The sequence below is a fragment of the Plecotus auritus genome (genome assembly GCF_963455305.1).
Source record: "Plecotus auritus genome assembly, chromosome: 5".
NCBI classification, from domain to species: Eukaryota; Metazoa; Chordata; class Mammalia; order Chiroptera; family Vespertilionidae; genus Plecotus; species Plecotus auritus.
This window is the reverse complement of record NC_137776.1, coordinates 146,043,004-146,331,361: the sequence shown is the minus strand read 5'-3', so window position 1 is coordinate 146,331,361 and position 288,358 is coordinate 146,043,004. Positions and strand designations below refer to the sequence as shown.

Below are 288,358 nucleotides of genomic sequence, written 5' to 3'. Positions count from 1 at the left end.
ACTAGTCTATATATATAAAAGGCTAAGCGACCATCCGACTGACTGGTAGTTATGACATTCACTGACCACCAGGGGGCAGACGCTCAACACAGGAGCTGTTGAGCTGCAGTGATTTGGCAGCAGCGGTTCTCAGGTGACACATCCTGGAACCAGAGAGTAGGGAGCCCGATTCCTTGTGAGGCCGTGCAATTCCACCTTTGGCGTGAGTTATGTTGTCGCTGGGGCACTGTTGGCCCTGAATCTGGTTTACTGCCAAACTGCGATGACCACTGATGCCCTTAGAGCTGAGGCTCTGCCCCCAGGTGTGGCTGGTGGGGAGGGACTGTGGGAGGTTGGCTCCAGGGCATGTCCGGCTGTCTCATCCAGTCCTGCCCCACTGGCCACCTTCTAATTAATTTCTTTTCAGTGTGCATGAATCCATGCACCAGGACACTAGTAAAGTATAAAGAACTGGGTCCCACCACCTCAAACCCTCCATAGCAGGGTTTTGTAGACATGAATCCATGACTTCTGAAATCCTATGCACATTTTTGTGCTCAGGGTCTATGACTTTCATCAGATTCTCAAAGGAGTCTGAGACTGAAAGCAAAACAAAGCAAACACTTAAGGCTTTCTTGTTTAGAGCAGTGCTTATCAAATTGTAATGAATCGCCTGAAAATCTTGTAAAATGCCTGTTTCAAGTCAGTTTGTCTGGGTTGGGGCCTAAGGCCCTACATTCCCTACAAGCTCCCAGTTGATACTGACGCAGCTGATCCGTGGACCACACCCTGAGTAGCGAGGGTCTAGAGTGTTACCCCTTTACTTTTCTCTGTAGTGCTGAGAGCACTGTAACATGGTTATTACAGGCCTGCGCTAGCCCAGCTGATGTAGCTCAATGGTAGAGCATCTATCTATGAACTAGGAGGTCACAGTTTGATTCCTGGTTGGGGTTTCAGGCTTGACCCCCAGTGAGGGATATGCAAGAGGCAGCTGATAAATGATTCTCTCTCATCATTGATGTTCCTATCTCTATCTCCCTCTCCCTTCCTCTCTAAAATCAATTTTAAAACGTATATTAAAAAAAGAAAAAGAAAAAATGCCTGAGCTATGGAGCCAAACAGCCTGGGTTTGCATTCTGGCTTTGACTCTTACTTATCTTGGTCAAGCTGCTGAACTTCTCTCTGTCTCAGTCTCCTCAACTATAAAATGGGGGAAATAATAGTACCTTCCTAGTAGGGTTGATATGAGGATTGTGGGTTAAAGAGTTTATAACAGTGCTAAGAGCAGAGTAAGTGTTATTCTTAATTTATCAGCTTGTGATTACACTCTTAACTCTGTCTCAGATGACCTAATGTTTTCTGGATTGTCCCATGCCCAAAGTAATGTCTCCCAGATGGCTTCCTCAGAACACTAATGATATAAGGGTCAAATAAATGTGTAACACTTAAAATACCCTTCTCTTGGGGAGACAGTTATAGCAGAAGACACTTGTTTAGCCCAGTTTTAACTTATAGTTTAGTTTTTAGTTTAGCCCACAAATTAGTTTAACAATCTAATTTGACCAGAGAAGCCAGATGGTTTTTTTCATCTCACTGCTAATTCACTCACATAAGGCTTGGTGGGATGCTTATTAAGAGCGACAAAGTCTGGTCACTCTGCACTGTAGGTGCTGCGACAACAGAAAGAATGGCTCCTCCAGGTCATCTGCGGCAGGAAAGAAGCTTTGAATGAATGCCATACACCAGCAGAGTACCCACCCTAGAGCACATGCCTCACTCAATGGGGACTGAGCACTAACAAGTGAATTTAACTCCTATTTCTGCCTCTGCCACATGCAGGCAGACCCTCGGCTCACACATGACCAAGTGCCGCCCAGTCATGTGAGACTGGGATGAGGAAGACTTTTCCATCCAGCATTCGCTCAAGCCATAATTTCATTTCTCCTGTCAGCATATCATCTTTAACACCTAGTTCTCTTCTGAGAACATGTGGAAACAATGATTCCCCTCCCTAACCCTGACTTTTGGTTTAATTTTTTTCTTATTATAAGGAAATCAAAGCTTGTGGCAAAAACTGAAGCAAGAGGATATCTGTTTGTTCGTATTTTCTTCTTTTAAAAAATGCATTCAGATACTCATATTGAAAGAACAGATTAATGTGTAGAACTTGATTAGCACATATTTTTTTCTTATAAATAAACTTTATTGAGGTACAATTTGCATAAAAATGCACTCATTTTGAAGAGGGTGGTTCAATGAATTTTGACAAATGTGTACCTGTGTAATCAACACCACAATCAAGATATAGAAGGTTTGCTTGTGCCTATTTGAAGTTCCTCCTGCCCAAGTAACCACTGATTTGATTTCTATCATCATAGATGTGCCTGTTCTGGAAATGGAGCCTTCATGTAAATGGAATCTAATGAATAAACTATTTCATGTCTGGCTTGTTTTGCTCAGCCTGATATCATGTTTTGGGGAGCCATAATTATTATGTGAATCACTGGTATCAGTAGTAGAACCTTTTAAAGAAAACCTTGTAGTTATCTCTGTCTGAATGTCAACAATTATGCATGCATTAGAAATTAACATACGCACTTGGAAACATTTTTTTAAACATACTCCAACTCAGGTTAAGAATACCACTCGGTGCTAACATATTTGAGCAGCTATGACTATTTTGTACTTGTGAGGGCTGTGAGGAGTAGTGAGAAAACTGTGGTCACAGCGCTGGCCCCTGTCACAGACTGTGAATTTGAGCAAGATCCATCAGCCATTGGGGCTCAGTTTCCTCATTTGTAGTAGCCTTTGCTGCTTCCTAAGATCCATTCTGGGGCTGACATTGTGTTGGGGATGGTCACTGAGCTGTGGAGCCAGCAGAGGGAGCAGGAGTCAACAAATGAATTGCAGAGCTAGCCAGCACCTTGCAGGGGCTGCTGTGACATATGCCACCCCAGCACCATGACTGCACTGTTCCAGAGCTCAGCAAGTCCTAAGGTGACTTAGGACTCTAGATGTGATATTTCAAACAGATTTCTCTGATAAGGTGATATTTCATTTCTTTAATTGAAAACAAAAGGAGATAAACAATAAGATCTCTAAGCAAATAAAACATTTACATTCAAATTTTATTTAAATTAACTTATAAACAGCTGTAATTTAATCATTACTACTCTAGAAAAGAATTGTAAGAAAAAGAAAAAGGCCTCTTTAGAGTTTTCTTTCTAAAGAAGGAAAAACACAAACAAAAGTAGATTGAGTTATCAGAAATACAGTCTATAGAATTTTCAAGTAAGGGGGAGAGATCAACCAAAGGACTTATATGCATGCTTATAAGCCTAATCAATGGATATAGACAACAGGGGGGTAAGGGCATGAATGGGGGGTAATGGGGGAATGAGGACACATATGTAATACCTTAATCAATAAAGAACTTAAAAAAAAGCAAAAAATAAATAAATTAGAAGTATTTAAAAAATATTTCATAACATATCATTATGTGAAAAGAATATTGAATTTATTAAAGCAGTTAACTGATTTCAGTCTGAGGCCAGATCTATCTAAGCACAATTAAATGGACATTTCACGCCATAAAATGCCCCTCATCTATTGGATTTATTTTGTTCTTGGATTTATTTTGTTCTTATTCACTTTGCTTCTACAAACATAATTGATGTTGCATGAAATGTTTATAGTCTTATATTTTTGCTTCCCAAATTCTTCATCACACTGAACAACCCAAAGCCATAGAGAGAAACTGGGTTGGTCATGTCTTGCTGGGGAACATTCTGCAGGCCTTTGAACACCACTCTTACGTCTCCAGCACAAGCCATTTTCTTGAAACAACAACTTTGGTGAAAAAGTTTGTAATTTTCAAACCAACTTGGTAATATGACAGGTGCAACTAGGGAAGTTAAATATGTCAATACTATGATAATAGCTATGTACAGTGACAGATAGTTACTAGACTTATTGTGGTGATCACTTTGTAAGGCAAATAAATGTTCAATCACTATGTTGTACATCTGACACTAACATAATATTGTATGTCAACTATAATTAAAAATTGTTTTAATTAAACAGAAAATTAGATATGCTATGACTGACATTTTTTTCAGGTAAAATTAGAAGAGTATGAACAAGACAAGCTGTAAAAAGCAAGCTCTTGCTGAGATTCTTGGGAGGGACAGAAGGAAAGAAATGAGAGTGAAGGGTGGAAATTAAAAAATAAAGTATGGGTAGAAACAACCTGTATTTCTTGTGACAGAAAATCTCTTTTCACTTGTCAAAATGCTACCTGACAAACCTTTATAGAAAGGATGAATCTGGCCCGGCTGGCGTGGCTCAGTGGTTGAGCGTTGACCTATGAACCAGGAGGTCACAGTTCAATTCCCGGTCAGGGCACATGCAGGAGGCAGGCAATCAATGATAATTTCTTATCATTGGTGTTTCTCTCTCCCTCTCCCTTCCTCCCTGAAATCAATAAAAATGTAGCCCTGGCTGGTTTGGCTCAGTGGATAGAGCATTGGCCTGTGGACTGAAAGGGCCCAGGTTTAATTCTGGTCAAGGGCACATGCTTGGGTTGCGGGCTTAATCCCCAGTAGGGGGCATGCAGGAGGCAGCTGATCAATGATTCTCATCATTGATGTTTCTATTTCTCCCTCCCCCTTCCTCTCTGAAATCGATAAAAATATATTTAAAAGAAAAGATGAATCTGATGTTATCTTAACTAGCCCATCCTACAGAAAAAGAAGGAAGCATCTTAGTTACTCTTATTAGGCCAGCATAACATTGATCTAAAAATCTGACCAAGATAGCACAAGAAATAAAACCACAGATTAACCTCACTTATAATTGTTGACAAGGAATCATAAGTAAAAAACTAGCAATAAAATTCTAACAGTACATTGGGAGAAAATGCAGCATGACCAAAGAAGTATATTCTAAATGGCTGAAAATAATGCATTGTATAGAGCAAAATATTTAAAATTTACTTTTATTAGTGGTTCTTTTTCTATTCAAATAGAATCTACATAGAAATCTCACATATGGCTCAGACAAGTTTCTGACAGTGTCATTAGGCAGTTTTGGCCACCATATTTTAATTTCTTATAGCTCTATTGGTTTTCTGATGGTTTCTTCTGTTCTTATATCATGGGTTCAGTATCTTTTCATTTCTCTGAGGTTCTTAACTTAGTTTTACAATTGTGTTTTGTTTCCTGCATTGTCTCTGTTTCTTCGTACTTACATTTTCTGGTTTGATTGTTTCAATATGTATATTTCAGGAGGAAATTTTCTAGGGTCTGCAGATGTGCATTGATATTTAAGAGTAAGGCACTAAAATGCGGACTGGCACCTCAGTGCAGGTGGCTGAGGCCTGTCAACGGTGGGCTAGACTATGGGATGACCAGAGGCTGGGCTGGATCTTTGTCATTGTCCCCCAAATGCCAGAGTCTATAGAGATCTATTCTTTAGGACCATTCAATTCTTCCAGAAAAAAGTCCTGCAGTTGGGTGCGTAGAAGGTGCAAGCCTGGTTGCTGGCACTCTTGTGCAACTAGAGAGGGAGCTGAGAGTCTTTTGGCTCAGTGTGCAGACTTATTTCCCATTTTTAACCTGAGGCACCATCATCCCAGCCCTCTGCTGTGCCCACATTTTTAAGAACTGAATCTCTCTGTTTCAATACTCCAGAGAATAAATCTCCTATATCTTTGGGGGACAGTTAAAAATTATTGCCTGACAGCTCAAAGAGAAGGTGAGACCTAACTCTAATTGTTCCCCATGGAAATTTTTCAACGAGTTTTTTTTTGCCACTTGTTTCTCCTCCACTGTAGTTGAGACTGCTGATTTCTTAGTCTATCAGGGGTTGGGCGGGAGTGGGGTGGGAGCAAGGGGTAGAGGAGATCAGCATTTTCTCATTAGTTCCTCCATAGGCATTCCTTCAACTTTGCCAGGTCAATTTTGACTTCTCCATCTGTTTTCCACTTCCTGATTTTATCGAATTTTTATGACCACTATTGTTCCTTCTCTGTCCTACCCTTTGTTCTTAGCCCTTCGCTGTCATATTAGTGGAGTTTTAAAAGGAAGCAGAAGTAATGCATGTATCCAGTCTTTCATACTTAACTGAAAGTCTCCTCAAGCAGTTTAAGCCTTCACTATTTGGGAAAATGTATTTTGTTTATGAAATATATGAAGATCTCCAAAAGCCTTACCATGGGTCCTATTGTATCATAATTACCTATTCTAGGATTGGACATTTGGGTGGTTGTCAATTTGATATTATGGTAATGATACAATCTGAATATTTTTGTGCATGAATTACCATTCATGGTTATGGCTATTTTAAAATTTAAATTACTTAAATTTGCATTTCTTCAAATGTATTTTTCTACCTTATATTTTTTATATATATGAGATCTGCATTTTTTTTTGTGAATTAACTATTTTATATAATAATATTTGTTATATATTATTATAATATTTATGTGTTAATTTGTTGTACTTAATGCAATATTTTTATTTATTGTTTGCCTTTTAATTTGTGTTTACTTTTGTGTGTAGATATTTCTAATTTTTGCACAAACACACCAGAATTTTTTCTTTATTTCTTCCATCACTTTTTGTTTTTAATTCTCACCTAAGGATATGTTTTCATTGATTTTAGAGAGAGTGAAGGGGAGAGAGAAAGAGAGAGAGAAACATCAATGTGAGAGATAAACATTGATCAGTTGTCTCCTATATACATCCTGACTGGGAATCAAACTGGAAACACCCTGACTGGAAATCAACCCTGAAACCTCTTTGGTGTATGGGATGATACTCCAACCAACTGAGCCACCTGGCCAGGGCTCTTCCATCACTTTTAAAATTAAAAATATATCCCCTTGTTGGCATTTAGTAAATATTTTTGAATTTGGAGATAAAGACGTGAGAATCATTAGCATAGAGGTCAGAGCTGTAGTGCTGAGACTGCAACAGCTTACTCTTGGAAAAATGTGGCAAGAGAAGATTTGGGGTGGGGGATTAGAACTGAGGTCTAGGAAATGTCTACAGTAAAGGAAATGAGAAAGGGAACTTGGTGAAGAATTAGGCAGAGAGGTGTCTGAGAGAACTGTATGTGATTTAAAACCCCAACAAATTAAATTTAACAAAAACTAAGCTGAAAATAAATAAGTACATAAATACTCTGAAGAGTGTAAAACCTTACGAAAGGGCAAGATAATCCTGCCCCAGCATCACTCTTTCTTGCCCCAAGGCCATTCCTGCAGATGACAAGCATGTTGAGATGGAGAGATAAATGTTAAATTTTCTGTGTGATGAAGTGCATTGCACCAGGGCCTCTTGTTAATTCACCAGGCCCCTCTTAGCACTTACACGCACTGTCTTCTCAAGGGAAGTTAGTGCTGCCCAAGAAAAATGCCATGGAACCCCAGTCCTCAAGCATTCCTTTTCTCTCCCTGTTCAAGAAGAGTTCTTAAGGACCTGAGTTACAAGACTCTTGTTTCTCAAGTAGAAAGCTTGGTTCCCCAGAACAGTGGTGTATACCTTCCATTAGGAAGTGTGAATCAGAGCTACAGAACTCAACACAGTTGGTGGTGAACTACAATTTTCCAAATGGATATGTTTGTTGACTTCGCTTCTTCTGATTCTGGGTCCCATTCTACCTCCCCTCCTTCACCATCACCACTCTGAGGAGAACTCTAAACCACTGTTTTGCAATGGTGACTCCTGCACAAAGCCTATTGTGTTTTTAAGAGGATTGCTTAGAATGGAAAAGTAATGCTGGACTTTTGAGGTGGTAGGACTTCTCAAAAGGGCAGGGACCACAGGATGCAAAGGTTGTGAATCTTTGTTGAAGATAGTATTTGCCTTATCATTTTATCAAGTGTACTTAGTTACTTCTCAAATATTTCAATGTAAACCATATTCATGTAAAAGATTAGAGATTATTTAGCATCTTTAGTCTTTTGGCCTAGTTTTTAATAGCACCACCACTTCCTAGTTCTGTTAGATTTGCGCTGATTTCAAGGAAATTCATATGAATACATTCTTAATGGTATAACCTGTCATTTTTCTGGATCCAAATGCAGGGTATGTCCATCAAATTACCCTGGTGACAATTCTTTGGGTTTTCTGAAGATAGTTTTTTTAGTAACAACTTGAACACATGGGTTTTCATGGCCTTAAATATCAATGCCACTCAAAGTGACCCACACCTAAATCTTGGCTCTTGGTTTTCCATTCTCTTGAGAGGTACTGTGATGAAGGAGCAATAATTTGAATAAACAAACATTTACTGAGTACCAACTGTGTGCAAGACCTAGTGATGCCATTCTTATGCTGTTTGTTTGGGTAGAATGCTATGTGTGCGCTGATGCAGGGAACAGAGGCAGGCAGGGTAGAGGAAAGCTTGGAAAGTTTTCAAGATTAATTAGCACAAAGGTGGGGCATTTGGGATATCTGGCACCAGATAGTAATCAACAGTACTAATTATACTCTCATATTAAATCAGTTATGGTGGGTGAATTGGAGTCGATTGGCCAGTATGGTTAAGGATGCTGCAGCTGTTGTGAGCTTCCCTTTAAAATATGTTTACATTGTTTTTATAACTCATGTGTTAGTGGATTGCATTTTATTTTGTTTGATTTTTCTTAGAAAACATGACCCCCATTTTTTCAGTCATAATAGAAACTTGAAATATAAGAGTATGATGTGCAAAGAGAAAAATCACCTGGAATGATTCATTCTCAGTCAAGTTGCTATGGTATGTAGTCAACACTTTTTATTTTCAGTTTCTTGGTAAATATAGTAGGGTGCTCACAGTACTACAAAGAACATGTGATGGATCTTGAGGCATAAATTCTAAAGTGCATCGCTTCATTCTTAGACAGGAGAAAACTCTATGATGTATTCTGTTCATTAGTATTCCTATTCAGAAATTAGGTGGCATTTGAGGTTGAGTAGGGCTGGCTGGTGGAAAAAAAATATAGGTATTTTGTTCTTTGAGCACATGTATGCTTCAATAATATCTTTCTGGCAGGTTCAGGAGAGTGGCATGTAAAGCCTTGTGTGACCTTTCTTTAATTGGAGTACTGTTTTTTACAGATTCATCAGACTGTAATTGGGCTTAGCCTTTAGGGCACTAAGAAGATTTTTGTTCAGTTTTTTTCAGGAAAATTAATTCATTTTAACTAAGTGTGTTGAATGAACATGATAGGCATTCAATATATATTAATTCAGTATTCTCAAGTAGGACATAAAAATGAAAAAAATCCACTTCTTGCTGTTTTTTTTTTTTTTGGTTGTTTTTTTTTTTAAGAAAAATAATCCGATTAAGAATGTTTTTAGTAAGTGGCCACATATACTAACATATGAGACCTCTTAAAGAGAGAATATTCTGTCCCATGTATTTTCTGTAAATCTGTAGGTAGATCTAGAGTCTGTCAATTCCAGAAGATAGATCCAATTGGGGTTGAATACTTTTTGGCAAGAATACTTCCATAGATGGTAGTGAGTGTACATGTGCATTAAGTCATAGAATACCTGCTTGTCTTTCTTTTGTTCTGTTAGCAGTCATTGATGACATTTATCTAAAAATATATTAGTGGTTGAAAAATGTTAATATTTTATTTCTATATTTCCTTCATCATGTATTAGCTATTATACCTCTATAAAGAGAAAGTGGTTACCCTGAGATATAGTTGATATAAGAAAGTCAAGATATATGCTTAATTTGGGGGCTTAATGGGGCTGGATAATTTTCAAACTAATAAGACATTATATTTCTGCTTCAAATAGTCCATAACATTTTAAGAAATTTAAAATATTAAAATAAAGATAAAACTATTGTATTTACTCAGGTATTTACTTTTCTAGTGCTCTTAATTTCTCCTAGCAAATCAAGGTTTCTATTCAGTATCATTTTCCTCTAGCTTTTGGAATTTCTTGAAGGGCAGGTGCTCACAATGAATTATCTCAATTTTTAATTATTTGAACATACCTTTATTTTGCCATAATTTTGAAAGCTGTTCTTGTGGATTACAGAATTTTAGGTAGATAATTTTTTCTTTCTTTAATGATGTTATTCCATTGTCTGTTGTCCTCCATTCTTTCTGATGAGAAGTCAGGTATAATTTTCATCATTGGTCTCCTTGGTATAACATATCAGTTTTCTTTAATTGCTTTAAAGTTTATTTTTACCTTTGGTTTTCAGCTGTTTGATTATGGTATGCCTAGGTATTGCTGCTGTTGTTTTAATCTTGCTTGAGGTTTGCTGATCTTGTATTTATTCTGCTTAAAGTTGATATGTTTAATCAATTTTGGAAAATTCTTGACCATTCTCTCTTTAAATATTTCTTCTGTCACCATTTTCTTTTTTTTTTTTTTAAATAAATCTTTATTCAGATTATTACAATTATTTCTCCTTTTTCCCCCCATAGCTCCCCTCCACCCAGTTCCCACCCCACCTTCTGCCCTTACCTCCCCACCACTGTCCTCATCCATAGGTGTATGATTTTTGTCCAGTCACTTCATGAACCCCCCCATACCCCTTTCCCCCTGAGAATTATCAGTCCACTCCCTTTCTATACCCCTGATTCTATTATATTCACCAGATTATTCTGTTCCTCAGGTTTTTAATTCACTTGGTTTTTAGGTTCACTTGTTGATAGATATGTATTTGTTGTTCATAATTTTTCTCTTTACTTTTTTCTTCTTCCTCTTCTTTAAGAATACCTTTCAGCATTTCATATAATACTGGTTTGGTGGTGATGAACTCCTTTAGCTTTTTCTTATCTGTGAAGCTCTTTATCTTCCCTTCAATTCTGAATGATAGCTTTGCTGGGTAGAGTAATCTTGGTTGTAGGTTCTTGCTATTCATCACATTGAAAATTTCTTGCCACTCCCGTCTGGCCTGCATAGTTTCTGTTGAGAAATCAGCTGACAGTCGTATGGGTGCTCCCTTGTAGGTAATTAACTGTTTTTCTCTTGCTGCTTTTAATATTCTCTCTTTGTCTTTTGCTCTTGGCATTTTAATTATGGTGTGTCTTGGTGTGGTCCTCTTTGGATTCCTTTTGTTTGGGGTTCTGTGCGCTTCCTGGACTTGTAAGTCTATTTCTTTCACCAGGTGGGGGAAGTTTTCAGTCATTATTTCTTCAAATAGGTTTTCAGTATCTTGCTCTCTCTCTTCTTCTGGCACCCCCATAATTCTGATGTTGGTACGCTTGAAGTTGTCCCAGAGTCTTCTTACACTATCTTCAACATTTTGGATTTTTTTTTTTGCTTTTTGCTTTTTCGGTTGAGTGTTTTTTGCTTCTTTGTGTTTCAATTCTTTGACTTGATTTTTGTGTTCCTCTTGTCTGTTTTTGGGTCTCTGTATAATATTTTTTATTTCAGTCAGTGTATGTTTAATTTCTAGTTGGTCCTTTTTCATATCTTCGAGGGTCTCGTTATATTTATCGGCCTTTTCTAGGATATTCTTAAAAAGCCTTATAACCGTGGTTTTGAATTCTATATCCAGTCGTTTGTTTTCCTCCATTTCTTTCGTTTGTGATCTGATTCTTTGACGCCGCATTTTCACTCTTCCCTGAGTTGGTAAGGTAGATTTGTGTGCTAGGTTTCCAATATGGCCCAGTGGGTCTGCCTCCCCAGTTAACCTGAGGTGGACACTCTTGGTGCACCCCTTTGTGGACTGTGTGTACAGCCTTGTTGTAATTAAGTCTTGATTGTTGTTGGTATCACTGGGAAGAATTGACCTCCAGGCCAGTTGGCTGTAAGGATCAGCTGTGTCTATGCTGGGAGAAGTTCGGTGCTGGAGACAGCCTTATAGGATTAGACTTGCCAAATTGCAATAGCCTCTGTGCTCAGCTTGGATGGGGTGGAGTCTCAGTCTTGGCTTCCTGTCAGCCTTACCCTTGCGCGCATGTGCGCGCCTTCAGACCTCCATTTTCCCTGGCTCCTGAGTCTCTGCCCGAGAGTCCAGACTCCCCCCACAAGAGCGTGGGTCCCCAGGGGCTCGCCTGGAACCGGGGTTCAGTGCAGTCAGAACTGGGGCCCAGTGGAGTCAGGAACCTCCGACTCCCTTCCACTAGGGAAAACCTGTGGCAACCTCCGCAGCCTTTGTGCGCACTGGCATGCGCGCACGCGCTTTCAGTCCTCCGCCTTCCCCGGCTCCGGAGTCTCCGCCCGAGAGTCCAGACTCCCCCCACAAGAGCGTGGGTCCCCAGGGGCTCACCTGGAACTGGGGCTCAGTGCAGTCAGAACTGGGGTTCAGTGCGATCGGGGGCTTCCTTCCCCCTTCTGCCAGAGAAAGTCAGCCAGGCTCTCAGCCGCCCTTCCTCTCTGCGCGCACAAAGACCCTTTGCCGTACCTCCAATTCTCTGTGAGCTTTTCTCTTTCCTTCTAGTTGTAGAATTTTCACTCAGCCAGTTTTCCTGTGGTTCTGGATGGTGTTCGTTCTGTCTTTTAGTTGTAGTTTTGAAATTGTTGTGCGAGGCAGCAGTTTAGGTGCTTACCTATGCCGCCATCTTGGTTTCTTGTCACCATTTTCTTTATTCTCTTTTTCTACGACTTTAATAACACACATATTGAACTGTTTGATATTGCTCCTCAGATCTAAATGCTCTGTGTCATTTTCCCCCATTATTTTTACACTAGAGGCCCAATGCATGAAATCTTTGCAGCCCTGGCCACTTCAGCTGCCTCTCGGCCCTCGCGCCCCGGCTGCCTTACAGCCCCATGGGCCTGCCCCCTGCCCACTAGTTGTTCTGGAAGGTTGTTTCACCATCTGGTCTAATTAGCATATTAGCTCTTTATTATATAGGATTTTGGTTGCTTTTTGTAGTTTCTTTAGACCTGCTTCCAAGTTAATGAATTCTTCATTTCTGGTATAATTTTCACTTCCAGCATTTCCATTTGTTTCTTTTTATAGTTTCCATTTCCTTGCTGAAATTCCCCATGTGTTCATGTGTATGGTCCACATTGTCCACTAGATGCTTTAACATATATATCATATTTATTTTAAGGTCCCTGCTAATAATTCCTCCAATATGGGTGGGTCTGTTTCCAGTGATGGTTTTTCTCTCTTGACCTCTCTCACAGGTCACGTTTTCTTGCTACTTCATATTATTTGCAAATTTTTTTATATACTAGCCATTAAAAAAATAACAGTAGAGTTTGAGATAAAGAACATTTACTTTCATAAAAGGACATAACCTCTTTCTTTCAGGCTGCTAAGTAGAGAGCACTAATTTGCAATTCATTTGGGGGCGGGGCTTTTTTGCAGCTTTAGGTTGATTCAGTTTTCCTTTGGTTTCACATATTTTGAGGCCTGGACTAGAACTTTGCCTTCAGTAAGGAGTGTGATCTGAACACTGGTTCTCTCCAGGAATCTCTTTACTTTATAGGTGAACTATCTGATTTTTGAACTATGGGAAATCTCCTTCTCTCTTTTCTTTGTAGCCTAGCTGTGAGCTTTTTCAGTCTTTGGGGAGTTCTCTTTGTTTCTAGTTCTTTTCCGGGTTTCTGTGCTTGGAGATATCTGCCCTGCTACCCTGCCCTCAGCCGTTAGAAGGCTGCTTTAGTACACACAAGAAGTCTGGAGTGCCTCAGAGGCATTTCTTTCAGCTTTTCTGTCCCACCTCTATCCTTCAGAAAACCCCCTTAGCACAATTAATCAGTAGTTCAATTAAGAGAATAAGTTTGCTTAAGTAAAAATGGCACACTGGGGTGGGGGGTGGGTTTGGGCTGGAAGGGATCAATGGGGGGAAAAGGGACATCTGTAATACTTTCAACAATAAAAATTAATTAAAAAAAAGAATGGTAGGAAAATGTTTTGATTATTGAAATACAGATTCCTTTTAGGACTATAAGGATACAGAATAGCTGGGAATGAAAACTCTAGTAGACATTCATCTACAAGAAGGCTGCCCCCTTCCTTAAGAGCATCTGTTTCCCACTGGAGAATTTCTTCTCTACTGTGAGTGGGTGAATAAGGCTGACAGCCAGCGGTGCTGTGGTGGTGGAGATCCTGGTATGTGGAAGGAGATGTCAGGAGAGGAAAGCATTACTCTAGCACTGCTCTGCTTCCCATTGCTTTTGTTGTTCCAATTCCTTTAACATGCCAAGCTCATTCCAGCATCTGAGCCTTTGCCATTGCTGTTCTCGGTGCCTGGACTGCTATTTCCCCAGATGATCTGGAACATAAACATCATGAGAGCAGAGACTTTGTCTATTTGATCTACAGCTGTATCCCCACTGCCTAGAACAGTGCCCAACCTGTATACACAGTAAAAAAAAAAAAAAAGATAATCACTGAATGAATGAGCCTTTTTCTCCATGGGCAGGCAATTGGCCTGAGTATTGGTAATGGGTGACTTAACCTTGACCCTATCCTGGGATTTTGACTCTTGAGCAAAGGTGTAGGAGCGGTGAGTGGCAGTGAGAGAGACTGAAGATTGTTCCCTCTTGCACCTAGAAGGCGCCTTGAGAATTTATTGAGACTTGTTCTTATGTGTGGCTTATGGAAACAGCCTCATTACTTTATAGCCCATATTTAATGTTTTATTCCTACAAATACCACCTGAATGTAGCTGGAATATTTAATTACAGGTAGTTTTTATCATTCTCTTTTTGTTTTTCCTCTTCCTGGCCTGTTACATATACATACCCAATCCCTACTCTTTGAAATTTTGGCTAGTGTTTGTTTTTGCCATGCATCTTTTATTACCTCCTTCAGGAATAACTCCCCTTTAATGTGCATACATTTTTAAATAACTGGATTTTTGTATCATCATTGACAGCTAATGGGGACGCTCAATGTCTTGTAGAAATAGATGTTGAGAATGGCTGGTGTGGAAGCCAAGATTTGGGCTTTTTCCAGTACTCATGTTCTTTGGAAGAGATGACAGTCAATCCTTTCAGCCTAACTATGGTCTGTAGGCTGGAAAAAAAACATTATTCCAGAACAATCAGAGGTCAAAAACCCTGAATTGACTTTTTAGGAATATATACGTGAATATTAAAGGGTTTTCTCCAGCCCAACAGACTTTTCCCCACATTTGGTACCTATGAAAATGTGTGGTACCAGTAAATACTGAGTGTTTTGTTTAAATATTAAACTTTAAAGTGCTGCATCAATATTTAATGTGCAAGCTATCCTTGAAAGGCTGTGCCAGGTTGCTCTTCCCTACTAGAAAAACACTTGAGGGCCATTAGCCAAGCTCTCAGGTTACAAGGAAAAGGTCTATTCCACTGCAAACCCTCTTCAGAGCATCTCTGAAAAGCTAATATGTGAGCAGAGGGCAGGCTGGCTCCAAACCACTTAGAGCCTCTATTTCCAAAACTATTTTAACCAGTCATATCCTCAGGAAGTTGCAATCCCAGGAACTTCTTTAGTCGACAGAACTTAGGGCTTACTTCTTGCAAAGAATTGCTGACTGGAGAAGAAGTCTAGAACATGCCAATGCAGCAGTTATTTTTGGTGAAATTAGGAGCCCTAGTGAGAATGACTCCTTGTTTCCCCCCAAACATGTCATTGGATGGGTTTCTATAATATTTGAATGAGTTGTTAAGTCTTCACCGACTGGATTTCTGTTTTAAGTGTTGCCGTAGATAGACACTCCCCATTCTTTATCCTTCTATGGAACTTGGATTTATAATGAACATGTTCTAGAGAAAGGTCAGGACTGTGATGCCTGACTTGGAATGTGGATGGTAATGGTGGGAAGGAGCACCAATCATGAACTTTGTTTGCTTTATTCATTTGTCCATTCATCTTTACTTACTGAAATAATTTATTGCGTGCCCCCAAGGTCTGAAGGCCCTTGTGATGCTTCAGGAATGTCAGGCAGCTAGTGGGTTGGAAACTTAGAAGAGATCTGAGAAGAGCAGTCCCTGGTTGAGTATAGAGGTGTTTCTGTCAGCACTTTAGCCACACCCCGAGAGTAGGTAGGTAGGCTCATCTGAGCCTCAGAAAGTTCTGAAAAACACATGTGTGGTATAGTTTTAGACTTTGTAAAGCTGTGTTTTAATAAGATTTTGCTGCCAAGTCGTTTAGGATACAAGAATGACAAAGGCTTTGAAAGTCAGAAATAAGAGATGGAATTGCTTGCAAGTTGGCTACTGGAGCTTTGAAAATCAAGGATTTCTTAATGATTGGCAGCTTTAATACAAATTGAATTAGGAATAACACAGAAAGAGAAGAAAAATATATGCTTTAGGTATTTGGCCTGACTCTTCACTAACTACCCAAAGGAACCAGATTGTGGTTGAAAATTTACAGCTCCTTTATTATGTGCATCTCTTAGCGTCCAATAGGGTAGCCACTAACCACAAGTAGCTATTTAAATTCAAATTAAACACAATTAAATTCACTTCTTCAGTCACATTAGCCACATTTCAAGGGTTTAATAGCCATGTGTGGCTTTGGACAGCACGGATACAGACCATTTCTGTCACTCAGAAAGTTCTATGGCCAGCACTATAAACAGTAATGTAAAGTTAAGAAACTGGGGTGGGGGTAGAAACTGGAGCAATCCAACATTTCTATGAAATTCCCTCTACTATTTCCCTCAGGGGTTATTCCAAACCTTTGGCTCATTCAAGCTTTATGCCCCACTTTTCCTCATCACTTTCAGCAGGTGGTTGCAACTCCTATAAAGAAATTAGACAAATTAGGTGTGGACATTTTTATCTTTTGGCTCTCTACCTCCACCACATATTTCCTTGTATTTATACCTCTCACCTTATACCTTTTTAGGGGAAGAAGCATCATTCTTCCTGTTTATTGAGAATTCCTCTGTGCACTAGAATAAACTCTTTTGTCATATATATATAACCATTTTATTTTAAAATAATTATAGATTCATAGGAAGTTTGGAAAAATGTAAAGGGGAGGTATTCTGTATACCCTTCAACCAATTTTATGTCATGGTAATGTCTTGCATAACTCTAATTCAGCATCAAAATGAAGAAATTAATGGACATTGGTAAAATCCACAGAGTTTATCCAGTTTCACCACTTTCCTGTGCACTCATTTGTGTGTATGTGTATATTTATATATGTATTTATGTAATATTCAAGAACGTTAATAGCATAGTATGTAACCATTTGAAACTAGCTCTTTTTCACTCATATAACTCCCATGAAATTTATCTTAGTTTCTTTTTAAAAATATATATTTTTATTGATTTCAGAGAAGAAGGGAGAGGGAGAGAGAGATAGAAACATCAATGATGAAAGAGAATCATTGGTCAGCTGCCTCCTGCACACCCCCCTACTGGGGATTGGGCCCGCAACCCAGACATGTTCCCTTGACCGGGAATCGAACCCAGGATCCTTCAATCTGCAGGCCGACACTCTATCCACTGCACCAAACTGGCTAGGACTATCCCAGTTTCTCGTATCAATAGTTTATTACTTTTGTTTCCTGAATAGAATTCTGTGGTATGGAAATGCCAGTTTGTTTAACCATTTACCCCTTGAAGGACATCTGGGTTTTCTCCCCAGCTTTCCAGTCTGTTACAAATAAAACTGCTATAAACATTCATGGGTTTGTGTAAATATAAGTTTTCATTTCTCTGGGACAAATGCCTGAGTTCAATTGCTGGGTAAATCTAGGTTAGTTTTGTTAAGAAACTGCCAAACTGTGCCATTTCACTTTCCCACAGCAATGTCTGAGTGATCCAGTTTCCCTGAATCCTCACCAGCATCTGGTGTTATCACTATTTTTGCTATCTCATTGTGGTTTTAATTTTCATTTCTCTTTAATTTTCATTAGCATGGTGAACATCTTTTCATGTGCATATTTGCCATATATCCTCTTTGGTAAAATATCTTTCCACCAAATAGTCTTTGATGAATTATCCTGCTCATTTTCTAATTGGAGAGTTCTTTATATGGTCTAGATACAAGGCCTTGGAAATATTTTTTCCCCAGTGTAGCCTGTCTTTCCCTACTTTTCAGAGTCTTTGGTGGAGCAAATATTTATAATGTTAATAAGGTATCTCTTTTACATTTTTAACTTACATGTTTAACCTACCCTGCTCTTTTCCCCACAGTACAAAAAACTGCATCATGGTGCATTAACCTTGAAAACTGCATCTACCATGAAGTATGTTTCTTTCCTTGTTGTATCAGCTAATGATGTCACAATTTAGCTACTGTCCAAACCCGACACCTGCATGTTACCCTGGACTCTTTTAGTCCGTCAGCTTCTACCTCTAACCATCCACCACAGTCCTGTCTTTTCCCACTATTTCTCAAGTCCATCCCATTTTGCTGTTGTATCCTCAGTGACATTGTCTTAATTTATATCCTTATTCTTTCTTGTCAGGATCACTGTGTTGAGCTTCTCCTTGTACTCCTGGCTTTCAGTCTTGCCTGACCCAAAGCCAGTTTTCTTATTGCTGCAGAACGATTTATCTAAATGGAAGCCTAGTCATGTTACTCCTCTGCTTACCATCATCTGCAGAGTAAAGTTTAACTCTTTAACACGATGCACACCTTTTTGTGTGTGTCCTCCTCAGCTTCATCTCTCACTGCTCCTCCACACCCCACATTAGCGCCAACCATTCTGTTCTACTTGCAGTTTCTCAAATGCATTGTGAGGCTTTGCTTGGAATGTTTACCATGCCTTTTTACTTGAGGCTTCTGGTCTGCATTCAAAAATTCAACAGAATAATGCCCTAACTGGTTTGGCTCAGTGGATAGAGTGTTGGCCTGGGGACTCAAGGGTCCCAGGTTCGATTCCGGTCAAGGGCATGTACCTTGGTTGCAGGCACATACCCAGTAGGGAGTGTGCAGGAGGCAGCTGATTGATGTTTCTCTCTCATCGATGTTTCTAACTCTCTATCCCTCTCCCTTCCTCTCTGTAAAAAATCAATAAAATATATTTTTTTAAAAATTCGACAGAAGGGCATCTCCTCCAGGCAGGGTTGCCTCCTCTTTGCTCATATAACCTGCTCTACATGCCTCAGTCAAGGCAGGGACGATACCTGTATACCTGTATTTCTAGGGCTTAACTAAGTACTTAGCACACAGCATACCAAATTATGGAATAAATGAATGAATTTTAGTAATTAGATCCTCTAACTATTGAAACTACCTGTTCCTCCATCTTCACTTGACTGGACTCTCTTGATCGAGGGCTGGAACTGCCCTTAATCTCTGTCCATTACAACTGCAAAATGCCCAGCTCATAGGACAGCCTCAATAAATATTTGTTGGTTAATGAGAAAAGCAAAATGGACATTTTGCCACGTGGTACACTCTAAGTTAGTCTTTTTCTTTTTGCTTGTTTCCAGGGGTGGGTACTGAGCCTAACACAAAAACATATATATGGAAAAAAGCAGAAATTGTTGATGTTTTAATACATTCACGTGGCTGAGTGGGCACTTCTGGCTCTGGTACAGTGGTATCTGCCCTGAACAGCCACAGGAAGGCAGAAGGCTACTTTTGTTGTTCATAATTTAACAAGTACGTACTGACCTTACCACTATTGAACAGCCACTGAGTAACAAAAAGAATCTATTCTCATCTCACCAAAGAAGTCAGATTCTATTTTGAGCTATTGTTGTGTGTTCAAAAAGATATGTTAACCTTTGGGGGTAGTCCTTTCTGAAATAGATGAGGTTCTTAGTGGTGTTATTAAAGAACTGATTATGATAAAGTCAAATGTATCTGACTTATTATATACCATAAACTCTCTTTGATGCATACCCAGTTCAGTATGTGGCTTGTAAAAATTGGCCAGCACTGGCCTTAAGGCAACAATGATGGAGCAGCTCTCATTTCCCTCATTTTTCCATTTCTCCTTTAAACTCTGTCATCCCTGTCCCAGGAGGCCCCCATGTCACCTTCTCGTTCCCCAGGTTCCAACTCTCAGACCTCAGCACCCTAGCTAACCCAACCATCTTGGATTCAATGAGACTTGTTGTGCATTTGTATAATATAGGGGTATCATCTCATGTCCTTAAAAAAACCCTGCCCATTCACTTTTTTTATCCCTTAATATTTAATTTTTTTATTGTTTAAAGTATTACATATATTAGTACATATATCTCCTTTTTTTCCCCCATTGACCTTCCCCCAGCCTCCCCTGACGCATGCCCTCATCCCACCCCCCAACCCCAGTGTCCTGTGTCCATTGGTGTGCTTATATGCATGCATACAAGTCCTTTGGTTGATATATTTCCCTCCCTCCCCAACACTCCCCAGCCTTCCCGCTGTAATTTGACAGTCTGTTCCGTGCTTTACTGCCTCTGTATCTATCTTTTTATTCATCAGGTTATAATGTTCTTTATTTTCCATAAATGAGTGAGATCATGTGGTATTTTTTTTTCATTGCCTGGCTTATTTCACTTAACATAATGCTCTCCAGGTCCATCCATGCTGCTGCAAATGGTAAGAATTCCTTCTTTATTATAACAGTGTAGTATTCCATTGTGTAGATGTACCATAGTTTTCTAATCCACTCATCTGCTGATGGGCATTTAGGCTGTTTTCAAATCTTAGCTATGGTGAATTGTGCTGCTATGAACATAGGGGTGCATATATCCTTTCTGATTGGTGTTTCTAGTTTCTTAGGATATATTTCTAGAAGTGGGATCACTGGGTCAAATGGGAGCTCCATTTTTAGTTTTTTGAGGAAACTCCATACTGTTCTCCACAGTGGCTGCACCAGTCTGCATTCCCACCAGCAGTGCACGAGGGTTCCTTTTTCTCCGCATCGTCGCCAGCACTTGTCGTTTGTTGATTTGTTGATGATAGCCATTCTGACAGGTGTGAGATGGTACCGCATTGTCGTTTTGATTTGCATCTCTTGGATAATTAGTGAGTTTGAGCATGTTTTCATGTGTCTCTTGGCCTTCTGTCTTCTTTCGAAAAGATTCTATTTAGGTCCGTTGCCCATTTTTTTATTGGATCATTTATCTTCCTTTTATTCAGTTGTATAAGTTGCCTGTAGATGTTGGAGATTAAACCTTTATCAGTGATAGCATTTGCAAATATATTTTCTCATACAGTGGGCTTTCTTGTTGTTTTGTTGATGGTTTCTTTTGCTGTGCAAAAGCTTTTTATTTTGATGTAGTCCCATTTGTTTATTTTCTCTTTAGCTTCCATTGCCCTAGGAGCAGTATTGGTAAAGAAATTGCTTCGGCATATGTCTGAGATTTCTCTGCCTGTAGATTCCTCTAGTATTTCTATGGTTTCCCATCTTATGTTTAAGTCCTTGATCCATTTTGAGTTTATTTTTGTGTATGGTGTAAGTTGGTGGCCTAGTTTCATTTTTTTGCATGTATCTGTCCAATTTTCCCAACACCATTTATTGAAGAGACTGTCTTGACTCCATTTTATGTTCATGCCTCCTTTGTCAAATATTAATTGCGCATAGTGGTTTGGGTTGATATCTGGATTCTCTATTCTATTCCATTGGTCTATATGTCTGTTCTTGTGCCAGTACCAGGCTGTTTTGAGAACAGTGGCTTTATAATACAGCTTGAAATCTGGTATTGAGATCCCTCCTACTTTATTCTTCTTTCTCAGAATTGCTGTGGCTATTCGGGGTCTTTTTTTATTCCAGATAAATTTTTGGAAAGTTCGTTCTAGGTCTGTGAAATATGCTGTTGGTATTTTAATGGGGAGTGCATTGAATCTATAGATTGCTTTGGGTAGTATGGACATTTTAATGATGTTGATTCTCCCAATCCATGAACATGGTATGTTCTTCCATCTGTTTACGTCGTCCTCTATCTCTTTTTGCAGTGTCCTATAGTTTTCCACGTATAGGTCTTTTACCTCCTTAGTTAAGTTTATTCCTAGGTATCTTAATTTTTTTGGTGCGATGGTAAATGGGATTGCTTTTTTTAGTCTCTCTTTCTGTAAGTTCACTATTGGTATATAGAAATGCCATAGATTTCTTGGCGTTAATTTTGTATCCTGCTACATTGCCGAATTCATTTATTAAGTCTATTAGTTTTTTGGTGGAGTCTTACGGGTTTTTTATGTACACTATCATGTCATCTGCAAATAAGGGCCCATTCACTTTTAGTAAAGGGATTGCAGAGAATAATCAGGGGTAAGAACTGAGGAGAGGTTTCATTATTCTTGCTCAGTATGGGTTATGGTTACTTTTTCTCTCCTCAAAGGTAATTACCCAGAAGAGGGAAGGACAGGCTATTAGGGCTAACTCTGGGACTCTAGCAGTCATCTGCCTTAATGATTAGTAACTTCATCCCAATCCAACCACTCTGTCCCACGGTCACACCTTGAACCTTGTCATTACCAGAAACTATTTCACCTAAAGTCTCAATTCAAATATCCTGCTGTCTGACCACCACCTCCTGTCCTTCCAGTTTGCTTGCTCTGGTAACCCACAGGCATAAGTCTTGACATCATTTTGGCAGCTGATATATTGATTCCCATCCAGTTTTCTTTGTCGCATTTCCTTTTTCCCCAGGTAGATTCCATGGTTAAACATAATGAATCCTTTGCAAATACTCTCAACATTCCTACTCCTCTGTGATACTCATCTGACAAACCCCCAACCATGGAGGAACTTACCCTCTGTCTTCTCTGGACCTGCATTTGAGCAGTTCCATGTTGCTGGACAAGTCACTCAAGCGCATAGACTGGGTTCACTGGAATGCATGATCTTGAGCCTCAAATTGGCATTCATCTTACTTTGTTTCCTTCTTCCTGGTATTATTTTCTTCTTTCACTTTAAACATTCCATGACCCTTTCTCATCATCATTCTCAGCTGATAACTCCCTCCAGATTTACCCAGATCTTCCCTACTCCTCAAAACCTATAAACCAACTTACACTGGTACCCACCTTCATCTTACGCCCTCACAGCAAACGCCAGTTACTTCACTTGCCTTTGGATTGCATCCATATCACCTTCAGTTTCTCCCATTCTTCAGTATCTCAGGAAGAATGTTGTTACCAGCATAACCAATCCAATAAACATTTCTTTTCAATACAATTAATTTAGACCTAGTAGGAGGAATTTTGTATGGATTTTTCCCTCAGACAACTCATCTTGACTTCTTCCAGAAAATCTGCCCCTTAAACTACAATGCCTTCTTTTCTTTTCTTTTTCTTTCTCTTTTTTTAAATAAATCTTTATTGTTCAGATTATTACAATTGTTCCTCTTTTTCCCCCCCATAGCTCCCCTCCACCCAGTTCCCACCCCACCCTCTGCCCTTACACCCCCACCCCCACTGTCCTCATCCATAGGTGTACGATTTTTGTCCAGTCTCTTCCCGCACCCCCCACACTCCCACACCCCTTTCCCCCTGAGAATTGTCAGTCCACTCTCTTTCTATGCCCCTGATTCTATTATATTCACAAGTTTATTCTGTTCATCAGATTTTTTATTCACTTGATTTTTAGATTCACTTGTTGATAGATATGTATTTGTTGTTCATAATTTTTATCTTTACCTTTTTCTTCTCCTTCCTCTTCTTAAAGAATACCTTTCAGCATTTCATATAATACTGGTTTGGTGGTGATGAACTCCTTTAGCTTTTTCTTATCTGTGAAGCTCTTTATCTGACCTTCCATTCTGAATGATAGCTTTGCTGGGTAGAATAATCTTGGTTGTAGGTTCTTGCTATTCATCACTTTGAATATTTCTTGCCACTCCTGTCTGGCCTGCATAGTTTCTGTTGAGAAATCAGCTGACAATCGTATGGGTGCTCCCTTGTAGGTAATTAACTGTTTTTCTCTTGCTGCTTTTAATATTCTCTCTTTGTCTTTTGCTCTTGGCATTTTAATTATGATGTGTCTTGGTGTGGTCCTCTTTGGATTCCTTTTGTTTGGGGTTCTGTGCGCTTCCTGGACTTGTAAGTCTATTTCTTTCACCAGGTGGGGGAAGTTTTCAGTCATTATTTCTTCAAATAGGTTTTCAGTATGTTGCTCTCTCTCTTCTTCTGGCTCCCCCATAATTCGGATGTTGGTACACTTGAAGTTGTCCCAGAGGCTCCTTACGCTATCTTCATATTTTTGGATTCTTTTTTCTTTTCCGGTTGGGTGTTTTTTGCTTCTTTGTATTTCAAATCTTTGACTCGATTCTTGCGATCCTCTAGTCTGCTCTTGGGTCTCTGTATATTATTTTTTATTTTAGTCAGTATATGCTTAATTTCTAGTTGGTCCTTTTTCATATCCTTGAGGTTCTTGCTAAATTTATCAGCCTTTTCTAGAAAATTCTTGAAAAACCTTATAACCGTGGTTTTGAAGTCTATACCCAGTCATTTGCTTTCCTCCATTTCTTTCATTTGTGATCTGTTTCTTTGTCTCCGCATTTTGGCTGCTTCCCTAAGTTGATAGAGTGGCTCTGGGTGCTAGGTGTCCTATAGGGCCCAGTGGCTCAGCCTCCCCAGTTACCTGAGGTGGACACTCTTGGTGCAGCCCTTTGTAGGCTATGTGGCCAGTCTTGTTGTAGTTAGGCCTTGATTGTTGTTGGTACCACTGGGAGGAATAGACCTCCAGGCCAATTGGTTGTGAGGATCAGCTGTGTCTACTATGGGAGAACTTCTGTGCTGGAGACACCCTTATGAGATAAGACTTGCTTCAGTGGGGCTTTGGTGCTCACTGAATCTGCCCCCACGTGTGTCCCTTATGGATCTGAGGAGTTGTAATCTGGATGGTCCTACTCTGACCCCTGGGTACACTGGCTCTTGGATCTCCAAGGAGGTGCTAATTTATCCTCTGGCTGAGGCCAACCAGCAGGAGCTACAGAGAGATCTGCAGATTCCTCTTCTTTGTTTGGGTTTTGGAGGTACCCAGATGAGGCCCAGGGGTGAAGCAATGCAAGCTGCTGTGGGGCCTTAGACCTTCTTTTGGATGTTCTGGGTCTCACTGACTCAGCTGCAGTTTGTTTGGTAAGTATAGAATTCAAAGGACCAGGCCATTCATATGCAAAAGCCTCTGCCCTAGCTTGGATGGGGCGGAGTCTCAGGGTGGAGCAAACAGCAATGGCTTCATGGAGCAGGATCTTAGGGCAGAGTGAACAGCAATGGCTTCCCATCAGCCCTGCCCTAAGAGGCCCCTGGGTCTCAGTGTCCCACGGTAATCACTGCAAGCCCTTCTGAGAGAAAGCTGCCCTCGAGTTTCGCCTGCTGCCAGACATTCCAGTTTCTCCCCATATGAGTCTAGGTCCCCAGAGTCTCACTGTCAGGAGCTTTTGTCTCCCTCCCGATTGAGAAAGCCAGCCGCATACTCAGTTGCCAGCCCTCTCCACGCACAAGCCTCCGTACCTCTGTCTCCCGCAGCTCCTGTGAGTCTCAGTGTGCTTTTCTCTTTCCTTCTAGTTGTAGAATTTCCATTCAGCCAGCCTTCCTGTGATTCTGGATGATGTTTGTTTTGTCTTTTAGTTGTAGTTTTGAAATTGTTGTGCGAGGCAGCAGTTTAGGTGTTTACCTATGCCGCCATCTTGGTTTCGCCCCTTATTTTCTATCTTAGCAAATATTTACTTCTCTGCCTAATTTTAAATGTTTCCATAATCTGGGACATAATCAGGGCTGTTGAAGACAGGACATTGTGGACATCACTCATTCATAGGGTTGTCAAGAGTCAGAGCAACCCAAAGGCATGTAACACACATAGGGCTTATAGTAAAAACACAAGGAAGTTTCAATATTGGGAAAGCTACTTATTTCATTCACTAGTTATTTAAAAGGTCAAAGAAGAAAAACTGCATTTCTCAATTATCTCAATGGATGTTGAAAAAAAAATGGACAAAATTCAACATCAATTAATGTTAAAAATGAGGACTAGAAGGAAACTCTCCAAACTTTACAGCCAAAGTCATACGTAATGATGAAGCATTGAAAGATTTTCTTGACCTTTGGAAGCAATATATGGATGCTAAATGCTCCTACTTATCCTGTAGGTTTTGGCCCGGGCAATAACACACAAAAATAAATCAGGCAGGTAAATATTTGAAAGGAAGAGAGGAAAAAAATGATTATTGCATTTTTAGACAACATGATGATCCAAGACAATAAAATGACACTGGTAGAATCCCACACTACAAGAACAATTGGATAAAATATTAAAATACAAAAAAGTAATAGAGTTTTCATAAATTACCATAACCAATTAGATCATACAGTTCCCGATAGAAACCAAAAAAATGAATGGCTAAAATAAACTTGAAAATATGTGCGCAATACTAGCTGAAAGCAATAACAACAACACTGTAAAATGTTATTAGAAGATATAAAAGAAGACCTAAATAAATGATGAGAAATGCCATATTCCTGAATTGAAAAAGTTAACCCTCCCCAAATGTATTTATATATTTAGTGTATCCCAGTCAAATCCTACCAAGTTGAATATAATAATCACTAGGGGCCCGATGCATGAAATTCGTGCAAGAGTAGGCCTTCCTTCCCCCGACTGCTGGCACTGGCTTCCCTCTGGCACCTGGGACCTGGGCTTCCCTCTGGCACCTGGGATCCCAGGCTTCCCTCACAGCCCCAGCTTTGTCCAGAAGGATGTCCGGTCTAATTAGCATATTATGCTTTAATTATTATAGATATGGTCATATTTTAGAAGATAAAGGATGATATTTTTCTATCTTTCTATTTCTTCTTGGTACTTTTTCAAGAACAATGACCCTGAAAACAAGAAAAAAAATAAACAAACAAAAATTTCAAACACCCAGAGAAACACAAACACAAACACTATGCTCAATGAATCTGGAACTCTGAATCACAATATAGGACAAAGCACTAACAAATGCAGTGGAATGTAAACACGGACCTTGGAAGATGCCAACAGGAACCCTATGACTGGAGAAATCAAATAAAACTGACAAAGCACAGTTCTCCAAAGTAAATGCTACACCTAAGAGGCAAAACCAACAACCAGCAATGTCATGATGGGGACATGGGTGCCTGTGCTTTTCGTGAAGGGCAGTCAGGGCTGAACAAGGAACCACAGAAACAAGCTGCATTTGCAGGTTGTCTTTCTGTCAGTCAGGCAGCCTAGAGGAGAGATGCTACCTTGTGAACAGCTCAAAAGTTGCTGATCTCTATTATCTGATCAAGAAATAAAGAGAGATAGTAAAAATAGCCAGCATTAGGGACATATGGGAATATATCATACAGACATTGGAAAGATAAAAGGAAGCACAGTGGATTTTTTAAGGCAGTGAAAGTACTTGTATAATATAATATCATAATAATGGGTATATGTCATTATATATTTGTCCAAACCCTTAGAACAACAATTTTCAGCTGGTGTGCTGTAAGAATTTTTAAGACATGTACTACCTGACTAGTCAGAGCACTGACTTCTTTTCCCTTAGATTGTCAAATAAAAAATGACAACAGCCAACACAGTGTGAATGCTACCATAAATATATAGGTCATATAGTAGAGTTGTATATTATTGGTCATGTAACATAATAAGGTTTCATCTCATTGGTTAATTCTGGGTATGAGAAATCTTTTTCTGAGAAATTGTTATATGCAAGTATAGGCACCTGTTTTTTTTAAAAGTCACTTTGGAGCCAAAGGGTAGCTAATTAATATTGTTAAAAATATATATATATTTTTGTCAATCTGACAAAAAATAGGTATAACTTTGATGGATTTCCAAATATATTTATAATATACTTTTTGCTGTGCCACAGAAGATTAGTAATTAGTTGGTGTTCCATGGAATGAAACATGTTGAAAATCACTTCCTTAGAATGTACAACACCAAGAGGGAACCCTAATGTCAAACTATGGACTTTGCGTGGTTATGATCTATCAATGTAAATTCATGGATTATAAAAAAATATACCACTCTGATGGAGGATGTTGATAGAAGGATGTTTATTAGACCATGGCAATCTGATTCTAAAGAATATAAAAAAAAATAAACAAGAATAGTTAGCGAAAATTCTATAAAGGAGTGATGGGAGTTATTGTCTTATAAGGCATAAAACACAAAAAACATCAAAAGTGTAAGATATACTACTTGAATATATACAGTAATTTAATATATAATTAAGATAAAATTTCAAATCATTGGGAAGTGATAGATTTGCTGTTTTGATTGGCAAAGATTAAAGGTAACTAACATCCAATGTTAGAGAAGATGTGGAGAAATATGTAGGTATGTAAACTGGCATGAACTTATTGGAAAGCATTTTCTTAGGAACTCTTCTTGAAATATTCATATGTCTTTACCCAACAATTCCACTATTAGATATTTATCCTAAAGAAATGCTTGCATCTGAGCACAAAGAGGCCTTGGAGGATTGTTTGTGATAGGGGAAGATATAGTATAATCTGAGGCTCCTTATAAATAAAGTATTATATATCTACGGTGGAATATAATGCAGCAGTTAAAATAAGTGAGATTAAAAATGAGAGGATCATATGAAATGATAAGTGGCATTTCAAGAACTACTTTTATGATGTAGGAGACAACAATGAAATGTGACAACCTTGAGAAGGTGAGAACAGGGCAGTCCATATAGTAACAAGAAGGTGGAGTATGTGTGTACGATGCTGGTAGACGTATGAATTTATGATGATAGGAGTATATGGAAGTTCTCGGATTGCTTGAATTTTCTCAGGAGAGTAGGAAGCAATATCTTCAGCTGTGTGTGGAGATAGGGAGGAGGTGTTGGAAGTTTGAAGATAAAGGAAATGTGAGAGCATAAATGGGCTAGGGGAATATAATATGACTTTCTTGCCATATAGTCATAGAATAAACATCTATTTCAGAGAATTGGCCTGAATGAACCAAAATAGGATTCCCTTTTTCTCTAGAGAAACAAAACCTTTGGATTTCCTGAGTCCCTTTGTTTTGTTTTGACGAAAACAACCCCAAAGTAAACTGCAGTTCTAACTTGGAGGACATGACCCTCTAGTTAAGAAGAGAATCCGGTGTCCTTCATGTTTTCTGTCCCAGTGCTTAGGAAGCACAGTGTTCCAAATGACTTGACTTGTTAGACAGGATGTCCAGCGTTTTTAGAAGAAAGTTTATGTGTTGACTAACCTCAAGCCACACTGCTGTGATAACAGAATCGCTGCCCCAAATGGGAAATGGCAACATCCGATCCTTCAGACTAAAGCCGCAGCAAGGCATCATTGGCAAGGCGAGATGAGATTAAGTGCTGTTGTTACACACTCTGTTCTGCCTGAAGTAGCCTGATGGGCAGAATTACTTAAAGTAATTAAATAAGGTGAGATGTTTCCAGAGCTGTCCAGACACAGCCCGCCTCTCAAGGTCCTTGGTAGCAGTGTCCTTCATGATCGCTGTGACTTGATCCCTCCCCCCTCAACAATCATATTAGTATGTCCTTGATAATGGACAATGACTAAGCCATCAATTTGTTTTGGCTTGTTTAAGATTGAGGTTAGAGTTGTGCTGAAAAATGAAAACTGAAATATTTTGAGACTGGGTAGCAGTTTTCAATACATTAAAGTTTCAAAGAAACAGTGGTTTCAAAAAAGCTCAATTCCCCCTGGATCACACAGTCAAGACCACTTTAAGTGAATAAACAGGCAACTTTGTTATATCTATGGTTGATCTTTAAGTTTCCTGTAATATTCTAATCCTTTTTAACTGGCAGCTGATATTTTTGCTGCCACAGAACTTACTGACTTGATCTCTTTTCCTTTTTTTCTAAGAAGTTAGGTTAGTCTGGGTGCCCTGAGAAGCAGATGCCATGATGGTATTATATGTGCAAAAGATTTACTGGGGAAATATCTGTAAGAGGTAAAGAGGAAGGAGCTGGAGAAGGTTGGGGACATTGTCAGAATGCCATGCAGGTCTGACTGCTGTGGAGGAGAGGGAAGGAAAAAATTCTTAGACTGTGGTGCAGGTCTAAGAAAGTTTCAATAAGGCTGATGGGGAGTCTAGAGGGAAAGTGTCCCATCAGAGGAGCCCTACCTTTCTCCCAGGAACAGGCCTGCCTTAGTATCCTTGTCAGGCTCCATGATTCATGAAGAGTCGCTGGTGGGAAGCATGCCTCAGCTCCAACACAGAGATGGATTTCAGGATGCAATAGTGGGCTGACAGCAGTTGCAGTACTGTATTGGTCTGCTTCGCTGCCCTACCAATATACCACGGACTGACTAGCTTAAACAACAGAATTTTATTTCTCATGGTTCTGGAGGCTGGGAAGTCCAAAATAAGGGACTGGCAAGGTAGGTTTCATTCTGAGGCCTCTTCTCTTGGCAACTGTTTGCTCAGATGATCTGGTCTTTGTGTGGAGAGAAAGCGAGAGAGCTCTCTTGCGTCTCTTTTCATAAGGACACTATCAGATCAGGACCCCACCTTATGATCTCACTTAAACTTAATTATTTCCTTAGAGGCCCTGTCTCCAAATACAACTATATTGGGGTTAGGATTTCAGTATATGAATTCTGAGGGAATGCAAGCATTCAGCCCATAATAACTACTCACATTTGGAAATTTGTAAGATGCATCTTTTTAAAAAAATGTCTTATTTGTAGCATAATATACAGGAAATTACACAAATTTTCTTTTTAACTCTTAATTATTTAATGCTAGGAGAACTTGATTGAAGTATAATCTATATACAATAGAATGTACACATTTTAAGTGTACAGCTTAAGGTTTTTAACAAGTGTTTACTGTCATTTACCCTTGTCACGATATAGAATACTAGAGGCCTGGTGCACGAAATTCATGCATGGAGAGGAGGGTGTGTCCCTCAGCCCAGCCTGCACCCTATCCAATCTGGGACCCTCTCACAATCCAGGACTTCTGGCTCTCAACTGCTTGCCTGCCTGCCTGCCTGATTGCCCCTAACTGCTTCTGCCTGCCAGCCTGATCATCCCCTAACCACTCCCCTGCCAGCCTGATCAACGCCTAACTGCTCCCCTGCCAGCCCGATTGCCCCTAACTGCCCTCCCCTGCAGGCCTGGCCCCCCCCCAACTGCCCTCCCCTGCAGGCCTGGTCTCCCCCAACTGCTCTCCCATGCCGGCTCGGTCACCCCTAACTGCCCTTCCCTGCCCGCCTGGTAGCCTCCAACTGCCCTCCCCTGCAGGCCTGGTAGCCCCCAACTGCCCTCCCCTGCAGGCCTGGTCCCCCCACAACTGCCCTCCCCTGCCAGCCTGATCACCCCCAACTGTCCTCTCCTGCAGGCCTGGTCGCCCCCAACTGCCCTCCTCTGCTGGCCTGATCGCCCCCAACTGCCCTCCCTTGCAGGCCTGGTCCCTCCCAATTGCCCTCCCCTGCTGGCCTGGTTGCCCACAACTGCCTTCCCCTGCTGGCCATCTTGTGGTGGCCATCTTGTGTCCACATGGGGGCGACCATCTTGTGTGTTGGAGTGATGGTCAATTTGCATATTATCTCTTTTTTAAAATAAATCTTTATTGTTAAGATTATTACAGATGTTCCTCTTTCCCCCCCCCGCCCCGCCAGCAATAGCTTCCCTTCACCCAATTCCCCCCCGCCGCCCTATGCCCTTACCCCCCACCACTGTCCTCATCTATAGGTGTAAGATTTTTGCCCAATCTCTTTCCACACCCCTCACACCCCCTTCCCCCCGAGAATTGTCAGTCCACTCCCTTTCTATGCCCCTGATTCTATTATATTCACCAGTTTATTCTGTTCATCAGATTTTTTATTCACTTGATTTTTAGATTCACTTGTTGATAGATAAGTATTTGTTGTTCATAATTTTTGTGTTTACCTTTTTCTTCTTCTTCCTCTTCTTAAAGAATACCCTTCAGCATTTCATATAATCCTGGTTTGGTTTTACCTCTTTATTATATAGGATATCCATCACTCCAGGATGGTGAATGGGTGTTGACCATGGTGCCCCAATAAAGACTCTGGACACCAAAGCTCAGATGAACTTCTCTGGTTATAAGTAGTACTTCATGGAAATGTAGAGGAGAAAGGTGATAGGCAGCTCTAGTAGTGATGATAAGGGGGTGAAAATTTTAAGGAGGTTGTTCAGGAGATGTTTCTCTTGCAAGGTGGCCTCACCATCTATAGCGGGCCTTTTAACAATTACAGGTACATAGAGCAATGCTGATGTACTGCTTAAAGCTGATTTTCAGTCATAATGAGTTTGGGTGCCTGCACCTCTCAGACATCTCATCCTTTTGACACTGATGTGTATGTGGAATCCCCAAGTAACTAACTTACGCGAAACAATATTGTCCTTTTATGTTGTAATAATACAACCAAAACTTTTCCTAAAGAACCGATAACAGTTCTTACGGGAAACTTTGCTGTCTTCTATATTAATATTTAATGGATGGAAAGATGCATTTGTTGGTGTTATTGAGATTCTCAGAAACAGAGATTCATTTATTCATTCAATATTTTATCTTATATATTTATTTAGTAAATATTCATTGAGCACCTATTATGTGCTGTGTTTTCAACTAGTTACTGAGGGAGACACAGATGAAAAGAAACTTCAGGGTCTCACAGTCAGGAGTGGAGGAGGCAGAACTGCTAATGAATTGCTCCTATTGTATCAAGAACAACTATAAAATAGTGTTGGGCTAGAGGAGACAGGAAAAAAAGGAGCAGCTGAGAGGGGCACAGGGTTAATAAAATGGCTTTCAGATGTGAGAAGGGCTATAATAGTGCAACATACAAAATCTTATTGGGGTTCAGTGAAGGAAGAAATAATTCTCTGAGGGAGCTTGCCTAAATTTCACACAGAATTCACATTTCCCCCTCTTATTAATTCTTTCCTTTCAAAATGCTTTGAAAACATTTAAAGTAAAGATTAATAAAATCAAATAGTACCAAAAGTACTATAACCCCAAATAGTAATCTCTTACAGCAGTCATACCTCCTACTCCCATTGCATTCCCTAGAGGCAAACATTTTAGCTATCTCAGCTATTTCATTTTGTATTGATCTAGGTACTTCTTAAGATTATGCTTATAATGATATTTCTTGATTTTTTTTTATCATGTTGACATTATCTATTTATTGATTTCCTGTTAAGGTAGATGAGAATTTTACTCTTTTAAATGTCACTCACTTTCTATTCTCTGTCCTTCCAAAAAAACTTCTTAAGTCAACAGTCAGTGCTTATATTGTTATGATCACATAAATATTGTTCTCTTTTCAATTTTCAAATATGCAATACAGCATTAACTGTAGTCATCATGCATCTCCATGATTTATTTTATAGCTAGAAGTTTGTGCCTTTGGACTCCCTTCACCCATTTCACTCACCACTCTCAATCCTTGCCTCTAGCAACCACCAATCTGTTCTATATACTTGGTGCACCAATTAATAATAGCAGATTTTGTAATCAAAGAAAACACGATAATTTCAAGAGAAACATCAGAAGTGCTTTATTCAAAGTAATGTCCATCGATAGCTACACATTTCCCTATCTTTCAGGTAATTTGTGGATACCGACACAGAACTTTTCTTGTTTTGAGGCAAACCATTCAGACACCCAATTTTCTACTTCTTTGTATGTTTTGAAGTGCTGCTCAGAAAGTGCGTGTGCCATTGATCAGAACAAGTGGTAATCTGAAGGAGCAAGGTCTGGTGAATACAGCGGGTGGGTTAATACTTCCCAGGCAAGATCTTTTAACATGTCTTTAACTGGTTTTGAAGTGTGTGATGGTGTGTCATCATGAAGCAAAATTACTTTGCCGTGTCTTCTGGCACATTCTGGTTGTTTCATGATCAAATCGTGGTTCAAATTGATTATTTGTTGTTGGTAGCGATCAGTATTAACGGTTTCACCTGGTTGTAGAAGCTCATAATACACCACACCTTCCTGATCGCACCAAACTCAGAGCATTGTCTTCTTTCTGAAGCGATTTGGTCTTGCAGTCCATGTTGATGGTTGACCTGGATCAACCCCTGATTTTGTGTATTTGGGATTCTCAAAATAAATCCACTTTTCATCGCCAGTCACAATTCGATGCAAAAAAGACTTTCTTTTGTGCCGTTGAAGCAACATTTTACTGATGACTTTTCGGTTTTCCATTTGTCTTTCGTTCAGTTGATATGGCACCCATTTTCCTTCCTTTAAAATCTTTCCCATTGCTTGTAAATGATTGAAAATTGTTTGCTGAGCAACGTTTAATCTTTCTGCAAGTTGTTTTGAGTTTGACACGCATCTTCATCCAATAATGCTTGCAATTGTTGGTCTCCAAACTTTTTCGGTTTACCTGGACGTCTTTGTCTTTCACATCAAAATCATCACTTTCAAAGTGTTTAAACCAGCGTTCACAAGTATCTTGAGATGGAGCATGTTCACCATAAGCTTCCCGAAGTATTCAGCTGCACTTCAAAATAAAGTAAAACTTCCTGTAAATGCTCTTTTTCTGGCACGAAATTCGACATTTTTAAGTGTAAAAATATCTATGACGTTAACACCTTCAGCAAATTTGACATATGAAGTTTTGAAGCTTTTTGTCAATACAACAAAATAGCATACATATCAAATTGCATATATATGAACATACGTGTAACTCCATCTATTGAAAAAAATCCGCATTATTAACCAGTACACCTAGTATCTATGAACTTAGATTTTTGTTTAGATTCCATTTATAAGTGAGGTCATACAGTGTTTGTCCTTCTCTATCAGACTTATTTCAGCATAATGCTCTCAAGGCCCATGCATGTTGTTGCAAATGGCAAGATTTCCTTCTTTTTCATGGCCGAATAATATTCTATTGAGTGTGTGCCACATTTTATTCATCTGTTCATCCACTGATAGACACTTTGGTTGCTTCCATATCTTGGCTATTGTAAATAAGTTTGCAGTGAACACAGGTGTACGGATATCTTTTCGAGTTAGTGTTTTTTTTTTCTTTGGTATTTACCCAGAGTTGAATTTTTAGATCATATGGTAGCTCCATTTTTAATTCTTTGAGGAACCTCCACACTGTTTTCCACTGTGGTTGCTCCAATTTACATTCCCTCCAAAAGTACACCAGCGTTCCCTTTTCTCCACATCCTCGCCAACACTTGTTGTTTCTTATATTTTTGATAATAGCTATTCTAACAAGTGTGATATGTAAAAATCTTGACTCCAGTGGAAAGCAATTGGTTACTGCCTTATGAATAGACCTATTTTTCATCTATATGTAAATTCATTTTAGTTGTCCTCATGTGTGGTACCTTGAGTTTCTCTTTGAACCATTCAAAACACATACCATATTTTTCTGTGTATAAGATGCCCTTATGTATAAGACGCCCCCCACTTTTCCAACCCAAAATTAAGAAATCAATATTTTAAACATAAAACAGAACACATTTTTATTTAGTAATTACCACAGGTACATACTACCAGTACTATGATATTATGCAGTTTATCACTTTATTCAGCCTATGTTGCATCACTGCTCTCTTGTTCATCACTATTAGTTCCAGACATATGAATTTCTTCAACTTCTATTGTATCACTGCTGTCTTCTGAGTCACTGTCTATATATGTGAGATCATCCTCATAAACTGGTGGCATTTTCTGAGCTAACTTTATTTGTGTTCTCATGGCAAACCCTTTTCTCCTCATGAAATTGAAGCACCATTTTGCCTTTCCTGTTTTCTCCACTGTCTGATCATACACGCAGTGGGAGGAGGTCCAAATTGTCTCTCTGCAGCTCTATTTCCATGCTCTTTTGCATAACTGATTGCATTCAGTTTGAATTTTGCAGAGTAAGACAATCACTTACTGGTATTTATCTTTTTAATTTTTGACATCTTTATGAGCTCAGAATGCTCTGGTCCCTGTTGTATCTACTCACTCTCCACCTCCACCTCCAGTTATGACATCAGCTGATGTCAGTAACAATAAGGCTTGTGATTGGAGGAAGCCTGTTTGACAATGTATGGGCAGCTATGCACCTGTGCAGCTCCCTCCTCGGCTGACTTCCATGTATAAGACACCCCTTGATTTTCAGTCTAGTGATTTTAGAAAAAAATAGCGTCTTATACATGGAAAAATACGATACTCATTCCCTCATGAATTAATGAGTTAAACCTTTGACAGTTGTACATTTTATATCTGCATGAGAGTCATGACTACATCTTCTATCAAAAATCCTATCTAATAAAAGGGTAATATGCAAATTAACTGTCACTCCGTCACAAAGATGGCGGTGCCCATAGCCACAAGATGGCGGCACCCAGTCCTCTTAGCCCCATCGGAATCCCCCAGTCCCGGGGGGGGGGGGGGGGCGGCCACTGAGAGGGGGCAGCGTGAACGGCCTGGCGGAATGCTTGTGTCATCACCCCAGTGACGAGGCAAGTGTTCTGCACCCAGCCACGGATGGGCCTCTGGGCCACAGGGAGCCTCTGGGCAGCGGGCGCGGAGTGGCCAGGCCCCGCAGAGAGCTACTAGTGCATGGATTAGTGTGTGGGGATACTAGTAATCTTATAATAGTCTTAGAGGTCATTCACTGAGAGGTGTGGTGGAGTCACCTGACAGCCAGCTAACCTGTGTTGCCAACTTCAGCCCACTATGTCTTTTCTTGGCTCACAGAGGTGAATCTCAAGAAGCAATAGAGCCTTAATTTTGCCTAATCTCCATTTCTCTAGCTTTTTTCCTTCCCTACTAATTTTAGTTAAAATTTTTTTTGGTTTGCAGATGAAAAGCTCTTCCCCATTGATGGTAGCAATGTTTGGGAATTTGGATTTATGGTCTGACTAGTTGATGATCTCTGTAAATGGGATATAGAGGTCTATTTTCTATTGAGTGAGAGACAACAGAGAATCTGGATTGCTTGTCCTTTGTTTATATATCATTATATTTATTTTGAATTCAAATCAATTAAGAATTTTATAATCACCAAGAGGTACAACTTGTTGACAGGTAGTGGAAACCAATCTTTCAGTCCATGTGTAACACCTCCATCCTAGTCCATGGGTGACTTGGCCTAAACAAAAGAAGCATTCTACTCCCTCACCCAGTGATTGATTCAGTGGTGGGCATGTGACCCAACAAGGAGCAATAAGACTTTTCCAGAGGCTCTTGTGAAAGAGGCAATACATTTTCAGCTGCACTTGCACGTAAAGAATCTCACTTTGAACTTGCTGGCAGGCATGTTTCCATACGTGAAGCCTGAGAATGAAGAATCACATAAGAAGAGAGTCAAGAGAGAGGGAAAGTGAATCCCAAGGACATTAGTGGAACTCTTAGAACAGCTCTGCCGTCAGAATACAGCCCTAGCCCCAGACTTGTCAATCCTTTCACTTCTGTTGTTTAAAACAGTTGCATTGTATTTTCTGTTATTTGTATTCAAATGACTCCTCACAATAAAAAGGGTTTCTTCGTTCTTGACACCTTCTTCTGTCCTAGCCCACCAAGTATATATTTATCTCCCTGTGCCTCCATTTACTCTTCTGTTTAAAAAAAGATAAACAGATTTATTATTTCAAAGAGCTGTAAATATTAAATGATATTATTTAGAAAACATAAATTTGTTCAATAATGCTGAGGTGAGAGAAGCATCATATAGCTTAGGTCAGTGGTCGGCAAACTCATTAGTCAACAGAGTGGCAAACTGCAGCTCGCGAGCCGCATGTGGCTCGCAAGCCGCAGTTTCCCGACCACTGGCTTAGGTTTTCAAATTTGAATTAGTTTAGGCTCTACAACTCTATTTAATAGAATGAGAAGCCACCCCATGCCAGGCAATATTATGGGCAACTTTTTCTCTTTAGCAAGGGATACCCTTGAATAAAATACGTAGGAACGATCTGATCTTTGGCCCATGATTGTTGTTACTGGAAGCTTTTAGTGCAAACCTGTATGGTCCACTCACCTTGTAAGGTGAGTGGTGCTACCACCTCCATGCCAAGTGTGTAGCCCCCCAAACTATGATGATTGTTGGTTATTTCCTCTAGCAAACACACCAGCTCAACCCATGAGAAGTCCCACTGCATCAGAGTGCACATCCACTGCAGGACACTGGTTCTTGTTGAGCACATCTCCATAGTTCTTTCCTCAAACCTCTGGAGCCCCTAATAACCTTCATCAGCTCCTCCTCTCAACCAAGCACCAATATCAACCCTCATCACCTTTCTCTCAGGAACACTCAGCTGACTTCCCCTCCCTTATGAGAGCCTGGGTAGTGATGTATGACAGGTGTCTAGCCACTCATGCATTTTCATTGCTGTGGCATTAGGTGTGGGGTGTAAGGTGCGGTGTTGTGTAACTCTAGAAAACTTTCAGTTCATTTGTGTCTCATCTCATTCAACTTGCTGCATGGATATGAAAGTGCAATCAGTGCACGGATAAGGTTTTATTACTGTCATCAAAGAAGTGTTCTATAAATGTATTCTCGTCAAGGATATTATTCTGCTATACTGGGACTTCATGTTTCTCACATGCCTAGGGTAGAAGTTCTAGCAGCTGTCTGGTATTATTTTTTGTGTGGATAAATAAGGCCATCTGAATAAATATTGTAATTAGGACCATAATGACATATTTTGATTGCTTTTAATAAATAACAACAACCAGATTGTCTCATAGATGTGACACTAATGATCATTAATGGCCAAACTGTTAGATTTACATCAGAAATTCTTGGCTGAGGATTTTGTGAGTGCAAACTACGATCCTATCAAAGCAGAAAATAAATGTAAAACATTCTGCAAATGCCTCGTTATCTTAGGATAATCTTCAGAAATTTATAACAGTGAAATGCAAGAAACTAGAAGCTTGTATATCTTAAACAGGTATTTTGTGCAGAAATATGGGTAAAACTGAGATTAAAAAGAACAGGGCTGGAACATTCTTAATAAGTCTGGGCTCTGTTCAGTCTTCAATTTTAGAAAATGTTAGTAAAATTTGGTCAAAAATAAAAAGTTGACATTTGTGTGCTGTTAGATTCTGAAACCCTCTAGTTCACTTAAAACTTTAGGATCATAGAATTTTGCCTTTTATTTTTTAAAAATATATTTTAATATGGTTTTATTGATTTCAGGGAGAGGAAGAGAGAAGGAGAGAGATAGAAATAGCAGTGATGAGAGAGAATCGATTGGCTGCCTCCTGCATGTCCTCACTGTGAATCGATCCAGCAACTGGGCACATGCCTTGACTGGGAATCAAACTGTGACCTCCTAGTTTATGGTTGAGGCCCAGCCACACTGGCCAGGCAGAATTTTGCTTTTTAAATTAGAAAGTAGTCAAATAAAGATGGCTCATGTTGACATAACAGCACTGTGACTCACTGCTCTCTTTGTGATTACCTCATGTTGCCATTTTATTTTTACACAAGTTTAAAAGATGCCAACACCTTCATTTATTTGCAACTTGCCCTTCCACTGTCCTTTGTAAAAATTAATCTTCCCATTTCTTTTATCTTATTGAGAGTTATTGATTCTGAACAAGTTCTTTATAGACTCAAAGTTTGTTATAGCTTTAAGAAAAACATAAAAAGAAATTGGTTTTTTATTAAAACTGCTGAAGGCCAGCTCTGTAAGAGTTCCCATGAAGTCTCAGTGGTGACACTGTTCAGCAGGTGCCAAGGAGAAGGTGACTCTGAGCTGCCGCCAGCTGCTAGCAGTGGCACATGCCCTGGAGCTTCAGCAACATGACACCATTCTGCTTATTGGGACAAACTACTCCCATTCCTCTGGACAGAGTAGGCTTTGGCAACACTGAGAAGTTAGCTATGTGTCTCCAGGACCCTATCCTCACCCTTCATTTATGTCGCCATCACGTTGTGGAAGGAGCATCTTATACTATGCCATGCCTATGTAAAGCCCCCTTTCTGCCAGCCGGGACAGCCCACCTGGGTCTGTGCCTTCATGTACCCTATTCTGTGCATGCTGACCATGTGTCAGTCATTGTCCTCACCTCATGTTTTTTTCTGGGGAAATAAAAAGTGACATTGAGTTGGGTTTTGAGGAATAAGCCAAAACGACAAGGTAAACATGTGAAGAGGTTGCTCTAGTTCAGGGGTGGATAACCTTTTTTCTGTCAAGGGCCGTTTGGATATTTATAACATCCTTCTCAGACTATACAAAATTAGCAACTTAATAATTAGCCTGCTATATGTGGCCAAACAGTTAATTAACTCACCCCGAATGCTTTGGCAGGGCCAGACCAAATGATTTCACAGGCCTTACACGACTCATGGGCCAGATGTTCACCACCCCTGCAGTTGGAGAGAACAGCATGAAAAAGCCATGGAAGATTTTTGGCTTCCTGACTTATTTAGGGAAAGGCAAGTAGTCAGATGTGACTAGAGGCAGGTTGTGTGGCATATGGAGGCTGGTTTGGGGGTAGAAGGTGGAAGAGATGGAACTGGAAGATAGGTGGAAGCTAGACTATGAAGGGCTAAGAACTAAATGGAGAAGACAGAAGAGAAATCATTCTTCCTCTCCCAGCAAACATTCAACTTTGAGAGGCAACGTCTCCCCCATGGCTGTGTCACCAAGTCTTTAGCATGGTGAGAATGTTAGGGTAGTTGGAGTGAGCATGGCCAGGTTTGCAGTAGGGGTTGGCAAACTACAGCCGAAGGGCCAAATCCGACCTTCTGCCTGCTTTTGTACAGCCCAAGGGTCTTTAAAAATTATGTTACATTTTTAAATGGTTGATAAAAAGGCAGACATGTGAAACTTATACAAAACTCAAATTTCCGTCTCCACGAATACAGTTTTATTGAAACATAGCCATGCTCTTTTGTTATGCATTGACTACAGGGTGGAATTAAGTAGTTGTGAAAGAAACCAGGTGGCCTACAAAGCCTAAAACACTTACTGGCTGGCTCTGTTTAGAAACATTTTTCTGAGGCCTGTTCTAAGCCCTTCAAAAACAAAGGAGTAGCCTGGCTGCAGTGGCTCAGTGGTTGAGCATCGACCTATGAACCAGGTCATCATGGTTTGATTCCCCATCAGGGCACGTCCCTGGCTTGAGGGCTCAATCCTGGGTTGGAGGCATGAAGGAGGCAGCTGATCAAGGATTCTCTCTCATTATTGATTTTTCTATCTCTCCCTCTCCCTTCCTCTCTGAAATCAATAAAAACATATTTTAAAAAACAAACAAACCAAAAAACACCCCTCCTAAAAAAAAACAAACCCAAAGAATTAGAATACGACTGAGGAAACCAGTCCAAGATGTAGCCCTAGAAAGATATCTGAGGTTTTATGGACCTTAGTCTACAAAACACTTTAACTAAATTTACTAATTCCAGTGTCTATGATTTCCCCAGCACTTATCTTCCTGTAGCACATTTGGAAGGTATAACATGTCATGTTTTCTTTTTTTTCTTCTTTTTTTTCTTCAATTTAATAAATCTTTGTTGTTCAGATTATTACAATTGTTCCTCTTTTTTCCCCCCATAGATCCCCTCCACCCGGTTCCCACCCCACCATCTGCCCCTACCCCCTCACCCCCCACTGTCCTCATCCATAGGTGTACGACCATTGTCCAGTCTCTTCCCGCACCCCCCACACCCCTTTCCCCCCGAGAATTGTCAGTCCACTCCCTTTCTATGCCCCTGATTCTATTATATTCACCAGATTATTCTGTTCCTCAGGTTTTTAATTCACTTGATTTTTAGATTCACTTGTTGATAGATATGTATTTGTTGTTCATAACTTTCATCTTTACCTTTTTCTTCTTCTTCCTCTTCTTAAAGAATACCTTTCAGCATTTCATATAATACTGGTTTGGCAGTGGTGAACTCCTTTAGCTTTTTCTTATCTGTGAAGCTCTTTATCTGACCTTCAATTCTGAATGATAGCTTTGCTGGGTAGAGTAATCTTGGTTGTAGGTTCTTGCTATTCATCACTTTGAATATTTCTTGCCACTCCTGTATGGCCTGCATAGTTTCTGTTGAGAAATCAGCTGACAATCGTATGGGTGCTCCCTTGTAGGTAACTAACTGTTTTTCTCTTGCTGCTTTTAAGATTCTCTCTTTGTCTTTTGCTCTTGGCATTTTAATTATGATGTGTCTTGGTGTGGTCCTCTTTGGATTCCTTTTGTTTGGGGTTCTGTGCGCTTCCTGGACTTGTAAGTCTATTTCTTATACCAGGTGTGGGAAGTTTTCAGTCAATATTTCTTCAAATAGGTTTTCAGTATCTTGCTCTCTCTCATCTTCAGGCACCCCCATAATTTGGATGTTGGTAGCTTGAAGTTGTCCCCAAGGCTCCTTACACTATCTTCATATTTTTGGATTCTTTTTTCTTTTCCAGTTGAGTGTTTTTTGCTTCTTTGTATTTCAAATCTTTGACTTGATTCTTGCGATCCTCTAGTCTGCTGTTGGGTCTCTGTATATTATTTTTTATTTCAGTCAGTGTATGTTTAATTTCTAGTTGGTCCTTTTTCATATCCTCAAGGGTCTCGCTAAATTTATCAGCCTTTTCTAGAAAATTCTTGAAAAACCTTGTAACTGTGGTTTTGAACTCTATATCCAGTCATTTGCTTTCCTCCATTGCTTTCATTTGTGATCTGTTTCTTTGTCTCCGCATTTTGGCTTCCCTGAGTTGGTAGGGTAGCTTTGTGTGCTAGGTGTCCTATAGGGCCCAGTGGCTCAGCCTCCCCAGTTACCTGAGGTGGACACTCTTAGTGCACTCCTTTGTGGGCTGTGTGCACAGTCTTGTTGTAGTTAAGCCTTGATTGTTGTTGGTATCACTGGGAGGAATTGACCTCCAGGCCAACTGGCTGTGAGGATCAGCTGTGTCTACGCTGGGAGAACTTCTGTGCTGGAGACACCCTTATGAGACAAGACCTGCAAAAGCCTCTGTGCTCAGCTTGGATGGGGCAGAGTCTCAGGGCAGAGCAGAGAGCATTGGTTTCCCGTCAGCCCTGCCCTAATAAGTCCCTGTATCTCAGTATCCCTCAGTAATCACTGCAAGCACCTCTGAGAGAAAGCCGCCCTTGAGTTCCGCCCGCTGCCAGACAGTCCAGTTTCTCCCCGAGTGAGTCTGGGTCCCCAGAGTCTCACCCGGAACTGGAGTTCAGTGCAGTTGGGAGCTTTTGTCTCCCTCCCGCTTGAGAAAGCCAGCCACGCACTCAGTTGCCAGTCTTCTCCATGTGCGTCTCAGTACCTCTGCCTCCTGCAGCTCCTCTGAGTCTCAGTGTGCTTTTTTCTTTTTCCTTCTAGTTGTAGAATTTCCACTCAGCCAGCCTTCCTGTGGTTCTGGATGATGTCCATTTTGTCTTTTAGTTGTAGTTTTGAAATTTTTGTGTGAGGCAGCAGTTTAGGTGTTTACCTATGCAGCCATCTTGGTTTCTCCTGAAGCTGGGGTGGACGCCACTGGGCTTGTGCAAATTCACAAGCCGGGTCCTCAGCGGCCCGAAGCGGCAGTGGAAGCCCCGGAGTCCCCACAAGGAGACCGAGTGTCCTCGCCCCCCTGCCTGCGTCCGTCTCATGTTTTCTTTAGTATGGCATATGTAGGTTGAATATATATATATATATATTAATTCAAAATGATTTCTGGGAAATCTGGAAGACTATGTTGACAGCTGTGGTTGACCTGCATGTTTAGAAGCATTCCCATGGTTGAAGAATCATATAAAGAAGGAGTATCTTCCAGAAATGAGATTCTAAACCAATATAAATAAATTGCTGAAAGATTTTCTAATCTTTTTATAATTCATGTCTCTTTATGAGAGCAGTAATGCCAATTACATATTCCTCCTTCAGTGTAGGTAATTTAAAAATTCTTTTTATATAGTTGGCAGACATTACGTTATATAATGTCTTTAAAATTTTTAAAGTAATATTTACTTCCCAGTTCTACCAAAATTGTAATCATGTATTAATTCAGTTTAAAAGGAAAATTCATAGTTGAGAAGGTCTGGTTAAAGAAAGGTTAGTGAAGGCCATAATATAACGATAAGAGGGAAAAGTTGGTTGGTCGGGAGACCATAGTAGAGTTCTCAGAGCTGCCTGCCAATTAATGTATAGTATCTCCAAACAATCGGCATTCCCAGCTGAGAACTTCTGCCTCCCCTGGAATGGTGAGAATAGAGGTTGTATCAACCAGGTTCCACTGCAGCAAAGAGAAACATCTCTAGTTATATTAAGCAGAAAGAGATTTAATACAGAAAATTAGCTGCTTATGAAATCAGTGGAAAAATTAATTACAATAAAAACTAGTCCAGCTGGTATATGGCAGAGCCAGTAGTTAGTTATTCTCAGAAATGTTTGGTTCTAAGAATGCATGTGACTCAAGCAATACTATGAATTGTGGAGGCTCTGACATCCTCAGAATTTCTTAACTGGAAGGTCTAAAAGCTGACAGAGCGGATCTCTTCCCAATAGTCATAGGTCTGCTTCTTTCTTTGTCATTAGGGGCTCTCCTTAAGTACTCATGGTTGATAGCACAGACTCCGGTTTAATGGGTTAACCTCCTGGTCTTGGGTGACCTAAGTAGTCACTTTCAAGTTTCTCATGGCTGTTGTACACCATCCACAAGTGAAATCTGTTTCTTCCAAAAGTGAATAAAGTGCAATAATTTGGCAACGGTTTAAACTGAGAACTACTCCTTTCACTCTCCAACCTTCATCTTTAAGAGGAGGGCATGGTGTTATTCGCTAAAGCACTTGGAGCTCTAATTTTTCTGCCCTTTGTATAATGTCTTATTTATGTCTTCATTGAGATCTTATTATCAACATTCTTGACTACTAATAGTCTGCCCTCCCCATCTTGTAACTACTATACAATGATACATATTTTTTGGTAGAAGAATATAGATTAGAAAATATAGATGAATAAAAAAATAATAAATAAAGGGCACTTCCTCATACCCCACTGGCCAGGACTTAGTTGGGGAAATATTTTCTTTATTCCAAGTGGCCTTTTGTCCAATTAACCATCAGAGATTGTATTAACTAAGAAGAAAAGGGGAAACAGATACTGGTAAAGGACAATTTTTTCTAAATACATGCAGATAAAAAAAGATTGTGTTATATTTTGCTACTTTCCTAATGATTTTTTTCATGTAACAATATGACATTAATGCCTTCCTAAGTCATATGCACATATGTATAAAAATGTCATTTTTATGACATTATATTACTTTACAGGTACAAGCAACTTAATTATTTATTTATTGATAATGAGTTTTTTTAATGTTTTGATATTATAGACAACCTGTGGCAAATATTCCTGCATTTATGTACTTATTTTCATACTTTGACTATTTTGAGAGTAGACTTTTTGAGTCAGATGGTAGGCACATTGTGAACATTTTTCATGTAGACTTTTAGAAAAGGTCAGTGACAGGATCCAGCTTGTAGCAGCTCGTGAGAGTCAGTTGTCTGCATTTCTTTCCAACTTCATGTTCATTGATGTCATACTGGTATCTTGAAATCAGCCACAGTGGGAGTATTTACTCCATGGACATCAGCAAATGCTACAAATCAGAGCTCTTTTTTATTTTTCTTCTGGAGAGCTGATTGTTAAACATTTACTAGCACACTACTGGAAAGTATATACAAATCTTCAGTCTTAATAGTTCATGAAGACCTATTTTTTTCACCTCAAAATTCGTAACAGTTCTTAAAACAGTAATAATTCCAGTTGTGATTGTATATTCCAATATTGATAATTTATAATACCCGCTGTTTCCTCTGGCCTTTCTTTTCATAGCTTGTTTAGAGATTGGAAAGAATTTGGGGTATATTTGGAAATACTTTGTACTCAGCCAGATCAGTATGGTCCGCTAAGGACAACTAAATTTTTCAGAGACTTGGCATGGTTGTATGATAACTCCAAAGGGTGTCTGTATTCTGGAAAAGTGTTATTTATAAAAACCTTTTAAATAATTGCTTTGGCACATATTGTTGTATTGCAAGGAACATCAAACTTGGTGACTCAGGGAGAGGAAAAGGAAGTGATCAGAATCTCCAGGAGGTCTTTGGCTAACTTTCCACAATCATCCCAGGCACTCCACTTAAGCCCACAGGTGGGGTTCCTCCAGACCTTGACCCCCAACTCCCACGTAGGTAGCTAATAAACCACTGTATTAATGGGAATGTGTCATCTGTGCGGTAGTGGAATAAAAGTTTAGACCACCGAGTAATCTGGTTCTAAGAAGCTATAATTCTATGAGAAAGTATAAATGAAGGAGAAGCAGTTTGCATAATGAAAATGATACTAATGTGGGAGTCAAGGTCTCCAGAATTCTAGGTCCTATATTGCCAATGGGCTGTGCAAAGAATCCAAGGGCTTCCTTTATCATATTTGTATTCCACAGGCTTGGTTTGCTGATCTAACCAACTACATTGTGCTTCAATTTTCCTCACAATTCCTTCTAGATCTTTCCTATAAGGAGCTACTCAAGAAATTACCATATGGCCTTAGCCGGTTTGGCTCAGTGAATAGAGCACTGAAGAGTCCCAGGTTCGATTCCCGGTCAAGGGCACATGCCCAGGTTGTGGGCTCCATCCCCAGTAGGGGGCGTGCAGGAGGCAGCCAATCAATTATTCTCTCTCATCATTGATGTTTCTATCTTCTCTCCCTCTCCCTTCCTCTCTAAAATCAATAAAAAATATATTTAAAAAAAGAAATTGCCATGTGGAAGAGTATTAGTTTTTCACCAATAGGAGCATAGGAACAGCCACTCTACCGCATATGGCTAACTGTATACTCTTAGACAAGTTTCAGCTTTCCCATCAGTACAAAAGGGGTGTGGGAGGGTTGGATTCAATTTGTGAGCCCTCAAGTTCAATGATTCTGTGAAAACAGTTCACCTGCATAGCAAATGTAGTGGAATCAAAATAGCCTTAGCAACAGAAACTAAACTCTTTGAAAGAAGTGTTTGACCTAGCTTCCACAGAGTGTTTTATGAGAACATGATGCTATGATGCTATATTTCATGTATGCTATAATTTTGTTCTCACTGGAAGAGTACTGCAATGATGTAAGAGACTGTTTATGAGATTATACCCTTGGGGAATGCTTGTGCCCCATGATTGCAAGGGCTGTAATTCACTTACACAGAGACATCAAATGTTGTTACAAAGTCATTGGAAAAATTTTCATTATTTTAACATCATCTATAAATATGTCTTTTATTAAGTAATATGAATATGAAACAAGATCAAATTCTGTCTGAACTTCCCTTTATACTGATCACCTATGGAGCATTTCAAATGTGTAATCTCTCACAGCTCTCTTTTCTCATAAGTATCAATGGCAGTTATTCACCTAATGTAAGTTGGAGCGTGCAACTGAAATCACCAGAACACCCCCAGAATATCTTTTCCACCAACACTTTCAAAATGTTTGCTACTTGATATGGAGAAATCCTTTTTCTTCATTTTTATCTCCAGCATTCCCTAAAGAATATTGCAATATAAATTGGTCATTAGCATTGGCCTGAAATGGACAATACATTTGCCAAATGCATAGTTTTCTAGGGCTGCTGTAAAAATCTACCACAAGTGGGTGGCTTTAAGCAATAGATATTTATTCTGTCACAATTCTGGAGGCCAGAAGTCCAAAACCAAGTCGGTTCCTTCTGGAGACCCTAAGGGAGAATCCATTCCATGTTTCTCTTCTAGCTTCTGGGAGCTGCCAGAAATCCTTGGTATTCATGACCTGTAGACACATCACCAATCTGCCTCCATCTTCACATCACCTTCTCTGCTTTGTCTCTGTGTCTCAAATCTTCTGCCTTTCTCTTATAAGGACATTTGGCATGAGATTTAGGGCCCAAACTAAATCCAGGATGATTTCATCTCAGGATCCTTAGCTTAATTATATCTACAAAGACACTTTCCCCAAATAAGGTCACATTTATAATAGGTTCCAGGGGTTAGAACATGGACATATATTTTTGGAAGGGGGTCACTATTCAACCCACTATACTAAGGGAAGCCCTGACAAAAAGGGACCCAGGATAATAAATTTAGACTGGAAGGCATGGTAAAAAGAAAGATTTTAAAAGGTCACATCAAGATTCTAGGTTGAAATTGGGAGCAGAGCTAGGGATGGGAAAAGGAGAAGTAATTTTCATTTTACTAGATGAACATTCTGAAAGGGGAGTTGATAATGCATGAAGAAACTTGCCAATCACATTTGTTAGTCTGACAAATCATTGGCTCTCAAGCTGTTGGTACTAACTGAGAAACTGGGAGTGTGACTAGAACTGAACTATATGTGGATGTTGTCTTTTCTGGCTCCTCGTTTGTCTATTGTTTGTTCATCAGTCTTCCATTTAGCAAACAATTATTGCGGACTTAATATGTTCCAGGAACATGGGATGTTACCTCCTTCTCAGGTACATGTTGGGATCCTCTGTCCTTGTTTGCCTCCTGCATTGGGCTGGACATTTAGTGCAGTTGCATGTTGTCAAATCAGTCACTAAGATTACAATCAAGTAGAGTCCAAATTGCCCTGGAAAACTCCTTAAAACATCTATAAAGCACACTAATGTGGTTTTCTCTCTGTCTGAATAAATGGTTCAGACATAACAAGCAGTCACAGGATGAAGATGAATGGAGCACACCCTAGAATGATTAGCTTTCTTCTTCTAATGTTATTTCAGTTGTTTTTGCCTCTGCCAAGCTTATAGAATGAAGTTTCTGACAATTATATATTTGACTGTAGCCAAAGCCACATAAGTAGCAGGTAGAGATATAGCAATTGGAAACTTCCAAAACTGTGTGAGCCAGAGGTAAGTATAGGGATATTGTGTTTGCCTGTTTATTTAGAAGGCACTGTTGTATGCTGAGGGAGTCAGACAGGTCAAGGTTTGAGTCCAGGTTCAACTACTTCTTTCTGTGTGATAGGGAAAATTCCACAAGAGAGTCATACCACCTACCAAAGGCTGGGTTGCCTCCTGGTTCATTTTAATGGTACCATCATAAAGGAACCTTCAAAGCATTGACAACAGTTTAAATCTTTACTGAAATAACAAAAAGATGCATCAAAGAGGAAGTCCTTGCATGGTATAGAGAATACTTTCTTAAAACTCCTCTCCCTCATCTCTTTTCCAATACTTTACACATCACAGAAGGCAGTTATCTAGAATTCCAACTTTAAAAGATTATGTTTTTATTTATTTCAGAGAGATGAAGGAAGAGGGAGAGAGAGAGAGAAATATCAATGATGAGAGAGAATAATCGAACAGCTGCCTTCTGCACGCCCCCTACTGAGAATTGAACCCTCAACCCAGGGATATGCCCTGACTGGGAATTGAACCATGACCTCCTGGTTCATGAGTCAATGTTCAACCACTGAGCAACACTGGCCAGACTAAAATTTCAACTTTTTATCTTTTAAAATTCTGTGAATTCCCCCAAAGTTGTCTGCATTCTGGTTGTCTGCTTCTCTCTCCCTGTCCTCTGAATTTCCTGATCTGAACTTTCTGCCCTTTCAAATTAAGGAGTTGGTTTTAGCTTTTCTCAGTTCTCTTGTCCACTTTTCCTTAATCAGATGCACAAAGCACAAAGTAAAGCTGCACAGAAAATTCTGAGATTAAATTTGAACTGAGCAGTCTGACTTTGCTTCTTCTTAGCTATATGATTTGGGGCAAGTCACCCCTAAATCTGTGATCCTCCTTTTTGTTTCTTAATTTGTAAAGTAAAGCTCAAAATACCAATTTGGTAAAAAGATGGATTGAGGAATAAATAAAATAAAATAAAATAATATATATATTCAAATTCCTAGCATAGTGCTGGCCCATTACAGGGAAGCAAAAATATGCTAGTCCTCTTCTTGCTCTTTTCTCTGTAGACAGACGTCTGTGTAGAGACAAACTGTAATCAAAGGCTGCTTGATCAATATGAAATCAGATCACATGAATGAAAGCTCTGAAGGCACCATGCCAGTAACTGACAAATCCATGCTACCATGAGAATCATTTCGCAATGGCTACTACAGGCTAGGGGTCTACTTTCCACCACAATAAAGGTAGGATAGTAGACAGTCATGAAACTTGCAGTGTCTGCTACATTGGATAAATTTGATTTGGCTACTTTCTGTGGTTTCCATTTTGTGAAATTAGGAGTTATATTAACCACTGGTAAATTTTACAAGATGGGAATATGTCCGTCAGCACAATGTATATTTTAGCATTGCCAATGCCAGGGAATAAATACATATAGTATTAGAAGTAGTTGTCAATTAATGTGTTTTGAATTTACTTCCATGTTGGCTTCCCTTCAAAATATATCTTCATTATTATTGTTGTTTTTGTTATTACCTTCTTTCTCTCCATCTCTACTACTCCCTCTCTTGGTCTAAGTCATCCCCATCTTTTGCGTAGATGCCAGGCTAGACCACTAAGAGATCTACAACATTTTCTCCCTTACACAGCAGGACTGCCCTCCACATAGCAGTTCCAGTGGTTTTTATAAGAACATACGTGAGGCCTCTGATGGTTTCCCACCATTATTTTACCTGGAATAAAATGCTAACATCCTACCTTGCCTCAAGGGTATTGATGAGCTGACTCTGCCTCTTTATTGGAACACATTTCCACTTCTCCCTCATCCTGGGTATTGCAGCCATGCTGGCCTGCCTTTTACTAGCACATTTGCTCTCCTCTGCCTAGAGTGCCTTCTTCTCCATCTTTACATGGCTGACTGCTTGTTGATCAGGTCCTAGTTGAGACTCCTTGGCCACTTCATTTTAAGTAGACCTGGCCCTCCTCAATCACTCTCATGTCATTCTTTTTCTTCATTCCATCCACTACCCTCTGATATTTCGAATTGGTTGTTTATTTATTTAATCGCTTATTGTCTGTCTTCCTCCAACTGAAGTCTCTATGAGACCACATGCCAATATGTATCTCCAGTGCCTAGAATAGTGCCTGGAACACTATAGGAGCTTAATAAACATTATCCCTAGGTACATGGATTTGTCAGAGATATGAAGAGCAAACAAGTCCTTGATTTCCTCCACCTCCTTCTAGGTGTCTTTCCCTCATTTAGACTGGTCCCTTTCCAGAGCTCCCGGGACCAGTGGGTCATTAGGAGGCTTCTTTATCACAAAGGGAAAGAATCCGGGTTTCCTGCCTCCTCCTCCTCCTCCCTCTGGCAGCTTTCTCTACTTCAGGCTGCCTCTACTGTGTGAAAAGTTCAGCTGCCTCGATTTTTAATTATGCAGTGTTGTATGGGCATATTTGCATACGCAAATATTTGAGGAAATGAAATGGCAATTAACTAATGTATATTTGAGATTATTTTAAGCTCTCTGCTTGTCTTCCTGCTTTCTTTTTCTGTGGCTCAGTGATACTGTTTCTCCATTCTGCATGTTTTCAGGTCTACACTAACCTCAGTCACAGTGCTGGAAGATACTGTCCTTGAATACAATTGAAAATCACCATTTTGATCCTTTTCTAGAACTTAATAAGAGATGTCAAAGATACCTGCATTTTTTCAATTTCTACCTGGTTAGTGAACCACTCTTCTTTAAGGCTTCAGCTAGAGAGAAATTGATCAACAATTATTATTAAAATTACCAAGGACATGCCCTGGAAAGGGCACTGTGCTGGACACATTACGGGTATACAGTGGGGAAGAAGACCAAAATCCTCTCCTCCGGAGCCTTCACGTTCCACAGGAGGAAGACTAACAACCTTGAGTTGGTATTTGGTGGATGACATAGCATTCAACATAAAACATTTGCTATCCCACAAAACTGCCAATGGTTAGTGAATGGTTTTGGTGATAGCCAGCCAGAACATTTAAAAAAGAAATTAAAAATTTTCAACTAACTACTCTATTGGGGAAAAGTGGATCTATATCAATTTATTGTTAAGTGAGCAAATGACCAAACTAGGTTCTTGTTGCAGTTTGTAGTGATCATACAGCAAGCTTTCACCAACTACTGACTCCATATTTTAAAATTGTTTTTGGAATGTTTTTTCCCTTCATTCACAGAAAGTAAAGTGTTGGGGCGATGGGGCACAGAACAAAGGATCCAGAATGCAGAAAAGGTGGTATCTGCTTCTGAATTCAATTTCTGAGCTAAGTTTAGTGGAATATTAACATGAATCTTTGAGAGGAGACAGAGCACTTGGATGGCAGCATTTCTCACAGGTGCTTAATTCCAAGTAGTGTAACCCAGGGACTGGGTCAAGGAGAGCTTGACAAAGATGTGTGTTGGGAAGCCAATCCTGATGCCTGGGCTGAAGAAACTACAGCCAAGAAGCCAAATACTGCAGCTGGGCACCATGGCTCCGTGTTAATGGAATTGGATTTTCTTCGTCCTTTCCTTCTGGAACTTTGGGAGTCTTATGATTCAGACATTTAGAGTAGGGACATGCAGAGCAAATAATTTTTGCCCTCATATAAATTGACATTTGGTTGGATTTTAAAAACATCAATTCAATTATACTCCTTTCTATTCAGTATTACTGGAAACACATTGAACACTGAATTTCTTTCTTTCTGAGTGAAATATCACCACCCTGTAAGAAGAGAGATCAATGGTCTTTGTTAAACAACAATTTAGCAGCATCCTTTTAAACCTGAAATTTGAGCCATTTCCCCCCAGGCTTCCTGTCATAAATAGATAATTCCTCTGAGGACATCAGCATTTAAAACAGAAGAAATCAGGTACCTTTAACAAATCCTGCTAATTAATTTTTCTTTTTCCAAGCTTGTTGGTTTACATCTCTTAATTACTGAGCAATAAATTGCTGTTCCTTAAAACACTTTTTTTTTCAAATTAAGATTTTTATGCTGTCTTAACATATTTCATCTGAGTTGTCTGCAAACATATTTTTATACTACAAAAATATTTAAAGACTTTTTATTGAAAATAAGACAATTTTTCTCATATTTTTCATGTTCCTTATGGATATAGGATGATTGCATTATTTAGTTTTTTAGCCATAGAAGTTTAAAGTTGGAAATAACCTCATAAGTCTTTCATTTTTTCTAGAAAACAAAGTCTGTTTCTAGAAAACACATCCAAAGGACTAAAACTCAAGCCTTTGGCCATTAGTATGTGGTATTTTCCACTTATTTAGGGTAGAGAGTGAGTTTGAGGATAGGGGCTGGTTAAGGGAGCACATGGTGAGAAAGAAAAAACTCTGAAAGCTTAGCCTTAATGTATGTACTTATGATACCCAAGCTTTGGGTACATTCACCTCTTTCTTTCTGGTCAATTTTCTGATGCATCTGTGAATAGCAAGTGTGATATTTATTTGGCCAACCAGTGTTGGGTCGGTGAGGGTGTGGCCAGGCCCCTTTTAAGTGTGATGGAAGTGTAATGTAATTGAGAGACTAGTACTCTTAGTCACCAGGTTCTTTTTTTGGTGTGCATCCATGGACAGGCAGTGATGTGCAATAGCTCAGCACCTGGACTCTGGGATTTGTCACCTGAGTTGGAATCCTAACTTGGTCATGTATTACTTGGGTAATTTTAGGCAAATTTCATCTTTGCACCTCAATTTTCACATCTTTAAAATGAGGATAACAAGCCTGACCAGCATGGCTCAGTGGTTGGGCATCAACCTGTGAACCAGGAGGTCACGGTTCAATCCCAATCAGGGCACATGTTCAGTCCCCAGTGTGGGGAGTGCGGGAGACAGCCGATCAGAGATTCTCTCTCATCATTGATGTTTCTATCTCTCTCTCCCTCTCCCTTCATCTCTGAAATCAATAAAAATATATTAAAAAATAAAATGAGGATAATAATAGTACCTACTTTATTCCTTTATTATGAGGATTAAGAGTTATTAATAAATGATTAAAACAACATTTGACATAAACTTAACTGCTCAATAAGCAATGACTTTTGTAATGAAAAGGGTTTGGATTTACTAATCCAGTGCCTGGATTTCAATCTTTGGGCATGGCAATACAGAATTTGGAGCCTCAGTTTTACTATCTCTAAAATGGGATCATTTATCTCAATTGTCCTGGATCTTGTAGGATTGTTGCAAGGACAAGAGATCACACAGGTAGGCTCTCAGGACTGGGAAATTATTAACATTGCATTCTACTTGTGAAATACTTGCTCAATGAAAATGCATAATGGGACCCAAGTTAAAAGTTATACTGCACTTCTGTACTGTGCAGGATTGTTTTGAAGGGACTTGAGATACTTTTCTGCAGGAAGAGAGGGTGAAAAGCTTGAACCACCTGCCCTGAGAGGAAGTGGAGACATTAAGACCATCATCCCCATCTTTCAGCAGGCCGCAGAGCTGAAAGCATGGCCACTGCCTCATTATCCTGATGACTCATAGGGCCAGAGCACTTTCCCTCTCCGCTGCTGTTCCTTCAAATTTAATTCATTGTCTGCAAGATGTCTGCAGTTCCCAGAAATGACGCAAGTGGTGCGTACCCAAGTCAGAGCCTGGACATTTGACTCTCAGGACATTCTCCCAAGAGATCCTGATCCTGCCACTCAGAAATACAGCCCCTGGCAATTCCAGAAAACCCTCTTCTTTCTTAACAGAAACTCAGAGGATTGTAGCTTTATGGGCTGCTTTTTAAAAGTCTTGCAAAGCCTGCTGTAAAAAATTGGATATCCCTGCCAAAACACATGGATAAAGAATGAGTTCCTTTTGATATTATTTTCATAATTGACAATATTTGGTCATCCACAGGGTGAAAAGCAGACATTAAACTCTAAATGAGAGGCACTAGTTAAATATATTAGCTAACCAGATAATGCACATCAGTCCTTCTTCAGTCTCTCATCCTTGAAACAAACTTGAAATGCTTTTAAGTCTAGTCGAAGTAGGAGGCACAGTCTGGACATCTTTTGTCACATGAAATAATTTAAAAGCAGTAAACATAACACCAAGGAGACAACCCCCATTGGAAGTGATGTTGGCAAGTAAGGAAGCTCGATGGAAATGTGCCTGACTGGTGAGGCAGCAGCTGCCATTCAAGCCACATCACATTTCAATTTTTTTTTCACATTCCATTTTTAAATGTCAGGTATTTGTTTTAATCAAACAAAAAACTTTTCTCATTATTCTTCCTTCTGTTGTTAACATTTTCCAATATATGTTTCCAAGGGATGTTAGCATTTGATATATGTTTTTTAATATATTTTATTGATTTTTTACGGAGAGGAAGGGAGAGGGATAGAGAGTCAGAAACATCGATGAGAGAGAAACATCGATCAGCTGCCTCCTGCACACCCCCTACTGGGGATGTGCCTGCAACCAAGGTTCATGCCCTTGACCGGCATCGAACCTGGGACCCTTCAGTTCACAGGCCGACACTCTATCCACTGAGCCAAACGGGTTAGGGCAGCATTTGATATTTTATGACAATCTTGTAAAGTAACAAGGACAGGTATTATTTTCCCCATTTCACAGATGAGGAGATTGATGATCAGAGAGGTCATTGAACTTGCCCAACAGCACACAGGCAGGTCTCACATCCACGTTCCTTGATATCATGCTGATGTGAGCTCCAGGGGTACTGACTCTATGGTAAGGAAACCTTCAGGTGCCTCTGTCTCGGTGCTGACTGCAGTAAGAGCCCCCTGAGGTGGATCAGAGCTGCAGGGTTCTCATGAGATGCTGTGTGTGTGTGTGTGTGTGTGTGTGTGTGTGTGTGTGTGTGTGTGTAGGGGAGGGGAGGTGGGGGGAAGTGGTAATTTGGAAACACACAAACCTTGCTGTAAGTGAGAAGTGCAGGCAGATACTTTATTGAAGAGAAACATCACAATTGGACCAGCTACCGTGCTTTTCTCTGAAACAGGCGTCTCACTGTATGAGCCCCAGATTTCCAAAGGAGTGTAACCTTTACAAGGTGACTGCTAATCCATCTACAGCTGAGCCAGATATTCCCCTCCTGTTGGGTTCTCTTCATAGAGACCCTTATGTCCACTTCTAGACTCTTTCTAATGACAACAACGGCAGCTATGGACTGGGAATTGGACACTTTGCATGTGTTATTGCATTAATTTCCATAGCAATCCTAAGAGAGAAGATCATTCCTATTTTATAGATGAAGAGAATGAAACGTAGAGAGGATAATTTGTCCATAGTTACTTCACCTGTCATTGGGCAGATGTTCTGGTTACATATTGCTGTGTAACAAATTACCCAGAAAACTATTGGCTTATAATAACAATCACTTTATTATATCTCGCACTATTTTGTGGGACGGGAATTTAGACAGGGTACAGCAGAAACAGCCTAACTTTTCCACATGACATCAGCTATGGTGGCTTGACTGGGGCTAGAGAATCTATTTTCATGATGGTTCCTTCATATGGCCGGCAACTGGACTGTTAGCCAGAGTTATTAGTTCTTTTCCACATGGGCCTCTGCATGTGACTGCTTGGGTTTTCTCACAGCATGATGGGTAGGTCCCAAGGGTGTGTATTCCAAAAGACAAGAAGTGAAGGCTGCCAATCTCCTAAAACTGTTATGGTCTCAGTTCTGCTGACTTTTATTGCTCAGGAAATCACAGAGCTCTTCTGGATTCAAGGAAAGTCAACATAGACCTGACCTCTCATTGGGAGGACTGTCAAAGAATTTGTAGCCATGTTTAATCTACCACAGCAAGGATGAGAATCCAGGTTATAGTCATAACACCATATTGCATCTCAACTAGTTCAATACCAGATGTTGTTTTCAATGACCACATTTGTCTCTTTGTATTCTCGTGACTAGACCATGAACAACTTAAGGGCAGGGATCTTGCCTTATACATCTCAGGTTAGGCAGAATGCCTACCTGAACATAGTCAATCTATAATAATAAAAGCGTAATATGCTAATTAGACCGGACAGCCAAATGACCTTCCGGACATCGTTCTGGACATCCTTCTGGACGAAGCCGCGGCGGCAAGGGCTGAGGCAGAGGCAGTTAGGGGACATCAGGCAGGCAGGCAGAGTGGTTAGGGGCGATCAGGCAGGCAGGCAGGTGAGTGGTTAGGAGCCGGCAGTTCCGGATTGTGAGAGGGATGTCTGACTGCCGGTGGGATCGGACCTAAACCGGCAGTCAGACATCTCCCAAGGGGTACCGGATTGTGAGAGGGTGCAGGCCAGGCTGAGGGGACCCCCCCCCCAACTTTTGCACGATATCATGCACTGGCCCTCTAGTGATTCATAAATGAGTGAATGATGGAGAGCTGAGTTCCAGTCCTGGCTCTGCTAAGCAACTCTGTTAGCCCAAGCAGGATGTTGAAGTACTCCAGTTCTCTGTACCACTCAGTAAAAGAAGGAGATGGAAAAAAATTGATCCCTAAAGTCTTTCTTTTCCCAGCACTACCATTGCATTAGTCTGTTCAGGCTGCTCTCCAAAATATCTTGTTCCTTCCTTGCAGGTGGCCACTTCTTGCTACATCCTCATGGAGACTTCCTGAGGATACATATTTCTTTTACATTGGATACAGGATAATTAATAATTACCATTTATAGCTCATAGAGGTGGTATGCGGGGAACAAGATAGCAATGAGGGGTTCTTCGGTCTCTAGGCTCTGGTGCAGTGGGTGTGCCCTGAGGGATCTAGAACAGGAGATCACTGTCATTTCAAAGGTATGTTAATTCTTTTAGATGCAAAAAGACAATGGACAGGCAACAATTGGCCTTTTTCAAGGAAGCTACAAGCCTAGGACATGACTACCCACAATGACTTCATTTTTAGGAATTTTTATATTCAGACCATCCTATGTAGTTACTTTCAGTCTCTGGGTTTGTAATATCCACCATGCAAGCCTCCCCTGAGCTTGTCAGGTTTAGTATGTGGACCCTTTTTCATCTATAACATCAATATTTTTAAAAGCCTCCCAGGTGATTCCATTCTGCAAGCCAGGTTGATGACTTCTAATCTACAGTTAAAGGCGCTAGAGTACCGGATGCTATGGAATGATAAGAAATTGAGGATCACAAGCTGACAGCCACTAAATAACTTGGGGTGTGGGTTGTATGGTATGTTGAATAATAGCTTCCCAAAGAGTCCACATCATAATCCTCAGAACCTGGGAAGATGTTAGGTTACAAAGCAAAGGGTAATATGGGCTGCTAATCAACTGACTTTAAACTGGGGGAGATGATCCTGGGTTACCCAAGTAGGACCATGTAATCACAGGGGCTTTAGAAAGTGGAAGAGGGAGGTAGAAGAGAGTCAGAGGGAGGTGTGGCTATGGGAAAATAATCAAAGCGATGAAACGTTGGTTTTGAAGATGGGAGAAAGCACCATGAATCAAGGAATGTGAGATACTTTTAAGAGCTGGAAAAGGCTAAATAAATAAATAAATGGATTCTCCCCTAGAGTCTTCAGAAAGGACTGCAGCCCTGTTGACAACTTGGTTTCTCCTAGTGGCAGACTTCTGACCTACAGAACTGGAAGATAATAAATTCACATGGCTTTAAGCCACTGAGTTTGTGGTAACTTGTTACAGCAGCCTCAGGAAACTAGTATAGGTGGTCAGTTCAGGAGGGCTTCCTGGAGGAGGTAAATCTCAAGAAACTTTTGCAGGGACATTGTTGGTGGGGAAAAACTCTGGGTAATAGACGTTGGAATTTGAGTCCATCAGAAAAATAAATAAATACATAAATAAATTAGTTAAATAAAAAAACGTAGGAAATTTCAGCGCTGTATAACACTTAACAAGAATGTTTAAAATCAAAAGTCAGAGGAATAAAACAGTATTGTGTGATTGCCAATAAATTCCCCAATGGAGTCAGAGGGAAATGATTATCGGGAATTTTTATCAGTAGTGTTACTTGAATTGTGATCACTTCGCAGATTTAAAGGCTGATGAAACACTTGTTATACCTGGATGGTTTTAAACTACTTAAGTCAGCAAAGAGAGCAGATAGGATCTATAGCTTCCACACAGCTCATCACCTGAATGTAAACTGGAGCTTAATGCTCCTATCACTCTCCTTTAATCAGGTCTCCACACTCTGCTGATTTCTTTTCATTGGATCCCCCTGAATAAGAAAATAACTGGATAATCTCTCTCTCTCTCTCTCTCTCTCTCTCTCTCTCTCTCTCTCTCTCACACACACACACACACACACACACAGAGATAATATGAGAGAGCAAAAAAGTCTTCCGTATATAAATTTGTTCATTAAAGTATATTTACTGAGGATCTGTGTATGACATGAACTGTATTAGGAATACGTCCATGAATGAGACAGGCAAGGTCTTTGTTCTCATGGATCTAACAGTCTGGGGGAGAACACAGGCAAATATCAGACAATTCATAGTGGAGTAGAAAATATAGGTTGTATGACAGAACATGGAAGGGGCAACTGACTCAGTCTGGGGGTGGACAAGGAGGAGTATATCAGGAGAGGCTTCCTGGAAGAAGACAACTTTTAAGCCAGTCACCCTCAGTGTGTGGTACCTGGATTAGAAACATCAGCAAACACTGGAAGACTGTTAAAAATGAAAATTCTCAGGTCTATTAAGCCAAACCTATTAATCCTGAAATTCTGGGGATAAGGCACAGAAATCTGTGTTTTAATAGCTAAGTGGTTCAGATATAAGCTTACATTTGAGGCTCTAACCTGGGCTGCACATTAGAATCACTTAGAGCACTTTTATACCTGACTGATGCTGTAGCCCCACCCTCAGAGATACTGATTCATTTGGGCTGGGATAAAGCCTGGGAACCAGTATATTTTTAAGTCCTGGGTGATTACAATACAATTTTAATGTGCACTAAGCTGACAACTGAAGCATGTGTTAGCCAGGCAGTGTGGATTGGAAGATGGCAAAAAGGGTATTGCAGGCAGATGTACAAAGGCCCAGATGTAAGAGAAAGCCTGAGGTGGTATATCTGGGGTTCTGATCAGCTTAGAGAGTACACAGGACAAAACTCCATGGCTTAAAATAAGGTCCATAGCTACTTGTTTAAGTGCACACTGCAGTACTTCTCAAACTTTAATGCACATAGAAATTATCTGAGGATCTTGTAGAAACACAGATCCCCATGCAGTAGGAAAGTTCTATTGTCCCAGCTTCCCCTGAGTGTGCATGTCAGAGAGAGGATGCGGACTGCAGAAGGATGTATCTCTGCATCAGCCCCAGGGCCAACGTAAGGGGCCCCAGTTGGAGTGAACTGCAGATGCCCATTGCTGGGTGGGTATGTTTTGAGGCCAAGGAGGGTAGATGCATCCTAGTACAACCTTCCAGGCTGCTCTTCTGATTATTTTCCATCAAGGTCGTACAGCTTTTAGCTCAGTATTAACAGCCGCCTCACACCCCGCCCTCCCCCTTCCCCTCCCCCCCTCCTTCTATCCCCATCTAGCTGAGCGCGTCCCCTGGCCAGGCCAGCAGAGCCAGCTCATTAAGTGACCGCTGAAGCTCTCTGTAACCTGCCAGCCAGCCAGGGAGGCGCTGGCCGAGGAGGGTCAGGGGCCCGCTTTCCCCTCTCTCCCTCTTCCCACCTTCCCCTGGCTGTCAGTGGCAGTGCCTGCGGCAGAGCCGCCCTCTGCAGCAGCCCCTTGCACTTGGCTCGCACTTCTGGGCGCTGTCCATGGTTGCAGCATCCTTAGGCGCGCCACGTCAGGAGGCCGCAGCAGGGCCCAGCGATTGGCCCAGGCGCCCTCGCCATCCCCCAACACACCCGCCCCCAGGTCCCGGTCTCGAGCTCCCGCCCCGCAGGAGCGTGCGGGCCAGCGAGCCGGGCGCGCCCTGGGGCTTCCGGCGGCACACCCACTTCCTTAATAGGAAAGGGTCCGGTGTCCCGAGGGGGCGGCGTAGCTCAGGGGTGGGGCTGGGAACCTTGAGACGCGACCGCCCCGGGCACAGCCACAGCCGCCTCCGAGCGGCAGGAGGGAGCAGAAGGTCGCTGCGCCACAGGAGGCCACTACACGGAGATCCCGCGCCTCTCCTCCGACTGAGATCCTCCTCCGCACCCCTCCGGGTACCCCGGGTCCAAACCTCACAACGATATGGAAGAATTTTTGCAACGCGCCAAGTCTAAACTGGTAAGTTGAGGAAGCAAGGCGTGTGTGTGCGTGTGTGTGTGTGCGTGTGTGTGTTCTAATGGAGAGGAAAGGGCATTGCAGTAGAAGAGGAAGAAACAACTTTGCCACTTAGTTGTCAGGGTATGCAGGCTGTATCCTGGCAAGGATCTCTGGAACTCTGGTGCTTTCAGCAAGCAGTCTGCCTGCAGAATCCTTCCCTATGCCAGACAGAACGCCGACCAGGGGGTGGTCATAACCTAGCTCAAGTTGTGTGTCCAGTTTGGTTCCTTCAGCCTGAGGTTGGAGAGAGGCAGATCCAGCCAAATTTGCATTTTGCTCCTGAAGGCTGGAGGATGAATGGGTGTGGTGCCCCTTGGGAAAAAGAGCCCAGCCTCTGCAGATGCAATAGGTGTCAGTGTAAAAGAGAAGTAAGGATCTCTTAGAACCGGCTTTAGCTGGAGGTGGTGGCAAAGTATAAGTGAGGAAGTCAGGGTGTCAACTAGGAAGGACATGTGCCAATACGCGGTTTATGCAAACATACCTCACACAGAGCTTGCTCCAGTGCAGGAGTTGGGGATATTCTAATATGAATCCTGTGTCTCTTGGGTCCCTATTCAGATCTGTAATTTGGGACAGAGAGAGAAGGGGACAGCCCCAACTGTTGCTGGCCATGTGCATTTTGCCAGACTTGCTCTCCTGGGAGGAGACCAGCATGTTGGTCGGCTGGTTCACTGTTTTACTGTACAAAGAGTGAACAAAAATTTCACTGTATGTTGACAGTTGTTACATTCTCGCTGTTTCCTAATTCCGAATTGTTTTGGTTCTCCATCATAGCATCAATAAACATAATGGAAATTTTTCTCTTTCGGCACGTAAAAAAAAGCCTCTGCCCATTTAGAAGCAATATCTTTAATGAACAGTGAAAGCACTTTTTATGGGCCTGGCATTGGAGGAAATGCATAATTTATGATGCCTTTCACCTTTAAACCTTCATAGAAGCCAAAATATAAAGTCTGCATTAAGGTGACGTCTTAATCACAAGGCAGGATATTTGCAGGCTTATTCCTATAACTCACCCTCCAACAACAAAGGGAGTGTGGAGGAAAGTGTGGTTTTTACAATGGCTTAACTGTAAGTATCTTTAAAAAGACCATTAAAGTTGATTAATGCTAATATAAGTATTTTGTTTTCCACCTTAAGCCTCATGGAGAATGGAATGTTTGCCGGAATTTCAGAATTGAGAAAATATGTGATCATTTCTGTGTTTGTGGCTGACTCCCTTATGAGTTTCACATGAGCATTAGAAGGAAAATACTGATTGCAGAAACTCGCTTAAATTTCTAATATTATACATGGGCCCTGAGTCCTTTACCTGATAATGAGTGAGAGATGGTCAAAAAGGAAAGTCAATTTTGGCAGCTTATTTGTGTTTTTGTGTGGATGAAAATAAATGGTTGATCAACAATAACTGCAGTTTTAGACCGCACCTGTACTCTGCTCGCCTTATGTTTATTTTAACAATAAACATTTAGGTTGTGGGGTCTCATGTGAGCAAGAGGTTTGTCTCATTTCTGAAGAGCAATTACTGGAATAAAAAGTGCCTATTTCAGAGTAATCAGTTTAGAGTCATGTTTAAGTTTATTTACCGAGTCCCTTCATTAGACGAGCAATTGCTCTACATCATTAAAAAAAAAAAAAAAAAAAAAAAAAAAAGACAGGAAAAAGAAGTGGTTGTTTGAAATACTGATCCCAGTCTACTGCTTTAGCCAGAGGAACAATTACTGCTAATTGTGTGTTTTTCTTGGAATAGATTTCCTGGTAGAGATCACAGTTAGCCTTTCATATTCGTCCACAGCAAAGGTGACTGGGTCACATTTTCTCTGACAAACTATATTTTCTAGGTAAAAAAATTTTTTTTTATTTAATATGCAACATTCAGCGATTGTAGTAAATAACGTTTGTTTTAGAGGATGGATAGCCTTTAAGAGGGGAAAATTGAATAAATAATTATGGCATTTATTTGTGAGTTTATTCATAATAAAATAGTAGTCTTTTTTAAAAAATTGGGATATTTTTGGGAAGCATTTTAAGGAGAAGAAATTATGTTGGATTTCACTTAAGCTTTATTAGACGAGAATTAAATAGAATTTAGATGTTATATTTAAGCTGTTTTCCATCAGAAGCTAATACAGATTTATTATATGATACCTAGACAAACGCTAATTGGCAGATTTTTTCTACCTACTTCACTTCTTTGTATTCTATAAGTATATGATATATATCTTTGAATGCTTTGAAATAGTCAATGTCCCTTCTAAACTCATAATGTAAACTCATCATCATTGGAGCTAGCTAATTTCAATAGACCACAGGAATTTAAAATTCCGAAATGGAATTGCTATTAGCCATAGATAAAATCTCCCATCATCAGACTTTGGAGAAATTGTGTGCCTTTAATTCCCAACTAGGAACATTTATCATTTATCTGTCATTGTGAGGAGAGGAGAGGTTTCCCATTCTAGGCCAGGTCTTTGGGTTGAGCAGACATCTCCGAAGCAGAGGGATGCTTTTGAATTTTTATCAGGTAGTTTGGAGATGATTTCTGTTGAAATCGAGAGAGCACCCTCTCAATTCTATTTATCATTTCAGTCTGGTTTTGCAAGTCCTTAAACTGAGGCAGATTCGCTGACACATTTCTGTCCCCCTTTTCCCTAAATCTCCCCTTCCAATACCACCTGCGAATAGATGAAACTGATCAGAAATGGCAAAAGTAAACCCCAAGTGTGGCATCAGAGGCATCCCCCTCTCCTGGAACTCAAATGCTTCTCTGGGGGGCCTGCCTTCTGCCTTGTTAGGACAGGTGTGGGTGCCAGGAGCTATTTCATAAAAAAGAAAAACCTGGGCTGAAGGTGGAAGGCAGCAAGAGACTGGTTCCTGCCGTGCACAGTCTCCAGAAATGCCACCTTCTTGACAAAGAAGGAATTGACACAATTACCGTTAAAACAATCAAGACAGTAGAGTAAGCAGCATGAGAGCTAGACCCCAAGGCAGTAGAGCTGATAATCAAAGGCTGACGTTAGTTACTTTGGTTCACTACCCCAGGTGAGAACCCAGATGTTTCTGATCTGGACACTTCCTGCTAGCACTAGAAATGAAAGTGAAAACATGTTTTCTTTTTCTCCTGCCACTGCCCACCTGGCTTTTCTTCCACTTGCCTATTCTGAGCTGGAATAGGGAAAGAGATCAAATCCTGTAGTTCCAGGTCAGCTCTTAAGTTTCAGCCATGCTTTTCATTTTAGGTACACAAGTCTATGGTGGTGTCTTAGTCATTCTCTAGTTACACTATTTCTATGGCAAGAGAAATTGAAGACAGGAAAGAATGAGAACTTCCTGCCCTAGGCTCTAATTTGGGAAATGTCTTCCAGTTTCATGGTGGCCAGCTCAGAAAAATATTCAGGCCAAGACAAAATATTCAGGCCTCATGATGGCAGTAAATGGTCCAAGTCCCCATGAACGCTGGGAGGGGTGGGGGTGGGAGGAGGTAGATGGGGCTCTGGCTGGCAGAAAGCCATGGTCCCCACACTGAGTAGTTTGGCTGCTGAGCCTCTCCCACTGCCCAGTCCCCACCAGCTGATGCAATTCAAGCAGCTGCTCAAGGCTCTGGCAAGGTGGGAGGAGGGCCTCTGCAGCACACTGACCTAAGTTGTAGGTCAAGCCAGCCTTGGGTGTGTATGGCCAGAGTGTCAGCTGCTGTCGGAAGGATACAGGGCATATTAATGCCTTAGGAATGCTGTTTTCAAAGACAGGGTGGGGACAGGGCTACCACTACCGTCTGGGGAATGCATCTGCCACTTCAGCAAGTGACAACTGCAGGTGGAGGGCTCATATCTGCAGTGGGTGTTGGTCAATAGGTGGACTTCTTCAGAAGAAAAGTTCTGGGTGACCTACCTGCCAGCTTATACTCTGTGGTATGTGGTCTAGAGACAAGAAAACACACTCAAAACTTTACATGAACAACCACATTAGGGTTTATAGAGGGGCTGGGGTTTAAAAAAAGAAAGAAAAACACTGCAGCATGCCCACAGACTAATCATCTTGACTAGAAATTGGAGGAACATTTTCTTCCTGATTTCCTTTATGGGAAGAAGGTGGTGCGTGTCAATAAAAAACGTCTTTAAAGGGAAAGTGCCATACCTTTCAAAGAGCCGCTGTGGCAAGGATTGGCAACCGTGAGATGCTGGCAGAGCAGTTTCCTTTGGCGAGCTGAGCTCATTCTGATCACCATCCACGGCATCAGCTCCTGCCCCATCATGAGTGAGAGCTGGTGCATTTGAGACTGTGCCTCTTGCCAGAGCATCCTGAGCAGGAAACTCAGGAACCCACGCTCTTCTGTGAATGTGGAGCCACCCCTCAGGGCTTGATGAGAAAAGAGCCTCTGGCTGCTTTAGTCCAGGAGTCAGCTCCATTTCTCACTGCAGGAGCTTTCAGACCATGAGCTGTGAGTGTCCCAGCTTCAGGGCCTGCAGAGGAGACCCAGGCTTTTCCCTTGTGAATCTCAGAGTGGATTGGTCTGCCTCGAAGGTGAAGAATTGGTCACTCCCATTCAGACAGCACCTAGGGTCTTGAAGGATGTGATCAGGTGAGTGAGGACACCTTTTAATCAGTGATTTGGGGGGATATTTTATGTTGACTAGGTAAAAAGTAACAGCGTTGGTCCTAGAAACCTGTTTGTTTCTATGAAGTCTTTATTTGGGCAGATAGTAACATCATTTGGGGTTTGGTGTACCTCTCTGGGGAGCTCTTGTAAGCAATGGTGCTGTGGTGATGAAGGCTTCACTCTTTCCTTACATCCAGTCCTCCTTGGAGTGTTAGCTGAGCCAAATAATAATAATAATAATAATAATAATAATAATAATAATAATAATAAATGGTGAGGGAGAAATACCTGAGTCTGGATGGAGGTTTCAAAAGAGGAAAGAACATCGGGGGACTGGAGAGGTAAAGTGCATGGTGTTGCCTTGCACTTTATTGATTCTTTTCGAACCCTGGGGCTTATGGGAGAGTCGTGGAGTTTGGAGTCTTTGAAAAGAACCTGGGAGGGGCAGGGCCGAAATATTCACATGGACTTCAAATGATGGGCACGCTCTAAGTCTGTGCAGACACAACCTACACAATCATACAAGGCTGCCTTGCCATGGGTCCCTCAGCAGCCTACTCAAAATCTCCGGCCAAGTCCCAGATCCGCTTCTGTCTGAGCCCTGTGGCGTTTGTTTCCAGGGAAAGTTAATCTCTCATCTTATGAACTCTTGGGAGGTTAACTGAGCCCTAGATTTCCCAGGAAAATCAGACCCATGAAGGTTCGGTTAGAAAAACGAAGCTCATAAAAAAAGCCTTGAGTTTTTAATACGAAAAATGGGATAATGATGCCTACTTTGCGGGGCTTGTTGTAAAGCCAAAATACCTACAGCCCATAGCACAGAACCTGGAACGATGGTTGCTCCTCCGTATTTGCCCCCAAGTTGGTCCTTTTCTTCAATTCCTTATCTCAGCGAATTATATTATTATTCATCCAGTTTCTCCAACTTGGAATTTCCTTCTCCTCTATCCTGCCAAGCAATGGCCAGCTAACCGGTTGGTCTCCTGCAAACCTCTTTCCCACTGCTATGAGGTATATCACCGTGAAAGCATCTTTCACACCCCTCCCACCCCTCCCTTAAAACCTCAGTCACTTCCCATTGCTCTTAGGAGAACTAACAGACAACACTCTTAATTTGACCCTGGGCTCTGGCCCAGTCTGCTGTCCAGTTTCTGCTGGCTTCTTCTCCTGCTCCCCACCATACCCCCTGGCTTAACCTACCTCTTCTTCAGAGGTAGTGATGAAGAAGAAGTGATGACTTTGCTGAATGATTGATCCCTCCCTCCCCTACTCCCCCATTTCATGTGTATAAGTCAGGTGTTTTATTGTTTGCTTGTTTGTTTTGTAATGCTTTAGCTCACTTATCTCAGCTTGTCATTATATCTTTATTGGGCATGTTTATTTGATTGATGAGAGTATGGACCACGACATGGTATCTCCAGGGCCTGGTACAGTGCCTGAAGCTCACTAAGTAGGGGGGTGTGTGTGTGCGTTTTACGGCGGAGGCAATGAATCATGCCATATTATCATTAATTAAGTACAAAGACCTTCCAATCCTGTTACCTAGAGATCATTTCACTTCCTGCTCTGTTTGACAGTCTCTTTCTTCAGCAATGAGGTCATATCTTTTCCTCAGAAAAGAGAAATACTTGGTTTATTGCCTTTCCATTAACAAAACTGTTGTCTGAGCTGAGGGGCAAAGCTGTCGCTGTTGGCACCTTTTATCTGAACCACATCAAAAGAACCAGGATGTCCCTTTCTGTTGCTGATCACACCAATTCTTCCCAAGTTAGCACCTCCCATTACCATACACATGTTAACAGTATTAAAGTTGTTGAAATCGGTAATCTTGCCTGTCAGTTTTCAAATCAATCTGAATGGTGCCCTTCACTTGGATGAAGGGATCTGGGTAATGGACAGTGCCAGCATCCTGAGTCACCAGATGAGGGATTTATTTTGTGTCTACAGAGATCTTTCTTACTTTGCACAACTTGCACTTGGCCTCCTCAGGCGTCGTACAATAAACAACAAAGCCACCCTTGGTACCATAGATCAGAGGGAAATGCTCTATGGTCTTGTCAATGCTGATGACCGTCCATAAAACCGCCAGGCTAGGCTGTATCAGTTCAGACTTCAATCTTAATGAATGGCTTCATGCAGATCTTCTTTACTCCACTGCCCGTCAGGGCAGAGTTAAGTCTGTTCCTTAGAAAAAGATGCAGGGCAAATATTCTCTCAGCTTGTGGGGATCGGTTGATGGATGAGGAACAAACACACCCATCAGTTTATCCAGCATCCAGAGCTTTGGAGTTGCTATATGCTTCAGATGCTTCTTGGGACCAGGAGCCATGACTGTGCTAAGCACAAAAAGAGCAAAGTGTTTTCAGACTGAATGAAGCCATAAGGCAAAGGTCTTGCACAAAGTGGGACTCATGGTCGGGACTCGATAAAAATGAGTAAGTGGATGAACAGGTATAGACTCTTAGAGGTCTGAATCTGAACAAGGGCTGGTGACAGTATGCAGGACGCAGGTTGGTTGATTGGAAGGTGGTGAGAAACATTTAGATCACTTTGCACAGAGTAGGTACTTCATACTAAATGTTACTGCAAAATAACAAGGCGAGCCCTGGCCGGGTGGCTTAATTGGTTTTAGTTGGTTGGAATGTCGTCCCATATACCAAAAGGTTGCAGGTTCGATTCCCAGTTCGGGCACATACAGGAGGCAAAATCTCTCTCTAAAAAAATCAATGCTAACCGGTTTGGCTCAGTGGATAGAGCGTCGGCCTGCAGACTGAAGGGTCCCAGGTTCGATTCCGGTCAAGGGCATGTACCTTGGCTGCGGGCACATCCCCAGTAGGGGGTGTGCAGGAGGCAGCTGATCGATGTTTCTCTCTCATCGATGTTTCTAACTCTCTATCCCCTCTCCCTTCCTCTCTGTAAAATATCAATAAAATATATTTTTTAAAAAATCAATAAAAACATACCCTCATGTGAGGATTAAAAAAAGAAGAAGAAAAAGAAAATAACAAGGCTAGCTTTTATGCAAGGCTGAATGGAATGCATATGGTCTTGAATATATTTTGGCAACAGGACTTGTTTAGTTTAGGGTGTATCTACTCACATTTCAGAATTAGCTTTTTAGCAATTAATATATTATGCAGATACATCAAATCAAGTGGCTGAAAGTTAAATCAAAATCATGTCTGTGTTATCATTCTTTATAATTGGTGACTTCCCTGGGAGCAGTAAGAACCACACATTGCTATACCTGAGCCCCCAACCTGGTAACCTGAAGCAGCCTGTAGTAAAAGTTGCCAGCCCTGATAGGAAGGTTTAGGAAGAATCTCAGAGAGCACTTTTGGATTTGGAGGAACTTTAAAGATCCTGTTGTCCTCCTCACTTCTTTCCCTTAAGTGCCATGTGGACTCATGGTGTGGACTCTGGGGGCCAGATGTCTGATTTCAAAGCCTGACGTTGCCATTTTTACGTACTCATCAGGCAACTTCACACTTTTCCGAGCCTTGGTTTCCTCATCTGTGACATGAGGACAATAATAGCACTCCCCACCCAGGGCTGTTGCAGGATGCGTGTAGCAAGATGAGAATGTGTTCTTCATCCACAATAATCAAAGCATGATGGGAGCCTCTGATGACAAGAGAGCCAGAAAGCCCTGTTTAGAAACAGGGGCAATTCTTAGCTCCCTTTGCTTCGACTAAAATTTGTGGACCACCTATAAGAGATACATCTTTGTACATTGACACATGGATTTGAAAGCTCAGTGCCCACCATGGTCTTGTGAGGTAGCCATTATTCTCCTTTTGCAGGCTCAGTGAGGTTGGCCCAAGGTTCCACATCCACTAAAGAGCAGAGGCTTTGTTCCCAAATCACCTGATTCCAGTTCCAGGATCCTTCCCCTCATCTGTAAGTACCTCTTCCCATCAGATGTCCTGGAACATTTCATTCTTTTTAAATGAAAAGTGAATAATTTGGCACATTAATAGGAGGGTTGAGAGTTAAGTTCACTTTACCCAAGAGAGGTTCATTTCTCTGTGTTGACTGTTTTATATAAAAAACCCTCAGATAACTGAGTAATCAACCAAGGTTGTGAGCACAACTTTTGGTTTTGCAGATTTCTTCGTTGTTGCCACTCGCTTGCTGGAGACTGGAAGGATTACTTTGAATGGTTGATTGTAAGGTGGGTGAGCTCACCGCAGGTGACACAGCTAGTAAGGAAAAGGGCTGGCATTGGGGCTCACCTCTCAGCTGTGTGGACCAGCCCTCCAGCTGAGTAATGTCCCAGAAAACTGCTGGTTAGACTTAAGATGCATGTAGGAGCACAGAAAAGGGGGAGAAAGGAAAGCGGAGAGGAGGTGGAAGGGAAGGGAAGTAGGAGAAAAGAGAAGAATAAAATAATTCAGGGAGAAAGCAAGTTTGAAAAGTGGTGAGAGAGAGAAGAAAATCCTTCCAAATCCAGGCTAGCATGAGTTGCAAGAGGCACAGTTCATGTGCCTGAAGTTCACTAATTTGGCAACATCAGCCAACCTAAAGTCTCCTGAAAACCGGGAATTAGGCAAAGGCAGCTGTCCTTCAGGCAACTAGTGAAACATACGTTTATATTTAGTTCTTTTCTCACAGGGAAATGTCCAATGACTGAGCCCCTTCATGAGGTTATACCTGTAAGTCATTTAGAAAATGCTAGGAATCTAGCAAAGACCCGGTCAATGTTAGCTGTCAAAGTCATCGGCATTTAGTAATTTGCGCTTTGACAAGGTTGGTTTTCTCAGCTGGGGGTGATGGAAGGAGAGGCTGCCAAAGGCTGTAATTGCTAACTTACAATGGAGGAATTACACACACAAAACCAAAATCAAACAGAACCTTTAGGAAGCAGACCCAGGCCCTCAATTAGTACCATTTCATCTGGTGTGGGGTAAATAGTGCTAAATATCTGCACAGCTTCTGGGAACCATAATATCAGTGAGGTCAAGTCCATCGCTGGTGTTCACAGTAATGACCCTGAATCATCACGGAAGAAAGATCATTTAAGCTCAGTGTCCCATTTAAGGAGAAAAGTGGGGTACTCAAGCAATTTCAGAAAAATTCCCAACTTAGCTAATTAAAATAGAAAAGAAATTGTCACATGGAGAGTAAGCTGTGGTTGTCTGGAAAAGTCCCTTGTATAGAAGACCTCCTTCTTGAGTGAAGCCAGCTAAGTGAAATGTCATGGTTTATAACAGGTGAGTCAGGAGTCAGGACGGACAGTGATGAGGCTGAAGTTGTAAGACTGATCGGGGAGGTATAGGTAGGCCTGAGGCAGGTACAGGACATGAGAAACCCTACTCCCCACCCCCATTCTAAGTTCACAGCTAACCTGGTTCTGGACTCCACAGCAAAGCTGCAGGAGTGACCAGGGGCCTGTAAAATAAGGTCCCTAAGAGCAGCCTGAGAGGGCTGATGGGCTTTCACTTATTTGAAAGTTTTTTATGGAAGGGTTCCCATTCATAAGAACCATTTCCTTCCTTCAGGAGAAAAAACAGGACTTTTGGGATGAGTGATTTTTTTTTTTTCTTTAAAAGAAAGGTCCAGTTGTTTTGCTGTGAAACTTTAACAATTAATTAAAGGGTACAAAAGAGATATATGTGCATGCCTACCTCTTGCTCTCCAAAATGGAAAAGAAGGAGGAGCTGAGGCAGAGGTGTATCCTGCATGTAGAAACAGCGTTACATTCTTCCAACACACATTCTCTAGCAAGTGGTCAGCGGTGCTGGCCAGACGGCACCTGGCTCTGGGAAGACAGAAGTGTTATAGCAGGTGGGCAGATCAGCTGCTGCCGGCCATGGGTAAATCTGAGAGGACACATGCCCAGCTGCTCCCCTGGGAGACAGTGTCCCAGGGCCCCTCTCCAGGGAGGCAAGGGGCTGGTCTCTCTGTACCCGCCCATCCCCCATTCTTTGCTTCCCCCCTGCCCCCCGCCCCCCTCCTCCCAGCCCTGAGCAGCCCGGTTGGCTTTGCATGTGGCATTCCCTGGCTGAGCTACCTGGGAGTATTCTTTCACCCTTAGGCGGCTACAATATAAACAGACTCCCAGAGCCACAGCCTGTTGGAGGGCTGGATTCTTTCAGGGCAAGGTGAGCAGTCTTTCAACTAATTCTTGTGGATTATCCAAGCCTACCCTTTGGTTCAGGTTTTGTTTTATGTTTTGAGTGTTTATCAAGATCATTGGGAGAAATTTTTGTTTGTTTGATTTTAGGTTGTGGACAAACAGAAAGGCTGGTCTTAGGAAATGTATAAAGGTCACAGAAAAGGTGACTAAGAGGGAGAATTTTATCCTCTAGCTGCGTATTTCCTCTATTTGTTCATCGTGCATTTGCTTTGTAAGACCTGTGCGTGAATCAAAGCGATTTCAGTGGCTCCGTAACCATGTCCTGGCCACCTGGCCGATACCCTTGGCCTGTGGCCTGAAGTGCCATCATCCTTGGCTCCAGTCTCCAGAAAAACTGACATAAACTCATGGAGGTGGATGCAGATCAAAATGCCACTCCAGAGTTGGCTTTTAAAATACTTTGAAAAATTGATTAGCTCTCCAAAGCATTAGGACAATCTGAGCCTTATGGAGGAAAAAAAATGTGTTTCTCACTCCTGTGGCACTATTTCATGCCCAAATAGTTTGCTGACCAAGCATGACATCGCTGTAGAAACCAGTTCACACTCAGAGAGTGTCATGAGCTAGCATTTACATGGTCTGCTTTGAAGACTATCACAAACACTGAGCTAGGCTGGTTACTGCTGGCTCCTGAGTTGGACGTTGGCCACCGGCGAGATTTGTATCTAGCCACCCTGATCACTCCGTCACACTGGACTCACGCTGACCTGTCACTTCAGAGAGCGGTGTGGACAACAGGCAGCATATAACATTCTGTAGCTATAGTCTTTTATTAGTGATTTCTTGCTGTGAAACTGTTAGTTATCATAATCACAGACCTAACATGGAAACTATTGTGGAAGGATGAATCTTCCACTGAAACAGATGGCTTCAGACTTTGTGCATTTCCACCTCCTGGTATTATGTTTTAGGCTTCATTTATTTATAATATAATAAGTAAACATTAAAGCAAATTTGGGAAATAAAAGAAGGCTGAAAAATGAACTGTGGATAATAGAAAAAATAAAAATTACCCACTTTCATTGAAGCATGACTCTAGGCAATATTTCTTAGTCTTTCTTTCCTGGTGCATAGGATTAAAATAGGATATTTATATATTTTGATATCTTGATTTTTATTGTACTTGACATTGTTTATTAAGTATTTCTTTGTCATTACATAGTATACCAAATCAACATCTTAAATAATAAAAAAGACATACATGTTGATTATCCCTCCTTTTTTATATTGTTAATTGCATTAAAAAGTTTTTGTGCCTAAAACATTTTATCCTGTTTAAGATTGTGTCCTTAAAATAGCTTTTCACATATGTAACTATTGGAGCAAAAGATATAAATATTCTTAAGTTTTTTGATAAATCTTTCCAACTGGATGAAATCCACCAAATTTCAAGACTCGGAGAGGTTCAGGAAGGTTAACTTGTCCCACAGAACACTGTGACAGAGCCACACAAATAACCCGAAGCTGCCTTGCTGCTAAATTAAGGCGATCATAATACAGTGTGGGCTACACCAAGTACAGCTGTTCTTTGAGATCATGAGGTAGAATCTGACTCGAAAGGCCACTTCCTCTTTTCCTTTTCACTTCTGCTCCCAATTATTTCAAAAGGATTGAGCCTTATGGAGCAGTCAAGCCAGTTGCTGCTGTACTTGGTGTGGTAATTCAAGTGCCATGGTATTGCACTTCATAACTGCTCCCACCTATGCAATTTCATTTGATCAACCTTGGATAAGGACAGGTTTTATATTTACATCACAGATGAGAGAACAAGGTTAGGGGACATGCAGCCTGTCCCAAGAACACACAGCTAGTAAATGGCAAAGTGGCTGTAGAATGTCCTCTGGGTCCCAAGCCCTTTATGCCAATAGGATCTGTAAGAACAAAAATTGGCCCCCACTTTCAAAAGGTAGTTTGAAAGTTTCATTGAGATTTTGGTTGATTTGGATTCATCTTCATAAAAGAAAACAGCCAAGTGAAAATACAGGGCACTTTTCCAAGAGGAAAATATCCAGTGATGAAACAAATTCATACTGTGGCTGTGTTACAGGAAAGCAAGTCCATGGAGCTTTGGAGTTTGTGTGATGAACTCAAACAGTTTGCAAGCATGAGATGAATGGATGTGTGTTTGGTGGAAACATGCTGAGCTCCACTGGTGCTGGGGACCAAGTGTCACCTGTGACGGGAAGATACTCCTGAGAGGCAGGTCTCTGGAGGGCCTGTGGGCTTCATCCCACACACCTTTAATGGGGAACAGGTTATGGGATGTCACTTATGTTGACTTCATTTGAGAGGTTTATGTAATGGGGGGACAGAAGTTTAATTGCCTATAACATCAGCTCTTTCTTTGCTATGGAGGAGGTGTAATTCTCTCTCTCTCTCTCTCTCTCTCTCTCTCTCTCTCTCTCTCTCTCTCTCTCTTTTTCTCTCTCCCCCCTCTACCGACCCCATCCCCACTATTTCTTCATTTGGGTCATATTCATTAACTGGCCCAAACTCTGTATGCAACCCATATTTATGCAATAGGGAGTAATTTCTGTTTAGTGCCATTTAATGTAATGTACACCGAATTCTTCTCCTTCAAAACACTACGAAACATATTTTCCTGGGCCAATATTTCTTATAGCTGTGGTCTGATAGAGGCCACACGATGGCTAAATTCAATACACACACAGATAAAGATGCATCAGACTCATTGGCCTATGCATAGAGGTGCTGGGTTGCCTGTATTTTCCAATCTATTTTAAGAGTTTGATGAATTCATGGTGATGGAAAAAGTGAAACATCCACACATAACTGAAAGGAGATTTAGAGAGATGGAGCTCAAGGTTAGTCTGGGCTTGAAATTCTGTATTAATAACCATTTCAGGTTTACAGGACATCAGTTATTCTGAAAACCTAATATAATTTTTAAGAGAAATTTATTATCTACAGGATGGTTTGTGTACAGTATGGTAATTCCTTTCTAGATGTTGTGTTGGGAAGCTTTAATATATGCCGAGGGAAATATATTTGGGGTGATATTTCTGGTAAGTGTTGGGATGGGAGTGGAACTGACTCTGAGAGACTTAGCTGTGCAGTTGTTAAATTGTGCACATCTGCCAAATAATTAGCATGCTGTGGGACAGGAAGTTCTGGAAGGAAACCCTGTGGACCACAACCCTCGCTATCCAACTCCTCACTGGATACATTTCTGCTTTTTAAAGACTTAGAGCAGAGAACATGGGGAGCCAGATAGAGACATTCAAGTTAAGCTAGTGTCTTGCCATGACCAATATCCCTTGTTGGGTCTTCTCTCTGCCCTGATTTCCCCATAACATCTTAATGCTGCTTCTTACCCCTGGCACTCACCCCTCAGCAAAACATGCTCTTGGCCAGAAAGCAAGGTAGTAGAATACCTATCAGTATTTACTCTACGGTTTACATGGCAATCCTTGGAGATGGGCACTGGTATGCCTGGTATATAGCGCTAAATTTCTAGTATGTTATCTGTACCTGAGAGTCTTAACTTCCATTTCCATTTCAGCATTCCTCAGGGGCGTGAGACAGTTACTTCAGGAGGAGTGGTCACTGTAGCAGGGCTTCTTAGGTTCACATCCATGGAGGTCATCCAGGGGTCCTGTTAAAAATGCAGATTCTGACTCAGTGCAGTTTGAAGTGGGACCTGGGATGCTGCACTTCTAACACACTCTCAGGAGCTGCCAGCCCCCAGACCACAATTTGCATAGTGAGGATCTAGAGCTTTGATTTGCTGAGAGACAGGCCGCTGTTCATGGCCCCTTTAAAGCACTCCTTAGACTTGGAAGGCGGCTGCCCCCTGCTGAAATGGACTGTTTTTCCAGAGGAGGTGTTGCCATGCTTGCCTTCTAGCAGCCTCACGGTGCAATCACACTTCGTGGAGATGCCCGATGAGACGGTGCTGCTGTCTCCCGGGGTCTTAAAAATCTAATGCCAAGGAGGAGATCTTTAGTGCTTATATTTCAGGTGAGAGAAGAATTAGATTGATGACTCTCTGCAATCATACCACAAGGGGAGTCATCAATCTAATTCCTCTTAAGGCAGACCCTGTACATAATACATGCTTCTACTATGTGTTGCTGTTAAAATTATGTAATATCCCTTGTGCTTTGCCAGTACAAAACATAGGGCCACACATTTGTTAATGAGCTTTGGGGAGGGTGTGGGAGAGGAGAAGTGAAGGAAGTGGCAGGGTCTTAGGAAATGCAGGCTCTTAACAGGACCCCTTGAATTGTCCCAGGAGAGGCTGTAGGAAACAGAATGTTTGCATCAAACTGTTTGGTTTTTCTCTTGAAACAGAACCATTCACAGTTTTCCTCATCACTCTTTAATCTCCTTCTTTATCTAAATTATTTTAAAATTTTCTTCTCATTTTGGGATATGGCCTTTCTGGCAGTCCTTTGCTTCCCATTCCCTTGTTCCCTCCCTGTTGTTAGTGGTGCTTGTTTATATGTGAGTTTTTGTTGTGGACAGTGTTCCTTTATTATTTATGCCTTTCCTTTGTGGATGGCTTTTGCTTAGTCACCCTGCTCCTCTGGTGTGCTCATTATTCACACTCTATTTCCTGCAGCCCCTTTGCCCTTTCCAATTCCTTTTCCCTTAACACCGATTTCTATTTCTATTAGGAGGAGCCCAGATGGGCTTCAGGACCTAATGTAGTTGGGAGATGATCAGCAAACATCTTTGAGTTTTTAGGAATCATTTTAGATACTGCTTTGTATCAACTGGCTTTCACTAGGTTATGTTCTGGTAGCAAAAATCTCCAGTGTCAGTGGCTTTCAACAGCAAAGGCACGTTCTCGCTCCTGTTACACGTAGCTGTGGCTCCAGGTGCCGTCTGCATTCTGGATGCAGGCTAAAGAGGCAGCATCTGCACGGGACAGGCTGCTCTCGGGCAGAAGAAAAGGGAGCTGATAAGGTTCCCTGTTGATTCTTAGAACTGGGAAAAGCCACTTGTATTGCATCAGCCAAAGCAAGTCACATGGCCAAGCCTGTGGAGTAGGAAGTACACTCCTCCAAGAGGCATGTACTGCAATTACATGGCATTGCACAGGGAGGTACTGTGATCCTTCTATAGGAAGGGTGTTAGTGATTAGGAACAACATTGCAGTGGAGTATATGCTCTGAAGCTGGAATTTATCCTGTCAAGTGGACACTAGACAGACCACACTTCCATTCTACCAGTGGGCATATCAGTTGGTAGATATTCACCAAATAAAAACTTGGAATAAGAAACCTGAAGTAACTTGGTAGTTTTTAATATTATTAATCAGTGAAAACCTCCACTAGCTATTTCATCATCTCTCATGCCTTCAGATGAGGCTTGGACAGTGTTTCTGTGGCACATTTGGGAAACTTTAGGCTGCATCTGTTTCCCAAGTTAGGGATGTGGGAAAGCTGGGTTAACTTTTTTAGATCACTAGGGAAGCATTTATGGAATAAGACTGCCTAGGAAAATCCTTTCAGTGCGCTGTGCCTTTGTTTCTTCATATATAAACTTGGAATAACAATAGATTCCCCCTTATAAGAGGTCTTGGGGATTAAATTAGATATAGATGCAAAACCCTTAGAACTGTGTTTGATACATAATAAAAAATATTTTGTTTTGTTTTCAAGACAGTGATGGTGATGACTTCTACCAGTTGGGTAATTGAACCCCTGAAAAACATATTAGGGATTCCAATACCATCAATTTTAGAGCTGATAGTCAATCAGACTTATGTTTCCAAGTTTAAGGTGTACTTTAAATAAACTAAATCAAAATTAATACAGAAAGTAGGGGCTTTAATTCCTCTTAGCGAAATTGATCTCTAGGTTGAGTGTTCATGCCCTCCAGTCATTGTGTGAGGTGAAAGTTTTAAAAGTTGTTGCATAAAATTCTTCTTTCATCTGGTGACTACATGCATTTGGGGCATGTGTGAGTTGGGACAGCTGCATGGTTTGCTGGGGAATTCTGGAAGGGCAGAGAGGAGAGGCATGGGACTCTGTCCAAAAGCCAGTGGCTTGATCCTAGGGGACTTATCCTGGGGGAAATTGGTAGAAATATGCATGTCAGTGCTCTGTGGAGGGTTTACTAGGGAACAGAATGAGGCTTCTGGCCTGGATGGCTGATTTTGTCTCATCAAGTCAGCCTGAGCAGCCCCAAGGTAAAAGGAAAAGAGCAAAGGTCATGGAATCAGAATGTCAAGTTAGTGACTTCTCAACTGTGTGACCATTTCTTAACCACTTTGGACCTTGGTTTACTCATAAATGTAATACTACTTAATGTTTATTCAGCTATGGCCATGTATGAGAGTATCTTATATAATAAAAGGCTAATATGCAAATTGCCCCCTTGGGAGTTCAACCAACTGGGAGTTCGACCACTCACTATGACGTGCGCTGACCACCAGGGGGCAGTGCAGAATGAAGGAAGGCCCCGGCCTGCCCTGATCGCTGGCCAGCCCTAGGGACCCTTCCCATATACGGATTTTGTGCACCGGGCCTCTAGTTATGTATATTCTTTAAGTATTTGCTAAATACTTTTATTTTCACAGTAATTCTATTTGGTAGATATGATTATACCCATTTTACAGGTAGAGAACCTGAGGTAGAGAGAGATGAATAATTTGCATGCACTAACACAGTCAGGAAGGGGTGGACCTAGGTTTTCAACCCCAGCAGTCTAGCTGCCAAGGCTGTGCTCTTATCCACCATGCTTTGCTGCCTCTTGATAAAGTCAACACTTAATCAGGGTTGCTGCTGTGAAGATTAAATCTGTCCATCTCTTCTAAATCCTAGTCCTCTACCTGTCATGTAATAAGTAGGTGCTCAATAAACATTGATGGTTATTTCCTATCCCCTCCTCTCTTTGCTTTCAGCTGTCCTGGGAAGCATCAGGGAACTAGGATTAGTGGGGTACCTAGGAATGGGATGGAGATCTTCAGTCCTAATTTTCCCTGGGCAAGGCATCACATACTTTTTACGTTGTCTTTGAAGTCCTACTTCTGTCCCATTTACTGCCTGAAGCTTTTTTCCACTGTTCTGGCCGTTACTACACCAAGCTAGAGGGTGTGATATCATCTTGTAAAGCAAGCCCAAAATTAAAAAGAATGATGGCACAGTGTGCTGTTCTTCCCAGCACACCAGCATTTCCACATGTGGCATTTACAGAGCTGCTGCATGAAGAAACATGTGGCAAACCTCTTCAATGATTGTTTCTTTCATCTGTCTTCTCCTACTGGAACTCTGGTTCCATATTGTCCTTGTGACTAGTGCATGTTTTAGAGGCAGCACTCTGTCTTGGAAAAATAAATGGAGACAGAGAAAAATGAGATCTGGATGCCAGTGCTTTCCCATCTATCTAGGAGCAGCGCAGCCTCGGCAAGTTGCTGATCATTTCTGGGCTTCTGTTTATGCAATTGCAAAATGAAGACTTGGGGTTAGTTCAGCTGATACAAACCAGGGGCTCTAGCATTTTGAGATCTCCCAAGACAGGGATCCATTTTAATATTTCCAAACTAATACTGCTGTTAAATGGTAGATAAAAACTTTCAAAACATGGAGAAAGAAATTTGAAGGGCTCTCTAGTGCAGAGAGATTGGGGAACAAGAATCAGTTCTTTATTTTTCTTACAGTAATTTTTCTACCTGGTAGGACAAATTACTCACATCTTTGAGCCTCAGTTTTCTCATCTGTATAGTGAGGATAATTTAGACTCTATTTTAGGGAGTTCAGAGAGTCGCTGTGAAAATTAAATGAGATGATGCATATGGAACACGTAGCCAATGGCACTCAATACATTGTGACTGTTTTCCTAGTTCTTCAATGTGGGTTCAAAATTACTCAAGGGGGGATATTCTGGATTAAACAAGCCCTCACTGGGTTATGCCATAAATATCCTTAACTCTAGGGTGGTGGACCTAGGGTTCTTTGGGGTTTCAGTAACCCAAGGATGGAACAGTTAATGCCTGCTTCCTTGGGAACTATAACCCAAGTGTATTTTGTGCAAACCTTTCAGCTGGATATGCCATCAGTTGGTAACATGTGGAACCAGGCAAAAATAGGCGAATGGGAGAGGAGAGGAAAAGGACGAGGGAAATATATGGAGACCAACGTTCTTAAAAAAGAGCAGCATTCCTGTTACATGCTCTTTATAGCATACACACTCAGTGATAATTGCTACCATTTAACCAGGGCTGACTATGTGCCTGGCACTGTGCTAACTAATTTGCATGCACTATCTCTTTTAACTTTTGTAGCCACTCTATAATCTCTTTTGTCTATTGGCAAAGGAGGTCACAGGCCAGTCCATGTTCAGAGGGTGGAAAGATGGAGTCCCCCCTCTCCTGATGAGAGGAGCGGCTAAGTTTCAGTGTAAGCACATGGATAAGAAAAGGGACCATTTTTGTAATCAGTTTGCAATAGTCAGAAGATCGTATATTTCCCTGGGATAATTTCTGTGCCCAAGAAACGGGGAGTCAGGTGGTAAGTGCCTCCTAGCAGTTTGAGTCCCTCTTATTACAGAGAATCTAAGAGACAATAAAACTGAAATGTGGTCCAATTTTTGATATGCTCAGGAGCCACATTGCAACTATTTGGGGAATTTTGCGATTTCTGAATTCACTTGGATTCTCATGTTCAAAACAAGCCCCAAGCTAAGAAAGTCACTTATCTGTTATCTCAAAGCTCTGCCAAGTGCTACATGGTTAGTGTGGTAACCAAAGCTGTAAATACTTCTACCAGTATTTTCAAGGGAGAGAGGAAGAGTAGTGAATGATAACTTCTAAAAGTAAGCAAGGCCACAACTTACCAAATTATGAAAAGGGTTGGTCAGGACTGAACAGTATTATCCAAAAGGTGGGATGTGCCCAGCGGCGTGGCTCAGTGGTTGAGCGTCGACCTATGAATCAGAAGGTCATGGTTCAATTCCTGGTCAGGGCACATGTCTGGATTGCAGGCTCGAACCCCAGTGTGGGGTGTGCAGGAAGCAGCTGATCAGTTATTCTCTCCTCATTGATGTTTCTATGTCTCTCTCCCTCTCCCTTCCTCTCAGAAATCAATAAAAATAATATTTTTTTAAAAAAGGTGGGATGTTTTGTATTATAGGAAATAAGACGATATAATATGAATTCTTGGATGGCTGGATGTGGTTCATGAAATTTTTTCTATATGTAAGCTTTTCATATTTAGTAGTAATAATACAGTTTTCTTTTGAAATATATGCTTATATTAAAAAGTGAGTCAATTAAAATGTAAGCAAATGATGGGGATAATCTGTGGGTAGGGCAAACATCTTGAAGGTGGTATGTGAATGATTCCTAGCAAATGGACCCACATGTACAAAAGCTTAGAGACAACCCCTCATTCAAAGTGAAAAAAGTAAGCCCGAAAGAAGAAGTTGCTGAACGTAACATATCTAAGAAAGAGCAGATCTGGGCTCTGACCCAGGCCACTGTCTCAAAATCTTGCCCCTCCTTCCCCCCACAACTATACTAAATCACTCATTCCATTTATTTATTTATTTATTTATTTATTTATTTATTTATTTATTTATTTTACTTTAAAACAAGAGTCATTCCTTATAATTCAGATTGCTTTTGGGTTAAGAGGTGAGAGTTAATCATGACAGGTAGTTAAACTTTTATAATTTTGGAAGAGAGCTTGTGAAATGCTCTAATCCCAATGGTACCTGTCACAGAATCTATTAAACCCAGAGAAATGAATACTTTGTCTGCTTCAGCTTTTAGAGATGGTAAAGGGAAAAGTTCCCATAAACTACTTGATAACCCTAGTCCTCATAAAACATTTTTACTGCGCGCATTCTAGCTTTTGTAAAGTAGGGGCGAGGGTGTCTACCCTACATCTCTTAGGCAATAGCAGTGTTGCTGTAGGGATTCAGAACTCTCTGGGTACAGGGTCACTTCTGGTCCTCTCTAACTAACTTTTCATTGTGCAGCTAGGAGGTCCACTCAGCTGTGGATGATAAAACCAAGCCCATGGGGCAGTTGCTTCTTCATAAGAACATTGTGGTTCATCTTGCACAGGATACCCTCCCTTCCTCCAAAGAATTCCCCCTTCAAATCTTTTATGTGTCCAGGTGCTTTAAGAGTAGAGACTGCTCAACTGCCCTTCCTTTTCCTTCTCCTCCTCTTCCTCAGAATTGAAAGAGAAAATTTGGTTCTCTAACCAGTTGCCCTGTCCTCAGGTCGGCTGCATTTTTGTGCTCAGAGTCATCAATGCCTTGCATCTCCAGTGGCCTCAAGGATTGGCTGACCTTTCTTTTGCAGAGCACAGTTTCTGAGAAATCAGCAGGCCCTGCAGCATCTTTCTTATGCGGCTATTGATCCCTAACCCTGCCCTTGCTAAACAGCTTGATCAGCCCCAGAATCTGTCAATAACAACAACACTGCTGAACTCACACTTCCTGCTAAGTCCAGATCCCACTAAGGGCCACAGGGTATCTTTACTCTGTACCTAAGTAGATTTTATTTTCTATCTTGAGCAAGGGTATCCACTAGGGAGATACTCTTTACAAGTTTCAGTGGCTGGAAGCGATATTATGAGATAACAGTGGCCTGTCCCTGAAAAAATTGTGCATTATTTGTAACCCAGAGAAAAATTTCCTTCTTGAAATAGTAGATTACTCATCTGACCATACTTGGTTACTACACTCAAATGTCTCCATGTTTTTTAAGCATTAATCAAACAAATTCAGGAAAAAGTCAACAGCCAAGGAAGATCACCTCTGGGCTGTATGATTAGAGGGATTCTTAAAAGGTCACCTCAAAGTCTTGAGTACAGCATGCCTGGAATTCCACCATTAGAAAGCCATTCCTTTTATTATATTTACATGAAAATGCAGAGGTCCTCTTAAAACATAAATCCCCGGAGATCCTTCTTTCGCACCCATATTCTTTTGTTGTTTACCTGTTCTTGAACTTTAAAACTGATCATCTAGCACAGTGGTTGGCAAACTCATTAGTCAACAGAGCCAAATATCAACAGTACAATGATTGAAATTTCTTTTGAGAGCCAACTTTTTTTTATTGTTTGAAGTATTACAAATAGTAGTACATATGTTTCCTTTTTTTTTTCCCCCATTGACCTCCCCCTGGCCTCCCCTACCCCCCAGTACATGCCTTTACCTGCCCCCCACCCCAGTGTCTTGTATCCATTGGTTATGCTTGTATGCATGCGTACAAGTCCTTCAGTTGATCTCTTACAGCCCCCCCCCCAACCTCCCCTGCCTTCCCGCTATAGTTTGACAGCCTGTTCAGTGCTTCTTTGCCTCTGTATCTATTTTTCCCCCATTTCTTTCCTTTAAAAAATCTTGCCTCTGCAGACTAGAAATAAACATATAATAACAAAAAATGTTTGAGTCCCAATTTCAATGTCCAACAGTTCCTTATGTGTACATGTCAGCAATGATATCTGGATGGTGGGGCACGTGGTGGCAATGCAGGTCCGACCCTCTCTGGTTTGGTCCTAGGCAACCTGCTGCGACGCACAGCTGCTGACTGCTAGCGTAAGAGCCAACTTTTTAAAACTTAAACTTCTTCTAATGCCACTTCTTCAAAATACACTCACCCAGGCCGTGGTATTTTGTGGAAGAGCCACACTCAAGGGGCCAAAGAGCCGCATGTGGCTCGCGAGCCGCAGTTTGCCGACCACGGGACTAGCACATTAGTGATTATCTGATTAAACCTCCTTATGTTAGAGGCGAAGAATCTGAAGCTGAAAAGACAGGAGTGTTTAGAGTGGGGTCTCCCAGGTCTAGTAGGAGAGTCTCCTGCCTCTTAATATTCAAGCTTTATGTATTCTATGGCGTCCTGAGGAGACAACTTTCTTTTAAATGTGTCAGCCTGCATTAAATTATGTGCCTAAAAATATTTCATGTAATGAAGTTTAATTAGTGTTTCTCTAGAGTCACTGCAGTTCTAGGGAAAGAGTCAGGCATTGGGGTAATTATATATAAAACTCCCTCTTGGGTTTAAGTCACTTCCAAGATCCAACAGTTACTTTAAAACTAGTGCATAAAGTGATATGTTTGGGTAGCAGTGATATTAGAAGCATTAGAATGATTGGCAGGCACTGAAGATCTATTTGTCAATTTCACTAAGAATGGTGGGATGATGTCAGGCCTTACCCCCACCCACCATCACCAAGTGTAATGGGTATGTCAGGGTATCACAGAAAGAGGGTATAAATCAAAGGAAGGAGAGGGACATTTCTCTGTGATTCACCTCAGTCATATCCAAAGAGATGTTGAGTTCTGAGTGTTAATTGTATATTTTTATTTCCATTAAATCATTAAAATACTTTTGCTTCTAAAGCCCAAGACTGCCTCTTTGGTTTCTCTTGAGATGGGTTTCTCATGGGAAATAGCAGTTTCCAGTTTATATTATCAACTAGAGGCCCAGTGCACGAAATTTGTGCACGGGGGGGGGGGTGTCTCTCAGCCCAGCCTGCACCCTCTCCAATCTGGGACATCCCTCTCACAATGCAGGACTGCTGGCTCCCAACAGCTTGCCTGCCTGCCTACCTGCCTGATTGCCCCTAACCACTTCTTTCTGCCAGCTTGATCACCCCCTAACCACTCCCCTGCCAGCCTGATCGACGCCTAACTGCTCCCCTGCAGGCCTGGTTGCCCCTAACTGCCCTCCCCTGCTGGCCTGGTCACCCCTAACTGCCCTCCCCTGCAGGCCTGATCGACACCCAACTGCCCTCCCCTGCTGGCCTGATCGCCCACAACTGCCCTCCCCTGCTGGCCATCTTGTGGCAGCCATCTTCTGTCCACATGGGGGTGGCCATCTTGTGTGTTGGAGTGACAGTCAATTTGCATATTACTCTTTAATTAGATAGGATACATCATAGAGCCACGCTTCCTAGATTATGATGTGCATCACATTCACCTGGGGGGTTTGCCAAAAACATAGGTTCCTGGACCCCTTTCAGTTCTGCCAGTCAGAATGTGGCAGCATGGCATGGGGCTATGTGTTTTTAAAAGTTCTTTATGCTCCTGCATCTGCTTTGTGATTTAGACATTCTTCTGTTTGAGACACATGTCAGAAGGATGTAGGAAAGAAGGACACTTAGCAGTGCTATGGCTAAGTGTTGGGAGAGCCTCTGTGCCCCAGTTTCTCATTCATACATCTATAAACATTTACTGAGCACCTACTTACTATGTGCACAGAATGTTGCTAGGTTTGGGGCTTACACGGATGACTCAAACACAAGTCCTTCCCTGAAGTTGCTCAGAGTTTAGGACAAGTAGCTCTGATGACGTCTATTTACAATTCAGAAATCGCTGGTACTGGAAAGGATGGGTGGTCAGGAGAGGGTTCACAGAGAAAGGGATGTTTACGCAGTTTTGAAAGAGGAGTCACCCTTCTCCAGGCAGATGAGGGAGAAGGGAATACTAGGTGGGGGAACTGCCAATGCCAAGGCTTGGAGATTGAGAGGTGTGGGAGTTTACAACACTTCAGGCCCTTCTCTGGGGCTGAAACGCACTGAAATGTGTGTAGGAGAAGGAAAGTCTGGAAAAATGGGTGCATTGGCATGAGAAATATATATTAAAAACAACAACTCAGACAATTACAGTGGGGTTATTGACAAGAAAGTAGATTGATTGCATGTGGAATTGGTGTTTAAATTGGTTACTGGAATTTTGGTGTTAATTTCTTATTAATTCATGGAGTCCCCATGCACTAACTTCCTCCTCAGCCCTTCTCTCTGATCTCATCTTGTGATGGTTAAAATACTCTTTCAGCTGCAAGCCCTTTCTGCTTCTTCCCCTAATTTCATCTTTTTTATTTCTCACATGTTCTGTATTTGAGGCATTGCTTGAGCCTGCAGTTCCTATGATGTTTGAACCATCTTATTCGAATGCATGTGTCTGGTTCCTTTAATGTTAATTTTAAATTAAGCAGTAATGCCCAAGCTCCAGGGATGAGATGGAAAATGTCGACTGTCTTTTACCAGTCAGACTGGCCCAGGAATGTAACTCAGATTTATTTTAAAGTTGTCATTTCCTGTTAATGTCAGAAAAATGTCATAAAGCTCTCTCTAGATTTTTAACTCATGGCTGCCAGAGTTTGTCTTGATCATTGCTTATTTTGCATTAGCTGCACCAGTAACAATCAAAACAAGGCCCTAGTTCAAGCATTATTACTCTTCCCAACGTGCTTTTGCATGCACTTTGAAAATGTTTTTGGTTTTTTTTACCAGGAATCCTGTGAATTTTGTAGAATGTTATTGTTGTTTTCCCCAATGGAATAGGTGAGCAAGCTGAGACTCAGTCTGATGAACCGTTTGCTGTAGTGATTATATTTTTTATGTTTAATAGGACTAGTATTTCATGTGATTCTGGCAACAGCAATCTCTCCTTGCATTTAATACTCTAATGATGCCACGACCAAAGCAGAACTTGAAGTGCTGGTGTGGGCTTTAGTATTCACAATTAAGATCGCCTTTATTTGCACTACTAATTCAGGACTACACCTCCCTAATAGATGTACTGAGCAAGCACCGCGGTGACAAGATAAGTTGCCCTGTTTTGTTCCATATGTCTGTGTTCTAACTATTCCACAGTTTTAATTGGTTCCCTGCAGAATAACATTTCCAAGCATATGGTATGGAAAACGCTGACTGCTTTTGTTATCATGTATTTTCCTATTGGTGGTGGCCCTGGTTCACTTAGCCTTTAAACGTGATTAGGAGGTGATTTAATGCACTTGATGGTGTACTTTTTCTTCACCTGCCTACTGAGTGTTAAATGCCATCAACATAGTGCATCCGGTTGCGCGCTCACATTTGGGAAGAAAACTAATTCACAAAAGCTTTCACCGGGGGCCTGTGCTGTAAGATGCTGCCTCCCTCCTCCTCGTGTGCTGTTGGTTTGCAGAGGCACCGGGAGGCTGCCTGCAATCACACTTCCACGGAGGATGCGCTGTTGGGAGTCTGAGAGAGCCAAGAGGCAAGTAGAGCTCTCTGCCTCTTGTTTGGGAGATTTCCCAGCGATCCCTTGAAGAGGGATTACAGATGTGAAATTAGACTCATGGGTGGAAGGGGGGACCGGCTGTATTTTGGATATTAGGACTACTTTGGGACTTGGGCGGTTTCCTCAGAGTGGAATGAAGCTGAATTATTAATTTTTCTGAGATTTCTTACGAGGCTTTCTTCTTTTTTCAACCTTTGTATTGTGGAAAATTTTGAACACCTACAAACGTGGAAAAAATTGCAAAATGACTCTTTAGTAGACCTATGACTTAGTGTATTGTGAGGGCTGCCAAAACAAAGTACCAAAAAATGAGTGGCTTGCCCGGCCGGCATGGCTCAATGGTTGAATATCAACCTATGAACCAGGAGTTCACGGTTTGATTCCTGGTGAGTGCACATGCCTGGGTTGTGGGCTCATCCCCAGTAGCAGGCATGCAGGAGGCAGCCAATCAATGATTCTGTCTCATCATTGATAGTTCTATTTCTCTCTCCCTCTCCTTCCTCTCTGAAATCAAGAAAAATATATTTTAAAAATTGTTTTGTAAATGAGTGGCTTAAACACAGAATTTATTGTCTCACAGTTCTAGGGCTCGAAGTCTGAGATCTAAGTGTTCACAAGGCCATGCTCCCTCTGGAGACATTGGGGAAGGTCTGTTCCAGGCCTCTCACAGCTTCTGGTAGACTGAGATGTTCTTTGGTTTATAGATAGCCTTCTCCCGTTATCTTCACCTGGTCTTCCCTCTGTATGTACCTGTGTCCAAATTTCCCCTAAGGACACAGTCATATTGGATCAGGGCCCACCTGATGATCTCATCCCAACTGAATTAATTACATCTTCAACAAACCCATTTCCAAATATAAGGTCACATTCTGAAACACTGGGAGTAAGAATTTCAACACATGGGTTTTGAGGGACCACATTCAACCCATAACACTTATCTTCAATAATCATCACTGTTTTGCCAATGTTTCATCTGTTTCCATACCATACATGTACATTCTTTGTTTCCTGGGGTATTTGAAAGCAAATCACAGACATCATGCCATTTCATTGGTAAATTCTTCAGTATGCATTTCTGGCTAATAAGGAGTGTGTGTGTGTGTGTGTGTGTGTGTGTGTGTGTGTGTTTCCCATCACCAGTGTGCTCAATGGTTGTTGTTTTTAAATATATTTTTTGTTGTTGATATTATTACAGATATCTCCCATTTTCCCTCTTTCCTCCCTCCCCTTCCTCCCAGCCACTACCCACTCCTCCAGGTCTTCACTACCCTATTGCCCGCGTCCATAGGCTATGCATATAAGTATATAAGTTTTTTGGTTTATCTCTTCTTGTTCCCCCAACCCCACATCGAGGTATGTCAGTCTGTTCCATGTGCTCAATGGTTTTTAATTTAAGGAGAAGCATGGAAAGAACAGCAGAGACTCCTACTACTTCTCAGCCTGGGAAGCTTTCACCCCTTGTCCCTGGAAGAAAGTCACCTCCTCTGAGAAGCCTCTTGACACTTTAGGGCAGCTAGTACCTCTGTCCTCTGTGCCACACATTGTTTTTCAGTGACCTATAGCACCTGGATAATCACACTGTATTTGTAGCAGGTGCAGTAGAAATGAAAACAGACTGTTTTTTGTGCCTCCCTGTCCTCTCTCCTCCCCCATTCTCTAGGAGAGGCTTTCTTAAAAGTTCATGGTAGGGCAAGGAGCTGGGGGGTGGGGGGGCGGGGGTGGAGTTGAGAGAAGGGTTTGAAATGTGCTCCCAAGGAGGCCTTGATGATGGAACTGGCTGGTGCTTCACTCTGGGGTGAGAGGGTTGCTGGAAGTGAGGGTCAGTCCTCCAAAGTATAACTCTTCTAGTTGGCAAGGACTCAGGTCAGTGTGGCATGCTGTCCATTGTTGCTAGATGGGGGCAAACAATGGACATCTTCTCAATAGTATGCAGTTATCTGTGCTAATCTGTATGTTTATTATTTTTGTTTTCTACAATGGTATCACCTATAGTGTAAAATTTTTTCAAATTATCATAGTAATCCATAGTTGCCTCATTGGCCCCAAGATAATCAAGAGTTGACCATAATTATATGTGAAATGTATAAAATGGCCGAGGACGTAGAGTGAAGTAGGACTGAGCAGAGCCTTGGAGGTACAGGGTTACCAGAAACTCTACACTGCTGTCAGTCCACCCGCACGCAGGGAAGCGGTCAAATGCCAGGTTTTATGATCCCAGTCCTGGGACAGCTACCTCAGGAAGTATCTCTGGACCAGATTTCTTAATTTGGGGAAGATAAAGGATCTATCGACCAGAATCTTTAGAGTTGTGTGAAATGATCAGAGAAACCACATAATCTGTGGCAACAATTCCACCGTTGCTTTGGAGTCACCATTCACTTTGTATGGGTGTGAATGACCCTCCTGAGGGCACAGCCTGTGGAATGTGAGTGGCGCCCTCTGGAGTACTCGGCCATCACTGTTGTTAACTGGTTAACTTGGGTTTTTCTCTCTCTAGTTAGCATGACCAAGCAAGTGAGAGGAGAGGACCACTAATGCATCTGATGGTCCCATTTTTTTCTTGTGCCCAAACCCCACTTTCTACCAGCACCCTCTTACCACCACACCCAGAAGCTTAACCATCAAGGATTTTCTTTTCTTCTTATCCCTCCTTTTCACTCTGAGCAACTACATATCTCAAGATATGAGTGAATTAAAAAAATCACTTTCTCTCTCTCTCTCTCTCTCTCTCTCTCTCTCTCTCTCTCTCTCCCACACACACACACACACACACACAATGTTGAGGAGTCTTGTTCTCTATTTTTCTTTGGATGAAAATAAATATTAAATGTTATCCAAGGGCTCGTAGTTGCTACAGGCTTCTGAAACAGAAACAAACCACCACCACCAACAACAAAAAACTTGGGAGAGTAGTAGAGGGCAGACACTTTGATCTGTTTGTGAAGATAAATGAGACTTTTTTAATCAGTTCAAAATCACTGTTAAAATACTATTACCCTTTGGGTCTTCAAAGTGTAGGTTCACTTCTCTGTTGTTCAGTGAGTAATTGACAAGTATTTCTAATAATACTGTTTGTGTCTATGTTGGTACCTGCAAAGGCTTCGCATCTTACCTTAGGCATTATGTCATAAGGTAGAAGTCATCAGTCATATGGTAGAAGTGTTAGGTTACTAAGAGTTTCAAATATTTGGAATTTTCAGAATAGGCACCACAATATTAAGAAATTAATATGTAATATTCTGGGTGTTTGTAATTCTAGGCTTCTACTAAGGAAATTATTCAAAAAGAACACTCTCTTAAGGAAAATAAAACGGTAAGAAAATTTGAGTCTTTAATTAAAAGCTTTACATTATTCATCACTGAACATAGCCACAAGCCCAACATGAACAAAGATTTATTTCACAAGATGAGTGCAAATATTTTAAAGCTGATGTCATCCATTTTACAGCTGTTTATTATGGTGAAAGATTTTGGTGGTCTGATGCATTTTTATTATGTTTTGTTACGATTTCCCTAATATTTTTAAACCTTTCTTATTTGTCAGTCTTTAGATATGTATTTTAATTAACAATCCAATATAACACTTATTTAAAAATTAAAATAACAAAATATTCCTTTACTGTAACAGCTTCTTTTTTATGTGACAGATTTATTCAAAAACAGCAAGGCAGAAAATTTTGTGTAAATGTTTTGTATTAAAGGTCTTTTCAATAATCTATTTAGTTGATTATGCATCTTAAAATGACAAAATTTTCTGTATTGAGTGACTATGTTTGGAGACTCCTGGCAATTCTCTCAAACAGAGGAGAGCAGACAAAGGGGAAGTGACTGGGAATTGAAAACAGGTTATTCACTACTTAGACTCATAAAATCATATTATCCCAAGTTGGAAGGGTCTTGAAGGGTCTTCTTGCTTAGAAGACTTGAAGCCCTTCACTGGGAAAGCTTGTCCTTATCAGAGGGTGGTACTGATTTCATGTTCATATGTTTAGGCTTTTAAAATATCAGTGGAATATACAGAATTTCTATTTGTACTTATTTCTCTATCTATCTTCATCTATATATTCTGTGCCATAAGGCATGTATTTTAATAAAATTTATTGAATAACTAACTACTGTGTGCCAAATACTGTTTAGTTTGAAAGAGTTCCCTATTTTATAAAATATTTTGAAAGAGAGAGAGAGAGAGAGAGAGAGGTCACTTAAAAGGTGAGGGTTCTTCTGTCACAGAAAAACACACAGTGCAATAAATAATGGCATCATTAAAAACTGTCACCTTTGCAAAGTACAGTAATTGCTCTGCATATCCCTTGCACATTTCCCCGTGAACCTGCATAAGTGCGCCTTGCTGGAAACGCACCTTCTCCTGCTTCCAGCCACTTATCTGTTCATTACTGTCATGTCTGAGCGGGTTTTAGACATGCCAGGTGTGTGGTGTCACCTGCCTGACGTCCACTCCAAATACTGACATTCACACGTGTGAGTATTAAAGCAATAGATCTTCCTTATGACAACAAAAAGCTGACTGCAGAAAAGCAAACACTTCTGGGAAAAGTCTTCCGAGCGCATCTGGGCTCATTCCTGGGAGGAGAAAACCTGACTAATTAGCCCCGGCCCTTCCGATCTGAGAGAGAAGAAATAATTACAGCATCGGGAGCAACCTGTGCTTTGGAAGGTGACAGGTTCAGAGGACCTGATCAGAGACAAGGCTCACAATAGGAAGTTCCAGGAGCTTAGTATAGAGTGGCAGGAGATATATCTTTTTCTTTTCCATAAAGACCGATTAAAGAAAAATTAAAATATTTATGAATCATAAACTTTCCAATAAAAATACATATATTTAAATTAAAAAAGTAAATTACTACAACTTACAATAACTTGAAAGAACAGAAAAATAGCAAGAAAAAATTAAGTGTATTTAATTATTAAAATATTTATCTTCAAAGAAATTTGAGAAGTAGTAATGCAAGTCCAGCTTTCTAGTCTTGTTCTTTTCCCGTCTTGAATGACAGTATATTTTGAAGTGTGGTGGGTGGGGTATTGTCCACCCCTGGGCAGAAGTTCTTTGTCCCAGAGATGCTGCTATGAGAGGCTCAAGCGGGGAGTGTGTAAATGACCTGCATGGGTGGGCTTTCATCTTATAGGGTTCCTTTGGCTCATATCAATCCACAGTGCAGCTACTGGGTAAAGAGGGTAACTAAACTATTTAAAAAAATAAAATCCTACATAAGTGTTAATAGTAATACCTCTTCCTCTTTATTCCTAGATATACCTCATTCAAGAGGTTGTTGGTATTGATAGACACAATAAACTGGACCAGACCTTGAGAGTATTATGTAGACATCTAAGCAACCCACCAGCATGTGTCTGCACAAAGATGAACACCTTGTTTTTCAGAAGGTTCTATATTCTTAGTACAAGGCCTTGAAAATGTGTTAGGAAGGATAGACAAAGACAGGTAAATTGGAAAATTTCAAAGGCCATATCTTTTATTACTTTAGATCTTTTATTCCCAGTTCTTTATAGGAGTTACTATAAAAGTTTTACAGAAACATTTAGTGCATGTCATACAGGTACAGAGAGTCATCCTCAGTTTTCCCATGATTTACTGATAAGAAACAGTTTGTAAAGAAACCCCCATCTCTACCTACCTCTGTTCAGAATGCATTTCTTCTTTCCGTAGATGGGGAAAGTGAAAAACGGGGAAGCAGGTCTGAGTGCTTTAGTGAATCAAGATTAAAATCACAATTTGGGGCTATTTCTCCACCTTTCATCAATTGCTCTTGACTTACTGCGGCCAGGATAAACGTTTAGATACATGCACACAAGAACATAGGAGTAACAGGATGCCAACAGGAAGAGGGAAAAGAAGCAAAGCACAAAAGTAAAGCAAAGTGGATGCTCCCCGCCCTTTATTTTCCTCCAGTAATTGTTCTGATGTGAAGTCAACCTGACAGTCCTTGCAAGTATCGCTGAGTTAGCCCTAAATTCTAGTTCCACGGAGAACGCTTTCCCTGTTTGATTGCATCACAGAAGGTGTTGTTTGAATCCTGCATCAGGATGGAATGGGATGGCTTTGGGTGGTCTGAGACGGTTTGTTATTTCTTTGCTGTATGCTGATGGCATCGTGAGCACTGCTGTTCCCCTCTCCCCCTTTCCCATAAGACAGAGATAAGAAAGAATGTCCAAGGGGGTGTGGTGCGTGTGTGAGGGTTTGCGGGAGAGAATGTAGTAGGAAATAAAGGAGGAGAAAGACACACGAGGTGGTAGGCAGGTCATTTTCCTGTTTTGCTATTCTCTTTGCAATCTAGACTTTAGCTGCTTATGAACTCAGAATTTGGGTTCATTTACTACTTTGGCCCATTCTTTCAACAGATATTTAGTTAAATGTTTTTACCAGGCGCAATTCTAAGTGCTGATTTACTTCGGCAGGTAGAAACCAAAGACATGCTCTGAGTAGTTACCAAGGGGGTTCATTCAAGGGCCTGGGATTTTCATAAAACTCCATGAACAAGCCCTCCCCTCCCTTCTACCTTCCCTCCTCGCTCCCTCTTCCTTCCCCTTCCTTCTCTCTTTTCTGCCCCTCTTTTCCTTTCTTTTTTCCCCTCTCTTTCTTTCTTGTAAGCCTCTTTGTTTATTTATCTCTGAATTCAGAAATAAATACGTCTTGAGAAAATGTCTGAAAAGATTTTTATTAGCTTATATCAGAAAATATATCAGAAAACCACAGCAAACTTAAAAGGATGAGATAAGTAGGAGTTTGTGTGTTTTCTTCCCTTACTCTGAGGTCCACTACCTCACTTTGGAAACCATTGCTAGGTTTCAATGGGGTGAATCCTAAGGCGTCTTCTAGCTCTAAAATTAAGTGAATCTGAAAAATACAACACCAGTAATTCTCTCTGAAGTTGTACTTGATCCAGAGGAACTCAAGCAGTCCCTTTCAAGAACAAAATGCAGATGTATTCTGTGGTTGACAGAAGCCAGATGGCCTGTGGGAGCTAATCATGAGTCCTCTTTAAGGCCATGGTTCCCAAAACAGCCACATGATTCTCAGACTGCCCTGCAGACGAGGAATCTGAATACCAGGAGTGGTGGGGCTCAGCAGTGTGCATTACAATAACGCCCTATAGGTGATCCTAGTTCAGTCAGCAAAGCGTTAGTGTCACCCAGGTGGGAACCATAGCGTGCTTTTCTTCTGAGAGGCAGGATCCAGGAAGGAAGAAGCAGCTATGTGCCACTGTGGGAAAAATACTGGAGTACGTTTTTCCAGGTCATTAGATACTGATCTAACTCATTTGTTTGGAAATAGCAGCTTTGCTTCTATTTTATGGATATTCCATAATTTATTCAACGATCCTTGATTGTTGTACATTGAGGTTGTTTTTTTATTTTTATTCTCTCTATTAGAAATACCACTTCAATAAGCATTCTTTGGGATTTTATTACTTATCCATGTTTAACAATGGATTTATTTTATTTTTAAATTTAATTTATTTTTTAATTAAAAACATTTTTTTCAATTACAGTTGGCATGCAATATGATATTAGTTTCAGGTGTACAGCATAGTGGTTAGACATTTATATAACTTACAAAGGGATCCCCCGTAAGTCTAGTACCCACCTGACACCATACATAGTTATTACAATACTAGTGACCCGGTGCATGAAATTCGTGCACATTAAAAAGGGATTAATTAGAGGAAATAATTTAATATTGCTATTTGCCCTTTCTCTATAATAGAAATGTCAGAGATGAAAGAAAATTAGTAAAATGTATATGAAAACCTTCCTCCTGTCAGAGTCTGGGGCTCACCACAGGACCCAGAGCCAAGTCACCACCTACCCACATGCACCTCAAAATCGCATGAGACTCAGACCCGGCCACCCCCCTCCCCATTTGGGCTAGATCCAGACCTGGCCAGTCCCACCCTTGTCAAGCCCTGCCAGGCAGGGCGTGTAGCCTCAGGTCCCCTGGCCTGGCGTCAGGATGGGGGGTGTGGCCTGAGGTCCCCCAGCCCAGACCAGGGCTGGAGGCGTGCCTTTAGGTCCTCCATCAAGGCCCGCCAGGTGAGGGACATGGCCTGAGATCCCCTGTCAAGCCCTGCTGGGTGGAGGGCATGGCCTGAGGTCCCCTGTCAAGCCCTGCCAGGCGGGGGGGGGGGGGGGGCAGCCTCAGGTTCCCCCGGCCCAGCACCAGGAGGGAGGTGTAGCCTTAGGTCCCCCATCAAGCCCTGCTGGGCGGGGGGTGCGGCCTGAGTTCCCCTGAGCCAGCACTGGGGGTGCACCTTGAGGTCCCCTGTCAAGCCCTGCTGGGTGGGGGGTATGGCCTGAAGTCCCCCATCAAGCCCCGCCGGGTGGGGGTGCGGTCTGAGGTCCCCCGGCCTGGTGCCGGGGTGGGGGGCATGGCCTGAAGTCCCCTGTCAAGCCCCACCTGGTGGGGGGTGTGGCCTGAGGTCCCCTGGCCTGGCGCTGGGGCGGGGGGAGCAGTCTGAGGTCCCCTAGCCTAGCACCAGGATGGGAAGCGCACCTTGAGGTCCCCTGTCAAGCCCCGCTGGGCAGGGGAGGGCATAGCCTCAGGTCCCTGCTGATTGCTTGTTAAGGCTCCTTATGGGAACTTGGCCTCAACTGTGGGTGCAGCCACCTTTGTGATGGAGTGATGGTAATTAGCATATTCCCTCTTTATTAGATAGGATTATTGACTATATTTCCTATGCTATACTTTGTAAATGCCAATTTGTACTTCTTAATTCCTTCATCTTTCCACCCAGTCTGCAATGCCCCTCCCATCTGGCAACCATTAGTTTGTTCTCTGTATCTATGAGTTTAACAATGGATTTTAAATAATGATAAGAAATTTAGATATATCCATACTTATTGTGATTTTATTTCTATAGAATAAATTACTACAAGTGGAATTAAAAGGTTGGATCAGAAAGTGTGAACATCCTGCATCTTAATGGATACTGTCAAATTATTCCCACATTGGTTGTAGTATCCCTTACTGCTACCTACAGTTTAACCAGGAATGAATGTTAATACTCTTAATTTTTTGCCAATCTGATAGGCAAAAAAAATAACATTTTATTGTTGGTCTGATTTGCATTTCCATGACTACTAATGAGGTTGGGTTTCTTTTGATATATTCATTTCTTTTTCTGTTAATTGCCTGCTTACATCCTTTACCAATTATTCCATTTTTTTTTAATCAGTATCTAGGAATTTTTCATGTGTTAGGAATATTGCCTTTTTAATGGCAAGCTGGTGAAAATATTAGGCAAATATTATCTCCCACTCTATTGTTTCTCTTCAATCATTCTTTTTGGTGCTGTTGTCTTACTAAATTCCACTGCTTTTAAAGACATTCCATAAAGACACATTTAACACCGTACATTTAATTTTAAGGTGCATTATCATTTTTACATGAAGCTAATTACAAAACAGAGGAATAAGTGCATTCCAGTCAAGAGCTAGGAGACCAGGGCTGTTTTCCACGGCTCTCCTCCAGCAGAGTCTGATGAGTACTATCGCAACATTTTCAGAAAGTAGATTGAGGAGAAGATGGCACAGAATGCTCTATTGCTCTCCAGTACTTGAAACGATGTCATCTTAAATAATGCATGCTTATTGCATATCTAATGCAACTTATTGAACAAGTTGTTCCATAGATGCCCATGGCCAAAGAACAAAGTAATACCTACTGTTACGAGGGTTGAAAATGTTAATCACATTTTAATAGTTATTTATCAAGGAGATTAGGACAAAAAACCTAAAAGATATGAAGAGAAAAATTTATAAAAAAATAATATATTCATATGAAGAAAATGGCCTAAAGCAGTCATAGTCATAACAAATCTAAATTAACATTAAAATATTATTTTACTGATCAAAATGATAATGCTTAAACACAGTTGAGGTCTGAAAATCAAGTATTTCTGTGGGTAAAAAAATGTAACTTGCTACAACCCTTCTGGTGAGCATCAAAATATGTACATTCTTTGACCCAGAAATGTAAAATCCAGGAGTTGACACTGAAGAAATAACGAGGGCTGGGCACAAAAATTATCTTTCAAATATTTACTGTGGTCTTATTTAATTAAAAAAATAGAATAAATTAAATCTGAAATAATAAGATATTGACTAAATAAATTTTAATGACCCATATTAAAGAATAATATACATATTAAATGTCATAATTATTAATTTATTTTTTTCAATATTTATTGAGCACTTACTCTGTGCAAAGCTGGTTTACAAAGCAAACATATATCACCCCTGGCTATCACAACATTTATATTTTAGAATTTTGGAAGAACACTTAGAATGTTGTTAAAAAAGTGGTTACAAAATATTATGTATAATAATAACAGTATTACAAAAGAGAACACATGCCGAAACCGGTTTGGCTCAGTGGATAGAGCGTCGGCCTACGGACTGAAAGGTCCCGGGTTCGATTCCGGTCAAGGGCATGTACCTTGGTTGCGGGCACATACCCAGTGGGAGGTGTGCAGGAGGCAGCTGATCGATGTTTCTCTCTCATCGATGTTTCTAGCTCTCTATCCCTCTCCCTTCCTCTCTGTGAAATATCAATAAAATATATTTAAAAAAATAACAAAAGAGAACACATAAAAGTATAGAAAAAGTTGGAAGGAATATATTAAATATTCATAATGATTAGCTTTGGATCTTGAGGGGTTTTTTTTTCCTTTATGAGTTTCTACATTTTCCAAATGTTTTATGATGAACATACATCATTTTATAAAATAATTAATGTATAAACCTTAGATGTAGATTTCTATGTCTATGTATCAGGGATGTCCTTTCTCATTTGGTTTTTAAAACTCTTTTATTGCCTTTGACATTAATCATTTAGTAAAAGAAACTCTTCAAAGCTTTCCATAAAGTTCAGGTATCTCCTCTTGGTTTTAAATTTTGGAATGACTCCAACCTGGAGTTCTGTGTTTAAAAAAACACAATATATATGTGTGTGTGTGTGTGTGTGTGTGTGTGTGTGTGTGTATGTGTATATATATATGTGTGTGTGTGTGTGTGTGTATATATATATATATATATATATATATATATATATATATATGCATGGCAACTTATTGAACAAGTTGCATTAGGTATCTGTACATCCCCTACTGGGGATCAAACCCAAATCCAGGCATGTGCCCTGACCAGAATCTGGCTGTGACCTCCTGGTTCATAAGTTGACACTCAACCACTGAGCCACCTGGCTGGGCTGGAGATCTATCTTAGCTTGAGCTGCCATAACAAAATAGCATAGACTGAGTGGTTTAAAAAACAGAAATTTATTTCTCATAGTTCAGGAGTCTGGAAGTCCAAGAGTAGGGTGCCAGCATAGTGGGGGTTCTGGTGAGAGCTCTCTTCTTGGCTTATGGACAGCCTTCTTCTCCATGTGATGTGATCTCACTTGGCAGAGAGAGGGAAAGAGAGAAAGAGTGCAAGCTGTCTGGCATGTCTTCTTATAAGAGCACTAACCGTGTCTTGAAGGCCCCACCCTCATGCCTTCATCTAAATCTATTTGCCACGGACTCCATTTCCAAATACCATCACATTGAGGGGTAGGGCTTTGACATGAATTTTGGTGGTGCACATTTCAGTCCATAGCAGGCACAGTAAAGAGGCACAGATAGTGGAAGATAAGAAGAGGCAGCAGAAAGCCTTGTGGACCTGAGTGTGCATCCATATAAAGCCAGACGAATAAGACTATAGCTCAAGTTTGAAAAGAGAAAGTTTGAGAGATTATAAAGACTTATAAAACCATGAAGGACAAACTTCTGGGATAGTACTTAAATGGGAGCCGAAACCGGTTTGGCTCAGTGGATAGAGCGTCAGCCTGCGGACTGAAAGATCCCAGGTTCGATTCCGGTCAAGGGCATGTACCTTGGTTGCGGGCACGTCCCCAGTAGGGGGTGTGCAGGAGGCAGCTGATCGATGTTTCTCTCTCATCGATGTTTCTAACTCTCTACCCCTCTCCCTTCCTCTCTGTAAAAAATCAATAAAATATATATTTTTTAAAAAAATGGGAGATTGAAGAGCCCTAATTTCCCCCAACAGTGGAATGGCTGAAATATGAGCATCTCTTAGGAATCTATGAAGAATAGTTCCTGTAGGGCCTTTCTGGAAAGCTACAGATTTGGGAGGACCATCCTTTATATTTGAAGCTGTGGAGGGAAAATAATGGTGCTGCTTCCCAAAAGTTGTCCTTTGAGGGTACTGTTAGAAAGAGACCCTTAAAAACAAATTAAAAAAAAAAAATTAAGTGCTGTAAGTAAAAGAACAATTTTGGCCCAAATCATTATAATGATCCAGAAGGTATAGAGCAACCATATATGAAGTCACTCCTTTTGAAAACACTCTCCTTTCAAGATGGGCAGCAAATGGGTTGTAGAAGAACAGATTCAGCTGAAAAGGCAAAAGAGTGGTTGAGTCAATGTCCAATGCTCCAGCTGAAAGAAGCCTGACCTCAAGGGAACCGGGGACCAAGACTGCTAACCAAGAAGGGCCTCGGGCAACACTTGGGTTTATCTTTTGGTTCCCTCATCACCTACCCATGATGGTTTCTTGCATTTGACAATATAGAAAACGATACAGGTACACATGATCTGAGCTCATACTGACTCACATCCCCCATTTTTCCCAAATGAGAAATCTTTAAAAAGGGCATTCTCCAGCATGGCAAAGAGAAGGCTGAGGGGGCGGGGGGGAGGTATTGTCGGGGTTGGTTGGGCGGGCAGTGAGGGAAGAGGTTAATAGGCAATATATACCTATCTGAATTGAGTAGGTTTAGTTTTACAATCAGTGAGATAGTTAAATTACCATAAAATCATTTGAGTCTTAGCATTGAAAACTTTTTGCCTTTTCCTAATTTGATGATTTATAGTCATCTATTATGTCACCAACTAAATTAAGACATTTATGAGAAAATTAAATATAAAATGTCTATGTCCTGAATTTGTAGATTCTGGTAAATGTTTCTGCTTTTACAGCTCTCAAAGTGGCCTCCAGATCACTTATGATTGTTTAATAATTAACCATTAGAATAGAACTGGATTAGGTGGCCAGTGGGCTAGAGTTTCCTATTTGTCAATATCATGGAGTCTTGGAAAACAAAAAGGAACAAGGTACCTATGCTGATTGCAGAAATTCTATATACACATACCCCACCCCCCCCGCCCTGCACACAACTCCCAGTTACCACCCTCCAATACACAGACATGTATCCATATAATAGTTACTATTAAGCCAGATAGAATGAAGTAGTTTTGGTCATGGAAAAAGATCCATAGTGATTTGTTCAGTGAAAATAAAAGGAACTTTCTAAAGAATAGGAATAGAAGAAGCCCAATTTTATGAAGTATGTGTGTTAATATGTGCATAAATATAAATGTGAAATCAACAATATGTTAACAAAGTAGTTGTCATTGTTTGTTAATGTTGTTGTGTCTGACTTATTCTATTGGCATGCATTTTTTTCTTACTGGAGAAATAAAGGATGAAATACAAAGGTTCCAATCGGTGGGGCAAACCCCTGCATCCTAGAGACCTTGTACCTAGTAATAAGCATTTCGTTTTTTTGTGTGTTTTTTTTTAACTTTCGGTTGATGCCATGTTATTCCCTCCAGCATTCTCTCTCTCTCTCTGGGTCCCAACCTTTCTCCAGGTAATGATAAGATTATAAGAATTTTAGGAGTTCCAATTCTAGAAATCATTTTAAACCCAAAGCCACTATCAAGAGGCGCCTCGTTTGTTTACCAAATGAACAAAGGATGTGACTTCATCCATCTCTGGCAGAGCTGGTCAAAGGGCTTTTGTCCTTGCCTTTGGAGGACCAGGTTGCTCTGGGCATCTCCACAGCTCCCTTAGTCCTTGCTGCTCACTGGACTGTGGTGCTTTAGGCATCCCCTCCCCCCTGGCTTTCCTGGTGGAGTCAGGACTTTCAGGGGCATGAGCAGCCTGTTAGTTTCCTCCGGCCAGACATCTGAGTCTTCTATCTTAGAATCAGGCCAGCCACAGGTGCATGGGGCCTCCTGGCGAGGAAGCGGGCTGTTTTCTGAACCACCCACAGCCAGCCTCCAGGAAGGGAGTCTCTTCATTGACTTGGAGTTACCAAGTCATCAAGGAAGCACTAACTCAACTGCCATCTCCTTTCTATGCCTGAGATGATTTGGAGATACCATCCAATAAATTCAAGAGACTTTCTTTTCTCTCGCTTCTTCATTTGCTGGTTAAGGGTAGGGACTAAGAAATGTGTCCTGATTTAATATGTGAGGAAAGAGATTGGCTAACTTCTGTGAGTTTTGTCTACAATGTTTTTAATACAAAATAATTTTCAATAAATTATTTTTGAAAAAATTTTCATAAGGTTTTAAGAAAAGGATTTAGGGAGGATAGGTATGGAGAGATCATGTATAGCTGTATTGCAAGGACTTGTTGACTAAAGGTTTATTGTGGCATTTTAGATGTGGAAAGTTATAGGTGGGAGGAACTTTATTTCTCGAGGGTGGAGTTATGAAAAAGCTGATGGAGGGGCCTGAGCTTTCAGCAGCCTTCTGGAAGCCCTCTTTCTAATCCATTCTGTCTTCTGTGGGTGTGTTTGAAAGTGCTTTTGCCTGAGAAGTGCACTTTCCTTTAATGGGCCATTGAATCCGAATGCTTAGGCATTGTGCTGGCTTTTAAAAAGAGATAAGAGTAAACTTCATTAAGAAGTCTCATTTTAGTGATGTATAGAATTACATTTTGAAAGCATATTAAAGTTATGACTGGGCATACTAGCATGTTCAATATATTTTCTTCTGTACATTGTTTATGAAAAGATTCTGTCCATCTACTTGGAAATGCAGATGACAAAGCAGTATAGTATCTATTGCAACCCATTACCAGGATTCCATTGTTTTGGTCTTGCACAGCGCTGTTTTTAGGCATTAGCAATGAGTCCTCCTTGGTTCTTGGTGTGCCTGGGTCTAGGGAATGAGTGTTTACTTTCCGGATCTAGTTACTCCTGGCTAAGAGTTGACAAGGTCACGTTTAGAAAATGTACACACTGGGCAGTAGTTATTTGTTGAACACGCTGGCATACTGTCACCTCGGGGCCTTTGCACTTGCTATTCCCTTTGCCTGAGGTATCCTTGGGTCCCAGTTTACTTCAGGTTTTTATTTCACTGTCACCTTCTCAAATGTTCCTCATCTCAGCGTACCCGTTCTCCTCCACTTATCATTATCTAATTATTTGGTTCATAATCTCCTTGCACTAAATACAAGAGTCATATGGGCTGGGATTTTTGTCTGTTTGGTTCACTACTATAGGCCTAGGGCTTATTACTGTGCCTGACACAAACTGCTTTTTATTAGGTGAATGTCAGTAATTCATTGAATTGATAAACTTGTCATATGTCACTTTTCCTTGGACACAATTTGTCTGTTTGTGAATAACCCAGATCCTAATATGAGCTGTATCAAGGGACATAGATATGAAGAGTGAACATCTGTGAGTCTGTGGAGGGCCCCCAAGACCTGCTGTGAGAGGTGCAGAGTGTCATCGTGGTTGGAAATCTCCTCTGAGTTCCGTTGACCAGTTTTACTGCTGCGTCTGCAGGTGGGGCCATTGCCGCAGAGCAGACCCAGCACTGCAAGAACCCCCTGTTCCCTTCCCCGGACACTTAAAATCAGTCCCCACACTTTTCTGCCTTGACCCCTGTGCTTGTTCTGTTCACACTGCCAATGTCGTTTGTGGTGGGAAGCTCAAAAGTGGGTCGGTATTCTCTGGTTCTTGACCACCCAGGTTGAAGAGCCAAATCTTGCCCATTCCTTGAACTTACCTATTGGGTGAGTCTTCACAGCTAATGTCATGGTCTATTCCTACAAGCAGGCAGGAGTCAGTCCGTTACTGTTATCTCCACCTTGCGCCACCCTCTAATTATGTCTTATCAGTGGTTTTTGGTAGGACCTCTGAGACTTTTTGAGGTCGAGCCTATCACTTTTAAGGCTTATTCGCAGGCACCAAAGGTACTTTCCAGTTGTGATATCCCTTCTGTCTGGTCCAACATTCCCAGCCCACGTGAAATTTCTGGTCATATTTTGGGATTGTGGTATAATCCCGGGAAGGGGTCCTTAGAATGATAGTAGGTTACCTTGGTGAGTAACTCATTAACCCAGGGGTACTCATTGGCATGGTCTCTCCATTGGAACTGTTAGAGGGGAAGCAGATAGATCCCTGAGAGCATGGGCACCAGGATGGTAATTTTGATGTAGGAAGGTGGTAAGGGGAAGAGAGAGTTGGAGCCTGGAAATTTGCTGCAGGTGGCAGACATGAGCGAATGGCAGGAGAAGATTCCATGACTGTGAGGGAACGTGAGGTGTGGGAAGAAGGGAAGTCAGAGGAGAAAGGAGAGAGCATGAAAAGACAGGCATGTGGCACCAAAAAGAACCCTCCTAGTTTTGCACTAGGATCTTCTATAGCCTGGCCTACAAGATGATATGAACTTTATTTCTCTTTAAATGAAGGATAGATAAATCATAATCTTAGAAGATTCCTGAGTTGTAAGAATTGGTCCAAGATGCTCTGGGTTTATAGTTCTATTTAGCTCATTTCTTCTTCTGAGTAGTAATTGGTTTGTACTTGGAAATGAATTGATACATAAGTCTTCTTATCTCCCCCCCTCCCCGCCATGTCTTCTTTTATGCAAGTAGAGTGTTGAACACCAAGCTGTGCCTACGAATTATCGAACCTAGATAAGTCAGCGTCGACATAATCTTGGTAGGATAAATGTCTGAAACCTTGCTGTATTCAGAATGCATATTTAATATCCTCTTCTTTCTTCCATCCCATGCTCATTCGTTTTGTAGACTCTGAAGTCATTATGGCATTATAGAGCGGTTGGTGCAGGGCAGAGACAGGGCTTACTGAAATGGGTCACGAGTTCTGGGAACAATCTTGGCCACATCACAGACTCCGTTGACCTATACAAAGTGTTGTTAATCTGCCTTACAAGATCTGGGAGGAGAAATGAGGTAATGTCTACTCAGACCTTCGAGCTTCTCGGAAGAACAGCATTCTACAGTAATATGATTTCCTAATGCATTTGTTTGTATTGTAATGGAGTATAATTCCATTTACCTAAATTTCTTTGGATATCTCTAGAATATCTGGCAGTCTTGCACAGAGAAAGCAGTCCGGCTTTGGGAGTGAGAACTGGGCCTAGAATAGAACCCTCAAAGGGTACTCAGCCAAATGAGCCAGCTGTAAATCTGTGAGATTAAGGGAAGGAAGTTGGGAGAGGAAAATATGGGAGCTAGAGTTGATGGAGGTGGGGGAGAGAGTTGGAATTATCTTTAGAGAGTTTATATCATACTTTTAAATCATGTTGTTTTACTAAAGATTAATACTTCAATGTATTTTAAAATGTGATTATTTTAATTGAGCAGTATTACATATTGCATGACTCATCTGTAATATTGATCCTGCTGTCATTCTCTATATTGGTAGACTCTTTAACTCAGCTTCCTTCAAGATTTACTTTATTATGTTCCTTGGGTTAACCTGATTATTTAATAACTTGTTCCAACTCTGATAACCAATAGTTCGATACCAATACTAACAGATTTATAGATTCATTTGTAAAATACTTGGTAAATTACTAAAGAACACTTTATCTTTGTTCTGTAGATATGGGAATAAGTAAGTCTTTTTTATTGCAATAGTGCTGAGCAGGGTAATTTTTTATATAACCTTTTTGAGCAGTATTACAATTGAGTTAGCTTTCTAGTCAGTCCTAAAACAGAAGTTAAAACAAAAGATGAAAGTGAGGGAAGTATACATATGTGTCATCTCTGACATACTATAAAGATGTCAAGTTAGGTTACAGTTATCATTATTGGACAGTTTTGTTGTGACATTTTCTAGAAGTGGTTGTTTCTTTGGCATTTCAAACCCAGTTATTCAAAAGGAGGTCAGCCCTCTATAAAGGAACATTAAGTAACTATGGAGTTAACCAGGAAAGACAAGCGTGTATCTTCTTTTCCAGAGAGGTGATAATATACATTTTTTAACAGCAACTGATTTGTATTTTTAGAGGAATGATATTAATCATATTCCTTTCTCGGGAGCAGGGCGGGGCGGGGGGAGTGCTACAACTTTTATTTGCTAAATTATAGAGTATAATGCAGAGAGAACATATCCTATCACCCAAATGTGACATGAAAAAAGTAAATTCCTACCAAAGTTTGTGTTGTATGCCAGGGATGTATGAAAAAAGGCACTTTGTCAAATTAAGAAGAACATTTTATATAAGAAAATGATGTGAAATACTATGGAATTGCTCTTTAGACCAAAACAATCTTTTACTAAAAAATTATGACTCAGAGTTATAGTTCATATGAGCTAGACTGTGAATAATCTTAATAAAACTATTTTTTTGTTGTTGGAGGAGGTAATCCAGAGGACATAACTACCGGTTGATCTGTGAGCCAGACCCAGGCAATCAAAGGCCTCTCATGTCCTCTCCTGCCCCACAATGTATGTTCTGCCCACCGTTCCCACAGTGGGAACCTTTTACAAGGATGCAGTCTTGAGATAGTCTCTTGTTGAGACTCTCCATGACTGAACCCAGGGAAAGCCTCTATATAAATGTCTAAGATTCTGGCAGGAGGGTGCAGAGATCTCTTGCCTTGTGGCCACTCAAGACAAGCTTTGTAAGTTCCCTCATTCATTAAAACTGCCACCTACAACCTGGAGTGGCCTACCTCTTTCTTTGGTCTCTCTTTGCCCTCTATGTATGAGGTCCAGTTTCAGATTTAATCTGGGAAAGCTCCCGAGATTGTGAACCAACAATTGTCTGTTCCTGACAATTTACTAAAATTTGAATGAGCATTTCTGAATGTTAACCATGTTGTGCAATGTTATGTCTTGTTGTAAAACCTTCATGATAAATTTATGATTTTCTACATAAAACATAAAACCATATGTTCATGTATGAGTGTAGCTAAGGCCATACTTAAAAAAAATGGGAAAATGTCCTGTTTATATTGATCTGTTGCATGTTAAATTGTGATGTTCTTTTTGAATTTGTTTCAGAATCGAAGCAAATGCTTGGAGAAGGTCCATGTGGTTATTGGACATAAATCATGTGACTTGGATTCTCTCATTTCTGCCTTTACATATGCTTACTTTTTAGACAAGGTGAGGGAAAAGAAAATTATGCTTTTTAATTTGAATTGTGATGTAAAATTTAAGAACACACATTTTCTGGGAATATAAGAAACCTATTTAAGTTTTCATGTTCTGGTTTATTGTTGCAGAGAATAATGCATTATAATCCATTATTCAATAAATATTTATTGATTACCTACTATGTTAGGCATTGTTATGGTTATTTCTTACCGATTCTCTTCATACAACATTATTTCAATAAGATCAACATTTTCAAATTGTAAATAAAAATGCTTTGTAATAGTTAATTAGTTGTATGAGAATTCAGAGAACTAACAAAAGTAAGGGTCAGAATGTCTTGTTTTCCTTTATCATCCTTTTTGGAGAGTCTTTCCCTTGGGAGTAGAAAAATATGTGCAGAATAACCTGCATGAACACTACATGAAGCACAGAGCTCACTGGCTGAAACTTTCAGTAACAGAGATATTACATGTCACATCTATATTGTTGTGGCCTTTTAGCCCTGACTGTGTACAACAAGGTCATTCTCAGTTAACAATAATCTCCCCTGAGTGAGAATCTTTGTACTCTGTAAAGTCTATAATATGCCTCTAACGGTGAAAAAGGCCTTTCAATAAGTTGTTTTAAATTTTCCATTCCATAAAATTCATTAGCCCATGGAAATGCATTCTCTCAAAGCTGAAAAGGTACATTATGAATATTTTGGTGCTATTTCCAATTTCACACAATTTTTAATTTTATGGAGTACATTAGCTTTTTATTCCTGTTTTATTTGGATCCTTGACTCTTAGATTATGCATAGCCAATCTAAGTGATTTAATTCACATGAAACCCAATCTTCCAGAATGAGCTGTGGTGGCAAGAATGGCTTTAGGGCAGCAGCTGACCAAAATGCTGGGTCAGGTACCCTGATCTCTACATACGGGCTTTATAGCAAATTTATCTTTAAAAAATTTTTTTTCTTAAAATTTGTTGAACCTTGCAAGGGTGATTAATTGGTATGAGGAGATAAGTGTGCCTGTGACAAGACATGCATATTAAACAGTTATTAACTGGATTTTTGGTTCCTAGAAAAAAAATGCCTGTCTCAAGAACATAGAATTGACTGAACCAGACTGACTTTTAGACTGATAGTGGCATGGATTCTTAAGGAAATCATATACTAGTTATACCACCAACAATAACTCTAATGTCTTGAATGAGATACTGACATCCAACAAAAGGAGTGGGAAAAGTAGTTGTGATAGATAAAACAAATAGATAAAAATAAAGAGATGTGTGGCCTCTTTTCTCCTTTGTCTAAGGTTTGCCACTGAGCATGGAGACAAATATGAATTACTGACGGGCACACACTGGGGATTTGTTACGTTTTTATGCCTTGCTCTGAGTTTACTGGACCAAGCCCCCTACCAGAGGTCTGCATCTCCATCTTAATTTTTCCTGAGAACCTGGCTATTCCCTCTCAGAGTAGTAGCACATAGGATAAGTAGAGAGATTTGCAGCTTCACATGTAAGAGTCTGTTAACTACTTTCCACTCCGGTGGGTAAGCTCCATTATAAAGATGGGGAAAACTAAGGTTCAGAAAAGAAATTGGCTTTCTCAAAGTCACACAGCAGAGGCTGGGCCTAGATCCTAGTTCTTCTGACTCTAACCTCAGAATAGGCTCAGGCTGTGTACTCCTAACTCAAGTTTCAGTGTTAGGAGTTAGATATGACTCTACCAGTTAGTCAGGAAAAATAACTTGCCATAGATAAATTACTAATGATTATGATACAGTTGTGACTCGGTATTAGCCTGACAGGTCGGAGAAAACTATTTTGTTGGAGTGTTCTTTTGCTTCACATTAGATAACAGTGGGTGATTCATTTTTTTCACTCAGCAAATACGTATTAAATGTCTGCTCTGTGCCAGACCACTGTTTGCACCAGAAAACATAACTGAACAAAACAGACAAAATGCTCTGTTGTCTTAGTGCTAAGAAAGATGGTAAGGATGTTAAACTTGTGTAGTAACTAAAGACTATGCTTGTGACAGAGCTGGTGATGATGTGAGAATAAAGGTCATTTACTTTATGCAAAAATTCAATGTCACCAAACCCCATGTTTTCTCATTGATATTTAGGGTTTATTGCAATATACTCAGAGTATTTTTTTTAAAAACCCTTTATTTTTTTAAATTCCTATAGAAAAATCTGTTTATATTGTGAATCTGAAATTTCCAGCTTCTCTAATTCCCTCTATTACCACAATTTTAACAATAGGTTTGTTAATATAAGATTTTAAAAATAATAAGAAACCAACAGAAATCACAACAATTAGTCTGTGGGCCAAAATCTGGCTCATAAGTGAGTTTTCATTGACCTATTTAATATTTTTATTTAAAAAAATTAATTGTGCTCTACCAGTTTGGCCCAGTGGATAGACCGTCAGCCTGTGGACTCAAGGGTCCCAGGTTCGATTCCAATCAAGGGCATGTACCTTGGTTGCGGGCACATACCTAGTAGGGAGTGTGCAGGAGGCAGCTGATCGATGTTTCTCTCTCATCGATGTTTCTAACTCTCCCTCTCTCTTCCTCTCTGTAAAAAATCAATAAAATGTATATTTAAAAAATAAATAAATAAAAAAATTAATTGTAACAATTAAATATCACAGATAACACCTCAAAGTGTAGATTTCCAACTTTTTTTGAGTAATCGAAGGACTTAACTATTCTGGGCCTGGATGTTTTGCAGGTAAACAATGGGCTGGAGCTGAGTGACAGGCATCCCATAGAGATGGGACATGCATGGCTATCTGTGTCACCACAGTCCTCACCTGCCCTATTTCAGTCATCCTAAGTTTCTGCTGATTCCATAAAGAGGTGTGAATTTATTTCCCCTGAAGAGCAGAATGTGTACATTTTTTAAAAAATTTATGGAGGGGTTGAAGTGTGACAAAATATTGCAAATAAGGCATGAGAAGTTTCATGTAGAATAAAAAACATTAGGGGCCTCTTACCCATGGATAAAGCTCTGCTAATGGGGTTCAGGTAAAGTTGGTTATGAAGGTCAAATGGCTTAATGAGGCCAAAGGACCTTTGTACCCTTTACGGGTGGAACTCAGCTTGAGAAAATGTAGATGTATTCCTTCCTCCTGCCGTTGTCAGAATATGAACTTCTTTCTCCGTAGGTCAGTTCCCCTGAGGTTCTCTGTTTGCCAGTGCTGAACATACCCAGGACTGAGTTCAGCTACTTCACCGAGACAAGGTTTATTTTGGAAGAGCTAAACATCTCTGAATCATCCCACATATTCCGAGATGAAATTAATCTGCATCAGCTGAATGATGAAGGAAAGTTATCTATAACACTCATTGGCAGCAACGTGCTGGCGAGGTGAGGCTCTGGAGGTCTGGTCTTTTCAGGAAGGCTCTTCTGGGCAAAGTATCACCTTGTTCACGCCTTTTGTGGTTCAGGGAAATGTAAAAGGCAGAGGACATTCAGAGGAAAGGAAATATTTTTTCTTCTTTTATGGCAAAATCTGGGCTATGCCAATTTTCTGTTTTTACTTTTTCATTTCAGATATATGACATCTTTGAGTGGAAAGTTCTTGTAAAATTGACCAAAATTATAATTTTAAACCACTTTAAACATTTGTTGTAGCAAGGCAACTCTCATGTGTATTGATGCTGAAGATGGGTAAGAAAAATAGAAACTAAACACTAAATAAAACTGAAAGGTTCTTAAGAAAGAAATCTCAGTAGTGAAATGGAAATTTATGTAGATGGGCTATGAAAGTCATTTGATCATTGTCTCATCACTCTTAGCATTATTAGACTCTAAGAGCAGGATAGATTTTTTTTTAAAGTTCTTGTAATTTGAACTCTCTATTTCATGGACAAAAACATTTTCATTTATTGTTGCAAATGACCTACCCAAGATACCACATGCAGTTAATAGAGGAGTTTGGATGAAAACTTGGGTTTTCTTCCTCCTTCAGTAAGTACTTAAGAATTGCTAACTAATACGAGAATCTAAAGGTACATAAAGAGTAATAAGACAATTACTTAAGGACCTTACAACCCAACACAAAGATGCCCTTTGATAAGCTTTCTAGTGCTACTGAATGAAGAATCACAGTTAAACATCTGAGTGGTTTTAGATGTTAGGTTTTTTGGGTTTTTTTTTTGCCAATTTGCTAATTATTGATGACATTAACCAGTGGATATTGACTTTAGTATACATAAAATAAAAGCGTTTACAATATCTAATTTTTTAACCTTTTTTAGAAAGCATATTTCGTTACTAATATATTGTAATGTTACGTATGCAGTTATAAACAGTTTTGACAATAATTTCCCATGGTGTTTGAAACACAAAATTCTTTTGACTAATATTTATCTATCAGTCATTGATAACTGGCTGAGAGTTATTGGTAGGTTATTTGACTGACTTCATTTATCAGTATTCAGAATGATCACATGCTTTACTAAATTTATGTTAACCTTTCAGACCAACAAATGCAAGTAGATATTAAAAAAAAAAACAGTTGAAAAAAACCAAAGGACTGAGCTATGAAAAATATGTATCAGTTGAAATCTTCAGAAGAGTTTTGTTACCAATTAAAATTGAAAAATTTTGCTTGTTTTGAGACTGAAGTTGTGAACTCTGGCTTTGAGATAGTTTATGAAATAGAATGCTTTCAAAAATAGAGTTCTTCATTTCCTTCACTGCTACGCATTTGGCTTTGGCACAAGAGAGAATAAAGTTAGTTTTATCCAGATTTTTCTTCAGAAGTAAATAAGCCCATAGTATTTTTTCTCTAGCACTATGACTGGATGTGCAAATGTTGGAATCAGATTATCAGAGTCTAAATACAAGCCAGTCTACTTACAGGCTTTCTGACCTTGGACAAATTTCTTAATCTCTTCATGCCTCTGTCTCCCCATTTGTAAAGTGGAAATTTTAATAAAATCCATTTCATAGGGTCATTTTATAGTATAAAATGTGATAATACTTCAAACGTATTTATAACAGTATCTGACCCATAGTGGAAGCTCAACAAATGTTAGCAATTATTATTATTATCCAGTAGCAAAGTGAGAGAGGAGTACAAAGGTGTGAAGGCACTCTAAGAATCTTGGGGAATGTAATTAGTTAACATGAAATGTGAAAACATATAGAATAAGGTTCTTCTGAGTCATATGCACTTACTTATATTTTTGGCTATTGAGAGGAAGTCATTTGTGTGGGAGAAGAGATTAAAGATTTCCCCAAAGTAAGAAAACATGGCATATTTCTTTCTCTTCCTCTCCTCCATTTGCTTTCCAGTGAGGACAAAGCTTTAGAATCGGCTGTTGTCAAAGTCATTAGTCCAGTTGAGCAGAGCGACGCTGGGCTTGGGTTCGGCGAGTCTTCCTCCTCCCTCGTGGTGAAAGAGATTCTCCAGGAAGCTCCCGAGCTCATCACCGAGCAGCTGGCTCATCTCCTCAGAGGTGAGATGACTCTTTCTATTAAATACTGGAAGGCTTAATGGAGTGTCTCTCGACTTGCTCATGCAGAAAGAGTGCGATCCATTCTTGGGTTAACAATCCCTTTAAAGACCACGGGAAGCTTCATCAGAGAGGCAGGGAGTAAAGAGTTTGTTAAAGAGTAGCATTATATAGAATATTAAAAATGTGCATTTAAAAATAGGCATGACAGATTTGTGCTGTTTCAAGGCAAGAATATTAAATGAAACTCCTGCACCTCTGTTGGGGAGCTGGAAGTGCTCCTCTGACCCTTTAACAGCTCCCAGAGGTGTTTCTTGCCCCACAATGTGAATATGGGCCAGACTTCCACTTTCTCACATTGAATATCTCCTAACGCTGATACCTGCTTGGTTTATATAATACTGTTTGGATGGCAAACTGCACCTTTCATTTTGGCAACATTGTGCAAGATGGACTTTTATAGTCAAATTGTCACCTCTTTCTCCCCGTCTTGTAATGTATTCCATCGTTTCTCAGCCTGCGTCAGGCATTCTGGTCTGCAGTCATCGAGTGCTCCCTAATCTCTATTTCATCTCCACGGAGCCCACTGCTTCCAAAAAGTGATTTCCAAGCTGGGAACTGTCAGCTGACTTTGGTGCCACAACAATTCCATGTTGCCTCACTTAGGACAGTTTGGGGTTTTGTATTATGAGTGTTGGTGTTTGTTTTTTTCTTTCTTGAACATGGCAGACATAGATTTTTTTCAGACGTATTTAACCCAAGAAAGTAAAAATGAGTAATGAACAGGCTGAAAGAATTTAAAAAGGAAGAAGACTGAGAGAATGTTGACTCAACTCTTTTTTTTACAAGTCTCAATTTTTATTATTCTATTCAACAGACAAAGAATAACATTTTAATAATATAATCAGAACAAACAACACATAGGAAAAAGAAAATAAAAATTGCACATTGTTGATTGCAAGTATAAACAAAACAATAAAAAGAGTAAAATTGCTAGTTCCATATATTAAATGCCTAAACACAGTTTGGAATAAACACCATATGTACCAATATTTAAGTTTTGTACCCAATATTTGTACAAATACATACCAATATTTAAATTATGTAAACACATTAAGTTTCTAATGTTATCATTGAACTTGTTTCTTGCTTGTTAAAGTGTCTAATATAGATTGAGTTAATGACAATGTCACTCATAAGGGATAATGTTTTGTTTTAATAAGATACACAGTGGAGAAACCAGCTCAGAGAGGCATATTAGTGGGAGTGGGACAAGATATTTGAAAGCAATATCAGCACATTCAGGACATTAATTTAAGTTTTATGTGGAATTAAGCAAGTGAAGTTATATTCTCAAGAGTCATCTTTGATCCTTCATAAGTTGACTTAGGTCTTTTAAAGCCTTTTCTTCACTTTCTCTGTCTCTACCACAATTTGGAAGGAAAAAAAGTTTAAGAGTCATAAAGTTCCTGTAAATGTTTTAGAACTAATGGCCCCAGTAAACCCATTTAAAATATTTTTCTGGCTAATGGCATCTGTAAAATGCTCTATGGGAAACTGTGCCCTCAACTAAACTAAGCAAGCACAGTCATTTATCTCCGTGACAGACCAGAAGGAAAATAAAGGTAATTGGAGATCTCAGCCAAGAGGGAAGTTGATTGATATTTTGTTTGCAAACTAAGAAGGTTTGGCTTATTGTTCAAAAAATACATGTATTATTTAGTAGGAAAGAATTGTAGTCAATGAGCAGTTCATCTTCATGGTTTTCTATAGATAGTAAAATTGACAGTCAAACTGTAACACATTGGTACAAAGATGATTTTGTTGTTGATGATGATGCTGATGATAATATTCAGATGTAGGGAATTAGAAGGAATACAGACCCTTTCGTTAGTGGCCATGGCTTTAGTTAGCCAAGCTACCAAGAATTAAAGCTGTGGTAAAGGACTTTGGCTTTTATCTTCAGAGGTTTTTCATAGGGTTGGGCTTGAAGTGGGGCTAGGAAGCAGCCAGACTAGTGAAATCACTTCATTGTCACTCGGAAATTGGAATGTGAGAAGTGAAGTGCCTCTGCCTGTGAAGACTGCCAATACTGATACTGTCATGAGAGTCAGAGCCACTGGAGCCTGGGCGGAGGAGACATAGGTGGCGTGTGTGAATGGAAAGCGGGCTCTGGAGACCTTTTGCCAAGATGGGCAGGAGTGCATGTGTGTGCTGTGTATGTGGAGGGGAGAGGAGACGTCACTGAATCGTCTTGCCCAGAGGGAACTAAGGGATGGTGTTCCAAGGAGTTTGACTCAACTGTTCATAAGGGCAATGGGCAATTTTTAAAAGGTACTGAATTTCAAGTAAATATAAGAAAGAAATCAAGTCAAATTTTGCATTATTCACTAAACTCAAACCTAGATTTCATATTTTTCTAGTCATGTGCTAACACCAAACCTAAAGGGAGGTGTTTTTTATGTGCCTATAAATAATTCTAGCAATCTTTATTTTCATAACATAAAAAGTTCTCTTTCTAAAGGGTTTCTCTATAAATAGCTACGATATTATTTTGTATTTTTGGGCGATCAAATGATCATCAATTTGACACACATTTCTAGAACATGTCTTGATGCATTCTTCTAGGTCTTGAAGGAATGCACAATTTCTATGCACACCCTTCCCATAAAGAACTTTGAAAAATGTCTATTTCCAGATGTTGTGAGACTAGATATGCACGGCTGACTTGGAAGAGTCTTTAAACAGCTTCATAGTTAGAACTCTGTAGAGAATATATTATTGTGAACTTTGTACCCCCAAAATCTGAATTTACTAAGAACTAAATAATGAGTTGGGTTGTTGGTTGCCTTTCATTCCCAGGGTCAGATCTGAGAACACACCATGCGGAGGCACACGGTGTGCCATGAAGGGCCAAGATATTGATCCCCTCAATCCTTGGAGAGCTCCCTAAGTCTGCCCCTTAGCCTCTTATGCTGAAAGGAATATGTACTTTTCAATGCATTTCTTAATTTCTAAAAGAGTAGGTTGGGCCTACTCTTCCTTAGTTGTACTTGTTAGCTCTTCTCTGCTCAACTTCTAAGTATTGCAGTACCCTGGAACGTTGTCTTGGGCATTTTTGCTCTATACACTGACCTCATTTAGTTCTGAGACTTTAAACATAGTACTTAGGCTGTGACTCCCTGTATCTTCAGCTGTTATCTCTGTTAGATTTCCAGGTTTATACCTATGCCCACATGACACCTTTGCATGCATATCTAATTAGTGCCACCACCTTTCTCATGGCTGTAATGGAAACCTTTAGTTCCCTGTACCTGCAAACCTGCTTTTATCCCAGTTTCCCCAATTTCGTAAAAGGCACTGGCAAAAAGACAGTTACTCAGGTCACAATCAGTCCTGCTGACATACATTTAAAACATAGCCACGGTCACTACTAGTGATCGAATCCAAGCCACCATTCTGTCTCCACTCGGCTAATGCGATAGCCTCCTGACTGTTGTCCCATTTCCTCCATGAAACCTATTGCCTGTGGAGTAGTCAGAAGGACCTCTGAATAATATAAACCAGGTCCTATCAACCTCCTGCTTAATACCCATCACACTCAGAATCCAAGCTCCCCACCCTTGCAAACTACAACATGATCTTCCTCTCCTACTCTGACATCCTCTCATGCTGTTTCCCCCTTTCCCACTGGGTGCTCCAAGGACAGGGGCCTTTCTGTCTTCCAAATATGCCCAACTCTTTCCACTTTTGAGGATTTACGTAAGCTGTTCCCTCCTCTGGAATGCAAGTTTCTATCTACTTATCTTTCTTTCTGTCACCAGTCTCCTCCCTCTTGACCCCTCACTCCAGAATGTAAGCTTCATGAGAAGAGCGATCTGACATGTTTTGTTCACTGCTCCACTGTTGTGTCTCTGGTGCCTGGAACAGAGCCTGCCACATAGCAGACCCTCAGTAAATACTGCCATAAAACGAATTTTGCAAGATTGTTTATGCACTTTCTGTTGTTTTTTTAATGGCTAAATTGATTTAGTTAGTGCTATGATATTTTATATCCATTGCATTCCAGCCCACCCTTCCAGCATTCTTAATGTCCAAACTTTGGACATTATTCATTCTAACAATTAATCCTTTTTTTTTTTTTTTAGCTTTTAGAAATCCTAGACTTTGTCTTGTTATTTTGCAAACATTTGTTTTTATTTTCAGCAGTTGGTTGTTATATATATGATACATATATATTGTATATCATTTTAATCTTTTCATGGAGTATATACACATACAGAAAAGAATGTAAAATATGAATATAAAAACATAAATATATGAGTTATTACAAAAGGAACCCCCCTTTACCAATAACTTGGGTAAAGAAATAGAACAAGGTGACCTCTTTGTACACCTTTCCATCACTGTTCACTTCCTCTCTAACTAAAGGTAACCAACATTCTGATTTTCATGGCACATACTTCCCTGTATATCTTTATAGTTTTGATCACCTTTGTATGTACCCCTTAAAACTACAGATGGGTTTTGCCTGTTTTATATATTATGTAACAAGAATTGTATGGTGTACACTCTCATTGTTACTAGACCTCTACACTTATATTAACTGTAGTGTCTATTTGCTCAGGTCAGTTATCTATCATCTGTCTATTCATTATTTATTTCCTCCCTTTTTTCATAGAATATTTGAAGTGGTTTATGCAAATATAAGAAAAACAAAAAAGTCACAGTCAGGAAACAAAACCATGTATAGAAAGGAATAAGATCAGGATATAGTTAAAAAAAATGGAGTGAAAATAATTTTCAATTTGAAACTCTGGATATGAGCTTCCTGGAATCAATGAAAATGTAGAAATTTAATTAATTGCAATATTTACATTATTACTTAAAACACACATACCAGGACTTCATTTTTTTAAAAAAGTCTAAATATCAAGTGTTTTTTCCTTGTGTCAGTCTTCTTGGAAAAAAACACTTAATAACGTCATAGACATCCTCCAACATACATAATAGCAGTTTGCATAGGAACTGGATACAATATGTCAGATACTTCCCCCTTCTCAATTGTCTATGAGAATGTGCTCATTCACATGAGATCATAATCGACCCTGAATTTTGGAAATGTCTATTCACTTCTTCAACCCCCTCCCTATCTCTGTTTTTGCTGTTGTGGTTTTCTTTGTTCTTTGCTTTCTTTCTCCTTCCTGCCTTTCTTTGTCATCCCTTCCTCTCCCGACTCTTCTCCCTCCTACTGTCTGCTTCCAAGATCTGTTATCATTTTCAGACAAGCTGCAGCTTGAACTATCTAAAAGTCAAATTACACAGTCATGGTGGCCTAACATTGGTATTTGGTTATGCCTGGGGTTTGTGCCCAAAGCAAACAATTACTGTAAACCCGCCAGACTCCTCAATCCATATTCTTTTATTTCCCCAGAGATGTGTACTAGAGGACTATTGCCAGATTTGAGGAACATTAAATTGCTGAATCATCGCATTGTGTGTGTGTGTGTGTGTGTGTGTGTGTGTGTGTGTGTGTGTGGTGTGGTGTGTGTGTGTTTCAGGAACCAGCTGGCAATGATGGGATTTCAGCCATTTACCAGGCATATTTCCATCAAGACAACACTTTCCTCAAATGATTTTCGCTTGTCTTTGTATAAGGCCTTGACAGAGCCTCAATATGAACAGTGAAACAAATAACAGCAATTGTTCTTAGCGCAGGAAAAACGATTCCCTCGGCTTTTAGGAAACAATTTCTCTCCTTTCTATTGGCAGCTCCATTTGAACTTTAATAAAGAATAGTTCCTTGCTATTTTAGTATCCTGGACTAACAGCTTCAAAAAGGTCCTTTTAAGGAGGTCAAATAGAAAAGGAAGAGGGCCAGCTTTTTTTTTTTTTTTCCCCTCTTGCCCAAAGAGTGAATCATCCCTCTCCTGAAATGGTTACAGTTGTCCAAGGGAATTACATTGCTTGTTTTGCTTAGGAAGAGGAAAGGCCTGTATTGGGGGTAGGGGAAAGAAATTATTTTTTCAGCAAAATATAAAACCAGAACAATTCTCCAACCTCAGAGCATTAGTTAGTTCTTCTGTCATACAAAGATAAGCCTTATTAAATTCAGACATTTAAAATTTATAAGATTATTAAGCACTGAATAATATGTTTATTTTTTCATCCCCTTTCAGCCAAAAATGTGAGCTACATTGTATTTTCTATATTTTTCTCCTTCCTCTTTTCCTCCCTCTATTATTCATTCTTTAATGTTTTTGCTTCGGCATGAAAAAAATCTATCCCAGGTGAAACAAGAAACAGATTTAAGTCCCTTCTTTTCTGCTAAGAGTTCATCCTGCAGAATATGCTTTTACTGATGAATGCTTTCCCCAAACAACTTCTGGCTTCGTTAGATCATGTTTAATATTTATGTATTGCAATTGCTTTTGGCAAGTGGTCCTTCACTTCACCATTCTTTTCAACAAAGACTAGTGCAGGTGACTTTTTCCTAATGGAATGAAATGTTTGTTACTATTTTATAATAATTGCTTTCTCTGTTGCTTGTTGTTCATTCCCCCTGGCCGGTGAATAGCTGGGACGCTTTTGGGCACAGTGTATGGACTTAAGTAGTTCTTGAGTTCTGCAGAATTTGCTGAAGGTTAAATCAAAAGCAGGTTTGAATTTGTAAAGAGATGCCTTTGGCTACCGTATATTCTGATACTGTTAGGCAACTAAGTATGTAGTTGAATGGGTCTCTAATGTGAAGAAGAAAAATTTGTATAGATGAGTCTCTTGGATAAATTTGGGCCATAGTTTTTCTTATGCAGTAGAAACATCTCAGAGTGTGGTGACTATCTTTTTGATGCTCATTATTTTTCTCCATCTGTGTCAGTACATCGTCTCCTTTCTATGTGTCAAGTCACATTTCATCATCAACCAGAGTCAATCTCTTTTCATTGAATTATTCTGTAGGACTCTGTTTAGTGCAATATCTCTTAGATTAACTTCTGAGTATCACTTTTCTATAGTATGTATTTTAAAAATTAAGATCCTCAAATAAAAGAAATTGGATTATTGGTTTGACTCTAAGCCAGGCACATTTTAAAATTCCTAAGTATCTTATATTTTGATGCGATTACAGTTTTTTAATATTTAAATTTGATTTTCAAGTTGTTATCCTATATAATAAAAGAGTAATATGCAAATTGACCATACCTCTGCTACACCCACAAGCCACACCCACCACCCAATCAGGAGCAAGTATGCAAATCAACCCAACCAAGATGGATGCGGCCACGGAGCGAGCAGGAGGGTTGGGTTTCTCCGACAATGGAGGAAGCCAAGCTTCCTGCACACTCTGGACAGCCCCACTCAAGGCTACAAAGTTTCAATTATAGAAAATAAATAAATCCCAGATACCAGGGCCTCCGCTTGGGTCACCAGGAAGTGTGGTCGCCTGCAAACCACCACAGGTCCCTCGCCCAAGCTGCCCCATGCCCCAAGGGAACCCCACCCTGATCCAGGACACCCTTCAGAGAAAACTAGCTGGTCCCCACCCATGCACCAGGCCTTTATCCTATCTAATAAAAGAGTAATATGCAAATTGACCATCACTCCAACACACAAGATGGCTGCCCCCATGTGGACACAATATGGCTGCCACAAGATGGCCAGCAGGGGAGGGCAGTTGGGGGGGACCCAGGCCTGCAGGGGAGAGCAGTTGGGGGGACCAGGCCGGCAGGGGAGGGCAGTTAGGGGTGACCAGGCCTGCAGGGGAGGGCAGTTAGGGGCAATCAGGCTGGCAGGGGGGTGGTTAGGGGGTGATCAGGCTGGCAGGCAGAAGTGGTTAGGGGGTGATCAGGCTGGCAGGCAGAAGTGGTTAGGGGCAATCAGGAAGGCAGGCAGGCCAGCAGTTGGGAGCCAGCGGTCCTGGATTGTGAGAGGGATGTCCGACTGCCCATTTAGGCTTGATCCCTAGGATCGGGTCTAAACGGGCAGTCAGACATCCCTTGATGGGTCCCAGATTGGAGAGGGTGCAGGCTGGGCTGAGGGACAAACCCCCGCCCCCGTGCATGAATTTCGTGCACCAGGCCTCTAGTTATTTATAGAAATACACATTTTGTGTTATTAAACTTATATCCAACTTGTTAAATTTACTTACTATTTTAAGCTCATTTGTAGATTTTGATTTTTTTTTACAGACACAAATAGATAATCTCTGAGGAAAGATGTGTTTATTCCTTTTTTCCCTTTACTTACATACACTTCACTTCTTTTGCTTGCCTTACTTCTCTGGCTAGGATTCACAGTGCCCTAGTGAATGGAAGTAGTCATCACAGGAATCCTTGTCTCATTTGGATTTAAAGTGGAAAGCTTTTAATACTTCACAATTAAATATAATATTTGCTTTCTGTACTTTGTTTTTATAAATGCCCTTCATCAAAATAAAGACGTTGTCTTCTATTTCTACTTGGCTGAGATTTTATATAATGATCAAATCTTGTCTTTTATCAAGTAGTTTTACTATTGACATCGTTTGAAGTAATCTTGATTTTTTTTCTCTTTTATTCTATTTATAGAGCAGATTATATTGATTACTTTTTGAATGTTAATTTGTCCTTGAATTTCTAGGAAATCCCTACCTGGTGACTATTTGATATCCCATTACATATTGCTAATTTGATTTGGGACTAGTTTAAATTATTTTTTAAAATCTGTGTTTATGAGAGGTTTGCCTCTAATTCTTTCTTGTAATGTCTCTATTGAACGTTGGTGTCAAGATTATGCTGGATCCCAGAAATAAGTTGGGAAGTGTTCTTTTTATTCTTTGGAGGAATTTTTGTAAAATTAGTATTTTCTTTCTTAAATGTTTGGGACTATGGGTATTAAACTATGGATTCATTTTTAAATATAAAAAGAACCATCCAGATTTTTAACTTCTTCCTTCCAAAACTCTTTACAAGGAGTCAACTTTTGGTTTTATTAATTTTCTTCATATGTGTTTGTCTCCTATGCCTTTATGTTTTACTCTTATCTTTATTATATCCTTCCTTCTACATTTTTTAGTTGAACTTTCTGGGTTTTCTTTTTCTTTTAATTTGTTGTTTTTATTGTTAGTCCTCACCCAAGGACATTTTCAGTTGATTTTTAGAGAGTGAAGTGGGAGGAGAGAGAAATACTGATGTGAGAAAGTCACATTAATTGGTTGCCTCCTGCACACACCCCAACCAGGGCCAGGGATTGAACCTGCAAGCCAGGTATGTACCCTTGACCTGGAATCAAACCCAAGACCCTTTGGTGCATGGGCCTACGCCAGCCGTGGGCAAACTACGGCCCGCGGGCCAGATCCGGCTGTTCTATCCGGTTCTCTTGCTCTCCCCTCCGCTCCTTTACTTTGAATTTATATTAGTTCACACAAACACTCCATCCATGCTTTTGTTCCAGCCCTCCGGTCCAGTTTAAGAACCCATTGTGGCCCTCGAGTCAAAAAGTTTGCCCACCCCTGGCCTATGCTCTGACCACTGAGAAACACTGGCTAGGGCTGGATTTTCTTTTAATATCTTATGCTTTTAAGGCTATAAAATTTCCTCAGAGCACAGCTTGTACTTACATTCCACAAGTTTAAATGTCATATTTTCTTTATCATTTAATTAAAATGTATTATAACTAGAGGCCTGGTGCACAAATTCATGCACGAGTGGGGTCCCTTGGCCTGGCCAACGATGGAGGCCTATCAGGGGGGCCAGCCGGCAGGGGGGAGGGACTGTGGGAGGTTGGCCGGCTGGCGGGAGGGACTGCAGGAAGTTGGCCGACTGGGAGGAGGGACCGTGGGAGCACACTGACCACCGGGGGGCAGCTCCTGCATTGAGCATCTGCCCCCTGGTGGTCAGTAGCACATCAAAGTGACTGGTTGATCGGTCATTCCCGTCGTTCCGGTCATTCGGTGTAACGGTTGCTTAGGCTTTTATATATATATATATATATATATATATATATATATATATATATATATATATATATATATATATCGATTTACACTAGAGGCCCAGTGCATGAAAATTCATGCACTGGGTGGGGGGGGGGGGGTCCCTCAGCCCGGCCTGTGCCCTCTTGCAGCCCTGGAGCCCTTGGGGGATGTCCACCTGCTGACTTAGGCCCGTTCTCCAGGGAATCGGGCCTAAGCTGGCAGTCCAACATCCCTCTGGCAGCTCAGGAACCCTCAGGGGATGTCTAATGGGCCTAAGCCACAGTTGGACATCCTTAGCACTGCCAGGGAGGCAGGAGAGGCTCCTGCCACCGCTGCTGTGCTCGCAGCTGTCAGCCTGGCTTGTGGCTGAGCGGAGCTCCCCCTGTGGGAGCGCACTGACCACCAGGGGCAGCTCCTGTGTTGAGCTGTGTCTGCCCCCTGGTGGTCTGTGCACGTCATAGCGACCAGTCATTCTACTGTTAGGATCAATTTGCATATTACCCTTTTATTATATAGGATTGTGATTTCTTCTTTTACCATGAGTTATTTGGAAGTGCATTGTTTAGTTTTCAAAGATTTGGAAATTTTCTAGGTTTTGTTTTATTGTGATTTTCAGACTGTTCGTGTGGTGGTCACAGAATATAACTGATTGCAATGCTTTGGAATTTGTTAAGATTTGATTTATGCCTCAACAGATGGTCAATTTGAGTAAATGTTTCATTTGTCATTGTTGATAGCAATGTTCAATATATGTGAGTTAAGTCAAATTTGTTGCTCATGTTGCTCAAATATTCTACATCTTTATACACTTTTTCTATTGGTTCTTAGAATTGGTGAGAGAAATGTGTTAAAATTTCCCACTGTGACTATATATTTATCTTTCTTCGTCCCATTTTGTCAATTTTTGCTTTACATATTTAGAAGCTATGTTATTAGCAAATATAAATGTTGTATTAAAAAACTGGGTGAAGAAAGGGGACTTTTTCCTTTCAGCATAGTCTTACTGCAGTTGAAATGCAATAGGAAAAGCTTTATTCTGACTGGACTTGGTGTACACTTTAACTTAAGAAATAAATAATGCAGAACGAGAGAGAGAGAGGGAGATAGATTTCAGAGAGGGAAAAAAAAAGGGAGAGAGAGATAGAAACATCAACGATGAGAAAGAATCATTGATTGGCTGCTTCCTGCATGCCCCACACTGGGGACTGAGCCCACAATCTGGGCATATGCCCCAACCAGGAATCGAACTGTGACCTCCTGGTTCATAGGTCAACGTTCAACCACTGAGCCACGCCAGCTGGGCTTACCATTAACTTTCATTCTGAAATCATGTAAACCCAACATTTACCATTTTTATGTATTTGTGTGGGGTGGGGAGAAGCTATATATTTTGTTCCTTTATCCATAAAACTCTGTGTCATAGAGCATGCTATGGTCAGTTAAGTTGTAGAGATTAATATCTGGAGAAAATGAGAGAGGGCAGATGGTAACCAATGGAGTTTCTAAAAATTACTTCTTGAATGCTACACTGTGGAGGCCCCTGCTCCAGCAAGATACTGGAAGTGGAAGCAGAGGTGGAAGGGCCAGCAAACACTGCTTTTCCTGGCTGCTTCCTGGCGTGGGTGGAACGTTTAAGGCTGTTTTATTCCTGCCTTTTAGGTAGCATCCTTTTCAAGTACATGACCATGGAATCCGAGAAGATCTCAGAGAAGCAGGAGGAAATCCTTTCCATCCTGGAAGAAAAGTTCCCTAGCTTACCTCCCAGAGAGGACATCATCACGGTGCTGCAGGAGAGCCAGTCCGGGGCTCAGGGTGAGTGACCGTCCGGCTCTGCCGCAGCTCTGAGCAGGGCTGGTGTGTGGGGTGGAGTGCTGCCAGGTCCCAGAAGGTGAATTTGACTCCGCCTGCACTTTGCTCCCTGTTGCTCGTACTGGTGGACGATTTCCAGGCACCTGGTGTCGGCTCACCTGGAAGCAGGCAGCCTGCATGCAGCCTGTCCTCTGAGGCCTTCGTGTCTGGGTGTGTGGTTAACTCACACGTCTCATGCTCACCCCAGATGATGACATGAAATCTCCATCCTGAGCAATGTCAAGCACAATGAGATTTTGTAAATCAATTAATTTTAGAAAATAAAATAAAAGAGAAGACAGCCGAGTAGATAGACTTGTTCTCCAAGTCTAGGCTTTCTCAGTACAGCGGATTCCCTGATCAGTTGTTTCATTATAATAATAATAATAATAATAATAATAATAATAATAATAATAAATAGCTACAATCCATTGAGTGCCTAAGATACACAAGGTTCCGATGGCATAACTGCATGAGTCCCCAGGACAACCCTGTCAGGTCCTGTTATTATCCCCAGTTTCTAGGTGAGAACACTGGAGCACAGAGAGGCGTCGTTGCTTTTGCATCACACACACCTGCCTGGTGGCCGGGCCAGGATTTATACCCAGACAACCTACCTTTAAGGTGCAAAGCTTTCTTCCTTAGTTTGGAATTGCTCAAGGGCAGGGCCTGAGGCAGAGCAGTTTATCAGAGATGTGACCCCAGGAACACTGATAGGGGATGGAGTTAGCTCCGTGGGCAATCAGGCCTTCATCCAACTAGGGAGCCCTGGGAAAGAGTATAAACTTGCACCTCAGTGTTATCCCACCTGAGGAGCGAGCGAGCGCAGTGGTGTGTTGGAACTTGTTATTGGAGCTCTAGGAGCTGATTGTTAGTTTCAGGGATTTTGTGAATTGGTCAGTCTTAGGTTGGCAGCAATGACAGCATTCGCTGTAGACGTATTGGCACCAGAGAAATTGACACTACATGTACCACAAATCGGGTTTTGTTGCTGATTCTTTAACATTTACCAATATACCGCTGGGATATTGAAGGCCACTCAGTCCCTGGGGCTGTCAGTTCCCTCAGAGCAGCCTCTGGTGGCCAGAGAAAGCCCTCAGGAAAGGAGATGCAGGTGCTGCTGGTTGAGCGTCATGCTGGGCTCACTGCAATGGCAGGTGTGGGTGGGGCCCTGTGGGTTCCACACTTTCTGTTACAGGTGCACATGTGTGACGATATGGTATGTGTAGCTGCACGATGGTATGCATTTCGTCATTCATCTTTAAAACTAGGCCAAACTTTTAATGTCACAACAGTCTATAAATCATTTCATACTGCAGTATGATAGAGTGCAGCCTTTCAATCTTCGAGTCAAAGAAACATATTTAGTACCTGTTTCCCAGACTGCTGTGATTGACTGCGTTCTAAACTGGGAGGAAGGCAAGTGATCGACTCTGGTGTCTTCATGCATCTGGGAAGGATGTATGTGCTTTGCTGGGCTTCCTGATGGGTCTTCTTCCCAAGAGGATAGTTCTAGTCAGATAGAATAACCGAGGGCGAGGTTATTAAATGTCAAGCCAGACCCTTTCCTGTGTTTTGGCCATAGACTTCATTGAAACACATTGGTCAGCCAAACTATGCAGTCCGGATAATTTCACCATTCCAGATGATTTCTCCCATCGTTTAAGTAATTCAGTATCGCCTATGTCAGAGCCTATTACAAGGGTGACCACCTTAATTATGACAGTTTTATGGGTCACATTTATAAAGTGCATTTTTAATAAAATTATACTAGAAAACCTGGGGCTCACCTAAATGCATCCAGAAAGCAAATTATGGCCTTGTTAGGTATTATTTGGCTAGATTGCCTAGTAATGGGTATGATAGTTTGTCCACCTCCCTCCATTGCACCTTCTGCCCTGGTTTGCTCTGGGCTCCCTGAAGATTATTGCCTTCTGATTGGGTTTGGTTAATGGGAAGAATTAGTAACAGGTGGGGCATGAGGGTCTCCCGAAGAAAAGAGAGGCTTATTCCTTCCCTGCTCCCTTTCTGATTTGGCGCCGAGTCTCTGGCAGCCCCTCTTCTGCAGGTCCAGATCTCACTTCTTCCCTTCGTCCCTTTGCCAGCCTCTGGGCGCTCACCATGGTTTATTCTCTCTGTCAGTCCTGCCCACAGCTCTGTAAGTGTCCTGCCATTAAAGAGTCTTCTTTTAGATTATGAGGGGTGACTTCTTTTACCTGCTGGGATCCTAAATGATGCAAATATTGTCACTAAAGTGATTTTTGCCTTAGTGTGTGTGTGTGTGTGTTTATGATGGATAAAAGCATTATTAGTGGGGAAATATTGAAATTAACAGGATAAATAATTAAAGTAATTATTCATTGAAATTACTAGAAAAAAAAAAGTTACGCAATTTAACATACTGTTTTCCCTTTTCATCCACAGGTTTAAGTATTGAACAGATAATGTTGAAGGACCTAAAAGAACTGACAGATGGAGAAATAAAAGTGGCCATCAGTACTGTGAACATGACCCTAGAGGTAAGGGAGGGAATGCTTTTTGGCAATGATAGAATTCCCACGATGGCGTCTGAGCACCTGGGGTACAGCGCTCTCCACCACATAAGTCAGTGTTCGGCTTTTGCTGTGAATACTTCTTTGGAATCGGTTTGATTAGAAATGCAGGTTATTATTTTGGGTGAAAACACTATACTAAGTCGATGAGGGCATTGATTCATCTCAGTAAAACAATACCTCACATATGCACGTGTATGTGTGAGTATAACCTGTTTGATAGCAATGATTATACACTTGATTGGATTCACTTCTGGTTTGCATTTTGTTCTGTGTGCCACCCTGAATTGTTCATAGAACTTTTCTAAGAAAATAAGCTGTCCTTTGGCCTTTGTAAGCTGATTGGATACATATCATTTTGGTAACCAATGATGACATCTCAAGTATTAATAAGACCCTCCTTCCAGTCCCTTCAATGAATGACTCAGAGTGAATGCTACTCTAGTCTTTGTGTGCTTCCTTGGTAAATTATCCTTTGTCTACTATGGGGATCTTCAATGACTTGTGTGTTAATCTTAATTAACCTCCCTAATGGGAATTATATTTTACAGAGGCACGCTTGTGCTGTGCAGAACTTTGTTTATTTCTTTACATTGTTACTAGAGGCCTGATGCACGGAATTCATGCAAGAGTAGGCCTTCCTTCCCTGGCTGCCGGCACCGGCTTCCCTCTGGCACCCGGCACCCAGGACCCGGGCTTCCCTCACAGCCCCGGCTTTGTCTGGAAGGTCGTCCGGTCTAATTAGCATATTACGCCTTTATTATTATAGATATTGCCTTGATCGAGCTACCCACCTCTGACTGAGTCACTGAGCTCTCAAGTCGTATAGATGGAGATAAAAATTGCAGCATAGAAATTTGTCTTTTGGTTTTAATTGTATGTTGCTGTTCTTTTTTTTTTTTTTTTAAATTTTTTTTTAATATATTTTATTGATATTTCACAGAGAGGAAGGGAGAGGGATAGAGAGATAGAAACATCGATGAGAGAGAAACATCGATCAGCTGCCTCCTGCACACCTCCCACTGAGGATGTGCCCGCAACCAAGGTACATGCCCTTGACCGGAATCGAACCCGGGACTTTTTAGTCCGCAGGCCAACGCTCTATCCACTGAGCCAAACCGGTTTTGGCATATGTTGCTGTTCTTTTGTGTGTTTTTTTCTCATGGTAACGGTGACTGTATCAATATGTATATTTCCAGGGAATAGCAGGCATGCATATGGGTGTCCACACCTCAGAAAACCCAAGAGCAAACCAGGTGGTTTTTTTTTTGTGGGGTTTTTTTTCTGTGATTTCTTTAATGTATTCCCTGTTGATTGATACTGTAATTCAGCTCTTGGATCCACATGAGTACTAGGAGGCAACTGTTGTCACTTAAGATAATTAGGCATGGTGGTTAGATAGTGTCTCATAGTTTATAGAACACATTTTCATTGTATGTAGAAACTCAGCAGTTTCTATGGACTTACAAACTGATCAGTGCTTCATATAATTAGATGTTGATATAACTCAAAACAAGAAATACAGGCAATTTGGGATGTAGTAACTAGATAATCACCTTCAATTAGAAATCTGTTTTGTGTCTAAAAGTCCAAGGAAAACGTGGATCTTGCAAGGGTCAGTAGCTCCGAAAATCATTTCTCCTAGTTCAAGCCTTAGGGTTTTCTTTCTCTTTCCTCCCTCCCTGTCTCCCTTAATTTAATAGCATCTTATTAGGTTTTAAATGCCTTGTTTGGAATTTCATTCTAAATTAACATAGAACATCTTGTAATTGCTTAGGAAACTGTCTGTAGTTGGCAAAGTACTTGAAGGCTATTAGTGTTATAGACTTACCGTAGCTTTAATGTACCTTCATTTATATTACAGGGGTATACAAATGGCTTTGTCAGACATGTTAAACTGTAAATGTTTAGCAAGCTGAAAAAGTGATAAAATGATCATCTTATTCTTGACATAATTTACATAGAGGCTCAGTAATTAATCAGGCTGGTTAAGTACATCTTGGAAGTGCTGTATGATTTTCTGGGAAGATGGAGGACATTTGTACATAGAAAGAGGGTACACAGATTAAATTCTAACCAGCCGAATGGGAACTTTTCACTTGTGCAGAATGGGGATATTAAAGATGACTGAGAGACAGCAAAGGAACTCAGTGACATTCTATATCTTCTCTGAAAGATAAAATGCACATTGTTTATTAAATCTGTCAGTTAGAAAAATCCCCAAGTTCAGGGTAGGGTTTGGTTTTCCCAGCAGCTTATCCTGAGAAGCAGTGGCATTTCCCCAGTTCCTACTCCTACTTGACTGTATTTCAGCATTCCTTTCCCATTCCTGGGTCCTCACTTTTTAAAATAGTAACAGAATCAACACTATTTTATTTTGTGTGTTTTGGAACAGCTGTCAAATTGCCCTTTAACTCTAGATATATTCTCAAAAAAAATAGTCTTAATTCCTATGACTTTATAAATCTCACTTGTTCTACAAAGTATGGTCAAGACCATGTTACTGCATGATGACGCTTATAAATTCTTCATTTTTTTATAACCATCCTCTAAACTTTTGCAAAATTTAGTCTAAATGGCCAACTTGGGACTTACTAGTATACTGTACTATCTCTTTCATTAATTGGAACTTGTTTCATATATTAATTATAGTTAGACAATATTTTAAGTGAATTGAGGGTAATAATCTTTGAGTTCTATCTCCCTTTAATTTCCTGGCCTAGTGCTGGGCACATAGTAGGTATTTAGTACATATTGGTGTCTGAAATTTGTTCCTTTGATATCTGATTTTCATTTCGTTTTGAATTTAAATAGCTAGAAAAGCAAAGTGCATCTAAGTCAACCCTCTTTGTTGCTTCCCGATTCATTTTTTTCCAGATAATTATGGCTGAAGGCTGACATAGAACAAGTGAAGTATGGCCCACATATTTGTAGAGAGTACTGCTCATCCAGCTGTCCCAAAATGCAAATAGTTAGCTGTTGTCACGGGAAGCAATCAACTGGAGGTCCCGTGGCATGTCAGGGAAATGAGAAAGAAGATTCCTTACATTGTCAGCGGTCCTTTGCAATGCTGCAATTCCACAGTTGTACATGTCATGGCCTTTATTTGCCTAGTGACCCAATTAATTTTCTTGGGTAGAAATATTGAGAAAATTAGAAGGATTTGTGTCCTTGCAACATACACAGCATGTTCTTCAGATTGAAGTATTGGTTTGGGAGGTAGAAATCACTGCCTTTGGCAGATGGTTGACTCTGAACCTCTATGTTAAAGGGAGAAAGCTATTAAACCCTTTGTCTCTTATTTTTATTGTAGCATAGATCACAAATGATATTTGTAATCTAATCAAGGTTATAGAAGTTATTGGAAGACCTATCATAGAAAGAAAGTAATTATAATAATACCGAGTTTCGATGCTTTGCTCAATATATGAAGTCAGAATGAATGTGACATTGAGGAGCAATGAATAAAAAATGGTCTTATCAGAAACATGGCGGGGGGGTGGTAACCTTTCTTACAAACAGGACTTGGAAGTGAGGACCATGGAAAAGACACTATAGTCTCATTTCACATGGCCTCCGCCCGAGTCATTCTGAGTCTGACTACAGCACACACCACATATTGGACTCCACTTCAGCGATTATCATTGTACCTGATCCTTTGTGCCCTTTTCATTGCTTGCTAGTTTATTTACCAACAGAGAAACTCAGGTGGGTTTGATTCTATTTCAGTCCTTCATTTTAGTGGTGGAACCATTATAGAAAAATAAAAGTTGCCAAAAACAAAATCCATTTTAAAAACTAAAAAGTATAAACATTAAGAATAATAAAACCTCAGTCAGAAAAAAAGAAAGACGAGAATTTATGGATATTAATGCACATGCTTAACTGGAACACACTTGGCCTTTATTGCTTTGCCAGCAGATTGAAGTGGTGATTGTACATCCTAGTTTACTCCCTAGTAAAGCAGTATATTAAGATCTAAGGGGAAGAGAAAAATCTTTCCATTTGAATGAGGTACCACTGAAGAAACTAAGGATGTGCCTGGTAGTACTACATTAATGGTTCCCTTGTGAACCAAATAGTATTATGCCTCCTTGAATCATCTCCTGAAGGGCGTTTAGTCATTAGCATCATTCCTCAGAAAGAACAATAACCAGGTAATGACTTGACCCCTTTTTATTTTGCTCAGTTGCATGATGATGTATTCCTGCATACATACTGTACCAGTCTGCTCAGGCTGCCAAAACAAAGCACCACAGACTGAGTGACTTACACAGAAATTTATTGTCTCACAGTTCGGGAGGCTAGAAGTTTAAGATCTGGTGTTGGCAGGATTGGTTCCTTCTGAAGGCTCTGGGAGAGAGGGCATCTGTTCCATGCCTCTCGCCTACCTCCTGGCTGTTTGCTGGCAATCTTTGATGGTCCTTGGCTGGTGAAATCATCATACACATCTTCCACCTTCATCTTCACATCATCCCTATGCATGTCTCTGTGTCTAAATGACCCCTTTTTACACGGACACCAGTCATTTTGGATTAGGACCTACCCTAATGACCTCATCTTAACTGTTATGTCTGCATTGACCCTATTTCCAAATAAGGTCACATTTTTGAGGTGCTGGAGTTTAGGACCTCAATATCTTTAATATATAAATTCAACCCATAACATACACTATTGATAAAAGTAGTCGTTTTCCAGACAACTGAAAAGAATAAAACTATCTGAATGAGCCTGTTGCCTGCTAAGCACATCTTATCTGTTGCTAACATGTGGTTTTATTTTAAACCAATTCCTTTAAATGGGGATTTCCAACTCTTGAAATGTTGTCTCCTTTATCCCGCCTGTTTTCTCTCTGCGGCTCTGCTGTGCTCTCAGCCCAGGGCCTCCTCATGACCAGACACTGTCATTTGAAACCTGGAACAGAGCACATGAGCTGCATTCTGGTAAAGTGACTCAGACTGCTAGCGCATTCTGCCCTGCAGAGGTTCCAGCCAAGCTGCACCCTGGAACACTGCAGAGGGAAAAATACCAGCATTTCCTCTTTGCCTTCAGAGCGCAGGCCGGAATGAATTCCTGAGATCCTTGTTACACTCTTGTCTGACAAAAGGGAACATTGACTCAGGCCACAGTGAAGCATCACTGGACTATTATAACTGGTGATTTAAGAGTGAGAAATCCAGTGTACTAATTTTAAGTACTAAATGTGATTTCTCATTGTTTGAGCTCTGATTTTTTAAGAGTTCAGGATGAAAGTACCTCTGAGAATTTACCTATATTATTTTGTCATAGAATGCATAGAAACATTTGGGGGAAGCACATATTATTTTTTTAAAATACATTTTATTGATATTTTACAGAGAGGAAGGGAGAGGGATAGAGAGCTAGAAACATCAATAAGAGAGAAACATCGATCAGCTGCCTCCTGCACACCTCCCACTGGGGATGTGCCCGCAACCAAGGTACATGCCCTTGACCGGAATCGAACCCGGGACCCTTCAGTCCACAGGCCGACGCTCTATCCACTGAGCCAAACCGGTTTCAGCGCACATATTATTTTTGATTAGCATATTCTTCAAAACACCAAATGTTTACACTGAAGGTGATTTTTAAAGCCAACTGGCCAACCAACAGAAATATACACAGCCTCTCCTCCAAGTTCTTAATTAAGTGCCTCCATTTCCTTTTTTGGTCCAGGTCTGCCAACTGCTCCTTGTTAAGAAGGAATGAACATTTGATGATGCGCGCTCACTGTGTATCAGACAGTAGAGTAAGGACTTGTAAACATTATCTCACTTAATCCTCCAGCAACCCTGTGAGGAAGAGGTACTATGATTACCTGTGCATTGGTTAAGATAGCTCTAGCTGCTGTAACAGATAAATCTCAAATCTCAGACACTCAACAGAGGGGTTGTCCATATTTTGTTCATGTAGCAATCCAATTTGGTGTTCCTGGTTGGGTGGCCAGAAATGATTCAGAGACTATCTTCAATCCGTGGCTCCCAGATTGCATGTGGACATCTCTATCCTCTCTGCCATGATGAAAATGCGCTTGGAGGGCCAAAGGTGGGAAGTTCTTATGTGTCCAATGTGAACATAGTATCGATCTCTTTAGCTCACACTTCATTGGCTCAGGTACACTGTCACATCTAACTGTTCTTCTAGCCATACTTCTCTTTAAATGACCGTTTATGTCCCTAAATGGTAAAAAATGCCTCAATACAGCTTTTCTAGCTCTCATTTTGCAGCAGGAATATGACACATGCTGATCCAGAGTTTAGAAATCATTATCCATTGTGCAATCTTTGGCATAGGGTAATGTCCTGGTCCTCTCTCCTTCTCTCTGAAACACTGAAAAAAAAAATGCATTGACGTGGAAAAGGTGGAAAGGGGAATTATAGACAATGCAGAGTCTGCTCCAGGCATAAATTCTCTTCAGAGTCCAGAAACCCCCACTGACTTCCCTGGACAACTGTGCAGTGGGAATGAGGTAATGAGATCAGGTGTGATGATGACATGGCCTTGTCTGGAGCCTGTGGGGGCTTTAAGTGACGCTAGCCTAGACATGCCTGTTTGACTCTATGCATAAGAAGAAAGCTGTGGAGGAGCTGCATGACGTTCTAGGAACCTCATATATGGTTCATTGGTAGTTAATAAATAGGGTGAAGTCCGTGTTCCATTTCATGGTCTTTTACTTGCTGCATCTCTAGTGGAGAATGACTTTGTGTGATTTAGATTTACATGCAAACGTGGGTGTGTTTTACTCATTACCATTTCCCCTTTTCATTAGGTCCCCACCCCAACATGCTTGTGCAACTGCTTTCGCACCAAGGCCATGGAATAGAACAGAGCTACAATACCCTGACCTGGGGGTTTTGAGGTCCTGATGTGTTGAGTCCAATTTGCTTCCTCCTCACTGCCTCCTCCTCCTCAACATAACGGGTGTTCCAGTTAGGTACTGCTGTGTGGCAAGCCATCCTCAGAACCCAGAGGCTGAAAACAGATGATTAGCTCTCGTAGTTCTGTAGATTTATGGGTTCAACTGGGCAGCGCTTGCTCAGTTTCTCACACTGTTGCAGTCAGATGGTGATCCACTGTGAGTTCAGTGGGGACTGTCACCTGGCTTGGGTTTCTCATAGCATGACACTTAGGTTCCCAGAGTTAGGGATGAGGGATGAGGGAGGGAGGGAGGGAGGATAGAGAGAGAGAGAGAGAGAGAGACAAACAAGAGTGAACTTTCTAAGAGACTCAGGTGGAAGCTGCACTTCTTGTGACCTAATGTAAAATGTCTCAGAATATCACTTCCATCATATTATATTGTTCATGCCAGTCTCTAAGGTCAGCACAGATTGATGATAAAGGGCAAGCAGCAGTGGTGTGCTGGGAAATGTTTAACGATGAGAGCTCTTGGGGGCGGGGGGGGGGTTAATCTATCTATCTATCTATCCATGTATCTGATATAAAGGATATATAGCACACAATTTACAAATAATTTACATATAATCAATCGAATCTCATAGAATGAATTAGTTAATTTTTGTGCAACTCTTGGTTACCTTGATGAACAAGTATTGTTTCCACAATAATGTAGCTGATATTTTTATTTTCTATAACAAGAAAGTGAAACCAAGATTTTGATCTGAACTTCACCTATTTGTCAACAACATGACTTCTTTGCTGAATAGTTTTCAAATACTAGAAGAACATGTCCTCAGGAGTTTTGGGGACTTTTTTTGCTATTCACAGTGTGATGGCTAGACACACAATCCACTTTAAGTTTAGCCTGCATAATTAACTTTTTCTCCATTACCTCCCTAAGTCTAGACAAGGTAAATTTTCTTGATAAAGAGCTAGACAGTAAATATTTTAGACTTTGTGGACCACGAGGCAAAATGGATGATTTTATGTAGGAACTTAAAATAACAACTCACTGAAAGTGTTTGGCTCATGGGCTGTACTCGGACACGCAGAGTGCTGAACGTGGCCAGTGGGCAGTCATTTGCCAACACCTGCACTAAACAACCAACTAAGCAATAAAGCAGGCTTTAATATGTAGTGTTTCCAATTTTCATGGTGTAAATACATACTGTTACCATGGCCAAGTTCAAGGTACCAATGTGATATCTCAAAACGGGGTTGGTAGTTGTTGGTAACATTGTGTTGTATAATTGAAATTTGCTAAGAGACTAGATCTTAAGCATTTACACACACACACACACACACACACACACACAGAGGAGAAAAAAGTCATGATTAAATATACTACAATTTTATTCATCAAAAACCAGACTGGGAAGAAATGTGCAGAAACAGTGCGCTGGAGACTCGGACTCCTGTCCTGGAAGCCTTGTCTTCCCCATGCTGTGTCTCTCCTGTTCAGCTGGGCTCACAGAGCTGGCTCTCTCTGGGAATGAATCCTGGATTATCACCTTCCTCCTGCGCTCCAGCCATCATGGGCGGAACCAGTGAGTTCTGATAATGCTCTTTGGGCCACATCATGGAGTTTCCAGACCATTTTTAATATTCTCTGTCTTCCCTTGGAAGGTTTGCACAGCTTCTCCCTTTTCCATTTGTCCATCTGCTCCTTTCAGAAGCCCTGCTCTATTTTTCACTGTCACTTCTCCTACCTGGGCAGCACCACACTTCCTTCTGGTAACTTTATAGTACACATTTGTTATTAAAAAGCCAATAAAAAATCTTTCCATATATCATCTCCGCTTTGATGCTGTATTTCTGGTACCTGTGCCGCCTTATTTGGGGACCTCTCTTTGACGTTCACCATCACCTTTGGGGAAATGGGCATATTATCAGAAGGCATTTTGAATCAATTCATATATTGCTGCATCTTATAGAAATAAAAATTGTACATTTGTAGACCTTCAAAAACAATCAGAAGGCAATCCTGTTTTATTGAAATCATTTAGGAGGAGGAGGTAAGCTGACCCTTTCCTTTTGAAGGAAATCAGGTGTCAATACCCACCTTTCTGAGAAATGAGCTCCATGGTATTGGTAGAATTCAATCCTCTCTTGTTATTGCCCTTTAATAAATGTTGCTATTTGGAAATCAAATAGGTAAGCTTTGATTCATCTCGTAAGATGACAAAGAAACCAGAAAACAGCCTATTAAGTGAATTCATTCTCAACTTCAGCACTGCTGAGGGAATTAAGAAATAGCATTTCACAAAATATATCTGTGACAGTTTGAACTTTCTTCATAGTACACTATCGAATTCTCTTCTGCATCTTTCTTCATGAGAAGGGAACCCCTCAGGACATAGTGTTATGCTAGGATGACTGCTCTTTCACTCTGTGAATACATTTTTTAAGTGTACTATAATGTCATTTTGATGGCTTAATTTCTGGAAGGATTTGGCTAATTACATTTTTTAGGAATGTGGTCAGACCAGTCTTAGCTGCCTGGTGTTACTTTTAATAGCAGCTGTTGCTTACCTGTTTTCTCATTTATTTTTCTCTCTCTCCTGCTTTCAGAGGTATTGTGCTGCTTTGGAGACCTGACCTTGGTTTAGATTAGTTTGTCTGTAATGCTCCTGTGAATGAAATGCAATATTTTAATAGTTAATTACTACTATTGTATCCACTTGTCATAGAAAAGCAGGCTGTGAAGCGAAAGGAAAATTGTTCCCTTTGCTTGTGACAGAAGAAACATCTACAAAACAAAAACGGTGAATTGCGACTGTGTTATCCCCCTTCCCCATCCTTGTAGGTAAAAGCTGAATTGGTTCCCTAAGTAACAAGGATTCATTTTTTGTACACACTGAAATGAAATCATAAGTTTATACCAAATAGCCAGTGGCAATTCAGAGAAAAGACTCAAACAAAGAAATAATTTAGGATAGTTACCTTCTAGAATAGACATCTTTTTTGTTGTTTGTTAATCAAAGGTGATTGCTAAGGTTGGCTGTGCTGAGCCTGTTTGGAGAAGAGTGGATTATTATAGGTCGGTGGTGTCGCCTAGTGGTGGAAAAAGGAAAAGGGTTAAGTGCTAGACTGTGATATGGTAATTGTCTTTCCTTATTTCTTCAAAAGAATCATTTAACGCTCACTGTACTTAAGGATGGCACTAGAGTCCATACCCTGAATAATTCAAATGAAAAATTAATATGATAGTAGCCAACATTCATTGATTGTTTACTCTGTAGCATACATTTTCTTATTTTTTCAGTGAACCTTCATGGCTACCCTTTGAAATAGGTCTATTATTATTTTTACCTTATGAATGAACTGTAAAAGACTCTTCCAGAAAAGGTCAAATATGACATTAAGTATTTGCAGCTTTGTTTTGCCTTCCAACATTTTAGACTAGTATTTTTTTTTTCATTATTCCAATATGAAACCTAATTTTCAGTTTCTTCACATATGCTCTTGCCAAGCTCTTCCACTCTGTAAAAACCTGTGGGTGACTCTACATTGTTCTGGCCTTTAAGGGTGATATATGTATTTCAGAGAGTGGAAGGGAAAAGGAGAGAGAGAAACATCAATGATGAGAAAGAATCATTAATCTGCAGTCTCCTACACGCCCTCTACTGGGAATCAAGCCCATAAACCAGGCATGTTCCCTGACCAGGAATTGAACCGTGACCTCCTGGTTCATGGGTCGATGCTCAACCACTGAGCCACACCAGCTGAGTCAGGATGCTTTCTTTTTATCACAAACCAGTCATCTTGTACCTACCTGTGCAAACAATGACGCTTCCAATCTATACTACATTCATTAACATCACCAGCTTAGTTTATAGCCCATAAGATTGGATGTTTATTTGGCACACCAGGGTTAAAGAGGAGAGTTTGAGTGCATGCACTGATTTCATGCATCTATAAAATTTACCCATTCATATAGTCATTTGACATCAAACGTGTATTGAGTAGCTCCTATGCACCAAAATATGGATTTGATACTGCAACAAAATTATTTCAGTCCTCCCTAAATTTAGGAATGATGGTAATTCTAATAGGCTTTAATAGGCCAATACAGGATACCAGAGTTCTGACTCAATAGCTTTGGGGTGGGGCTTTATTAAGAGCAAGGAAGCATCAGTCCCTCACATTGAACTGGACAGTGGGTTCTGGAAGGCCCACTCAGAGGGACTCCTATGTGCCCCTTTCAAGTTTGGGGTACACAGTGTGCTTGCTTGTGTTTCACTCCTGCCTAGAAACTCTAAGGAAATGTGCTGACTGGCTGTGTTGACAGTGGGGGCACAGAACAGGTGGCTGTGTGGAGTAGCCTTCTCCGCAAGAAAATTGTCAGAGTAGTGGATGCAGGAAGGAATACTTATGATAAACCCGATCTGGCCATGGGCAAGGGAGGCCCAGTGTGCATTTTTCAGAGATCCTGCCTAAGGGCTGACTTGAAATGAAAACAAAGCAGATCTCAGCTGAGAGAAGCGGGAGGCAGAGCCAGCTTCCTCGGGGCTGGGAAAGTGAGGAGTAGAAATGGATTTCAACTGTCCAGGAGCACAGGGAAGATAAGAGATGGGAGGTCCGACAGATCCACGCAGAGCCCGTGAAAGTAACCCACCTTTGAGAGCAGAAGCTCTAACAGAATTTAGGAACTTCATAAAGTAACAGTGAAGGAATAGCTTTCCTACTCCTTAGACCTCATCTTACTTCCCTGTGCTCCAACCCCACTGGAGTCAGGAACTAGAGTTAGGAGATGAATGAGGAGTAGAGCTGGGGAAAGAATGAAAAGGAGATCACATCCCCTCCCACCCCCGCCCACCACTCTATAACAGATTGCAATTTTGACTACTCAATTGAGACTACATCTTGTGAATTGAAATTATTTTAAAAAGCTTTGTTACCTAAAGGTGTCCAGAAAAATCATGGGCTTTGCCTGAATTTTTTACACAGGATCAAGGCAAGAATTAGCCCCATGGCATGATACCACAATTGCCCCTTATGAGTCCTGCCTATTTTGTAATATGCAAATTGACCCTAATGGTGGAACGACCAGTCGCTATGATGTGCACTGACCACCAGGGGGCAGATGCTCAATGCAGGAGCTGCCCCTGGTGATCAGTGCACTCCCACAGAGGGAGCTCCGCTCAGCTACAAGCCGGGCTGATGGCTGCGAGCGCAGTGGCGGTGGCGGGAGGCTCTCCAGCCTCCTTGGCAGTGCTAAGGATGTCTGACTGCAGCTTAGGCAGGTGGACATGCCCCGGGGGCTCCCAGCCTGCAGAGGGATGTCCAACTGCCAGCTTAGGCCTGATCCCCCAGAGAGCGGGCCTAAGCCGGCCAGTGGACATCCCCCGAGGGGTCCCAGATTGCAAGAGGGCACAGGCCGGGCTGAGGGACCCCCTGAGTGCATGAATTTTCATGAACTGAGCCTCTAGTATATCTATAGAAAACCATGAGTCACTGTTTCCTCTAAAGTAAGGAAGGTGGTCTTGTCCCTTCCCTCATTCCATACATTCCTCCCTGCCAGGTATTTGTTTCTTTGGAAATTATTTCTTCTTTTTAAAAAAATATTTTTTTATTGATTTCAGAGAGGAAAGGAGAATAAAAGAGAGACAGAAACATCAATGATGAGAAAGAGTCATTGATTGGTTGCCTCCTGCACGCCCCACACTGGGGATCGAGCCCATAACTGGGAATCAAGCCCGTAACTGGGAATCAAACCGTGACCTCTTGGTTCATAGATCAATGCTCAACCACTAAGGTATGCCAGGCAGGTGGGAATTCTTTCTTCTTAAAAACCTTCTCAATTTTAACTACATGAGAATCTTTTGGAAGTTAGATGGAGAAAGCATTGAGGGAGGGAGCAAACAATGTGTTTTGCTTCTGCTCCTCTCTCCTAAGGAAAGCCCTGTGCCTACAACATTTTGGTGTGTGAACCTGAAATGAAGTGATTTTAAACTGAACCATGCTTTACAGGAAAGTGTCAGTGTCAGCATGAATTTTAAAAGCTATTATGTCCTGGACCAAGTTTAAACACATTATATAAAGGGAAAAAAAGCTTTCTTCTTTGAAAGAGCAAGAACACAGTATTAGAACTTTCCCATCACTAGTATGTGTATTTTTGTAGCAAATTTCAAGTACATGAGGCTTTCTCTTGTGTGTTTAATTAAGGTTTATTTACAGGTTTGAACTTTGGATATTCACCCATTGCTTGACATTGGTTTTTTGATATTTGCAAACTTGCTTCCATTTTATATTCCTTCATGTGTTGGGCAGCAATGTGGTACATGGATTTGTTTTTGTTGCTAAAGAAGCAAGTAAACATGTTAACATTTAATCTTCCAGTAATGGGATCAGAAACAAAAAAATCTCAGCAACTTACAATGCTGTTCGGAGATATTTTTCCGCTGCCTGTTGTGAGAAGTTAGGGTATGTAAAATAAATGATGTATGGAGCTGTAGGAATGCGACTTTTCCAGACTACCTTATGTCTAAGGAACATTAAACATAGGGTTCTCGTTTAGCAAATAAATAACCATTCATTTCAATGGCTGCATAGTCTGGACTTTCGTGCATATTTTTGCAAAGATAAGGAGAGGCCATTAGGGATTTAATATAAAATAAATCGCCAAGGGGTCTTCTTGTAGCCCTAGTCTTTCTGCCACATGGTGTGTTACTAATGTGCATAAATGGGCTTAAATGAATTTGTTATCTGTATTACATTTGCAGTATGTATATATTTATATATTATTTTTTAATTGTGTTTAAAAATAAAAACATTAAATACATCATTTTGGTGAGTTGAAAACGTAGAATACGCAAATCAATCAGCTTCAATTAGTATTAAAAATGTCAGTATATGAGATTTGCCTGTGGGTGTATTTACCCCACAGAGTTTAATACATTTTAGTTTTGTCATCTATGAGGTAGCCATATGTTTAATTTGTCACCTTATAAGAATAGGCTGTTACAATCCAAGCTCGATTAATGACATAATGCTTATGCGCCATTGAAAGTCCACGTCCTGGTTGTCTTATTGATGCCCTAGGTCAGATTCTGAACATCGTCTCTACGCAGTGCTGATGGCTCAAACTAACTAAGGAGCTTTGCTGCTTTACCCTCTTCTCAGGTTACTCTCACCATGTTTGCAGTACACAAGCAGGAAATGTTCTGTGTCATAGTAAACGATTTGATAATATCTATTATTACATCCACAAGGTAGTTTCTGTAAGAATTTGCCTTTAGACTTTCTCCCTCTCTCTCTCTTTTTACCATAAGTGAAAATTGTAGTAGTTTTTACAATGATAGATGAAAATTAATAAATTATAAATCTGGTAAAATTTTAAACATAGATATGGTCTTCTTTAGATTAGATTCTGAGATGATTCTAAATGGTTTTGATAATATTTTAAAATATAGTTAATCATCTCATGAGAATAGCTTTGATGTTTGCCCCGTAGAAATAGCCCTTTTTAAAGACATTTTAAGAAATTAGTTACTTAGCCATGTCAATTCAATTAATTTTTATTGCTTTTCATTAATAACCTGCTAAATGATGTCAAATTGTTGTAGACATGCTAAATGTTTAATGTCTATTTCATATTTCAAACACAGACTGTGGCATAAATATATTCTAATATTCTTTTCGGCTAATCAATTTTATTTGAGGCGACCATTTTCAAGGAGAGCAAAAATTTATAAATTACATGCAGCCAATATTTCCTTTTTAAGCAGTCATAATTCAATGCTATCATATATGGAAATATCATTCAGTCAAAATATTAGATAACTATTAGACCTTGGTTAATAGCTTTCACTCATATTTGTTTCTGAACGCAAATGAAATCACTGTTTTATAATCTAATGCAAGGGAGAAGGCAGTTGGTGAGCATGGGTGTGTAACCTTTGCATTTGACTGGTAAAGAAAATACTACTTACTTTGACTTCTCTAAATTTGACCCATTTATCATTTGAGGGTTGTTATTCTTGCTTTTATCACTGCTTTACTGGAGATGTTTATGGGGCATGGGCTTGAACAGCAGGAGGTGTTTTTTGAAAAATGTTAAGTGTAAAATATATCTTATAACTTATTCATATGTTATTCAGTATTTGTTTCCACTCTTTGACAATGTGTGCACACAGTCCAACATTTATGAGTAATCTTAACTAGATGAAAATCACCCTCGATTCCTTATCAATCCAGAGACATACACAGAGGGGCTGAGTCTCACTGCAGAGGTGAATTCCACGTCCAATGTCCTCCTTTGCTAACGTACTAACTGACACAGAACTTATTTAACCTCACAGATGTTAGCAATCCATTGCCAAAACACACAGCAGCACTTTGGGGTAACAATTAAAGGTAAAGAAGAAGAATTGGAAAATTAATTTGGATATTTTACATTTAAAATAATGCCCATAAATGATGGTAAAAAAAAAAATTACCTCATTTGCATTTTGCTTTGCTATTCCCAAATAAATGATCCATCACATTGCTGATGGAATGAAAGAAAGAGGCTGGGTTTCTAATCCCTGAATCTTTGCTCTCTCAGCCACTGCTCCTATACATTCCAAGTAAGTGCTTGCCACGTACAGGATATTTCAAGAAAATAGGCACCGTGGAAGTGGCTCTCACCTCTTTTGTGGTCAGTGAACCCTTTTCAATACAAGCACTTGTCACATCTGAGTGTGAATAAATTGTAAACTATACTAAGCAGGTTAGTATGGGGCTTAACACAATTGCCACTAAACTAAGCAGAGATTATGGCATCTATAAAGCCATCCACAGTGGCCACACAGTTCCACTGGCCCTTCTAGTTGGAGCGGGACTTTTACTGCTTTGACCACCTGATTTAATGTACTCATGGGCCAAAGCTCTCTGACTTTCTCACACACACATACTCTTTCTCCAGGCCAAGCATGTGTAACGTGGCACCTCCTATGTTCAACTCAGAACAAATGATACCCACCCCCTACTCTGAATCTCACTCCTTCCCTGTTCAATATTTGATTAAGACTCTAGTAACACTCTCTGTGCTTGATTGGGGAAAAATAAATTTAACACATTGGTTAGGATTTGGCAACACATCTATGGCTTGCTCCATTCATTGAACATTGCGGATCTTAAGTTTTGATATCACTGCCCTGTATATGAAGTCTTCTACCCTGGGGACCTGGATTGGATCACATGTGACTCTCTAGGGCAGGGGTGGGCAAACTTTTTGACTCGAGGGCCACAATGGGTTCTTAAACTGGACCGGAGGGCCGGAACAAAAGCATGGATGGAGTGTTTGTGTGAACTAATATAAATTCAAAGTAAACATCATTACATAAAAGGGTACCGTCTTTTTTTTTTATTTCAATAGTTTTATTCATTTCAAACATTTTAACAAGAAGAATGTAAACACTAATTATTATAATTTGAAACTTCAAAAAATGGAGGAATCATAGCACAATAACATACCTTATATTGAAGATGGCAAAGGCAAAATAAAATTGCCTAACAAAGGAAAGGTACAAAAGCCTTTCAAATTAAACTTAAATATAATAAAATAATTTAAAACTAAAACAAATAGAAAAGAACAAACTGTGTAAACAGTAAATTAAACATTTTCTTTAGTGCAACTTCCAAATTATGCCCGGGACGTAGATGTAGATGGCAATGTAGACTGGGTTGAAAGGTTTTTGGTCTTTAAAACATCAACTTCAGTGGGAACAGTGTTGTTGGTCTCCTTTTTAGCTAATGCTCTGATACTGTGCTCTCCAGGGGCGTGTCTCCCTACATCACCACGATAACGTGTCTAAGCATTCCCAGGGTGATGTCGGGAGACGCGTCCACGGGCATTACAAGGAGCCTCTGGAAGACTGAGAGGTTGTTCCTTCTACTGAATGGGCGGATATAAATCTGCCCACTCAGAAGAAGGAGCTGCGGCCGTGTTTCCCAAGGTTGCCATGTTAACACTGCTGCTGGTGAAGGAGCGGAGGGGAGAGCAAGAGAACCCTCCGCTCTTTCGGCTCCGCGGGCCGGATAGAACAGCCGAACGGGCCGGATCCAGTCCGCGGGCCCGTAGTTTGCCCACGGCTGGTCTAGGGAGTGTTTTTTATTGCCTAAATTAACAGCCAAGCAGGATGGTGGGTTGGATCCCATTTCCTCTGAGCCCTTCCTTTGGTGTCTGACTATTTCCAGTATGGAAAAGAGTCAGGGATGCTCACATCCCAGGAAAGAGAGATTTTGCACCAACTCAGGTCATTTATTATAAAATCCTCTTGCAGATCGATGGCCTGCTCATGTGTTTAAGAATGGTCCAGTGACAGTAGAGAGAAAGGGGATCCTAAAGCTCTTTGCCGCTGTTTGAGATACCCCAGAGCAGGACCCTCAGAGCATTCTAATGCTTAATCTTTAGCCTTTTTCTTCCCAATGAGCACTTAATATTTTAAAATATGTGGTTCACTCACGTTCATAAGAGCTCTATTTGCAATGGGCTCGAGGGAGTGGAAACGCTGATGCTGGCTGCTTCCTCAGACTCTCTTTGGGAAGTGGGCACAGGCCAGAGCTGCTCTGGGTGCTCACACCCATCGGAGGTGTTCCACTGTGCTGCCCTCCCTCCCGCCCTTTCCCGAGTCCCAACCCTTCCTCTGGGTCCTGTCCACATCTTTCTCAAAGTCTCCCAGCATGTAAGCTTTCTTCCTTCCCTTTCTGATGATTTTCCTCTCCCTCAGTTGGAGGCTTCTGAGTCTGTGAAATCTTCCAGATCTGTCATTTATTCCTGGAGTCCTTTCTCTGTTACTCAGCTGCATCACCTCAGCTATGAGCAGTGGATGTCCCATGATCTAGCTTCTCTGAGACCAAAACCAGGAAGTTAAATGAATTACTGGGAATGAGAGTGTAACAGGGATCCTCAAACTATGGCCCGTGGGCCACATGCGGCCCGCCGAGGACATTTATCCGGCCCGCCGGGTGCCGCTGCCTGTCCTTCTTAGCAGCCGACTTGTCCCAGGCCCGCAGTGCGCATAGGAATTTGTTCATAGTTTTTTTTTAAACTATAGTCCGGCCCTCCAACGGTCTGAGGGACAGTGAACTGGCCCCCTGTTTAAAAAGTTTGAGGACCCCTGGTTATATTAAAATTCTATCACATACTACATCTCCTACTTCTCAGGTATGTGCTGGAGGATAAAGACTATCTGGGGCAGGCCTTGCCTTCGTTTGGCTCTGGCTACAATGCCACATTAACGTGCAGTCAGAGGCCACCAAGGAGGGCTGGGTTTCCTCTGGTTGGGCAAACTGGCCAACTTGCAGTAATGAATTCTCGAAGTCACACAACGAAGGGAGAAAACAGTGGCTACCAAGGACAGTTTGACTGCAAAGGTCAGTTAGAAATATCAATTAACTGAGGGTAAGAGTGAAGAAAGGGGGAGGAGTGAAAAGAAAAAAGAGTTAAGGCCTGACTGCCGTAGCTCTCTATGAACCAGGAGGTCATGGTTTGATTCCCGGTTAGGGCACACGCCTGGGTTGCGGCCTTGATCTCCAGTGAGAGGATGTGCAGGAGGCAGCCAGTCAATGATTCTCTCTCATCGTTGATGTTTCTTTCTCTCTCTCCATCTCCTTTCCTCTCTCTGAAATCAGTAAAACATTTTTTTTAAAAAAGAAAAAGTTAACTGATTCCCTGCTCTTGACGAGCACTATAATTCAGCTTTCACTTGTGTTCTGTGGAATCCTCACAAGGGTAGATCCCTGTAGATCCTTTTCCCAGTCCCATTTTACAGATAAAAAATAGAGGCTTGCAAAGGTTGACTGATTTCTCACACTGAAGTGTCTTAGCAGAAGCCAAACAAAGCTTTTGGAAAGTGGAAAACTGATACAGAAAGGAAACTGCCCAGCACTGTAGTTCTGTGTCCTTCGGTGAAGTCACCCAAACTGTCTGCATGAGTGAGGGTGGTCTCCTCAGGGAGGCAGAAGGCAGCACTTTTTGCTTTCCTTCCTGAGTTCATGGAGAGGGACAACTGAAGGGGAGAAATGGCATTTTGTGTCAAATAAGAATTTCTAGATATAAGACATGAATTCATGGTTCTTTAAATATATGTTCTAATAGATTTTGACAATATTCTTCATACTCGTGCCCTATATTATACTTCAATATAATGAATAACAGAAAAGGAAAAAAAAATCATTTTAAAACTTGAACTCCACATGATAATAATACCTACTGTTCTTGACTTTAGAAAGTTTGGTCATTAGCTATCTTCATTGTAGTTGAAAGCCTCATTGGATTTTTAACCATGTTGTTTCTTGAATGCTTACTGGATATGATTACACTCCAAATAAACGGAACAGAATTAATTCAAGAGTAAAATCCCTTCTCTTTGTGTGTCTCAGCCTGAAAGTTGCCATATGGGAAGCTCAGCTTCATTCTCGCAGCAGGCCTAATTTATGACAAACACACATCCACACTCGGTGAATATGGAAAAACACAGCTTTTCTCCCATTATTTTTATAAGATCTACTGGGCGCTTTTTTTCTTTGCTTTGCCTGCACTGATTCTAATTTAAATAAATGCAGGTTTCCTGGCAATATGGTGTGGGAATTGGACACAAGAAGAATCAATGACATCAAATCAACTCTAAAGAGGTGAAGAGAATCAGGGAGTTTTATTATGTCCTACTTCTTAGATCTGAGAACCCAGGCATCAGAAGTAACTGATGAAATGTTCTGATATTTCTGGCAGGAATATTACCCATTGCCAATTGGGGGCCATTGCATCAGGAAGCTCTGCAGTGTTCTATAGTTGGCTCATTACTAATTAATCTCTCAATTAATTCATTATTTCAATAAACTAGGCCCTGAGCTAGGCATGGGAATTGCTGAGACACAAGACATGGCCTCCTTCAAGTTGCTCCCAGAAGACAGACAAGATTTTAGAAAATCACCATAAAGTTGGCTATTTACTTGTATTATGAACAAAGTCATCCCGGAGGTTCAGGGCAGGCTATAGAAAAAAAGAAGCTTCAGACTGTTGGAACAGGGTTCCGTATCAGTTCCTCCTTCCACCCTGCCTTTTACTGGCCCATTTGGAAGTGCCATTGCAATTTCTCAAGGAAACAATGTATTTGGCTATGGAGAAAAGAGGGAATAGAGTGTGAGATGTGTGGGATTTTCTACCTCAAGAAAGAAATTTGTAAGAGGGGAAAAGTGAAATATACACAACAAACATAAGGAACATGGCAAATGATCAAATTTTTTAAAGTCAGCAATAAGGCCCTAACTGGTTTGGCTCAGTGGATAGAACCTGGGCCTGCGGACTGAAGGGTCCCAGGTTTGATTCTGGTCAAGGGCATGTACCTTGGTTGTGGGCACATCCCCAGTGGGCGTGTGCAGGAGGCAACTGATCAATGTTTCTGTCTCACCAATGTTTCTAACTTTCTAGCCCTCTCCCTTCCTCTCTGTAAAAAATCAATAAAATATATTTTAAAATAAATAAATAAAAGTCAGCAATAAGGATAAATTTATACTCAATTGGTAATTTGAATAATATAATAAATAAATGATGTAACAGTGTAATCTGATAATAAATAAAGAGAATAAAAACACTTTGGTGATAAGAGAATAAGAAAAGCTGTAACAAAGAATTACCAAAGTGATATAGTATGCCAAAACACTGTAAGAAAATGTAATTTAGAGTTAGGATTTTAGAAAAAGAAATTTTCAATAAGTTTAAAAAAATGATAAAGCAGATAAAGAAATGTGAGTTCCTAATTGGCATTCTCAAGTGTAGCAAACTCTGTGAGTCCTTGGTAGGGAGGGAAGGTACAGAGGGTCGTGGGTGGGGGAAGGAGCATTTCAGATCTTGCTCCATGACTGTGAAGGCCCAGGAGTGATCCCCTCATCCAAATGGTGTAATCAGTCATCTTTCTGGCTTCCGTGACTCTCTCCCCTCAAACTCTGCAACCATGGACCACAAGGAGCCTTTGGGGTTCTAATTTGCATGATTCCATGAGGATCCTGCTGTTAAGTGTAATCAGTAATAAAGGGAGAGGAGTAAGTCAAGGAGGCACAGGAAAGAGAAGATAATGAGTTTGATTCAGGATTTTTTTGAGTTTTTAATACCTAAAGTTTAACTAAGGCAACATAGCCAATAGGCAGCATCTTTGGAGATAACCAATAAGGGCCTGAGCATTCAATTAGTGGCAGGAAATCAAGACTTAAGAGTCACTGTTATTTTTGAGCAAAAGGGCAATGCAAGAGAGTGAAGACAGGATTGGTAAGTAATGTGTTGGGAGTAAAGATAAAGACATGGAAGCGAAGGATAGATGCAAATTTATGTCAAGAAAAGGAGCCAGAGATGGCCAGAAAGTAGTATTAGTATCAGGAGAATTAAACTCACAACATCAGGCTCATTGGTTTAACTGATGGACTGAGATCCCTGCATTGGGTCCTGCTGTTGGCTGTGGTTCATAGAGACAGGGACAGTGATTTCTCAAAGTTCTTTGTACCCTTGTGTCTTTTGACCAATGTGAGCTTAAACCTAATATTTCTTTCAATATTTTCTGTTGGTATCATTTAGAGTTTTTTCTTTTCTTTCCTATGAGCATCAGTTCACAGATAACCTCAATTCATTGGACCATCAATGAACAAAGAGGGGATGGAAGTTCAGAGATATCTGTGGAGGCACCTGAGCTGCCTGAATCCTCTCCAAACCTGCTAAATGATTCCTAAAAGATGAGAAAATTCAAATTCTGGCTTCCGCTGAGAATTGAATATTCCCCCAAATTGCCTGATGCACAGCCCCAGCTGAGACCTAATGCAAGTATTTTGTAAGAGAACTCACAAATGCGAGGTGCTTCTAACAATATGTGTCAAGCAGTGTGTAGCCGATGGTAGGAGTTAGATTTATGCATATTGTGGTTGTCCATTTCCAGCTGCTTTTGTGAAGTCAAACTTTTTTTATGTTAACAGATCACATTATTATCACATTTAGTGGAGAATAATGAGATATGATGGTGATACATCATTGGCAGCTCATAGTGCCATTTGAAAACATGCTTGTTTTTTAAGTCTGCAATAATGGGTCAAAGAGAGAGAGCCACACTCTGACATGCACACAGGCACAAACAGCTCTTAACAGTTAGTCCTGAGTAGCTCTTTGTAAATGCTCTATTGCCAGGAATGAATCTCAACAGGGGCTCATAAGAGAGCTCTATTTCTCCCAATTAACAAAGGATATAAAGACATCTCAAAATTGAGATGGGTGACCAGTGGGATTTGCTAAAATTCTGAAGAGCACTGTATAGATTGAAATGGATAAAGGTTACCTCCGGGGATTAGTGTTGCATTGATTTTGTGAAAGCTTATTTGATGGCCCAGCTGGTGTGGCCATGGTTCGATTCCCGATCAGGGCACATGCCTGGGTTTCGGGCTCGATCCCCACCAAGTATGGGGCGTGTGGAAGACAGCCGATCAATCATTCTCTCTCATCATTGATGTATCTCTCTCTCTCTCTCCACTTCCCTTCCTCTCTCTGACATCAGTTTTTGTTTTTATTTTATTGATTTTTTACAGAGATGAAAGGAGAAGGATAGAGAGTTAGAAACATTGATGGGAGAGAAACATTGATCAGCTGCCTCCTGCACACTCCCCACTGGGGATGTGCCCGCAACCAAGGTACATGCCCTTGACCGGAATCGAACCTGGGACCTTTCAGTCCACAGGCCTATCCTCTATCCACTGAGCCAAACAGGTTAGAGCTATTGTTGTTTTTTAAAAAGCTTATTTGATGTTGTGAAAACAAATGTTCAGCTCACCCAGAGGCCATACGAATTAGTAGAGAACATTGTAGTTGCCATTCTGGATTGCCTAAGTATTCTCTAAAACTGGTAGTCTATTCTCTCTTTCTATGCCTCACCTTTGTCTTTCTTTCTTCATCTCTGTTTTACCCTTGGAAACTATAGATAGAGAAAGAAATGAAATGTGTTATATAGGATAATAGAAGCTTCTAAATCTTTGCTCACACCCCAAGCTTAACACTCCAAGTTTAGGGGCATGCCCTGGAAACATTCCCGCCATGGCTCTTGCATCCCATAAATTTATCTAAACCTCTTGTACCAAGTTATATTTTCAATGTGTGCTATTTCATGTGAAAATGAATTCCCTAAGTGTCCCTATTTTGCATGAGGTGATATATTCTATTTATTAAAAACTGTACATCATTCAAGATTTAGGGAATGAGGACGAGCCTCTCAGGAATAATGTATGACTCACATATCGGGGGGATTACAAATTGGAGAGATTTTGTTGGAGGACACGGGTGGAGGTGATGGTGATGACAAATGAGGCTAAAGGTATGGGGAGAGGCGAGGTCATTGAGAGCCTCAGTGCAAGGCTGAGCACTTGAACTTTATGCTAGAAGGAAACCAAGGGAGGGATAAAAGACTCCATCATCTTCGGATTGTAAAATGCCATTGATGTCCCTCAGGAGTTTTTTAGTTCCAGCAGTGATTATTTCAAACTAAATTTTTTTACGTAAGAATATGTAATTAAATTCCCACAGTTGCATGTAACATTGAATTCCTCCAGGTTAGCAGAAGGGTTGAGCCCTAGCCAGTTTGGCTCTGTGGATAGAGTGTGGGCCTGTGGACTAAAGGATCCCGGGTTGGGGGCATGTGCGGGAGGCAACCAATCAGTGTGTCTTTCTCACATTGATGTTTTTCTCTCTGTCTCTCCCCTCCCGTCCATTCTTTCTAAAAATCAATGCCAGGGGAAAAATATCCTCAGGTGAGAATTAACAACAAAAAAAGGATTGGTCTGGTGGATATTAAATGGAATAACATTTTGAGGCCTTGAAAATGGGCACAAACGTGAAAAATGAATTTCAATGTGGAAAAAGGCACTTAGGATGAAGGGATTAGATAATTCACTTCATAATCATCATGCTATGTGCTATCCAAATAGTCCTGGGAAGGTCCTGACACTTAGTACCTACGGTTTATCGATGCTTTGGGTCAATTCTCTGCTTTAGGGAAAGCAGTCAGCCAAATGCTGGGTGATGATATAAACATATTTGGTCTTTAAACCATAGAGAACATGTTGTCCTACCCATGTAGGAAGGTCACAGTGCAGAGCTGGGAACCAAATATTAAAAATGAATGTGGCGACCAGAGCCTTGAAGATCAAATGTTATGATGCCTTTCCTTTGCAGGTTAGAACATGGAGGCAAGGAAATATGAAATGACTTGGTCACGGACACACAGTTTAGATGGCAGGGCCATTATTCAGACCTTCTGACCTGTGGTTACCTCCTCCCCTGATTGCCCATGTCACAGCCAGTACAGGGTTGGATTTGATATGTTATATGTCTTGCAAAACCATTCTGCCTATTTGGCTCTCTCATTGGTAATGGTCACTTCATGACTGTATCTTAAATCCGAAACTACTGCCAAATAAACATCGACAATAGGATTGATTTTCCTGTTTACCCTTTAAGGAGTCCATCCATTTATGTTCTAATGTCCTTCCCCCATAATCAGCAACTAGGCATTTGCTGAAGTCACACAGCTAGATAGTAGCAGGTTAAAGCCAAGACTTCTGGCTTCTGGTCTGGTTCTCAGCCCACCTTGTAAGTCATCCAACCATCAAGACTTCCAATAGGCTGGTGCATCGACGGCTCAGAGAACAGCAGTTTTTGATGATAATCTAGAACTGTGTCACTGCTGAGATTCAGAGTGGACTAGCTCTTTGCCTACTGACTTTGGTGTTTATTAAGACACTAAACACTTGTGTTATAATTCGTTCAGATGTCAAGTAGCAGTTCTCAGGATCTCTCCAAATCAAGCTATACTGCTTGGAACTTTAAAATTTTATTTTTATTTAACATACCCATATAGAACTTAACACATGGCTGGTATTCTTTGAAGGTTTTTACAAAATTAACTCATTTAATCCTCAGAGCATTCTAAGAAGTGGCTCTATTATTGTATTAATTTACTTAATCCTCAGAGCAATTCCAAGAAGTGGTTCTATTATTGTCTCCATTTTTTGAGATAATGAAAGTAAGGCACAGAGAGAATAAGAACTTTTCCAAGGTCATAGAAATATGAAGAAGCAGTATCTGGACCCAGAGTTTATGCTCTTAACCACTCCCCTGTACTGCCTCTAATATGATCAAAAGTACTGCATGTTCTTCCAATGAAGGGCATTGCATCACTCATTCTCTCCCTCTCTGCCAGTTCTTCGGTGTCACTTCTCCAAGGGGCTTGAACTCCATTTGGGCTTCCTGACCTTTTCTTCATCTCTGATTGTCTAGCCTACTTGTATCCTGACTCTGAGATCTCCATCTTCTTTGCTGTACACTTTGGTTACAGGGAATTGGAGTCCAGTCTGGAAAAAGATAAAACATCAGGACATTTTAACTAAATCCTTTATCCATTCTCTATGTATTATGCTCGGTAGTAGAGATAGAGGAAGATAAAATGCAACAATTCTTCCCCTTGTGGAACTTTCAGTCTAGTGGGATTGTTGGACTTTAAACAATTACACAAATATATATAGTTCAAACTGGGAACTAAACATTAATATGAAGAAAAATATAGGGTGCTGCTATGAGAAAATATTATAGTAAAATCCAGTTTACATTAGAGAGGGTGGTTGTGTAAAGTCTCCTTGAGAAAGTGATTTTTAAGCTTTTAATCAAGAGTAAACTATAGTGAGCCATGTAATTATTGCTACCTAGTTTTTTTAAAGATTTTTGGGGGGATATTTCATAGGCCTGAATGTTTAATTGCACTTCTCTGGAAAGCCCTTTTTATGCATTTGTTGAATTAGAGGCTAACGAAGATAACTCTTTAAGAAAATACCATTATATTTCCTAACTATGAAAACAAAAGTCCTTGTCCAAAGAAGGACTTGACAAGTTATGAGAATCTACCCATTATTCTGGTTTACTCCTTGTCATTTTCTGTAATAGACTTGTATTTATCAGCAGCCCTCACACAATTTCTTTGTGAAAAAAAATTTTTTTTTCTGTATAGAAGAAAGTTTATCATTTGGAATGTTAAATGCAATTATATTGACATATGGTGATAATGGGATAAAGCATACGGGTTAAAGGTTGCAGGAACCATGGCTTGGCAATTAGCGATGTAAATGAAACATTCATTATCCATCATGCTGAGAAGTTGATGAACTGTACAGTAAATCTGAGCCCACAGTCAGGACTGAGATAAGTCATTTCAGACAATATAGTGGAGTATTTATGAGCACCAGGGACAATGTTTCAGATTCTTGTCATGGAGGTTTCTTCACCTATTAGTTTATTTTGGATAAAGACCTTGCAAAATCCAAACCACAACACTTTCCTTCCACGGGAACATATGAATATGAGATTCCAAAACTTTCTCTTAAAATGAAGCATTTTGAGAGCCAAAGTGACTAGATGTTGACCATTGATTTTTTTTTTTTTACATAAAAGTCCATTTCATAAAAAAGATGTATGGTACATTACTTATTTTGAAGAAGAGCTTTGATGTATTTCAAAATGGAACCTTGATTTGGGAAGGAAATGATATATTTAGAAATCTTGGTCTTTCCCCCAAGAATTTTAATCCTGAAGGTTGGATTATATAGAAGTAATTGCTATTTTTAAAGGGAGAGGGATAGAGAGTTAGAAACATCGATGAGAGAGACACATCGATCAGCTGCTTCCTGCACACCTCCTACTAGGGATGTGCCCACAACCAAGGTACATGCTCTTGACTGGAATTGAACCTGGAACATTTTAGTCCACAGGCCGATGCTTTATCCACTGAGCCAAACCAGTTAGGGCAGTAATTGCTATTTTTCAATTCTCTACCAGATGACGGAATGGAATATTAAGATACCTCAAAAAAATAATGTCTAAGCTTTTTACTTTGCCTATTGCCCATTTATCTTGTGCATATTCTAAAGTATTTCCTGTGAACATGAGTATTGCCCACCCAGAAAATGTGAATGTATATTGATTTTATATTTTATTGAAGCCTCAAGCTTTAAAAACTTTAATCATTTAAAATAGTGTCTTTCAAAGTGAGAAAGAATCATTGGAGAAATAATAAAACCTCATTTATTTAAGACTAGAGGCCTAGTGCACAGATTAGTGCACCGGTGGGGTCCATTGACCTGGCCTGCGGAGATCGGGGATTGGCTGAAACTGGCTCTCCAACTTCCCCCTGAGGGGTCCCGGATTGTGAGAGGGTGCAGGCCAGGGAGGGACCACAGGAGGGCTTCAGGGCGTGTCTGGTCTGTCTTGCCCAGTCCCAATCTGCTGGCAGTCCCAATCGGCTGGCAGTCCCAATCGGCCGGACCCCAGCAGCAAGCTAACCTACCAATTGAGCATGTGCCCCCTGGTGGTCAGTGCGTGTCATAGCGACTGGTCAAACAGTTGAACGAATGGTTGGACACTTAGCATATTAGACTTTTATTGTATAGGATAACTCTTGATGTAGTTAGAAAGATCAAGAAGTCAACAGGAAAGGAAATGTATAGCAATGATGCTCAGCCTTTGCTCAGAACCAGAAACACCTTTGTTAACAGCTCAATGTGTTGAGGCTCAAGAAAGGACAAATAGGGCCATGTCAAAACTGTGAAAGCTAATGATGATAATAGTAACATCTGACATTTCTTAAATTTGACTTTATGCCATTTCTTAATTTCCCATCCATACAAGGCTAAGTCAGGTATTGTTCTAAGCACATAAAATAAATAACTCAATTCATCCTCCTAATAACCCAATGAAGTAGGTCACATTATTATCCCACTTTATGGATGAGGATCCTGAAGCCCAGAAATGAGAAATGATCATCCAATCATCCATGTTCACACAGCTAGTAAACATCTGGACTGAGCCTCCGATCCAGCCCTGTGCAGTCCCAAGTCCTTATCAAACTACTTTGCTCTTGAACTTGCTCCATGCTGATCTTCCCCACCTCTAGCCATCTGATTATTCCAGTTTTGCGTCAGTTTGGGGGCATTCTTCCCTTCATCATCAGGCATCCAGTGCCTTCCAGTTTTTGTCGTCTCCTGCCAAACCAGAAACAAGTAACCTTTAGGACTTTAAGAGAAAAATAATCCATGCCAATGTGTTAAGTTGCTGAATCTGTTGTCCCTTATGCTTTTTTAAAAAATATTTTTTATTGATTTCAGAGAGGAAGGGAGAAGGAAAGAGAGAGAGAAACATCAATGATGAGAGAGAATCATTGATCGGCTGCCTCCTGCATGCGCCCCACTGGGGACTGAGCCCGCAACCCAGGCATGTTTCCTTGACCGGAATCGAACCTGAGACACTTCAGTCCTCAGATCAACACTCTACCCACTGAGCCAAACCCACTATGGCGTCCCTTATGCTTTAATGGGGATGAAAGGCTGCATTTCTGCCTTAAGAGAATGTTGGCTGTTTCTAAAGCAGGTTGGATTAGGTCAGTCCTCTGTTCAAAAACAACAGTGGCTTTGGTCCTCAGCCTTGACTCACCTAGGAAACTTGAAAACACATTCTCAAGCCTACATCCAGAGATTCTGATTTAATTGGTCTAGACTTGGCTGTAGTCATTGATATTTTTAAATAGCTCCTTGGGGGTGATTCTAATTGTGGCTGAGGTTGGGAACCCCTGGATACAAGTATATGTATGGTCACCTCTAACCTCATCTACTATGACTTCCTTTCCCCCACCCCCACCTCCACCCCCTTGCTATCTACTCTGTTATAGACATGCAACTTCTTTGGTATTCCTGAAGCATGACAAGCATGCATTTGCCTCAGGTACTTGTACCTACTATTTCCCTTTAACTGAAACATGGTCCCCCCAGTTGTCTGCATAGTTAGCTCCCTGAACTTACTTCAGTTCTCTGCTCAAATGTCATCTAAACAGTGAGTGCTTACCTGACCACCTTTTATAAAACAATGCTCTCCTTCCTCCTGATATTCCCTACCTACCTTATAGATTTTTATAATCTATAATCTACTAATCTATAGTCAATAATCTATCAACTACTTTGATAATTCTTTGTATCATCCCTATCACAGTTGACATATGATGTGTTGACTTGCTTTTACATGTATTATATCTCCCCAAAGTTGAAATGTAAGTTTCACAAGGGCAGAGAGTTATCCTGTTTTGTTCATCGCTCTATATCCACGTCTAAAAGAATGCATTGCACAGAGAAGGGGATCAAAAATATTTATTAAACTAAATAAATGAATACATTTGGAAAGGAGCAAAGGAGACCCTGTATCTGCAATTCATTTCTTCAGTCAGTCAGCAAACTGTACTGAGTGCCCTTCGTGTGCCAGGCTCGGAGCTCTGCACTGCAGACACCATTTCATGGTGCCTGGTGTGCAAGGCTCAGGTGGAAGTGCTAGGTAATGCTCTTGCCTACTCCACTGGCCCTCTACGTTATCTGCCTTCCTGCCATCCCTGTGCTCATCACACTCGCGCTCGGCAGACTTTCTCTTTCCCCACTGTCAGGAGCAGGATGGTGTGAAAAAACCTCTCTACTAAAACTGAGGTTTGGCACCCTCTCCCACTTCACAGGGGATCCCCCAGCACTTTCCTTAACCCTTGGTCCCTAACAGCCCAGATGCCTGGGGCCATGCACTTCTCCCTGTTTGTTCTCTTCCCACCTCCCACTTCTCTCCTCCCCTCACCTCTCTCTGGTTTAGAGAAGTAAAACTATTCCTTTTCCTCTGCTCTGCCCAAGTTTTCAAGTAGATAATCTAATTAAGTTTAAAAATACCTACTTTCCTAGCTCTTCAGACTTAAAATAGATTTGCTGTCTTCTAAATAGTTATTTCATTTCATTTTCACGTGCCCCTTCTCTTTATAATTCCCATTTCTCTACTTGCTTTATTCCATCAATTACTTCCCACCTTCTTTCTGTGGGGTTATTTTTACCAAAATTAATTAACACATGGGTTCTCCTAATAAGTGTCCTCGTTTGTTAGATTCCCTTTACCAACTGTAATATAGGAACAGCAAGAAAAGATTCTGGCATTATTGCACATATTTATGTAAGATGTGTTAGCTTGCATGTGATGTGACTGCAGGGTGAATGTATGACAATTAGAAAGCCAGGTAACATGAATTTAAAAATTGTCCAACATAGATCAACTTTTCTTCCAGTTTTTCATTCTGGTATCCTTGTTTACAAAGATTTCTATTTCTTCAGCAGAAAAGGTTTGGGGGTACAGTGGGCTGTCCATTTAATTCTTTCTCAATCAGTACATATATTAATTCAGAGTTTTTTCTTGAACTGGATGACTTCCAACAGCGACAACAAAAGACCTCTCTGGTAAAGTAAAATTAACTTGGGAAATAAGTATGTGCTTAAAGTAGCAGAAAGTAGGGGGACGGTGTGGGATCTCAGATAACAAATTCCAGTTTAAGAAATTGTTTTGTCTATTTAATTTGGTTTGATTTTTGTTTCCTAATGTAAATTGTTTCTTTTCGAAGATGGGAAGGCTTTGGAGAAAATCGGAAATTTTCTAGTTCACAGAAAAGAGCAAAAAGTGACTTGGGTTGTTCTTCCCACCTTTTGATAAAGCCACTTAGTTTTTGAAATCCGTGTGGCTGCCTATCACAGATTTACTCATCAAAAGTTGCAGTTAGTCTTCCTGGGCAGAAGACTAGCAAAGTCACAGAGGCTGTCTTTGCTTTTCTTTTAAGAGTTTACTAGAGTTTGGGGACCAACAGTTCCCAGAATTTCAAGGCTGTGTATGAACTAAAACAATTGATTGGATAGGCTTGACGTATGTCTTGCTGTGGTTGTAGAGGCCCAAAGTGATGACGGTTGTAATTTTTAAAAACAATTAAACTAGCCCTGGCCGGTATTGCTAAGTGGTTAGAGCGTCGGCCTGCAAAGGGTCTTGGGTTCAATTCTTGGTCAAGGGCACGTACCTCGGTTGCAGGTTTGATCCTCAGCTTCAGTTGGGGGGTGTGCGAGAGGCAACCAGTCGATTGTCTCTTTACACATTGATGGTTCTCTCTCACCCTCCTTTCCACTCTCTCTAAAATGCAATGGAAAAATATCCTTGTGAGGATTAACAATAAATAAATAAATAGATCAATTAATTAATTAATTAATACAATTAAACTAAATATTTTGTACAAAATAATTTGAATATTGAACTAAAGACTCACGTCTCATAGCCTCTCCATACCAGTAACCAAGAACTTCTGTCTGTGGTGGGCACTGATGTTTGCACATGGAGAAGCATTGCATTTTGGCACCAGGATTGGCTAAAAACAGCAAACAAACAACCAGCAAACGCCTGTTTTCCTTCAGCAGCCAGGGAGCAGAAGGGAGGCCTTTCCCAGGTGATCCCCTGGCCTAAACCTGGAAGTGGAGTTTGTGGGTCAAAAGGCAGCTTGTGTTGTTGCACTGAGTACTCTGTTCCCTGACTTCTCATGGCATATTTGCTGCCATGTTGCTTTGTATTTGGCATCAAAATAGTGGAAGCATCTTAACGAACTCACTGAGCCCCATGCTGTTAGTGTGGTCCTGATCCCAAAGTGAGCATTCCTACTGCCTTTCAGTGAGGAAGCCCAGCGGCTTCTCCTTCCACACTCAGCATCCTGAGTGTTCTGTAAAACACACCTGAGTGTTCTGTGGGCTTCGTGGGCAGGAAAGGAATGTGGTGGCTTCTCCTCTCAGGAAATGATTAGAAATAAAAGCAGAATGCATTAGCAGATTCTCAGGTTGACTCTTCAGCCAAAATGACATTTCATTTTGGTTTTCATGTTCTCGCTGAATTTTCTGGAAACCAATTTGCTGAATGAACATTTAGCAAATTTTGAAAGTAATGTACTTTACCACAAACTTTTGATGTGTGCATTTCACAGCTACTTAGGACTCTGCTCAGTGTTACCTGAACACCATCCTTGAACATTCAGATTAAACTATCCATTCCCACTCTAGTTTTCTTCATTGAACCTACCCTCATGTGACCTTCTTATGGCTTGTGTCTGTCTCCTGGCTAGCATTCAAGTTCCCTGGGACAGGGGTTTTGTTCACTCCTGTAGCTCCTACTCCTAGAAGGGTGCCCAGCACATAGTAATCTTTAATGAATGTTTGAATAAATAATTCATCTTTAACAGCTTTGGAGGATTCTCCGTTTTCTTATAAAGTAAAATATTTTTATTAGTGGGAATTATACAAAATAAGGATTTATACAATTTTAATACAGTATAAAATCCATTCAGAGTCTCCCACTACACAAATGTCTAATGATTTATGATTAAGTCATAGGGGGATACCAGTTACTTCAGTGATAAGAAATTCAAAGGAAGAAGTCAGGATAGGGTGAGGTGAGTTAGATTTTTTTCTCCCCAAAGTGAGTCTTTTATGAGATGACTTTAACTTCCATTTTCTTTATAAGCCTAAGATAAGCAACCTGAGAGAAAATGAGAAGTGCTAGCTAGAGATAGAGACTTGAGAATCATTAACACTAAGATGCTAATTCAAGTCCAGAGTGTAAACAGCTTTCTCAGGGAGAGACCCATACCTGTATGAAAAAGGTGATCTGTGGGGGTAAAGGCATAAAGAAATGGAAAGCAAGAAGATAAGCCATTCTATTTGAGTATATCATTGGTGACTGTAGTCAATAGTTTTAGTAGAGGTGCGATTTATGCATTTGTTCAATGGATATTTATCCATCACTAATGTGTGAGACCCCATCCTAGATACTGGGGAATACAAACAGTGAATAAGACAGATGAGGTCTATGATTTCATGGACCTTACCTTCTACTTGGGGTGGGGGATGGGGCAGGTGTGGTGGTAGTGGTGGTGGAGGTAGACAATAATCAATAAATAAGGAAAATAGGATAATTTTGAAAGTGATACTGTGTATATGTGTGTGTGTATGTGTCTGTGTGTGACAATAATAGGACGGAGGTGGAGAATACTACACTGGATCAGATAGTACTTTAGAGAGAAAGGAATCACAAAGGAAGTGATGTTTGAAATCCTTGTATAAGGGGAACCCAAACATTTTAGACTAAAAAATGGCAAATCCAAAGGCCCCAAAAGCAGGAACAAGATTGACAGCTTAAAGAACAAGAAGCCTTCTTGTTCTTTAAGCTGTCAATCTTGTTATTGGACCTCAGAGAGTGAGGGAAGTAGTACAAGATGAAATGAGAAAGGAATGTTGGGACCAAATTGTGTGAATGAAAGCAAGATTCCCAAAAGAAATGGGTGGGAGGACACATTATCTGTGAACATGATCCAGCTGCCCAAGAAGCTTAATTGGGCAGAGAAGAATAGAATGTTATTTAGTTCAGATGCAGAATCCAATAATACATGTTTTATATTAAATAAAGGAGAATTGAGCATCCTTAAAGACAAAAAGGGAAGAATCCATAAGGGAAGAGAGACTTGACAATTTTCATTCAGTGTCCATTAGTAATATATTCTCCTCACAAAGTACACAGCCACTCACTCAATGCTGGCATTAATCTCACACATAGAGGCTTTGCCTTGGTTATGAACATACAGTATCCTCTGAAACTTTCAACTCTGCTTAGAGCTAGTTTCTAAAAATCAAGAATGATACTATATTTACATTGGCATATTTATTATGATACTTAAAACTTCTAAAGAATAGGCCTTGAGAGCCCATCTAGTCTAACCTCTTCATATTATAGGTAAGGAAAAGCTGGATCTGAGAGCCCATCTAGTCTAACCTCTTCATATTATAGGTAAGGAAATTGAGGCCCCGGAAAATACTGGTTTGGCCAAGTTCAGAAAGCAAATTTTAAAGCTGGATCTGAGAGCCCATCTAGTCTAACCTCTTCATATTATAGGTAAGGAAATTGAGGCCCCGGAAAATACTGGTTTGGCCAAGTTCAGAAAGCAAATCAGTGACTGTGGAGGAACTGATTCCATCCCCTATTTTCTGATTCAGATGTCTTCTTACCAGATAAGGCTATGCCTTCTAAAGTCTAAAGAAGACTTTAACCCCAGGGATGGATGGATGGATGGATGGATGGATGAATACACAAATGCATGGATGAATGGATGGATAATTCATTTATTTATTCAAGAAAGATTGAACAGCCACCCGGTTAGACAGTATGCTAATGAAAATATGAGAGCTCCTTGTAGTTCCTGTCTCCACTTCCTCATGCCCCTTCTTTCCTTCATCTACTCCAGGCTGGTTTATAATACCATTCTATTGGCACTGCTTTTTCAAGCCAAATCTAAGGATTATTCACCTGTTCTTATCTTTCTTGGCATCTCAGCAGCATTCAAAACATTTTACTTCCTGCTTTGTAACAACCATCTTATCTTGACTTGTATTCTATCATTTTCTTCCAGATTCCTCCTGCCTCCTGGAAGCTCCTTTCCTATCTCTTTCGCTGGCTCCTCCTCTTCAGTTTAACTTCTGAATATTGGAGTTCTCTGCTTGCTTCTAGCTCCTTGACTGTTCTCTAACTTCACGCCCATTCATATCTGCTACTGAACTCAAAACTTATTACCTCTAACTTGCCTACTTGACATCTCCATTTAAATGCCTAATGGGTATCTCATATTTAACATGTCCTAAACAGAACTATTGACTTTTCTCCTAACTCTGCCCTGCACCATTTTTCTCCCTCTTGGAAAATTCATTCAACTACATTTAACAAGTGTGGTCTACTAGTATATGTCAAGTTCTGTTCTAGATACTGGGAAGAGAGTTGTGAATGAGACAAAAATCCCTGTCATTAAGTAGCTTATATTCCAGTGGGGGAAGAAGGAGTTTGTGGAAGCTAAGCACATGGCTTGTTCAATCCCCAAAGCCGTAGGCCCAGCCACCCGCTCTCACCCTGGCCATTGCAGTAACCTACCTAAGTGGTCCTTCTGCTATCCAATTTCTACATAATGATCAGAATAACTTGTATAAAACTAATATAAACACAAATTTTAAGTTGGATACTGTCCCCACATTTAAAACTCTATTAGCTTCCCATTGCTCATTAAATAAAATCTAAACTCATTTCCATAACCGACAAAGCTCTAATCCTTCCTGCCATGTAGATCCTCCCTTTGGTCTCTTGACTGTAACCACACCAAATTTCCCTTTGTTTTTCTCATCTGCTGAGTTGCCCCAAGCCCTTTGTACTTGCTTTATGTTCTATCTGGAATACTCTGACTTCAGAACTTGGAGGAGCTGGCCATTTCTCCATCATTCAAGAATGTCAACTTAAATATTTTATTACTTCGTAGATTTCTCAATTTAAACCTCCCTTCCACCTCATTATGCTCTTTCCCATCACTCTGTGTTATGTTCTGCTTGGCAAATAACACTACTAAAAATTATTTGTTTATGTATTTGCAATCAGAAAGTGCATGTCCAATGTTTGCTCACTTGAAGATTACCTGGGATTTATCTTGATTACACCATATATAGTTTATCTGAAACAAGATTGCCAAGTTGCTAGAAAATAGGTGTATCTATTTAAGCTTCTCAAATGTCAACAGCTGAGCTCCTGGCAAAGGGTTTTGCTCCACAACTCAGTTTGTTGATATATTGTCTTCAGTAAGTATGTGCCTACACCCACATACAAGAATCAGGACTAAAGGATGCACAGTCAGTCATTCTACATGGCCTGCATTTTGAAACATGTCAAGAAATGGGGACAACTCAGTTTGGAAAGGGGTAGGCAAGGGGATGGGTACCTCTCTCTGAGTTTGTTAAGAGATGAATGAACATATGTGGAATCTGTGTTTTCATGCAGAACTGAACAGACTGGTATTAAAAAGTAGATTTTAAAAGTGGGCCTCCTCCAGAAAGCTCAAGCCAAGCAGACAACATCTATATTATTCCTGCTCATGGTCACTCTCTCCCTCCCCATGTTTCTATACCACTTGTACCTTCATTATTAATAGGTTATCTGGAGAAAATACAGAGTATCATCATTTGAGATTTGGGGACACGGTAAGTCCTTACAGGACTCAAATGCAGCATTTTTTTTTTTATGAGCCACATAGAACTTAGGACAATAAGTCACTTTTCCCAACAACACCACTATGCTGAATTACAAATTGGCTAACAGATCCTTATTCCAAGAATTCTTTGTGTTTAAAGTAATCAGACTTAAAAATGATTTTGGAATTTGTTCCAGATCTTATGGTGTCTATTAATGTATGGTTAGGAAAGATTTCAAAACAATTAAAGTTAAATGACAATATTTTGAAGTCTTCTTTTAAATGTGATAGACCCAATTGTTTGACCACCCAGGGTACATAATATATTACAGCTCCAAAGTAACATTATTTGGATCATAGTTTATAAGTCAATTTAAAATTCTACTTATATCCAATGCAGTAGACATAATTTCATATAAATGAAATTAATAAATGATGTATTAAGATAGGGTAGATAGATATATTGTTATTTGGAGTTTATGAGGTTTTATTTACTTTGATGAATGTTCTCAAGTAAAAAAAAATGGTGAAGTATTTTTGAAATTATTTGGTGAAAATTGCATATTTTTTCAATGTTTTTCTATGGACTTCTGTTTTCCAATGGAAATTCAGAGCCACCTAGTGACCAAAAGTAAAATGTCTAAAATATAAAACAAAACAAAAAATACTCCCAGCAAAAGAGAAAATCAGTCATTTGGCCCTGTCTTTGATGCCCAAGGATAAAATTCCATCCAGCTCAGGTCTACAAAATGAGAGTTTCCATGAATTTAGCATAATAAGTCTTTGGTTCATTTGGGGTTAAAGATTCCAAACATTGATTTATTATAAATACTACTTTATCAATTGAAATACTTATGATCTATACAAATATAAGCTACTACTCACAGACTAATATCCTCTTTCTTGATAATGTGGCCTACTCTGGAATAGTCTATGCATTTTATTTCTTGAGAAAAAAAAAAAGGGTGTGTGTGTGTGGCAGGGGGCAGGGGGGATATCTTACAGAAGACAGGGCTGACAGTGGAAGAATGAGGAAGCTAAGAGGCAGTGCTAAATGGCCCAACTGAGGCTTCTGATTCCTATTCATTTTGGAGCATAAGGATTTAGGCACTAATCCAGGAGGACCCACCCACTACCCTCAGCATTTGCAAATACTGTGACATATGCGTGCAGATCCCTCTAAAACCAAACTGACAGGATGAAAAATTCAGTCCTACTTCTTAGTGTCATCAGGCCTGCATTAAACTCAGTTCTATACAGTTTGTCCCAAAAGTCTTAATGCAGTTTTACTCCTTAATAGTGTCAGAAGTATAACTACTATGAGTTTACAAAGAACTGAATTTGAAAAGTGTAATTATTTTCCTTTCTTTCACACTTACTTAGTTTTGTAAGGGTTGAGTAATTTTGAAACTTCAGATTTTCTTTTTTCATCTCTTGATCGAAGAGCGCAAACATTAACTGGAAGAAAAATTATAATTAAAAATTACTTTTTCCAAATTTACAAAATTAAATACATGTAAAAGGAATAAAAATAACTTTCAAATGCTGTGCTGTGTATGCTTTCTTTTTTTTTTAACATCCATACTTCTGAAGTCATTAAAGTATAGAAACTGCACTAAGACTTTTGGGATAGATTATATTTATAAACTAATGCCATTTTTCTCAGATTTTCTCAATGTGTGGTCCATGGTTGATAGCACCAGAATCTCTTGGAATGCCTGATAAAATGTGAATTCCCGGGGCCTGCCTCAAATCTCTGGGGTAGGAACCAGGAATCCACATTTTAAATGTATTCCTTAGGTGAGTCTTTTTGAACTAATGTTTATTTTCAGTGCTATAATCTCTTGACCATTCCACAAAAAGAAAGCTTGGGTCTCATTAATAAGTTTTCCCTCACCTCAATAATTCACTTTGGAAATTATTTGTCGGCACTCTCTAATGTTAGTCATCTCCAGCAGAAAGACTCAATAAAGACTCCCGCTTTATGGGTCCTTTTGTTTAAAAAATCTTGGTCTTAATCTTAGCCTAGGCCCATTACTCATTTACATGAGAGTAAAAAGCAGTTATCAGCAACTCACATGGCTCAGAATACAGCCAAGCAATCAATTAAAGTTTCTCTTTGAATTTGCCAGTTGACAGTATTTATTCTGGCAGTAGTTAGTGCATCTAAATATTAACTAATTAATATAGCTTGTAATATTCACTGCTGGTTTTGTTGAATGAGGTGGGAGTGGGTCAATCTGCAGACCATTCCCCGTCTCCAAATGCAAATAAAATAGCATTTGTTTGTAGGTGGAACCAAATGATTATAAATGAATGGTGGGCTATCTCCTGGGATTGGACATAAAGGTCCTGTAAACGGAAAATTGTATCAACAAACAGCTGTTGGGAAAATACTATTATGTTATAATAGCTGCTATTAAAATCCATTAGCAGTCTTGATGGCCTGTTTGAATTTGATGCATCATTTGCTCTGAATAGCATTTCTTCCTAAAATTTTGTGGCAGAATGTATGCAGATTAATAGGCAGTAGCAGTGACATTCCGGGAGATTAATACCTATTTCACACTTTGCCTACACTGGCTAATCCAGCCCTGAGAAGTGCTGCAAAAACTACAGTTTTAAGTTCCACTGAGGGGGAATATTCAGCATCAGGACCTTCCCCCCACCCAGGGCCTTCTCACACTTAGTGTGAAGCCTCTATTTTGTTTCTAAGACAAAGGTTTGCACGGTATAAGCGGGTTCCCAGTTTCCCACTTTTTAATAACCTGGCTTTCCTCATTCTAGTACCTTTTCCAGACTCTACGGAGGCTTCTAGGGAGGGCACAGTGCCCCCAGGACACAAGCTTGGCCGGAAACATTAGATAGCTAATGAGATTTTGAAAAACGCATGTGTTGGCAAAGCGCATGCAGCTGTTCCCTGGGTGGAGGTAGCCTCCAAAGAAGCGGCCAGGAAGAATGGGGAAGTAGCGCCATCTGGCGGGAAAGCAAAGCAAAAAGCTTCCAGGGGTTTTATTAATCCAAAGAGGAGAGCGGCCAGGGCTGGGTTTACTAGTATGCCAAGCCCACAGTTCCTGTGTGTCACGTGTGATCAAGGATACATTTCATAAAGATTAGACGAAACATCAGAGCAAAACGTTGGGTGAGTTAAATCAAAATGTAATGTTGTGTCTCAAAAAAGCAGTTCCTTTTGACACATGCACTTACAAGACCACTTCTCAACCTGGGGATTTTCAGATTTTTGCCAAAATGGCTCTGTAAAGAGATGCATTGTAACAAGACTCGAGTCAACTGTAATCCTATATAATAAAAGGCTAATATGCAAATAGACCGAACGGCAGAACCACTGGTCGCTATGATGCACACTGACCATCAGGGGGCAGACACTCAACGCAGGAGCTGCACCCTGGTGGTCAGTGCACTCCCACAGGGGGAGCGCCGCTCAGCCAGAAGCCAGGCTCACTGCTGGTGAGCGCAGCAGCGCTAAGTATGTCTGGGGAGCAGGCCTAAGCTGTCAGTCAGACATCCCCCGAGGGCTCTTGGACTGCGAGAGGGTGCAGGCTGGGCTGAGGGGCCCCTCCCCCCCCCAAGTGCACTAATTTCGTGCACCAGGCCTCTAGTTAAAAAATAAAATTTTGAAATAGGAAAAAGGAATAAAATAAACAAGATTCCAGGTATTTGAATGCACAATCACAAGTTAAGAGGCAAGAGAAGCTGTGAAACAAAGACTTCAAGCCTTAGGTAGGTCCCTTATCACCTTTTTCTTTAAATGCACATATAACTCTCACTAAAGTTATATTTATCAATGTTCTGCATGAAGACAGAAAACATTAATTTTAAATTTACTTACAATTTTACATGATCAATGTTTTTAAAGAACTTTTAGCTTGATCTTACATTCACCTTAAGCCACTTCCCTCCTAAATTTCAGAATCTGGGGCTTTGAATCTTAAAATAAAACTCTTTATGGATTGAGAGGTTTAATTTTTTAATGTATGCAATAAAGAAAATGGCAATTTAGGGTCTTTTCTTTCTTTCTTATTGAAAAGAACACAGCTAATCTCTCTCTCTTGAAGAGCAGGACTCGAATGCGTGCTCCCAAAGGTGTCCTGGGTTTTCTTCAGATCCAGTTTGATAGTTCTCTACATTTCAATGGAGGAGAAAAGCCCACTGCTTTCAAACCACCACTGGTTTTCTGACTTACAGAGTTTTGTAATATCTGTACTTTCTATCACAATAACTAACCATATCTGTTTTTTGTTTATTTATTTTGGTTGGAGGATGGAGGGATCAGTAAGAATTTCTAGTGATATTTTCTAGGAGAGCTTTTCCCAAATATGACAATTTAAACAAACCTAACAAATATTCTGCCACATCACATTATGGATTTGTCTGGTATGCTTCCCAAGAAGACACAGATTTAGGGTTTGTCTACTTCCTGTGACAAAGGCAGAGGGGAATCCAAGGTATAGAGAACAATAACTTAGTGATCCGACTGTGACAGGTTATCTCTTACTCTTTAAAAGTGAAATATAAGGAGCAAAGTGTTTTTGTTCACAATAACTATCCAAAATACAATCTGTGCAGGCATGGAGCACACCCTAACTTAAAAGTATGTTTTTTAAATTTATCTTTATTGTTGAAAGTATTACAGATGTTCCCTTTTTCCCCCCATTGATACCCTCCACCCTGCACCTCCCCTCCCCAGGTCTTCACCGCACTATTGTCTGTGTCCATGGGTTATGCATATATGCATATCAGTTCTTTGGTTAATCTCTTCCCGTTTCCCCTGCCCCCTTCCCTCTGAGATGCATCAGTCTGTTCCATGCTTCCTTGTCTCAATTCCAGGCCATTCTCCTGTCTCTAAATTTTAGTAACTTCATTGTTGAATATCAACGTATTGACCTTACTAAGGTGTGTATGTGTGTGCGTGTGCATGCATGTGTACGTGCACACACCCTGGGGAATTGTTGCCATCTGTCAGTGAAGAATACCTACCATTCTTGCAAAGAACAGTTGTTTGTATCCATCCAGACTGCTTAGCAGAGTATATGAGGAGAGGCTATTGGTGAGGCAAAAGGAAAGTTTAACTTTTGTATTGTGTGTATGATATGGGTTTAGGTTTAGGAAGGCTAATGTGTGGAGCCAGAAATTTGCTTGGCAAATTGATAGAGCAGGGACCTTCTGTTGAACATTAATCATTTCTTTCCTTAAATTTTATACTTGTCTTCTACGATAGCTTAGAAAATAACAAATTCCTGTTGTTGTTTTTTCGGCATTTTGCAGCAGAGGATCAATATCAGTCCATATTCCCACAGTATATCTTTTGGGTTTGCATTAGCAACTTCCAAGTTATATTTGTACACCTGGTGTTTAATTAATTCCTAAACACGTATGGATATTTTTTGAGGATAATGTACCACTCTCTTGGTTTTCATACAAGCACTGGAAACTCACAAGGCAAATGGGAACTTGTCCTCTACTCTCTAATCCCATTACTATAGACTTAGTTCAATACCTCATCTTGTTTTACCCAGAATATAGCAAGCAAGACTGTGACTAGTTCATGGGTGCCTTCCTGTAAGTTAGGGGCAAGACCCTGTCCTTCAGTTAATAGTGCCACTCGCCCCCCCGGAATGACTCTGTGAGTAGATCCTGGCCTGGATCCTGGACTGAGTTTCAGCCCCCCTACTCTGGTATTGGATACCCTGCTCCAGCACAACCTGCAAGTGATGGGCCTGATAGAGAGACTGTTATGGGCTATCTGTATGTAACCAGCTTTCTGAGCTTGAATACAAATCATCTCCAGGCCGCCCGTCACATTAAAAGGCAAGTCTAATTGCACTTACTCCCTTGCTGAAATCCTTCAGGGACTCTATATCTTTCCAGTTAAAATGAAACTTTCCTGTATGGCATTTAGCGTCTGGTCTTGGTACCAACTTGTATGGCCTCAAAACAGATTTTTTTTTTCTCATTATCTTAGGAGAAGTAGGTCTTTCTGGTGATAGGAAATGTCTGAACTTTGGCCAGAATCCCTTCTACAAGAGAAGTGAAGAGTATAGAGGGAAAAATGTCTATTCGTGTTCATTTTTAAATCAGATTGTTTGGGGTTGTTTTTTTTTATGTTGAGTTGTATGGGTTCCTTATATATTTTGGATATTAACCCTTTCTTAGATATCACATTTGTGAATATCTTCTCCCATTCAGTAGATTGTCTTCTTGTTTTGTTGATGGTTTCCTTCACTGTGCAGAAACTTTTTAGTCCGATATGGTCTCATTTGTTTATTTTTGCTTTTGTTGCCCATGGAACCAAAAGACATATCCAAAAGAAGGGGGAATAAGGAAGACAACAGAATTATCTTCAAAGAGAAGAATGGCCTGAAAGAGATTTGTTATTTTCCTTAAAGCAACCGCTTAAGGAATCCCTTCAAGGATTTCATTTCTTAAGGGGGCCAGTTGATTTTCTTCCTTTTAGAGAAGTTGTCTTCCCCCAGCCAAGAACCAGTTCTGTAACAGAAGTCCACATAGTGTAGCAGAGGGAAGAGCTTTGGGGTTCAACAGACCTGAGTTTGAATTGAGCCTCTTCCTCTGATGCCTGTGTGACATTAGCAAAGTTGCTAGTCCCTTCTGACCCTCAATCTCCTCATCTATAAAATGTGCAAGATAATAGGATTATTTGGGGAGCTAAATCATAATGGGATAATGCATTTAAAGAATCTGGTACAATTCCTGGCACATTGGAGACTCAATAAATATTTAACTTTTGCATTAATTAGGACTCTAGTTTTAAAGAGAGAAAACTAACTTTACTTTATTAAAGAAAATGTAGAGAAAAGGTTTCACTGGCTCATATTTCTAAGCCATGGGCTCTCTTCCACCTCTTAGCTCAGCTGACTGGATCTCCCTCAATCTTCCCTTCTGGACTAGTGGTTGTCACCTGCTATAGATGCACTTGGGAAATTTTTACTGTTAGAGAGGAGCTTCTCTCTCTAAGCTCAGAAGGATGCTAATTAATGCTTGTACAGACACATGTCCCTTCCATTCACCTGACACCAGGGATAGTGAGAGTAATGTTCACTATAATTAGTCCAGATCGGATCACCTGCCCATCCCTGTGGCCAGAGAGAGGGTTCTGTAAACAGAAGGAGAGAAAAGGAGTGGGCAGACAGAAGCAATACATACATAATACTGTTTTCTTTCCTCTTTGCTGGAAGGTGGAACTATTAGTCAAAATCAGGACTCATTGAAGCAATGGCTGCATGGTCATAAGCAACTTGTGCAGGGTGTCTGGGACTTGACTTGAGGCCTTCTCTTAGAGAACAGCCCCTTGCAGGTAAAGCTGACCAGCTGGGAGGAGCCAACTGAAGAGGCTCATTAAAGCATAGAGTGGTAGGCAGCGTCCTTTGATCTGCTCTCTGTAAACAAGGTCCTGAAAGAGCGGTGTGGAGCCCTGGCAGATGCGAAGCTTTGGAGAATGCTGGAGAGAGCTACAAGCTACATTGGGATGGGACTCAAGAGTCAAGGCTTCTTTCCCAAGGAGGCTTAAACAAACAGGGGTTCATAGTAGGGGTAGGAGTGGGTAGGGAAGGGAAGAGAGATTATCCACCATGTGAGGACCATTGCCAGAACTCAGAGGGCAATGCTCGGAATGCCTTTGTAAACCAGATTAACAATCTCCCGAGTTCATATTCAGCCTGGGATGGGTAGGGAGGCTGCTTAGGTCTGATGTTGAGCATGCCAGAGGGGTAACAAAGGGCAGCTACGGAGAGTCATGGGAATGAGGTGAGAACAGCCCCCTCTTGGAGTAGACAAAACCCTTGTCTGTGTAATCCCCCAACTCCCTGCACTTGGCTGTCTAGCCCATCACCAGTGAGGCATCTCCCCATTAATGGGAGTCTTCTGTGGTCCACCCTTTATTCTGGAAGGAAATTTTCCCTAATCACTCATCTAATGCTTTAACTTCAACCCCTTTATTGCTTTGACCTTGCAATGTTTGGTTTGCCTAGTTTAAATCTTACAAGGATATTTGCCGACCGGATACACTAATATAATAACACAGCCTCTGAAGTTGGCATAGGAGACACATCTGCAGAGTTTTTTTCTTGTTTGGGTAGATAATGACTTGCATTTTGTTCAGAAGGAAACTGACTGTTTAACAAATGAGTTGCTGAAGGCGCCTCAGTTAACTCTCAGAACCACAAGTGCTTATTAGTGCACTTAGACAAACTTGAGCATGTGATCCGGACTCTCTATATTACAAACCAAAAACAAACTCATAGTTCTTTTTATCATTCTCTCATTTTCCCTTTATTGTATTTTTTTAAAACTACAAAAATATACATCCTTATTTTATTAAGAAAAATGGTAGAAATCACATAAAGAAGTCTAAGTAAATTATCCTGCACGCCTACACCCTCAATTACCTTTCCCCAAGGTAACTAAAGTTAACAAATGCAATGTTTACACAACCACATACAGACTTATATACATATATATGGATATATATGTGTGTGTATATATACATGTATAGGGAATATGTAATTATATTTATGTTAACAATACAATCATACTATCTACATTATTCTGGAACTTTTTTCTCTTAACAGTATGTCAGGTAGAGATCTTTATCTAACTCTGTCTTTTAATATCAAACTAGAGACCTGGTGCACGAAATTTGTGCACAGGTAGGGTCTCTAGGCATGGTCAGCAATCAGGACCGATCAGGGCCTTCCGGTTGCCAGCCGTGCCTTCCTTCCCCAGCCTTCCTTCCCCAGCTGTCGGCTGCCGGCTGGGGCCTTCCTTCACTCTGTGCTGCCCCCCTGGTGGTCAGTGCACGTCATAGCAAGTGGTCTCTCAGTCAAACTCCCGCGGGGACACTTTGCACATCAGCCTTTTATATATATCAACTAGAGGCCCAGTGCACAAAAATTTGTGCACTGGAGGGAGCATCCCTCAGCCCAGCCTGCCCCCTCTCACAGTCTGGGAGCCCTCAGGGAATGTCCTACTGACACAGGGAGTGGGCCTAAGCCGCAGTCTGCCTCCCTCTGCGGGAGGCTACCGGCCGATCAGGGGAAGGCGCCGCCCCCATCATTCCGCTGCTGCTGCTGCTGCTAGCCACTGCGGCTGCCTGCCCTTGGCCCTCGCAGCCTCCACAGCTGCCTGCCCTCAGCCCTCGCAGCCACCGTGGCTTTGTCTGGAAGGACATCTGGAAGGATGTCTGGTCTAATTAGCATATTATGCTTTTATTATTATAGACTAGAGGCCTGGTGCACAAATTTGTTCATGGGTGGGGTCCCTCTGGGTGGCTTGCAGGGATTGGGCCAAAACTTGCAGTCCAACACTACCTGCAGCTCCTATCTGCCACTCCCGCTCATTCCGGCCCCACTGTGCCTGCTGCGGGCTTGCGCCCAATCAGTCCCTATCGGGAGAGGCTCATGCTGTCACCAGCCATGAGCCCTGCACCTGGCGCCCTCCTAAGGGGAGGGGCCTGCGGGATCAGGCTGAAACTGGCTCTCCGACATCCCCTGAGGGGTCCCGGATTGTGAGAGGGTGCAGACCAGGCTGAGGGACCCCACCGGTGCATGATCGGACTGGGGAGGGACTGCAGGAGGGCTCCAGGGCATGTCTGGCCCATCTTGCTCAGCCCGATCGGCTGGACCCCAGCAGCAAGCTAACCTACTGGTTGGAGCATCTGCCCCCTGGTGGTCAGTGCACGTCATAGCGACTGGTTGACCAGTTGACTGTCTGCCCTCTGGTGGTCAGTGCATGTCATAGCAAGCAGTTGAGCAGCCTTAGCATATCATTAGCATATTATGCTTTGATTGGTTGTTCGGTTGTTCTGCCGTTCAGTCTATTTGCATATTACCCTTTTATTATATAGGACTAGAGGCCCAGCGTGCATGAAATCATGTGTGAGTAGCTCACTTCCGCTTGCCTCAGCTGGCTGCACCGCCCATTGCCACTCATAGTTCACTGCCCTGCCCTCTGCCGCTAATAGCTCTCTGCAGCTCGTAGCTCTCCACTGCTAGTAGCTTGCTGCCTTGCCCTCCGCTGCTCATAGCTCTCCACCACTCATAGCTCTCCACTGCTAGTAGCTCACTGTCCCGCCCTCCACTGCTCGTAGCCCTCCACCACTCATAGCTCTCCACCGTTAGTAGCTCTTGCCCCGCCCCACCCACTGCGAGAGCCACTGCTCGTTTGGTCGTAATGGTGTTACAGCGTGATGGCCACAGGCCTTTTATATAAGAGATGGTATTTCTTTCTGGATGGAACATGACTGTCCTTTTATGGGAAGAGACTATCCCCATAGAGGGACAATCAAATTCTTTCCAACTTTCTGACACCATGAAACAATGCTGCATTAACTATTCTCAAGCATATATTCCTACATAGTATTTCTTTTCTTTTATAGAATACTTTCTCAAAACTTTTAAATTGTTTGGCTCATAAGCTATATTTATTTTTAATAGTGTCAGATTATTTTTCAAAACTTTGTTGTAATTCGCACTCTTACCAACTATATTTTCCTGTGTCCTTAGCAGCTCTGGATTTTTTTCTCCCTTTAAAATTTTAGATATCTGATAGTAAAAATGGTGTCTCATTTGTGTTTAATTTGCATTTTCCTTAATACTTGTAAGATAGAACCTTTTTCATATGTTCATTGACCATTTACTTTTTTTCTTCTCTCAATTGCAAGTTTATTTCTTTTGCCCGTATTTCAATTGGGTTGTTTACCTTTTTCCTTATTGTTTTTTTGGGAATGTTGTGTATGTTAGGGATTCATACTTGCTTGTCATAAATTCTACAGATCATTTTTCCAGTTCATCATTTATCCAATGTGTACCAATTATGTTAACACTATTTGTTAGTCAAAACACTCATTTCCCATTGAGTTTGAAATATCACCCTTGTCAAACATTAAATTCCTATATATACTTTCTGGACTCTGTATCCTGGTTCATGAACCAACTGCTGGTGCTGTTAGCTGGCACCTATTCCGTGACACTTGTTTTGTGATATAACAAATATATTTTGATGATATCAGGAGAGATCACAACATAATATTGTAGTTTAGAAAAGAATCATATAAAGAAAAACAGTCTTAGGATATTTAAAAATTAATACTGTTAGTATTACCATACCTGTTCTAAAAACTCAACTGATAAGAGAAATAAATACTACACACCGCTACAATGAGGTGACCATATTTGTATATAATTGACAAATGTATTATACATAAATGGAATTTTCTATAGACCATATTTGTATATAATTGACAAATGTATTATACGTAAATGGAATTTTCTGGTTTATTCTATGTGAAATTGAAATTTTTATGAGTGTAACCTGAGCCATTAAATCTTGTTTAGAAATCTGCTTTAAAATCTTAATGTGGTCTAAGCACTAGGAAGGGATTCATTTTGTATGGAGTTCAAACCTCACTGATTTAGAAAAATGTAGGAAAAGCCAATATAAATAAGTGAGCTCTGGATTACAGATTATTTTTCAAACTAGAGGCCCAGTGCACAAAATTTGTGCATGGGAGGGGGGAGTCCCTCAGCCCAGCCTGCACCCTCTCCATTCTGGGATCCCTTTTGTAATCCAGGACCACTGGCTCCTAACCACTCACCTATCTTCCGGCCTGGTTGCCCCTAACTGCCCTCCCTGGCCAGCCTGGTTGCCCCTAACTGCCCTCCCTGGCCAGCCTGGTTGCCTTTAACCTCCTCTGCCTCGGCCCCTGCCACCACAGCTTTTTCTGGAAGGATGTCAGGAAGATGTCTGGTCTAATTAGCATATTACCCGTTTATTAGTATAGATAAGCATAAGTTTTCTAGCATAAAAACTTGAATCAACCAACAGATACCTGAGAGCTAGAAGAAATTTGGGTATCTACTTTAATCACCAGTTAGGAGAGATTTCTAATAAAATATAAAAATTTTTAATTTTAATTATAAAATGTTAATTAAATATGAAGATTAAAAATATTATTATTAAGCAAGTAAAACATTTCTCTTGCAGCATTTGGGAACCATGAAGTGTTTTCATTGAGAAAACAAATGTAAATTTTGAACAGTCTACCATTTGAATTAATTAGTAAAGTTTATATTAATGAAATTTTTCTTTAATGTCCTTTGGCTCTGTTCTTTGAATTTACTCACATTGGTGGTCAACCAGATGACCTTTCAATGCCTAATTCTAAATTTATCTCAGCATATCATTGGAAATGATCTTTGCTCTTTTCACTGAGCAATGCATATTCAATATTTAACATTTTATTGAGAATTAGTCCAGATCTACAATCCCTCATCTGTAATTCTGAAATCCAAAAAGCTCTCAAAAACTCTAGGATTTGTGAAAATCTTTGACAGTCACTCTGACCTGATATTTATAGTCTTTATCCCACTAAATACATTTTGTTGCATAAATATTTGTGTGTGTTAGAGGACTGTCCTAGCATAATATTCATTATATGTACCATATTACCTTTCTCAGATAAAACCAATCCCGAATTGCAAAATACAGGTGTCCCCCAAAAAATGTATACACACTTTAACGGCTTATACCTCAATTTTGAAAATGAAATGTATTTTAGTAAACTCTGCCTTTATAATTATTCAAAGTGTGTGTATACATTTTTGGGGACACTCTATATATCCTTGGCCCCAGGGATTTCTGATAAGAAATTATAGACCTATATTTGGGAAAGGCTCAGTGGAGCTTTTTTGTTACCATTATTAATGATAGCATCAAAGAATATTAGAACTATCATTTATTGAGTACTTACTGAGTATATAGGTATTTCTTTAAACTGAGAGCTTGAGGCTATAACTCTTCACCATGAGATACGCAAAGGCAGAGCTGTGTTGGATATAGTTGGTATCCCCTAGGAATTCCAGCATGTATTCTCACATCTTACGTATATATGTCCACGAGATTTTTCTCTTACTCCCTGGGTCCCCATTTCATTTCTGCACCGTGGGTGTTCTGTGTGGAAAATAGGTTTCATACAAACTTCTATCTTAGCTCTCTACCTACAAGTATCTTCCTAAAGGCAGAGGTGGATAACGTTGCTCTTGGTTTCTCAGGGCACTTTGAATGAAATATCCTTTTATTATCCACTCATAATGTAGTTTGGTCGTGGTCCTTAAACCCTTAGCTCCTCTTTATCTCAGTTTCCTCACTTGTAAAATGGATTCAAATACCAGCTTTACCCATTTCATGGGGTGATTGTGAGGCTGTGAGGAGCTAATATATGTAAAAGGCTATGAAAGGTAATAAGTGGTCTATGACACATGATGACTGACTTCATCCTTCTAAAAATATCTTCAATGCAAAGTCTCTTGATTTCTAAAATATGATCATCTACAATTCTCAATGTTCAGAGTTCTAGACAGAGGTTACCTAGAGTTGGATCCCCAAAAGGAAATGATGAAAGCCAGATGACTCTGAGCATGCCCTGAAAGGCATTCCTCGACTCCTGTGAGTTTTTAGGCCAAAGTTGTCGCCTAGGACCCTGCCATCTTCAGAGTGTCAGTGAGCTTGCAGACGTGCAGTGGTTAAATCAATAGTTAATGATGTTCGTCATGTAATTTGAGCCTCTAGTTTGTTTATGCTAGACCAACTTTATCCATACTCCAAACAAATTATCTCTTATAATTACCAGCCCGAAGATAAATCTCTAAATGTTTTTCTGATGATAGTGCTGTGGCTGGCAGGTGTTAAAAGTGCCTCCCAGGGACAAAGATTGAAGATGAGCTTGTTCCCGCGAATCCTTCAGGCGAGGATGTTGAGCTTTCTCTCTCACCATGTGCAAAGGAGCCTTGTATGGTGCCCTGTTAATGAAATCTAACAGGCAAAGGTCGTATATCTTTACAAAGAAAAAATGCAAAGCTGGTATGTGATAAATGGGCTCCGTGGGGATCAGTGAATGAGGTTTGGTGAGAAAACCCATGTTCATACAATTGGCTTGGTTTCTCTCTAATGTTATGCCTTAAATATCTTCTAATAGTGATTCTCCTCACCTGGCAGAATGATTAAAATAAATACAAAAATGAGAAATCTATGTGTCTTTAGGCTTTGAACCAAAGTGACTGGTCATCCAATTTAATGTTGAACATTAATCACCAGAATAAAGAGTTCACATTAGAGAAAGCTGTAGATCTTTAAAGAAATTCTTTTTTATAAATTACTTAATATCAATGTGCTTTTAAAGTCTCATAAAGGAAGAAGTCTTAATATCTATATGCTTTTATTAGTACTAGCAGAATGCTAATTAATACATGCAAACATGCAATGTTTTAACCAAAAAATTGTGCTGTTTGTAAATAGACTGAAAATCAATATGATTTGAGATTAAAAAAAATAAGTTAAATCTGCAATTATAAAGAGTTAAATAAATCAGATATTGTTGAATCAAATGACTGCTGGTTTTAGGAGAAGTTACCAGTTCATTTGCTGTAGTTGTACTGCTGAGCTAAGAGACAGTTCAATAAATCAACTCAAGCTTGATGGATTCTTCAATTCATTGAAATGAGTGTGTGGAAGAGAAACGAAATCTCTTAGTATTCCCTCTTTGACAAAAGGGTATGCAAAGAGCCTGAATGGATGAATGGTTGATTAATTTTGCTAGAAATTTTCTTGACAGCAGGAAATGTGTTTTTGCATTACTTTGTTTGCCTGGGATTTATTTGGTAGAGTATGAATTATTGCATGGAAATTTGTACCTGAGGCAATGTTGCTAAAGTAGATAGCTCCTGGAGAGTTTACTGACTATGGGACCTATAATATTTTTATATGGTCTTGCACTCTACACCCTTATGGGTTGCCCTACAGCAGTTTATGTAGATGTCTGCTCTCCCTGATGTTAGTAGTAAAGTCAAGCACTGCCCGTGATTCAATATTGAGCTTGATTTAAGGGATCATCTGTGTCCCTTTCAAGAAAGGATGGGACTGGAGGCAACCAACTGCCAATCAACCTGGCAGTTTACTTATAGACACTTACCTTTAAATAAGGAAGAGAAGGCACAAGGTATGCCCTTGTGCTTCTATTTACAGTAAGCCCACAAATGAGCATATTTCTTAGTTTTATCTCAAGAAAGGATACAGCTAGCTATACATGAAAAGACCTAGGCTGCTGTTGATGACAGCTAAACTTTGTGAGACTAGAAATAGTCTCTCTGCTTACTACTGCATACCTTTCCCTAAAGCACAATGAATGCTATGTCACACAGGTGACCTTTTCTGGGTGGGTAGAAGGGTATGAAGGCTTATAAGCTCTCAGAACCTCTACTGGGGCACTAGGTGATACTTTAATTGCTTATACAGGGGTGGGAGGGAAGTACTAGTGTACCGGTTAATAATGGCGGATTTTGTAATGACAGAAAACACAATAACTTCAAGAGAAACATCAAAAGTGCTTTATTCAAAGTAATGTCCATTGCTAGCTACACATTTCCTCCATCTTTCAGGTAATTTGTGGATACCGTCCCAATAGAACTTTTCTTTTTTTGAGGCAAACCATTCAGAGACCCAATTTTCCACTTCTTCGTACGTTTTGAAGTGCTGCTCAGAAAGTGCATGTGCCATCGATCAGAACAAGTGGTAATCTGAAGGAGCAAGGTCTGGTGAATACAGCGGGTGGGTTAATACTTCCCAGGCAAGATCTTTTAACATGTCTTTAACTGGTTTTGAAGTGTGTGATGGTGCGTCATCACGAAGCAAAATTACTTTGCCAATGTCTTCTGGCACATTCTAGTCATTTCACGATCAAAGCATGGTTCAAATTGATTATTTGTTGTTGGTAGCGATCAGTATTAATGGTTTCATCTTGTTTTAGAAGCTCATAATACACCACACCTTCCTGATCCCACCAAACTCAGAGCATTGTCTTCTTTCCAAAGCGATTTGGCCTCGTAGTCGATGTTGATGGTTGACCTGGATCAACCCATGATTTTGTGCATTTGAGATTCTCATAATAAATCCACTTTTCATCGCCAGTCACAATTCGATGCAAAAAAGACTTTCTTTCATGCCGTTGAAGCAACATTTTACTGATGACTTTTCGGTTTTCCATTTGTCTTTCGTTCAGTTGATGTGGCACCCATTTTCTTTCCTTTAACATCTTTCCTATTGCTTGTAAACAATCAGAAATTGTTTGCTGAGCAATGTTTAATCTTTCTGCAAGTTGTTTTTGAGTTTGACATGCATCTTCATCCAATAATGTTTCTAATTGTTGGTCTTCAAACTTTTTTGGTTGACCTGGATGTTCTTTGTCTTTCACATTGAAATCATCACTTTTAAAGCGTTTAAACCAGTGTTCACAAGTATATTGAGATGGAGCATGTTCATGTTCACCATAAGCTTCTCAAAGTATTCAGCAGCACTTTTCTTCAAAATAATGAATTAAAACTTCCCGCAAATGCTCTTTTTTGGGGGCACGAAATTCGACATTTTTAACTGTAAAAATATCTATGATGTTAACACCTTCAGCAAATTTGACATATGAAGTTTTGAAGCTTGCTGTCAATACAACAAAATAGCATACATATCAAATTGCATATATATCAATATATGTGTAACTCCATCTATTAAAAAAATCTGCATTATCAACTGGTACATCTAGTAGGTTTATAGTTCATATGGAAAATAATACAACAATTAATAAATAATAATATAAGAATACACTTTGTGTTTTCCATACTCACAACTATAAACCTACTTTTGCCCACCCCTGTACTTAGACCTCCTCTGCTGCCATATTCAGATGCTGGAATACTGCAAAGCACAAGGAGGAAGCCACTCATAAATTATTCAGCAACTTCTGGCGTATTTTGTTGCCCTTCAAGGGGTTAACACCAGAACTTCTCTTTCTTTTAGGTGCCAGACTGGAAATTATCGATAGCATAAGGCACAGCATGTAACCTTCTTGCCTACTTTTGCTTGAATTATGTATATGTTTTATTTACAGACCAACACCAAATCTCCTGAATGCCTATGACCATGGTACATATATTATTTCTGAAAAATAATGCATAGAGAAATTCTCTCTTAAAAGTTTTCAAACGCCCACACTCTACTAAGCCATGATGCTGCAAAATAATTTTTTATCCAAATTTGACTTATGATATTTTCTCTTTAGATTACAATATGAGAATGAGAAGTGGTTAAGAGAAAGACAATGTTAAGTTAAATAAGTTTCTCTCCCCCTTCCTCTCTCTCTCTCTCAAATCAATCAATCAATCAATCAATCAATCAATCTAAATAAATAAGAGAAATGCAGTATCCCAGGCCCCATCCCAGACTTACTAAATCAGAATCTGTGTGTTAACAAGATTCCCAGGTGGTGTGTATTAAAGTTGGAGAGGCTCAAAATCCTTATTTTTTGTGGGGTGAGGAGATAGGGCCACACACCTTGCCTCTGACAGTAGAAGCTCTCTCTCTCGGCCTTTCCTGAACTAATGGTTCGCTGAACTAGACACGTTTTCCGTTCTGCTTTGTAACCGGTACTGACTGATAACCCCAGGTGAATGCTCCCAGCTCTCTGAAAATGTTCTAGAATTCACAGGCCATGTGTACCTTTTAATGAATTCAGTGTTTACCAAGAACCAGCTCTGTTTGCTCCCAAACCTGTTTACACCAGTTGTGCTAGTTAGCACAGTTACACAGTTTAAAGAACACATGGATGAAATAGGAATAGGATGGTTATTTCTAAGATGAATGCTTTGGAAAGATTCCATGCAATAAAATGGTACATTCTCTCAGTGAAACGTGCTCTCAAATTAGGGCAATATCCATGTCACCTGGGAGTTTGCTAGAGTAATTACAATTCCTGACTGGCCCCAGACCTGCTGACTCAGAAACCTTGGGAGTGGGCCCAGGTATGTTTCCAGAAGCCCCAGGTGAATCTGATGAAGCTAAGGTGTGAGGCCCATTAAAAGCACAACGTGGAATAAGATCTTCTCCAATTAATTGATCTTGTTTCTGCAATTAATCGGGGTCGTTATACTGTCTGGCTAATTTGTCAGGCACTTTCTCTAAACCTGGCAGCCCCTTCAATCAGAAATTTTAGAGCTTACACAATTGAAACAATGGGCTACAACAAAAGAATCTTAGATAGAAAAGGTAAAAAAAAAAAAGATTCTCTAAACTGCACTAAAGGATGGATACTTTCTAATGATCTAGTAGTTGACAGAGAAATGTACTGTTAGCAAAGTTGTAGCTGTTGGTGCTGTGGCTGCTGTCTCGGGGAGCTGACTCTGAGAGAGCTGGACTAAGCATTTTATAGATTATCTCATTTTATAAAGTAGGTAATATCCTCATTTCCCAGGTGAAGGAACTGAATGAAGCTTAGCACGATCAAGTAACTTGCCTAAAGGTGCAGAGATAACAGGGTGTGGGGCTAGGATTTGAATCCCAGGCTATCAGAGTTTAAACCCATGCTTTTAAGTACTTCCGTTTATTATTGCTCATTTGCAGGGAGTTATGGCTGCTTTGAAAAAAATAAGACGTGAACATACATTTTTGGAATTGGGTTTTCTCCAGTGACTATGAAAGTTCACTCAGTGATTAGCGAATGGAAATAAGAAGCACTGATGTAGAAACTGTGTCTACACAGCATGAATTGAAAATGTTTATTATATCAATATGACCACTGTTTTCCACCTTAGCTGCACATTAGAATAATAGCTGGAACTCTCTGAAATAATATGCTGCCCAGGACCCATCCTTAAGCCAGTTAAATTGAAATTTCATGGGTTGGGTTCGGAGTATTTGTGTGTGTGTGTGTGTGTGTGTGTGTGTGTGTGTGTGTGTGTGTGTGTATTCTAGTAGTTTTTATTCCTTGGTAGGTATATATAGAGTTTTTAATCCAATGTACAGCCAGGGTTGAGAACTGCAGATACAGACGTACAGATTCAGATAATTCAGGCTCAGAAATGGACATTTTTGTTGTTGTTAATCCTCACCCAAGGACATTTTCCCATTGATTTTTAGAGAGAGTGGAAGGGGGAGAGACAGAGAAACATCGATGTGAAACAGACACATCAATTGATTGCCTCCCTCACACTCCCCAACTGGGGCTGGGGAATTGAGCCTCCAAGGTATGTGCCCTTGACTAGAATCTAACCTGGGACCCTTCAGTTGTAGGACTGTTCCAACCACTGAGCCAAACCAGCTAGGGCAAAATGGATTTTGAATTTTTCCAGGTAACCTGTTATCAGACAAGGATGCTAGCCATTCATTGAATACTTGCAATGCCCCAGGCATGTTGCATTGCACTCATATAGCTGCCCTATTTTAGGGTTACCCTAATGGAGTTAAAGTATGCCTGTCATTTTCAGAAATCCAAATATAAAGTTCTGTGTTTTAAAATGTCCTATTTACTTATAAGTGACTTGGATTGATAGAATTTTTTTAGACTAACAAAGCTCTGGAAAATACCTAGGAGAATCTCATTTTCCTGAAACAGGAAGTATATGTTTTAGTAAAATCCTGCCTCTTTCTTTCACATAATTCTACTTTTTTCTTTGTGTAAGGTTATCAAAAGGCTGTTTATTTTATAAGCATACCACTATAAACTATAAGACAATTGATGGAAATGTTAAATGTTTTTTATCAGCTTAGAAAAAGGAAATATGTGGCCAGTTGGTCCTAAGTACTTACATAAATGCTCCCCATTCATGATTTTATTTTTTAGTTCTCCTACCTCTTAAACCAGACAGAATTAATGATATGTCTTGCTTTATGCCATAATGTTTCTAAAAATGTTGACAGTGATATGATTTTTTTTTATGTTTACAAGAGTCTCCTACTATTATTCTCTAAAGCCGTGGTTCTTAAATAGGGCATCTTTGCCCCTCAGAAGACATTTGACAATATCTGGAGACATATTTGATTTTCACAACTAGGGGAAGGAGTTTGCTGTTGGCATCGAGTGGGTAGAGGCCATGGATGCTGCTAAACATCTACAGTGCACAGCAGAGCCCCCGCAATAGAGATTACCCGGCCCAAATGTCAATAGCACTGAGGTTGAGAAACTCTGCTCTAAAGTTATTTCTTTTTACCTGTTATGAATTCCAACTGTGTTTCTGTATTTAGCCTGCTTAACACCTTTTTTATAAATAACTCTTGTATAAAATATTTATATACACAACTCCTGTTCTAGCAGAGTTAGCTCAAATACTCTCCTTTGTTGGGAGGGTCTATAGATCATTTCTAATTTGTATTTAAAGCATTTGAATGCCTCATGTGCAGGGTACAAATAGCAATGAAAATTTGACAGTTGTGGTGGAGATTTGAGCATTTGAAGACTTCAGGGGCCAGAAAGAGAATCCCTCCATTGACCTGAAAGAATACAGATTAAGAAGACTTGGCCTTGTTTTCCTGGATTGATTAGATGACTCTCTATGTTTTTGATTGATTAAAGCATAATTTTCATTTTACAAGCTTAATACTTTTACAGATTTGTTTTGTCATTCCTCTTTACAATGCCCTTCTTAATTAGGTGCAAATTTCCATTCAAATGAAAGTTAACCAAATTACTTCCCTGAGGTTATCCTTCCAAGCATCAAGTCTCCTCCTATGACTGGGCTTTGTGGGCTGGAAATAAAACGGGAATTTGGGAAATTATTTGAAGTGTGTGTAGGAGGTTTTAGAGCGTGTGTGTACATGTGCATGTGTGTTTGTGCGTGGATGTGTACATGTTAGTGCTTTGTGCTTGATATCTATGGGTTTATCTGCTCAGCACCCCTCCTCTAGGAAGTGACTCTTAACACATCACTCTTGTTATAACATGCACCATGTCTGTATTTTATAGTCTTCCCAATCCACCTCAATTGCTTGGTGCAGAATTCCTTCTCCAGGGTTTTCAAACTCAAGACCACAAGGGAAGTGGGCCGTGACTGAAATGGAAAGGTCTACAGTGGAACTGTGGCCGCCCATGTTTCCCACCACGTGGAGAACACTAGTTGGCTGCAGGAGAGGAGAATGAAGCCAGGAAGGGGATGGAGAAGCAGGTGGCCAGCACAGCCCTGGCAACCACCCTCCTCCCGGCCTGTCCCCCAACTTTTCCTTTGCTTCTTCGAGAAGCTCCCAGATCCTTCTGACTCTCTTTCTCTTATGCCAGTTTGAGTTCACCATCTTGTGACTTCCAACCCAGAGAGTCAGGACAACAGTGTCCTTACCTGGAAATGAATTCCTTCAGCTCCCCACACACAGACTTCATCAAAGGAAAATAAAACCACAAACCCCAGAGTGTATCTGTTTTCAGGAGGGGGTTTCTGGTAATTAGCGTAGATTGCAACAAATGGCACACACAGACTGTTGGCTCTGCGTGTGAGCTCTAAGATTGGTGTTTACCCTATTATATTCCAATTTAAGAATGTCATAGTTTATCAGGGAGCACATGGAAACTAGCAAGAACACACATAGGAGTGGTGAGAGGTGTGTGCCTTGATATATAGATTTCTTTGTTTTAGACTTCAAAAAAATGACTTTTCTTGGGTTGATAGCAAGGGGGACACAACTGTACTCCCCACTTAAGCTTGGTGATGGTGGGGTATTTTTAGCAAATGAGTTGTCAGCAGAAAGGCTTCATTAGACCCATCAGGATATCTGCCCATGAAGAACGAATCCCAAACTGTACTGGCAGTTTCCTTGAGCCCAAATGATGAAGCACCTCTGACAAGAGCCATATTGTGCTCCCCATGTGAGAAGCGTGAGGAACAAAAGAGACAGTGTGATCGTCATTTGGTCAGGTTAATATTGACACAGCTTAGAGACATCGGAAGTGTGTGTGTACACGTACAGCAAGCACTCCGGAGACGTGGCTGGTGGTTTCCATCAATCAGAAAGGGGCACCCCCAGAGGAAGGAAGGTCTCCTGCTTTCTTGAAATATTGTTCAAACTAGATGATTTATTTTTACAAAGGAAAATAAATAAAGCCGTAAGTGTTCAGGCTTATGGTTCAAAACAAGCCAATAGGGATTTTTTAAAACATCTATACACAATTATGGAAATCATTTATTATTATTATTCGATAGCTAGAGTGTTATCCAGGTTTTACCACTTCAAAAATACAGCATGCCTGCCCTAGCTGGTGTGCTAAGTGGTTAGAGTGTCGGCCCATGGACTGAAGGGTTTCAGGTTTGATTCTGGGCAAGGACATGTACCTCGGTTGCAGGTTCCCCAGCCCTGTTCAGGGTGTGTGCAGGAGGTAACCAATCAATGTGTCTCTCTCACATCGATGTTTCTCTCTGTGTCTCTCCCTCTCCTGTCCCCTCTCTCTAAAAATCAATGGAAAAATATCCTCAGCTGGATAACAAAACAACAACAAAAATACAGCATGCCTAATGAGAGGATTTCCCATTATGGATGGGTCCTAAGTTATTCATTCCTATGTAGGAATCCTTATAAACATACATGAACACAAAAGGGGCCCTTAGGTGAACAACAGTCTGGCCTTTGTCTCACTGAGTCCCTAAATCCATACTGTATGGAAAAGCTTTGAAGGTTAAGGTCTGTCCCTAAATTAGTCTGAGCTAGTTAATGAGATGATGACTTACTTGCTTCTAATTGGTTGTGTGCCTCCCCACATGAAAGAATTCAATCTACTGTTAACTAGTGTGAGAGCCTGCTTAGGACCTCTCTCGCAGGAGCGTCTTTTTCCAGGGCAACTCCCTGTAACATCGGTTCTCAATGACAATTAATGAGGCTGAGGCAGGTCTTCACCACACTTAACTTCAGGTTGACCTGAAACCAGCCCACTTCAACTCAAGAAGACCTTAACTCAAGCCTGTGCTTTCAGGTGAATGACCTCCCAATGCACTCTTCCTCTGTCTCGCTCTATTAATGATATGGTTATAGGAGGTAATAGATATTGACATGAAAACTGTGACATTCGGATTTCAGTAAGCATGTGCTCTCCCTCTCTATTCTTGAATTTCAGAACTCAAATGATGGCCTGACAAAGGTGATTGCCTAAAAGACTCTTGGTTTCTCTTCTAATGCTTATGACATGCTTGACCTAAATTGAAGCATCTGCAGGTTTATACTTAATTTTGTCTTTGATAGTTGTGCCTGTACAAGAAGACTTTGCTTGAAATGATGATGATATGGTAGGCTTTTCCTATTAAAATGCCCACTCTCAGGGGAAATAATTGCCTCTTTTGTCTCCCTGCCTGCTTCTTGCAATCCTAATTCCTGGCTTTTGGTGGGCTTTTGAAAAAGAAAAGCAATGTTGGAAGCATCCTTAGATGATGAGATTTTTACATACTGAATGACAAAGTGGGATTTTTCCATTGTGTATGTCTAAGCTATTAGAGCAAGAAAAATTATGGTACATGAGGATAATTCTGGGTAACCAGGAATTAAGCCAGTTCTCCTGCTTTTTTGTGTGTGATACCAGTACATGTTCAACCTTTTTAAAGTACATATTACTGCGAGAATATCACAGCATTATTTGTTATAGTAGTTTCTTTGGACAAGTTTTTAATTTTAGGTTTATACACATATAAGTTAATGATCAGCCTACATTTATATTTTATAGAGTAGATAAGAAAGTAGAAATTGATCTTAAAGCATGATAATATTGGATCATCAAAAACTTAAGCAACGCATTATTATTAGCATTTGTTAAAAGCAAGGATGTGACTTGCTTGTGTATAATGACTAGGGAGAATCAATACTAAACAGAAGTATATGAAGTATCAAATAACTTTTTTATTAAATTAAAAATGAAATTAGTAGTATCTTTGGTGATGAAAATGTTCCCTTTCAAGAATAACATAGAGGTTAGAACATGGGCTCTGAAGTCAAACTAACCTGGGTTCAAGTCCTGTTTTTCACATGTATGAGCTGTGTGAAATCAATTTTTTAACCTCCAAAAGCCTCCATTTTCTCAATGCAAAAAAAACAACAACCAAAAAACAATAATATTGCCTATCCCATTGGGTCATCTTAAAATTTAAATGAGATGATGCAAAGCATTTAACAGAGTGCTTAATGTAGAAGCAGTGCTTTATTAAATTACTAGAGGCCCGGTGCATGAAATTTGTGCACGGGTGTGTGTGTCCCTCAGCCCAGCTTGCACCCTCTCCAATCTGGGACCCTGCAAGGGATGTCCGACTGCCCGTTTAAACGGGCAGTCAGACATCCCTCTCACAATCCAGGACTGCTGTCTCCCAACTGCTCGCCTGCCTGCCTTCCTGATTGCCCCTAACCACTTCTGCCTGCCAACCTGATCACCCCCTAACCACTCCCCTGCCAGCCTGATTGATGCCTAACTGCTTCCCTGCCAACCTGTTTGCCCCTAACTGCCCTCCCCTGCAGGCCTGGTCACCCCTAACTTCCCTCCCCTGAAGACCTGGTCCCCCCCAACTGCTATCCCCTGCAGGCCTGGGTCCCCCCCAACTGCCCTTCCCTACAGGCCCGGTTGCCCCCAACTTCCCTCCTCTGCCAGCCTGGTCACCCCTAACTGCCCTCCCCTGCAGGCTTGATCACCCCCAACTGCCCTCCCTTGTGGGCCTGGTCCCACCCAACTGCCCTCCCCTGCTGGCCATCTTGTGGTGGCCATCTTGTGTCCACATGGGGCAGCCATCTTGTGTGTTGGAGTGATGGCCAATTTGCATATCACTCTTTTATTAGATACGATAGAGGCCTGGTGCACAGGTGGGGGTCGGCTGGTTTGCCCTGAAGGGTGTCCCGGATCAGGGTGGGGGTTTTCTTGGGACGTGGGGCGGCCTGGGCGAGGGGCCTGTGGTGGTTTGCAGGCCGGCCATGCCCCCTGGCAACCCAAGCAGAGGCCCTGGTATCTGGTATTTATTTATCTTCTATAATTGAAACTTTATAGCCTTGAGTGGAGCCAAGATTCCTGCTTGCTCCGTGGCTGCAGCCATTTTTGTTGGGATTTATTTATCTTCTATAATTGAAACTTTGTAGCCTTGAGTGGAGGCCTGGGCTGGCCAGGGTGTGCGGAAAGCTTGGCCTCCTCCATCGCCAAGGGCAACCCAAGCCTCCTGTTCACTCCATGGCTGCAGCCATCTTGGTTGGGTTAATTTGCATACTCGCTCCTGATTGGCTGGTGGGCGTGGCTTGTGAGTGTAGCAGAGTGATGGTTAATTTGCATATTACTCTTTTATTAGATAGGATGTTAGGCAATGTATTGCTTTAAATAAGAATTATATTGATATGTATATATGTAACTTATTTACTTATTCATTTATTGTAATATTTTTAATTCTAACAAAATCTTTTACAAAACGGCTTTTTCTTTATCTCTAAAAATGAGAACATACACTGTCTCATTGTATTTTCAAAATATGATGTCTAATACAATTTTAATAAACCCAGTGGAGTTTGTACTACTAAAATGCCTTGACTAGCTTATGAAAATAAGAACAATAGAGTTTTAAAAAATGACATCTGGTAAAAACATGGGAAATATCCTTGCTTACCAATTAAAGGGTGTACAAAAAAACAGAATAAATAAAATCTCTTAATTTATGCATTTTGTGTTCTCATAAATCATTTTCCTGTCAAAATTATCAGACTATTATTGCTGAATATTTTAAACATCATAATGGAATTTTGGTAGCATAAATCATAAAGCTTTCAGTTAGAACATTTGCATACATACCTCAGCATTTTTCTTATATCTTGATTAAAAAATAGTCTTCAGTACAGAAATAAATCCATGCAAAATATAAATGTCAAACTGTCCTCTTAAATTTCAGTAACTCAGCAATCCATGCTGGCCCACTGTGCTTACAAGGTAGTTATGGATTGTCAAACTGTGTTTCTAAAACTCACAAGTATCAAAAATGAAGCTGTACAAGCTTTTGTTTTAATCTTGATAATGATTTTTATCTAGAGGCATCCTACCTACAGATGATACCTGCTCACTTGATTTTTCCATTTCCTGCAAAAAGAAAAATAAAATTCAGGTATAACAAATCGGGGAATAGCTTGTCTATGACATTAGAAAATAATTTGTTTCATTTAATAGAAGCCTTACTCAATATGTTTCATTTGTAGTTTGTAAGAGAGACAGCTATTTTGGATTATGCATGCAGCCCAGAATGCTGAACCTAAATGGAAAGTATTAGCATCAGGAGTAAAATCCACTGAAGGTCATATAACACTTGGAGGTGAAGCTGTGGAAATGATGAAAAAGGCTCTACCAATGTGATTTAGCTGTGGGGAAAATCACTACACCTTTTTTGATGCTTTAAAAGCTGTTACATGTGTAGTGAAAAATGAAAGCTCATTCATTGCGTCTAACTTGGAATTAAGAATAAAGAATCTATTGAGATAAACTTTGCCTTACCCAGAGTTTCTATATCCTACACCATTTTTTAAATGGCCTGGCTTCATATTTACCTTTGTGTAACTTCCTCTATCCTCTCACATCTAGGAATTTTGCATATGAATCACTTTTAAATGTGATTATTATTTGAAAGTTGACTTGTATTATAGAGGATATAAGGCAAGAAATTGTAATATGAAAAACCAGTTCCCATACCAAGGAATTGTAAAATACCTTTTATGAATCAGCTTAATCCCTTGACTTCTCAGAATGATCTTTTGATAGCTGAAGAATTAGGAAAGAAAAGAGATCTAATATTTATTATCTACTATATGCCAGGTACTAGGCCGGCTTTTTGATATATGTTCTTAATTCTTTCAACAGTCCTATGAGGTGGAGTTTTACAGATGAGAAAAATCAAGGCTCAAAGAGGTGAAGTAACTCACTGAAGTTGTCCAGCTAGTAAATGCAGAGCCTAGGGTTAACTCTGGAGTTCAGCTGACTCCAAAGCCTTTACTAGAAACCTTGGAAAGATTGTCCTAAAATAATGGAGACACAATCAGATTTTAGATGACCAACCTATATATATAAAAGCCCAGTGACTAAATGACGGAACAACCAGAATGACCGGTCGACCAGTTGCTATGACATGTACTGACCATCAGGGGCAGAAGCTTAACGCAGGAGCTGCCCCTGGTGGTCAGTGTGCTCCCATAGTGGGAGTGCTGCTCCCACAGTGGGAGCAGCTGCTAGCAGGCCCAGGGTTAGCCCGAGTCTCCACACCTATCAAATACCTGAGACAATCCAGACTCTGGCCTGACCCCACCACCAGCTGATGCAGGCCCTCTAAGGTGTGTTCTAGAATGAGCACGGGGAGCTGGCATAGGCGGATGGCAAGAGGGGACATGACTGTGGACTCCTCGGGGAGGCTGTCCTGATGGCTGAGGATCCTGGAGCACGGCTGCCCTGAACATCCCGATGGTGTCACTGACCTGGCATCACACATTAAGGACATTCACTGAGTGGCTTTGGGGTGCAAAGCTCTCCACCAGGTTCCTCCAGGACACAGAACCTACTTTTACCCAAGACATTACCCCAAAATATCAGCTCTGACTAATTTCCTCATTCAGCAGCTGCTCAGAGGATGGGTCCACAGCAGCGTAGCTGACCAGGATGAGCGACATTCCCACAGCAGGCCAATCCCCACAGGCCATCTTTCCCAATAGTGCATGAATCCATGCACCGGGCCTCTAGTTTTATATAATTATAGAAATTATTTTTCACTTAACACTGTCATGAGTGTTTTCTTGTGTCATTCTTTGATAGCATGATTTTTAATAGCAGCATAATATTCTTTTGTGTGAATTTTCCATAGTTTATTTAATCATTTCTCTATTGTTGGACAGTTAGGTTATTTCTATGTTTTAGTTACTAAAGTAATAATTCAGTGAATAGCATTTTCCGCAAACCTTTTTTGTGTATATCTGATTTTTTATTTAGAATATATTTCCCACATTGTATGAGAGTGCCCATTTAGAAATATGTACCAATAACAGGAAAAAGAAAATGGAATATTTTATTATCAAAGTATTTCTTTAATTATCAGTGAATTCAGATATTTATTGGCCATTTGTATTTCAACTCTGAATTGTCTTTTGTTTTCTACAACTATTTTTCTATTGCCTTGTCTACTTTTTCTCCTTGATAATTAAAATTATATCTTTATATCTATTATATCATCTGAAGGACATTAAATCTTTCTCCTCCCAGTTAAAAAAAATAATCACACAGAGAAAGACAAATACCATATGATTTCATTTATATGTGTAATCTTTAAAAATAAATAAATAAATGAACAAGCAAAATAGAAACAGACTCATAGGTACAGAGAACAAACTGCTGGTTGCCAGATGGGAGGGGAATTGTGGTCTGGGTGAAAAAGGTGAAGGTATTAAGAAGTACAAATTGGTAGTTACAAAGTAATCACAAAAAGTACAGCACAGGGAATATAGTCAATAATATTGTAATAACTATGTGTGCTACCAAGTGTGTACTAGATTTATCAGGGGGATCACTTAATAAAATATATAAATTTCCAACCACTACATTGTACACCTAAAGCTAATATAATATTGAATGTCAACTGTAATTGAAAAAAAATTAAAATAATAATAATTACATTGAGAAACTTTTGATTGGATTTTAAGCAGAAGAGTGTCATGAGTCTATTTACATTTTTAAAAGCTCTCTCTTGGTGCTATGTGGAGAACTGACATTAGGGAGACAAGAGCAGTTTTGGGAAGGCCTGTTGGGGATCTGCCACCAAAGTCCAGGCAAGAGATGATGGTGACTGTGGCTATGACAGTAATAGAGATGGAGAAAAGGAGAAAATGTTTGGACTTGAGCTATGTTTCAGAAGTGAAGTTATCAGGATTTGCTGATGCATGAAGAATCAAGAATAATTCCTAGATATTTGGCTTGAGTAACTGATAGATGGTGGTGCCATTTAATGATATGGAGGAACCTGGGGCAGAGGTAGGTTGTATTGTATTTGAAATGTTTATTAGACATTTACAAGGAAATGTCACACGGATAGGCAAGGTTAGAGTTCAGGTGGATGTCGATTTGGTTGTCACTGGCAGATAGATGGTTTGAATGTCATGTGACTGGGTGAATCACCAGGGAGAATGTGTAAATAAAGAAGGTTGGAAACAAAGTTTGGGTAGTAAACATTTGGAGGTTGGCTGAGAAAAAGAAACCAGCAAAGGTGACTGAGGAGCAGCCAATGAGATGGTAGAAAAACAAGGAAAATGTGATGTCAGGAAAGTGAAGGAATTAAGTGTTTTAAGAAGAAGGGAGAGTCAACCTCATGGAATTCTTTGGAAAAGTCAAATAGAGTAAGAACAGGAAAGTGATTTTTGGATTTGGAATTTTAAAGAACAGCAACTTGAGTAAAATGATGGGAGCAGAAACCTAGCAGTAGGGCTTCAGGAAACAATTAATAAGTAATAATACAAGAATAAACTGTTTCACGTACTCACAGTTGTAACCCTACTTTTGCCCACCCATGAATGAACAATGTAAGAAGAGTGGGTTTTTCTCTCTCAAGGACTACTCACATTTAACTATTCATATGTTCACAAGACATTATTAGATCACTTCTATTTCAAGTGATGCACTAAAGTTATCAGCATATGGCATAAAGACTAAATTTTTTCAGAGAAATGGAATGAGAACTAAATAGGAGAGAATGGAAATTTCCACCGCATTTGTCCGCACACTTTCAACCACAAATACAGTAAATCTATTGGACACTGTCACTCTCTCGGTTGTTGTTTTGGTTAAAGTAGAGCTATATCATTTCTGTTCCTTGCCCTTTGTCACTGTGATCATCAACCTCTTTTTAGGGCCCGTGAGATCTACACCTTAGCTTTTGGTCAGGAAATAAGAAAGCCTTTTTCTCCCCCACATTTCCAGGCCTCCCTACTCATTCCAAAACTGAATTACTAAGGCAAAGGGACTCATGACCTCTTAGATGTTTAAGGATCAATTCCATGCTTACCAACTGATGGGGATTGTCTGGATTTCTGCCTGTCAATTCCCAGCTGTAATAATTAGTACAGTAACTTCCTAAATTCCATGCAGCCATCTCTGGCTGGGGTCATATTTGAAATGTGAAGGCTGTATTGGGATTGTGGGGTGGGGTAAATTAAAGGAGGATCCCTTTGTTTTCTAAATATTTGGTAAAATTGAGTGGGCTATGTATACATATAAATGTATATAATTTTAACTTAAGGTGGGGGAAGCATTTTGGAGACATTCAAGCAGATTAACAAATAGTATTTGTATACACGTAACTAAAACAGTAATTTATCAGGTAGATGGCAAATGAGGGGGATGAAATGCCAACCTGTATCTACAGTTGGGTTGTGTTGATGATGAAGTGCTGTTTATTCAGGGCCAGCCCAGCTTGTCAGCAACATAAGAGCCACCGCAGCACATGACTCCCTGCGTAGCTAGAAGACAATAATAAATTATCTCCTATGCAAACAGCACTGGCATAAAAGTAAGAACAAACAGCCTCTGCCTCCCGGATTCCTGAAGATTCTAACTCATTCCATTGTTTGATTCGGTTTTAAACATGAAACTCCTGGCATTATGCTAAAGACAGTAAGATGGAAACTGGTTTGGACAATTTTATTAGGGTAGGTAGGACAAGGTTGTTGATGATCTCTGTTTTGGGGTTACTATAAAACTTAAGTATTTTGTTTCTTTAACATGCTTGAATGAGTCCCAGAAATCTTTGTTTCATCAATATTTCATCTGATCCTGTGGAATTTGGGGCCACCCAGAGGAAAAGTGGGAGGGTGTTACTCAAGGGTGTTTGAGCCTAAGAATCACTGTGGTACATATGAAATATAGATTCTTGAGCTAATCCTCAACCTGCTAAATGAGAAGATGCCAAGCAGCCCAGAACAACACACTCCAGGGCGATTTTTATGATGAGGATAGTGTGAAGAGCAAGGGCCTGAGGGTGTGAGTCAGTAAGCCCTCAGACAACATTGAGATAACCCAAAGGACTGCTTCATAGGAAAACATACCAATTAACAAATACCACCCTAGAGCAGTGTTTTCAGATTTCCATGTGCGTCACATCACCCGGGATTTGTGGAAAGGGCAGATTCTGCTTCACTAGAACTGGGGCGTGGTCTGAGACTCTGCCCTGGACTTGCCAGGGGTGGGCAAACTTTTTGACTCGAGGGCCACAATGGGTTCTTAAACTGGACCAGTGGGCTGGAACAAAAGCATGGATGGAGTGTTTGTGTGAACTAATATAAATTCAAAGTAAAGGAGCGGAGGGGAGAGCAAGAGAACCGGATAGAACAGCCGGATCCGGCCCGCGGGCCGTAGTTTGCCCACGGCTGAGCAAGACCCTAGAGCTGTCATTTTAACACAGAACAATCCCAATAGATTGGAGCTCAGCCAACATCTTGGAACAGCAAATGTTCCACTTGTATGGCTTTGAATAATGCTGATTCTACTGAATCCTAATCTTGCCCTCAGATACCAGTAAAATCTGCTCTCTCTTATTTGAGTGACCCAGTGCGAGTGTCATGATCATTTTATTATATGTCAGACTCTCTTAGAAATGTTGTGTCTTCTTTCAGGAGTTTATAAATGCGTTTTATGTATATAATTTAAAAATATTTTGAAAGGTCCTGGCCACTGTTGCTCTGTTGTTAGGGCGCTGGCCCATACACCAAAGGGTCACGGGTTTGATTCCCGGTCAAGGGCATGTACCTGTGTTGCAGGTTCAATCCCTGCCCCTGGTTGGGTGTGTGTGTGAGGCAACCAATTGATGTGTCTTTCTCACATCGATGTTTCTCTCTCTCCTTTCCTTTCTTCCTCCTTACCCCCCTCTCTCCTTCCCTCCCTTCCACTCTCTAAAAATATACATATATATTTTAAAAGAACATTGTAGAGCTTCTTGTGCTAAAGCCTTCAGTCACTGGAGATAAAATATATGTAGCTGCTGTCCATTCTTGTTTTCCTTTGGAACCATTTCTGGCAGAAAGTTCAGTATTGAGGCTCTTGATGAGTAGCACCAAGGATTATTTGAAATAATTTTATCTATTGAATGCACATGTATAATCTGAGGTCTGTTTTTTTTTTAAGTTTATTCCAAATATCTACTTTTATTGTGAGTGAATTAATTTTTTAAGTATCGGTTTAAAAATTGTTAATATGACACTTGGACAATAAATAAAAAGCATCAAAGCTGACAGTAGGCATTTTGGAACACATGCTTCCAAAGCTAGTGTATTTGAACATCATAAATTGCATTAGCAAGTCAGTACAGTAGACCCTTGGAATTCATCAGCAATATATTCTGAGGCCTTTGTGAATTTCCATGTGCAATTCCTTGTAACCAAAAAGTGAATGAAAGTAGCCTCATGAGATGCCTAATAAGAGTGGCTGCTGCAGGAGTAAAAATACAAAAGCCCCTTGAGGTGTGGAAGCTGGTGATGGGCTGAGCCCACAAATCTCCAAGTGTCCCTTGTACCCTCGTAGGGGCTCAGAGACCTTGAGAGTGAACTCAGTAGAATTAGAGTACATGTGATGTGGATATTTTAAATAGTCTAGTACAGCCGTGGGCAAACTACGGCCCGCGGGCCGGATCCGGCCTGTTCGGCTGTTCTATCCGGCCCGCAGAGCCGAAAGAGCGGAGGGTTCTCTTGCTCTCCCCTCCGCTCCTTTACTTTGAATTTATATTAGTTCACACAAACACTCTATCCATGCTTTTGTTCCAGCCCTTCGGCCCAGTTTAAGAACCCATTGTGGCCCTCGAGTCAAAAAGTTTGCCCACCCCTGGTCTAGTAAATAGTCTAAAGCCACAAACATCATATCCACACGTTTCAAAGAGCTACAACATACAAACATTAATCTGGGCATGAACAAATCCGCACCTATATGCACTATGCTGTTGAGCTGGTTATCTGAGGAGGGGGTATGTGGTACTTCCACTTCGTGTGGTATACATTTCTGTATTGCTTTAATACTTTACCAGGGGCATGCATAATTCTGATGGCTTTTGTCATCAGAAAAAAATTAATAGAATTTTTTATCTATCTTGAGTGCATTATCATGGTGATTTTCATTAAGTGGCACAATATACTGTCAGTTGATTGATTATATATGACTAGAGGCCCAGTGCATGAAAATTCAGGCACTGGAGGGGGGGGTCCCTCAGCCCAACCTGCCCCCTCTCACAGTCTGGGAGCCCTCAGGGGCGGGAGGCGACCTGGCGATCAGGGGAAGACGATGCCCCCATCACACTTCTGCTGCTGCCACTGCCAGCAGTGCAAGCCTCGGCCAGCCCTGGTTACCTGAGCCTCAGGCAGCCCTGGGCGGCTGGGCAGCCACCATCTGAGGCTTGCCTGCGCCTCGGACTGGCCCTAGGCAGCTGGGAGGCTGAGGGGACTGGAGGACTCTGGAGGCAGGCGCGCGGAGCGGTGGGCCCGGCCTTGCCGCACACCTGCCACCCCAGCGAGGCTGAGGGGACTGGGTGCCGCCATCTTGTGGCTGTGGGTGCAGCCATCTTTGAGGGTGTGACGGTCAATTAGCATATTCCCTCCTTATTGGCTGTGGGCACCATCTTTGCAATGGTGTGAGGGTCAATTAGCATATTCCCTCTTTATTAGATAGGATGATTATATATATGCCACATATATGCTGTGATGGTGGATTATGTAGCACAGGTTGATTTTGTATATGTGTCTCTCCATTCAATAGACATTTCTTGAGCCACTAGTATATGCCAAGCACTGGTCTTCACTGTGTTTCTTTAAGAAAAAGAGACACCCATGCCAGCAAAGTGGTTCTCATTGTAGTTAGTAAAACTTGAAAAGGCCAGCACACTTTCCGAGGAGGTAAGCCATAGGTCTGGGTACTCCATGGTAGCAGTTGACTTTTCTGCAGTTATTCATTTCTCCTTATTACCACATAGAACAAGCAGATCTGACATCACAGCCTTTACACAAATCTTCTAGACATCTACTGAATACACGTATATAATAAGAGGTCCGATTTAAAAAAAAAAGGGGGGGGTTAAAAAGCATTCAGTAAACTCAGCTAGGTTCATCCTTATGAATTCTGCTTGAAGTTAATAATAATCATTAGAAAACATTGTAGAAAAGAACAAAAACTTCCTACTTGCTGTTTTTCTAGTAATAAGTTGCAATAATAGCAGACATTCCTATGTCCTAGGATCAATAAGATAAAATGTCAGTATTTGAAATGGAAGTCAGTATTTGAATAAATATTTTAGGGGAAAAACAGAGATCTTATAAGATATCTGTTTCTTATCTAAACTATTCTTAATAATAATGGCAAAGGCTCCTTCCTTTCTTGGTTTTAGGAAAACAAACAAGCAAGGTACGTCTTAAGCCATCGCATGAAACTTTCCAAACTTCCTCGAAGTGTTTATTTCACTTGCATCTAATAATATATCTCTGTCACAATATATCATAGGACTGGACAAATTTGTGGCAAACCGCCCAAAGCTGAGCAGTTTGACATTATCAAATTGCCTGTTGTTGTTTCAGAACTGTGTGTTTCCCGGCAATATCACCAGTGATTTGAAAGCATTTGCAGACAAGTTCGGTTTTGATGTCCTCATTCTCTTGGCCAGCTATCTGTCAGAGGAGCAGCAGCCAAGACGACAGATTGCTGTGTACTCCGAGAACCTAGAGCTGTGCAGTCAGGTAAGGATCTCCTCCAACCCTGGTATGTTTCACTGCATCCTGACCGGCTTGCTCTCAGAACAGGTGGTGGAGGATGGGAATGGATTGGTGGCATGAGGAAAAGGGCCCAGGAGAAAAAGTCCTAGAGTTTAGTTTTAAGAATTGTTGTGGGTATTTTGTACATTGGGCTTTTAAAAGAACCCCATAACCATTCTCTTCTGGAATGAATCCTTAGAGGGGGATAGATCATAGCTTTCTTATCCAAATGAGGGTCAGTCTCCCTTTGGGAGCTGTTTTCTTAGTCCCCGCCTGAATGCCTGTTTGGTGCCCAGTATTGAGTAACTGTGGATCTGATGCTTTAATCAAAGTTAGCCTCCAGGCACTAGAATTCTGACTGGGTAATCAGTTGGACTCTCTCGGTTGAGAGCTGAATTTTATAACGCAAGCCCGTGGAAAGTATATAAAACGTAGACAAAATTAATCAAAATACCAAATAAGGTATATTTAATATGAGAGCATACATGATTCATTATAATATAGATACCATGGCCTAGAATGAGTTCATCAACCAGTCTTTCCTTACTAATGGATTAGACACCTCATCTATCCACAGGTGGCAAGGGGCAACGTCTCGACTTTTCTGCATCCTTTCGGTTCCCTAAGAGACCCATCTGGTCTTTCTTGATTCTAAGGCTGCTCTGTGCTTTCTCGTGTCCAAATATGAAAGAGGCCCCTGTCCCTGCTACAGATGCATTTAGTACCCTCTTTCTGACCCATACTGTGCATTGTGTCATCAGCCTGAGGCCTCAGTGCTTTTCTCTGCCTTCGGTTTCAGAGCTGAATTTTATCTTCCCGTGGACAGGAGTTAGGTCTCCTCAGCCTTCAGTATGGTGGTTTTTCACATGACATTTAGTAGCAAATCAATTTTTTAAAGGTTAATTTTAAAAAGACCAATGTAGAAGAGCCGATGAAACCCTTGCCGCCTCCACCCCACCTCTCCTTTCCTCACCCAGCCTCCCCACCAGAGACAGCTCTTTGGGACCTGGACCAATACAGGGTCAGAACTACTCACTCCTAAGGAATCCCTCTTTGTTCCTGTGGTCACTGTTAGTCAAAGGTCAGCGTCTGCAGCTCGACTGTCTGAGTTCAAAATGTGGCTCCTTCACTTGTTAGCTGCATGTGGTTGGTCCAGGTATTTCATCTTCCTGGGTCTCTGTTTACTCGTTGTCAAAACGGGGATGAAGAGTTCCTACCTTGTAGAATTGTCGTGAAGATTAAAGGAGATAATGCACATAAAACCTTTAGAACTGGGCTCGGCATATGAAAACATTCAATAAATGTTCATGATTAACCACTATTATTATCTATACAAGCTCTGTAGTTACTTATGATTACTGTTCTTGCTTCTGCTGCTGATGATGTTGTTACCTTCACTAATCCTGTGGGACCATTTCAAAAGCCCCATGTGAAAATATCCCCAACACTTCCTAAAAACCAGGGAGCCTTCCCACTAGTCCTTGTCAGCAACCAGCATTATTTCTGTGTGTTACTTTTCAAATTTGAAAAAAGTTTGCCCTTTTTTTCACACTTCCACTTCGGTTGGAAGATGGTGTTATATTACACTGAGGAAAGGATTTAAATGGTTTTAGATCTCTTTTCCTACAACTCTCAGAAGCTGGCAAAAGTGAGCCCCTGTGTTTTAAGTTCAATGAAAAGCCAATTTGATAGGATTAGAGAAAGAGTTGGTGGTCTATTTGGTGGAACTTTCCATGCATCATACAATTTTGTTATTTGAATTCTTCTTTAAAGACAGATGAACACAGATTAATTTTATGTTAAGAAAAATTAAGAAAGAGGAACTGCAAAGAGCAAAGAGTACCTTCGTGCTCATGTAAACCCCTGTGTTTCCCTGACAGATTTGCTGTGAGCTGGAAGAGTGTCAGAATCTTTGCCTAGAGCTGGAGCCCTTTGAATGTGGCTGTGATGAGATCCTGGTGTACCAGCAGGAGAACCCTGCAGTGACTTGTGACCAGGTGGTTCTCCTTGTCAAGGAAGTCATCAATAGGAGGTGTCCAGAGATGATCTCCAACAGCCGGACATCTTCCACCGAAGCCGTGGCAGGCAGCGCCCCCCTCTCCCAGGGGTCGTCTGGGATTATGGAGCTGTATGGCTCTGACATAGAGCCACAGCCCAACTCTGTGAATTTCATAGAAAACCCTCCAGATCTCCACGATTCTAACCAGGCCCAGGTGGATGTCAACACAGACCTCGTTAGCCCAGACAGCGGGCTGGCCACCATTAGGAGCAGCCGTTCATCCAAGGAGAGCTCGGTTTTTCTCAGCGATGACAGTCCAGTGGGAGAAGGTGCTGGGCCTCACCATAGCCTCCTCCCAGGGTTTGACTCCTACAGTCCCATCCCTGAAGGGGCAGTGGTGGAGGAGCACACCCTGTCCAGAGAACATGGGGAACACTTTGACCTCTTCAACTTTGACCCAACACCCATGGTTTCTGGACAGTCCCAACCATCTTCCCATTCTGCTGACTACTCCCCATCAGATGACTTCTTCCCCAACAGCGATTCATCAGAAGGACAACTCCCCTTGGGGCCTAAAGAGCTCAGTGGGATGGGGATGAACATGTCTAATTATTCATCCAGCTCGCTTTTGTCAGAGGCTGGCAAAGATAACCTTGTGGAATTTGATGAGGAGTTTGTCCAGCGACAAGAAAGCCCCGGGGATAACTCTCAAAGAAATTTGAGCCTGACAGATTTTGTGGGAGAGGAATCTCTTTCTCCTGGAAAGGGAGTCCCACCAACACCTATGAATAGCTTTGTAGAAAGCTCCCCATCCACTGAAGACCCAGCTCTACCCTGTTCAGAAGACATGGCCCCAAAAACAGTCAACGCAGGTCACACAGGGCCACCTCAGCCTCGTGCGCGGTGCAGCAGCTGGTGGGGTGGTTTGGAAATTGACTCTAAAACTATTGCAGATGCGTGGAGCTCCAGTGAACAGGAGTCCGTCTTCCAGAGCCCTGAGTCCTGGAAAGATCATAAGCCAAGCCCAGTGGATAGGAGAGCCTCTGATTCTATATTTCAACCAAAGAGTCTTGAATGCTCAAAGCCAGGTCCCTGGGAGTCAGAATTTGGTCAGCCTGGGCTGGGCAACAAGAACATTCAAGACCAACATAAGGAAAGCTTGCAATTTCAGAACCTGCCCACTGAGAAGTCGCATTTGCCAGACGCTTCTCCTCAGGGAAGAAACCATCTGGTAGAAGACTTTGCTGCTCTGTGGCGCTCAGATCGCTCCCCCACAGCAATGCCTGAGCCGTGGGGCAACCCCATGGATGGCGGTGAACCAGCTGCCGCAGTGTCATTCCCAGCCTGGGGTGCATTTGGTAAAGAAAATGACACCGAGGCTTTAAAAAATACCTGGAATCTGCCCCCAATGAGTGGGGAGACACCTTCTGTGAGAGACCCGAATGAGTGGGTCATGGCAAAAAGTGGATATTCTTTTCCTGCAGAAGACCTGGCAGACAGGTCGCCCAGTGAGGCAAGTAATGAAGCAGCTCCAGAAATCTGGGGCCAAAAGAACAATGACTCCAGGGCTGACATCCTCATACCTGGAAACCCCAGGTCTGATCCAGATCACGCATGGAATAGTTCTAAGCCCACAAAGGAAGATCAGGATGGTGGCATGGATCCAAAAATGAGGGGAAAAGTCTATGAAAAGGTAGATTCATGGAACCTTTTTGAGGAGAGTATCAGGAAGAGAGGGTCAGACATCCTAGCTCCTTGGGAAGATTCCTTCCTGTCATATGAATGTTCCGATTACAGTGCCTCCAACATAGGGGGAGATTCGGTGCCTTCCCCCTTAGATACCAACTATTCCACCTCCGATTCCTATACATCACCAACATTTGCTGGAGATGAAAAAGAAACCGAAAATAAGCCACTTGCTAATGAGGGAGGTTTTGAGTCAAAAGATGCTAACTCTACCACGGAAGAGGCTGAAATCCCTCCTCAGTCACCACTGCAGCCGCCTAGACATCGAATTAGCTCAGGTCCTGGGAACCTAGAAATGTGGGCTCCACCTCATGCAGATACTAGTTCTGAAAGAAATGCCACTCACAACCCAGATGAAGATGTACTCAAGACAGAGCCTGCAGATGACAAGGACATCTCCGTGGAGGAGGACGTTGGGGAGAGCAGCCAGTCCAGTTACGACGACCCCAGCATGATGCAGCTGTACAACGAAACCAACCGGCAGCTCACGCTCCTGCACAGCAGCACCAACTCAAGGCAGGCGGCCCCCGACAACCTCGACTTGTGGAACAGAGTGATTCTGGAGGACACTCAGTCCACTGCCACCATCTCGGATAATGATTTGGACTGGGATGACTGCAGTGCAGGTGTGGTGATCCCTGGTGAAGGTCAAGCACAAGGACACACAGCTGAAGGTACCGAACCCGAAACCCGATTTTCAGTGAGACAGCTAGAACCGTGGGGCATGGAGTATCAGGAAGCAACCCAAGCAGACTGGGGACTCCCTGCTTCTTATGAGCACAGCAAGGACACCGCTCCCAATGAACATCATGTGCTGAATGAAAAGAGCGGACAGCTCATCGCAAATAGTATTTGGGATTCTGTCATGAGAGATAACGACATGTCATCATTAATGCTACCAGGCCCGCCGTATGTTACAGATTCAGAACAAAGCAGAGTGCCTCCCGAAACTCCCAGCTCAGAAAAAATTAAGGATAGTACCATTCCAGATGTGATAGAAGCCTCTGGAGCCAGTGAGTCAGGAGCACTTGGTCCAGACCAGGAAAACACGTGCAGAGGAAACCTGCCAGGTGATACAGCGGCGTCCCTGGCAACCAGGCTGGAGAACCCAGGGCATGTTGTATGCTCAGATCCATGGGAAGGTCCTCGCTATGGACAAAGTGAGGATGAAACAGAAACCCACAGAGCTGTTGATAGGGAGCACCTGAGCGAGGAGGAAGTGATGGATGAAGCCTCGGGAACTTCTGGAAAAGGGCAAGATGACCAGGAATGCTCTCCCCTAGTTGTATCTGAACATGAAGAAATCTGCGATGAGTCAAGCAAAATCAGCTCTCATTCAGTCACTTCAAGTCCTCAAACTGAGGAACCCCAGGAGGTTTTAGAGCATGAGAAGGGATCTTACAATTCAGACCCCTGTGATGTGCAAACTGAGGTGTCCACAAACCACCTACAGGCAAAAGAGACCTGTGAAAAGCACCTCGTGAATCACAGAAATTCAGGTGAAACTACTGACATTTCAGATAAGCTGACTTTAACAAAAAATGTATCTTTACCTGAAATGGATCTTGAGATAACTGAAGAATGTAACATTCTGGAGCCAGAGAGAGTGAACCAAGAGCCACCTCCTGCGTGTCCCCAAAGCCTTGATGTTTGGCATGGCCCTACAGACAGTGATGTGCAAGTCAGTTGCACAAGTTCTAAGATAACTAAGAATCTTGAAGGTAAGAGTGCTGAAAACAGCCCTCCAGGAGCCAGTTCTGCAGGAAATTATGACAGAGAGAGTGTTTCTAGTGAGTATTCACATTCCAGTGCATCAAGTCCTGACCTCAATGATTCTTCGGCTGCACAGCTTTCTTGGGATCATGGACCCAATACTGGACGTCAGAAGGAGACTCAAGATGACCGGAGTAAACAGAATCACCAAGAATCTGGACTCATTACTACTGATGGTCAAGTAGAAGTAATTACCGAAATGAAGGACCCGGAGAAAAACAGAATGGACAAGTTTGAAAGGAGCTTAGGTCAAAAGGTTCCTACATATTTAGAGATATGGAATGACTCAATAGATGGTGATTCCTTTTCCTCTTTATCTAGCCCTGAAACAGGCAAATATTCTGAATATTCAGGGGCATATCAGGAAAGAAATCTAGTGGTTAGCCATCAGGAGAAAAATGAACATGATATTCCTGACGCTGTGCAGCCGGAGGATGCCAAGTTCATGTCAACAAGCTCAGGTTCCGATGATGATAGCATAGGCAATGAGGAGTCAGTGGAGGAAGAGAGCCATTTGGTCACTTGCCAGTTTGCTCAGAGCGAACCCAGAGCTTGGGACTCATTAAATGAATCTAAGTTCTTGGACATGGAAGATCCCAAGTCTGAGGAATTATCTGCCTATGTAGGCAGTTCAGGACCAGCAGAGAATGAGAACACATCAGACCCATTCTGTGACAATCCACAAAGCAGCCATGATCACTCTAATTTCTCACCAGTAAAGGAGACTGAAACACAGATGACAGCAGTAGATAAGGAGACGAGATCCCCAGAAACAGGGACAGGAAATATCATATGGCAAATATCTCCCAAAACTGAACCAAAGAATGAAAACAATTCTAAACTGGAAATGCTTGACTTCCCAGCTGAGAGCACTGAGTGGTGGAATGCATCTCTTCAGGAAGGGCAACCAATTGAGAGTGCATTTGAGGGGGAACTGTCTAACTCGGGTGGTATGTTAGAGATGAATTCTTCAGTATACCAACACATGGGTCCCTGGGGCATTCCCATTCAGGGTGATATGGAATCCATGGACACACATTGTACTAATCCTTTCAGTGATGAACATCAGTCACCCTTTCTGGATAGTAATGCGGAGAACTCCCATGAGCAACTTTGGAACATTCAACCACGGCAGCCAGATCCAGAAGCTGATCAGCTTAGCCAGCTTGTAATATTGGACCAAATTAAAGAAAAGGATCCCAGAGAGAAAACTTTCATGTCTTCTGCTGGTGACAAACTCACTTCTGAAACACCTAGCCAAGAGCAGTGTCATGATACAGTGCTGTCTGTCTGGGATCAGCCAGACCCAGCATTTACTCACATAGATGAAAATAGATGTGTTACATCTAATGTCTCAACTATTGCGTGTCAAGAAACAAATTGGTGGGAGGAAGAAAAATCGTACCCCAGTGAACTGACAAATTCATGCATTGCCTCCGAAGATTCCCCTGCTGTCAGTTCATCTACCCAGTTGATAAAGAAGTCAGGGGCTGAATGGGATGGCTCTACCCCTAGTGAGGGCCCCCAAAGCACGTTTGTTCCAGATATCTTACATGGCAACTTTCAAGAGGGTGGGCAGTTGGCCTCAGCTTCGCCTGACTTGTGGGTAGATGCTAAGCAGCCCTTCAGTTTGAAAGCAGATGGTGAGAATCCTGATATACTGACTCACTGTGACCAGGACAGCAATTCTCAGGCTTCCAGCAGCCCTGATATTTGCCATGATCATGAAGCCAAGCAAGAGACTGGGCAGCACATCAGTGCTAGGATGGGACCTGAAGGGGAAGCCAATGAGTTATGTCTCATCGGGCCAAAGCTGGATGAAGAACCCAATCACGAGCCTGGGCAGGAATTTGTTCCATACAGTTCAGAACCGTGTTCTGAAAACAAAATTCCACTGCCTCCCACGAGCGATCAAGTAAACACAAATGGCTCATCTCCGCCTGCTGCCTCTCACAGTGGTTCTCCCGAACCTTCTGAAATAAATGATGAGAACAACACAGGTTTACAAGCATTGGAAGAAGGAGCCAACCCCGAGATGGCACCAGTTTGGGAACCCATAGACAGAACAATCCCAATGATTAAGAAGGTGGAAACCGCTATTTTTGTAACTCACCAAGAGCCAACCATGGATGGCAACAGCTCTTGGATCTCAGAGGACTTTTCTCCTGAAAGTCAGACAGGGAAAGCAGCCTTGTTGGACCTCGAGCAGCCATTGACTGCTGAGGACCCTGCCTCAGTTCCCGACGCTCTGCTAGTCTCGGACACTTGTCTGGATGTAAGCGAAGCTGCCTTTGAACACAGTTTCAGTGATGCCTCAGGTCTCAACACGTCCACGGGAACCATAGATGACATGAGTAAACTGACATTATCAGAAGGCAATCCTGATACGCCAGTGGATGGGGATGCTGGGAAGCAAGACATCTGTTCATCTGAAGCCTCGTGGGGTGATTTTGAATATGATGTCATGGGCCAAAATATTGATGAAGATTTAATGAAAGAGCCTGAACACTTTCTCTATGGTGGTGACCACCCCATGGAAGAAGATGCTCTGAAGCAATCACTGGCACCTTACACGCCTCCCTTTGATTTGTCCTACCTCGCAGAACCTGCTCTTGGTGTCAAAACGGCAGAGGAAGCTGGGACTCCAGAGGATAAGTCTATGGGGAGTGAAGCAGGAGAGATAATGCTTTCCACTCTTTCTGGTCAAAGAAGCAAGGAAAACCACACTGAGACCCAAATCAGCCAACCTGGACACCAGCTGGTTGTACTGCATATTCATGAAGACCCTGAGTCAGTTTCTTTGCCTGTCAGAGGTGATTCTAACATGGAATTGTCTCCATCAAACATTGACTGGGAAGTAGAAACCGATAATTCAGATTCACCAGCAGGTGGAGACATAGGACCATCAAACGGTAAGAAACATCCTGCTGCTTTCATTCAATTAACCCTTTTGCAAAACATACTCTTCCTACCAGTGTGGGTAAATGGGAACTAACTACATTTGCAAGGCATGCCTACCTAGCCAAGTCCTATATTACAGCAGTAATATCTCCTGCTTGTATAATACCTATATTTGAGAGTACATGAGAAGATTAAACATATTTTTTTGGTATAAAATATCTTTATTATAGTTTACATTCAATATTACTTTGTATTAGTTTCAGGTGTACAGAATAGTGGTTAGACAATCCTATACTTTACAAAGTATTCCTCTGATATTTTAAGTACCCTCTTGGCACCAGACATAGTTATTACAATATTATTGACTATATTTCCTATGCTGTACTTTACATCCCTGTGACTATTCTGTAACTACCAATCTACTTCTTAATCCCTTCACCCTTTGCACCCAGCCTCTCCACTACCTCACCTCTGGCTGCCATCTGTTAAACAGATATTTCTCAAATTATCTCTCCATAGATAGATCATTTGCAAAGATCACAGATCACATAATGTGTTAATTAAGCCTTGTTTCTCCCCTTCTCACCTCATCTTCCACATTTAGGTGCCAGCAAGGGAATATTCGAGTTTGAAGAAGAAGCAGTAATTTCTACCCAAGAGCCTGAGCCGATAAAACCAGAATTCAGAGAAGAAAGGAACACGGAGAAGAATGAAGACCATCAGGCACAACACCTGGACTACATACTTGTAAACCATGAAGAAAATTCACCCCCAGAGCCAGAGGCCTTCGGAGCAAGAGAAAGCACATCGGAATTGGAAGAGTTTCACATAGGTTCCAAACAAACGGGGCTGCCAGGAACTCAAGTAGCAAACTTCCCAGACACTTGTCAGTCTGACTCCTTAAGTGAAAGACAAGATCATTCCACAGAGAGAATGTCTTCTGAAGATGATAAGAGATCATCTCTTGAAAGCCCTGGGCAAGAACAGAGTTGGATGGTCTTGGGCCATAGTGAGGTTGGCAATCCATTGTCAGAAGCTACGGACGAAGGGTCTGACAAGGCTGTGGAGCCAGCATCTGATCACAACTTGGGCATGAGTCCCCAAATGCAGGCTCTAGGAGAAACAAAGCCTCTGGAATCTGTAGCAATAGAGGAGGCCTCTGGTCTGTGCAGCCAATCTCAGAAGAGCAAGAGCGGAGGCAGGGCTGGCCCAGATACAGTTATGTTGCAGACTGTCGCCCATGACAATGAATGGGAAATGCTTTCACCACAGCCTTCACAGAAAAACATAATCCCTGAGACAGAAATGGAGGAGGAGACAGAGTTTCTTGAGCCCAGAACAAGGAAACCAAGACCAAACGGGTAAGCAAAAAACTAAATTTACTTTCTTTCTGAAAATGATTTTATTAGAAACCAGGGAAACGGTGAGGGATGATGGGATATTAAGAATACCTAGTTTTGCTTATATTTATTGCAGAGCATGCCATCAATAAAAGTAGCTGCTGGGTAGCCATAATGATAACCATGATTTGTATATATTTTCAGCCAAAAAAGCCCCTCAGTTTCCACCCAGAATCTTACACTTACCCTCCCAATATTTGTCCTGCTCAACACCAGTATCAGCCTTATATAGGCCATTGGAACCAGAGTGGAAAGGACACTAAAATTTATTCATAGCACCAGGCAGTTGCACCATTATCTTATTTAATCCTTACAGCAACTCTGAGATAGTAGGTATTATTCTCTTTATTTTACCCATACTGACAGCAGGAGGGGACTTAGGGATCAGAAAGATTCTATGACTTGCCTAGAATTAAGTAACCAGCATGAACAGTACAGGGTTTTTTTACCCCCAAAGTCTATACTTTCCAGCAGACACACAGAAAAGGTGATTCTGGTTTTATACAAGTACTTAACTTACTAGTGGGAATAAGGAGACTCCACAGCAAGCTTCAAGTCTTAGTGTGAAACATCATTCCCTGATTGGCTGGAAAATCAACAAATAACCATTAAACCAGTGATTCATTTATTCATCCATTCACTCACCACATGATTTTTGGAATCTGCTCTGTGCTGAGAGTCTGGGTAGCCATGGACATAGCAGGGAAGAGGATGTCGTCCCTGCCCCTAAGCTTCCAGGCCCTACTGACACTGGTTAGAGTTGTTCATGTTTCTCTTTGTTTGCTCTCCTGCTTCCAGAGACAAAAGGGCAAATTGTGAAAAGTAACTTAAGTAAAGGGGTAAATCATGTTTCCCCCTCAAAATGTAGTGGAAAAAACATATCATTTTTTTCTACTCATTTTGGGAGTATAAAGGAGTATACACACCACATAGCCACTGTGGGTCAAGGAATCTGGACTCCAGACTGATGCTATCATGTCGGTTATGTATTCTAGGATAACCCTAGGCTTAAGTCTCCTCATCTGTAAAACCAGTGGGTTGGGCTGGAGGATGTCAAGCCTTCCATCAGTAGTAAATCCTGCAAATTTAATTTGTGTGTAGCTACAATACATCCAGGAAAGCTTTGGTATTCAAAAATTATGTTTCTCCAGGAAAGAAGGGAACGGAGAACACACAGAATAGCAGGGGTATGTTGAGGCTTAGTCAAAGGCCACAAAGAGTTAAAAGCTATACCAGATTCAAGTGAAGCTTCATAAATCCAGCATTTTCAGTTGGTCTAATCTTTTTTTCTTCCTGTCAAGCTATTTCCTTCCAGAGACCCCAGATCCGTTATCAGAAAGAGAGCAGCAGATGGATCCCAGCAGCCCTGCTGGCATTGTTATAGATTGAACTAAGAACGCAGGCAGCCTGGAGTTGGCTGAGCTACTGTTTGGCTTCTTGTCTGCATTTTGCACATGGCCCTGAAGTCAAACAGATGATAGTATTCCATTGTGCCACTTGCCCCTCTTCTTTCAATAAGGTTTCTTTGTGCAGCCTTTTCTGCTCAGCTCCTGCCATAATGAAAGTTGTCTCACGTTTGGGAGAGGGGGCATATTTTCCTGCTGGCATTTGTATTACCTGTTGCATAAATAATTTACTTGGAAATATTTGTATTATTAAGACTCTAGTGTTATTACCAGCATTAATAGTAGTATGAAAATATTAGTACTTGAAAACTTCACTCTGTGCTAGATTTTCGAGGAGGCAGAATTGTCTGAAGCAGTGATTCTTTAAGGGGGGGGGTCCCAAACCCAGCAGCCTCAGCATGGCGTGCGTATTAGTTATAAATGTGGATTACCAGCCCACACCAGACCTCCCGACTCAAGAACTCAGATGGGGTCCAGTTATCCGTATTTCAGTACTTCTCCACCAGGTGACTCCGATGCACACCAAAAGTTCTGAGAACCACTGGTCTAAAACTTACCCCCAGCCCTCTAGGGGTTTACATTTAATAGGGAGTTAAACATAACTGAAAAGGTAAATAATAGTGTAATACTTAAATGAAGGTAGTTAATGACCAACGTCAGTTTAAATAGAAATAGCTACCAATTACAAGCATTGGCCATGGACCAGGTACTAAGCACTATGTATGCGTGATTTCACATTACTATGGCAACTGTATGAGGTAAGAAGTATACAAAGGAGGAAACTGGTGTGCTGAAAGGTTGAGTCACTTGCTCTGGTTTATAGTTAGAAAGTGAAGACACTGGGATTTGCATTTGATTCTCTCTGTGTCCAGAGTGTGCACTGATGCTAGTACGTAAGAGGGGAGGCATTTTTATGGAGGAATCTGGGACAGCTTATTATCCAATAGGATCAGGAGGCAGAGTTCCCAACGCCCATTATACTCGAAGGGGTCCAGGAAAGGCTCTGAATTTCTTTGAAAGTCAAAAGGAAAAAAAATTATTATTGGATACTCATTTGTGGATTATATTTCTTTCTGCCAACAAGGATGTAAAATAAATTTTTAGATTTTCTTTTTTAAATGAAGGAAGGAGCCCATGAAGGCAAAAGTGCCTAAGGCCCATGAAAGTCACACTGTGCCCCACAGGGTGCAGTTCGAGATGGACATTAAATGAAGGTCATGCTCTGGAAAGGCACGGTAGTGAGGGGGAGCAGTGGGGAGAGGCCAGCCACATTAACCAGAAAGAATATGGTGAAGCAAATCATGGAGACGGGCAAGTAATTGCAGAAGCAATATAAGATAACCATATTTTCCCAATCAAAAACCCGGAACATTTTTTAACAGATAATCTCATCTTAGGACAGAAGACCCAAAATCAAGACTGTCCTAAAAATAAATTAAAACCTGGTCTTCAGCCCAAGCTGGATTGGCTCAGTGAATGGACCCTTGGCTTGTGGACTGAAGAGTCCCGGGTTCCATTCCTGTCAAGGGCACATGCCCAGGTTGCAGGCTCAGTCCCCAGTAGGGGGCATGCAGGAGGCAGCCACTCAATGATTCTCTCTCATCATTGATGTTTCTCTCTCTCTCTCCCTTCCTCTCTGAAATCAATAAAAATATATTGAAAATAAATAAATAAATAAACAAACAAACAAACAAACAAACCTGGTCTTCAAAAATAGAAGTAGGCCCAGCCAGTGTGGCTCAGTGGTTGAGCATTGACCCATGAACCAGGAGGTCAGGGTTCAATTCCCAGTCAGGGCACATGCCTGGGTTGTGGGCTTGATCCCCAGCAGGGGTATACAGGAGGCAGTCAATCCATGCTTCTCTCTCATCATTGATGTTTCTATACTTCTCTCTCTCCTTTCCTCTCTCTGAAATCAATAAAAAACAAACAAAAAATAGAAATAGGCTGTGATATGACACACTAGCTACAAATTGGCTTCTTGCCCTCCGCTCATCCAAGCAGTCCCTCGCAGCATTCACACTGTTTTGAGAGCAGTAAGCCCTATTTTCAAAACCTGAGGAAGATGAGGTGCTTTTTCTCCTCATCCTTCACCTACTAATTCTTTTTCACAAAACTTACTGTGAATGCTGAGAAAGAAACTCTCTCCTTTATGATTTTCGGCGCAGTGTTCTAGTTCCCTAGGTTCAGTCTTCCCAGAAGCTTTTGCCAACACCTTGGTCATCCCCCAGCTATAGTCGTCCCCCTCTAACTCCCTCAGCTCAGGATCGCTCACTAATTCCCGAGTGATGGATGGGCCTGAGTTTTCCTATGTGGTCACAGAGAACATTTGCAGAGTAATCAGCAGCACACGGACTTACCTGAAAATTAAGAACCATTTATAAGTTTATTTTAAAAAGAAGGCACTGTTGCAAGGATATCATATAAAGAAGGGATACTTTGATTATATATTAGTCAGGGTTCTCCAGAGAAGCAGAGCCAATAGGAGCAATAGGAGATCAGATAGATAGAGATAGAGATAGATAGATAGATAGATAGATAGATAGATAGATAGATAGATAGATAGATGATAGATAGACAGATAGATAGATAGATGATAGATAAGATGGAAACTGTTTCAAGGAATTGGAATTGGCTCACACAATTTTAGGGACTGAAATCTATAGGACAGGCCATGGGCTAGAAATTCAGGCAAGAGTTGTTACAATCTTGAGTCCAAATTCTGCAGGGCAGTGGAGTCTCTGGGTTTCAGACTTGAGAAGAATTCCTTCTTTTTCAGGAATCTTCAGATTTTGCTCTTAAGGCCTTGAACAGATTAGATGAGGCCCACCCATGGTCTGGAGGATAATCTGCCTTACTCAAAGTTTCAGTGTTAATCACATCTGAAAAATACCTTCATAGCAATATTTAGGGTGGTGTTTGACCAAAGAACTGAGCACCAGAGCCTAGCCCAGTGGTCAGCAAGCTCATTAGTCAAAAGAGCGGCAAACCGCAGCTCGCGAGCCGTAGTTTGCCGACCACTGGCCTAGCCAAGTAGACATGTAACATTAATCATCACAGGTTGTATTCAAAAGCCAGAACTACATGCTAAGCAGGTATGAAACCATTACCATTTGTAAACTCACCATCTGAATTATATAAAAATGAACAATTGATATACAAATATATTGGCTTTCTATAGGTGTGGGGCAAGGAAATAATTTCCCAGAGGACTAAGAAAACTGACAATACTTATCCAATCTTCTGTAGATACATGCAGCGGGGGGTGGTGTGGAGAAGGGCAGAAGGGAGAGGGGAGGAGTAGCTGTTGTAACGTGTACTTTTGAAACAGTATTTGGCAATAACCTGATCCTTATATTTGTGGAGCTATATCTTGTCTCCTAGCTCTGAGAGGTGAGTTACTTGGTACTCACTGAAATAAAAATCACCTTCAAACACAATATATTTCATATTCCACATGACCTGCTTCTTATGGTGATTTCTGTGCATTCTTTCTTTTTTAAATTGGTCAATTTTAAACTTTATTTCTGTGTGACGAGACTATGGGAAAGAATTCATATTCTTCCCTCTGACCCCATGTGGTCTTTTTATGTTTTTCACAAGTCCTCTAAAATCAGGCTTTTTCTGTCCAGGACTTCTGGTTGAGGAGTTAGTACATTGGGTCTCACATCCATGCGAATGTTGAAAATGAAAAACAGGTAAAGCAATTATCCGTTCCCTCTTACTCTCAGTGTTGAGTGATGATATGTTTGGGCACTCAGAGAAGAATCAGGCTCTTTGAGCACACTCTGCCCCTCTCTGGGTCCTGCTGTTTGGACAGGCTGTATCCCAGTTCCAAACATTTGCCCTTTCTTCGACGTAAGTTGATACTCCATAAACTACAGCAATCCCTTGTTTATTCACTAGTTTTGGCTTTACCCTGAACTAAACTGAGGAGACCAGACTTGGCGCTGACTCTGTGTTCATTTATTTTTGTAATTATATTTGATTATTTGGTATTTTTGGTGAATTGGTGGTGATAATTACCATTAGAAGTCTTTTAAGTTTGCACTTTAATTCAGGCCTTAGTCTCCTCTTTTTAAAAAAATAAAATTTATTTTTGGTGTCTCCCCCTCATCCCACCCCTATCCCTGCCACCTCTGCACATCTGGCCAGCCCAACCCAGACTTCCAATAAGTGCTTACAGATAGACAAATATATTATTTTCTTTGGTCCACCCAATTGCCACTTGAGATAGGGCAAGTTTTATTATCCCTAATTCCTAAACTGACTTAAGCGAGCTGTTTAATGTCCTCCAGAAATGAGAAAGTGGTCAAGTTGGGACTTGAATGGAAGTCTTCTTCCTTCCAGCTCAGACACACAGGCCACAACAACCATGTTCTTGAACTTCTTTTATAGGTTGATGCATTTATTCTTATTCTCCCGTGGTCCCATTAAAAGGCACATCAAGTTTAATAGCCCAAGTTCCCACCGAGATAGTTTGAGAATAACTGAGTCAGAACTTGGCTCTGACCCTTTACACTGTCCCGTGACCTTCTGAGCTCGGTTCACCCACCCCTGAACACATGTTTCCCACCACAGCAAATCCGTGAGAGCCACTATCGTGTGTGGGCTGCTCCCCATCTGTGGTGTGTGAGGCCAACCTGAGTGGCCGGAGGCCAGAGGGACATGACAGAAACAAAGCCCCTCAATGTGCATTTAAGTTTTTCAAATATTTATAGATTTGGTATTTTGTGGTGAGGCATTTTATAGCAAGAGAAAGCCACGGGCATCGAGACGAGGTACAACTCAGCTGTCCCGTGGGAGGGACTCCCACAGAGGAGCCCTTTTGTGTTGTGTTGGCTTCTAGTTTGAGGGAAAAATCCAAGGTACGTCTCTGGCTGGAATGGCGGAATGTCAAAACTAATGTCAGAAAAAAAGACCTTCATGAAAATTGATAGCATTTTAGGGAAAGGAGAAATCATGGCTTTTAAAAGCAGGATGTATTTGTGTATCAGGGACCCAGCAGGAAAGAGATGGCACATTCAAATGAGGATAATTTGAGAAATGTTTAATGAAGGGGGTATTTATAAAGATGGAGGCAAAGTGTGAGGAACCCACAGGAATAGTGCAGTAACCCAGGAATAGCAACAGTACAGATGTTACCTTTCTTAGGCCTCAGGAGTGAGGGGAGGAGGTGATTACCACAAGAGGATTGGGGTTGAAAGGGCCACAGTGAGAGGAGTGGTGACCTGCCGAGGGACAGCCAGCCTCAGGTCTTCCCACTGGAGGGAGCCCAGTGAGTGCATATCCTTTATCTTCCTCAGATCACCCACCAGGGGGCCTCATTGGGAGCCTCCTGAGACAGAGAGTGGGTGGAGTAAGTAGGAGAGTGGACCTGAAGCAGCAAACAGAAGTTACCTGGCTTCACTGGACAGTGGTGGAAGCTCAGCGTCTGAAAAGTGCACTGAGATGTATTAACACACAGGATTAGCTAACTATTCCTCCAGTGCATTGGAGGGTCTTGTTTCCAACATCCACGGAGTTCTTTGAGAACAGAGGCTGTGAAAAAATCACTGCAGGATTGGGTCAACCTGGAGTGACTTTTAGAAATCTAAGATGTACCAGTCAAGGACATTAGAATGCTACCTTCCCTCTTTTTGAACTGTTGGTTAAGAGATGTGGCTTCTTTTGATTATTAACATAAGAATTTTGTTTTAAGTAATGGCCAGGGAGTAGAGTTTTCGTTTGTTTGTTTTTTTTTTGCTTAAAGAGTTAAACAACTTTATTAAGACCAGAAGAGTTGGGAGAAAAAGAAGTAAAGCAAAGAGTTTCTCAATATTTACTTAAATGTCGTCATTCTTTCCATTTCACCACGGTACGCTCGAACTTCTTGCTTGGGTTTAAGACTCTGAGGTAGAAGAACATTGCCATAGCTAGGATAGTTTCCCAAATATTCGGTTGTTGGGTAATGCACGCCAGAATCTTCATAAATCCTTGCAGTTCCATGTGGACAATGATGTCGCCCGCAGGTGCAGCTCTGACACAGGCGCCAGCTCCGCATGCTCTCCCCGGGGCCCACTGCGCAGCGCCTCCAAGCAGCCGCTACCCTAGTTCCCACGCACCTGCCCTTGTCCAGGCTGGCGCAGGGAGACGGACGCGGTGGGAGTAGAGTTTTTAATTCACTCCCATAATCTATCTCAACATGTTGATCAACTCAGAATCAGAATTTATGGAAGACTGAGTAAAAAATATGTAATGCATATCTTTCCTTCCATGTTCCAAAATCTGCCCTGGCTGAAGCCTAAGCAAGCAGAGGCCTATGGGCATGAGGACACCATAGATTTTTTATCCTGTATCTTTTTGTTGTGTATCTTGATGAGCAAATTTAGGTCAGGCCAGAGGCGCTTATCTCTATGCCAAAGATGTTACTGAGACCAGTATTTTCTAATCAGATTGCCTGTGCTCTTGTGAGAAAATTCAGTTTCCATCTTAACTATTAGCTGGGGAATCTGACTTCCTTTAATTAGTAACATTTATGTAATTGATCATGTTTATTATTTTGAGTCAGCTCCTTGGAAGCTTACATTTCACAGCCAAATTTATCATTCACCATTATCAAGTGTATAGAATTCTAGAATACGTATTTTATTATCTTACCTAATAATAGACAAACATGTAAATTGACTGTACCTCCGCTACGCCACCAGCCAATCAGGAGTGATATGCAAATCAACCCAATCAAGATAATGGGTAAATTTGCATACGCAGGCGGGGTGGCCAGCGCCAGGCCCCAACCACAGGTTCCCAGTCCATCGGGGCCCTGGGGAGTTGGGGCAGGCAGCGCCAGGCCTCAACCGTGGGGTCCCAGTCCATCAGGGGGCCCAGGGAGGCAGGGTGGGCAACACCAGGCCCTGCCCGCAAAGTCCTGTTTCATCAGGGGCCCGGGGAGTCAGGGCGGGCAGCACCAGGCCCCAACCGTGGGGTCCAGGTCCATCGGAGGCCCAGGGAGGTGGGGCGGGTGTGCCAGGCCCTGCCCACAAAGTCCTGTTTCATCGGAGGCCCAGGGAGTCGAGGCAGGCAGCGCGAGGCTTTTTAGGCTGCTGTAGGGCATGAGGGAAGGCCCACATTTCCTGCTGTTTCTAGCGACACAACTGTCTATTTATTGTGCTTGAATTCTTCTGCCCCCTTACAAGGACTCTAAATTCCCTTGGGGGTTGATTTTCAATGATAGCTGTTCATGGGAGTTACTTGAGGAGTGTGTGTGTGTGTGTGTGTGTGTGTGTGTGTGTGTGTTTAAAATATTCCAAACAACAAGTCTACCCCTTCAGAAATTAGTGTTCCAATTCTGTTCAATTTCCATAGATTCTGATTTTGCTGATTTTTAGAGTATCCAGCCAACAGTAAATTTTAAGTGTCCCTGAATGAGTCTAACCTGTGGGTTAGAAGCCACTGTTTATGTTTATGCAAACACAAGAGCCAAATGTCCAGGTAAAATACAGAAATCTCAATTGTACAGCTCAATAAATGTTTACCTATGTCTACACCCAGGTAGCCACCATCCAGAATGTTCTGTTGAATCTTTCTCCATTAGCAATAAAGGCAGAACCAGCTACTTATCTTGGAGAGAGGAAAAAGAGAAAACAAAGGAGAATGTGTGGGAATATGTAATAATACTCAAAACAGTACCTCCCAATAATTTTATCAGATTATAGGCTCTTACTCATCTGTGTTGTACTTACCGGCAGTCAGTCGGACATCCCCGAGGGGTCCCAGATTGGAGAGGGTGCAGGCCGGGCTGAGGGACCACCCCTCCCCACGCCGTGCACAAATTTTGTGCACCGGGCCACTAGTATTAAATTAAGTCCTAATGCCATGTTGTGGTCCTGTCAGTATTTTTCTTTTTCAGCTACTTTTAAGTCATGTGATGGTGGTGGATTTTTACATATCTACCAGCATTGCCTTAAAGTGAAAGTTTAAATAAATGCATATATCCTCTTCATAGAACTGTTCATGGTTCCCCTGAAGAGACTTCATTCTATTTCTTGCCTCTTTGCTCTTATCTCAGCACCTCTTTTAATTCCTTGCTCCCCTACCCTTTTTTCTGTACATTGGAATTCTGCTTTGCACTGAAGATCCAGACCCTGACCAAATATCTCTTCCTTCCTAAAACATGCTCCATCTTTTCAATCAGAAGTCCTCCCTCCCTCTCCTGAATCTCCCTATACTTTGCAGCCTTTTGTGGGCTTCCTCACAGTCTGCTTCGTGTTATATTTATAGCTCTCTTATCAACCTACCTGGTTGTTGGCCCCTCAAGGATGTGATTTGGCTTGTATATCTTTATATCCGGGTAGAATGCTCTTCTCATTATTTGTGGCTCACCAGCTTCTACAACCACTTCATCTAGAGTAGCAGTAACTGTACCACCAAGTTATTTCAGCCCAGTGATTCTCAACCAGAGGTAATTTTGCATCCCCACCCAGGGAACATTTGGCAATGTCTGGAGACATATTTGGTTGTCACAACTGGGGTGGATGCTGCTGTCATCTAATGGGTAGAGGCCATGGATGCTGCTACATAGCCAACAGTGCACAAGAGAGCACCCCCGCACCACCACCATCCGCTCTCTGCCAACAGAGGATTATCCAGTCCTAAATGTCAGTAGTGCTGTGATTAAGAACTAAGCTCATTCACAATATCCTGCTTTATTTTCTTCATACCACTTTTTTTCTATGTGAAAAGATCTCCTATATTGGTTCGGTTGATTCTGCTGTATCTGTCTCCACCTAGGAGAATGTACTCTCCAAGAAAGCAGAAGTGTGGTTTGTCTTGTTCATTACTGTACCCCTAGAACAGCACCTGCCACCTAATAGGCACCCCATCAATATGCCTGATTGAATGAATGGAAACAAAAAGTGAAGTTTGTCCAATATAAGCTGTGATAATTTCTGGTGTCTGCTACTTCCTTTTCCAAGGCAGATGTGCGAGCTTTCGTTGGGGAGTGTTTTAGTCAGTTCAGAAATACTATTAAAAAAATCACCATAGACTGTGACTTATAAACAATAGAAATTTCTATCTTGCAGTTCTGGAGGCTGGAAGTCCAAGATCAGCGTGCCAGCAGGGCCCGGTTCTGGTGAGGGCCCTCTTCCTAGTTGCAGACTGCTGACTTCTCATATCCTCGCTGGCACAAAGAATGAGAGAACTCTCTGGGGTCTCTTTGATAAGGGCACTAATTCCATTCATAGAGCTCCACCCTCGTGGTCTCATCTAACCCTAATTCTAGAAGGCCCACCTCCTAATAACAGTGCATGAGTGGGAGGAAAGGTTTCAACATATGGATATGGGGGCACACAAGCATTCACTTCCTAACGGACATCTGCACCTTTCTTTTCTAATGTTGCACGATTCATTTTTTCCCTTCTTTTGAAATTTGAGACCATAGCTACCTGTTATTTGTGTTCTTGTGCTCCTCCTGTTCATTACAGTTCCTCCAAGACCCTCCTAGCCTTTCAGTTTTCCTAGAGTGCTGTTATCCACTTCACTCACTTCCTGGAGAAAAATAGGTGTGCCTGTCCAATTTTCTTTTCTGGGTCCTCTGTTGCCTACACCAGTTTGATTGTCCAGAGAGGAAAACTTGTTCTATCTGCTTAGTCATCTGTTATACCATCAACTCAGGAAGCAATTGACAATATATGTCTTCTTCTTGCTTTTATCTTTAACCTCCATTCGTTAATAGTCATTTACAAGTATTAGGTTCTCAAAGAATAACTAAAATTCCACTGGAGAATCTGACTTCTACCATGTCCTTTTTGTCTCTAGAATAGGATGCTACTCATTGTAGTGAAGCAGTAATTCTTACTTTTCAAAATAATCCTAACTGCTTCCGTGTAATGAATACAATAATACAATTCCTCAAGTGATGAGCTGACTCTGAGTTTGTGCTATGATGAGAGAACATCCTGCATAACAAAAGGAAATGTCACTTATGAAAACAGAAGTCTCCCGCTTCCCTATTTAACAAAGTATTACTTAAATGTTGTGAAGGAATCTGTGACTGGCCTGATGACAGACTTAATCTCTTTCCATATCAGTTGTTGACTTTTAAAATAGACATTCTTATTTAAAGCAGATTTAGTCCCAGTGTTTGTTCTTCCCACACTTACCTCTTCTTTCTGAGGACTCCAACTGCTGCCTTTTTTTCAGCTGAGAAGGGAAACTCCTTCTAATGAACCAGAACTTCACAAAGACATGATCCCCCTTTGTCCACCTTCACCCTGGGTGCCCAGAGTCAGCCAGCTCTGAAACCATCTTTTCTCCCCTGACGATTTTTGGCTCATCTTTGGGAAACACATGTAGGCTTTTGCTGAACATCTGCAAAGTCACACCCTCCTGATTCTGCCACCTCTAATTTCCCCAGATCTGAAAGACAGATGGCACATGAGAAATGATTTTTTTATTATTATTTTTAAATTTAATAAATCTTTATTGTTCAGATTATTACAATTGTTCCTCTTTTTCCCCCCATAGCTTCCCTCCACCTAGTTCCCACCCCACCCTCTACCCTTACCCCCTCCACTGTCCTCATCCATAGGTGTACGATTTTTGTCCAGTCTCTTCCTGCACCCCCCACAACCCTTTCCCCCTGAGAATTGTCAGTCCACTCCCTTTCTATGCCCCTGATTCTATTATATTCACCAGTTTATTCTGTTCATCAGATTTTTTTATTCACTTGATTTTTAGATTCACTTGTTGGTGGATATGTATTTGTTGTTCATACTTTTTATCTTTACCTTTTTCTTCTTCTTCCTCTTCTTAAAGAATACCTTTCAGCATTTCATATAATACTGGTTTGGTGGTGATGAACTCCTTTAGCTTTTTCTTATCTGTGAAGCTCTTTATCTGACCTTCAATTCTGAATGATAGCTTTGCTGGGTAGAGTAATCTTGGTTGTAGGTTCTTGCTGCTCATCACTTTGAATATTTCTTGCCACTCCCTTCGGCATAGTTTCTGTTGAGAAATCAGCTGACAGTCGTATGGGTACTCCCTTGTAGGTAACTAACTGTTTTTCTTTTGCTGCGTTTAAGATTCTCTCTTTGTCTTTTACTCTTGGCATTTTAATTATGATGTGTCTTGGTGTGGTCCTCTTTGGATTCCTTTTGTTTGGGGTTCTCTGTGCTTCCTGGACTTGTAAGTCTATTTCTTTTACCAGGTGGGAGAAGTTTTCTGTCATTATTTCTTCAAATAGGTTTTCAGTATCTTGCTCTCTCTCTTCTTCTGGCACCCCCATAATTCTGATGTTGGTACGCTTAAAGTTGTCCCAGAGGCTCCTTACACTATCTTCATATTTTTGGATTCTTTTTTCTTTTTTCTTTTCCAGTTGATTGTTTTTTGCTTCTTTGTATTTCAAATCTTTGACTTGATTCTTGCAATCCTCTAGTCTGCTGTTAGATCTCTGTATAATATTTTTTATTTCATTCAGTGTATGCTTAATTTCTAGTTGGTCCTTTTTCATATCCTTGAGGGTCTCACTAAATTTATCGGCCTTTTCTAGAAAATTCTTGAAAAACCTTATAACCATGGTTTTGAACTCTATATCCAGTCATTTGCTTTCCTCCATTTCTTTCATTTGTGATCTGTTTCTTTGTCTCCACATTTTGGCTGCTTCCCTGAGTTGATAGAGTGGCTTTGTGTGCTAGGTGTCCTATAGGGCCGAGTGGCTCAGCCTCCCCAGTTACCTGAGGTGGACACTCTTGGTGCACCCCTTTCTGGGCTGTGTGCACAGTCTTGTTGTAGTTAAGCCTTGATTGTTGTTGGTATCCCTGGGAGGAATTGACCTCCAGGCCAATTGGCTGTGAGGATCAGCTGTGTCTACGCTGGGAGAACTTCTGTGCTGGAGACATCCTTATGAAATAAGACTTGCAAAAGCCTCTGTGCTCAGCTTGGATGGGGCGGAGACTCAGGGCAGAGCAGACAGCATAGGTTTCCCGTCAGCCCTGCCCTAATAGGCCCCTGTGTCTCAGTGTCCCGTGGTAATCGCTTCAAGCACCTCTGAGAGAAAGCCGCCCTCGAGTTCCGCCTACTGCCAGACAATCCAGTTTCTCCCCGAATGAGTCTGGGTCCCCAGAGTCTCGCCCGGAACTGGAGTTCAGCGCAGTTGGGAGCTTTTGTCTCCCTCCCACTTGAGAAAGCCAGCCGTGCACTCAGTTGCCAGTCCTCTCCGTGCGTGTGTCTCAGTACCTCTGCCTCCTGCAGCTCCTCTGAGTCTCAGTGTGCTTTTCTCTTTCCTTCTAGTTGTAGAATTTCCACTCATCCAGCCTTCCTGTGGTTCTGGATGATGTCCGTTTTGTCTTTTAGTTGTAGTTTTGAAATTGTTGTGCGAGGCAGCAGTTTAGGTGTTTATGCTGCCATCTTGGTTTCTCTGAGAAATGATTTTATAACTGCTCATAATTCTGAAGAATTGTGTAAGCTTTTAACATAAAAGAAGATATAAAACCTTGCTTCTTTCTCTCTCCCTTCTCCACTGCCTCCCACCACCAACCCCAACAGCCATGGGGAGGATGTGACATGCCCTCATTTTAAGACTAGGAACTAACATTTCCTAAATCCTTACCATGGCCAGGTCCTCTGCTGAGTAATTCACCTTCCCATTTTATTAGTTAGACCATTTGGAGATTACCTAAATCTGCCTAGTCCCCTATTCTATCACAGCCTGCTCCCAACCAACCAACCACTCACCCCACCAAAAAGGAAAAAGATCTAACAACCTAGTTCTGACAATGGTACGCATAGTTATTATCACATTGGCAGTTTGCCTAAATATGACCAGAAGTCTTTGGTTTGTCTGACAATGTTGTTTTTTCTTTGAAGATCAGTCAAATCAAGGGATGCCTTTCCATTATATAAACTTTTCATTCATATTTTCTGCTTTCACTACATCAAATACTTCTTCTGGTGTTTTTAGAATTAATAGCAGTATTAGTAACTAATACTTACTAACTGTGAGTTCATTTTAACCCAGACTCTGAAAGATCTCTATCTAGATGATCTTACTTTTAAGTAACATTAACATTATTATTATCCATTTGTGAATCAGGAGTCCAAGGCACCAGGCAGTTTAGTAACTGCTCCAAACTTGCTAATAAGTGATGGAAGTCAGATTCCAATTTGGGCCTCTGACTTTGGGTCCACATGCTTAAAGCCACACACCTTGTCTCCCAATAGCACAAACCGTGTGGATCTCAGGCAAACCTCCTAACTTTCTCTAGGACCTGCAGTTGCACTTCTTTATGTATCCCACTGTGCTCCCCTATAGCCCTTTATTCATAGTCCAGGAAGTGAAAGTAAGTGCACCACCTTTTTACTGGGTGTGTTGAGAAGCCACAGGATTTTTTTTTTTTTTTTAAATAGGTTTCAGGGTAACTAAATTCCTTCCAACCTTTGCTTTGGGTTCATTCACATCCAATCTCACTCAGTAACAGGAGTGGCAGCAATATTTCTGAACAGGCACAAAACCCAAGTGCATTTCTGACTTTACAAGCTGGGTGAAAGAGTATTTTGTATTCCCCAATGAAACTCTGCAAGGCCCAGCTCTGTCCCCCAGCCCGAGCTGTGGTGGTGGTGGCAAGTACACTGAGAGATCTGGGAGGCAGGTGATCATCCTTATTTAGATGTGCCAGTGATCATGTGACCAGAAAATGGAGGCGAATCAGTATTTGCAGTTAACTGCTCCAGAAGGGAGATGCTGAGGAGCTGTAACGGAGCATCCTTCTCACCCTCCCGGCAGCCAGGCCCCTCGCATCCTCCCCCGAAGGTAGGTGGGTCCTGGGGCGCCTTAGGAGGATGGGGTGTGGGGAGGACAGATTGCAAGGGAGAGTGTTGTCCCCGAGACTGGTCTGCTGCTGCTGGGGAGTTGGAGGGAGAGAAAGGAGGGGGGCGTGAGGATACCGAGCCCTGCCCAGCCAGCCCCTCACAACCCTCACAAATGACAGCTGGCAGCTGCTTTTCCTTCTGTGTCAACTTACACAGGCGAGGCCTGTGGTCCTTTATGCTCTTCCCTGCCCCTCCCTCCACGGTCAGGTAATTAGGGAACACAGACCCTGCACAGCTATACACATTTTTTTATTCCTTCGTGTCTATGATGAAAATGAGATAGAAACATCAAAGGAAGCGGCACTTGGGAAACATTTTAGGGCTTTCGCTCAATGGGTATTACAGTCTTTGGGGATTATTTGAGAAGCTAAGCGACCCTGGTACCGTGGCATTTTTATTTCTTGTGTTATTGCCAATAGTTATTGAAGGTAGTAACATAAACTTCTCATTTTTCTAATGAATCTTCTAGCCTTTCAATCTTCCCTAAGTTCTAAGCTGCAGAATAGATCATCCTAAAAACTGGGCTTATATTCTCTATTGCCTTTTCAAAATCAGCAGGCAGGATCCACTGCCTATAAAATAGCAATATTTCCCTGAGAAACTAAGTTGTGAGGGATTAAAAAATATTACTACCTGGTCAATTTCAAATAAGAAATACATAGGTTATTGAATTCTGTTGAAACAAAAAAGAAACACAACTAGACTCCCACTTAGAAGGAGTGATTTAAAGTATGGTTCTGCTGGGGGTCAGAGTACCAGCCATGGTGACTGAAGGGAGCGGGGGACATAACCTCTGTAAACTGCCCCCTTCTTTCCTATGAACTCTTGACATGGTGTCCATATTATGTAAACTGCTATTCGAGCCCAGCCTCCAGGCGCACTTCCAACCAGATGGTAGCCCTAAGCCCCCTCCCTACCCCACACCCCCACCACACACACACACACAGAAAAATGGGAGCTGCTAGTAATGAGTCCATTTCAAAATGTTCATGTGATGAAAAGTTTTCTGAAAGTCATAATTGATAATATTCACAGAGTGTAAAATCAGGAATCATTAGATTAAAATTCTTGGTGATTAAAAAAATGGCCCTTGAAATTTCTCTTAATTGATAACAGAGACTTCTTATTTGGGAGGAAAAAAAACCGCCTTTATGGAAATGTCTCTGTTAGAAAATTACACATATTTAGGATAGTGATAGCTCAGTACTTTAAAAAAACGGCTTGGACCTTGCCTTGCTCTGCAACTCAAAGACAAATAAAGAAGAGGAGGCTGTTGTCATTCAAAGTTAGCAACACCTAGACATCCCCAGGGGAGTTAGCTTTGTAATGCAAAATCACCCTTGTAGTCAGCAATGAGAGCTGAAGCTCTCAGGTGCTTGGTGCTTAAGGATAATGAGCCAGATTGTTCTTCCTATTAACAAAACGTCAAATTAAGGCTTTCTTTGCTGCACCCCAGTGAATTTTCATTTCCATTCCATTTGGTTTTTCATTCTTGAATGGCTTTGTACTTGGGGGAGGATTTAGCTTGTATCCAAGGATCAGAATACCTCCTTGACCTCTAGATGTCATCCTTTCTAGCTAGCTAGAAGACAAGGTCTGGGGTTTGCACATAGGTTCAGGTACTTAATAGAGGTTACAGTGGGAAAGGTGGAGTTCTCCTACAGAAAAAAAAAGAGAAGCTTTTTATTCTTCTTAGCTAGCCTGGAATTGCTTACATTTTGTTTGCATGCCAAGATTTTGCAGAAGCTTTACCCCTACAAGCCCCTGATAGAGTGTTGTTGTTTTTTTAAATTTGGGATGGGTTCTCAATTCCTTATCAATCCCAGTTAATAGGATAGTTGGGGTGAACAGGGGCAGGGGAAAGAGTAGTGGGAGACAGATTCTGTCCTGTCTGCATCAGAGTTGACAACAATTACATACAGCTCCTTCTGGATTAATAACGGCAGGAATCGTGGGGTACTGGTCGATAGGTGTGCAAGAGGGTGTAGGAGAAGAGGCAGGGGTGGATGCTCCCTTTTCGAGCACCGTATCATTTGAGGGCTCTGTCAAGCCATTTGCCTGCAATTTTGATAGTTGCCTGATTTTCTGTATTATTCTTGCATGCTGAACTTCAACTGCTAAGGTAATATAGGCTGAAATAAAGTCTTAGAATTCATTTTGACTCACTTCTTCAGTTTACAGGCAAGAAAATTAGTCCTTGTTAGAGTGAGTAATTGGATCAAGATTACACAGTCAGTGGCTGGGCTGGGATCAGAACCAGGGTAGCCTACCTCTTGATCTTGTGCTGTTTCCTTCCACCCCAGGGTCTTTGAGAAGCCCTTAGCAAAATCTGATTTATATATTTGCATTTATCAGTGCTTTACAAAAAATGCAATTTTTAAAAAACCTAGTCTTCTATTTTTAAAGATAAAGTGGCATTTTCTAATTTCTTACAACCCTTAGAAATTCGGGGGAAATGAAACTGAACACCTCTCTGTGCGTTTAGAGCAAGATGCTATCCCTAAGGAATGCATGTGATACAGAGGTAATTACGATGTAATCTCTTACTTCGCTTTAGTGGGGAGGAGGGGGTAAAACAAATGGCTTGCGAAGCCCAAAGTGAAGTAAATTCCATAAGAGGTATAACCCAAGGGGCTCTGGGACCTCAGAGGTGGGAGAGCCTTGCTCCTTCTCGTTTGTTATAGAGGAGCAAGGACAGGACTCATGGATGAGGTAGTTTCAGTAGTTGGGGGAAAGAGCATTTTAACAGAAGGGAATATAAAATCAAACTGTAGAGGCCAGAGAACTATCAGCAAAATTTGAGAAACTAGGAGCTCATTTTGTCTGCAAGGTAGAGCATGTAGGGGCACCGAGGATGGAATGATCTAAATAGTGGAGAGCCCCGAGGGTCAAACAAAGACGTTTATATTAAATGTGTTGGTTTTGGAAGTCAATGTTTTGTGAGCTGGATGTTGTGATTGGCAATAGACTGGCAATGAGGTGGGAGAGATGGGAAGCAAGATGGGAGGTGGTAGTCCACCTGAAACATAAGAAGATGGAATTGTGTCTGGGATGGAAAGAAGAGAGGCAATTCCAGATCGGCAGAATTGGAAGGAAGGTATAGTGCTTCAAAATTGAGGGAGATGAGAATCTGCTGGGGAGGTGCCTGGAGAAGAATGGGCACACCCTGGCATAGATTATCATTTCGCTCCTCATGATTGAGAGTCTGCAGCCTTGCTGCACTTGATTTAGTTAATAAAAGCAAGGGGAAGAAAGCATGATGCTCTCTCCTCTGAACAAGATAGAGCCAACTTTGGCAGAAGCCCTTGCAAAAAGCTAAACCCACATCTGATTAGTCAGCATTAGTTCATGGTCCGAATGCTGGACCATGGTTTCTATGACTGCACTTTCATTGTTACCAAGAGCACAGGTCTGCAAGCTTCTGTATCTACTGAGGTGGACCTGTGGGAGTAGGGTGTGAAGAGGAGGGTGGCATCTCGTCCTCTTCCCTCCTGAGCAGCGTCTGTCTGACTCTAACCTTACAAGGTGAGAAAGGAGGACTCCCAGTTTGAGAACAGGCATCAGGCCAAATGGTGCCCCTGACAAGCTGAAGAATAGAATGAGTCTTCATTGTGAGCTTGGGGGCTGGGGACAAAGCCAGAGAAAGGGAGGATGAGAGCTCAGATGTCATGTATCCTCACTCCCTCCCCAGCCTGTCCACAAGGTCCAGCCCAAATACTGCCTTTAGTCTGGTGGCTTCCAGGCTCACCCACTCTGTGCCCACAGCTGGAGGAACTATTCCTATCTCTGAAAGTCCGTGGCTAGCTCTCCTGGCATCTTACTCTACCTGTCCTGTTTGCTGTGGACCTGTATGTGTCCTTTTCTCTTTATTCTCCTAAATTTTAAAATTCTCTGATGGCAGAATGTGTGTTTGAACCATTCTCTTTGTAATACCCCTTTCCCCAGACTACGTTAACACTTTCTATATAGTTCTAGGACTGAAATGTTTGTTGAACTCCTATGAGAAAGACTAGCCTGGGAAGCAAACAGCGAGTACCAGAGAAGCTGCATCTGTCAAAGCTTGTGGGAACCTGGTTTGCAAATCCTAGGTGGATAATCAAAATAGTTCAGGTGTAGTTTTGCCTGAAGATAGAGATCTTTCAAAATCTCCTTCAATTTAGAAATTCAGAAAGAAACACAGGCTTTCTATAGTGCCCTAACAAGCACGACTTAGTGTCCCAACCCAACAAGGAAGCCCCACTGATAAAGCTACAGTTGCCCATGAAGCAAGAGAACCACAGGAGGAATAAAAATTACACTTAGCAATTGCGTATTTCTATGTCCAACTCCCAGAAATACCCAGGAAAAGATGAAATTACACGTTCTAAAAATGGCTCTTCTTAAAATAAAACAAGTGAAACCAACATGGTGTGATCTTAAGAGAGCAGCTGTATGTTAGAAGGGCAGGTAAATGAAGATGAGCACTAGACGATTATTGGTTCATGGGAAAGTCAATATTGATAGCTGAAGGAAAGAAAGCTTGGGATGGAGTAAAGCCCCGTCTCTGGGCTGGCTATGGGGAAGTTTTCTGTGTGCATTAGACTAAGTTTAGGGGTGATTAAAGGTTAAGTTCTTGATATAAGACCTGAGACTGGATTTCCCATGAGAAGCATTTACCAATTTATAAGCTCAAAGTTTGTTTCTAACCAGCTTGATGGTTAGGTGGCTAATCGGTGGCTGTTAATTTTATTTTCAAGTACTACTAAATTTTATTCACCATTGGGACCTGGTAATTAGAAAACGTGAGTGATATACCAGACAGAGTCTTAGAATTCTATGTAATGTTATAATTCTGTGAACAATTATTTAAAAATATAAGCACATTTCCCCCTTAAATAACGGTCTACCTTTACACAATGAAGACATACCAATGGCAAATAGCTAAATGAACCAGATCTCCCTGTGAAGTTGGCATAGTTGTATGGTTACTGAATATATCTCCGCAGAGAGTATGAAATTAATCAAGTCTCATAAATTAGTTTCATTGAATGTGATTATACTGTGCAGGGGCATGTGTAAGTAAAGGGGATGGCTTCCTTCTCACAGTCTCAAGGGGCCTGACAGCTTCTCTCTGCCTCTAGCTCCGTCAGGCAGCAGGGCTTTCTCATAGAAGGGATGAAGGGAAGGACTGATAATGCCTCTTCAGAGGAGCTAAGATTCTTCTTGAAACTGGGGCTGCTGGTGAAAGCGGTCAGATACTGTGTTACTTTACTAGAGCTGCCCTAACACAGTACCACAGACTGGAAGTTTAAGCAACAGAAACTTATTTCTCACAATTCTGAAGGTTAGAAGCCTAAGATCAAGGTGTCATCAGGGTTAATTTCATCTGAGGCCTCCTCTCCTTGGCTTGTAGGTGGCCATTTTTTCCCTGGGTTTTTATAATGGCTTTATTTTAACTTAATTGTCTCTTTAAAGACCTTATCTCCAAATATACTCACATTCTGAGGTCCTGAAGGTTAAGATTTCAATATATGTATTTGGGGGGCGGGGGGGAGAGAGGGTGAGAGGATGAAATCCAGCCCATAACAGTTACCTGAGGACTGTGACAGTGAATGTGCTGAGAATTCCTGTTGGTTCCATGATGAGTGACTAGCCCATACTTTATTTGTCATTCTTCATAAGGGTTGAGTCTAAGGGTTGATTCAGGGGTTCCATGACCACCTTGGAAACTCACAGTGAACATGGGAGGCTTAGTTTAGCCCCAAATCTTCTAATAATACTAAGAGTAATATTAAATAATATGAGTAATAGTAAATATTACAATATAATATGAGTAATATTTTTTGAAATTTTTATTATTTCATGTTTGTATCATCATCAAATTCACACTGCTCAAAAAAAATTTTTTTTTTTACAATAGACATCTTTTACACATAACTTGGTATATATCTGTGAATATTCTGTGCTACCTGCATTTAAATTTTTTAGAAATACAGCCCCAAACTACCATTAACTTACGTACTTTATACTCACACAACCCCATTTTGGAGTGCCACTTGCCCACAATATTAAAGCTTCACAATTTTCAAAACACATCCAACTTTGAGAAATGAAATTTTATTCAAGTTGTTTTCATCTAGAGCAGGGCTCAGCAAACTAGGGCCCCAGGTCAAATCTAGTCTACTGCCTGTTTTTGTACCTAAAGTTCTATTGGGACACAACCACACTTTTTCATTTACATATTGTTTATGGCTACTTTTGTGTGACAGTCGTTGAGTAGTTATGACAGAGACTGCAAAGCCTAACATATTTAGTATCTGGCCCTTTACTGAAAAAGTTTGCTCTAGAGAAGTTAAAGACTAAAGTCCTCTAGGAAGTTAAAGACTAAAGTCCTCCACCACGCCCTGTGGATCAGCAGATCTAACTGCTTGAGCAGCAGTTAAAGAGTATCCATGTAGGCGCCTGTTGTTCACATTTCTGGTGCTGGTGCCAGCTTGTCCATGCTCTTGAGTGACTTAGGGGAAGAAAATCAATCTAAGACAATGTAGATGTTGCATTGCCCGTGAGGAGAGAGGAACCCTTGTGAGTATATTTCTTTGGGCAGGAGCTTAGGACATGGAGGCATTTACAGACAGGTCTGCACCGTGGAGAAATTCCCGGTGGTGCTGAGCTGCCGAAGTGGGAGGTGGGCGGGGTTGCAGGAGTCTGTGCTGAGACTTCCACCTGGCACTGCAGACTCATCTTTAACCTTGAAGACAAACAATGGTGCACTTCTCTTCCCCCTGCCTTCCTAAGAACCTCATCCTTGCTTAGCCTCACCTGCCCCAACAGGTTCATAATATTGTCAGAGAGGAGCTTGTATCTAAGGGAGAGGGCACAGTGAAATCTATGCTGGGTGAACTTTATTAAGTTTGTAGCAGTTACTTCTTTGTAATTCACATCTGTAAGAGTCACCTAACTTTTCTAAATTATGTTTTCACAAAAAATTAACTAATTCTAATAATTTGTTGGTAGGGAATTTTGATAATCAAGTTCTAATATGTAGCGAGAATGAGGAGCGAAGAGCAGAGCATCTTTATGAATCTAAATAAGGCTGTTTGTTCAAAAGATAATTATTTAGTCATTTCCACCATGTTAGACCCTAAGCATTGGGAGTGCCTGCCCTCCATGCATCTCCCATTTACAACCAAGGATTTAATTATTGTCTGAAAAGCAAATGGTTTAAATGGTATTTAAAGGCTTTCCTTCTATTCCTGCTCACTGTTTCTCAAACTTTAGTGTTCATAAGATATACTGTAAAGAATTTTATACACAAAACTGCATATGCTACAATTCAGGGAGCAATTCAAGAACTTACCCAAGTGTGAACTGCAAGTGATTTCTGCTACCTGCAGAGTTTTAGAATCCAGCCCTGGGTAAGGAGACAGCATCATGTCCTCCTCTGAAAACAGATGGCTATGGTTTGTGGGATTTTGCAGAACCCCCAGAGAATGTGATAAGTGGGTGAGTGCTCAGTGCCCATCTTCCTTTTGTCTACTGTCTTCCACTTTCCTTACTGTCACCCCCTTCTTCATCTGCCTCAGCTGCTGACTTCTAGGGGCCACAGCACTTCTGTTCTAGGGGGAGTGAGGCCCAGCTGGGCAGCTAATTGTTGCCAAAGACCTCATTTCATGAGCTCAAACCCAGCTTCCTCTTTGTTATGGGACCTACGCTCCCATCCTTTCCTGGGTATCAGCTTGATGAAACCCAGTGTGAAACCAGTCCTGCCTCCTAGTTGAGTAATTTGATAAGTGCCCTAGGGCTTACAGAGCGCCATGTACTCCTGCCTCAAATTGTGCAGCCTCCTTTATCAGACAAGAATCCTGAAATGGCAGTCCTCCAACCACTGGACTTTAAAGGGCTAATTTATGTACTTAACAAAGGAAGGTGCACACCTTCTGAAAGGTTGTGTTTGTTTTTCCTTTTTTCTCTTTATCTCCATTTCTAGAGAGAGTAACTTTATCAGTTCAGTATATCTTACTTGACTACAAGGAAGCCAAGAGAATTTTAGGAACTCTAACATAAAGGTACTTTCTCTTTATGTAATCATTTCCCCAAAATATAGCAGCATAACCATGCAGTATTTTTCTAAAGAACAATTAACATTTTAACCTGCTACCTCAATTCTATGGAGTTGTATTTTTTAGTTGCCAATTTTGTAAGAATGATTTGTTGCCCCAAAGGGCTGCCGGTGTCCATGCCTGTCAGGAAACATTACCATCTAGAAATGTTGTCTGTGTGTGTGTAAGGCCAAGTCTTGGCTCACTGCTTGTTTCCTATTAAAAAGCACCTGAGCTCAGGCCAGGCTAATCCTTCAACAACAAGTAAATCCCTCCAGATTCAGAAATGCTGGAAGGATGTAAAATGTGGAATGTGCTTACCTCTGTACCTGGACTAAAGGCAAGAAGGTGCATTTAACTGTGTCTAAAAGTTTTGCATTTGTGGTCCTTCACTCTGTGGTGTCAGGACTGCCCTGCTACTGGGTGCTGGCCTCCTTATTAAGAAGCATAAGTACCCGAAACACAAACTCTACTCATGCACATAGGACCCATTCTCAAATTGGAGAATTCCAGTTACGTCACCTTTCCCCTGCTTGGTGGTGTTCGTGATTAAATAACATTGCTTCACATAAGGGCATAGTTTTTCCAGCTTCCTGTGTCGAGTTGAACCCTTAGTTAATTGAGTCCATTATTTCCTCATATCTGAATTTAAGGCTATTTTTCCCTAGAAATTTCTCCAGCTGCTTTCACAAGTTTTTATATGTAGGACTTTATTGTTCAGTTACTTATAAGTGTGTTTTTCAGTTTTCAAATTGTTTGTTAGTGATTGATTTCTACATATATGGCCCTGAAGTCTGAGAATACTGACTTTTAGTGTTTCATGAGACATTCTATTTAGTTGTTGTTTTTTTGTGAGTCTGAAAAAAATTGTGTATTTTTATTGAGTGCAAATCTGTCCAATAGATCAAGTTATATCATTACATTGTTTAGGTCTTCTATAGTCTTATGTATTTTTTCAGGTTGATTTATAAATTCTTAAGAAGTATATTCAAATTATTTCTCATGGAATTAATTTCTCTTTATAATTTATATCCAGTTTTTGTTTCATTTTTAAGCTATGCTGTTAAAAGCATATTGGCTCTGGATTATTACATCTTCTCAATTAGTCTTTTTATCATAAAATAATAACTTATCATTAAAATGCTTTTCTGACTAAAGTTTTTTTTTTATTTGACTTTAATGTTGTTGGTACTAAATTTCCTGTGGTTAGTATTCCTGATATATCTTTTTATATCACTTTATTGCCAACACTTCTACATTATTATTTTTAGATGTCCCTATTTTAAGCAGCATGGCTACTCAGAGTAGGTAACCCTACCTGCTTAGACAAACAACCCAAATCTCACTGCTTTATCACAACAAAGGTTTAAAAATTACTCTTTAATCATTACAACCTCTTTCATATTGTTGTTGTTGTTTTTTTAGGACTTTTATTATTAATCCTTCTGTTTATGGTATCCGCTGGCAATCTCTCATAGTGTTTCTTTTCTAGTGTAGCGTATAGTCTTTTTTTGGGGGGGTGGGTATTTTGGTATGAGCTTATCTTTCGGAGAGTTTTTTCTTTCCCCTAGGTCAGTGGTCGGCAAACTCATTAATCAACAGAGCCAAATATCAACAGTACAACGATTGAAATTTCTTTTGAGAGCCAAATTTTTTAAACTTAAACTTCTAATGCCACTTGTTCAAAATAGACTCGCCCAGGCCATGGTATTTTGTGGAAGAGCCACACTCAAGGGGCCAAAGAGCCGCATGTGGCTCGCGAGCCGCAGTTTGCCAACCACAGCCCTAGGTAGATTCCCAGTGAATCCTAGGTTGTAAAAGTAGCACTACCAAGTGGTCACATTTGATTCTTCTGGAACCCTAGGCTAGGTCTAGGTCTTCAGTGGTCCTAGATGAATTTCCATTTTAATTTCTTGACTTGGGTTTCCTGCATCATTCAGGTGATATAAATTAAGACATGCTTGGCAAACTGTTAGTGTCTCCAATTCTCATGGGTTGTTTTCTTTTCCACCCAAGATTTCAAGCAGACTAGGCTTCCCAAGGCCAAAGGGTAGGGTTTGTTCTCATCCCCTTTTATTAAGGAGGCAGTTCTTGAAGGTTCAAGGCCTCATTTAAAAAGTTCACATCTCGGCCTTTCTTCTAGTACCTGGAGATCACTTATCCTAAGGCCTGTGTCCAGTCCAAAACCCGTGGGCTACCTTCTCATCAGCTTTCTAGAATAACTCTTTATTTCTGGCATCTGAGTATTTCCCTTGTTGTTGTTTTCAAATTTGGAAATGTATTAAATGCTTTTTGTGTGTTCTATCTTATACGGCATTTCTTTGTATTTATGATGTTACCTGGCATTATACCCAGCCAGACACTTTTTAGCAAAGAGAGAAAGTCTCAGAGTAAGAGAATGTAATAGCATTGTTTTATTTTTATTATATTTCATTTATATGCATATTTTAGGCAAGTGATTCTAACTTCCATAATATTAGTGATACAAGCATTCCTTTCAAGATAAATCTATTTAGTTAAAATAAGTCAATTTAAAGAAAAATATTAAATTTATAAGTGCTAGATAGTTATAAGAAAACCATAAAGGTAATATATTAATATTCATGTTTATGGAATAACAAAGAGTATTTGATGCCCTTCCTAACTTTTGTCACCATTTTTTTTAAATGTTCTTTCATGCTTTAGCAACACAGACAAGAAGATGTGTACCATCAACATGACCCTAGGCTGAGAATGTGGGAAATAGGTTATCCAGGTTAGGATAACAGTATGAATCAGATATTCCCTTCGAAACAAGCAGTAAAGATTAAGAGGTGGTAACAAAGAAACCCATCTCAGGGAAAAACACAACAAAAATTCCTTTCTTGTTCACATATACAGCAAGCTTTAGTCAGGGGCCTCAGCGCCTCACCGTAACTGGGCTACAGCCTGCCAGAGCCTCTCTGTGGCCCCCAAGGCACTTGCTCCTAATTCTTCTGACCAGAATTGATACCTACCACTCCCATTCTCATTTAATTTGTCAAAGCAACTCATGTGGTAGCCCTAATTTCACAGGAGAGCAGGAAAGTATAATTTTACCCAAAGGCCAAGACCCAGAAATAGTTGATGAAATAATTGGTTCCCAATGATTTAGAAACCATTCAGTAAACGACAGTTCTGGATCCATCCTCTAGATGGAGACCTGGAGTTGAGCATCTGTTTGGGAGCTCAGCCCTAGTAGAGTCACACTAGTATGTTTACAACTCCCTCAGCAGCTTTGGTAGCTAGCTCCAGTCTGTACACAGAAAACCCCAAATTAAGTAGTTGCTATGGCTTGATAAGGAAGAACGTCCCTTCACACTGGACTGATTTGTTACCTAACTGATCCCAAGAGGCTTCCATTACCAATTGTAAACCTCCATTCTGTTCAATCACCATGTACTCTGTTTGACCAGTTCGTTTCTACAAATATTTATGGACCTGATGTGCGAATGTGGCTGAAGTATTTACAATCCGTGCAACCTGGGTTCAGCTTTCCCTCTCTGTCCCTGGGGTTTCCTAAAATGTCTGCAATATCCACAAGTTTGAGAGAGTGCCTCTGCTCTGATCACCCCCCTGATCACAGCCTTCAGTGTTTACCTTCCCCCACATAGGCCACATCTGGCTTTCTAGCACCTTCTTGACAGGGTCTCTGCTCTGTGTTACAAAGAAATATTGAGAGACAAGAGCTCTACTCACTAAGGTTCCGTGGCACTTACAGGCTCTGTGGGGATCTGTGCTTGCGGTACTGAAATTTTCCCTTACCTGGGTTAGTACTAAAATTATAGCAACTTTAATTATGTTTTGTCCAACCATGACACATACTTCAGTTAAATCTCTGATTTTGCTATTATGTTAAAAATGAGGGGAGGTAATACCTTAAGTTTATTCAATGCTTTATAATTTACAGAATACTTTCATTCATTTTATATTCTCCACAGTCACTGTGATGTTAGATATTTATTATCACCATTTAAAATCACAAAGATAGTCAGCTAACTTCCTCAGAGTTAATTAGATTATCAGTACTAACAGTGGAACTATAACCTCATATCTAGGACTCTTTCAATTATTCCATGATGTTGCCCATAATTTACAAACAGTAATAAAACCTACAAAAATTTAAGACTGATACTATCTATTTAAAAAAACCTTTATATTTATTTTGCAGTTAAGGTCAGTACGCTTATGGACTCTGTCAGGCCATTAGTGAGTGGTATGCTATCTTTTTTTTTTTTTTTTTTAGGTTGACTCGTAGGCAGAAAATAATGTATTTGTACATTTCGGGTATTTTAACCTCGATAATTTAGTATTTATCAGGGTTTTACTTCTACCAGGTGCTGGAGTAATAACAGTAAAGAAGACAGACATAGTTTCTGTCCTCATGAAGTTTCAAGGCTACTGGAGAAGGCAACTATAATAGATGGCAAAAGAACTACAACAGTGGTCGGCAAACTGCGGCTCGCGAGCCACATGCGGCTCTTTGGCCCCTTGAGTGTGGCTCTTCCACAAAATACCACAGCCTGGGCGAGTCTATTTTGAAGAAGTGGCGTTAGAAGAAGTTTAAGTTTCAAAAATTTGGCTCTCAAAAGAAATTTCAATCGTTGTACTGTTGATATTTGGCTCTGTTGATTAATGAGTTTGCCGACCACTGAACTACAACAATAGAAAACATTTTTATTCTTTCGGTGTTATTTTCAGGCATTGCACATCCTTCTTTTATTGGTGAGCAAACTGAATAACTTGCCATATGACAAGTGACAGACTAAGATTTGAATCCAGCTGCTCTCAACAGCAGCCTTTGGCCACTTTATAGGTACTGCAGTGCAGGGTCAATGTCAAGAAGAATACACAGAAAACTTCAGATGACAAGGATCATTGTAAAGAATAACATGGGAAACCCAGACATCCACCTCTCTGGGTCCCAGGACTTTCCCAGCTGGGGCCTAGTGTAGGCCTTTTTTTTTTTTTTTTTTCTCTCACCACTCCCACCTCTACCAACAGACAGCTTGGTCTGCTGCCACCCCGTGTGATGTGTCTGTGTTTGGCACAGATTATCTTTTTCCTGCCAATACATTATTGCCTTTGATTCACACACCAATCTCTTGCTCTCTGTTTTTCTGTTAGGGTGTAGGCTTCATTTTAGAGAACACACATGGTAGAAGTCACAGCAAACGTACTAAGAAAGAAAGCCCCCGAGGTTGTGTTTTTGAAGGGGTCTGTGGGGTTGATGGGTGAGGACACAGGCATTTACTTCACTCTGAGGAACAGCATTAAGTTATTGGTGATTGTCATCATTATTTTAATCCCATTGTCCCATCTCCACCACAAGAGTGAGGCTGGTCTCTCTTGTTCCTCTATATCCTCAGCACATAGTAGACACTCAATACATATTTGTTGAATAAATGAAGAAGTACATTTATCACTAGAGGTGCAGAGTTTTGTTTTCATCAGAGTGTTATTGACAATTAGGATTTTGACTTAGATCCTGGAGAGTTTGATCATCTACATAAGCAAACTCCAAATGTTTGATAGACCCAGATTGAAGTAGAGAGAAGGCTCAATAAGAGGAAGAGAGGGACTAAATTTAGAACTTAACAGTAAGATTTATCATGGTTAAATTTGCATTAGTGTCTACATCACAAGGATTCACCCTGGATGAGTGAAGTTATATGGAAGCCACCAAGAAGATAAATACATTACCGTGATAAATGAGGATTTACTGAATGAGGGATGGGAGATGAAAATAAGTCAAGAGGAATTGACTGAAGTGTGGTCAGTTTCCTACAAGAGCATATAAATTTGTCACAGTTTTCCTCAGTATTTTTTTATTCCCCTACACTTGTCCTACCAAGTGGGCTAATATAAATGGCCCTGGGCTTGGCATTGATTAGAGAGAAGAGATGGTAACTCATGACTGGAACCATATTCACCAATATGTAATTCACAATGAATTTTTAAATTTTAAAGAATTAAAGAAAATAACATTGGTTGATACCTTCTTAGGAATTTTAGGTACTTTACTTCATTGCTTAATCTTTTCGACAACTCATGAGGTAGGTGTTATACTAGTATCCCTATCCTATATAATAAAAGGCTAATATGCAAATCAACTGAACAGCAGAACGACTGGTCACTATGACGCTCACTGACCACGAGGGGGCAGACGCTCAACACAGGAGCTGCCCCCTGGTGGTCAGTGTGCTCCCACAGGGGGATCACTGCTCAGCCAGAAGCCGGGCTCACGGCTGGCAAGCGCAGTGGCGGTGGTGGGAGCCTCTCCCGCCTCCAGCAGCATTAAGGAGCAGTGAGCCTAGCAGTAAGGAGCAACAAGCGAGGGGTCCCGGACTACGAGAGGGTTCAGGCTGCGCTGAGGGACACCCCCCCCCCCCCGTGAGTGCATGAATTTTGTGCACCCGGCCTCTAGTTTTACAAATAAAGGAAGTGAGACCAGCAGAGTATACTTTTCTCGGCCCATGTTTGTTTAAAGAATCTGCTCAAATTTACACAGAGGAAGAGATATATACAAAGTCAGTTCCATCTTTACTCCAAAGCACATATATTCCTTTCTTATTGAAAAATATATATTAGATACTCTCTTAAGTATACTTTATTAGTGCTTTGCTTTTCCTGTTTCTGAGTTTTTTACTTGGGGTGTGTTTACTTATGTGAGCTGGTAGGAGGAGTGACAGGCCACATGCACCGAGTGACACTGGTGTCCATGGTTCTCATTCACAGTAACCGAGAAGGTCTTCATTCTAATTTATGGCCACTTAGAGTGGATTCAGTACATGTACTTGATTCATTCCACGTGAATTAAAAATACTATCCTGGAATCTCGGTGTTTCCCTTTCAAAGAAAATTATACCCCACACAACTTCGAACACTCTTTGCTTTCTTTCAGACCACTGCCAGAGGATGTAGGAATGGACATCCCCTTTGAGCAGGGAATGCTGAGTCCTGGTGCTGCAGACATGAGGCCTGGTGAGAGGAGCATTTGTTTATTTTCTTCAGCGCTATTCTATATTCAAACATTTTCATTATTCAGTGAGAGAACACTTCCTATGCCTCCAACTTGTGAAGAAAGAGGGGGGAAATATGTGTGAAGAAGGTGTTAGGCTCAATTTGGTTAATTTCAGGGTTGACTTGAATATTGATACTCACTAGTGTGGGCCACCTTTTATATTCTGAGCCATGGCCTTATCTGGCAATGTTTCCACTTCCTGTGATAACTGGCTACTGTATATCATAACAGCAATTTCTAACTAACATCTAAGTTCACCAACTTTATACTTAAGTGTGAGGATGTTTAAAATTAGAAATGTGATATCAAGAAGGCTCACTAACCTGGTTATTAAAAAGAAAGAAAGAAAAAGAAACCCTATACTCTAGGGGTGTACAACCCAAGGCATATTCAAAAAGGAATTTTAAATTAATATTTTGCGATATACATGACTTCCACTTTGTACTAAGGACACTTCTTTGAACTGTACCAGCTTCAGGATCATACCAAGATCCTGAATCCTGACCTTATCAGCCAAGCCTGAAATGGAGTAGGAAGAAGGGAGTCAATTTTTTTTTTTTTTTTTTGTCTAAGCATTTAAGTACATTCTTCAGAATACTAGTCATGTGACTATTTTTTTTTTACTGTTAACAGTTTTACAGATGATCCAATTCCTCCCTCCCCTCTTTGCTCTCTCTACCCAATCCACACCTCACCCCAGACTTTTACCACACTATTGTCTGTGTCCATGGCCTATGCATATGTGGCTATTTAAATTAATTAAAGTTAAAATAAATTGGAGAAGTTCAGTTCTTCAGTTACACTAGGTTTATTTCAATTCCTTAACATTTCTATTATTACAAAGATTTCTTCTGGATAGTACTGTTCTGAGAATTTCTATAATATAGAAATCCATTGTTTTTCAAACTTATTGGTCACTAGAAACTTTTTCAAATAATAAAAACATTATACAGAACATAGTTTGGGTGATGTTCTATACAGAACATCTTAATGGCAAAAACAACACAAAACAAAACAAAAAAACGGTGTTAACTTCCTTATGAAAAGACCAGATTTGAATTCCAGAATTGAGAGGTATACCAGATGGCCTTCAAAATACTTTGTGAAAGAGATGCCTGAAATTTCAATTTTTAGGAATATTTAATTAGGATCAACTTGATTAAAAATTACTTCTCCAGCTCTTCTTCTGTTAAGTGAATGACACATTAGTGGCAAGATATACATATTACAATTAAATGTAGCAGCTACTTCCAGGAGACTTAACATAAGACCATCCCCTTAAGGTATGGGAACCAATGACAAACAATCCTATCTAATAAAAGAGTAATATGCAAATTAACCCTCACTCTGCTACACCCACAAGCCACGCCCACCAGCCAGTCAGAGAGAATATGCAAATAAACCCAACCAAGATGGCTAGGGCCACAGAGAGCAGGAGGGAGGCTTGGGTTTCCCTGGCAATGGAGGAAGCCAAGCTTTCTGCCTGCCCTTGCCAGCCTAGGCCTCCACTCAAGGCTACAAAGTTTCAATGATAGAAGCTACATAAACCCAAACAGAAATGGCAGCAGCCACGGAGCTGGAAAGAGCAGGAGGCTAGGGTTGCCCCCGGTGATGGAGGAAGCCAAGCTTTCCACACACCCTGGCTGACCCAGGCCTCCGCTTAAGGCTACAAAGTTTCAATTATAGAAGATACATAAGTCCCCCCAAAAAAGGCTGCCGCCATGGAGCAAGCAGAAGGCTTGGCTCTGCTCCAGGCTACAAAGTTTCAATTGTAGAAGATAAATAAACCCCAGATACCAGGGCCTCCGCTTGGGTCACCAGGGGGCGTGGCCGGCCTGCAAACCACCACAGGCCCCTCGCCCAGGCCGCCCCACGCCCCAAGGGAACCCCCACCCTGATCTGGGACACCCTTCAGGGCAAACCAGCTGGACCCCACCCGTGCACCAGGCCTCTATCCTATCTAATAAAAGAGTAATATGCAGATTGACCATCACTCCAACACACAAGATGGATGCCCCCATGTGGTCAAAGATCCTGCCCCCATGTGGACACAAGATGGCCACCACAAGATGGCCAGCAAGGGAGGGCAGTTGGGAGGGACCAGGCCTTAAAGGGAGGGCAGTTGTGGGCGATCAGGCCAGCAGGGGAGGGCAGTTGGGAGGGACCAGGCCTGCAAGGGAGGGCAGTTGGGGGCGATCAAGCCTGCAGGGAAAGGCAGTTAGGAGGGACCCAGGCCTGCAGGGGAGAGCAGTTAGGGGTGACCAGGCCTGCAGGGGAGGGCATTTAGGGGTGACCAGGCTGGCAGGGGAGGGCAGTTAGGGGTGACCAGGCTGGCAGGGGAGCAGTTAGGCATCAATCAGGCTGGCAGGGGAGTGGTTAGGGGGTGATCAGGTTGGCAGGCAGAAGCGGTTAGGAGCAATCAGGAAGGTATGCAGGCGAGCAGTTGGGAGCCAGCAGTCCTGGATTGTGAGGCCCAGTGGGATCGGGTGTAAACGGGCAGTCGGACATCCCTCGAGGGGTCCCAGATTGGAGAGGGTGCAGGCTGGGCTGAGGGACACACACACCCCCATGCACGAATTTTGTGCACCGGGCCTCTAGTATTGGCATAAGAGGTACTGTAATGACTGCTCAATAAAAATAAAAAATAATCTGGGAGGATACCTCAGTTTTATTAAAAATAAAGAAAGAAAGAATGCCAGCCAAAGAAATATTATTGCACATCATCTGCAGCATTATCAGAAGCTGAATAAAAGTATTTGGGGGCTATCTGTGAACAATATAGCAGATAAAAGTTCTTAGCCTCCATTCCATAGGATTAGTATGCATGAACCATGATCAGTTATATATAAGCTTAACTGTCTTTCTTATACAACACACACCATAAAATTAAATTTAATATTATATCGGTTTTAAATTCTGAAATCTGAGCAGGGCAGTTCTGAAAACTAGTTTTCTGCCAATTTAGCAATGGCTCCCACTTCCTATTTCTACATGGCCAGGGCTGATGGGGCTGAGACAAGCCAGCACTGAGGCCACTGGTCAAGAAGGGGGTTCTAAATCACAGAGAAGGATTGTTTTTTTTAGCAGGTCTACCTTCGCTAAAAAGGCTTTAAAGGTGTTTTTCCATTGGGTCCCATGCCCACTCTTGGCAGTCATGTATATGGTCTAATACCTGATGTGTTTATTCTGTTTCTTCTTTAGAACCACCCAATTCACTGGATCTTAATGACACCCATCCTCAGAGAATCAAGCTCACAGCCCCAAATATCAATCTTTCTCTAGACCAGAGTGAAGGGTCTGTTCTCTCAGATGATAACCTGGACAGTCCAGATGAAATCGATATCAATGTGGATGAACTCGACACCCCTGACGAAGCTGATTCTTTTGAGTACACTGGGCATGGTAAGTTGCCAAGTTGGCAAGGCCAACGTTATGTGAAAAGTGAAAGATTATCTCAGTGGCATTAATAACAAACCTCCCATTTTGTTGCTGTTGGCTCTTTCCTGTGATTTCTGGAAGCTTCTGTTTATATCTCAGCTCATAGGTGGCTGTGATTGACAGTTTAGAGCTTGACAAAGGTCATGCATAGCCATTGCTCTTTTGTTAAACCCCTACTCTACTCCAGACCCTATGCTAGGCACTGGGATTGAGGAAGGCTGTTACACGCTGTATTGTAAGAAAATTGGGGCTGGGTTTGCAGAGAAGAAGAATTTAATCTGAAAGGAAGATAAAATTTGAAGCAGAGAATTACCAATTTCTCTGTACAAGCTTCCACTCTCTGAAATGTTCTTCTCCCAGATTCTTACATGGCTGCTCCCTTCTTTTTATTCAGATCCCCACCCCCACCATCCAGTCACTATCCTAGTGCTCATTTTATTTTCCATATCACTAATTGAAATCATGTTATTTAACTAATTGCCTACATGTTTATTGTCTTTCTCTTCCCACTAGAGTATCTGATCCATGAGGGCAGGGAATTGATTATGTTTATTGTTATACAGCCGATAAAGTAGGCAGGAAGGATGAATGGAGTAGGCTGTGGTGAGGGAAGAATAAAAAAGGAGAAAATAAAAAGTTGCTACATCATACACAGACACTCCTAATACAAATATCAGTCTCATTTTAATTCTTTCTCTTGCTCAATGCTATGGGGTTTGTTATGGAATCTAATGAACAAAATAAACTAACAAACAAAATAGAAACAAACTCATAGGTATAGAAAACAGACTGACAGCTGTCAGAAGGAATAGGGGTTGGGAGGCTGGGTGAAAGAGGTGAAGGGATTAAGCAAAAACAAAACAAAACAAAACAAAAAAACCCTCATAGACACAGACAACAGTATGATGATTACCAGAGGGAAAGGGGGGTGGGGAAAAGTAGAAGAGGGCAAGAGTATGTTTCTACTTTGTTTGTTAGTTTTTATAAATTCAATTAAAGTAGATAAGTAAGTAAGTAAATAAATAAATAAATAAAATACCTTTGCTCTTAAAAAAAAATTGAAATACCATTACTAAATGATGCCCTGACTTTTAGAGCCATGTTAATTCCAGCAGTGTCATTCCTAGGGGAACATAATTAGGAAGTTCATCAAATTAGTGAATTAATTCAACCAATGGTCATTGAGCCACCAGGGACTACAAGGCTGACTAGAACAGATTGAGTCCTTGGCATCACAGAGTGGAAGGCTTTATCTCCTCAAGCTGATAATCTATAATAATAAAAGGCTAATATGCAAATGGTCATCATGCCCTCATGCATAACGACCGATCAGCAAGAGGCTGCATCCCCACCCGGAGCCAGCTGGGGACGTGACTGATGCTGACTGACGCTGCATCCCCATCTGGCGGGGCTTGACGGGGGACCTAAGGCCGCGGCCCCCCCACCCCCAGCGGGACCTGAGGCTGTGCCCCCCACCTGGCGGGGCTTGACAGGGATAGGGCCGGCTGGGGCTGGGTCTGGGTCTCACCCAATGGGGTGGGGCCGGGTCTCGGTCTAGCGCGATTTTGAGGCACGTGCAGGTGGGCAGGGACTTGACTCTGGGTTATGCAGCATGCCCAGACTCTGACAGGAGGGAGATTTTCATATACATTTTACTAATTTTCTTTCATCTCTGACACTTCTATTATAGAGAAAGGGCAAATAGCAATATTAAAATATTTCCTATAATTAATTCCCTTTCAATGTGCACGAATTTCATGCACCGGGCCACTAGTAAAAAGAAATAAAAAATTAAAAAGGGAAGTGGGTAAACTACTAGTTCTACGGTTTATGCTATTTTAAGTAGTGATTTTTATATTGCATTTTTGTCATGCTTTTGAATTTCTATAGTTGTCTGGGCATTTGACCCTATAGGTTGAAATACACAAATAAGAGGCCAAAGAAGGGCTTCCATTCATACTGTTTTCTACCATCTCAGAGGCTCTTCCCCAGCTACTCCATCCATCCCAGCGACCCCCAGCTGCCCCGGCCCTTTTCCTGCTAAGATATTCTCACATATGTGAATCATGTCTTGATTTACAATCCCACAGAAGACAGCTGTGGCATGACCCTGCGGGCTCCTCCTGCCTCTCCCCCTGCACTTTCCTGTTGCCCTGGGGAGCTATATCACACCACATCTGAAGCTTTTATTTTTATAAATAGTCAAACTGCCAAGCAAAGTGGTAGTGGCTGAACACACTGGTAATTAAAGCTGCCACTTGCTGACATAGTTTTTTTTAGTCAATACAGTTATGCTGAGAGAACCAGTTTAACAGCCACAACCCTACTTTTAGGTCTTAAATTCAAAGGACAGAATTTGAATATAACTTGAATGTTAAAGTCCACCCTGATTGTCAGATGAAAGAGGAATGTTTAGACACTTTTAAACAAAAAACATCCAACACTGAAAACACAAAGTCTATCTGAATAGCTGTATTTTATAAACATGTAGACATGGATAGCTGATTGTGTTGAAAGGGATGGAATACATTTTAGTCCCAAATTATGAAATCAATGCTTAAAAGCTGCATGTGTTTTGGGTTTCTTGTGTGAACATTTGGAACTGGGCATATACATTCTAAACAAAATTGGAGTTTTTAAGGCACAGTATTCCAAGTGTTTGGTCAGTAATTTATTCTATTTAATGAATACTTTCATAGTGCTTACTATGTGCCAGAATCTGTGCTAGTTACTTTATAAATATTAACTATGTTAATCCTCATGTCAATGCTATGAATTTCCCTATTTTAAGATAAGAACACTGAGGCACAGAGAGGTTAAGTAATTTACCTAAGGTCACACAGCTAGTAAATGTTAGAGCCAGCATTTAAGCCCCGAGTTGTTGTCCTGGACTCCTGGGCCATCCTGCTTTTTCATAAACATACTGACAATGACTAGGAGAGAGTCTTTTACTTAGTTGGGCTCATATATCTGAAGCCAACCCTGACAGCACCCCCTCACATTTACTCACCCTTTTATTCAGCCATTTTCATGACTGAGGGTTCTTTAGGACATTCAAGTCATTGCCTGTTTTTCACAGTAGCTAATGACCAACGCTTACTGCCAGTTTATTTTCCCACACCGTGATTTTGCTTAATGAAAAATTTTTTAATTTCACTATCAAAAGATGTTAAATTGGTTTTTACTTCCAAGCAATTTTCTTTTAATAATTGTGTCCAAATAGTTGGAAAATATAATTCAAAGTGCAGATATAATTAAGGTTGGATTTCCTTTGATATTTACAAGTGCCAAAGATTTGAGAAATATGTAGGTAGTGAAGGACTCAGGAGGTCAGTCTTTCTATTAAAGGAAATCTGAGTTTTCTTTTTAATGCTTCATTATACTAATCTTAAAAACTTAAATATATCCAAAGGTCAGAAAAGATGATGACCTATTTCTGTTTTCCAAACCAACTGCAAAGTTATTTTTACCATAATCCAGATCTCAGCAAAGACATTTCATAAGAGAAATGGAAAAATGATAAAGAATTTTAGCCTGAATATTTCTGATAAGAATGTTATAATACTCCTGTGCTTTTATATTTTTTTCTTCCTAAGTGATGTTTAGTCACCACATTTAAGCTACCTTTTCTAAAACTAACCTTTAACTAGAGTTTTTTCTGTGAATAAAGTACCCCAAATTTTTCCAGATGGTCAGGGAGTCACCACATTTAACCTCCCTGCTTGATGTCTTCCACTATTTTCACAGCCAGCAGGCAAGCAGCTTATAGAATCAAGTCCATGTTTTAACTCTGCATATAAACGAATCAAGTGTAGATGTTGTTTTATTTTATCCACAAGCAACCTTGTGGTCTGAAAGGTTGATTTTTCTTTGTACTTTTGTATGATGAGTTTTTACATTCAAACGTATTGCTTGCCTGCTCTTTATCACCATAAAAATATTAGAAACTTATTTACTGAGTACAGGATGTCTTTCCTCTAACAAGAAAAAGTTTAAACATAACAACTTTTAAGATTATTTACATTATCAGTGCAAGATCACAATAGAGACAGCTAGTCACCTTCCCTAGATGTACGTCCCCAACTGAAGGCCACAGCTGACATCATTTCTAATTGGTCCATAATGACACCAATGGTGGAATCCTTACTGTGGTCTGTATAGCATTTAAGAGCTTGTGTACTAAATCATTCAAGAGCCTGTGTACTAAGTCATTTCACAAAACATGGGAGAAAATGTTCAAGTTGACACCTCCCCTGTGTACCAGGCTTAATTGACTTCAACAGTGGCCAGAGAGAAAAATTTGTTACTGAGAAAAAAAGAGACAAAGAAAATCAAACATTTCTTAGTGGAGATGGCATGATACCAAAAATGAAATCTGGAGGACCTGGGGATAGAGAGTTAAATGAGACCTGAAAATTTTCACAATAGTGAGAAAATGATGGCTAGGGGGAGGATGGTAATTTATGGTTATAGAAGAATTGTTATTAAGATCGGGTGGATATTGCTAATTCAAGGAAGTAAATAAAGCTAGCTTTGCTTTTTACTAGCTTATATTGTGGACTTCTAAAAATGAACCTTAAGAGATGTATCCCAAGCCCTTAAATAATTTCTTTTGCCCCAGTCCTCAGAGGTGAGGAAGGAGAAGGAACCCCAGCAACTGGCCAGCTCTCACCCTCTGAAACATTAGCAATAACATTTCATAGAATGGTCCAGCCTCAAAATTTTATACTAAAATTAGTAATAGTACTATTGTTTTCTAAAAATAAACTGTAGGAAAACATTAAGGTAGGGTTGTCCTTTCTTATTATGATACAACTACAGCCCTGGTGCATGAAATTCGTGCATAGATTGGGGGGGCGGTTCCCTCAGCCTGGCTTGTGCTCTGTCACAATCCGGGACCCCTCAGGGGATGTCTGACTGCCAGTTTGCCCCTAACTGCTCTCGCAATCTAGGACCACTGGCTCCTAACCACTCAACTGCCTGATTGCCCCTAACCACTCGCCTGCCTGCCTGATTGCCCCTAACTGCCTCTGCCTCGGCCCCCGCCACCGCAGCTTCATCCGGAAGGACGTCCGCAATGACGTCCGGAAGGTCATTCGGCTGTCTGGTCTAATTAGCATATTATGCTTTTATTATTATAGATAATAAAAAAACATAAACATAAAAATGGACAGAGTTGACAACATAAAATACTATATTTACATTTGGAAAAAAACACAAATTTAAAAGGAAAGCATAAAGCAAGAAAATAAACCAATAAGGTCAATAGGTTAGGGACTTAAAAGTGCCTCCTGTCAGTGAGAGAAATATAAATAACCAATAAGCACTTAAAAATTCTCACCTTCTTGCCTTGGCCGGTTTATCTCAGTGGTTAGAGTGTTGGCCCACAGACTGAAGGGTCCAGGTTCAATTCCTAGGCAAGAGCATGTACCTGGGTTGCAGACTCGATCCCAGCTGGGAGGCAACTAATCGATATGTCTGTCTCTCTCACACCCATGTTTCTCTCTCTCTCCCTTTTCTCTCCCTTCTGCTCTCTCTAAAAATCAATGGGGGAAAAATATATCCTCGGGTGAGGATTAACAAAAAATAAATAAAATGAAAAATTCTCACCTTCTTTAATAATTAAATACAAATTAAAACAATAAAGAGACAGGTTTCACCCTAAATTGTCAGGGCTGAGAAATTTTGATAAGCTCCAGTGTTTTTGACAGTGTGAGAAAACAGGAATTTCATATATTTTGGTGTCATATTTTTCAGGGCAGAAATGTTCATAGAAACCTTAGGTGCTTATACCCTCTGATCCAGCATTCCATTGCTAGACACGTAGCCTATAGCAGTAGGTACCCAAATGAGGTGAGATACCAGTACAAAGATATTTACTAAAGCAAATTCTTTCTAAGGAACAAAAACAAAATGAAATAAAATTAAATTTCTATCCCTATGGGATTGATAAACTAAAAGACATCAGCCGAATGGAACTAGGGCTACTTTATTTTATTTATTTATTTCTTGGTTTGAGAGAAAAAGAGAGAGGAAGGGAGAGAGAGAGAGTAATATCAATTTGTTGTTTCACTTATTTATGCATTCATTGGTTGATTCTTGTATGTACCCTGACCGGAAATCAAACTCGAAACCTCAGCATATCAGGACAATGCTCTAAGCAACTGAGCTACTCGGCCAGGGCTCTAAGGCTACTTTAAAAACAGAGTTTATAAACATTGAGACAAAAAGAAGCCTGTGTGATATTATTGAAGAGGACCACATTATAGAACAGTGTGTATAAGGGAACATGCAGAATATCTGGAATAATCACACATGTGGAGGGGAAAGGTGTATGCACATAGAAAGAATACATATCAAACAATGCAGGAGAGTGGCATTAAAGATTTTTGTTGTTTTCATGATCAATTTCTATATTGCTGTACTTCTTTAGTGTGTTTTATCTTTGTTGTTATTGTTGTTAATCCATACCCGAGGATATTTTTCCATTGATTTTTAGAGAGAGTGGGAGAGAGGGAGGGGAAGAGAGAGAGAGAAACACTGATGTGAGAGAAATACATCAGTTGGTTGCCTCCCACACATGCCCTGACCAAGGTCAAGGATTGAACCTGCAACCCAGGCACGTACCCTTGATTGGGAATCAAACCCGAGACCCTAAAGTGTTTGGGCCAACACTCTAACCACTGAGCAACACTGGCCAGGGTGAGTGTGTTTTACTTTCATAATCAGAAAGAAAAAAAAAAGGAATATACAAAACTTTGAAATGAAGTAGCCTCAGTAAAGCATGCAGAAAACAAAACAACCCACACCAATCACCCAGGCCAATTCAGAGCAGGCCAAAAAGTCTCAAACAGGATGAAGAGGGGTTGGTGGATGGTGAGTTCATTGCAAGGGAGAGCCTGTGAATACAGCAGCATCAAAAGACAAACCAACAACAGAGCCCAGAGTTCTGCGGGCACAGATCAGAGGGAAAACAGGGTCCCTGGAAGGGAGCTAAGAGGAGCATCCAAGGGCCCTAACCCAACAGGAAGGGAGAAGCAGGAAGGGATTCCATATGCAGATGATGGATTTATACCAGCAACACGGTGCTTGATCTGAAGCCAAAGGCTGCTGCTTTCCATCCTTAGTGAGCTGCTGAGCGCTGGTGGGAACACAGAAGAGGCTGGCAGAGGCAAGGCTCTGTAGGTGGTGGTAGCTGTTGGTGTTGGCAAGAAAGCCTAGGATTGCTTCCCAACTGGACTTCATTTTATTATTCTAAGTTGCAGGTAAACTAGACATGTTTGAATGTGTCTTACGGAATCTTCCAGAGCATAATAGCTTTGTTGTGGCTTCCTTACAGACTACCTATATTTCCAGGAACTTGTCAAAGCTTTATTTACCCACTCACCCTCCCCATTTTTATTGAGTACTCTGTGCAGGTTTCCAAGCTAAGTGTGGAGATGAATATTAAAGGTCGGGCAGAGCTTCTTAGCCCAAGGAACTCACACCCTCATAGTAAAATAAACAAGAATGAGACAATCACACATTCGAGTTACAATGTGATAGCTTAGAAGAGTAGAAAAGGTCAGGGTTTGACTATATTTGTTTTTTGACTCTGTGACCTAAGGTAACTACTTCAGTTAGTTTTTGCATTGGTATTATGTCTAATATAATACCCACTACTGTGCCTGACACATGGTAGGTACTCCAAGTATTGCTATTATTATCCAAGTCCCATAAAAAGAATATAAGTAAATCAAAGGTCATTTCTTTGAATGGAAAAATAAGATAGCCCAGCTGGTGTGACTCTGTGGTTGAATGTTGACCCATGAACCAGGAGGTCATGGTTCGATTCCTAGGCAGAGCACATGCCCGAGTTGTGGGCTCAATCCCCAGGAGGCTGCTGATTGATGATTCTCTCTGATCATTGATGTTTCTATCTCTCTCTCTCCACCTCTCCCTTCCTCTCTCTGAAATCAATAAAAACATATTTTTAAAAGAAAGAAAAATTAGATAATATCTCACAGAATTATTTTGAAAGTTATCAATAATCGTTTCCTTCAACTTACTTAAACCTACAAAGATTAATCATTGTTAAACTCTGCTAGTACTTCAAGTAAAAATAGAAACAATTGCTGTTTATTCTTTTAAAAAATGTAACATGACTGCTTTTTGTGGATGCACAAGAGTGGGTAGTAAATTTCTCCCCCAAGATGCTCAGTGGGCTTTTTTTATTGCCTTATGCACCTATAAATAGGAGTCTTGAGAATTTGGGGCCTTGGAACATTTCTGGTCTACAAAGTTACTCTCTTGTGTTGACTGTAAAATCCTGCTCTAGCATGTTTTGAAAAATTCATAGGAAGTATATCAAATTTATGTCCAAATATGCTCCAAATAGGGAAGGAGGTTCCACTCCATTGTAAGAATCTCAGAGCAGGGGTCTAGACAGTGGTATCATCAAGAGACTAAGACCCTGCACACTCAGGATACACCAGGAAACGTGACCCAAGGAAAACAAGCTTATGTGGACCTGATAATAGCCTTTTACCCCATCAGCAAGGCCTGTGGTCTTCAACCTATATGACCAAGGATGAGCTGGTACAGCCTAGACCCCCTTGGGCCACTGCTGACACAGGACAGCTCTGGCCCTGCATGTGTCCCCACCCTCAGCTTGATCTTAGCAATGGATCTGATTGTTCAGTCAGTGAATCCTCAGACTTCCCTGAGTGTCGTTTATGTGATTCGTATGAAATAGGCAGTTCCACCAGGTTGACTCTGCCAGGAGGCAGCTGGCTGTTGAATTGCCTCAACTGTAAGGGTGTTGCTCCTTCAATGAAGCCTGGCTCGGTGCTTCCTTTCCAGAGAATCCCACAGCCAACAAAGATTCTGGCCAGGAGTCCGAGTCTATTCCAGAATATACGGCAGAAGAGGAGCGGGAGGACAACCGGCTGTGGAGGACAGTGGTGATTGGAGAACAAGAGCAGCGGATTGACATGAAGGTCATCGAGCCCTACAGGAGAGTCATTTCTCACGGAGGTAGTCCAGCTCTGTGTGGATCTGGGGACAGGGGAACAGGCAGCCTTATATTTTTATTAGAAAAATGAAACTAGGGTTCTCTGCAGCATGACACCCCACAGACCCTATTGGGCAGTCAATGTTTAGGGGACTGTAGTGCTAAATATATCACTTTAAAACCCAATTCTATAAACATTGCAAAGCCGACTATGCAAAAATAACTTTCCAATGTGAAAAATGCTTTTCATATCACAGATCTGATAGTTATAATCTTCTATGCAAATTTCTTGAAAGCCAGAGTTGTCCAGTTTAATAATGTCTGTTCAGAAGTCATTTGGGTTGGTTGTAGGGTTTAACTGAATCGTTTTTGAGTCCATACCACCGTAGCCTGCAGTAAATCACTACAATAGAGCTGCTTCTAATTACAAAATAGTATTTTGAATCCTCTTCAGAAGCTTTGGGAAATCTTTTTAGACTCAGCCTTGTCATTGTTTTCCCCTGCCTGAAACTGGCTTTTCTCTAAACTCCATTACACCCGTGCCTGACAACAGCCAGTTCCAGCCAAAACCTCCACGTACCTAGTGAGGGGCAAGGGAGAGGGGAAAGCTGTGTTTCATATTTCTAGTGCTTTCTTGGAGCTCCAGAGCCTGGGCTAATCTGGGATTCACAACAAGTCAGATGAGCAACACATTTAACATGGTCAACTTCAGAAAGCATCGACGGCTTTTTTATTTTTCTGCTGCATGCGCTCCTTCCCTGCAGTCCCGAGGCACCCCCTAACCACTCGGCTGTTCCGGAACAGTGTAAGCTGACAAGGCAAACATTCTTCCCTCTTCCTCATCAAGGACAGGGAAATAAGCATCTTGGGATGATATTAAACTCCTAGCTTTTGTTTTCTAACTAGCAGAAGGACATTGTGTTTTTTTCAATCAAATTTCCCTCCACCAGCAAATTTTCCACTTTCCAGCCCATGCATTGCTCCCTGCAGGTAAGTATCTGACCACCCAGGGACTCCAGCCGTGACAGTGAAGGAAAATGCCAAAGGTGTCCTCAGCCATGACCTTCCTTTTTCCTGCTTCACAGTGTGGCCTGAAATGGCACTGTGTCCCCATGATAGTGCTGTGGGCTGGGGCCGTTTCCTCTGAGAGAAACTTTCCCCATAGCCCTTCAGAATAGAGCTGGCCTGACCTCCCGGAGGTGACAGACAAGTGGTCACACAGCCACCCCTTCATTAGGATGAAAACCACAACCTGAACGTCACCCAAATCTTCCCAGAAGGCCATGCCTCCTCTGCACCACCCATCGGGCACAAAGGAGATATGATTTGTTTGGAAATAAAAGCAAATCAGTGGCTAACTGTAAAAGTAACCTGTGCTCATTCTAAAAAAAAAAAAAAAAAAAAAAAAAAAAAAAAAAAAAAGGATAAAAAAGTGTAGAACAGTGATAATACTTATACATTTCTACCCCTTGGTCTTAACTGAAGAGCCATTGGTTATAAAGAAGGCAGGCTCACTGCTTCGCTCCTCTCCTAACACCTCTTGTCCCTCCAGTACACCCACCTGCCTGTTCTTTCCACCACAGTAAAAGTATGTGGGTTGTGTGGGTGGGTCCTCTGCCTGAAATAGGAGAGAGTGGTTGTCATCAGCACAGTAGGGACAGAAAAAGCCCTGCTTCTGCTTGTCACGTCCTCAGGAATAACCTAGTTTGCTGTGCCCTCCATCCCTGCCACCTGCTCCCATTGGCATTAGCTCCTCTTCGTTCTGTTGCTGAGTTCGTTTTTTTGTCTGTGTGACTGTCCAGTTTGGAAGACAAGGCCACCTTTCCTACCCCAGCTCCACCTCGTCTTTCTCCGGGCGCTGGCCTGCATGAGTGTGCCTCGGCTGCACCCATCTGGCACGTCAGCGAGATGCCGCCTCTTCCTATGCCCTGAACAGCTTTTGTGCTCTGTAGGCAAAGATCATTCAGATGTTGCTTCTGAATTTGCCAGAGCTTTGTCTTCTGGGTTGGAAACTCACACCACTTTCTTAGACCTTAGTGATGAGAAGGCAGTCCTCCTTAGTTACCAGTCTGTGGAGTTGGCCATCCTGGCTTCTGATGAGCATTTAATAATCAGCGCCCCATCATGGATGGGGATCTTGTTTTGGTGTCTTGCATTTTGCTATAAGGATGTTTTCCCATTCAGGCCAACAGAGAAGTGCCAGCTGTTGTGCTCTGTGCAACTGCAAGATGAGGGTTGGGGAAGATTAAAAGAGCTGCATAAATTAACTAGGCCTTATCAAGTGTCCATACCAGTTGGGGATATCAGTGTGGGAGAGCAGTCTTTGAACAAATAAGCCGGTCCTCTGCTTTGGTGACCTTGATAAGAGCTATTGTCAGAGGCCCTGCACACATTTTCGATAACGGGGTTCAAGACCCAATTTTGCCAGGAATTAACTTGTGATCTTGGTAATTAATCACGTAACTTCTCTGGGCTTCAATCACTTCATCAGTCATAAGAGGGTGACCAGTATTCCTGCCATCTGCTTAAATTAAAAAAGCAAAGAGCGGGCTGGGTGGTTTGGATCCGCCAGCAGCGTGGGGTCACTTTGAGGCCAGAACTGGCTTTTTTGAACTTGAAGCAGAGAATATATTTAAATGACCAAGGGCAGTTGTGCCATAGCATTGTAACAAGGAGTTTCCTTTCTTGTTTTTTCTTTTCTTTTTTTTTTTTTACTTCTTTTATTATAGGAGATTCAGGTAACCTTCTCTGCCATGTTGCTGGACAAATGATCCTGGAAAGAATGCGAAGAGTTACTGGCTGGTGTGTGTGTGTGTGTGTGTGTGATGTTTTGGTTGTGACTGTGGCATCTTTCTTCTGTCTCCATTCCATTTGCGGGCCAGCAAACTTGTGTTACGTCCCTTTCATGCCTGTCTATTCTGCCTCAGGTAAGGTTTGCATCACTGCTTCAGAGGGTCTCAGGAGGCACCATGGTGGGATTGCTCATGTACCTCAGCACACATGCCCTGAATTCACCTCACTAAAACCCAAATTTCAAACGCATCATGCAGTTGCTGACGGGCAACTTCACATGAGGAAGCTGCATATTTAGAATAGAAATCGGGTTAGCCAATCCCCTTGAGGAGATCTGTGCAGGACAAGAGGGAGTGGTCCACTCATTCTGGTCATTGCACTTAGTCAGCTGTTGCTATTTACAGTATCTCCAAAGCCTGACAACAATGGCACCAGCTCTTGACTTAGACAGAAAACTCTCCCAAAGAGCTCTTTTCCTTCCATGTCGTTTCGTACATCTCCTCCTCACCTCCTGTTTCCTTCCTCTCTCTTTTCTTCCCTTCCAACTGTTCAGATGCCCCAAAGTACAAAAAGCCATCTTTGTAAATTTTAGTAATTTTCACCTAGAGCCATTCCTGACTTAGACAATGATCAGAAGGTGGTAAGTTGGTCCTTAAGCATTCGTTTGGTTACATGAACTCCAGGGAACATGACAGCGTTCCAAGGACAGACAGCAGGGACACAGAGCTGAACGGCCATTTAAGACGACCTCTGAAATACTCTTCATAAACTCCAGGCTTTCATTTGTAAAAACAACTCATAGAAATTCTTCAGAAATAGAAAAAGAAATCAAAGCAACTGAGCAGTCATGATCTTGAAGTTACTCTGACAGCCAGACAGCTACATTTAGAAAGATACTTTCAAAAGGATGCTTTTGCACCTGCTTTTAAGCTGCATTCATTATGTCTGTTGTCTCTTCTGATGAAGCCACCTTTTTCATTGTGGTGAGTCTGCATTGCATACCTTCATGGTGTAGGATTAGTATAGCTAAGTCAGCTTATCCTTTATGAATTTCCATTTTATTTAGGCTTCTTAAATAAAATTGTTCAGAGGAACAAATACTTCTTGTATTGAAATATATCTCTTCCTGTCATTTTCCTTCATATCACATTCTAAAAAGGAGTTGGCAAATATCGACATATTGGAAAAGATGAAACTAAGGCAAAGAATCCAGAGGGAAGCTACTGCAATCCTGTTTCACAAACATGTGTTGCATCAGATGTAGACTTACATAGGTAGCATCTTCTGTAAACACTGTATACAACCTCAAATTAGTAATACACACGAACCCATAATTTGATATATTTTTAGATGGTATCACTCTCTTCTCCACCTCTTTTGTGGTAGAATCCCACTCTCTCTTTGTAGAGAACATCTTATTAAACTGCTTTTCAAAAGTTAAGCCCCATCCAAATCTATATCCAGCCAGTATTTACTGCCTTGTCATCACCAGAGGGGTATTTAGAGTTCAGAAAGAATGAGACACACTGAGTTCTGAGAGGACTGGATCAGGCATGAGCATGTGTCCTGTCCTCCCCCTCAGAGCTTTGAGGAAATCTCTGTAATGATTCTGAAGTCCAGAACTATGTTATATGACAAAAATTGCAAGTGTTTAAAAGGGGATATAAAAACATGACCCTGCAGTGCATTGCTTCCATGTTGAAGTCTGGAAGACACGTGAGATCCCATACACAAACCCGTGGGGATCTGATCAACCGCTGCCATGAATTTCAAAGATGAGCTCTAAGGGAACCCAGAGCTTGATTAAAGGATGGAGCAGAGCTTTCCAAAGTTGGTAAAATGTCCCGAGATATCTCTGCATTTTCCTTGGCCCTTGGAGTTTCAATGACCACACTTGTCTGCATCTCCTGCCTCATATTTTCTCACCACCCTCTGCAAATAGAACTCCACTCTCCACCCATGTTACCAAGAAGTAATTCTCCAGTTTTTCCCAAAGCATATATTTTCATAAAACTCCAGACCAACCCTTCTTGAGTTTGCCCTCTTTCTAAGAGACGAGGCTCTGACTTCTGTGCCCAGTTATTCTACACCTGAGGGTGTTTCCCTCACCGTCTGTTGCACCTGGAGATCACAGGGAACTAGTCCTCTAAATCAAAGCCAAGGTGGTTACTTGTCTACTCACTAGCATCTGGTCACTGAAGTCTGTGAGTCTGAGATTGCAGTGGAATTTGGTGACTAAATTTTCCCTTCAAGTTAAAACTTAAAAGAGCTGAAAATGATTACTCTGGACCTCTTTTTTAGCCATGAGAGGAAAAAAAGTATTATATAAATTACGTTTTTAATATATATTAATTAGAAACCCATAAATCAGAAAGAGTTGCTCCTATCCTTTCATAAGTTGAGTACTTATACACCCAGTCATGGCTATGTACAACACATATAATCATTCACAATATACGGATACCCTATATATGCAAATACATTCACACACTATATTTAAGACTCTAGATAACATATATGTTAACCACCGAGAGATAGTTATATGTGTATATACTTATAAAAGTATAGTCTGTATAATACTCAATTAAAGTTGTATCTGTTACATCCACATCCACACACTTGCCAAGGCTTCCAGATTTATCCTTTAGGTTAAATATTATCTTGTTAAAGCTTTTAATTGGTTACAAATGTCTTTTTGTTTGTCCCCCAGGATACTATGGGGATGGCCTAAATGCCATCATTGTGTTTGCCGCCTGTTTTCTGCCAGACAGCAGTCGGGCGGATTACCACTATGTCATGGAAAATCTTTTCCTGTGAGTGATACTTACGACAAAGTGCTTTGAGTTAATGTCTGTGGGCATGTATGGCAGATCAGCATCTTTAATAAAAGGAAATAAATGATGTAGACTGTGCTAAGCCTTTGAGAAAAATCCAATGAAATCTCTGTCTAGGAACATTGCTCAAGAGACTAAAACCTTTAAAGTCACTCTTGTCATTAGAATGGATTGAAAACTAAACAAACACAGCTTGGCCTGCATATTAAAATACTGTAACATTTCCTCTGGGTGAAGTGTTAATATTTGTTCCCTGATAACATGTTCTTAGTCAACGGATGAGGACCTGGCTTCATTTAGATCTGCCCTTATTTAATCTGGGTTGCCCTTACTATATGATAACACTGTTGACATTTTTGAAAGTTAGGTTTCTTACCCACACATATTTTTAGTGTACCTGCATTTAAAAAAAAAAAAAGATAACTGTATATTTAAATGAACAGTACTCACTCTCAGAAATGATCTTAGGTAACTGCATTCTTCTCCAGGTGAAGAGGTAATATGCACAACCATTCTCAAATGTTATACACCCTGTCATTTCAATGTTATCTAATTATGGTGTCGATAAGATGAAGTATTTCATGTGGGAACTGAAAACACTCCTCTTCCTTCCTGTGATCAGATATGTAATAAGCACTTTAGAGTTGATGGTAGCTGAAGATTATATGATTGTGTACTTGAATGGTGCAACCCCAAGACGAAAGATGCCAGGGCTGGGCTGGATGAAGAAATGCTACCAGATGATTGACAGACGGTAGGTGGGCTCCATTATTTAATCCCTACTTTTACTTTCTCAATAATTCCTATTTCTAACTCCCTCTTCATCTACCAAAATGCAATTATATTTTAGGAACATTGAATTATGCAGAGTTGAGATAATAAATGATAACATATTAATCAAAGTGTCACTTGATGCCCCAAGCAAATCCTCCCCAGATTTTGTTAAATGTTTGTAGTGTCAGACCTAATGACCAAACTGTGCTTTAAACTATGCATGTTATTGCCACATCAAGGTGCAAATTGAGCTGGTAAACCAGCATCCACCATTCTCTACTGGTGCCATGTGATCTTGATGCTATCTGTGTGCATTGGGACTATTGTGATTTTGGAAAATGTTGAGCTCTTATTTCAGTATTCACTGTTAATTCATGTTAACCACTTAGCCCATATAGTGCCTTTGGGTGCCCCTTCTTCAAGATACTTTACTTTCATTTGTACTGGTTTTAATAGAACAAAGCACATTATTGCCATGTACAGGAAAACTGTCATAATAAACATACCAGTTTATGATATCTATGATGGGTATGGCATCCTCTTAGATGTGGCTCCTTACATAACAGCACATGAGTGCCCTGTTACAATAACTAAAATTCGTTTAATGATTCAAACATTCATAAAGTAGCATTACTAATGCTGAAAAATGTGCCTGAAAATCAAGAACACTGAAATGGTAACCTGCAGGCCAAACAAACACTTGATATATGGTTCCTGTTTTCACTATATGTAAGAAGACACCAAGACTCAGAGATCAAATAAATTAAGTTGCTTGTAAAAGTGTACTTTTCAAAATAGTAAAGATAATGCTGACAAAAATGAAAAGCATTGTTAAGCAAAAATATGCCATGATGGTTATAGATTTATGAACTCTGTGAATACAACCATTTTAGTTTACATTTATTCTGAGAAAATAAGGCTTGAATCACAAGTTTCAAATTACATATCAAAAAGCATTTTTTATTAATTATGACTATTCTACACTTTCCCTATTGGTAATAGCAACTTGCCTAGAACTCTGTGTATATATTCTTATTTGGGAACATGCTTTCTGTTTTAATTCCCACTAAAAATGGGTTATGAGTAACTGTTTTTCCTTTTTCAAACTAGGTTGCGGAAGAATTTGAAATCGTTCATCATTGTTCATCCATCTTGGTTCATCAGAACACTCCTTGCAGTGACACGACCTTTTATAAGGTTTGATTATTATTATAGTAAAAGTAAAAGCATTATTAGTAGATTTTTAAAAATGTATTAATTGACCTGTAAACAAGAATTCATAAACTAAGAGGGTATTTAAGAAGACATTTGACTCTGCCTTTCCTGGAAAGATACATTAGACTCTAGTGAGAGATGCTAATTAAGAGTGAGCATCTATAATAATAAAAGGGTAATATGCTAATTAGACCAGACGTCTTCCGGACGTCATTCCTGATGAAGGCAGGGCCGGAGGGAAGCCAGCCTGTATCCTGGGTGCCTGCAGGCGGCCAGAGGGAAGCCAGCCCAGGTCCCGGGTGCCTGCTGGCGGCTGGAGGAGGGAAGCTCGGGTCCCAGGTGTCAGAGGGAAGCCGGTGCCGGAAGCCGGGGGAAGGAAGGCTACTCTTGCATGAATTTTTGTGCATCAGGCCTCTAGTTATTTCATAATGACTGTTTCACCAATTATTATAAAGCATGATCTCTATGTGGGTTGCTGTAAACATAAAAGATGAAGGGGGGGCGTTCCTATGTCACCTTACAAAAAGGAATAAACAATACTTTTAAAGTGATATATGGTATTTTGTAGAGAATAGAAAAGACAAAATAACATGACAATAGAAAATAAAGACAAAAACCAAGGCAGAAGTGGGAGCCATGACTTACCTTCATTGTTCTATTTTTGCTGAACAAATATCATGTGGGTCACCAAACTTAGGTAAAGAACCTGGGTAGCCTTGTTGACAGCTGTTTTAAATCTCCCAAAAGGATTCTCGGTTTCCTTCTGGTTCATTCAGTGAATATTTATTCATTATTTATGCTGTGCCACATGCTACATACCCTTACATTTTGGGAATGCAAAGAAAAATAAGATAGATGTCATAATTTAGAAAGACTTAGAACAGCTAAATGAAAGGGACAGTATGCATTTTCTAGAGAACTTTAAAAATATAATAAAATAAAATCTTGCCTAACATAGGGATACAGATTAGATAAACTGACATTTTTTTCTACCTCAGAGTTATTAATGAATCCCTAAGCAAAATTCTGCTAACCTTACTTCTAGAGGAAAAGTTTGAGATTAAAATCCCCCCCCTTTTTTAACATAAATTTTACTGTGCCTTCCAAATTCTACCTTTCTTGCTCAGTGTTCACTTATAATTATTTAACATTCCCATTTTCTACTTACGACAATTGAGTGGCATGATTCAACCTAATTTTCCTCTGACAAGGTTAGTTCTTTACTATGCCATGTCAAATTGCCTTAAAAACAACATGAAATATTTAAAGTATACAAAGAAACATTTATTTTCATAATAGCAGAAAACACTTTGACAAGGAGTAGGAATTCATGTACAGTGAATAGCTTATAAAAAGTTTAATGTGTAAAAAAGTAAATATTAGAACTGATATGGATTTATTGATTTTTAATAATTCAGTCTTTATATTTATAAAACAAATGTTTCTTATTGATAAATCACAAAGTCTTTATTACTATAAAAATATTGAAAAAGCTTAAAATTCAACATTATTTATTGAAGGGAGTTTCAATACAATAATAATTACAATAATAGCCCTAACTGGTTTGGCTCAGTGGATAGAGCGTCGGCCTGCGGACTAAAGGGTCCCAGGTTCGATTCCGGTCAAGGGCATGTACCTGGGTTGCGGGCACATCCCCAGTAGGGGGCATGCAGGAGGCAGCTGATCAATGTCTCTCTCTCATCGATGTTTCTAACTTTCTATCCCTCTCTCTTCCTCTCTGTAAAAAATCAATAAAATATATTTTAAAAAAATAATTACAATAATAGCAAATTGTGTTGTGGTAAATTACATATAATAATGGCTTACATTTATTGATGCTTGCGTGCATTATTTCATTTCATCCTCATAACAGTCTTCTGAAGGAAGTGCTATTTACTATTTTCGTGATATAGGAAAAAACCCTGAGGGTAAGTGAGGTCAAATAAATTGTCTAAAGCAGGAGCCAGCAAACCCACTGTGTAAGGGATCAGAGAGTAAATATTATAGGTTTTGTGGGCCGTATCGCCTCAGTCACAAGTACACAGCTGCACAAAATATTCTTGTTTTTGATATTTTTTCTACAATTTAAAAAATATAAAATGCATTCATAGCTCAAAAACTATAAAAAGCAATTAATAAGTTGGCTGTGGCCTGTGGGCATATAAGTGAAACTCAGGCTTTGAACCCAATTGTCTGCCTAATTCTAAAGACCATACACTTGTACTTACACATTGTATTTACAGTTCCATCATGTAAGACCCTCTTTTAATGTCCCCCTTCTGAATCAATTCACATCAGTGTAACCAACTTTTACACCATGAAGAAGAGGCCACTTAAATGTATTATGGGTCTATTTTATAGGTTGTTGGTAGTGTGTGTTCAACCAAGTCTTAGCAGGGCTAGAAGTGACTGTATGGAGAGGAAGGTTGCTCACAAGGCATAGCCCGTGACCCAGGGTCAAAACTGCAAGTAAAATGCTAAAGGGTAACTACTATGAGAGGGGTATATGACAAATTCCTTTTTAAAAATGAATAGTCTGTTGTGCCAAGCACTGGGCTAGGTGCTGGAGACTGATGAATTAAATAGCTCAGTTACTGTCCTTAAAGAGGCAAAGCAGACAAAGGCATACAATAAACAATTAAAGCACAATGAGGGGTGATGACTCAAGGTGAGGGGAAGTTCTGGGGTCACAGGTGGAGAGTGAAGGCTGAGTCTGCGTTGAGAGAGGAGCTTTCCAGAAGAATGAGCCTTCAAGGTGAGTTTTTAAAAAAATACATTCTTATTGATTTCAGAGAAAAAGGAAGAGGGAGAGAGAGAGAAACATCAATGATGAGAGAAAATCATTGATCAGCTGGCTGCTTCCTGTGCACCCCACACTGGAGATCGAGCCTGCAACCCGAGCATGTGCCCTGACCGGGAATCAAAACATGACCTCCTGGTTCATAGGTTGACACTCAACCACTGAGCCACGCTGGCTGGGCAAGGTGAATTTTGACGAACTAATAGGATTGGCTCGCTAAAACCAGGTAGAGGAAATAGCAAGTACAAATATACCAAGAAGGAGAGGAGGTGGCATGTTTAGAGAACTGTACATTCCAGCGAATGTAACACCGGAGATGGAGGTTTCCCCTTGGTGCCTACTTCCTCCCACTCACTCCATTCACTCTGTCTTTTATCAAAACCTGAATCTAGCACAAAAATCTGGAGGACGGAAGAGGTCCAGTGTAGCATATCATTGGTAGTGTGCGTTCACCCAAGACTCATCAGGAAGCCCGTGACCCAGGGTCAAAACTGCAAGTAAAATGGAAAGATAGCTGTATGAAGACATGACCTTGAGAAGCTTCCTGCTAGAATGAATGCACAGTAGTTGAAACAGAAGGAAGTACAGTTGGCAGACAGCTCAGCACAATCCCAGTAGACTGGGGGAGGACCTTTTCATCTGAAACCGTCGGAGAAAATTCAGTGCGTGATCAAGTTCCCTTTCAAGTGGAACAATAATGCATTTTTAAAATTAGTTTGCAATTACACCAGTAATAGAGACATGCGCTCTTATAAAACATCTAATCATTTAGATGGAAGTGGTTTGTAATTGAAACCCAATCATTGGAACCGTTTTTCAACTTTGGTTTATCTGGAATGAACTCTCAGACTAAAACTTTACAGAAAAATTTTAAAAATATTTAAAATGTAACTAAAACTAAAAAGAAGAAGAAGAAAATGACAAGATTTTTGTTTGTTAAAAATAAATAAACAAGCAAACAAACCATAAACCAGTGACAGTGCAGAGTGGCAAGAACCATGGGAGGTCATGTGATGTGTGGTCCAGAGTGTAAATTCAGGCTTTGCCACTTACTGATGGTGAGTACTTAACTCCCTGTGTCTCGGTTACCTTATCTTTAAAAAGAGAATAATGAGAGTGGCTATTGCACTAGCCTGTACTAAGAAATAAATGAGATAATTTTTATAAACCACTTAGTCTCTGGCACATAGTAACTACTCAGATAATGTATCCTTTCTTCTCAGGAGAGTGCTGGGACAACGTATTAAGTATATTGGGATTTTCAAGACGAGGCAGTGACCTTAGGAAGGATGAAGGAGCAACTAATCATAGATTTTTCTTTCCTTCCTTTTTTTTAGTTCAAAATTCAGCAGTAAAATTAAATATGTCAGCAGCTTATCAGAGCTCAGTGGGCTGATCCCAATGGATTGCATCCAGATTCCAGAGAGCATCATCAAGTAAGTCCTGATGGTTCTGAAGATTTGGTAAGAAATATTGCATGTTTGGAAAAGGAGATTGGAAAACAACTCATTTCTTCAATAGTGGGGAAATGGCATTATCTTATGGTTAAAACCAATATTAAATATTCTCCAGTAAAACATATATATATATATATATATATATATATATATATATATATATATATATATATAGCTTAGGACTCAAGATTACTGTTCTGTTCTTTTAGATCTTTTTCACATAATCTTCTTTTGGAAGCATTGACTAGTGCTCATTTTCACTCTGAATTTTGCTATTATTTTGGAGAAAGCATAAATTTAACACAATCAGCACATCTGTTACTTGTGTCTCCCACTCCACACAGACCCAATTGGGTGTGAGCATAGCATGGATTTCTTTATCACCTTATATAAAGTTATTTGTCCGCATGACCCTAGGGAAAGAAGGGGTGGGAGGGAAGTAACCTTTCTGTTTTCTTCTGAATCCTTTTCCTTCATGGTTCCCTTCAGGTGAAAAATAAGGCTGAGGGGTGAGTGGCAGTTAGGGACAGTTCCTTTCTCAGCACAGGGTAATTAAGGTACCAGCGCTGGTGCTGAAGGCCACAGGATTGTGCTACAAAAATAGGAGTATAAGTTAACTAAACAACCACTTGGAGCCGGGACTCAAGAACACAGACACAGGAAAGTGAACACTCCTCTTGTTTCATGGTTGCAAAGAACCACTGTTTTCTGTGGATCGTGTTTTCTTTCACTGTGTCTAATTCCCTCGTTTTTTATTTGAATCGAATTGTGAGGAAGGTAACCATCAGCTCAAAGAAAACAGACAAGGATACCCCATCTTTCTTCAGAAGATGGATAAGAAAATGGAGCTTCCAATGTGGGCACCCCCATAAAAAAATAGTCCTCATTAAAAAAAAAAAAGGCATAGAAACTGAAAGGGAAGGATTCTCATTTAGTGTGTGTTTATGCCGTGCAGGGCACAGAAGTGCGCTCTATATCATTTACAGATATGGGAAGACACGTCAGTAAAGAGAAGTTGCTCGTGCAGAGTATAAGTAGGAACAAGAAAAGATGGAACTAGAATAGGTTTGGCTGCCACCCAAATTCCTGAGCCCTTTCCTAGTACTTTCCTTCTCCTCCTTTAATGTATCCATCCAAAGTCAAAGTTCAGGAGTAGATGCATTTGATGTCCCTACATCCCAGCATCAGGCAAGAGCCCAGGGTACTGACTGGACTTAGAGTGGCCGTTGGCTCAGCTGAATCAAGCAGAGTGTTCATAAAGTCCCAGCAATGGCTCTCATCTCCTTTAGCCTCTAAGGTTCCCACAACCAGCACACCTCACAGCTCTGTCCTGCTGCTTCAAAATGGAGCACCCCATCTCAAAAATCAACTCCTACTCTTTAAATTAAAAGAAAGTACTGGAGCACGCGCCTCCTATAATACTGTCTCTATTTGTAAAAAATGACAAGGACACCCTCTTTTTAAGTGGAAGTGAGCATTGTCCACACTCTAGGCAAATACGGAAATGCTTCTATGGGGTGGCTGTTGGAAAAAGATGAGAGAATGGGCTTTGGAAGCTTAGCATTAGATGTGAATCTTCCTGCCTGCCTCTAAGTGTCTCTGAGACTTCAAGCAACATGGGAAAACTCTCTGCGTCTCAGCCTCAGCCTCGGCGTACTGGAGAAGTGAGGCGCAGGTCATGGGTGGCCCTGAGGACTGAATGGAAACAAAGTACACAGAGCATTCAGAAAGCCTCCTGTCATGAAGTTGGTGACCCAGAATGTTATTTATTATAATCATGTTGCTTTTAGAAACTCGCTGTCATATGAGAAACTTTAGTTGAAAAGTTAAACATGCCCTTTTCATTCATCTACACGCATTTGTTTCCAAGTGCTCCATTAAAAAGTCACTTCAGGAGGAAGGGTTCCATTTGGAAAGATTTTCCTCTGGAGAAAGAAATTTACAACCACTCATGTCCTCCTCGTGTATCCATGTTATCTCCTGTCTTCCATAACCCATCTCCTCTGGTCGGCTTTTCTACCATTTTTGTTACTGGCCTTCATTGCCTCATTTTCATATTATGCCATTTTCAAATTGATACAAGCCATAGCTCCGTCCTATCATGGCATAACATTCAGAGGATCTGATCTCAGCCAATCCCAGCAGCGATATTCAGCTGGGATGGAGCTTGTCATCAAAGGGCTTAAATGCAAGAAGCACTTGCCTAATCTGGAATCAAACTTCTAGTTACTGATTATGGTCAATTCTTGTTATTTGCTGGGGTGATGCTCTAGAACACCAAAGAGCAAATACTAAACTGTTGTTCCTAGAGAAAATACAGGGTTAGGTTCCTTTGAGCCTCTGGTCACATTTTCATCAACTAATCAATACATAACCTTGTTTTATGTGTTTCTGTTTAAAGATACCTTGCTAGATATATATTGCTGATTCATTATTATTGAACTCATGGCCAACAACACTATAGAACAAAGTTTATCTAACACACATATATTCCCCATAAGGTACAACCCAGCCTTCTTGTGCTTGGGATCACTACACAGCATTTTATCACTATGTTTGGGGGCCATTTTAAATGGCAAAATACCAACAAAAAGCAAAACAAACAAACAAACAAACCCCAAACCATGGCACTTAATAGATGGCAAAAAGGACACATGTTTACAGCATGAGAGCTGAAACAAGAAGGCAGAGCCTCACCTGTCCCACATCAGCTGGGCAAGTGCACATCAGGTGGCGCACATTTCCTGCCACTCTAAGGACATCCACAAGTGATCATGAAAGTGCCACAGGTCTTGAGTTGGGGTTGCAAACAAAGGTTAGCAAGTAGGCGAATTTGCAAACAAAATCTGTAAATAATGAGGATTGGCTGTTTAACATTAGAAATCCTAAATCATTGGTTATATCTAATTAAAATAAGATTACTCCCAAAATGCAATGGGATTATTATTTGGGTAGGCTTTTTCTCTCATGTTCTGACTGTTCTTTAAAACATTGACCTGTCTTTTTGTTTTCATCTGTTGGCTCATTTTCCTCATTGCATCCACTTTTTATCTCATAAGGTACGATGAAGAGAAATCTCATAAGAGAAGTGTGAGGTAAAAATCTCTTGATCTACAAGTCATGCTGGACCCTCTGTATGTGTGCACCAGTGTCTTACTCATGGGTGACCTCAACATGCTACCAGAGCCCTTGCATCAGTCCCTGGTGTATACCATTCTCGGTCTTTGTCTTGTGTGTAAAGCTGTTGAGGTCAACCTAATTTGCAACCGAAACCTACTAAACAGATACATCCCTGACGTGGCCCAAGCTGCAAGCTAACTTGAACTGTACTCAACAGACTGATGTGGATGTTTTCAGCTTTATTCAGCCAGCATGTTTCCAATCTCCTTGCAACTTCCATATCCACCATTATGAAGGATTTTGCAAAGTAAACATATGTAAACACTGAATGGGAGGAAATGACGCCATATTTAATTGAAGGATTGTCTCTCAGGGCTCCACAGGACAGTGTTTGAAAGCCAATCCGCTCCACTTACGTTTGGCTCTGCTTTGCTGGGTGACTGTCTCACGCTCTGCTTGCTTTTTTTCTTTGTTTTGTTTTCTACACTGATGCTTTTTGCTCATGCAGACTGGATGAAGAACTGAGGGAAGCATCAGAAGCAACTAAGTAAGACTTGGTTTTCATTCAGCAGCTGGCGTGGTGTTGGCTTGCATTTCAGGAATGAGTTGGGAGAGCCTGCATGCCGGGTGTTGTCTTTTTTGCATCCTGATAATAACGCTGCAGTTTAGAAGTTCCCTTTGTCTGTGATAGACACAGTTGCAGTTATTAGTCCTACAGCCCATTTGCCCCAGAATCTTGGGTTATCATGAAGAATGCACTTGTTACTGTTGTTTAATTTTTTTAAAAAAATGCACATGCAATTTTAAGCTCCACAGCAAAAGAACACATCACAGGTATACACACACACACACACACATACACACACACACTATAATAAAAGCGTAATATGCTAATTAGACTGGATGGCCTTCCGGACAAAGCTGGGGCTATGAGGGAAGCCTGGGTCCCAGGTGCCAGAGGGAAGCCAGTGCCAGCAGCCAGGGGAAGGAAGGCCTACTCTTGCACGAATTTCATGCATTGGGCCTCCAGTGTATATATAACACATATACTATAATGATCATCTGGATGTTATATTGGGGCAACAAAACCTTACTAATGGAGAGAAATGATTACAAGTGGAAATTATTTTTGTAGAACTAATTTAATGACTTTCCAATACTATTTTTCAACACCTTATTTAGTGACTTGAAAATATTGCTTAATCAACAGCTTTTGAGCTATTTGGCTAAACAGGAAAAAAAATCATTGCTCACTATTGTTAAAGTATAATTTTCAAAAAAGCAAAATCACAACTTTAATGCAAATATAAAATGAATTCATGCCAGTGATTTTATTTAACTAATTACTTAATGAAGAAACCAGTAAGGTGTTAAAAACAGTTTGAAGAGCATTTCTGAAGCTAGAGATCAATAGGCGATTTATGAAGGAATGTTAGGATAAGATTATTGGTTTAGGTACAAAACTGATTAATGTTCAGCAGGTCAATAAACAACCTTAGGGTTATCTTTTATGCTGGACAAACATTATTTGCATCTCTGCTCAACAAAAACCTAAAAGTTAACCTCTGGCCTAAGAGTTGTAAAATAGTCCTTCAGTCCACTCAGCGCTGCTTTGAAAGAATATCCAGTAATTTCCTTTTTTATTTCAAAATTACAAATAATTTTTCTGACACTATATGTTAAATGGAGCCAAGTACTATTTAGCATGTTTGCTGTGTTTCTCTATTTCAAATGTTGCTTACACTGTTAATTTTTATGACCAGTTCCCATTTTAATAGACATTGCAAATGCAGAAAATCTGGACAATGTGCAAACAGCTACAAATTCTGTATAAATAAGATCTTAATTAGTGGCGTTTTTCTGCAGAGATGTAAATGCCAATTCCTCAGGAAAACAATCCATTTAGATTTTTTTCCTATGGTCCATTTTTATTGCATGTAATCTGTAGAATTATTTCCCTCTAGTGTGACTCTTTTGGGTTAAAAATTCAAGGAAAGTTTTTTGCTTTAGAAAGTTTAGCATTAGCAGAGTTTACTGGTACAATATTTCTATCCTCTAGTTTTCTTTTAACATAACTAACACCCAGTTAGACTAACAGTACTCAAAATTATGTAAATTTTTACTCTAACAAATTCTTCTTAGGCTCTAACTCAACTGTTAAAAACAAGAAGTCGTGGAAGGAAGATATTAGGAATCAAGGAACCAAATGTCGGTGTAATGTAAAGCATTCATTGGTACTCAAATTGCGTTGTGACATGAGATTCCCCAGAGAGAAAAACAGTAATGAGTTTCTCTTTAAGGTTCTTTTTTTTTTTTTAACATGTTTTTATTGATTTCAGAGAGGAAGGGAGAGGGAGAGAGAGAGAGAGAAACATCAATGTTGAGATAGAATCATTGATCACCTGCCTCCTACACGCCCTCCACTGGGGATTGAGCCCGCAACCTGGGCATGTGCCCTGACCAGGAATTGAACCAGGACCTCTTGGTTCATAGGTCAATAGTCAACACTGAGCCACACCGGTCAGGCTAAGATTCTTTTTTTTTTAAAGGAAAACATATTTATGAAATTAGAAAGTTGTTTCCAAGACAAAAAATGGGGGGAACTGACATCAATAATTTTCCAGCCAAACCCATTAGAAAGTCAGATTGGCATGTTTTTTCATTAGTACCATATAATCTTGCCTCTTTCAGTAGACTTTTTTCCCCATCCATATTTTTACTCTTCCTGCATAGCTACCACTGAGAAACAGTCATCATATTTGGTTTAGTTGTGTAGATTTCTTTTTTTCTCTCAACCCCCTCCTTTTGTTCTCTTTCCTGTCCCCACATCCCTGTCTCCCCAGGTTTCTAAATGGTCTCAGGTCATGCTGAGATGTCTTGATCTCCTTCCTAAAAGAAGCACCAAGCTCATCCCCAGTTGCTCAGTAAATTTTTGCTGCATAAATGATGAATATGCATAAGATTAAGATTGTTGCTGTGAAGCAGTGGTTCTCAGACTTTATTGTGCCTCAGAATAACCTGGAGCACTTGCTGAAACACCGCATCCTGGGCCTCCCAGCAAAGCTTCCGATTTAGCAGGCCAGAAAGCCTGTATTTCTAACAGTTCCCATTGATGCTGGCCTCAGGACCTTGCTTTAAGATTCACCACCTTAAAGTAATTGGCCACATAAAAATAATTAGATTTGTCTTGGGGGGGGGGGGGCGCGGGGAAGTCTATGCTCTGACTTTGGAATCAGTGGCTAAGCCACCTGTCTGAATTCTCCTCCAATTGACCCTCCTTCTTTCGATGGTGACATTACATGTTATGAGAAATTGAAATATATTTGCACATTTGAAAATGTTCAAGGAGAAAGAATTTTACTCTGTTGATCCCACTGATGATTGAAATGCCTCTGTATCCTACCATTCTGGCAAACCAATTACATCTTCCCAACAACCTTTCAGTCTCTAAGGTGACCCCTAGATCCTTGGACAGACTGTGCATGATGATTTGGGGTTCAGAAAACACAGTCACTGCAGATCTGTAGTTGGACTGTAGAAGCCAGATATCCCAGGTTCTTTCTAATAACAGACAAATGCACCCTGACTTTCTACATGACCTTTATTAGAAAGCTGCAGGCTGGCTCTAACCAAAGGCAAACATATGCCCTGCCAGGGAACAAACCCTACTGTCTATTGTTTTTGCTTTACTCCCACCTGTGTTTTCAAACATTCATCCTCTCTCCACATACACACACCGCCACCAGCACCTCTCACTGCCTTTCAGAAGGTGATTTCTTCAGCCTGCCTTATTTTCTTTTTTTTAACTTTACATCTATACTGAAAAGAAAATACTTTTGAAAGTTACATTGTATATAGGGAGCCGTTCTTAGGTTGAAATGGTGCAAAATCCACCTGCTGCCTTTAGAGTGACAATATCCACTGGATGGCAAATTGCTGGGGTTTTTTGGAAGAAGTATGCGAAGTTAAAAACCAGAAAAGCTAGCTTTGAAAGATTTCCCTTCCTTGATTCCAGTCCAGCTTTGCTAGGTTTTTCTAGCACACTGTCAACACTTGCCTGACTGTCCTTGTTCACTAGAGTTGCTAAATATACTCCATGAAAATACCAGACCATCAGAGAGAAGGGTGGGAAGAGGGGGGGCGGAGAAAGCCCTCTTCCCTTCCCAGGGAGAGACAGCCTTCGCACTTTCACATTGATCACCATGCCTCTTACTTGCAAATAGATACATAAATTTATGAAATTATTCACATTATTAAAGGAATTCTCACATGTAAAAAAGATCACAGAATCCCTGTAACTAGTGTTTGTTTGCCAACAATAAAAGAGTTAACAGAGGAGAAAAAGTAAAAATTCGCATCGGAAATCAATAAAAAGCAAATCTAAAATTTGCTTAACAGAGGAATCTCACCAATATGAAATATCAAAAGCAGCCAATATTACACCAAAAAAGCATAAACACCTTCACACACCATAACACGACTTTTATTTCATGATTCCGTAGGGTTACATTCTTCTTTCTGGACATATTCAGTTCTGGTTATTGTTGGGATTCACTTGTCTTACTTGAACACAGCTCAGCTATAGGGTAGCAAGTGTCCTATTATTTTTCTGAAACAAGGACAAGAAAAGCTGACACTGGCATTTTTCCTTTCAGTGTCTTGGAAAATCCTCATTCTTGTGAAAATAGAAAGTTAAGTGTTATATGTAAATGAAATTAAGCTGCTTGAGAGGGATTGTTCTTTGTTTATAAAACATTATACTATTTGGATTATAAATAAAAAATTTGCAATATATTCCCAGAATAAGCTAGATTGAAAAAATCAGGAGGGAAAATGACAAGGACAGAAGAGCCCACTTGGAGGTGTTTGGAGTTTTCAGTCTTCTTTATATGTTTCTCAATGATGGGCAATTACTATATTTCAAAACTAACAGTAAAAGAATCACAGCTTAATTGCAGCGTTGCAGGTGTAGATATGTTCAATATTAGCAATGGGACAACATTAAGCAGTTTAAAATGCTTGCAAAGTGTAACAGTGGAGAAAATGTTTACTGCTTTCTGTTTTTTTCCTTGCACTCAGAACTAGCTGCCTTTACAATGATCCAGAACTGTCTTCTATGGAGAAGGAGTAAGAATTCACCGTCAGTAACAGCTCTGTGGTTACTTGCAGTATTGTATGGCTGGGCTCTGAAAGAAACAGATATATTGAGGACTGGGTAAACCTCGTTCAGATGTTCAGCGTTCATGTTCTCCACTCCTGAAATTAGAAACTAAAAATGGACTGTGCCATCTTAACACCGTCTCATTGGTCACCATTATATTCCTTATAGGCAGCCAACGTTTAGAGGTGACATCTGAAATTTTCCAATGCGCACATTAGGAGAAAATGATTTTAGAACTAAATGTAAGAGCATTTGGGTGAGAGGAACGCAAGTCTGCTTTCTGAATTATCACCTATTTTAATTAGTGAAAGTTGGGACTTCCATTTGAACTTAATATTTTAGTGCATGGGAGAGAACTCTTTTGTTTGTTTGTTTTGAAATTTCCAAGAGGCAGTTGAGTCTGGATAGGGCTGGAGGAATGATCTAGTCCATCTAGTCCCGTCCTGTGAGAGATAGAAATCAAGCCCGTAGCGTGTTCTTACCACATGTCAGGCTCTGCAAAAAGCTTCACACACATTAGCTGATCTTTATCCTCGGAATAAGCCTATGAGGTGCATGGTATATGTAAGGAAAGAGCAGCGTAGGGAGCTTGTCTGACCAGCCCAGTGTCTTACAGTCGTAAAGTGGCCTGGAGCTGGGACTGGAATCTGCAGTGCAGTTCCAGTGATGGTGGTTTTGAAATCCAAGGGAAGTGGTCTTCATGCTGGAATGGGTGTGCAACCTCCGACCTAACCAAAGACTAGTGAGGACAAAATTAGGCGCCTGAGAAAACAGCTCATTATTGGCCTAGTCAGTTTCAGGGAATGAACTGTGGTCACCAACATGCTCTCAGAGGGAACCTGGCCACCCAGTTAGGGGCTCCTAAACCTGGTTTGAGTTGTGGAGAATTTAACATTGCCCTTCCCCCAATCCAGAAGGAGGGGCAAACATCAGATTTAAATGTGTTAGCTATTGTCATGTTTTGTTTTCTTTGGGCCTCCTTTCCCTCGAGGTCACAAGGGAAGTTATAGGATCAAGGTGCAATAGTTCCGCAGTTGCCATGGTGACTTTACAGTTTAAGGAAGTTTATGCACACAAAAATCCACAGAAAAGGTCCTGGCTGAAAAGCACCCAAGAACAAAGGCTGTCAAGGGACCTTTGAAATCACGCAACTATTTTTTTTTTTTGAAGTTTGCACTTATCCCACCCCTTTGAGATGAAAACAACTGCTTCAAGCTAATTGCCACACAGAAATTCTGCAAAGCAAAAATATCTGTCCCTTGGCCCACCAGATTTTTTTTTTTTTTTTTGCAAATCTGACCTTTCTCTTCAAAACAGCGCCCCCTAGAGCAGAGTCCTGCACCCAGAGTTAATGAGCTGCGTGGACAGAATGTCACTCACTGGCCTATGGCTGCTACATCTGCGGGCATACCCACTCCTTTGTCTACCTGGTCTGTTTTGTTCCTCATTTGTTTATAGTCCCTTTTGGTTTGGGGAGAGAGCAAAGCACTGCTTCTAGTTTGGGTTTCTTCCAGGGCTGGACGTGGGAGAGGAAGGGATGCTGCAAATTACTAATGTTACTTCCTGCTTCTCAGAACAATTCTCCGTGCTTCCCGTTCTTCAGCCCTCTCTTGCCAAGCCCTTAGGAGGCACGTGGTCCTGGTGCAGACTGAGATCCCGGATGAGGGGCAAGAGTGGCTAAGAATTCTCCCTACTGACTTCCAGCCCTGGATTTCTGGCTTTCTTCAGTGTTAGAATAGGGGGCTTCGTTTTCCTTCTGGTTCCTGTGTGGAAGCATTTTACACCTTCTAGTACTGAATGGGTAAACTGCAAAATGGGCAAAGGCTCTTCCAAGGAACTCAGTCAGGCCCTGAATAAGATGAAGTGTGTCCTGATTCTGTAGTGGCCTCTCATTTCCCTCAGAGCAAGAAGGGAGGCTATGCCCATCTTCCCCCTCTTCCTACCTAAACACAGAGTTTTTATCTATTATTAAACACTATTGTTAGACACATTGTAAGGAGCCTCATTTAACGCGTTAGAAATAAAATGGCCTATAGGAAAATTGTCGGAAGGTTGCTAGTCTCACTGGAAAGTTATAGAAAACTAAGCCCATTTGCCAAACGTGAGGAATATTCCTTTCATATTTCAATTCTGATTAAAAGTACGTGGGGTTTTTTTGTTATTTTTTGTTTTGTTTTGTTTTCTAAAAAGCATACCATTTCTCAAAAGCATACCATTTCTAGGTGCTTGCCTCCCTCACTTTTAGGTTTGGATTTTATTTATTCAAATGTGTCCTAAAACTTGCAACATGCCTTTTTATATTTTTACATTTAAAAAATCGTATATGATCCAGGGGATGTGCTTCTATTCGGGGAGACTTAAATTAGTAGCATTGTTGGTAGCTTGATTAGCTCTACAAGATAACTGTTGTCTCAAAAAATCTTCAGTGTGGTTTCCTGTATTTACTTCAAAATTGTTCACTTTTGACTGTCTCATAAACTGGGGAAATGGGTTTCAATGTGTGTGTTTTTTGTTGTTGTTGTTGTTGTTGTTTATTTACCCAAAGCTGAAGGGAAAATTAAACCTAGAAGGTTTACAAAAAAGTCAGTATGAAAAATGAGGTGTTAAAAATGTGAATCATAGCATAAGTGGGTTGTTTTTTATTGTTTTTTAAGATTTTATCAGGGGTCTAGAGGGTAAAACAAAGTGACTGTGCACTTTAAACTTTCCAAGATGACTTCAAACATTCTGACGCACATTCACACTTTCCAGACAGTGTGCCCCAAATGTTGGTTTACTATTCTCTTTGTCTGTGAGAGAAACTGAATCATCACCATGTAAGAAAGAATAAAATCCGAATCATCAAATCAAACTTACTGCAGACTTCTGGTAATAACTGCAGCTGGGAAGTAGAATTTAGAATCGAAAACAAGATCAAGAAGGACCTGTTTTGTAAAAGCATACTAGAAAAAGATCTAGGGGTCATAGTGGATAACAGGAGAACTCCATGGTAAAACTCTGCAGATAAGAAAACAAGTCAGATCCTTGAGGGCATAAAAAAGAGATTAATATCCATGGTGATCTGACTTATCCTGGCAGTTAACATGTCTGGGTCTGAAAACTCCCCAAGGAGACAAGATTATTATAAGTAGAGTAATTAAGCAAACACGATTTTCCCATTTCAAAGACACCAAGCTACTACTACTACTACTAATCTATACTAGTACTACTAATAGACATTTACTATGTGTTCACTGGGCACAGTTGAAAACACTTTAGACTTAATCAAGCTGTGAGAGATGATTGTTCTATTTCACAGATTCAGAAATGGAAACTTAGAGAAGGTAGGTAACTTGGCCAAGGCCCTAGAACTAATAAGGGGTGGAATTGCTGAGGGTGTTTCAAAGGAAAGATACTTCACTACCTTAAGCTGGATGAGCAGGCAGTGTGGATCACCAATGGCTTTATTTGCAAAGCTGACACAATGCGCACTGCTCAGCGGCTGCAGATTCCACAAGCAGAGTAACCCTGGCACTTCTGCCTCATGAGGGCGGGTCTAAGTGAAATCTGCAGATATTTCCCATTGGCCCTTTTCAGGGAATGAATTTTTTTCTTTTTTCATGGCTGAAATTCCTCCTCTGAGTGTTCACTGAGTGTAGCTCTCTTCTCTGTAGGTATCAGAAAGTCATGATATGTTTGTTAAAGAATTTACCAGGCGATCGAAAAATACACAAGAGTACTCAGATACAGGAAAAACCCATTTATTTCCAGATGTACTAGTACCATGACTCAGGGGAGCCTGTTTCCAAATCCTGAGCAAACCAACATGAAGGAAGCTTTCTCTTTATACCCTTTGGTTTCTTTGTCCCCAAATAAGGATCAGACTTCCGGACCTTTCACGGGCTTTGCAAAAAATCCCAAATGTTGGGATGGGGGCGACGCCTGAAGGCCTGGCCTGGTGCCAGCGCTGATAACCCTGGAGGGTTGTGTATGGTTCATGGTTTATAATCTCTGTAAAATGTGAATATTTAGGTACACAGGTCTTGCAAGACCAAATAATTAAGGAAGAGGCAGTGACTACCAGGCGTCCTCAAACTACGGCCCGCGGGCTACATGCGGCCCGCCCAGGACATTTATCCAGCCCGCCGGGTGCCACTGCCTGTCCTGCTTAGCAGCTGACTCATCCCGGGCCCACAGTGCGCACAGGAATTTGTTCATAGTTGTTTTTTTTTAACTATAGTCCGGCCCTCCAACGATCTGAGGGACAGTGAACTGGCCCCCTGTTTAAAAAGTTTGAGGACCCCTGGACTAGACTATAGGCTAACAGGAATGTGCATTAGGGTTACTGATTAACTAGGTACAGAGTCAGGCTGCTGGTCTCCCCCCGAAAAATGTCTTATTTTCCTCATCACGTTCACTCAGAGGCAAAAGAGAGACCCAGTAGCCCGAGGACATTTTAGACTTATTCTCTAGATATTTGGAACCCACTAGACATTCTTAAAAACAAGCTTCTCTTAGGTTATAAGAATCCATCTCATTAAAGTAGGCTAACCCTTTTCAGGCAAATCCTTTGGCACTAGAAAATGTTGGGGTTGGGTGTTTGTTTGTTTTTTATTTGCCATTGCTGTTTCATTGTTTTTACTTTCTGACTATCATTTATCACATATTACTTATTTCAGGCAGATCATGTATTTGCCCCACAAGGAACAGTCATTTACTAAAAATCGGTAGATCCCTTATTTCCAAAATGCAGTAACATTCTTCATAGTAATCAATTTAAGGAACAAGGCTGAACACGAGTCTTTTTCCTCCTCCGATCACTTCAAAAGGTGTAAAATGCTTCTAGACACAGTTTTGTAAAAATAAACAGGTTCCATCCTTTGTTTTACCAACTTTTTCAGTGTGAAAAACTTGCATGGTGTGTTTTCAGTAAGTCCTTTGAGAAAAAAGAAGCAAACACATGCCACCCTAAATCATTGCTGAATGTTTCTCACTCCGTTTCTCATTTTTCTCTTCCTTTTTTTTCAAGCCTTGACCTGAAGTTAAAAGAGAAGCCCTAGTTGGCCGTGGCAGGATGAAGAGGATGCTTTTCTGCTTCGTGGTTCTGTTGAGACATATCCACCTGGAAGAGACAGGGCTGATGGCACTTTTTCCCCCTTTGCACTACCTGGTGCCACTTTAAGTTTCTAAGGGGAAAAACAGTAAGGGAATTTGTTTACTCTTAACATGTTTTATGAAATTGTGTGTATTTTCCTATTTTGCCAATTATGTGCCTCAAAGATTTTAGTTGAACCTTAGCAAGAAAGTAGGACCTTCCATTTTCATATTTTGTTAACCCGTGGTGCAGTGGTATTTCATCTCTTAGACTGGTATTGACCAATAAGATAACTTCAATTCACTGTTAAATAAGTGGATTTGCTTCCATAGATTAGCTCCGTGGTGATCATTTTAGGTTTAAAATACACAGGGCTCAACTCTCCCTGGAAATGTTGTCCCCACGTAACTCCACTTTTGAAGTCCTAAACTTGTTTAACACAGCCAGAAACCAGAAATGAGTGAAACCACCCTCGCTTGGTTCTCGGTTCTTGTCCACATGAATGAATTGTCTCTAACTTCTCAATGGGAAGCCAGGCTTTCTAGTTCACATCAATTTTATTTTAGTGGTCAAATTGGGCATCACGTTTCCCGTGAATTTGTGTTTTTTAAAAAGCATTTCTCCAGTAAATGTTGAAGACTGCTGCATGGAGAAACTCAAAGATCATTGTCCACATTTTTGGTGGCTGTCTGTGCTTCAGGTCATAAAGTTAATTCAAGATGTTCTTTAAGTGCCAAGGACTCAAGGGTAAGCTGGCTGGCCCACTTAGAAATTCATTATTTGGTACCATTCAATTATCTGAATTTCTCTCATACCTTATAAAAAGTAATCTGCTTTGAAGCACTCTAATCTGATCACAGGTTTAAAAATTAAATATGAGTATGTACTATCATTTGCAAAATATCCCTTTATAATGTTCATATGTCCTTTAAAATACCAGTGTGATTTGGAATCTATGGGCCCCTAGCAGAAGATGACAAACTACAGCCCAATGTAGCCACCACCTGTTTTCACCCGGCCTTCTGGTTAAGACTGGTTTTCACACTTTATGGTTGAAAACATTTTCTTACTATTTTTATGACACTGGAAAAGTATTCAACTTTCCGTGTTCATGAATAACATTTTACTGAAACACGACCACACAGATCTATTTATGAACTCTCTGTGGCTGCTTTCATACTGTATCAGCAGAGTTGAGTAGTTGCAATGGACCCTGGAGCCTACAAAGCCCCAAACACTTAAAATCTTTACAGGAAAGTTCACTGAGCCCTGCTCCAACACATACATCCTTTGCCCTGCTCCCCCATTTGTATGTAGATATTCGTTTCTCTAACAGAATGCACAAGGAAGACTTCAAATGAACATATTCTTAAAAAATAAAGTTTGCCAGAAAAATACATGGCCAGCTGAAAAAAAAGTTGTGTTTACATGCCCCTCAGTGAAGCCTGCTGAGAAGGTTTTGGGCTGTTTGCAGGTGTTGCTGAGGTCCTGATCTCACTCTGGGAACTATTCTTAGTCTCCAGCATCACCTATTACTAATTAGCTAGCAAAAATAAACATGAACTGGAGAACAGGGTTCCACCATAATCTTAAAGTGGTAACTACATCCAGGAGAGCTGTCCGTGACACTCTGAGCCCTGGGTATCATAAGCTTTGAAATGCTGTGAAGTGGACTTTGCACAGGTGATTGAATTTCACTGATCTCATTTGCTTCATGTTGGTGTCCCAGATATGTTCTCATACCTCCATAAGCCATACTTACGTGTTCCCCTCTTGGTTTCTCTCAGCTGAATATCTTATTGAACTGTGCTCTTTGGGGTCTTCTCCCTCATCACATTGACTTGTCTTATAGAAAAACCCTAGAGCATGCCTTCTCTCACAGCAGAGCGCCACCTTTGGAAGCCCAAAGTATGCCTCTTCCGGAACTTAGTGTTGACATAAGTACAGTGACCCAATATTCCGGTCTGTCCGCCCACTTATCATTGTTGCCCTGGCATAATTATTAATGATGCTTCCTTTTCCTCAGTCATGTCCCATTTTGGAAGATGAGTTACATGGTCCCCCTAGCCACAGGAAGTAATGAAGAATCCAGTGTTCAGCTTAATGGTGAAGCCTGCGGACATAGAGCTGTTGATAGAGGGCTTTTGTTATATTCAGCCAGACATGGCAACAATATCACCATTCACATTTTCTTTGAACTGGTCCAGCTTTCTCATGGAAGACTACTCAGGTGGCATTCTGTTTGAAGTTTAACCTTCCTACACGGAAATTACAAGCATCTTTTCCAATCAGTGATTTTACTTGGGCTGTTCTATGGGCTGTATAACCATTCTGATAGTTAAGCATTTGCTACTTTATTATCCTAGAAAGACAAATTAATTTCATTGCATGTGCTAGAGAAAAGCCACCATGTAAATTCAATTCAAATAAATAGAATCCTAGAAGAATCCTGAAGGATTAATCCCTAAAGCAGATAGGTATGCAGATGTAAACGTTCACATCATTAGCTATCTAGATCTTGCATTCTGAGCATTCTTGCTTTGGTCCTGACTTCTGGGAACTGTTTTGCGCTGTTCTGCAGATTTGTAGTTAAGGGAACCAAGGGGCAAAAATATTTACTTCCCCAAATGGCAACTGCTCTTTGCTTAGCTCCTTGATTAAGAGAAAGAACAAAAATTCTCCCCAGAAGATACTGTCAAGGAGTGAGGGCAATAGCTGGGTGTAGAAGAAAACTCTGAAGTCCCTATTGAAGCCATACAATGATTTATGGGGTTATCTTTTAAGACATACTCCAAGATGCGTGAGGAAGTCACTACCCCAAGCCTTTGTGTTATTAAGATCCATTTTAAGTATTCATTTATGGTACTGTGTTTGCAACGCTCATCTAAATCACAATGCCTCTGTAGTTTGCTCCCTTAAACACATTTATGTGTGCACAAATTAATATTTTATATATTTAAAAGGTTTTCTACCATGTATTGGATTGCTCAGAGTAAAGTATCTATTAGACTTTGTTTAGATAAATAATTAAATAAATTATCCTTAAATAGTATGAATTAATAATATAAAGATATGTAACAATACTATATATAGAGAGAGAGACTCTCTGTATAACTGAGAAATAAAAATTGATTCCACAAGTTATGGCTTTCTTTCTTTGAGAAGGTGAGAATCTTCTTCTAGCTTCACTGTGGGGCAGCCTTATCCGGATGTCACTCCAGCTTGGCACTTGGTATTGAGGATAGTATAAATTTTGGCTTTGTTGTTACCTAAATTTTATTCTTTTCACTTTTGCCTTCTATACCTCAGTGATAGAAGCTTCCAAAATGTGTGTTTATCCTCTGGGTGAGCCACGTCTCACATTGGAATTGTCTCTATGTTACATTGTTACTTGATTTTGTCAGTTTCTTTTTCTGTCCCTTTCCTTTTCATGTCATATATTTATTTTAAATTAAAATGTATTAAGTAGCTTTCTTTTTTTTTAATTTTATTTTAGAACCTTAAGGCAAAACCAGAGCTGGAAATTACCACTGTGGTGTGTGTTTTAAACTAATAAATCAATCTGTACAGCTGTTTTGCAGAAAATTAGAGTAACCAAATCAGAAGTGTCCCTACAGCTCTGGCCGGTTTGGCTCAGTGGATAGAGCATCGGCTTGCAGACCAAAGGGTCCCGGGTTCACTTCTGGTCAAGGCTTCTCCCTGGCTCCGGCCCTGGTCGGGGCTTGTGCAGGAGGCAACCAATCAATGTGTTTCTCTCACATCAATGTTTCTCTCTCCAATGGAGTCCAGCCGGCATGACTCAGTGGTTGAGAGTCGACCTATGAACCAGGAGGTCACGGTTTGATTCCTAGTCAAGGCACATGCCTGGGTTGTGGGCTCAATCCCTAGTAGGGGTCGTGCAGGAGGCAGCCAATCAATGATTCTCTCTCATCATTGATGTTTCTCTCTCTCTCTCTCTCTCTCTCTCTCTCTTTCCCTTTCTCTCTGAAATCAATAAAAATATCTTTTTTAACTTTTTTTAAAAATAAAAATCAATGAGGATGAGGATTAACAAAAGAACAAGAACAAAAAGAGTGAAACATTGCACGTTCTTGTGATCTAGGAATGAGTGCTGGTGGATATTGTCCTCTACTCAACAAAAGGAAGACGGACAAGAGAAGTAATTACAGGAGAATGAAGGGCCTGGTAGTGCAAGGTAAACTGCCACATTGTTCTGCTCCCTTTATGTCACTGTGGTAGTGGGAATTGGAGGCAGGCTGAGTGCCCAGCACTAGGAGAAAGGATGGGTGAGTTGTGGATACACATTATGGCATATTATGCAGCTCTTAGGAGCAACAAACTATGCATTCATAGAGCAACACTTAAATCATAGGGCAAAGTGGAAAAAGTAAGAAAGAACTCAATATTTATAGCGGAGTGCCATTTATGTAACTGCTCATTCTATACACACACACATCACACACACACACAATACTACATATTATCCAAACCCATGCATGTTTAAGGACTTAGCACACTCATTAGAGTGAGTGCGGGAGTAAGGGAAGGAGTGAGCATCCAAGATGAAGTTTGGAGATGAAAAGACAAAATAAACATTTTACGGGCTGAAGTTAAAAGTAACTAAAATGAAGATACCTTAAACTCTCAACTATAGATGCCAGAACTTTCAGTCATCTATTATTTTTTTAAAAAGCTGTGTTAGGGCACTTTGGGCCCCCAGGAGGCTATTCCCCTCCCAGCTTCTCCTGGGCCTGTACCATTTCCCTGGGTTGGCAGCGTCCATGTGCTGCAGCTGCCAGAAGCTCGTCTTGGATTACATCACCCTGTTTGGTTATGGGGCTTTTAATTAAGTTGGTGCCTTTTGACACATCAATCATCACACGGCTGTGGCCTTTATAGAGCAAAGAGATTGCTTTTGTGAGGCCAATTTTCCTAGAGTTTCACATTCACCTTAAAATAACTCTCTTTAGCCAGACAAAATTATTGCTTTTCAATATATAACGATTTTAACGATACTTAGATAATGGATGCTAATGAGTAACCATGATCCACTACCTCTCTAACCTTACCCCTAGTGAGAGACCTGCAACCTTGATACTTGATCATGTCACAAACTCTTTTCCTCCTTAGATTTGTGAACTGAATTACTGTTGCCCCCGTATTTTCTATCTGTTGTATTGCTACATAACAAATTACAGCCGATTCTCATTATTCAGGGTAGTTATGTCCTATAAAGCCACCGAGAATTCTGAATGAGCAAATATTGAACCATTGCTCCTAGAAGAAATGCAGGGTTAGGTTCCTGCCAGCCTCTGGTCACATCATTTCCATGCAATGATCAATACATAACCCTGTTTATCTATGTTTCTGTTTAAACACACCTTATTGAATATATATGGTTGATTCATTAACATTGAAATCACAGCCAACCCGTGCCCTGAACAAAGCTTATCTGATACATAATTTTCTCTATAAGGCACATCACAGCCTTCTTGTGCTTAGAACACTAGAGAGTACTTCAGCTCTATGCTTGGAGACCATTTCAAACAGTGAAATCACCAACAGAAATTTTAAAACAAACAAACATGGCACTAAATGGACCATGAAAAGGACACGTGTCTACAATATTAGAGTTGAAACAACAAGGCACAACCTTGCCTTGTTCCGCCTCATCTGGGAACGTGTGCATCAAGCAACTCAACATTTTCACTGCTCCGTGCATGTCCCTAGTGACTGTGAAGGTGCAGTGCGTGTTAGTTTGAGGGTTACAAATAAATTTTAGCGGGCAGGCGAATTTGCAAGTACGCAATCTTTGTGTAATGAAGGTGGACTGCATCCCAAAACGCAGTGGTCTCAAGCAATACACATTCATTCTCCAGTTTCTCTGAATGAGAAATCCAGGGGCATCCTAGCTGGGTCTCCCACCAAAGGTCTCTCACAGGCTGCAAGCGCAGTGCGGGCCCAGCATCTCTCACAAGACCCCATCAAGGTTCAACTGGGGCAGAATCGACGTGCAAGTTCATTCACATGGTGGTTGGCATGATTTCATTTCTCAAAGGGCATCGGAATCCTTTCCTGCTGGCTTTTAGAGGGAGGCCGTCCTCGTGCTTTGGCTCAGGGGCTCTAATAAGACAGCTTGTTTTATTGAAACCAACCTGTCAGCGTCTGCCAACAAGATGGAAGTTACAGTTTTTTTTGTAACTTAACCACAAAAGTGAGATCCCGTCGATTTTGCTGTATTTTTTGGATCAGAAATAAGTCACTAGATCCAGACTCAAGGAGAGAGGATTACACAGAGGTGTAGATACGAGAGGGTGGGGTTCATTGGATGCCATTGTAGAATTTGGCCTACCATAGCCCCCAACCCCCTGCCAATTCCTGTTTGTCTTCCTCTCAACCTACAAGTGATGGCATTTCTCAATGTTTCCCTTTCTTTACGTTTTCTGCCATTTCCCTATGACTTCAACAACACATTTCTTTAGATTATTCAAATCCTTGTTACAATCCCTACCTCCAAACACTCACCATTTTCTCACTCAGTCTCTGAGCCCCTTCCAATCTCTGAGGAAAAAAAATGATTTCTCTCCCTTTCCTGCCCTGATGAGACCATTTCTTTACTATCCCATTGTCACTGAAATCACAGACACTGGGATTTAAATCCTGTTCTGCTTACCAGCTATATTACTTTGAGCTAGTTACTTAACTTCTTTGAGCCTTGGTTTATTCATTTATTAAATGTGGATAAAACTCTCATTTTACACACTTATGTAAAAGTTTAAGTGGGATTTGAATGTCCAGCCTAGGACTTAATACATAGAGAGCCTTCAATAAACATTAGTTCTCTTCTCCACCCTCTTCTTCATCTTCCCACTCACCAAGCTTTTTCTCTGTTAACTTGCCAACTTCTCCAAATCCATTGCCAAACCCACCTTTAGTTTGTCAACTATGTCAGCATCCCATTTCCTGCCCCTCTTCTAAACAGACTAATTCTTTTTAACCTTTCCTCCTCTTCTCTCAGTTGTAGCTATTTTACTCCATCCTCTGCCTTACACACACCCCCAATTCCTCCCAAGTCTCACCTGCTGTCTCAATAAGTACCCTTTAGAGCAAAAAGATCCAGTTCAGAATCACACATGGCAGTTAATTGTCATGTCGCTTTAGTCTCCCGCAATCTGGAACAATTCTTTAGTCTTCACTTTCATAAAACTGACACTTATGAAGGTAACTCAGTTATTCTATAAAATGCCCCTCGACTTGTATTTGCCTGATGGATTCAGTTCATCCAATATCAACAACAATATCTCAGAACTGATTTGTGTTACTTAACTCTCACTGTATCTTGGTGATGTTCATTTTGAACACTTGGTTAAAATGATGTACACTGCAAAAGTACCTTTTTCTCTTTGTAATTCATTAGTATTTTGTTAGGAGGTATTTTGAATATATGTAAATATACTATTGTGCATCAAACTTTTAATTCATTCATTCATTTATATCAATATAAACTCATGGAATCCTATGCTATTCAATGTTATAATCTGTTATGAATGGTTATTTATTTTTATCCACAAGTTGCCTAAGTCTGGCCAGTGGGAGCCCCTTCAATCTGACTTCTATGTTCTTTGACATCAATCTTTGAGTACATTTTTACTTTCTGGCGCAAGATATTTCAGTGTTCCAGGCCCATCTTGTATATTCTCCACCCAGCCTTTGAAATCATCCATTTCTTCAAGGAGCCCTGTCCCTCACAGTGGAAAATAATATTTGGAAGCCAAGATCTGAGTGCTCATTGCTAACTGGGGTGCCATCACTCAGAGGACCTCTTAGGAACAGATCTAGGGCAGTGGTCGGCAAACTGCGGCTTGTGAGCCACATGCGGCTCTTTGGCCCCTTGACTGTGGCTCTTCCACAAAATACCACATGCGGGCGCGCACATACAGTGCGATTGAAACTTCGTGGCCCATGCGCAGAAGTTGGTTTTTGGCTCAAAAGAAATTTCAGTCGTTGTACTGTTGACATTTGGCTCTGTTGACTAATGAGTTTGCCAACCACTGATCTAGGGAAAACGTACACAAACATACACACACTTATTTACGTTGATATTTATTTTTTTATATATAGAGAGATCCGTGAGTTCACACTGATATTTCCCATCCCAATCCAATATTACAAGATTCATTCTGTTTCTCTTTTAATATTTATAATTTTCTTCTCCAATGGTGAGAAACCTGGCTCCCATTATTTTTAGCACATTTCTTATTTGGTCAGTCTCCCTGCATGTACCCCGTCTTCCACAGCTACCCCTGCTCTCACCCCTCGTACCATCTGCCCTCTCATTCCCCCAGGCTCTGACCCTGCACACAGGGCTGTCCATCTCTTAACCAGATGTATTCCTCACCCTTCTTGGGAGCTAAAACTGATGGAAGCCCATGGTATCGATGCCTCCCTCAGCCTGTGCAACCTTTGAAACCCAGCATGAGGGTTTCTCCCTTACCATGTCCTCCTCACCCCACCCAGACTGCTCGTTGCCTTGTAGCCTAAAAGCTACCAAGAAGTGCCTCAGGCTGATGTAAGCAGAAGATTTACTGACAACTCTCCACAGAAGGATTATTTTGAACAGCCCACGATCAAATTCTCTAGAATTCCAAAGAATTCACATAGCCAATCTTTGAAGGAATAAGTATGAGTTGAATAGAAAAAGGCAGGAATCTGGAGGGAATGTGCAGTATCTCAATGATGGCACATGAAATTATTTTTCATCTGTTTTCCTTTGCTTGGTTGAAGCAGAATTTGTATCCATTCAATATCAAATATCTACATTATAATATTGATACTGTGGTAGATGTTGGCTGTGCAGGCATGCCTTTAAGATAAAGTCATGACACGACCCAGTTCTCAAATAGCTCCCATTGAAGAGAGGGACCAAAAGGTTAACCACCAACTATAGTCGAGGAGGGATGGACCCCTCATTGACCTCCATGGTCTGCAGAGGGCAAGAAGAGTTTAGAGGATGGGGTCATCTTTTGAAGTCCTGCAATGAGCAATTATCATCCTTATGTATAGATAAGGAAACTAAAGTATGTGAGCAAAATATCACATACCAAGTTAGATGATGGTTATTGATAAGCCATAAAAATAACGTTTTGTCTTTCTTTTCCATATTCCTTTAAGGAATTCCTAAGATCACAAAAACTAGCAGATGAATCCAGATCTGTCTGGCTTCAAAATTCTCACTCCTCCAAATCTGGCCTGTGGATCAGGAAGATTAGCAACATCTAGGATCAGGTTCAGCTCTGTAATTTGTGTGGGTCAATGCAAAATAATCTTGGCCCCTTGTTCAAAAAGCAGGAAAAATGTACCACTGAAGTTACTAAATATAGAGGGGTTTTCCTCTACAGTCTTTTAACTTGTTGTGGTATATCATATTTGCTATTTAATGTTATACTGAGTAAAAAAAAAAATTAAAAATTTGAATTACTAGCATGGATTTACCATTCATCTTTTTATCATGTAATGCAAGTTTTAAATGGAAATGTAAATTTAACTCGTGGAACCATCAAAATTATACAATTTGTACTTTGTCACTTGTACACATGTATTTTGTTCTTACTAGAACAGTGGAAAAGCTGAACAAAGCAACTCAGCTGTTTTTATTTTACTTCTTAGTAAGCACACATTCTAACAACTATCTCTACCTTCTGTTTCCTGATGAATAAGGAAGGACTTACAGGAAATAGAACTTTCCTTTTCTTTTTATGGCATCATTTTCCGCAAAAGTTGTGGGCTAATAAAGAGAAATAATACAAAATGGGTATGAGAGGCTTCCCTGTTCATTCATAATTCTTAGAACATCATTTCTTCTATGTTCATAGCACATTCTGGTTCCAAGGTTGTCAGTGTCTTCAATCTTTATAAGTCATAGACATGACACATAACCCACAACTTGCTTTAAGACTGGATGAGCTCCCATCAGAATTTTGTACTCACGGGGCATCTTGAACACTATATGCAAATGGATAGCAAGAGAAAGGGGCATGCACATGCATAATGGACTGCATCTACTCATCCACTCTCTTGCAGGCTATATTGTCCCATCAAACGTTACTTACAAAACACAAGTTCAAATGTAAAATCATTAAGAATTTCAAGACGGTGACAGTAAAGCATGAAACCAAGCTCAGGTCTCTTCTGTATACAGGACCTGGTGTTGCTACCCAGAAAGCTGGCTCTACCTGGGAGCTTGTTAGAAATGTAGCTTTCCAACCCTCCCTCCTCGTGCTGGCTCAGAATCTGAGCCTTGACAAGCTCCCCAGATGAGGTAGTAGACATGTTAAAGTTTGGGAAGCTCCTTACAGTCTTAGACCACTGAAGATTCTGTCTTCCTAGCTTGATGCTGATGTTATGCCCTGGCTGGATGAGTGAACATGTTTACCCTGGTCTTCCCCCTTCCTTTTCCCTCCCGTGGGTCTAACTGAAGCTCCCCCTAGGACGTCACCAACCCCATGGGTCTACTGGCTTTTTCGAAAACCTACTTATGTGGCCTTGCTGAAATCTCATGCTTCATCTGCCTTCCATCCAAGGCTTTTGTATATTCACGAATCCTTTGGCAAGGAAGAAACCACAGACAGATTTTAGGGGCTGGGCCAAAGGTGAAGCCCCAAAAGGATTAAAGCCTTGTTAATTTACATGTCAATGTGTAACTCAGATGTCTTTATTATCAAGAATTCAGAAGTAAGATTCTTGTTTTCCTCTGTGTTTGCTATTTAGTTCATTCATTTCCCTACTTGTACTAGCTTTAAATTTTCCCAGTGTGTGAGGATTTACTATAGTTTTCTCTCTACATTTGTTTGAGATTGAAAATAATAATAAACACCCCTCCCCGAAAATCTTTAGAAAAAAAGAAGAGGAGGGGAAGGAGAGAAAAGAGTGAAAAATGTAAATCTCTTGGACATTCCCAAGAATAATAACTTGAGAAAAGAAGTTAAATCAGAATTAAGAAACTTCACCTTCTTCTTGTTTCACTTTCAACCTCAGAAATAAATAGGATCACTTTTCAGCCAAAACAGAATCCCCCCTCCACTTGCACCCCAATGTTGCCAGCCGATACAGTATTTTTTTACACAATAGTGGCTCCCCTCCTTCTGTGTGGGAGGCATGAAAAAAAGGAAAAAAAAAAAAAAGAAGAAGAAGAGAAAGAGAAAAGACAAAGAAATTTAAAAAAAGGGGGGGGGGGAGGAGAAGAAATAGGTTTTGAAAAGACACCGGTTACTCCTTTGGTGGGAATGGCCTCCTTTTCCTCCAAAGCTTCATGGTCAAGCCCTGCAGAAAGCATCCTCCAATGAGCAACCTGGTCAGAAGCCAATATTAGCTCAGTAGCTGCTTATAATTTGTCAGAACTTTTCTGACATACAGACATCTCAATTTTAAAACCAAGCTTGTATGTTCCCTGACCAGGACTAGAAATGACTGACAGAAAAAAAAAAAAAAAAAAAAAAAAAGCCTACAGTGGGGAATGAGGAAGCAGCATAGAGGAAGTGGAGGGACAAGACTTGGACCCACAAAGAAACTGGGGGGGCATGATTAGAACTCACAAGAGAGAATAGGGGGCATGACTTGGACCCACAGAGTGAATAGGGGACATTACTGGGACCATAGAGAGACTTGGGGGAATGACTTGGACACACAGAGAGAGTGGGGGCATGACTGGGACCCACAGAGTGAATAGGGGACATTACTGGGACACACAGAGAGAGTGGGGGCACGACTGGGACCCACAGAGAGAGTGGGGGCATGACTGGGACCCACAGAGAGAGTGGGGGCATGACTGGGACCCACAGAGAGAGTGGGGGCATGACAGGGACCTCCTGAAAGTGTTGGGCTTTTCAGCAGCTCCTCTCCTTCCCCTTCTCCTGACTAAGGCAAGGGCAACAAAGAAACACCTCAGTAATTAGTTCCTTGGGGGTGAGTTTTTACTGCATAACTGTGTGCTGTGAAGTATTTCCTTATAAACTGTCCTGCGTGCACAATGACTGCATTCTCTGGTGGATCACCAACTCAGGACGTTTGGTAGCGTGACTGACAGGGACATTTTAAATTCATGGGAAATACAAAACCCCCTTTGTGGGCGTTGGTTTCAGCTGTCGCCTCAGGTAACAAGAGTTGAGCTAAGTTTTCCTCCTTTTCCTTTCCTTATCCATTGATTCTCCAGCCAAGGTGCTATCAAGTAGCCTGCTGACCCATAGGCCAAGGGAGGGAGGAGGAGATGAAAAGCGAGTTAATTCACCAGATGGAGAGTAGGATGGTTTCATCAGGAGACAGCTCTGCATTTCCAACGCCAGATCAAAATCAGGTTCAAAAAGTCAAGTCTTGCTGAAGGTGTAGAAATCTGAGTGGGTCTGAGCTGGACTAGGATATGGGGAACTCTCACATCCTCTCCTCCATTTCTCCAGGGCCTGGAGCTAGGAGGCTCTAGGCTGGAAAATCCCCACTGTCTGCAGTCAGAGGCCTTGCAGTTAGACCGCAGTTCAAATCCCATTTCTGCCCTTGGGCAAGATGACATCTCTGAACCTCAATATGTTCATCTTTAAAACAGGGACAATGCTACCACCTATTTCGTTGGCTTTCTGGGAGAAATCAATGAATGAGAAAATATATGCAATAGCCTAAAAGCCCAGGGCACATAGAGCTTAATAACAAGTAGCAGTAATCATCATTGTTGTTATTGTTTTAAAGAGGAAGCTATTGCCCAGAAGTCCAGCCTCATATATTTCCAAAGGACATAAAGAAACATCAGTGAGTTGGCAAGGCCCCAGGTGACTCACTTCCTGGAGAACCCAGAGTTCTGGCCAGCAAGCTCCGGTTTTGGTCATGAATAGGTGGAACCAAACCACTGTCTTTCATGAGCAACGCCTTCTCTCCCTTCTTGCCTGGTTTCCCTCCCCGTCTTCTGCCCATCTGGGTCTCTTTTGTCCTCTCTTTTCTCCTCCAAAGGTCCCATCTACCCCACTCTTTCCTTAGCATTGGGAAAGTCACCTCAGGATGCTGGCACCCATCTGCCTCTTCAAGGCAGTGAGGACGATGGAGAAGATGCTGCCTAAATCCCTTTGGAAGCAAACCTTCCACAATTATCCATTCCTTTTCCCTACCCCTCCCCACCTTTTCTTTTCTTTGCCCTTTGAGCAAAGTACTACAGAAAAATGCTAGCTGGTTAAGCTTCAGTGACATGCCAGTATAAGGTATGGCAATGGAAGGAGGAGGAGGAGGAGGAGGAGGAGGAGGAGGTGGGGGGCGGGGGGGGAGGAGGGGAGAAGACTAAAAAAACAACAACCCACAAACAAACAAACACCAGGGATCTTGGGCTTCCTTAGTAGGAGAGCAGGACCTGGTTTACAGTCCCACCATGACTGCATGATCTGTGGAAGAGGAGGAGGTGATGCCTCAAAAGAAATCACAAAGGAAGAGAGGACATTAGGTTGGGGTGGAGCAAAAAGAAAGAACTACTAAGCCACTGGGCAGACAGAATAAAATTACATGTATCTTTCTCGCTTTGGCATTCATTTATTTATTCAATCATCTATTCAGGTATTCACCTTTAAGTGTCCAGACCACTGGAGAGGCAAGTTTTACCTGAACATGAGGATATATAGAAATTGTCATATTTGAATGTCTGTTAAAATATTTTGTGTTAACAATAGTATAGGATCTACTCAGGAAGCAGAGTACTAAATTGAGTATACCTCAAGGCCAACCAAGTCCTTGAGGGAATGGTTACCTAGATCAAACCAGGAATACTGAGCATTCAGAGGACCCCTAGATATAAGCCAGCCCTACAATTCTCAATGTGGGGTGATTTTGCCCCGCATTCCAGGGATATGGGGAAGGGAGAGGGAGCACTCCACTGGCATCAACTTGGTAGAGATCAGGATGTTGCCCAACATCCTACAATGCACAAGAAGCTCTCCACGCAAAACATTATCCTACCCCAAACATCAATAGTGCAGAGGTTGAGAAACCCTTAGCAGATGGACAAGGGGCCTTTCAGCCCAATAATCATGATGCCTTTCCATGAGTCTGAGAACTGTCTCTTCATAAGTGCAGACCATGGCCATAATCTCGTTTTATTCAACCAGGTGCTAGCTCTCCCACTAAGAGAGTCAAAGTGTCTCTGGAGGATCCTTGCTCAAGATCCCTCCTCTTCCTGCTCTCAGTGCAGGGCTCATCCAATCCAAGTTCTGCCTGGGACTGTGCTTGTTGAGCTAAATGTTTCAATATAGAAAGAAGAAACAGTTTTCCAGCAGCCAGGACAAGACTGATGTGAAATTCCTGCTTCTGTGGCTTCCTTTAACTTCCTCATTCATTCTAAATCTAATTCTCTGGCTTCTCTTGAATCTTCTGAACTGCACCATATTCTCCCAGCAAAAATACCCTTTTTGCTCTACTTAGCCAGTCAATTTATGTAGCTTATAACAAAGGTGTTCTAACTGAAACAGAAAATCATCCCATCTCCTTGGCATAAGCCAGGCCCATGCTTTCCTCCAGCCTCATTCCTGGACACTTTCCCCTTCACACCCTTCACTC

General features: G+C 40.9%; 2 protein-coding genes and 1 pseudogene across 17 annotated transcripts; 1 reads left to right on the top strand and 2 right to left on the bottom strand.

Annotated features, from left to right (window-relative positions):
• The first annotated feature begins 60,380 nt into the window (after nt 1-60,380).
• Nucleotides 60,381-276,923, top strand: PRUNE2 (prune homolog 2 with BCH domain). 15 transcript variants are annotated; one of them, XM_080667421.1, is made up of 21 exons: nt 60,381-60,735; nt 105,601-105,705; nt 108,865-109,067; nt 111,003-111,166; nt 122,775-122,927; nt 125,388-125,482; nt 126,715-126,771; nt 195,757-195,915; nt 197,811-204,360; nt 204,954-205,710; nt 236,004-236,083; nt 239,406-239,525; nt 248,403-248,576; nt 254,057-254,159; nt 254,803-254,934; nt 256,065-256,151; nt 260,307-260,405; nt 263,486-263,521; nt 264,055-264,093; nt 268,626-268,673; nt 273,716-276,923. In XM_080667421.1, exons 1-21 carry the CDS (start codon nt 60,700-60,702, stop codon nt 273,744-273,746), a joined length of 9,228 nt encoding a protein of 3,075 aa, XP_080523547.1. In that variant the 5' UTR covers nt 60,381-60,699; the 3' UTR covers nt 273,747-276,923. The 15 variants fall into 15 exon arrangements, with proteins under 15 accessions (XP_080523547.1, XP_080523533.1, XP_080523540.1 ...); XM_080667407.1 differs by having other exon boundaries at nt 239,325-239,525; XM_080667414.1 differs by having other exon boundaries at nt 239,325-239,525; nt 268,626-268,686; nt 273,716-276,919.
• Nucleotides 67,019-67,700, bottom strand: LOC308249547 (small ribosomal subunit protein eS4-like; annotated as a pseudogene). Its single transcript has one exon. The product of its transcript is annotated as a small ribosomal subunit protein eS4-like (transcript).
• Nucleotides 212,977-213,198, bottom strand: LOC308247797 (stabilizer of axonemal microtubules 1-like; the record flags this gene model as incomplete). Its single annotated transcript, XM_080667423.1, has 1 exon — nt 212,977-213,198. One exon carries the CDS (start codon nt 213,196-213,198, stop codon nt 212,977-212,979), a length of 222 nt encoding a protein of 73 aa, XP_080523549.1.
• Nucleotides 276,924-288,358: the final 11,435 nt, after the last annotated feature.

Bases quoted from the DNA above. Each gene is read 5' to 3' on its own strand.
- PRUNE2 (XM_080667407.1), top strand. From the start codon at position 60,700: ATGGAAGAATTTTTGCAACGCGCCAAGTCTAAACTG. The intron at 239,526-248,402 runs GTAAGTTGCCAA...CTTCCTTTCCAG, and splicing joins TTTTGAGTACACTGGGCATG to AGAATCCCACAGCCAACAAA. The intron at 264,094-268,625 runs GTAAGACTTGGT...CCTTGCACTCAG, and splicing joins GAAGCATCAGAAGCAACTAA to AACTAGCTGCCTTTACAATG.